General features: G+C 38.1%; 1 protein-coding gene across 1 annotated transcript; it reads left to right on the top strand.

Annotated features, from left to right (window-relative positions):
- Positions 1-49,891: 49,891 nt before the first annotated feature.
- Positions 49,892-282,670, top strand: pcdh15a (protocadherin-related 15a). The gene is made up of 38 exons (XM_053502509.1): positions 49,892-50,077; positions 80,125-80,242; positions 107,547-107,561; positions 108,426-108,491; positions 136,152-136,312; positions 136,615-136,770; positions 149,300-149,419; positions 149,541-149,651; positions 152,999-153,169; positions 158,599-158,707; positions 158,809-158,921; positions 161,761-161,967; positions 164,976-165,110; positions 168,916-169,065; positions 173,577-173,770; positions 173,864-173,996; positions 174,448-174,527; positions 182,273-182,366; positions 190,289-190,417; positions 199,124-199,429; positions 202,002-202,226; positions 211,160-211,276; positions 221,685-221,825; positions 221,959-222,071; positions 248,672-248,781; positions 249,970-250,110; positions 253,295-253,422; positions 257,227-257,442; positions 259,150-259,238; positions 260,148-260,324; positions 262,666-262,884; positions 265,249-265,257; positions 265,656-265,793; positions 273,636-273,654; positions 274,392-274,430; positions 275,862-275,935; positions 278,944-279,061; positions 281,370-282,670. Exons 2-38 carry the CDS (start codon positions 80,149-80,151, stop codon positions 281,952-281,954), a joined length of 5,202 nt encoding a protein of 1,733 aa, XP_053358484.1. The 5' UTR covers positions 49,892-50,077; positions 80,125-80,148; the 3' UTR covers positions 281,955-282,670.
- The last annotated feature ends 5,688 nt before the right edge of the window (positions 282,671-288,358 follow it).

The raw sequence follows: 288,358 nt of genomic DNA, 5'->3' as shown, positions 1-288,358 counted from the left end.
AATATATATATATATATATATATATATATATATATATATATATATATATAAGGAATAAATATTAATAAAAAGAAATAAAATACAAAGGAAAATAAATGTAACTAGTAAAATAAACAAACTGTACAAATAAGGGCATGTAAAAATATCACAAAATATAGAATATAGTAATATGGGGGGGGGATTATATATAAATTTTAAAATGTTTTAAAGTGGCATTAAAATGTTTTAAAGTGTACAAAGTGGCATGTGCAATGGCAGGTAAACATGTATTGTATAAAGTGACTTATGAAAAGTGACATGTGCAATGGCTTCAGATATGTACATATGTATTGCATGAATGTGTCCATGATTGTCCAGTCAGTGTCAATGTTTAAAAGATATTACTTCTGTGTGGTGTGATTGAGAGACCTTATCGCCTGCGGGAAGAAGCTCCTCCTCAGTCTCTCTGTGTTGGCCTTCAGGGAGCGGAATCGCTTCCCAGACTGCAACAGAGGAAACAGTCCATAGTTGGGATGGCTGAGGTCCTTCACAATCTTCCTGGCCTTGGTCCAGCACCGCTTGCTGTAGATCAAGTGCAGGTCAGGGAGCTCGGTGCGGATGATGCGCTCAGCTGATCGCACCACCCTGCAACTATTTTGATAATGAATTTGTTGATAATTAATTATTGTGATAATGAATCATAAATGATAATGTATACTTAACTTATTTGTACATAATCTGTACATAACTATTCCCGCTTTCTACACTACACTGATCTGTATACTGTATAATCTGCTTTTATGGAACTTGCTGCTCTTTGCACTTCTGATTAGATGCAAACCAATTGGATATACCATAGACGTCAGAGTAAAAATACTCAAATTCATAGTAAAAAAAACTTTCCTGCCTAGTCCAGCTGCCAGCGTTCACACACCTTAAAGAGGTCATACAGGCCTACATGCACTTTTTCAAGCTGTTTGGACTGAAATGTTTGTTAGGAGAGTGTGTACACAACCACTCTACAATGATCAAGAGCTGCCCAGTGATTTTCTTTTCATTTATTAAAATAACATGCCCCTTCTGAAATCAGGCCAATCTCAAAGGCCTGTCAATGTGACGCCACACCGCATGAGGCCGCTCCTACTATAGTTGATTGACACCGGTGTTTTAGCAGTGAGAAGAAGCTGTCGGGCATTGTTTTTCGCCGCTGGAGCAAAATGCCGCCTAAGCGAGTGTGGTGTACAGTTGTTGGGTGTAATAGCGAACACAGCAGTCGTCATTCACTACCAACATCTGAGCCGCTGAGGACGCAGTGGCTGAATTTTGTTTTTGAAGCTAACGTCCCCGCCGATCTACCTAAATGCGTTAATGTTTGCACTAATAATTTTTCACTAGACTTTATAAACGCGGGTCAATATAAAGCAGGTTTCGCTAGGAAGCAGCTCCCAAAAAATGGATCTGTACTAACGCTTCGTGTTCCTGCTTCATCTTCACCAGGCTCAGTGAGTGTAACTCATAGAACATGGTTATGGCTTCTTCTCTATATAATTCCTAAACGCCCGTTTATAATAAACAATGGATTAAGGTGATTGACTAGTTGCAAACTGTGTACGTGGTCGGAAAACTATATTATGCTTACCTTTGTAACGTTAGATGGTTTATAACGATGTCTGTCAAAGATTAAGAAGTTATGTAAACACATCGCGTTTGTATCTCTCTCAGTAAGCTTTTCCGCTTTTGTTGTTGTTGCTTGCGGCAGCGTAACAGCCTGTTACTTCATGCCCATGCAGTGATAAGAAAGACAAATCGAGTCGATGCATGTCCATTCTTTTAATTTCTGCGTTGTCAGGCGATATTACAAACTTCCGGGTGGGTTCCGTACTTAAATCAAACCAAAAACTACTTAAGGAAACAGGCACAGGCTCTATATTTCAGCGTTTTCCAGTTTGGACTGCATTACCCACAAAGCATTGCCCGCACTGCGTTGTGGGCAATGCTTTGTGGGCAATGCAGTCCAAAGCATTGCCCGCACTGGACTACACTCCCGTGGCTATACCCCACGTGTGTTGTGAAGACACGCCCCACTGAACTAGGGGGCAGGCTCAGCAGAGATCATAAGCATTTAAAGGAGCATGTACTGAAATAGGTTGCTAAGAACAGAGCTAGTTTTTACCAGGTAAAAGTGGTGTTTTTTTTACACAACCATTGAGAATTTTTAATTAAAGTATATTACAAACTTTTCATTAGGACCCTAAAGAATTATATTAACATTTAATGAAAAATGGGATGTGTGGGACCTTTAACTAAAACCTGCTTTGTGAGGACATTTCATACACACTGTTATTGCTCCTTGTGGGGACCACTTTTGTCCAACTTTACACACACATTTTTTAGTCAGACAAAGACTGAAGGTGCGTTGTGGGGACGTAGAGAGTGAACAAAATACAGGAATACCTCATTTAGCAGGAAGAAAAAACCCAGTGAAGATTAAAATCTACCTCAAATATACCTTGAAGACTACCCTTCTAGATGCATTACATTAAACTGTTTTGCGTACTAATTCACCTAGTCCAGCTGTCTGCGTTTACACACCATGAATAAAACAGGCTTTGCGAGGACATTGTGAGTGTACAGAATACAGTACTTATAAAACAAGAAAAAATCCCAGTTAAGGTTAAAATCTGCCCTAAAAGTACAGAAACATAAAAAGAAAGACTGTATTTTGAAGTGATGAACATGAATGAACATGAATGTACCTGTTGAGGAGAGTTGTTTAGACCAGTAGCGTCATCTATTTGAATCCTTGTGGTAAATGAGGGATTAAATAGCGTCCTCTACATTTATATCATAAGTTGCTTTTTCAGAAACCAGTGAATATATATTTGTCATAAGCAATTACTTCATTAGTTGCAATATGACACACAACCTAGGCTGAGAACATTTCACATTACTATCAGCCATTCTACTGTGAGACATACTTGTGTTCTTCATGGGCAGTCGCTACCTCCATAGTCATATGAAATCTCTTCTCCTTCTTTAATGTCGTTAAGGGCAAACAAACAAAGGTGTGGGTTTTTATTCACGTCAATTTTTTACATCCTACAGTTTGGATGTCTGTGGTCATTATTAACTAGCCGCCCAAATGATCCATCTTCTTTGGAGGCATCAAAGGAGAAATACAAATCATAATGTATCACCACAAAATCAGAGCCTCAATAATTTTAGTAATAATGTAGTATGAGGAGTATAGTTAGGTGCAACTTGAAGTCTTACCAATACATTTTTCCTCTCTACTTGAACGCAAACATAAACGCAGCACATGAAGGGTGGTAAAGTTTCCTTCTGCTCTGGAATTTACCATAATTTATTATGGTCCCTATATTTACCAAACAAAATCGCCTTTGCAAATTGAACCCTTTGCAAATTGAACCCTTTGCAAATACACCACGTCCTATAAAAGACACCAAAAACATTTTATATAAAACGAGAAAACATATCCAATCAACCATTATCAATTAACCTTTGTCTTGTGTTTAGGTCTGGCTGACTCATTGGCTTTCTTCATTTTCTCTGAAGAACCCTTTGAAGAACTCACTTTTAACAAGTGCCCCATATGAAAAAAGAAACTTTGTGTGCATTTGCTCTTAAAACAGCAGGAGAAACTTCTCTTTGATTATTTGTTTCTACTTCCTGTAGCATTGACAAGCCTTTAATGCAGTCCGGGGAAAAAAAAAAAAAAAACGATTTCCCAGAAACAAAAAAAAAGTCCTACATGGGTTTTACCACTTTGAAAAAAAGTGTAATTTAAAGACTTTTGAATTAATTTGAATTACCATTAAGTATATAATGGATAAGGGGGGAAAATCATGACAGGCTAGTTGGCTGCTGACCTTTTACTGTTTAGCATAGGGAAACCATTTAATTAGCCTTTTAACACTTTTATGTGGTTGTGTCAAACCCCTGGTCTGATCATTAAGTTCTTCTTTTTTTTTCTTTTTTTTCTTCTCCCTTCCTCTTCCCCCGTGTTGTTTACATGTCTATTCAAGCACATGGCATTTGTTTTTGATCCTTCGCCATGTGCCCGCGTCTCTGACATCACCACCTTTCCTCCCACTTCCTCTTTATCACTCTATCAAGATGATTGCACTCACCTGTTCCCCTCGTGTTCATTGTAATCATTCGCCCTATTTATTCCCTCTTTTCCGTTGTCCTGTGTCAGACCGTTGTTCTGTGTCGCTAGCCATATCACCTGCCCATTTCATGTCCTGTCTAGTCCCGTCTGTGTAGTTTGTTTTTTCCCTTCATTAGTGTGCGCTGCGCTGCGGTTTCCCGTCCCGAGGCCGGCCTGCTCTCGCAGCCGTGCAGTTCAGCGGGCTTTGGCCCTATCGCCCCCTGCTGGCCACAGATGGATGTCTCCATGTCTCCCGGACAAGGCTTTTTTCCTCTTTGGAGTGTTTTTGGTTTTTCTTTGTTTTCCCTCTTTTGGGATGTCGGCGCTCCGGGGTTTTTTTTTTTACTTAAGAGAAAGAACCGTGCAGCTTGTCACTGTTTTTATTATTTCTATTATCATAATTTTGTTTTGTCTCTCTGCCTGAATCTCTGCAATAAAAAAAATGATAAGGGATTGGAAGAGACCTGCACTTGTGTCCGTTTCGATTCCCTGACAGAACGGTCTGACCAGCATGGACGCAGCAGGTCCAGACCCCATCAGATCAGCAGTGGCTCAACAGGGGGTGCTCCTAGGCCAGCATGAGACCCGGCTGACAAGCACCACGAGAGGGGTCGAGTTCCTCACCAAACAGGTGGCAGACCTCAGGGCACGCATCCAGAAACTCCAGCGGGAAGGCACTCAAGCGGGTACCGTCCACCTCTCCTCACGTCACAATCCTGAACCCCGCTGTAACAACGCACCTCCCTATGACGGGGACCCTAACTCCTGCCGTGCCTTCCTGACACAATGCTCTGTATTGTTCGCACATTCGCGGCAGAGGAGACGAGGGTGGCATTTTTTTGACTCTTTTTACATGCAAAGCTCGGGAATGGGGAACGTCTGTCTGGGAGTCCATAGCCCCGTGTTGTGACTCATTTAATGAGCTTCGACAGGAGATGTTAAGGCTTTTTGACCGGTCCGTCAGAGGACAGGAGGCAGCAGAGAAGCTCGCACGGCTTCGTCAGGCAGGCCGCTCAGTCACAGAGTTTGCCATTCAGTTTAAGACCTTAGCAGCCTCCTGTGACGGCAGTCTGTCGGGCAATGTTCCGGGCAGGACTTGAGGAGAGATCCAAGGACGAACTGTCCACGCATGACCTGCCCCGCGACCTTGAGGACCTCATCGATCTGGCACTCCGCATCGAGGCTCGTCTCTGTCGTCGGCACCAGCGCCGGATGATCCGTCCCTCTAGCAGGGTGGAGGGCCCTCACTCTCCCGTGGCGACCGTTGACCTGCCAGAACCTCCATCTAACACCCCAGGAGAAACAACTGCGCCTGGTCAAAGGTCTGTGCCTCTATTGTGGCAAACCAGGCCACTTTGCCGCCGCCTGCCCAGCAAAAGCCAAGGCTCACCAGTGAAGCGGGGGATCATGGTGAGCGCTATTCCTTTTTCACAATTCCCCTCCTCTCGCACTGTTTTATCTGTCTTAGTTCAGTATGGGGAGACTTCACAGTCGTGCTCGGCCTTGGTCGATTCAGGGGCTGAGGGTAATTTCATGGACAGTTCAATAGCTGCACGTTTGGGTATTCCAGCTATTCCCTTGCCTGAACCTATTCCTGCCCGATCCCTAAATGGAACCTTAATTACTGCTGTCTCTCACCAGACACCCAAGGTTAGCTTAGTGGTCTCAGGTAATCACCGTGAGGAGACCACGTTGTACCGTCTGGACTCTCCTAGTGCTCCTATTGTGCTGGGGCACCCCTGGTTGGTACAACATGGCCCTCACGTTGATTGGCATGGAAAATCTGTCTGGGGTCCCGGCGGAGTACCACGACCTGCGGCTGGTGTTCAGCAAGTCCCGGGTCATGTCCTTGCCTCCTCATCGCCCTTATGACTGTGCCATTGAGCTCCTCCCAGGCACTTCTCCGCCCAAGGGTCATTTATATTCCCTTTCAGGTCCGAAAAAAGAGGCCATGGACACATATATTAACGAGTCCCTCAAAGCCGGCCTCATCCGTCCCTCCTCCTCTCCTGCGGGTGCGGGGTTCTTCTTTGTCAAGAAGAGAGATGGTTCCCTGCGTCCCTGTATTGATTATCGTGGGCTGAATGACATCACTATTAAGAACAGGTACCCCCTCCCTCTTATGTCTTCAACTTTCAAACTTTTGCAGGAAGCCAAGGTCTTCACCAAGCTTGACCTGCGCAACACCTACCACCTTATCCGTATTCGGGAGGGAGATGAGTGGAAGACAGCTTTCAACACACCCACGGGACACTTTGAATACCGGGTCCTTCCGTTTGGTCTGACCAATGCTCCTGCTGTCTTCCAGGCCCTGGTCAATGATGTGCTGAGAGACATGGTAAATCAATTTGTTTTTGTGTACCTAGATGATATCCTGATATTTTCTCCCTCTTTGCAGGTACACACTCGGCACGTCCGCCAGGTGTTGCAATGGCTTTTGAAGAACAAACGATTCGTAAAAGCGGAGCAGTGCGTTTTCCATGCAAGGTCGGTTTCGTTCTTGGGGTTCATAATTTTGGCGGGTGAGATCAGAGCCGACCCTGCTGAGATAAGGGCGGTAGCTGAGTGGCTACCGCAGCGGTTCCTGAGGTTCGCCAACTTTAATCGGCGTTTTATCCAGAACTTCAGTCAGATGGCTGCACCCTTAACAGCGCTAACTTCTCCAAAGGTACTGTTTAAATGGAGTAATGAGGCCCAGTTGGTCTCTGCTCCTGTCTTGTCTACTCCAGATCCTGAGCAACAGTTATTGTTGAGGTGGACGCTTCAGATGTTGGAGTTGGTGCGGTCTAGTCACAACGCTCTTTTCGGGATGAGAAAGTGCATCTGTGCGGCTTCCTCTCCCACCGCCTAAGCCCCACTGAGCGGAATTATGACATAGGTAATCGGGAGTTGTTGGCAGTCAGACTGGCTTTGGGTGAGTGGCGTCACAGGCTAGAGGTCGCATTCCAACCATTCATGGTCTGGACCAACCACAAAAATCTAGAATATATCAGTTCGGCCAGGAGACTAAATTCTAGACAGGCCCGCTGGTCCCTTTTCTTTAGCCATTTTAATTTTACACTCTCCTACAGGCCTGGGTCCAAAAACACATTTACATTTACATTTAGGCATTTGGCAGATGCTCTTATCCAGAGCGACGTACAAAAAGTGCTTTAAAGTTTACATCATTGGATACATACTTACACTGGGTTAACTAGGTTAATAACTAAGTGCCATTAGTCCAACACAACGGGGAAACACAGGACACTGGAAAACAGGAGACACTTTGAATACCGGGTCCTTCCGTTTGGTCTGACCAATGCTCCTGCTGTCTTCCAGGCCCTGGTCAATGATGTGCTGAGAGACAAGGTAAATCAAACCAGGCTGGAGGCTGGAGACCAAACCAGACTCCCTTTCTCGCCTGTTTGAGACCCCTGAGAAGGAGGCCTCCATCGACTGCCCAAGGGTGTGGTGGTGGCCTCACTCTCATGGGATGTCGAGAGGGAGGTGCAGGAGGCCCTGCATAAGTGCCGTGTACCGCGAGGGGTTCCAGTGGGCAAGTTGTATGTCCCTTTGAGACTGCGCCCCAAAGTCATCCAGTGGTGTCACTCATCCAGACTAGTTTGTCACCCAGGAGTTCGGAGATCGCTGGCCTCCATCCGTCAGCGATTTTGGTGGCCCTCCATGACATCCAAGTATGTCAGGCAGTTCGTGGCAGCTTGCTCATTTTGCGCCCAGAACAAGAGTTCACCTTCGCCTCCCGTTGGTCTGCTTCGCCCATTACCCATCCCCGCCCACCTGTGGTCACATCTAGCTCTTGACTTTGTCACTGGCCTCCCCGAGTCAAGGAGCAACACAGTCATTCTCACGGTGGTGGACCGCTTTTCCAAAGCAGCCCACTTCATCCCTCTTCCCAAGCTCCCCTCCGCCAAAAAGACTGCTCAGGTGGTGGTTGACCAAGTATTCCGGATTCATAGTCTTCCGGTAGACGTGGTCTCCGATAGGGGCCCACAGTTTGTCTCTTGGTTTTAGAAGGAGTTTTGCAGACAGATCGGGGCCTCAACGGGTCTGTCATCTGGATTTCATCCCCAGACCAATGGGCAGTCTGAGCGGGCTAACCAGAATTTGGAATGTGCTCTCCGCTGCCTGGCATCCCACAATCCGGCCTCCTGGTGTGAACAGCTGTCCTGAGTAGAGTATGCCCACAATACTCTACCGGTTTCTGCCACAGGTATGTCACCATTTCAGTGTTCTGTTGGCTATCAACCCCCTCTGTTCCCTTCACAGGAACCCGAAGCGGCAGTTCCATCTCCCTTGGCTCTTGTTCAACGTTGCCGGTGCACGTGGAGAAAAGCTAAGGAGTTCTTGGCCCGGGCTAGTAGACGGACCAAAGCCGCGGCCGGACTCCTGCCCCTAACTATGTTTGTGGTCAAAGAGTATGGCTTTCTACCAAGGACTTGCCTCTCAGGGTAGCCTCACGCAAGTTGGCTCCCAAGTTCATCGGTCCGTACCGGATCACAAAGGTCTTGAACCCAGTGGCAATTCAGCTCAAGCTTCTTTCCACGCTTGGTCGGGTACACCCAGTATTTCATGTTTCTAGGGTCAAACCTGTGTATTCCTCACCTTTTGCCCCTTCTGCTCTGACCCCCCGTCTAGTGGATGGCTCCCCAGTATACACTGTTAGGAGGTTGCTGGACGTCCGTCGCAGAGGTCGGGGTTTTCAGTACTTAGTGGACGGGGAGGGTTATGGCCCAGAGGAGAGGAGTTAGATTCCGGCCCGGGATGTTCTGGATCAGGCGCTGGTCGAGGACCTCCGTCGACGATGAGGTGAGCCCCTCCCTGGGGGCGCCTAGTAGTCTGATCATTACGTTTTTTATTTTTTTTTTATTTTATTTCTTCTCCCTTCCTTTTTCCCTGTGTTGTTTACATGTCTATTCAAGCACATGGCGTTTGTTTTTGATCCTTCGCCATGTGCCCGCGTCTCTGACATCACCACCTTCCCTCCCACTTTCTCTTTATCACTCTATCAAGATGATTGCACTCACCTGTTCCCCTCGTGTTCATTGTAATCATTCGCCCTATTTATTCCCTCTTTTCCGTTGTCCTGTATCAGACCATTGTTCCGTGTCGCTAGCCATATCGCCTGCCCATTTCATGTCCTGTCCAGTCCCGTCTGTGTAGTTTGTTTTGGCTCCAAGCCAGTATCATCCGGTACTGTTTTTTTTTTCACTTTTTTTCTCCCCCTCTCTGGGTGTTTTTGTCTTCTTTGCATCCAGGCTGGGTCCTGTTTTTTTTTCCTTCATTAGTGTGCGCTGCGCTGCGGTTTCCTGTCCCGAGGCCGGCCTGCTCTCGCCCTTCTTCGCGGCTGGGCAGATCAGCGGGTTTTGGCCCTATCGCCCTGCTGGCCACCGATGGAACTACAGCCACGTCTCCCGGACAAGGCCTTTTTCCTCTTCGGAGTGGTTTTGGTTTTACTTTGTTTTCCCTCTTTTTTTCGGACAAGGCCTTTTTCCTCTTCGGAGTGGTTTTTGTTTTTCTTTGTTTTCCCTCTTTTTGGGACGTCGGCGCTCCGGGGTTTCTTTTTTACTTAAGAGAAAGAACCGTGCAGCTTTTCACTGTTTTTATTGTTTCTATTATCATAATTTTGTTTTGTCTCTCCGCCTGAATTTCTGCAATAAAAAAAAATAATAAGGGATTGTTAGAGACCTACACTTGTGTCCATTTCGAATTCCTGACAGGTTGTTAATATAGCAGTTACTTTTTGCACACCTACATTTGATGTTTTTCATGAAATCAATTTTTATGTATTTCATGAGTACCTATTTATGAATAAATAAAAAAAAATTTAGCCATATGGTCTTACCTCTTAGTTTAAAGCTATTGCACATGCACAGATTACCTAGAGTCCTTAGTAATAGAATAAATAGGCGCTACCGTAATTTGCATAAATTAGACTTGCAGAGTTTGTGTGGTGGTCGGCCAAGCTTCACCCCTAAAAAGTTCTGGCTCCAGACTAAACGGGGCAGCATGGAAAATCCATGTGTATTACACGACCAGTCCAGCACATCGATTATAGGCCAAAGCTAAAACTTTGTGAGGCACCTATGTACAGCCTCCTCAACATGTTTCAAGGCTTTCCGTTATGGGGACGTGGTTTTTTGTCCCCACAACGTTTTTGGTCACCATAGCGTGACTGTGTCCCCATAATGTGATCAATAACAACGCACACACACACACACACACACACACACACACACACACACAGAGTATAAAATGCTCCTTAATTCCAGATATGCCTAAACATTTTAGTTTAGTATTTTACTTATAGCTAGGCATCTTTTATTTTAACAAGAATTTTTAATTACTTTTATACTACGTTTTATAGACTTAGTGGTTAGAATGGTGTAGAGTAAATGGTAGCATTTTACTCTTTGTTCTGCAGCTAATTAGTATGGAAACATGCATTCAGCTTTGAAGGGCATTTTTAAAAATTAAAGCAATGTTTTTACTTATTTATTTTTTCTAGAGGAAAAAATCTAGAGTGTTTTAGATTCCAGTCTGACCTCTGAAAAGAACATTGCTCACAGCCCCAGATGCTTAAATGGGCATTCAAGAAAAGAAAAAGTTTAATAATATATAATCCTATGCTGTATCCTAGCAATACATACAGTACTGTGGAAAAAAAAGTCTTGAGCCACCCTTCATTACTTTGTATTTAATTAAATTATGTAGATTAAATTAAAACCAATATTTTATTGTGACAGTCTGCAATGTCCCTAAAGATACAACAGCAACTTCATTTTCCCTCTTGTCCATTTCAACCACGCAGTTTATGTACTAATCACCATCCTGACCATCTGTCATCATGTGCACCTGTTCCTCTCTGGTTCATGCCTTATGATAGATGGTTTTTAAATGATTGAATAATTCATGCATCACTTTTTTTCTTAAACAAAAAACATTCCTTTGAAACACACAGGGACAGAGAGTAAAAATGAGGTTGCCAAAAATAAAAACCAGAAAGTCCTTCAGGAAGCCTCAGTAACTATTCCTCAAGACTGCATAATAAATCTAAGAAATTCTGTCTCTTTGAAAGAAAACAAACAAAGAAATGCAGTAAGTGCATAGGACAATATGTATCAGAGTTCACCCTAAGATTTTATTGCATCAAGTCTTGATACATCTTGCAGGTCATGAAACATGAATTAAACCAAACAAGAGAAGCTCCCAATTTGTGTTGGTCCTCCTAAGCCCACCATATGGTACCCGGATTGAGAGGTGTGAGCTAAGTTTAAGATGATGTCTTAACCTAGATTCAGTAAATTTTCAACTGCTTCTGTCATGCTTAAGGCTGCTTAAGGATTCTGATTGAACTAAATTGCATATATGAATTTTACACTGCTTATCACCAGTAAAGTGTTTATAATACACTTAATTAATAAAGATATTTTGCTCAGGAAATATTGCATTGCCATTTTCTTAGTAATGCAATTTAAAAATAATTTTAAAATTAGGATAACAATATGTCCCCTACATACGAACACTCGAGTTACAAATTTTTAAAGTTAAGAACAAGTGTTAGCGCATATTCAATCAGTTAGATTGAATATCACATGTATATCATTTGTCAAGTGTACATTGTTATCTGCCTGCATCCCAGGATGTCCAGAAGCAAGTAAGCAGCGGCGATAAAGCTGGTACTGCTAAGAAGTGCCAAGCAATAACAATGGAGACAAAAGTTAAAATAATTGAGAGAATGGAAAAAGGTGAAAAGATGTTTATCCTGGTATCCTAGTACCCAATCATTTTATCCAATGTTTGCTGGACTTAGGAACAAATTGGCCTTACATATGAGCTTTCGAAACTGAATATGTTTATATGTTGGGGACTTACTGTATAATACTGTATGTAGCTATATTATTCAGATCATCTTACTAAAACAATTAGCTTTGACATGTAAAAGGTAAATGCACAGTAGCTTGAAATGTAAAGTACATATAAATTGAAAATTATTTAAACAGTTGTTTTTTAGGAACACCTGTACACTTGCACATTCATCAGCAAAGCATGTGCCAGCATTACAAATAAAAAACTGTATGTGCAGATGCAAGTCAAGAGACCCCAATATTATTTAAATGTGATCACTATAAATTTAACCGTCACTTGAATGTGGGTACTAGAAGGGCTGTTTTGAATATTTCATAAGTTGTTAATCTCCTAGGAATTTCATGCACACCAGTTGATAAAAAGGTCAGAGAAAAATGGCCTTACTGGTTCAAGCTGTGAGGAAGGATATAGTAACTCAAATAATCACTCTACAAATGTGAGCAGTGATTTCAGCATGCACAAAACATCCAACATTAATGTCACTGAGCTGAAAACCACATTGGGTTCTATTTCTGTCAGTTAAAAACATTTACAGTACTGTACTGTATATTGGGCTATAATTGGCACAGACTCATCCAAAGCAAACAATAAAATATATCTCTTAAGAGGCCACTATATATACATATATATGGCTGATCCTGATCTTGACCTAAATAGTATCTTAAGATTTATAATCCTTCAACAAAAGCATCTGATAGCTTGTCCATGCATACAGTAGCCATTTTGCTCCTTTTCACTGTAATGAGTCATTATATATTACTGTATACAGTACCAGTCAAAAGGCTGGACACACCTGTGAAAAGTTTTCATCAAAACTATGTAAAAAAAAAAGCCCCATAATGAAACTATCTCTCATGAAGACCTTCCCCAAAAAAAAAAGAACAAAACTTACATCTGCTGCAGAGGAGCAGTTCATTTAGAGGTACAGTACCAGCCTCAAAAATTACCAAATAGCAGCACCTTGGATTAGAGCAGTTAAGAAGGCTTTATAGAACATAAGTAGCAGATCTATCTGAATATCTGTTTAAAAACTGTTTAAAGAAAATGATTGCATATTTTGGGTGCCTTCAGCACTATATTACAATGCAGAAAGAAAATCAGAAAAGACCATTGAATTAGAATGTGTGTCCAAATATATTACTGGTAGTGTACGATTTCGTAGTTACTCTTTTTTTCAAATAGATTGTATGAATAAAGCCTATATTTAGGAAACAACGTGTGATTCATTTGTATTCAATTTATCAATTACAAGATAGTGTAACCTAACCTGCAATATTATTCTTTCCTTTTTACTGCAATTTAAAACAGCCATATAAACTTCAGCTTGAAGAAAATAGTTACCATGGTCTGCTACAGTAAAGTTAATTAAATAAAAAAAAAGCTTTTATTGTTTTATTGGGTAGTGACTTGGCTTATATGGCATAATTGACAAATATGTTTTTCACCTATATGCTGCTCTGCGGTGTTAATTCACCTTGCATCACTGTAGTAAGTGGAGGTCTTACATAGGGTACACAGTTATGGAAATAAATACTTCTCATAAGTCCACAAATTGTATGTTTCAGTATGGACATTATTGTGGATAACTGGCATCCATGCAGTAAATAGCTATTTACTATCAAACAACATTTGGTGACTGTTTGTTGGTTTTAGGGTATTAAAATAGTGTGTAGTAATAGTTGTGTTTCTGCTTCCAAAGCAACAGCAAAAGCTGCTTAGACATGTAACTGTGGTTCTACTTTCCTTGTAAGATTGGGAGGACATGCTTCCTTACCCCTTCTAACTTACCACCCATTAAGTGAACTGGTATCAAAAAATAGTATCAATAATGAATTTTCACTCCTTATTTCTCCATACAATTTTGGGGGGTTTTAGTTTACCTCTTATAAGGCTTTGTTTTGGCTAATACTGCTGCTGGTTTAAGTTGCTTGATTTCATTGTCAAGGTTGTGAATATTAGTTCATTGAAGAAATTTATCTGGAGTGCAAATTTATCTTTTAAATGCTTTAAGAGCAGAGATGAGCCAAATTTGAATCATCATCATGTTTTAGAGATTTATTATACATAATAATTATGTTCATCGTTTCTTCATCTTTAATACTGCTTATCCTATACAGGGTCACAAAAAGCTGCAGTCTATCCTAGGAAACTTCAGCACAAGATGGGGTACAGCCTGGACAGTGTGCCAATCCAACACAGGGCACATATCACACCACACACTCATTCACACACTATGGGCAATTTGGGAACACCAATTAGCCTAAGCTGCATGTCTTTGTACTGTGGGAGGAAACTGGAGCACCAGAAAGAATCTCACCAAGCACACGGAGAACACTGACCTGAGGAAGGAATCGACCCCTCAACCCTGGAGGTGCTAACCACTATGCCACCATGCCACAAATTTAGGATTACAAGCAATGTATTTATTATAGGGGTTATGGGAAGCTTATATGAATTGTGTCATAGTTAATAATTCTCTTTTTGAGTACTATAACTTAATAAATAGAGCATTTTTTCCTGGAGACTTTAAATTTTACAAGTTGGTGCACTTGTTTGGAAAATGCCTGACATATTCTAGTCCTGTCATCTTCACAGTTCATGTCCTAATAGTCTCTCTGGAGTATTTGTGCCTCTGGTAGAAAAAGTAATCATCATCTGCAGCAGGCCAAGACATGGCTGCTGGTGAGAGTGTATGTCTGAGATTATCTGTGTGTGTGTGTGTGTGTGCTGGTACTGTATGTGAGTATGCATGTCTACTGATTGGTAGCAGGTGTGTGGCTTTCCTTGGACAGAAAAAAGTAAAAGGTCTGATGGGAGTTGAAAGGTGTGATGAGAGGCTAGAGGATTGGAACTAAGGTCAAGGTTGATTCAGTGTATATTTTATCTCTGTGCAAGGAAGTGTTTTTTTCCAAGTCCACTGATTCCATAGGTCTTGCATGGTTTTACTGATCAGTTTCTCATTAGAGACCAATGCAATGCTGTAATGGCATTAAGATGAAATAGGTACTGTATAAACCTTCTGAGGACCACAAGATATGGTAATGTGACAATTTGATTCATGCTCTCTGTAACAGCATGTATGATAATGAGAAAACATTTTGCTGAAAAACTTGACTTGTGATATATGCAGGAATATCTGTAGGCAAATTCTGCCTACAGTGGCTGATGACATTTTGAAACTTTATGAAACCAAGAATCTATTGTACAAGGTATTTATTTAAATCTTATACGAGAGGTAATATTTTAGGATGTCTGACAGGAATATTATATTTTATTATATATATATATATATATATATATATATATATATATATATATATATATTTTTTTTTTTTTTTTTTTTTTATATATATATATATATATATATATCAACTCACATGCAATATTTATGGTTAGTATTTTATTTTGGTCAGTTCATATCTATGTGCTAAATTTAGATTTACAAATTTAGATTTATTGATCACTTTTGATCCTTTGCTCTTCATCCAAAGCTTTATATGCTACATGCCATGAGAAGCTAAAGTTACTGTATATTGGATTTTCTGCTGCACAGAATCTGTGGAATGGAGAACATCTTCTTTAATCTTTTCTTCTTGGTTCCTAGCAGGTGGTAGTTGATGAAAAGTCAGTGCCCTAAAGAAGGCTGTTTGTCTCTGCATGTTTTGCGCAGAAGCCATGCTGAGAGACACTAGTGTATTCACTGTTTGGAGCTTTATTTTTATCACAAGACCTTTTCAAAATTTGCTAACTACTAATAAAATACTTTTGTCTTCTTATTATTTTTTAAACAAAATATTAATTTACTGTACTGCTTTTATGCATATTCTCTCTGTGTGTGTGTGTGTGTGTGTGTGTGTGTGTGTGTGCGCACGCGCGCGTGCACGCAGGTTTTTCTGGGCTGAGGTTGGGGATGGTTATAGTTGCTGAATCATTGGCTCAGGCTAAATTCAACATCCCATCTTGTTCTCCTTCCATGAGGAAAGTCATTTTCACAGCTCATTTAAGCTGACACCATATACAAACAGACAGTGCACGATTGAATGAAAGTCATTTGTTAAAGAATTACAAAATTTTGGTTAAAATCATCTGCTAAAACAGATTTAGTTAAATTACGTATACAGTAAATGTTTTATCATTTAATAGTATTTAAAAAAAAACAGTCATGATCCTTTTTCTATTAGGTGAATGTGACGAAAATCCCATGTTCTCTGCTATCATATCATGTCAGTGGATAAAGAACTGCAGCACTGTGAGTTTTCTTCCATACCATAAATATTCTTAAAGGATTCCCAGATAGCACAGTTGGCATTAGGTTGGCTCAATGTCATTTTGTCCGTTGACAAATGTTGGCCCATTGGTGAGGCCAAAGATAGTTTGGTTCAGTAGATAATCACATGGATAATGACAAGGTTGGTATAATGTTGGCACAACATTTGTTCAGTAGATAAGGGCAAGGTTGGAAATTAGAAATTAAATTAGACTCCATTTATCATCCCCAATATTTATAAGAAAACACCTTTATATATCCAGAAATGCAATGAATATTTGCAATTGTGATAAAAGGAATACAAACTAAGAAAATATACACACATATTTTTTTTCTCCAGATAAAACAAAGTAATCACAGTAGTGATGGAAGTCTTCTACAGTAAGTCACGTTTAAGACTCGTTGAAAAGGAACAAATAGTTCATGAATGACCCATCACTAAAACACAGCAATTTAAACAGTAAATAACCTAGCAAAATTGCCAAATGATATGTTTCACATGACAACTTCATTAGCACATACTGTACTGTATATTCGATAAGCGCATAAACATACCAAAATGCAGTGCCCTAAAGCAAAACAATATGTACTGTAAGGTAACACTTTAGCGTTTCTGGCATTTACTATCTCATTTGTAGGAATATTGTTCCTGTTAGGAGCAAAGAGGCGCAAAACTTTAGCCTTTATTTAGCTTGGCTGGTGTATTTAATCTACGGCACTGGCTCCCTCCCAGCGATAAGTGCCATCTAGTGACCTGTTTGACAATGTTAAAAATTGGGGTCTTATTTTAACTTTACACTTTATAAACTGTATCACAATGAACTTTATAACTATGTTTTTAGCTGTCTTAAATGCATTTTATTAATTTTATGTACATTAATTTTTAACCTTTTACACATGCATCTGTCATTTATCCATAAATAACAACAGAGAAAACAAAAAATTATTAACAACACATTATCACCATTGTTTAGCTGATATTATAGTGACTCCAGTTAGATATAATTTATGATAATAGGACATATACTTCCAGTAATATTGTTAAAAGTCTTTTGGCAGCATACATATGTGTTTGTGTTCAACACATGCTAGTGTGCATGAGCAATAATAGCCAAGTTGTTGTTTCTCTGTCTTATTCTCTCAATGCATTGCCTTTTCTTACAAATTATTCAGTCACCGTGGATTACTAAATATTTGCAGTTCTTGGGCAATATTTAGGAAACAGAATTATACTCACAAATAGCTAGCAATCCTTAAAAGAAGCAATGTCTGTCCATGCACATGTTTACACCTAAAATGTGGTGATACTTCCTGGCATACGCACACACAATCACAGCATTGGTCAGCCAGTAGAGCAAATGCAGAGAAGTGGCACCTTCTATCAGGGAGTAACACAGGCAACATTGTTGGACCAACTTTGGGCCAACAGCGGTATGCACTGAGTTAGATATATAGTTTTTTTTAATGTTATTTATGTACTAGATTGGCAACAAACCCTTATATGAACTCCTGATGAGAGAGCCTGCACTGGCTAAAGCAATACTGTATAATTTAATTTCAAATTTGCCATTATTTACTGAACCATTGTGCCAATGTTGGTCCGACCTTGTGATTATCTACTGAACCAACATTGTGCCAATGTTGGTCCAACCTTTTGATTATTTACTGAACCAACGTTGGGCCAACCTATGCTTGGCCCCACCAACCCACAATGTTGGCTCAACGTTGGGCATTCTGTCATGGTTTTCCAAAACATGGTTTTCCAAAATTTCCAAAATTCATGACAATACACACTAATCGAATGATATGAACAGTATCTGAATAGATATCAATTTTAAAAATTATAATGTCATGTACAAATGTTATATTTATAGTTTCAATCCTCCAAATTTATAAAACTATCTTTAATATAACTGTTTCAAATGCGTTTTAGCCCCATATACAGCTACCTACCTAATAAGAAGTATTCTGTACTTGCATACTGTAGCCCAACAAAAATCTTTTTTTGTGAAATATAAATGCGATTAAATGTAAATAAAAAACCTTTTAGAAAAATTTAACATACAAATCTTGCCTGAAATGACTCCCCTAGAAAAGTTACCTCAACTGGTCTTATAACTGATCCCTCTTGTACGGGTCATGCACATGTAGTTTTGGGAAGGTCCAACAGGAGGTAATACCACCTGGTGGATCTTCCCATCTATAGCTACTGTAGGTTTTGAAGCAACACAACCAAATAGTTGTCCACTGATATCGGCGAATGTCATACTATTATGTTGTTGTTGTTAGTCTTTCAGCTGTTCCCGTTCGATCCGCAAAACAACCTGGCACAGGTTTTATGCCGAATGCCCTTCCCGACATACACCTGCCGGTTCCCCCCATTTTATCCGGGCTTGGAACTAAAGTGTGGCCAATAAATCTGTCCATCACTAATGAAACGTTGTAGGTGAAATTATAACGCAAATTAACTTAGAAGTCAGAACTAAGAAAGTGGGAAAAACACGAATAGCTCCATGAAATCTATCATGTATATGTTGACTGTAGTGTTACTACCTAGTGTTAAAACTAGGTAACTTGAATTTTAGGCAGTTTATTTACCATACTTATGTTTGGGCAATTGCTGGAGGATCTGGGTTGCTGATGAGAAAGGCAGGAGTGCCAGTGCTTTCAATTTTGCAGTGCTGCTTTTGGACCCTTGGGTAAGGTCCTTAACCCAATGCCCATATCATTGCCAGTGGGTTGCAGCAGGAAAGGCATCCAATGTCAAGTCTGTGCTAATAGCTTGCAGATGAAATGTGGCAACTCTGTGTGGGTAAGGAGGCTTTCCCACCAGTCTGAGTAGGAATTTTTTACTTCCTCAGTTTTTCCCAGTTAGGACATTTTTATGAATTCTTCTTTTTTTTCTTTTTTTTTTTTTTTTTTTTTTCACAAAATGCAGTCAATAAACAAAATTCTGTTACACTGTTTTAACACATTCACATGTGTAGGGAATTATTATACATATTTAAAATATTCCATGGTAGTAAAGAAATAAAACAAATAGTGTTTAAACTGTGCTGCATCATCATGATATTTCCTTGTGGAACATAAGGGAAAAACATAGGATGCTACTGGGTTCTGCACTATATGCTTAATTGTGTGTTTGGGGGTTGGAGGGTGTTTCAGTGTATATGCGTAACTTGAAATTAGTTTCAGCAGAAAAATTGCAGTGTGTTATTGTGCAATTTAGCACTATGGACATTTCCAAAAAGCAACAGTCTTGAAAATAAACCTTTCACACCACTATGTTCTCTGTATGTTGCAGATCCACAGTCTGTGTGTTCTCAATACATGTTGCTCCATACTCATACACTTTAATTAGCACTTGGTGCATGTTGCTTTTCTTATCTAACCTTTACAGGCTTCTCATTAGAGTGGTGGTCTGTGAGAAAGTGGCTGTGTAGCACATGTATCTAGAATATGAGTGTGGATTGCTCTGTGTGCTTGCAGGTGGAGCTCATTAGAGTGCAGAACAGCTCTCAGGACTGAGACTGGTTCCTCGTGCCTGTTTCTCTCTTTCTCTCTCTCTCTATGTGCATATCCAAACCATCCGTAACAGGAAGCCATAAAGCTCCTGGGCAGGGGGGTTCTCCATACAGCTGTGTGCTGTTTGACCCTCTTACAAACCCAGCTAATTAATCCTGACAGCTGTTTACTCAGTGAGTGTGTTAAAGTGAGTGGCAAATAGCACTAATCTAAATCTTGCTGCAATTTACAAAAAAGGCTAGGATGTAAGGCACTGGTGGCCACATGTTTGAATTGTAATAAAGCTGTCTGTTTTTTATTTGAAAAATTAACCAAAAGTATTTTTTTTTATATGCAGTAACAAACCTATTAGGGAAATGTGAAGAAATACTGTAAAGCAATGATACATTTAAAGTAAACAAAAACAAAGAACATTAAACACCCATAGATTAAAGCCAGTTTTTTGTTGTTGTTTTTTTTAACTACAGTACTGTACACCTTATGGCCAAGTGTTTGTGGACCTGATCATAGCATCCACCTATGGTTCTTCCTCAAATCTTGGCCAAAATGTTGAAGCACACACTTTTAGAGATATCTTTGTATGCTGTAGCATTACACTTTTAGTGGAACTAAAATACCCTGATCTATTTCAGTCTAACAATGCCCCCGTGAATAATGTGATGAAAATGAAGACATGGTCTGTTAAGGTTGGAGTGGAAGAATTCAAGTGGCCTGCACAGAGCCCAGACCTCATACCCCCTGAGCACCTTTGGGGTGGAACTGCAATAAGGACTATATCCCAGGTCTTCTCCAACATCAATGACTGTCTTCTCTAAAGTTTTTGTGGCAGATTGGGGTAAATCCCATAGCCAGAATACATTAGTATTGAGCTTTTAGTAATTTATTTTGTCTAGTTTTTCAGGGAAAGTATGATTTTAGAACATACATCTTAAAAAAAAATGCACATGGTTTAATCTATCTAGGGTTTTCCAATATCAACAGAGGATCACAAATATAGATACTTCCACTGATTTCAATGGATTATTAATTCAGTGGTTCTGAAAGTCCTAAAACGTCTTGATTAATATGATTAACTACAGCTGATACAGTAGCTTCTCTGTGGCATCATAAAAATTAATTGTTTGGCAGAACTAACTGGATTGACCAACACACAGTACAATGGGAAAGTTCATGTGAAGACGTGTTGTAAGAAATGTCTAAACAACTGCAGATCTCAACCGAAATTGGCACCCTCAGTTGACAGGAAGTAGTCAAGAACAACCCATGAATCACCATGGCACCATGGAATGAGATTCAGTCCGCGATAATACTACGTCATAAGGTCACGTGACATGGCGAACTTTTGGTTTAAAGGAGAAAATGTCCTTAGAGTGAACGAATTAAATTTAAGTTTAACCAGGAGCTGAAATGTTTGCTTTTAAGCAACGTAAAAATATCAGTTTCGTATAGGAATTTTTTTTTCCCCATCAGATCAATGTAGAAAACTTACTTTGTATCAATGACACAGCAGTTTACTTTTTTCAGTGTATGAGCTAATCAAAGACGTCCTTGATGACACATCAAAGTACGACTTAAAGATCCTGACTGGGAACTTTAATGCGTGAGGATTTGAGTGAGTAATTGGGGTTCATGAATCACCTAAGCGAGACAGCAACAATGGTGAGCAGCCTTTATCTTTTTGCGAGCACAATAGCCTGTGCATTGGGAACAGCCTCTTTTTAACATCGGCGGATCCAGGAAGACATGGCGGTCACCAGATGGATACACCCTTAATGAGATCAACTACATCTGCGTCAGCCCTATGCGATGCACGGGCCTATTGGGTAGCAGTCATGGATGCTGGTCACCATCTAGTCAGGGTAAACCTGAAACAAAAGCTGCTTAACCAAAGGCAGCCTAAACCAAAGAGCCTGTTTGCATTTGAGAAGCTTAAGGCCTTCACCCTGGATCCTTAAAACACCTTTCATCTGCTTGAAGTAATGCAAGATCACTGGACCACCATCAAGGATTCAATTCATGAATGTGGACAAAATGCCATACGAAGATCCAGAGGAACCTGAAAAGAGAGGAAAAAGCAGCTGACAAGAATAATAGTAAGACCCTTTATTGTGTCCTCAAGGAACTGACTGGCACACATAACAACTTCAATATCCCGATCTGGGACAGGAACAGAACACTCATGATCACCCAAGAAGAGTAGAACAAGAATTTGGATTGGCAACTGCAAAACTCCCTCAACCAACAGAGAGGTAGAAGCCAGATTTTGTGTTTATGATCATGCAGCAAACAAATTTTTGATTCTGGAACATCATAGAGCAAGGCATCAAATACTGGCAACCGCTGGCGATAAACTTTATTCATTTCAAAAACGCTTTTAACAGCATTTTTCAAGGGTCACTCTGGTGGATCCCGTGTTCTTACGACTTGTCGACAGCTTTTATTTCAATCTTCAAGAACCCATACCTGTGCTTGAACTGCTGCGTTAAGATGTCAGAGACAGACCACACTGATTTCTTTAAAATCGGCACAGGCTTCCACCAGACATACATCCTCCACTACTTTTCCTAGATGCCCACAGAAAACAATGACGGGCGCAGGAATGGTATCTACTGTAATGATCACAACCGATGACATTGTCTTGATTTAAGAGAATGAAAGGGAACTGCAAGTGGCAACAGCAGACCCCAAATGATAAAATGTCAAATGCAAAGTTGGCCTCCCATTAAGTGCAGAGAAATCAAAGATCATCACACTGGTAATGATGGAACCATAGTCAGGCCACAATGGCTAGATAAGGTAGAGAAATTTACTGTACATACTTTGGCAGTATCCTATGCCAAAATGCAGATGCATTAACATAACGTCAAATTCCCATGACATTTATGTTTATAATGTGTGTATGGAAATATGAAAAGAAAATTCTGTCAACTTTTAATTTATTGGAAAACCATCGCAGGATTTTGGAGGGTTTTATGACAGAAAAAAGGAATATGAGTGTTATGATTAAATTTGGCCATTCATTGTTTGTCATTTGATGTCATGTTTAAATTGAAGGATATCAGGTCAGTACAAGATTTAAAGTAAAGTCCTGGGTTTTGAATATTACCACTCACATCGTGTATTTGTGAACAATTTATATCAGCAAGTATGAATTGTAAGTCGAAATGCTAATAAAATATTTGATCACAGTAGTCTATTAATTAAAAAATAATATTACTTAACCACTTTGTGTGGCTGCTGTTACCCTTTTATTCAGTGCATGTACAGTACAGTTCTGTACTCAAGCATTATTTGTAGACTCTTTGTTTACACAGTGTTCTGTCCCATACACTGATAGTTTTTGCGCCTGTGAAAAATGGGGTCATTTCAGTGCAGGTCTCTTTAGAGCACAGAGCCTGCACTTCAAGAACTACTTATCAATAGCACATGACAATCAATATGGCACATGATAAAGACTTTACTAGGGGCTCAATTAACGGTTGTTTCTTAATGACCCAGCTAATTTAATTTTTGAATTATTTTTTTTTTTGGTTGGGGTTGGCACATAGCGGCAAACCACTTGCCTGTGTTCTCTGATTCCACAGGAAATTATTTTCAGACAGTAATGAGAGGCTTGTTGACAGGAATGGCACATCTGCCTGGCTCTGATGCTCCACAGGGCTTGAAAGAGATGCCTGTCAGCATCATTATTAATGAGACTTTAGGCCCACACAAATGTTTCTTGCATCTAATTGTTAGCACACACTAGGAGCCTTTCTCTCCAGAGCAGATTAAGATGAGTGAGTTTGTGTTTCTAACCTGGAGGAGAAACGTGTTTCCAAACACATTAGTTCTTCTGCACTGACAGCTGAGCGATAGAGCAAAGGTCAAGGGTGGCATGGAAGAAAAGAAATTCTTCAGGTCATTATAAATGTTTGCTGTTTGTAATGACCTGAAATAGTAATAACTTGCTGGACTAAGGAGCTGTCAGTATCTATTGTGCATAATTTACAACAATTGGTCTGCTAACTCAGGATTAGCATTAGTCAAGATACACTCTTAGTTTAGACAATAGTGACTTATTTTATTTCATTAGTGAATAAGCTAGCAAATCACAACATATGCCCAAATATGGATAAGTTTGCAATAACTTTCATAGTAGGGAAATAATATTGATAATTCACATATTGATATCAAGACCTCTTACTGATAGTACATTCACCCAAAATCTCTTAGTGTAATTTACACGAGATCCTTAATTTTTTATCTTTTTTTTTCAAGTCCAGCACCAATGCCACACCTCTACCACGGCCAGTTGTAAATACAGATATACTGTATGATAGTTTCTTGTATCATCCTGCAAAGTCTGGAAAAGTTCCCTTTCAAAGGCTACACTCGATGCTGCGTAAAAACACTATGGGAACATCTTGTCATGTTGCCGGTTGTGAAGCATGTGTGTACCAAACACGCCAAATTTTTGGCTTTTATAACCTCGGTCAGGTGACGTCATCTGATAGGACGCACCTGCAGGTTATACAGATGGAGCCACGCCAAATAGCCGCGGAAGTGTGAATGGCGTACGAATGGCGTACGGCTGCCCTATGCACGCCGTAATCCCCCCTCCTTTTCTTTCGAGAAAGGCGTGTCAAGATTTCACAGTAAACACGCCCATTCAAGCCCTATTTATGCATTTACCTGGTTTCACCACTAGATGGCGCTTCGTTCTCAAGGACACGTTAACACAAGCCAGCAATTTAGCTGCGCTGAGTTGCAATCACGTGATTTTAACAACCCACCCCCACCCCCGCCGAACTGACGCTACCAAACTGCACTAGAGATGAAGATGGCGGCTTAATGGACTATTCGCGGTAAGTGGTGTTTTAATTTATAAAATTTGTTTGGGATTAGTTTACAGTTTATTTCCCAGTTTAGTTTTTTTACCGGCCGTTTTAAAAATCACTGGCAGCACGAGCAGCGTGCGATGTAACTTTAGATACCTTAATGATCTGTTTACCAAGTCTGGAGTTAACATTACAGCTTACTGTCAGTGTCACAAACTCAGAATGTCACTCATCTTTAACTAAAAAAGACACTAAAGCTTCGAAAATACTCTTAATGTCCCTAATACAAAAGCTGCACTACCGGATGAAGAGTGTTTGTGCTTTATAAAAATGCCTTTAGAGTCTGAGGCGTGTTGTCTGGATAAATTCAGCATTTATTTATTCTTAGGGTAAGAGTTAATCTGCCGGATATATCTGTGAATATAATGTGATGCAGTTCATGAAGGACACAAGCTGAGGATAGATGTACAGGAGCTCGCGAGCTAAACACTAATAACCGGGTTTATATTTTTCTCAATTTTGCCGTGACTTTGCGCGGTAGCGCGAGCGCTTAGTTACCGAGATGGATAAAAACTCTGAAGTGTTTATCAGTTAAGGGGGAGGGGGAGGTGTGTGTGTGGGGAGGTGTGGGGTGCTTCAGTACTGGGTAAGTTATAGTTTGGCTTCAGAGATAAACTAATGTATATGAGTGTTATATCGCCTAACTTATTTGTATGAAAAGCGCATTAAGTAAATTCTCGGTTAATTTAATGCAGACGATACTACAGACAGACCGGGGTTAACACTAACAAAGTTCAATGGTTAAAGTTATCCCAGTTTATTTACATTCCAGAATTCCCCAAAACAGTATTTTACACACTCTGTGGTGTAGGTTTACTAATATCTTTTATATTTATTACAACTAGATATTCTGTAAAGTTTATTTATCTTTGTCTTCACTAAATTCTCCTGTTGTCCTTAAGCAGAGCTCCGCCCTGGAGGATTGGGGGGTCAGACGAATGACGGTTGGCCTTTTGGAGCTACTGGAGGAGCCTGAACAAGCTGTTGAGGGAGCTGTAGAAGGGATGACGTCACAGCTTTAGAATGATGTTTGCTCAGGTCTACTGTATATTCTGAACATAGAATTGCAAAACGCTTGATACTTTAGGGGGGAAACAAAGAATTAAACATTTCCATCTTTCATATTTTTTAAAAATGATATTTTAATATAAAAGAACCAGATAGAGACTGATAAGCAGCTGGTGTTATCCAGGTATTTTAATGAGCTTTAAGCAAAAATTAAACATGTTTTCACCTGTTTAATACAAATTATTGTTTTACCTTTTACTAGTTTTGGAAGAATAAATTTTATTTTTAAAGTCATGTGTGCGTGTTTTAATTGTTGGGGGATTGTTTGTGTATTTAAAAATACATTTACTTAAACCAACAACTTCAATGTGCAAAAAATGGGACCCGACATTGTTTTAAATAGTCAAAGAGTTGGGCTAATAATAATAATAATAATAATTATTATTATTATTATATATAATACATAACTTGATCATATGTATCTGTGATAGTTTGTGTTTGTGATTATGTGACCCATAATCATTTTTTCTCAGTATAATTTTTTGGGGGGTTTTAAGAACTCCATCAAAAGAGCAAAGACAAACTTAGAAGGAGTGGAAGGTAAGAAACCTCAGTGGAGAATACTGACTGTGACATGGTGCTAATTGCTCTGTGTGTGTGTGTGTGTGTGTTTTTGGCGGGGGGAGGGGTACTTCAGACTTACTTGTCTCTGCCCAAATGTTTGTGTTAAAGCAACGGAGAAATGCCGGAGCGCGCACACACACACACACACACCTCTCATCCACAAACGCTTTAACTGTTGTCTTGTAAATCGTTGATTAAACCTATGAACACAGCTGTTCAGTATCAGTCCTAAACACAAGCGCAGGGTCTGTTTTTGTCCTTAATTAAAAGACACCAATATGTTAACAATTTACACAATGATAACATGTTTATGTTTAATGTTTATTTTGCGGGAAAAGGTAATAAGCTATATTTAAAATAAAACAAACCAGGAAGAAAGTGTTTCATACATTAAAGTGCTTTGTATAACCAAGTGCCCGAACAGACATAGCAACAGTGTAGAGAGTGTGTGCGCTGTGGGGGATTGGAAGGTGAACGAAGATAATCATTTACAAGACAAAAGACGTTCAGAGGTGTGTAACCCCCCCGCCACGGATTGCCCCCCCATTACGCAATCGCTATCTTAAAAAAAAAAGCCGCCGCCCCTTTTCATTCAAACGTGTTAGCGAGTGTTTTTCTTTCCCTCCGCTTGTGAACACAGTTGCGTTCAGTAACACGATGGAACCAATAACCTAAACAGCAGCAACAACAACCATTATGATCACACTTTGTTGAATTTATATCTTTGCATTGCTACGTGTTTATTTACTTCCTTTTCGCATCGCACGTATAATGCACTCTAAAATCGACACTATCAAACTTGGAAATTATATAATATCCAATCAAACATCACGATATTAAAAGTAACGAATTTGTCACTACTTTTTCTCTTATGCAGCACGGCTAAAAAGATAATAAAAATTACACCAAAGTGCTGCAGGTTTGGTGTCTGTGTGCAGAGTTACACGGGGGGCATTTTGTGGCTGATCCAGTTACACTCTACTTAGATATTACACAGAGGAGAGTTCACTTCTGTTCTCTTCATCCTAGCTTAATTTCATCTCATGAAATAATAGTAAGTTTTGTAAAGTCTGAGTTCATCTCCCCAGCCAGTGTTGTGTATGGGCAGGGTAGCATCATGGCAGGATTGGTGTCATTTTTATTATCTTTTTAGCCGTGCTGCGTAAGAGAAGAGTAGTGACAAATTCATTACTTTCGTTACTGGACATGGTTTATTTTGTCCGCAAGTGAAATACATCAACACGTTAATAATTTACACCACGATAACATTACTGCAGAAGGATCTAGAGACGTGACTTTGAGACGTTCACAGTATATTCGAACCGAAGACAGTGTTTATTTTGCAGAACATTACAAAACAGCCATGTCCAATAAAACAGTGCATCTTTAATAAGCCACATTTCGAGTCAGTAGTAAAATTAACGAAAGACTGAGAAGCCCCGTAAACTTGACCCTGACAATAATAGTCGATTGTTTTTATATTTATGTTTATATATTTATGTTTATATATATATATATATATATATATATATATATATATATATAAACATAAATATAAAAACAATCGACTATTATTGTCTATTATTATATATAAAATATATATAATATAACTATTATTATATATAATATATATATATATATATATATTTTTTTTTTAATGGTCAAATTAACGTTTCAGAGTAGCCTATATAATTTGTCTTGTCATATGTTTACAGCGTTGGCTGATTTTGTGATTGAGACTCATGGGTTACATTGAAATATTTTTATTAGTAGTAGTAAGCCAGGCTTTAGTAACCTTGGATAAATCAATATAAGCCGTCTCTCGCGCACGCGCTCTCTCTCTCTCTCTCTCTCCCTCACACACACACACACACACACACGTACACACACAAACAAATGAAACTATGGCAAAAATATATAAGCAGTAAAAATTACAGTAGTATCCTGTAGGTGATTCCTGTCCTGATAACAGGCGCTGACCCTCTGGAACTGTTTAGTTCTGTTAGTATTGTGTTCAGGTGTGAATGTTTCTGGGGATTTAATCTGTCTCTGCTGCTGCATCTATTCACCGTAGTGATAAGTGATTAATGTCCCATCAGATCTTTAATGGGGAAACGTTATGCTGGTTAAATGACTAAAGACAGACTGATCCGTATAAACAGATATTTGTTCCAGATATTATGCGTTAATTATTAATCGATTTGTTTTGCCAATTTTTGACTATCAGCGAAAAAAAACATCAGCGAAAACATCAAAAATATAACGAAAACAAACTCAAGCAGAAGTAAAATTTTAAGCTTTACTTTGCAGCAAAATATTATCTACCGTTTTCTATTAAACGAAAATAGATAAAATACACTGTAATGTAAAATACTGTACATAGCCCGCACGGTATACCTACGGTATAGATAAATTACAGATGTTACCGTGTCTTTAAGTATTATTAAGGATGTCGTGAAAAATATTGCAATAAGTAGTTTTATTAATTAATTAAATTAATCATTAATTAAAAATAGCATAAGCATCATGGATTGTGTATTGAGTGATTTAAATCTGTTTTATGAATCGTTTTTTATCCCTATTTTTTACCACATCATCTATTTATGAAACTATGTTGATGTAAGTTATGTTATATATATATTAAATATAGTAACCGGCTGCTTGGACACTGCAGTTAACTGAAGCAGTCAATGCTCCATCTGGCGGAATTATACAGCATTGCAACCATCTTTTTAGAAAGCGCATGGGGGCGTTTATGGGGCGGGGCATCGTTAACTACGTCATCGCGGGGGATCACATTCCGTGCACGGATCGATCATGGTCCTGTCACGGTCCTGTCATGGACCTATCATGCTCCAAGCGGCTGTTTGACGTGGCTCCCACTGTAAATAGGAGTGAACCGGAAACATTCCTCAGATTCTTGTCTTTACCTAGTTGTGAGCATGTGTGTCTAACCAGCAAAAATAAGTATTTAACTCACCGATAATGGCAGAGTTTAAACGAGATGTCCCTCCGTGTGTATAATCCATATCGGAGGGCGATCTCTACACTTTACTTCTTCGATTAAGTGCTACGCGCGCGCCTCGCATTCCGAGCCGCCGCGCATTCCTGGGGCTTAAACTCGTGCATCCGGCAGAGCAGTGAGAGGCGGATTTAAAACTCCTTTCTTTCGCGTTCTCATCGGATCGGGAAATCCCTCTGTCCGCTCGCAAGCGCGCGCTGCGCTTCTTGTGAATGGGCAAGGATAAACATCCTCTCTTGCTTCCACGGAGATGGTAATAGCCTCTAAGCACTTAAAAATAATATTAATAATATTTATAAAATAAATAAATAAAAACATAGACGGCAGGTTCTGTCGGTTGGCCGGGGGCGGAGCCTCAACGACGCTCTTTCCCCTTTTCTTAGCAATCTCCATATGAGTTAACCCTTTCATGGAGTAAGCTGTATTCATCCCGTGTTTTCCTGCCATCAACTTATTTATTTATTTAAATATAATTGAGGTAGAAACGTGGAGTTATATGATGACACCCAGATAGAAGAGACGCTTCCAGGCTATCTCTCTTCTGGGACATCATCCTTTCTGAAAAGCTATTATTTCCTTTCAAGCTATGTAGACTTTTTATCTTCCCTGGAGGGAAAAGCTTTTCAAGCAGCAGGTCGGCGGTTTTGCACGCCTACCAGGCTGACCTGCTGAGAGACTTGAGTACTGGCGGGGCTCTTCAAGGTAGGGCATATTGGATTTACGCCGGGCCACAGACTTGTCTCTTCGTGCAACAAAGCAGACGGCTCGTGCTATCGGCCGTTTTATGGCTGCTATGGTCTCCGCGGAGAGGCACTTGTGGTTGAATCTCAGGGGCATTAAGGAGAAGGATCGTGTATTCCTCCTTGAAGCCCCATCTCGCCTCCCGGCCTACTTGTCGATGTCGTTAACTCGGTCGCCACTAGGTTCATGAGGCGAAGTTATATAACAAGCCTTCGGGAAATTCCTTCCCCGCCTTGCTCAAGAGTCGGGACTGTCGGCCACCCAGTCTCGACCGGGTCTGACTGTTGCGAGGCATGAAACACACAAGGAGAGTGTTTTTGAGCTGGGCACCCCCTCGCAAGATTGGGGTGCGTCACGGAATCCGCCTCAAAAGAGGTCAGACTGGCATATTGTCTTCACAAAGAAGCCCTGAGGTTCATGTGCCCAGGACTGTGGGGGGTGGCCCCCCAATGGGGAGAGGCACGCAGAATTTCTTTTAAAGAATGAAGTGTTCTCCCTGGCACCCCCAGGAGGTTGGTGTTCTTGCTCCGCCACCACTGGTGTTTCGGGCAACTCCAGTCTCCAATAAAATGTTAGTTCTTCGGGTTTTTCCTGCCATGTTTCAGGATGCTGAACATCTAACATCCCCCTCGTTTAACCAAGCCGCTGAGCTTTGCCCCTTTCTGAGAAACTGGCAGCGTGGAAGCTACTGCCAAGTATATCGCCTTGGGCACTAAGCACTGTACAGAGAAACTACAGGATTCAGTTCTCACATCACCCTCCGCGTTTTAATGGCGTGGTCTCCACTTCCATGAAACCGGAAAGTGCAAGAGGAACGGGGGGCTGCGTCCAATTTTTTAGATTTAGCGGGCTTTACCGCTATCTAAAAATAAATCAATGGAAATATTGCCACAACACAGGAGGTTCCTGAGGTTCCCTTTCGGGGGCGAAGCTTACCAGTATCGGGGTCTTCCATTTGGTCTAGCTTTTTCACCCGCACATACACAAAATACATGGATGTAGTTCTGGCTCTTACGAGTCCAGAGCATCCGTATTGAATTACATGACTGGCTGGCCCAGTCTCAGTAGCTAGCGCTTCGACATCAGCATGTCGTTCTAGCTAATCTTTGTTTCCTAGGATTGAGATCCAATGCCATGAAAGCATGCTCTTTCCTGTTTAGAGGACAACATTTTTGGGTGTCACATGGAATTTGAGCGTAAGCGGGCACAGCTGTCTCCCGCTCGTGTCGAATCCATTCTCAACACCGTCAAGGAAATCAAGCTAGACCAGAAAGTGACCATCACTTTCAGAGATCTTAGCTCTCATGGCAGCTGTATCCACGGTGACACCTTTGGACCTTCTGCACATGAGAGCATTTCAGTTGTGGCTAAGAACCAGGGGATTTTACTCTAGGGCCAATCCCCAATAAGGGCTACGCGCCAGGTGCTTCGTACCCTTCCTATGTGGTTCAGACCCCGGTTTCTGACTCTGGGTCCCACTCTAAGTTCGTCTTGTCGTCGCAGATGCTAACGACGGACACTTCCCTCATGGGCTGGGGTGCGGTCTTAGATGACCGTCCAGCCCAAGGGAGCTGGAGAGGCCATCTTTTTGCGCGGCACATCAATTGCCTCAAAATCATGGCTCTATTTCAGGCCCTAAAGCACTTCCTCCAGCAGTTGAGACTACCATGTCCTAGTGCGGGTGGACAACACTATGGCAGTCTCATATATTAATCGCCAGGGCGGACTGTGCTCGCGCCGCTAAATAGCTAGCACACCAGATTTCTGTCCCTCAGGGCGATTTACATTCTGGGAAAATTTCATGTAGCGTAGGTGAACCTCTTTGCCTCGCAAGATCAGCAAATGTCCCCTTTACTACTCTCTGACTCTAAGTCAAGCTGGTCTTCCAGCCAACGTAATTAAGACTATTCTAAGTACTAGGACTGCCTCCCCCTCAAATAGAATGTATTTGAAAGTTGGTGCATGACGAAGCAGGTAGACCCAGTCCACTCCCGAATTGTTTCAGTGCTTGAGTTTCTGCAGAAAATATTTGTCCTCTGGCTTGTGCCCCTTGTTGAACCACTAAAGTCAGCGCCCCAGGTTTCTGACCCTTAAGATGGTTTTTCTAAATGGTGTTACCTCTCTAAGAGGACAGCTATTGCCCTGTCCTATAAGGCGCGTGGGCTCACTTCGCCTCTAGAAATCAGGGCTCATTCAACCAGGGGAATCGCCTCATCAATTGCATTAGCAAGAGGTATTCCCTTGCAGCAAGTATGTGACGCGAAGGGTTGGTCCTCTCCGCACACATTTTCCAATATGCATCCTATTGTTTTGAAGCCTTCTGTCCTCCGCCTTTACAGCTTCGGAGCAGGAAAGACTTCACTTACTTTGTCCAGTACGTGCTCTTCAGATTTACGTCCACCGCATCAGCTAGTGGCGTAAGTCAAAGCAGCTTTTACATGGTCTGGGGCCGCAACGGGGGGTGGCCCCCACTACACTGGGCTATTGCCCTCTCCTATGAGGCGCGTGGGCTCACTTCGCCTCTAGGAATCAGGGCTCATTCAACCAGGGGGATCGCCTCATCTATTGCACTAGCAAGAGGTATTTCCCTGCAGCAAGTGTGTGACACGGAGGGTTGTCCTCTCCACACACATTTATTACATTTATAGTTTGAATGTTCATGCTACTCCGGGCTCACGGGTCCTCGAGTCAGCTACCCAGACATAGTTCTGAGACCTTCTCGGCCTTGTGCGCACACGCTACACAACCTTGAAGTCCAGACACTTGCAGTGCGTTGGCACTCTCGTTCCCATAGCGTTTTCATGCAGCATTGAGTGTAGCCTCTGAAAGGGAACCACTCGGGTTACTTTGCTGTAACCCTGTTCCCTGAAAAGGCGGGAACGAGATGCTGCGTCCCAATGCCGCACTGCCTATGTGACCGGACGTCCGTTCAGACAGATCAATCTGAGGAATGTTTCCGGTTCACTCCTATTTATAACCTGCAGGTGCGTCCTATCAGATGACGTCACCTGACCAAGGTTATAAAAGCCAAAAATTTGGCGTGTTTGGTACACACATGCTTCACAACCGGCAACATGACAAGATGTTCCCATAGCGTTTTCACGCAGCATCTCGTTCCCGCCTATCAGGTAATAGGGTTACAGCAAAGTAACTCGAGACGTTTTCCTTTTTTCTTACGGAGGGGTTTGGGGGTGACAGAATATTAATCAGCGACATAACAGTAATCTTGGGGATAATATTTTTATAGATGAAATTATTAAATACACTTATTAAAAAGTAAGGCATAGCTATAGAATATGAAAATATGAGCTTGACAAGTAGATTTTTGAAGGCATGAAACATTTTCATTATAAGAGAAAACAGAATAAGCAAACACTACAGTAGTTATCAAAAGAAAGAAATTAGCAAAAGAAAACCATAAATAATAGATTATAAATATAGTGGTAGTTTTGCTTATTAGTTTTTATTAACATGTTTTACCTTTTATTACACAGACATAAAAAATAGACACCCATAGTTTTTCGACACCCATAACATGTTTTAATTTAAAATGTATGCACCAAAATTTACTGGGATTATTATATACAGTGGAACCTCGGATTACGAGCTTAATTCGTTCCGGAAGCGGGCTCGTATTTCAAACTCGTAAACCAAATTTAATTTACCCATAGGAAATAATGGAAACTTAAATTATTCGTTCAACAGCCCAAAAAAATAAATACATAAATAAAATTAATAAAAAATATAAAGTAAAAATAAAACAAATTAACCTGTATTTTTCCTTAAAATATTTTTTAAAATAAATCCGGACAGATAAGGGTTTTCGTTTGTGCATGCAGGGTGTATGTGTGTAAAATGTGCACGCACACACACACATTGACGGATAGACCGTTTTTAAAACCGTTTAAAAATTAGCAAGGGACATTCCTAGTCACACTCACGTGAGCGCATACTGACAGGATCACTGCTGTAAGTAAAACAACAACAACAAAAATTAAACAGCACCTCACCTTTGAAAACAATCGCGACATAGAGGAGTTTGTGTGTTTATTTGGAAACCTGAGAGGAGGGGGGCTGAATGGGGGCTCGCTCGCGTTTACGGCCCCATTCTCTCAGGTTGCCAAACAAACACACAAACTCTCTGCCTTACACAGACACAAACACACGCGCACTCAAAAAGACTGCAGGCACTAAGACCCAGCAGGGGAGACGATAGGTCTCGGCTTTACAGCTCCCTTTCTCTCAGGTTGCCAAATAAACACACAAACTCTTCTCTGTCGCGACTGTTTTTAAAGGTGAGGAGCTGTTTAATTTGTTTTTTGTTGTTGTTTTACTTACAGCAGTGATCCTGTTCGTATGCGCTCACGTGAGTGTGACTAGGAATGTTCCTTGCTAATTCTTAAACGGTTTTAAAAATGGTTTCTCCGTTAATGTGTGTGCGCGCGCGCACGTACATCACACACACACACACACACACGCTGTGTGTGTGTGTATTCACCCAGCAGGAGAGGCGATTACCTACAATTCTGCTGCAAGAGAGAGAAAAACCGTTGGCTCACTTGTGATGATGTAACGCTCGGTGTTAAAACAAGAAGTGCGTGAAACATGATACTCGGTGCTCGTAAACTAAGACAATGCTCGTTTTTCAAGTAAAAAATGATTAAAAATTGTTGCTCGTCTTGCGAAACACTCGTAAACCGCGTTACTTGTAATCCGAGGTTCCACTGTACTTCTTGCATGTCGGAAAACACTGTCTAGTTTAGGGGTCGGCAACGCGTGGCTCTTTTATACCTTTTGCGGCTCTGTGTGGCTTTGAAAAATAAATAGTGAGTATTTAATTTAAATTTATTGTATTTTTGTTTGTTAGTTTTTAAACGCAATTCAAAATTTGAATATTATGGTGATCTTGTAACATTAAAATAAAAAGTGTCACAATTGCTGATGTGCAACACCCACCGGCATGTGATTTATTGAGCTTTTCAAGCCTTAGTTTTATTCAGGTTGAGAGCTGACAGAACGCTCCAGTACACGTGATTAAAGGATGACGGCACAGGGACACAGATGGCATTTTGGTTTGTACAAAAAGGCCTCAAATAGACATTAAGTATTTTATTTGAAACTAACCTTAAACCCAGCATCTTTTTTTAAAATGAGTTTAAAATGTTTTTGTTGCATGCAGAAACAATATTTGTTTTTCTCTGTAGTAGGTCATTGTTTCCTTTCGAAAGCTACACTTGATGCTGCGTGAAAATGCTATGGGAACATCTTTTTGTGTTGCCGGTTGTGAAGCATGTGTGTATTAAACATGCCAAATTTTGGCTTATATAACCTTGGTCAGGTGATGTCATCCAATGAAGTGCACCTGCAGGTTATAAATAGGAGTGAACTGGAAACATTCCTCAGATCTTTTTGTCCTCAGGACTGCATTGTGTTTGCGTGTGTGTGTGCAAGTGAGTTTAAAAGTGTTAACTCACCGATATGGCGAAGTTTGTTAGGAAATCTGTGCCTCTGGCTGATAGATCTCTTTCGGAGTGCGATCTCTACACTTTTGTTTTGAGTGCTTCGCACGCGGTTAAACTTCCCCCTTTCTCTCGCACTCTCGCCGGATCAGGAAGTTTTTCTGTCGACTTCTTAAGCATGCCTCGGCGCTTCTTGTGAATGGGCAGGAGAAACATACTCTTTCGCTTCCGCCTTAGCGACGCTCTCTCTTTCTCCCTCTTCCTTTTTTAGCAACATTCATGATGAGTTAACTCTTTCATGGAATAAGCCTTATTCATCCAGTGTGCTTTCGTGCCATCAACTTTGATTTGTTCAAATATTCTTGATGCGAAGGCGTTGGGTTACATGATGATGCCCCAGATAGAAGAGACGCTGGCCGGCTATTTTTCTCCTGGGACATCATCCTCCCTAAAAAGGCCGCGTAGACTGTCATCTTACCTGGCGGGGGGAAAAGCTTTCAGGCAGCTGTTCAGGCTGGTGCTTCACTGCACACCATGGTGGTTTTGCAGGCTTACCAGGCTTACCTGCTGAAGGACTTGAGCACTGGCGGGGCTTTTGATGATAGGGCGTTCTTGGAACTACGCCGAGCCACAAACCTGTCTCTTCGTGCAACAAAGCAGACGGCCCGTGCGATTGGTTCTATGGAGAGGCACCTGTGGTTAAATCTCATGGGCATTAAGGATAAGGATCATGCGTTCCACCTTGATGCCCCCATCTCGCCTTCCGGCCTGTTTGGCGACGCCATTAACTCCGTTGCCATTAGGAGGTGAAATTATATGAAACAAGCCTTCGGGAAATTCCTTCCCCGCCGTTCTCAAGAGTTGGGGTCCTCGTAAGACTGGGGTGCGGTTTGCCGTGCCTCAAAGAAGTCGGCCTGCGTACTGTCTTCTTCACTAAGAAAAAGTCCTCATTCGCCCAGGACCGTGGAGGTGCCCGGTCGCATAGAATTCCTACACGTGTTCTCCCTGGTACCCCCAGGAGGTTGGTGTTCTTGCTCTGCCACCACTGGTGTTTCGGGCAACACCGGTCTTCAACTAAATGTTAGTTCTTTAATCATTTCCTGCCATGTTTCAGGATGCTGAACATTTAACACCTCCCCGTCTAACCGAGCTGCCAAAGTTTGTGCCCCTTTCGGAGAAACTGGCAGTGGAAGCTACTGCCAGGTATATCTCTTTGGGTACTAAGCACTGTAGAGAGAGACTTTGCCTCTAGGAATCAGAGGGGGTTTGCCTCATCTATTGCGCTGGCAAGAGGTGTCCCCTTGCAGCAAGTGTGTGATGCGGCAGGTTGGTCTCCTCCGCAAACATTTGTCAGATTCTATAGTTTGGATGTTCACGCTACTCTGGGCTCACAGGTCCTTGAGTGAGCCTCCCAGAGCTAGGTCTAAGACCTCCTTGGCTATTGTGTGCACATGCAACACAACCTTGGGGGTCCAGACATTTGCAGTGCGGCGTCGTTGGTATTCTCGTTCCCATAGCGTTTTCACGCAGCATCGAGTGTAGCTTTTAAAAGGGAACGTCTTGGGTTACTTTGCTTTAACCCTGCTCCCTGAAAAAGCGGGAACGAGATGCTGCGCTCCAATGCTGCACTGTTTGCATGACTGGACGTCCTTTCAGACAAAATTGATCTGAGGAATGTTTCACTCCTATTTATAACCTGCAGGTGCACCTGACCGAGGTTATATAAGCCAAAATTTGGCATGTTTGATACACACATGCTTCACAACCGGCAACACAAAAAGATATTTCCATAGCGTTTTCATGCAGCATCTCGTTCCCGCTTTTTTAGGGAACAGGGTTACAGCAAAGTAACCCGAGACGAGTTCATAAATGCAACACACTATAGTTATTTTACATATAGAATACAGCTAAATAGAATACACCCCCCCCCCCCCCCCCCCCAGGTTCATTTGGTGAAAAAGAAACTGTGGAGACTGATTACAAACCCAGGAAGTGGATTAATAAACTGAGTGCACTGATCAGTTTACCGATGTTATGTAGAAGTTCGTTCTCCCATTTAGATGTCTTTTTCTTATCCCCACCTCCATTGAAACCGCGTATTCAGAGAAAGGCACGGTTTATTAATCCATGCGCACGGTTTAGTATGCAGTGCGCACGTTTTGGTCAGTTTATTATTTTTCTTACCACATGACCCCTGGTGAAGGGAACAAAGGGGTTTTGTGGCTTCCGGTGTTTTCTTTTCTGTGGGAAACGGGTCCAAATGGCTCTTTGTGAGTTTAAGGCTGCTGACCCCTGGTCTAGTTACAATGTTACACTACTGGCCTGCATCATTATTCAAGAGCAGCTGGACACAATGTTTTGATCTGGTGTTGCTTCTCTTGCAGAGGTCTAGGCTTAGCAACATTATGTGGCAATAAAATGAAGTTAGCTGACTACTTGAATTTTGCTTAGATATGTGGCACTTACTACAATTCTTTAAATGGCATTGGCATTACAGATAGTTAAAACATAGATGAATGAAAGAACAGATAAATAAATAAATAAATCCTGTTCCATAGGTTTTGAAATAAGCGTTTTTAGGCAAACGGAAAATAAAGTAGCTCCATGACAATCCATTACAGACACATGTGTTTAACAATACAGTAACAAGAGCATATGTCATAACACAACCGAAGTCTGCATCAAATTCCATTACTTCCCATCCTACAACAATAGCCACTAAGGACCACAATCCCCAATATTGCACTACACAGTCACGTTCTCACTCACATTAGTTTTAGTCATGCACTTGTTTCTATATCAGTCACACACTAAAACAGACTCTGAACTCATGCTCATTGCAAAGTATGAGTCTTATTTTTCTTGTGTACGGATATATTGGATATTTTGACCTGTTCTTTAGATTTTTGGCTTTACCTACAGTATAATACTCTGTTTGGTCATTGACTGACATTTTGCCTGCCCCTGTTTAGGATCCTGTTTTATGTCTTGGATATAAAAGCCTGCGCTGCTTTAAATAAAGAAACCTTAATGTGCATTTGAATCTGTCTAAGATTCTCTCATTTATGACAGAAAACAGTATAAAGTAGCGGTATAGACTTGTTTTATTTAGCACAAATCATGTAGACATGTTCATCTGAACATTTGCAGTGAAGAAAAGTAGTTTATTGTACTGTTAATGAATTAGAAAAAGGCAACATAAGCTTTAGCAGTGTTTAAAGGGTTTCAGTTAATTACATGACATCTATTTTACTGCACCATTTTTATGTACTCAAACTGTAATCAAACTAGTTCCTTCATGGTGCTACTGTAAGTATAATTTTTACTTATCATTTATTTTGAAATTTTGTGTCTGAGCTAAAAATTATTAAACAAATTTGGTTCTTTAGCTCTTTAAATTTTTTTCGACATTGTTGCATTGAGGGAGTGTGCACTCTCTATGATGGTGAGGGATTCACTCATTTTTTCTACACTAAAACAGAGTGCCAATGGCTCATTCTAAAGCGTGTTCATTAGAGATGAACAAATCTGTCCCTTGGCTCTGTTATAGAGCTCACACCAATATTCTACAGCCAACGCTAATTGCTCACATATTGGTTTTAAGAGGGTTTGTATGTACTGTGTCCTCACAGGTAAGACACTTTTCGAGCCTACTGATAGAAGTATTGAGGTATTAAATCTTAATGACTACATAAGACTGCTGACCTTGAAATGATCTCTCTCTCTCTCTCTCTCTCTCTCTCTCTGTCCCTCCTTACCAACACACACATACATCCTGTTTCCATGCTCTTGCTCAGTTCATTTTGCGATTGGCACATGGCTCTCCTGAGGCTTGATGCTAATCTGCTGTGCTAAAATGTGTGGTTGTTTTTTCTGAATCACATATGTCCCCTTTAGCTTTAGAGAAAAATGATTCAGTGCTTTAAGTAATATGACTAAAATCAAATGTGCAACTTTTACACAATAATAACAAAATACACTACCTTAACTTCTGTACAACTGTTTTAACTTTATGTAACTGCCTTAACTTCTGTACAAATTATTTTTTTCATAAATATTGATTCAATATAACATCCAACCAATATTCACTGTTTAAGAAGAATCAAATTATTGGCCTGCATCAAGCAGGGAAAACCTAAAAGGATATTGCAGAACTGTAATTTTGTGTTCGGCAAATGTGTTGGGCAAAAAAATCATGTATGACTGTGTCTGAGGATCACTTCAATGCTTGTTGAAGTTGTATCATTTAAAATCTAATGTAGAAATCAAAGCTATCTTTTATAGTAAAGTAAGAGCAGTCTCAGGCAGTGGTAACTTCCACAGTATAGCTTCCTTATAAACATGTAGTTAAGAGAGACCTGCACTCTGCACGACAGATGTGCATGCCAAAATATTTATACTCCTTGTATGTAGCAGCACCAGTGTGGGTACTCCTGTGAGTTTTAGTCGGTGCTGGTGGTGATGTTTTCTCCTGGACAGCTGTCCAGAGCCTGGGCATGTATTCGTCCCTCTATTATCCTATACCAATGGACAGACGTGAAGGCCCCTGAAGTGGTATTACTGTCAAAAGGCCTAACTGTGCACTTCAAAGCTTCTATGATGGCCCTGGGTGTGGTGGGGGCCTGCATGTCCACAGTTTCCTATATTCTGGGGGTAGGGAGTGCAGGAAACAGTCAAGAGCCATTCTCACTGTCGCTGCTTGGGCTGCAAAAGTGTATCCAGCTGCAATAGTAGAGTAATGTCAGGCTTACCATACCAGTGGTGAAATTGGGTTTCAACATGGCTGCTGGATACACTGCAAAGGGATAGTATTTCAATATCACAAAGTCAAAGTACACTGTCTGGGCTTCACCAATTACCGGAGAAATTAAAACTGTACTCTACTTCCCTGTGAGGCCACACCTTACTCTCTGCCATTTGTCAAAAGGTAGGGTTCAACATCATCAGTAGATGAAAGGATCAGGAGCAAATCCTGGGGCACTGGCGGCTCCTCAGAGCTGTTAAAATTAAAGTTTGTGCTACAGTTACAGGCTTTTCTGTAAAATCAGTCCCCACAGGTTTAGGCGAGCCTTGGGATGTACTAGGATGTACTCATAACCTTTTGCAGATTTAGGCAGTGGTCCGACCAAATTCACGCCAATAAAGAAATACAGAATGTGGAGGGGCTGCAGGGCTGCTCTGGCTTCACCCTCTATTTATACCAACTGCTCCCAGCAGCGTTTGAGTCACGGGTCCTCAAGCTGTAGTTGTGCGAAGCTGCCATCCTTTTTCACCTGCTGAGACAGGAAAACATATGGGTTAGAGGGATAATTAGCCTCACCTTCAGTTTTAGCATCTCTGCAATCAATAGGGAGTTGCACCAACCACGCTGGCTGTGTCGCGGCGGCCTTTCTCAAACTCGAGCATCATATCCTCCATTTGCAGCCCAGATGAGTTCCATTGCCCCGCCTCCTCGTTAGTTGCACTCCGCTGTTGGCGCACCTACACGGTGTGCGCAGTGTGTGTGTGTGAGAAGTGCTTGCAGCCCGCCGTCAGGGTGTCATGTAATCTTATGTGGTAATACTTTCTATAGTCTGTACCCAGACGAATATTAAATTAAATTTATATTGTCAATGGTCATTGTCACAGCTTTAAAAATACACATCCAAACTGCTTGTGTCTGCTGACAAACCATTTTGTTTAACTGGAAAAAGCAAATGCATTTCTTATCATCTGTCTGTCTTTGGGTCTCTCTATGACCAACATGATAATGACTGGTTCTTTTAATGATGGGCATATGTCTGACACAGCAGCGGGCAAATAATATCCTCTCTTTGCTGTATATAAACACAGATATAAGGCCTGGCCAGAATGGCGGACACAACAGGAATAATTCTTCTTTTTACTCATCTTAAAACTTAATTCGACAAGCGGAGAGAAAATACTTGAACCAGATTTCACAAACACAAACAGTCTTTATTAAGCACAATGTTTAGCAGCAAAACTGAATGTCCTTGACTGGTGTTGGCAACTGTTTCTCTGGGGACTTGACAGTTCGATAGTTCAGGACTGGAACTTCTTACAAGTCTACCTGGGTCTTCAATAACTACCTGGACTCCATATTAACATCAATTAACATCAGCTATTATAGCTAAACTGCCTCCCACCCTACACACTGTATAAATGCAGATCATTTACTGCTCTCTGTTTCACCCAAATGAGGATGGGTTCCCTGTTGAGTCTGGTTCCTCTCAAGGTTTCTTCCTATTACCATCTCAGGGAGTTTTTCCTTGCCACTGTCGCCCTCGGCTTGCTCACCAGGGACAAACTGACCATTTTGATTCATACAAATTCACATTTCATACAAACTTAAATAATTCTTTTGACTGTGTAAAGCTGCTTTGCGGCAATGAAAATTGCTAAAAGCGCTATACAAATAAAATTGAATTGAAAAATTTAATTTAATTGAATGTATGCAGTGTTAGGCAAATTACGCTCTGAAGCAGAAGTGAGGTCCATGGGTCATAGCTCAGTGTAGGTAGTGTCCTCTGGGTCACAATGAGGCAAGCTGAGCAGATGGCGCGAGGCAGGCAGAGACACCGTGTTGAAATTTGTGGAGTCTTGAGAGACAGAAACCACGTACGAGTTTAAGCTTAGAGATGATCTACTCACCAGTCGAAAGTGCCGTGGCCTTTTCATAGGCTGCAGGCAACGGGAGAATGGCAAGCAATAATTACATTCCCTCCTAGGTGTATCAGGTGTATCATCCCCCGCCCCCTTCTTACATACTGTACTATACATGGGGGCTGCAGGTAGAGCGGCATATGTGATGTCGTGTGTATAAGTGGTTTGAGCAAGAAGGTTTTACTATGTGTACTAATAGATAAGCATAATTCAGAGGACGTACATTTAGTATATTCGCTCCTACGCTCTGGAATTCTATGCCCAAACACATCCGTGATCTTTCTTTACTCCAGGATTTTACACCCCACCTTAAAACATATCTTTTCTTTTCTGAATGTCTGATTGAAAATTTGCTATGGATTTCATGTTTATCTGTATTCTGTTTTTGTTTTCAGTTGTCTCTTGCTATGCATAAAGATTTTTTTTTGTTATTGTAAAGCGTCCTTGAGTTTCTAAAAAGGCGCTATATGAAATAAACTTATTGTTATTATTATTATTATTAATATGTACGTAGTATGAACTAGGTTTAAGCCCACTGCCACAGTATTCTTAAAAAGGATAAAAGCATCCACAGTAGGGCCTCCATGTGGCGCAGTGTTAAATCGCACATGATAGTCTTTGGCCCTCTCGACTGAGTGGTAGTAGTAGCCTTAATGTGGGAGCCCCCTAGTGACGAGGAGGAATTGGACTCGACATAATTAGGGAGAAAATCTGGGGAAAAAAATAGTAAAAAAAAAAGCATCCACAGTAGATTAGTCACATTTTATTTTAATTACTAAACTAATGCTGTAATTATATATATATATATATATATATATATATATATATATATATATATATATATATAATATGTAAATTTATTCCAGTAAAGCTGAGATGAAATTACCTTAATTACGCATACACTGCTCTGTTTTTATAATTCAATGATGCAAGTAAACCTCTGCCATATAAGCTTTTGATTATATAGGTGTTTTGATTCTTGATACAGTATATGGTTTTATTAATATATTTGTAGAGTAAGCTTTAAATGCTTTCATAGGTGTGAGGTTACAATGATAATTGTGTGTGATTATTGAAGTTCAACCTTCTCCAGTTACGCAGGGCTGTTTAGTTGTTTTGTCAATGATGTCACCAGTCATTAATCGAATTTTATAGGTTCTTTGCTGTCCCAGTACCACATGCTTAATAGTTAATGAGGAGTAATTTAAATTACAATGGACTGTAAATTACTCACTTCTTACAGTACCTGCTGGAATGTCTAAAAGGAAATATATAAGCCTGTAACATTGTATTTGTGAGTGCGTGTGTATATACACTACCGTTCAAAAGTTTGGGGTGCTCTATAAAGACTTCATAACGCCTCTAATCTGAGGTGCTGTTAATTGGTCGTTTTTCAGGCTGATAACTCTAAATGAACTTCTCGTCTGCATCAGAGGTAGGTTTTGGTCTCGCCCTCCTGGGATGTTTTGAAATCTCCAGTATTGTAAAATTTAGAAAATAAATCACTAATCAAAAACAAAGAAATTTGCAACTTTTGAACGGTAGTGTCTATGTTGGGTTCTATGCTAAATTCAGGAAACATTTGGTATCTGAAACCCTTTTTTTTTTAATACATAAGATATCTCTATAAGATAAATTATCTAAGCCAGTGGCTCTCAAACCTAGTCCTCTAGTCTTTGCTGTACCACACACACACACACACACACACACACACACACACACACTTAAATTCAGAAAATGTTGTTAATTAGCTGATTAGCTAAATCAGGCATGCTGAAAGCTGAGAAAACACTAAAATGTGCAGGGCAGAAGGTCCTCTAGAACTAGATTCTTAGATCTAGGACTACATCTAAGAATCTGATCTATGCTAAAGAATACATTTACACATTTTATGTTTTTATTCTGTAGGTGGAAGATATCTTACCTTAACTCAAACATCATATGTTAATTAATTTATACAAAAATACTTTATTACATTATTTAAAAAAAATTAATTAATAATGTAACAAGGCAAACATTGCGTGATTGTATATTTTGTAAATTTATGGCATAGATTTGGAAAAATCCTATTATTCAATTTGTTTGCAGTGACTTACCAGATCAACAATGTAAGGATGTAGGACATTGTGCATATCCTAACTGGATACACTAATTTACTTACAGGTTAATACACATAGTCAAATAAGTCTACAGTTCATTCACAGAAACTCATTAATTCATTTCTCTTTCATTATCCCCCTGGTAGAGGTCACTGTGACAACAGGCAATGAAGGTCAGTCCAGATCTCCCTTTTTAGAGCCACAGATTACAGATACCCCTTGGGAATATCTAAATGCTTCCAAGCCAGCGGTAAGATACAGTTCCACCAATTTACACCATGTAATGAGAGAAAATAAATATTTCTCTCCTGTACTCACAACCTTATTCTGTCATTCCTCAAAAGTTGTAGCCATAGATGAGGATAAGGGAATAACAGTTCCCTGACCGGTAAACAAGGGGTGAACTCCTAAAAAGTGAACTGCTGTGAAACTGCTGCTGTTTGGCCAACATTTTATTGTTATTGCAAATAAGATCCTGAGCTATCCAAACTCCTCCACATAGGAAATGATTTATCTTCTCACCAAGGGAGGGTCATGTCGACCTTTTCTGGGAAAGAATCATGGCTTAATATGTAGCTTACAATGAACAGTAAAATGGATAATTATGTGTTGAAGGTCTGCTTTGGCTATTGCCAAGAATAAGTGACTCAGAAGAACAAGTAGTCTCGGAGAGTAATTGTTCATTTTTTTATTGGGCGCGCATGTGCTAATCATCGCAAAACCCCTGTAGGTTATGTACAGGAAATAGAATTGAGAGATTCTTTCTTAATGACTCTTCTACTCCAAGTCCTTCGTTCTTTTGTCATGTGACCCCCATAGACGCTATGAAGTGCAGTACACAGGAAACAGAATTGAACGGTTCTCAACGAGTTTTCAAGTCCAGAGTTGTGCGTTCTTTTGCCACGTGACTCCCATAGACGCTATGCAGTGCAGTACAAAGGTAACAGAATTGAGCGATTATTTCCCGATGACTCTTCTACTCCGAGTCATTCGTTCTGTTTTCACGTGACTCCCATAGATGCTATGCAGTGCCATCGATTCAAAAGAACGAACGACTCAGACTGAAAGATATAAAAGGTATATTAATTGAGTAATCAGATAAAATGTACTTAATTAAACAGCAATGTAAATATATAAGAAAAACTAAGATCAATTGGTTTTCTTTTTAGAAAAATCTATTTTTTATTTTTTTAATGCATACAGCATTTTATCAAAAATAAACATTGTCATTATTCACAATACAAGGAATAGCTTAATACCTCTATCTCACTTATGCAGTATGATTCGCTCAGACGCGAAAACTAAAAAAAAAAAAACTGTTATTTCAAATGACTTTCAAGTATCAAGTATCTAAGAAAAAATTAAGGCACACATTGAAATAAATAATTATACAAAAACACTAAGGTGTGCAACTAAACTTTTAGAACTAAAAGTTTTAAAATCTACAGCTCAGGCATAACATATAAGCCTTTACTGACAATTTCTGTTGTTTTCTTTTGCTGGTTTCTTCTTCTCTTGGCTTGCTGATAATTTTAACGCTCCCTTCCATTTTGCAGCCTGCACCAGAACGCTCCCTTAAATCAATACACAGCTAACTGTTTGCGTCTCCTTCTGTTTTTTTGGGTAACGTAAGCGTTTTGTTTTGTTGGTATTTACTGGCAGCTTGCATCCGGAAGCACACTTTTTACTCTTATTCATAAGTACTGTAATTCAAGGATACATTGTACGTGCATGGTATTCACAAGTTCTGTCGCGTATCTTCCCTGTTACACATGGTTACTCACGACTCCAGACGTCTGTTGATTTCTTTGTCTCTTGTTTTATTTTCAAGTACAACGGTTGTTACAGGCTCTTGCATAAATCCACTGTAGTCACGACAAGTCGTTTGCTGTGTTCTGTAGCTTACGGTAGATTACGGTCAAAAAGCTTGTGTTCTCAACACGTCCGTATCTTAACAACAACTAACAACTAACATGCATGATAGACATGCAGCTACACAACTGTAAGATGATGTCACAGAACAACTTATGAAATGATGTCACAATACAACTTACAAGTATGATACTAAATGCTTAACTAATAAACTCATAATAAACTTATAAAATAGAATATTAGATTTAACTAATAAAATAGAAATAATAAACACAACAACAAATCACAAGAATGAAATATGGCCCTTACATACATCATAACATTTCATAGCTAATGGACAGCCAATTCATACTGTAGGAGATTACGGCAGGTACCAACTAAGAACTGTGCAACTAGGAACCATAAAGCATTTTCATTTCACTCTGAACTGGTGTGATCCTAAGATTGTACAATACAGCATGTTGCAATGAGATGGATCATGCATATCCAAAATGCCCCTAACGTTTGAAATGTAGATCCAGGCAAAAAAGGAAAAAAAAACTGTAGTAGGTCATAAGGAATCATAATCAAAGGTGGATTGTAACAGTTTATAGGTGGAAAAACCCAATCATATGCACTTAACTACCAGACCTACAGCACAATGTATGGTGATTTTTTTTTTATTATGGAACTGTATTGGACTGTATTGGATTTGTATTTGGGACAAATAGAATAATTCATTTACACTGGCATGGACTTGCATCTCTTGTTTTAAAGTTACAACTTACAAAAATATAAACGCAACACCTTTGTTTCTGCTCCGATTTTTCATGAGATGGACTTAAAGATCTAAAATTTATTCCAGATACACAATATTACCATTTCTCTCAAACATTGTTCACAAATCAGTCTAAATGTATGATAGTAAGCACTTCTGCTTTGCTGAGATAATCCATCCCACCTCACAGGTGTGCCAAATCAAGATGCTGATCTGAAATCATGAGTAGTGCACAGGTGTACCTTATACTGCCCACAATAAAAGGCCACCCTGGAATGTGCAGTTTTGTCTCACAGCAAAATGCCACAGATGCCACAAGCATTGAGGGAGCGTGCAATTGGCATGCTGACAGCAGGAATGTCAACCAGATCTGTTGCTCGTGCATTGAATGTTCATTTCTCCACCATAAGCCGTCTCCAAAGGCGTTTCAGAGAATATGGCAGTACATCCAACCAGCCTCACAACCGCAGACCTTGTGTAACCACACCAGCCCAGGACCTCCACATTCAGCATGTTCACCTTCATGATCGTCTGAGACCAGCCACTCAGACAGCTGCTGAAACAATTGGTTTGCATAACCAAACAATTTCTGCACAAACTGTCAGAAACCGTCTCAGGGAAGTTCAACTGCATGCTCGTCGTCCTCATCGGGGTCTTGACCTGACTCCAGCTCGTCGCCGTAACAGACTTGAGTGGGCAAATGCTCACATTCAATGGCGTCTGGCACGTTGGAGAGGTGTTCTCTTCACTGATGAATCTCGGTTAACATTGTTCAGGGCAGATGGCAGACAGCGTGTGTGGCGTCGTGTGGGTGAGCGCTTTCCTGATGTCAGTGTTCTGGATCGAGTGGCCCATGGTGGTGGTGGGGTTATGTTATGGGCAGGCATCTGTTATGGACGAAGAACACAGGTACATTTTATTGATGGCATTTTGAATGCACAGAGATACCGTGATGAGATCCTGAGGCCCATTGTTGTGCCATACATCCATGAACATCACCTCATGTTTCAGCAAGATAATGCACGGCCCCATGTTGCAAGGATCTGTACACAGTTCTTGGAAGCTGAAAATGTCCCAGTTCTTGCATGGCCAGCATACTCACCGGACATGTCACCCGTTGAGCATGTTTGGAATGTGCTTGATCGGCGTGTACGACAGCGTGTACCAGTTCCCACTAATATCCAACTACTTCCCACAGCCATTAGAGAGGAGGGGACCATCTTTCCACAGGCCACAATTGACAATCTGATAAACTCTATGTGAAGAAGATGTGTTGCACTGCATGAGGCAAATGGTGGTCACACCAGATACTGACCGGTTCTGAGTCCCCAGACCCCCAATAAAGCAAAAAACTGCACATTCCAGGGTGGCCTTTTATTGTGGGCAGTATAAGGTAGACCTGTGCACTACTCATGATGTCAGATCAGCATCTTGATGTGGTACACCTGTGAGGTGGGATGGATTATCTCAGCAAAGCAGAAGTGCTCACTATCACACATTTAAACTGATTTGTGAACAATGTTTGAGAGAAATGGTAATATTGTGTATCTGGAATGAATTTTAGATCTTTAAGTCCATCTCATGACAAATCGGAGCAAAAACAAAGGTGTTGCGTTTATATTTTTGTTGAGTGTAGATTAAAAAAAAAAACACTACAATGTTTATTAATGTTTACTATTACTACTCGGGCTCTACTGTAAATTTACACAACTTGCATTCTCAACGGCATTATCAAAATAATCTAATTGGCCTCACTAATAAGTTGATTTTTTATGGCCACACAGCTTTCTAGTCCTTATTCTGAGTTTTCATTGTGCATGTGGAAATATTCTGACTAATAAACAAAGCTGTAATTTATGCTGTTGATTTTATGATACAACTTCACTAAGCATTTAAGTGATTTTTAATTACTGTCAATTTCTTTTTTTTTATCACAAGTTTAGCACTATCCTTTTAGGTTTACATAATACTTTGGACATTTCCTAACCCAAATCCATTTATTTCAGCATATTAGTTATTTCTTGGCTTAAATACAGTAACAGTCTTTACATGACCATGGCGTGTGCATATGACATTAAGAAATAAGAAGCACTGCATCAGTTATGATTAAAATAATTGTTGTCGGCTGAAACATCTTAATTACTGCAATAGTTATACTATCAAATTCTGTTTAGTATTTATTTATTTATCTACCGATCTATTCATTCATTCATTCATTCATGTTGGGCAAGGGAATGTGTAGTAGCAAAATTGCCAACTGAATGTGGATAGGGAGGTTTAACAAGCACATATGCCTGTGATTAATCAGGTGTTCATGAACATTTGGCAAATATAGTATACCATATGCACTTAATGCTTTTAGCCAATTAGTTAGGCGGTGTCTATAAATGTAAATCCCTACATGTAAGCTGATCCCTTATCACTTTTTGAGGTAAACAGACCTAAAAGTGCTGTACATGTTAAACAGCAGTTCATCAAAACAGAAATATGCGGATCTGTATGATAGGAACTGTGTGCAATATAAAATGCCACTACTATATCTTTATGTAATGTGTGGGTAATTTTAATATATTTTGTTAAACACTTGTAGAAGAACGTATTGGCTATGCATGTAAGGTTTTGTTGCTTGATAGTTGCTATAATAGTTTCCAAGTTCTACAGGGTAACTCCAGGCAAAAACAAAGAAGCAATATCTGAGGCATATATTTTTTTACATTGTTCTCTCTGTTATCAGCGTCATATTAGCGAGGAACCGCCGCACTGATCTTCGCTATTCCGAGACGAAGATGTACAGTCAAGCACCTTTTCTACCACCTTTGCTCTAGAAGCAAATACGATTTCCGCCTGTGCGTCGCCGTTGCATCGTCAGTCAGAGACAGAGAGGGAGAGAGAGAGAGAGAGAGACGCATGGTGGCAGGTGTAATCTTCCACACGGCTCTCACTCTGGATAACTTTCTGAAGCTGGATCTCTGCTCGGTGCTTCCGCTTTGGCTGTATCGCTGTTTTCACGCGTGCCAATGGCGGAGCTGAGGGAAACACATCCATCCGGCACTAAGGCGCGGGACCGTTTGTGGAATGCGTGAATCCTCCAACACTTTTTTTTTTTTTTTTTTTTTGAATCTGCGTGCTTTTCAAGCCAGCATGGTGAGTACACAGTATATTCCCTTTGAGCTCGGGGTATGGGGAATGACCGCCGTTGTGAATGAGCACTGATTTTTTGTTAGATAACTGGACGCGTCAGTCATCCACGCGTGTGGCATGCATAGAGTTGCTTTTATTGAGTTCTTTTATTCGATCTGAAATATTTTAATCACTCGATTAATGAGATTGTTCAATCACGTAAAACACATCGCTTGTCGCGTGACATCTTGAGCGAGTCAAAGTTGGGCTACGAGCGAAAATGCATGCAACTACAGTATATATAGCCTACTAAACAGCATGTCAAATAGGTGAGGTGAGGTAGAATTTTGGCATACTCTTTATGAGGGTAGTGTGATGTTAGTGAAGAGGGCCTTTGGATCGCAGGTTAAATGAGCTGATTAGCAGCTTTTATCCCATCAAGCAGGTCCCCGAGAAACGGCTCCTGTCCGGTCGGTAAACGGAACTCGTTTTCCCTTCACTTTGACTGATCACACCACACATGGCTTTCGGTCATCCGGTAGCACCTCATGCTTCTAATTCCCAGAAGATGCAATCTGAAGCCACTATCTGCCCGACGACCTAATTAACTCTCTCATACCATGACCTCCAGTGACCAAAAGGTCCACCTGGCAAATACAACGTGTATTAGTTTACATCCCCCCTCTCTCTTTCTCTCTCTGCGTGTGTAGGGTACACGGTTATTTCTATCACAGAATAATGTCTGACCTTGTGTGGACAGGGAAAACTTGCAACAAAAAAAAAAAATGAATCTAAAGTTTCCTTTTAATAATTGAGTTTAGCAGTTGAGTTTAGTTATTGGCTCATCAAATAGCTGTTCGTCAATTAAAGGTCCTCACAACATTGATGTGTGTGAGAGAGAGAAAGAGAGAGAATACAGTACTAATGATCCATATGGATAGGAATATGGACAATTCACATATTTAGCTGGTGCTTTTGAGTTAATGAATAAATAAATGCATAAATAAATGCATAAATAAACAAACTTCAGCTTACATTGTATAAACAAAATGAGTCAAGGGCTTGGGTAGTTAAAGGCAATTCAACAGTGTTGAATGGAAACACAGAATGTATGTGTTTGCCACCTGTTTCTTCTTCTTCCTGTTCTACTTCTTGAATAGCTTGTTTTTATGCTATATTTAACAACAGCAGTAACATAGTTTGCTGTGTTGGGTAACTTCTACTGTGCAACGGATATTGTGGTATAAAATAAGTGTAGCAAATGCAATATTTGAATATTTAACAAGCTGTTCCCCTTGCTGACATCTTTGTAGATTTATTTGTGCTAGCCTGAGCAATGTGGTACCATCATGCAGCAGGCATAATGAATAGTGTCTCTGTTCAGCAAGCTGTGGATAGGCTTTGCAGATGCGTGCACACTGAAGGAAAATTAACCCATTTAATCCCACAATGCACAATGATTTGACATTTTGTTTTGGGTTGTAATACTCTAAAAGGGTCAGTGATATAAATGTTACTGAGAAGAACACTAAATAAAATTAAAATGGCATTGGCTTTGCATGAAATTTGTCATGTGAGTGGTATAAATGGTCAGGTGTCACTAACTTATTGCTTTAACTTTATATTATCAGTAGCAGTTTTAGCATGTATGGCGCCCTGGACAAACTCACACCATTCTTTAATGACTTATTCTGACATTTTGAACAGCACAACCAGAAGTGTTTTATAAAGTATATTGGCTGTATACCTGAAAAATAACATAATGTAACACTATCAGTGATGGTTTAACCTTCACAAAGCCAGGATCTCGGCACTGAAGCAATGTGAGATGATCTTGACAGGAAAGGTAACAAAAGCCAGCCAACATTCAAAGAAACTATTCCTGAAGAGTACTTAAAGAAATAAAAATGCTCGCCTTCTTGTTTAGGGGAGTTCAGGGATGTACAAACTCTTTGTGTAGGTATGTTTGCACGTGTAAATCAGTGTACCATTTTTCATTTTCTAATATAAAAAAAGTTCTTAAATGTAAAAAAATAAGGGATTGAAAGAAATCAAGACTTTTGCACTGTACTTATATACTGCGATTGTGTATACATACAGTGCATCTCAAAAAATCTTAATATAGTGAAAAAACTTATTCTCTTGTGAGAAACGTGAGACTTATATATTCTAGATTCATTACATGTAAAGTAAAAAAATCCTTTTATTTTGATAAGTACAGCATGCACCTCATAAAAATCAGAACTTCAATAACTCATACTATTATATCTCCTAAGGTCTAAGGAAATGATTTAAAATATAGATATTCTGAAAAATAGGTTAATTTATGTACTCAGTACTTTGTTAGGGCTCCTTTAGCACAAATTACTTCTTTAATGCGGCAATCCATGGAGATGATCAGCTTGTATCACTGATGAGGCGTTATTGAAGAACAGTAGCTTTGATAGCAGCCTTCAGCTTATCTGTATTGTTGGGTGAGGTGTTTCTCATCTTCTTTTTGACAATACCCACAGATTCCCTATGAGGTTCAGGTCAGATGAGTTGGCTAACTTATCAACAACAGTAATATCTTGGTCAGCAAATCAGTGGTAGTTTTAGCACTGTGGGCAGATGCAAATTTCTGCTGGAAAAGCAAATTGGCATCTCCATAAAGCTTGGGAACAGGCAGAAACATGAAGTACTTATGGACCAACACTAGCAGATGGCATGACCTTTAGACATTGGAACCTTAATTTAAGAAAGAAATGCAAAAATAACAATAGAGTATACTTGGGCAGCTTGGCCAAGTATATTTGCCAGTCACCAAATATATTTGCAGACCCTTTTTAAAAATCCGTCCATCTGCTATTTGCGATCGATTAACTAGTTCTAAGTTTAGTTAAATTAAGACAGTTCTCCCTTACTCTAGCAGAATAAATAGGTACAAAAGCATTAGCGACAGAATGGTGTACTGAGAGGTAGTACATACAGCAGATGCCAGCTGCTGTAAAAATAATAAGAAGGGCATACTGACGGTCACAAATGCTCTACAGTTTTGCACAGTGAATGAGGTCTTTTAAAAAAAAATATATATATATAAAAAATAAAAACACAGGATTGCATCCCTGTGCTTCATGGCCAAACATTTTAGCTCTTGTTTCTGCTTTGTTCCAAATAATATTTCTTCAATAAGTACAATCTTTGTCACCATAGTCTGGGTTTTTATATGGTGGTTTTGGAGGAGTAGCTCCTTCCTTGCTGAGCAACATTTTAGGTTATGTTGAGGCAGAACTTTTGTACCTGTTTCCTCCAGTGTCTTCACAGGTCCTTTGATGTTGTTGTGTGATCGATTTATACTTTTCCTACCAAAATATGTTCATCTCTAGGAAACAAAACACTTCTTCCTGAGTGATATGATGTCTGGATCGTTCGATGGTGCTTAATTTTATGTATTGCATCATGCATAAAGTCCTAACTGACATGCCAAACCTATAGTTTGTTAAGTGGTTAAAATGACTGTCACTGGTGGTTAAAACGTGGTGTAATTTTTAGAAGCGTATGCAATGTCTCAACATTTAATTCCATCCAGACTTGCATTTCCCTCCAATATGTTGTGTTGTTGATTGGAGAGTTGTATCGCTACATAAAGAATTCTCAAGTACATTAAAAAAATTGGACTCTGTAGTGACCGATCCATGGATGAAGATTATGTTCCATTCTCACAAAGCTACTTTTTCACAATTTGAGCCTGATGAAGCCTGGCATTGTCATCTTGGAATATGCCCATGTCATCAGAGAAGAAACAATCGATTGATGGAAAAAAACTGCTCATGCGGTATATTTATGTAGTTTTTGGGCACATAATGTTGCTGAACCTAGACCTGACACTAGGAATAATGAGTGCATTACTTCATCTGCCTGTCTCCTTACTCTCATGCACTGATCACTATGGAACTGGGTAAATCTGAACTCATCAGACCACATGACCTTTTTCCAATGCGCCACAGTTCATTCTTTATGCTCTCTAGCCAAACAAAGCCTGTTTTTTCTTGAGGCTACTTTTACAAAAAAAAAAACATAGGTTATAGCTGCAATTTATACTGCTGTTTTTTCATGCTTTTATTTACTAAGCATTCAAGTGATGCTCATTTAGGATTTTTTTCGATCACAGTTCTTCTATTAAAATGAGGGTTCACCACTATCCTTCCAGTTTTTAATAATGCATTTTTTAGTTTTTATCCCATTGTTAGTAGTTTAAATGATCTCCTAGGGTCAACTTATTGCCAACTAAACCATATATATATAAACCGTATATATATATATATATATATATATATATATATATATATTAAAAAGGTCACACACTTGGACACATTTCTTCAATCACCTTTAGCTTTTATTACAAAGTGGCCAATTTATATGTGAAAATGATTCCTCATGTTCCCAGCACCACTCTTTCAAAATTTGGAACCTAGAAGATCTCTGAGCCAGCAGGAAAGAAAAACTCCAGTGATGTGATAACCTCACCATTTAGTACATTTAGGTTACCAGCTGACTTCATTTTATGCTCCCTAGAAAATTGTAAACTTTTTTCTGATATCCTCATTAACTGGTTTTCTTATGGCCTCATATCTGTCATCACAATAACACATTAAAATGCATATCACAAACCTTTGAGATCACATTATGCATGTATGAAATAGGTCTTATTGTTACTTTTACATATAGCTATGGTTTTTAATGGTATTTTTTTTTTTTTTACTATTACTGTCATTTCTTCAGCACTGTTCTTAACCCAGGTCCAGGAACTTGAGTTGAGTAAAAGTAATATTATGAACGGTCATGTGCTGGATTCAATAATCTACTTTAAACAGGGAGTGTATTTGGCTGACGAGGAAAAAAGTACAACTTACTGTAAAATAAACAAGACAGAGGATACTCAACCTTACAAAATTGTATTTCTTTGTATTAATACGTTAAAAAGAGAATCGGCTGTACAAAAAAAACAGCTAGTCAGGAATAAATTTCCCCAAAACATTTATTGAGCGAAAGCCACTATTTATATTAACAAGTTAAAGATACTGATAATGACCACAAAGTGGCATCACTCTTGAATTATACTTAAATTGTTGCTCAGTAACCTGTGTACCAATCTGTGTAAAACTGTGTAAAAATAGATGTAAAACACAATTTTATTTATTCCTTCAAAAGTAATTTCTCTTTTCTTTTTTTTATATTTATTTTTATTGCTTAGTTGAAACTCGAAAAACTGGCTTGCCACTTTGCAGTGATTCCTGCTTAGGGCCCTTTTCTGAAAAATACCCATAAAATTTGGAGTGTGCATTCTCTTTGGTCTTGTTCAAATTTGAATCGTTCTAACCTAATCTAAAATTTATCTCCTAGTCCTAATTGAAGTGCAGAAAAGGTAAGGGAAAAGTAATTTAAAACCTGATCTCTTTGCTCCTCGTGTGGCGTGCTGCAGGCTTGAGGCAGTATTATATGTTTAAACTGACATACAGCATCTGCTTCTTCATGTCCATAAATTTAAAATGAATTATATCAATTACTCATCTTTTAACAAACACCTAAAAACAAAACGTTTAAATGCACCTAACTGTAATTCAAGTTTTATCTCTGTAAACGATGATCTTGTGATTTTTTTAGTAAGAAAATGCTGTCATCTTGCTATTTTATGTCATTATATATATAATTGTATTTGTCAAGTCACTGATGCTATTTACAACCTCATTATATGCAAAAATTTTACAAATTCAATCATTTATGCTGTTAATTATTGAAGCTGTAATTGAAAATTTAATTGATAGCTCGGCCTTTAATTTTAACCTATGGTGTTTTATTACATACTTTTTCTATTATCAGTATTTGCAATTAGACTTTAGCTTTCTAGGTGAAAACAGGCATGTTTTAATTTGTATATGTCACAATGGACAATCTCTACCAAAATAGTAAAATGCGAATTAATTTTTTTTTTTTTCGAGGTTTATAGTGATAAAATTCTGTTCTGTTAAAAAGATTTTTGAAAGCAGTGAAACACCATTGCATTTATAACTGACAAAGTTGAGGCGAGGAAAGATTCTCTTTGCTAAACACATGAGGAAAACTATTGTTAAGGACTTTTTAAGCTGGTTTAAAATGACATTTCATGACAGATTTCTTCTTGTTTTTGGCTAAAGGGATTATTGACCACCTGTATTCGGGGTGATGTTGATCTTGTTAGTAACTTTTACTTCAGCACCATAGAGAGCATCCTGACGGGAAACATCGCAACCTGGTTCAGGAACAGCACCATGCAGGATAGACGAGCTCTGTGTGATCAGCTGAGTGCATCATCCACACCAAGCTCCCTGACCTGCCACAATTTATAGCAAGCGGTGCTGGACCAAGGCCAGGAAAATTGTGAAGGACTTCAGCCACGCCAGCAATGGATTGTTCTCTCTGTTGCAGTCAGAAAAGTGCTTCTGCTCCCCTAAAGGCCAACACAGAGAGACTGAGGAGAAGCTTCTTCCCTCAGGCTATACAAGCTCTCACCCAGAACTACACATAGGATTCAACTGATTGGACTTGCTACAGTATGTTTCCTTCACACATGTATTGGACCAAAAACCACAATTCTAAGTAAAATTCAAATCAAATTAAAATTTTATTTGTCACATATACAGTCATACACAGTATGATATGCAGTAAAATGCTTATACAACCGCTCATGACCTTAAAACAAGATTATCAATAAGAAATAAATTATGGAATATAATTAAAAAAAAAAAAAAGAAAAACAAGAAGAAAATATAAAATAAAACCACACTAAACATTTGAACATTTAGACTTTTGCACATTGCACAAAACTGCAGTACACAAAACATATAAAGTACATTTCTGGTTCTGTTTACATATAAATGAGGACTGCTATTACACTATTGCACTTTCAAGGTGGACAATACCACTGCTGCTTATCATTGCATTTCACACTCCACCCATACTGCTGCTGTTTCACACTGCAAACATTGCACATGCCATATACTTTATACAGTTTATTTATACAGTTCATACGTTTTACATTTTTGCATATTTATACTTTACACTTTTTTACACTATTTTATTCTAACAAAATTAATATATATTGTAGAGTATGTTTAGATTTTACATTCTTTTCTATTGGCATTTTGGCTCTCTTATTCTCTCTGTGGTTAAGGCATTGGATTACGGTTTGGAAGATCCCAGGTTCAAATCCCCACAACCACCAAGTTGCCACTGTTGGGCCCTTGAGCAATGCCTTTAACCCTTAACTTCTCAGATGTATAATGAGATAAAAATGTAAGTCGCTCTGGATAAAAGCGTCTGCCAAATGCCTAAATGTAAATGTAAACAGTCGTGTAAGCATTTCACTGCATATCATTCTGTGTATGGTTGTGTATGCGACAAATAAAAATTTGAAATTTGCCTATTTGCCAGCTAAGTCCCATACGTGGCCGGCTTTGATGCACTGGGTTGTGTACTGGGTGTTCTGAGGAATCCAATCAGACAGGCTGGCCTTTGATCTCCACAGGGATCCTGTCACCAGTTTAATGGTATATAATTGATAATCAATGTTATATAATTCATCTAACAGTGATGTTATTGTTGTGGCTGATTGGTGTATGTATAACCAATTATAGAAGGGATATACTATAATAAAAGAATTCTCAGACCTTTAACATTTTCTTCTGTCCCAGCAACAGAAAGTATAAGTAGTGTGTTCTACTAGGACTCCAGAAAAACATAAATCTTTGGGATCCTTTGATTTATAAACCCAAAACATTTTGGGGCGAAATACAGATTTTTAGGAGCCAAAAATGTATCCTTTTTTTTAAATTCTGAGTGATTCTGGCTGGGATGGCTGTACCTGGGTATTTTCACTAGTCACTAGTCTCTGAGAATGGTCTACAGTCTCTGTATGGACGACATTTGATGTGGAGGAGAGAGTGTTTTTCATTTAGAGATCAGAGAAGTCAGAGATTTTTCATTGGGTTTCATTTAATTTAATTTGTTATTGTTCCTTGACTAACATTACCTATTTGGCTAGCTAGCCAGCTAAGCTACATCATGAATGTTAGTTAGCAAGGCACTGGGTGAGTTTAAAAAGCTAGAGAAAATAATAAAGAAGAAAAAAATACATTGTTAATGTTATACAAAAATTAACACCTATTGGAAAATACTATCAAATTAGTGATAAATTTAACTCTTCTTTTGTTTTGCAACTCACTTCACCAACTGCTTGTCAGCACATGCATTCAAGTACATTTACTGAGCACAAGAATGTGATAATCAGGGTTTCAATAAGGAGCAAATGTGAACTGTTTGTGAGCGTGTGAAAGTTGAACGGTCTGATGAACTGTCTTATGTTTGTGAGCGCTCTCGTCATTGAACGTAGCCCTGCTGTACTATCATGCATTCATACTCTTATGCTGGCAGACAGACGCAGCAGACGAGAGAGTCTATAACAGGATTAAAAATCGCGGCATTTTTTTCTGCGGGCGGTCACGTCTAGCAACTCTCTGGATAAATCTAGTTGCAAAATAAAAACTCTAGGTACATTGGTGACCATTTTAGTCGCTATTTGGACTCCTGTGTTGATTCTGTTGATATAGTGGTTGAAGGCATAATTTTATTCACAAAAATTAGCTGTTCTATTTGTTTTCTTTATATTATTCATTTTATGGCAGTATGAGATTCAGTAATATAATAAGCTGCAAGTTCTTCAGAACGTTTTGAATATCGGGCTGTGATGTATCTGTGCTAAAATATGTGTGTATTCAAAAGCAGACTGAGGTCTTGAGGAATACATTTCTCCATTTGTTGATAAGAGGTCCGTGTTTAGTGATGCCTGAAATGATTTTCATCCACATGGTGAGCCTAAGAGGGAGACAGTTGGTGTGTGTGTGTGTGTGTGTCTGTGTGTGTGTGTGTGTGAACGAGAAAAAAAACAGACAGAGAGAAAGAGAGAGCAAGTTCGCAAGAAAAGGAAGCCCACTGGGATGCCTAAAGAGGAAAGTGAATGAGAAATGGCAAGAAGTGGCGTAAGGCACACAAAGACACAAAAAGCCAAAATGAAGAAAGTTTAACTGGAGTTGAGCTACAACAGTTTCCCCATCTCCATCTCACAGTCCATATTCATTACGTACAGTAGACTACCTGAAAAACGTCACGCACACTAAGATTTCTTTCAGTCACCTTTAGTTTTAATTACAGCAAACAATGTGGTGGCCAGTTGTGAAAATGTGTGAAAATGAGTCCTCGTGCTACCTCATGCTCTTTCACAATTTGAGTCCTGGAATAGGCCATTAAGTTGACTTTTTTCAATCTTCATGCTTCTGAGTAAATTCAAGCCTTTTTCTGATTAGTTTTACTAACAAGTGGTTTTCTTATGGCCTAACAGCTGTTTAATCCTCATGCCGTGAGTAACATACTGTACTCTAAGTGTGCATATAAAAATGCTCTTACTTTCACATTTGAAATCATAGCTAAGATTTTACTGTTAATTTGTATTTTTTTACCATGCAACTTTACCAAGTGTTTAAGTGATCTTCATTCATGTTAGTTTACAACCACCGTTCTAATACAAACTTGACGGTTCAGCACTATCCTTTCAGTTTTTGATAATTTTTAATGGGTTTTTAACCCAGTTCCAGTAATCTCCTTAGTTCCTTTTTTTGCTGATGCAGCCTAATAATTGGACTCTTGTAAAGTCAGGACATTTTTTGCCAGGCAGTGTATGCCCATTTTTTTTGTTTTCTTTTCATACTACTTTGTGTGGTCCAAGAGATCTTGAGCCACCAATAACTCTCACAGTTGTTTGATTAATCTCTAATCAGTGTGTGCCAGTCTCTCCACCCTGGGTGGAGAGCAGGTCAGGACAGAGAGAGGGAGAGCAAGAGAGAGACAGGCAGACATAGTTTTTAGTGACTCAGGATCTGCCAAGAAGGCTGTAGAGGAGAATGATAATTCTACTTTATATGAATGGAGAGAGGAAATTGGAGGGCCAAAAAGCAAGGGGTTAAGATGAGCAGTTTAGGAAAAGCAATACATCTATAGCTGTTGATTATGATATTGAGACAGAGGCTGCCTTCCTGAATGCTCTTACTGGTAAATTAAACTAATTGAGCATATTAATGTAGTTCTTTTTCTCCTAAAATAGCCTGGACACTACAATAAAGTGTAAATATATATATATATATATATATATATATATATATATATATATATACTCAGCAAAAAAAGAAACATCTTCTGACTTTCAACTGTTTTTACTTCCAGTAAACTTAATGTGTAAATATTTGTATGAACACTAAAAGAGTCAACACCATAAGACATAAATTAAAAATGTTTCACAATGTGTCCCTGAATGAAGGGAGGCTCAAAATCAAAAGTACCAGTCAGTATCTGGTGTGGCCACCAGCTGCTTGAAGTACTGCAGTGCATCTCCTCCTCATGGACTGCCTATTGCGGACATCTGAGCACTGATGGAGGGATTGTGTGTTCCTGGTGTGACTCGGGCAGTTGTTGTGGCCATCCTGTACCTGTCACGCAGGTGTGATATTCAGATGTACTGATCCTGTGCAGGTGTTGTTACACGTGGTCTTCCACTGCGAGGATGATCAGCTGTCCTTCCTGTCTCCCTGTAGCGCTGTCTTAGGCGTTTCACAGTGCGGACATGGCAATTTACCCTGGAACCCTGGTCATCTTTCTTTGGGTGTTTTTTACAGTCGGTAGACAAGTCTCTTTAGTGTCCTGTGTTTTTAGAACTGTGACCTTAAATGCCTACTTTCTGTAAGCTGTCTGTAAGACCATTCCACAGGTGCATGTTAATTAATTGATTATGGATATTTGAACATGCATGGAAAACATTGTTTAAACCCTTTACAATGAAGATCTGTAAAGTTATTTGGATTTTTACAACATTATTGTTGAAATACACAGTCCTGAAAAAGGGACGTTTCTTTTTTTGCTGAGTATATAAACTTCATCATTACAGTATCAAGCCTTTAAGCTCATTCCCACTCTAGTAAAAAAAAGTATGCTAAGTATATTAAATCCTTGCATGCCAAAGCATACTTAAATGTACTTGCAGCCAGACTAATGACTAGGATACTTGAAGTTTGCTATTTTGGAACAACTAATTTTGTACTAAGTTTGTACTAAGCACAAATTTTAAATGTATTAAGTATACTTTTGTGTGCTAAAGTGGAACAACTTTAAGTATACGTAGGACACTTAAAGTATATGGCTGTGTGAGTACTAACATACATACCTGACAGTAATGAATGAAATGTAAGTATATATTTAATGTATTATAAGTACATTGCAGCTATTTTTACTGTATTACAAATACATGATTAATATACTATGGTATGAGCATATTCTTAGTGCATCAGTAGCATGCTGTTATACTTCTGGACAATTACAATTACTATAAAAGTACACCTTGTGGGTAATACAAATATACCTTATTGTATCATACAGTACACACAACCTCCTATACTACAGTATTGCAAATGTATTAGCAGTACACTAAGGGTGTTTAGGATAATTTACAAATGCAAAATGTATTTTCTACCTTATACAGTAACATGTTTTTAAAAAAGCATTACATCAGTAATTATGAGGCAGATTTTATTCATGAGTTTAACAGATTTAATTTGCACAAGGTTACAAAAAAACACTACTATAGTTTATTTGTGTTCAACAAAAGTCAGGTTGTCTTACAAACACATAAACCAAAATATAAACTGTTTTGTGAACACATACAGACATTAGTATTAGAATATACAGGTACAGTATTAGTTTAAACCTGGTGTGTTGATTCTACAGTAGCTGTTACACAAAGACTGAAAACAGGCCGAGGCTAATATATACCAATTTATACCAAAGCAAAGTACATACGATTTAGCAGCAACATATTAGACAACACATTCTATAGCTTTATTAGACAATACATTCTATAACTATATACTTAATTACAAAGAGCTTCAGCGTGCAAAAATGAGTCTAAATGCATCAAAAGCGCACGCACGAGAGAGTAGTCCACTAAATATAAGTACATATGAATAAGTACATTTAAATTTAACTGATAATATACTGAGACTACTTTATATTAAAAAAAAATTATTCTAATGTGTACTTTCTGTACATTTGTACATTTTTGTTATTTTGAGCATATTTTTAAAAAATACCAAAATACATTGAAAAACAAGTTTAAATAAGTAAACTTTGGAAATTAAACAAACCTTTCACTTAAAGTATATTTTCCAATAATATATTTTTGAAAAGTCTACTATAATACAATTATTTTTAAGTATATTTAAAGTATAATTCCAAAATTTGGTAAAAGCATGATGTTAGTATACTTTTTATATATTAACTGATGGTACAATTTTTTGTTAGTATATTTGCAATGTACTATCGAGGATTTCAATATATTTGTAATACACTAAAGTGTATTTTTTTTCACTGGGTATAGCATGCCTTTTTTAGTATATCTTTGCCTTTTTGTTTCACTGTAAAGACGAAATCATTCATTGATTGTTATAATTAATGTGCTTTTTAAATAAATTAATAATAGGGCAGTTATTTTAGGAGTTTAATTATAAAGGTAATATATAATGCTTTTAATCTTACACTTACTTTCATTATTACTGAGAAATATGTGGATCATGACACATCAGAAAAAACACATCACGAATGCACTCCACTATCCAAAAATATCCAACACAACCACAAGACCTAGCAAATGTCTTTTAATACAACTACTGTAGAATAAACTACGAAATGGGCCACACATAATAGAGTAAGCTTAAAGGGGATCAATTATGCAAAATTCACTTTTGGATAGTTTTGGAAAGTAACACAGGTCTTTATTTTGTGGTCACTGCATGCAAAAAAAAAAAAAAAATTAAAAACACATTCCCTTTGTTTTCTTATTTTCTAAATGTCTTCCCAAGTGATATCCCAAATCATACTTACTTGCAGCCAGGTTAATGACTAATATACTTGAAGTTTGCTATTTTGAAACAACTAATTTTACTAAGTGTATATAAGTTTTTAGTTTAATTAACTTGGTACTAGTACACTTAAAGTATATATTGCTGTGTGTGTATTAATGTACATAACTGACAGAGTAGTTAATGAAATTAACGTATATCTTGTATTCAGTTTTATTTTATTAATTTAAGTTATTACATTATTAAGTACATTACAGCAATTTTTGCTGCTTTACCAATACAAAAGTAATATACTATAAATATACAGTATTCTTATTGCAGCAGAAGCATGCTGCTATATTTCTGGAAAATTCCAATTACTAAAAAAGTACACTTTGAGGTTAATAAACCTATACTTTATTATATCATGTAGTATACCCAGTCTTTTATACAACTGTATTTCAAAAGTATTACCAGTCCAAATGGTTTTTAGGACATTTTACATTGCTGAATACATTTTCTACACTATAACATGTTTTTGAAACACATTACATCAGTAATGATAGGGTATATTTCATTTATGAGTTCAACAGATTGAATTTGAAATGAGATTAAAAAAAAACTTTACTATAGTTTTGCACATGAAAGAATAGTGCACTAAAATATAATCATATATTTAAATAAGTATATTCAAATTTAACTGATAATATCCTGAGATCACAAAATATAAAAATTTGTATTCTTATATACTTTATATACTTTTGCTTTATATACATTGTTTCAATTATTATTTCAAGCATATTTTTTAATTTTTATTTAAAATTTGGTAAAGTTCAGAGAAGAGATTGTGAGTATATCGGTAAAAGGATGCTGAGGTTTAAACTGCCAGGCAGGAGGTCTAGAGGAAGACCAAAGAGAAGATTAATGATCCAGTGAGAGAGGACATGAAGTTAGTTGGTGTGAGAGAAGAGGATGCAGAGGATAGGGTTAGATGGAGGCAGATGATTTGCTGTGGTGACCCCTGAAACGGAACAGGAGAAAGACAGAGAAGAAGAAGAATATTTAAAATTTGGTCAAGTGTGCTTAAGTAATTACTCTGAGCTTTCACTTAAAGTATATATTCCTATAAAATATTTCTGAAAAGTATATTATCAAATTTCAATATTTTATTCAGAATAGAATATAGATAACATATCAAATGTTGAAATTGAGACATTTTGAAATGTCATGCCAAATATTGGCTCATTTTGGATTTCTTGAGAGCTTAGTAAAAAAAAAAAAACGTTGGGACAGGTAGCGATAAGAGGCCGGAAAAGTTAAATGTACATTTAAGAATCAGCTGGAAGACCAGTTTGCAACTTATTAGGTCAATTGGCAATGTGATTGGGTATAAAATGAGCCTCTCAGAGTGGCAGTGTCTCTCAGAAGTTACAGTAAGATGGGCAGAGGATCACCAATTCCCCCAATGCTTCGGCAAAAAAAAAATATTGGCGCAATATCAGAAAGGAGTTTCTCAGAGAAAAAAATGCACAGAGTTTAAAGTCATCATCATCTACAGTGCATAATATTATCCAAAGATTCAGAGAATCTGGAATTATCTCTGTGCGTAAGGGTCAGAGTCGAAAGACCATACTGGATTCCCGTGATCTTCGGGCCCCTAGACGGTACTGCATCGGCACTGTAAAGGAAATCACAACATGGGCTCAGGAATACTTCCAGAAAACATTGTCGGTGAACAAAATCCACTGTGCCATTCACCATTGCCGGCTAAAACTCTATACTATTTTATTATTTTGTCTCCAAGTGTAGTAACTGTTCTTTAGTGTATGGTACTGCAACTACAGCCCATGTGTAAAATTTTATTTTTTTAAAAAGCCTGTAGCAGTGCGTGACATCAATCTATTTAACGACAATATAATGTCACATTTCCGTAAAATCGTTAAAAGGAGGTGAAAGCAAGTGTCATTAGACAGGTTTTCTGTTAAAGTCACGCAAAACGAAGAAGCTTTCAGTAACCAGAGACTCTGTCGGAGTAATTCCGTTCGTGTGTGTGTGTGTGTGTGTGTGTGAAAGTCGTCCTACACAGTAGCCCCCTTACTCCTGCTTCTTCTGTCGTCCATTACCAGTCATGATTCTTTTGTTAAGTGCACGTTAATTTGTTTAATTTTAACTATTTTGTATTAATTATTTTTATATGAATATTTTTGGGTTGTGGAACGAATCATCAGGGTTTCCATTATTTCTTATAGGGAAATTTTGATATATGAGTGATTTGATATACAAGCCTTCTTCTTGAATGAATTATGCTCGCAATCCAAGGTTTAACTGTATATTTATGTCTGAAAGTGATTTTAAATAGTAAAAAGTCTTTTTTTCTAATTCTTTTTAACCAAGTTTACTAATACATCTCTAAACTATCACCTTAGTAACAAAGTTAGGTGCCTGTGATGTTTAATAGCAGGTGTAAAGCACATGAAGTATTACATACTTTCCTCAATAATTATTTTTTTAAGATAACTTTGAATATTCTTTCCTGTCATAAGCACTCCATCCCCCCAAATCTCCCAGAAATAATTGCCCCTGGGTTGTAAATGAGTGTGTGAAAGTGCATGTGAGTATGTATGGTGTATGCGGTCAGGCATCCCATCTAGAATGTAAAAGGTTCCATTCACCAGGATGGGCTCATAATCATAATGTTTTGCTTTTTATATTTATTTTAACTAAACCACTACACCTGTCATTTCCAGCATTTACGGACTTTCGGCTTGGGTAAGTAAGGGTGGAAAATAAAAGAACCATGATCATACACAGCTCGTCACTGGTTTAAAATCTTCATCTTCATCTTCTAAAATCTTTATTCATGAATCATACACAACACATCAATTTGTTACATGCAATCTGAGCATATATCAGAAGGATTTGTTGTTGTTAATGTTGGTGCTTGTGTATCTAATTCTAAAACAAAATGTCCTCTAATGTACAGTAAAAAATGTGTTTATATTTGAGCAAAGGAGAATGAGAATGCAGGACATTATTAAAGTCTGAGATAATATGACATAATATGAGGTGGGAAATGCAAGTTTATTGTTGCTGTATATAAATTTTTTCAAACACTCTTTGGAAAAAAGGGCAGTGATTTTTCACCTGACAAATGTTAAGTAAACATTTTTTGTGGCTATGAAGCAATCCACTATAATTAATTTTTTTAATTAAGCAAATTAAAAATTTTGACTCTAAACATAATGTGATACAGTATTGTCCAAAAACATTTGTCTGTTACCATTCATTTGTAGTTAAATGTTAAGTAACACTAACCTATATTTGTAAGACTGGGATGTAGGGATGTTTGGATGTAGTTGCTCCAAGAACTTGGGTGTCAAATCTTCTTTAAAAAGGGCCAGTGTGTGCATGTGCAGGTTTTTAATTCCAACCAAGTAAAAGCCACACCTGATAGTGTATTGAAGGCCAAGTACACGAACAGGTAGAATCAAGTGTGGCATCTGCTTGGTTGGAATTAAAATCTGCACACATACACTGACCCTTTCTGGAGAAGATTTGACATCTGTGAATTAGTGGAGGCCAGGCAGTGCAGAATAGTCCCCTGGTCCTTGTTTCACCTCTCAATCTGGCCATCTAAAAGCAAAGAAGAGACCTTTATCAGCTGTAGAAACACCTTCAGGAACTTTTAGGTAGACTGCTGTCCTTGATCACGCACCAGGGCCTGTGGGAGACCATGGACTCGGAACACATGGATACACAATTTGTTTAGTGGTGCCTTGAGCAAAAAGGGAATTTGCCTAATTGAGATAAGAGAATCTATCAAATACTACTAAAATAACAGAATTACTATAAGAAGCGAGTACTCCTGTTAGACAATCAGGAGTGATATTTAATTCAATTTCTTTAAATTTTATTTGTATAGCGCTTTTAACAGTGGTCATTATAACAATGGTCACACAATCAAAAGAAATTTATGAAAATGTGTATGATATGAGAAAATGTGTATGATTTAAAATGATCAGATTGTTCCTGATGAGCAAGCAGAGGGTGATGGTGGCAAGAAAAAACTTCCTGAGATAACAATAGGAAGAAACTCAGAGAAACAACAGGAAACCCATCCTCATTTAAGTAATAACAAATAGCAGGAATTGTTGTGCAGTCATACTGTGTGTTAGGCGGCTGGAAGTTTAGTAGAACAGTTTTAAAGTCCAGTTTGTTATCAGGTAGATTTTTGGAAATTCCATTCCTGAACTATTGAGCGACTGCAGTCACAAGTCCTCAGAGAACAGTTGTCTGCATCAGCCGAGGCCAGGATCATCTTCATGGTAAAAGGGAACCGTCCCCAGTCACCACACGCATCCCAAGCAGACCACATGGGGCATCCATGTGACAAGATCTTCACCGAGACTTAAACACCGAAACTGTGTCTGATTTATTGATCGGACATTAATTGGAAGTCTATTCCATAACTTTGGGGCTTTGTAAGAAAAAGCCCTGTCCCTGCTGTAGTGATATGTAAGACCATGAATGTTCAGGGATGAGTAAACTGAAATCTTAACCCCTGGTTTGATTCTTGTCCTGCTGGATATATTTAAGACTCTTGTGGTCAACAGTAAATGATAGTTGGACTCCTCTTAGACAAACCTTGATCTCTAGCAGTTCCCTGTTGCCAAAGTTATTCTTTCATTTTCAAGGGGACATGGGTGCAAGGGCTGTGAATGAAGTCACTACTATACAAAGCTGAAACTACAAATGAACTTCCAGTTAAAGTTAGTACAGAAAGTGCTGGATAAATTTTAAAGAAGAGGGCCCAGTCTCTGACTTCTCTAATCTTCCTGGGGTCCATCTGGAGACTACCCTTTGAGACAGTAAACTCCAGGAAGGAGAGCTCTGAAGTTATCTGGCTTTATGTACAATTGATTCAGGATGCATTGCAGGAGTTGCCTGACATGACTTGTGTGTTCACGGAGCAACTTAAAACATATGAAAATGTCATCTAAGTAAAAAGGACAAAATTATGTCACCCAAAAATTCTCCACTGACCTTCCTTGAGAGGACCAGGACACTGCGGAAACCCAGTAAAATGTTTACAGTTGAACTGCAGCTTCTCTTGGTGGTTATTTCCGAGCATGCATACATTAGCTGTGAAGTCTTCTTTCCTACAGTAAAGACACAATTTGTATCACATACCTTTCATCTTGTGGAGTGATATCACTTCCAGCAGCAAGAGTTCTCTTTTGTATTGGACACTTGGATACCATCCCAAGTTGAGAGGCAAGGGTTAAGGTTAGGGTTAGCTACCAGCAAAATTGTCACCTCATTTAAAATCTAAAAAGCCAATGGTTATTCTATCTTTAAATCTTATGGCCAGAATGCCGTAGATTGTGCCAGACATTAGAAGGACAAAGCTTCACATATTATCCCTCTTACAGTCTGTCTTGGATTCCAGCTGCCATGTTATTGATCTGTTACTACTAAGGGTCACTTGCTTTATGCAACCTCTTGATTATCAAGACTATTTATAACCTGTTATATCTATGTTTCCTGTTACCAAAAAAACAAACAAACAAACAAACAAACAAACAAAAAAAGGATTTGGGTCATTGTGTTTCTTTGTTTTTTGTGCTTCTCCCTTATATGGACAGCACATATCTATGTTTCCCATTCATTGGGATGGGAAACATCTGCCACAATCTGTGTCAATCTGCCACAATATCAACACTGACCTCCACATATTTGTTTTCTAATATTTTATTTTTTTGCAATTTACATAATACTATCCTCTTTCATTATATAACTGCACACAGCACATTTATTTACTCAGCCCCTTTCTCTCTCACACAGACTTGTTAGGTACACTGGTAGGCCTTTTGATTATAGCTGAAATAAAATGTGTCCACATGAAGTCACTGACCATGGTGGCTTCAGTGGCTCTGAAATGACCAACTATACACAGCATCCTCTGCTACTGTATGTAATACAACTTGATAATTTCCTGAAATAATGACAAAAATAACTTTTTAGGTGCCCTGATATAGGGAGATAAATTACCGTCCTGACGGCACTCTGTCTAGTTTTTCAGCCTCTTCCGTGTAAGCTGTCTCATCACTGTAAAAGATCAGGCCATCTAAGACAGTGTCGTCAGTTTATTTTATGATGGAATGAGAGCTGTGTCTGGCTCCTTAGTCGTAAGTGAACAAAACAGAGGTAGACTCTGCACACTTTGTTGTGTGCCTGTTTTGAGGATCTGTGTGGAACAAATGTTACTGCCTATGAGCATACATTAAGGTCTGCTCATAAAAAGCCTAAGATCCAGTTGGAAAATATTAGTGCTGACTCCCAGATCCAGCACTTTAAAGATTAGTTTTGCTGAAACAACAATGTTGAAAGCCTGACTGTAATATTTGAGTTGAACAATTTGCCTTGTCTAAATTTAATTTGCTCCTGGCACCTAATTAAAACACTGTCATAACGTAAGAGCTCAAAGTGGCAATGCCAGGGCAAGAAACACACTGTTAATAACTGCCACATAATCCTTAAATATAGGTTTAATGCACATTTACCTAATGTTTTGTACTAGCATCTAAATTTTTTTCATGATGCAAAATTTATGTATACTTTTTGCTCTCAATCAATACTTGAGTACATCAATACTCAATGCATTTTACTATAAGACATTAATCTCAATTACCCAATTTTAAGCTTTTATTCCAAGATCTGATTAATAAACTGTACAACCTTGGACATGTATTGGGTAACGGATACCTCTGATTGTCTGTAGGTCAGGGTGCAGGTAGGAAAGGATTCTAAAGGCATCACAATTGAGACACACAGTGAATTATCTAATAACTATTCTAAACCTAGCTTGTAATGCTTACTACCTTCTGTACTTTCTTCTAAAATTCTAATCACTATGTGTGGTGCACATGATATTGTAACAAACAAGGTAAAAAATTACAATGTATAATCAAAAGATAAAAGGCTGACAATGAGACACAAATCTCAAAGCTAAAATACTGATACTGCTTAGAGAAAACAGGTGAGTGGTTAGTGAGACACATGTATTGGTGATGGGATGTGCTGGGTCTGATGAGTAGTAAAATCCTACATCATACAGGTTTCAACGTGAATTTTTTATTTAAATAAACAAACACATCTCAAGACAGGATAATAGCTGCTGACTGGCTGCTATTTTATCTAATGTAGTTAACATTCATTTGTTTACAATGTATTTTAGATAGTTAGCTTCATTTGGACTTTATTTCATTGATTATCATGGCATTTCAAAATAAACCTGTTTTTCAGCATACATTAACTTGCAAACTCACTATGGTATCTTCGTAAAAGGCAGTCAGAAGACATTTTTTAATATTTTAGTTTCATTCTATTAAATTTTATTCATATAGCGGTTTTAACAATAGACATTGTCTAAAAGTAGCTCCACAAAATTTAAAGAAAAGACTGCCTTTCTGTCAAATTATATTTCACATGCTCATACGACTTGTACAAGTGTAAAGGCTGTAAATTAAAAGGAGTTGAATCACAGGATTAATTGAATAAAATCAGAAATATTTAAGGGCACTTATTAATAAAGCTCATAAAAGCAATTTAAGGGGAAGGCTAATGTCTAAGGAATTGTTCTAACTTCTCCTGTGGTGACAACAATATGGACTAAAGCAGTGGTTTTCAAAATGTCCTGGTAGCCTCAGGGGATTGTGAGGCATAGAAAGAGTGGCTGTAGTCATTTAATTTTGTGATGAAAAATCACATCCCACCATTATAGAATTATTTTATTCATTATTAGGTATTTAATTATTGTTATTAGCATATTTAAACCTTAATAATACCACAGATATGTGTGGGACCATGACTAGTGTCTGTTTATGGTTGTAATGACAATTATAATAAAAATGATTTTTGTAAATGGAAAGCTCAAGCTCACAGTATGCGAGTTGAAGGTCGATGTAATTATACATAATTTATTGACAATATTACAAATGGTAACAAATGCAACTGTGAAACCCAGGATCATTAACACAAATTCTAGATCCAAGGCAAAAACAGACAGACTACAAGCAAAAATGTGGCACACAAAATTACATTACATACAAATAATATAACAAATGCAACAGAAGCTAAACAATGAGACAGGAAAATCATACAAGATGTGTCTTATAAGGGCAGATAATGGTCCTAATTGGAGCATGGAGGCAGAGTGATGTTCTCAAGGAGACAGACCCAAGGGGTAGTTGATAGTTCTGGTTATGTTGGGATGCCGTCCATCATGATGTAATGAGAATGATGGGGATTATAGGTTTGCATCTCAGTGGTACTACCATGACAACTGCATATATTTTTATACACAGGGTGCTCATACAGTAATTCATTTTGTTGGGCAGGAAGAAAAAAAATATTTAAGTTTAGAAAACATAGCTGTAAAGGAAGGGTTAGCTGTATTTAACACATAGCTGTATTTATTTACAATAAAGGAGTCCTTGGTTTAAAAATTTTTGGGAACCTAAAAAAAATTAAGCAAGAATTAAATTATTATATTATATTCACAAGGGTAATTATTTTTTGTTTAAATGTAGTTTTTATTTGGAACCAACCAGCAAGTTTCATGCTAATACCTAAATCTGTAATGCTTTATTTAGTCTAAAAATTGTATGTTTCTTGATCTAAAATTAAAACTGCTCTCAAGGATCAAATATGCAGCTGCTTTGAATTATATTAGATCATGTAAACACATTATCTGAATTAAAAGCAAGTAAAGTGCACTATAATAAGCTAAGAAAAATTAAGATTGACCTAGCACTAAAACCCAAATAAGGAGAATAAATAATGGCCACAATGTCATGGAAAAATGTTAAGTCAAGAAATTCTTATTAGCAAATTAATAATTACGACATGTGGCACAAGCAAATATCAGCAAGGGAAAATTCATGGACTCAGGAGAAATATTATGTATGATGGAGCTTTGGCTTAAATTACAGACCATTTTAACTTTAAAAGACATATGGCCAGAGAAAATTAGAGGGATTGACTTCTGTTATATCAGATTTTTTTATTTACTGCAAACATAGTCAGCAAGTCTGCAGGAACAGATGCCATGTTGTGTAAAACACAAACGATGACTTGACTGCTTGTTTAACACTTAATTTATGAAAAAACTGTGCAAGTACTGTACCAGGTTTACAGGGCCATCAACTTCCTTTGTATCTGATTGTATTCCTTTGTATTACTGTACTTCATTGCCCTGCTGTTTTTCTCACATAAATGCACATACACATACAAATGAAACAGGAAACTGTAAAACATTCTCCAGGGACCATCACGTCAATTATTTATTAATTAATTAATTAATTTATTTATTTTAAGGTATGAGATTACACACAAACCTGGGGTTTCCTGTAAGGATATTCAACTAACAGAAGGAAAAAATGGCAAGTGTACAATAAATGGGAAGGTTTTATTTTCCTAAAGTTGTTACTAATGTAATTCAGGCAAGTGCAATAATGAACCCCAAATAAAACAGTACATCATCATACCATCATTTATCATTAAACACAAGAAAACAATGCAAAACAAATTACCACAACAATTCATGTGTCGTTAACAGTACCGCACAGTTAATAGCATAGAAATCGAAATCACAAAACGACACTATACAACTTTTTATTTGCAAAAACTCAAAAAATTTAGAGTAATTGACTAATATGGAGTTTTGCCTAAAGTATTTTCAACATGACTTATGGACTTAGAGAATAAAATGTCAAAATTGTCTATTCAAAAGTCGCATTCATCTGTCCTACAGAATGTTAGTTTTCAACTAGTGGTGTGTGTGGTTTTTATGACTGGAAAAGGATAATTTAGTGCTTTTCGAATATTAATATAAATAATTAATACGAAGCACTTGCAGGCATCATACAGAATATGGAAATGTCAAGGGGACAAGGAAATCATAGATGCTGTCACATATTACTTAGGTCATGGTGAACATGTTGTGAAAGAGGAATTTCAGAGACTAATAAACATATAATTTGTGTTCAATACTTCTAGTGCCATTGTTTGCTTTTAGTCCATATAAATTTTTTTAAATACTATATAATTATATAATTTATATAAATATAAATTGCAATTGCACTATGTGCTAAAATAATCTCGATGTGAAATTTTTATCAAATCGTGCAGCCCTAGTTATCACAGGACCAAAACTTTTGTTTTAAAACAGATTTTTCACTTATTTTCTTTTGTAGTTAAAAAGGGGTTAGAATATGCTTAGAAGATGGTGTTTAGTTCATCATAGCTAGAAAGCCTAATTAGTAAGTGAGATACCATACCTTGAAATCTTTCTTAATTATAAGGATTAGATATATTATAATTTAGGTCTAGGATAGGTCATGTTGTGGTTCACAACAAAAGAAAAGAAATCTAATGCTGTCTTTATATAGTATGTATGAAACATAAAATGGGCAATGGCCAAATAAATCATGCTTATAACTTCGCCGTGAAGATATGCACGTGTAAATAAATTAATTTTGGTTGTAGGTGCAGGGGAGATTTTGATTACATTTTTTGCTAGCTTGAGGCATATGCATGACCGAAAAGTCTCCCTGCAGTTAGGTAACCATCTTTCCGACACGGTTATTTGCATACGATGTCATGAACAACACTGCAGTCATTTTTCAGGATGATAATGCATCTTGCCACAGAGCAAAGAGTGTTAAAGCTTTTCGTCAACCCAATAACAATAACATTATAAAAATAAATAAATACAATAAATTACAGTGGGTGAAATACTCATTTGATCCCCTGTAGACTTTGTACGTTTGTCCACTTACAAAGAAATGAATGGTATATATTTTTTATCACAGCTTTATTTTAAGGATAGGGACAAAATATCAATCAAAAATTCAGAAAAAAAATATATTAAGGTTATAAATTGAGTTGCATTTCAGTGAGTAAAATGAGTATGTGATTCCCTATCAACCAACATTAATTCAAGTGGTACACAGATTAATTTAAGAAGGTGCTCCAAACAGCCACACCTAAAAGTCACCTGTTTACAGAACCTTTATCTTCAATTCAAACCATACCACTATTAGGAAGACCGAAGAGCTGTCAAATGACAAGAATGCAAACCTGCAAGGCTACAAGATCATCAGCAAGAAGCTTGGTTAGAAGGAGACAACTGCAAACGGAAGAAATACTAAATAACCATCAATCACCCTCGGGCTGGAGCTCCATTCAAGGATGATCATGAGAAAAATGAGGGCTCAACTCAGAACTACACAGGAGGAGCTTGTAAATGATCTCAAGGCAGTTAGGACCACAGTCATCAAACAAACCATTGGTACTGTAACACAATACACCACCATGGATTGAATTGGCTAATGGACGGGGCCATGTTTTATAGAATCTTGGATGAGAACCTCCTGAAAACAGGTCGTGGATGGGTTGTCTGTCATGAAAATGACCCAAAACATATGGCCAAGGCAACAAAGGAGTGGCTCAAGAAGAAGCACATTAAGGTCATGCAGTGGCCTAGCCAGTCTGCCAGTCCCCAGACCTTTCAGAAAATGTAGAGGGAGCTGGAACTCTCTTCTAAAAGATTTTTATGAGTTCCCAAGCAACATTCAAGAAACCTTACAGATGTAAAGAATATCTGTAAGTAATAGTAAAAGAGATTTGAGATTTGTGCAAACCTGGGAACCATCCACGAGAAATGTCTTACCTCCGTACTCCCACCAAGGGTTTCTTCACCAAGTCATGTTTTGCTTGTGGATCAAATACTCAAAATTTTACTCATTGAAATATAAATTAATTTAACCATTGAACCATGTGCTTTTTCTGGATTTTTGGGTGATATTCTGTCTCTATCCTTTACAATAAATAAATGATAAAAATATAGACCCTTCATTTCCTTGTAAGTGGGCAAACTTGCATGGGATCAAATCATTATTTTCCCCATTGTAAATGGTGCCATTCTGCATAGCTAATCTGTTATCTGTTATTTATGAAGGTTGGAACCAACAAGATTGATATAGACCTGTTGTCGAATTATTATAGTTCCACGTCTCAAAGAATGAATCTCTTATAAAAGCCTGAAAGAGAGCAAATAAGGACTAAATGATATTTTGTTGATGATGCTTTCATAATTATTTTCTTAACACTGAGTGAAACAATATATATATATATATATATATTTTTTTTTTTTTCTACTTCATGTGGCCTGAATGCATAGAGTTTGCATGTTCTGCCCGTGCTTGGTGGGTTTCCTCCAGCTACTCTGGTTTCCTCCCACAGTCCAAAGATACGCAGGTTAGGCTAATTGGCATTCCCAAATTGACCATAGTGTGTGCCCTGCAATGGATAGGCACCCTGTCCAGAGTGTACCCTGCCTCGTGCCCTAAGCCTCCTGTGATAGGCTCCGGGTCCCCGCGACCCTGAATAGAGGATAAAGCGGCATAAAAGATAAGTGAGTGAGTGAGTGGCTGAATGTTCCTGAATGTTCAGCTATAAAACAAAATATGTTTGCAGGCTAATTTTTGTAGAAATCCTGGTGTTATGATTTTATAATTTTTTGCCAGGGGTTGAATATATACATGAAGTTACAAAACATATCCTGGATGCTCTGTTGATCTGCTTTGCTGCATATCTGCTGTTACTACTGTACTTGCACTGTAACTTATGTTTTCAACAGGTGTTAAAGATATTACATTATTTTTTACTAATATTTATGATTTTTCGGAGTACATTTATTTTATTACTTTTAATTATTTCTGCAAACACTATTCTTTTGCTGCTGCTACTATAATATGTGAGCCATATGACACTAAGACAGTAACCTGAGGTGAGGCTTGAACAGCAATCCCTGGAGCTAGAGGATGCAATGCTAACAGCAGTGTCACTATGTCACCCTAGATGCTAGCTGTCATTTATAAAATATGAGCAGGAAAAGCATGGTCAGAATTAAATTGTAATCAAACATACCATACAATGTATTCCGCAAAACGTGCAAAATATAAAGGTTAAAGAACACAGACAGTTGTCAAAAACAGAGCTTGTACATGGTTTCAGAAAAACAAAACAAAAATCAGCAAATGAATAATTTAAAAGATACATCTCAGAATATGTCTTCAATAAGTAAAAAAAAAATTTAGGAGATATATATGAGGATGTGGCTACAGATGAAGTGTGTGATCTGTTTGAATGTTGCAAATGATGACAGGAGTGCCGTCTTTAATGTGGCTGATTATGATCAGGCCCGCTGTGGTGGTACAGTCCAGCTCACTGGATTAGTTAATCACTTGAGTTATTAGAGACTCCAGCTCCCCACATTCTCTGATTACATCTCACAGTGGGTAATGAATACAAGTGCTGTCTTTGGCAGTCCTCACTCATATTAGCTTACCTTAGTGTGACCTGCCAGATGGATGATATAGGAATAGAGAGCTTGATGGTGAGAGCACACGGTGTACCATTATGTCTGACTGAATGCTAAACAAGTTTCTGTAAACTGGGTTTTTAATACCTTGTGCTTGTGGATATACGCATGTTATTACATGCCTGTGCAAAATGTCCATGCATACTACCGCAACAGATAATTACTGAATTATTCTTTTCTGATTCATGAACCTGTGGAAGAAAATATAATTATACCTACTGAACAGTAAGTGAAGTATGTGAAGAAACCATAATCTGCCAAATTATATCATCAATCTTTATTTGGTTCATCTCCAAACTCTATTTTTTTCATCTTCAGGAAATGCATTGTGCTTGCGTAATTAAAGCAGTGTTGGCAGGTTGATGATGTAGACAGCAATAATGCCATTGACTTTAGGATTTGTCAGTGCTTTGCTAAAGCAAGTCTTCCTTACTCATATTGAGTGTATTGCATGCAAGATGGCCCTTTTTGTTATCAGGTGAAAAACAATGGCACTCGTGTTAGAATGCAGTGCATAGGGACTAAATGGGTAAAACCTGGAGTGGGCAACTAATTAAAAAAAAGTAACTGAATTTACTGCAGTTGGTCAATGCTAATTAAATACTATGGTGGTTTATGTTTTTGCATTCATACCATAATGTCTGTGGTTGTCGTAATCAATAAGCAATAAATTTATTTTGGCCACATAGAACAAAATATGCTCTAAGATGTGTGTTTTCATTAAAAGATTAAAAGATAAGCAAACCTTTTAAATTCTATTGCACACCAAATTAATAAAAGATTTATAAAAAGTGCATGACTGTACATAGAATGTTAGTGTTTGAAAATCTCAGCAAAAAATGTAATCATTTAGAATTAAGACAAACTTTTGTTCAGTACATCTTGGTTGTTACGGAAGGTCAAACAGCCATGTTTAAATTCATACAGTGAAAATACTGTATTAAATCATGTTCAGCTTAAAAATAAAAGTAATGAATAAAAAAGCATAAATGCAAAAATAAAACCTTGTGAATACATTATCCAAATTTTAACTGTTAACAAGAAAACCATATTGTAAATGAAAACCAGCGTTAAAAACATAAAAAATACACCTTGAAACCAAACAGCTGATCTGTTTTACGCTTCTGATTGCTATTTTAGGTCTACTTTTTTCTTGGTTCAGTGTTTGTGTTTATAAAACATAGCCTGTCTTACATGGTTGTCTCATAATTGCAAACCTAAATTGTAAACACAAACTAAGGGGTGAACAAAATTTAGGATAAGTAAACATAAAATCAGAAATTGAAAGCAACGAAAGTTTGGTTAAAAGTTGTAAGTTTTTTATTTCTAATTAATGAAATTGATTTAATTTACAAAATGGTTTTCATGTTTATGATTTTAGGCTTATAGTTAGATAATGCATTTACAGATTATATTGTTGCATATACTGTTTGATTTTCTTTATGTTTAAGATTAGCTGAACCCAATTTGATGCCATATAAAACATTTAACAAAATGTATTGTAATTGTAATTGTGTATTTTACTTTGGAACATCCATCCATCCAAAATCTTGTATTGATGGTGGGAGAGTGTGTGAAAGCCATCTCCATCAGCACATCCCACATTCTGGAGCTTATCTTTGGACTATGTGGTGGCCAATTGAGATCATGTCTCATGCTCCTGCCAGTCCTGACAATCCACTTGTTCACAATTTGAGCCTGATGAATCCTGGCATTGTCATCTTGGAATATGTGACCCTGTCTATGAAAACCCAGCGAACCCAACTTTTTTCGTTTTTGTGAATCAGTATTGTATGCATAAAATCATTCTGCACACTGTACGATTCACAAAAAAATTACTTGAAAAAACTATCTATATAGATATACAGTACAGGCAGTCAGACATATAGACAGCTAAATAGATTCAAAGTCAATGGATGACAGTGAATCCCGTACTCTTCTCCATGCTCATTTAAAGAGGTTGGTCTCAAGTTTTTGTATAAAGATATCCTGTGATTCAGCTGTTCTGCTAGCCAGGGAAAGTTCATTCCACCACCTGGGTGCAAAGACTCCTTGATGCATGGCTTTCTTGTCCTGAGCGATGGTTGGTCACGTTAAGTTGTGCTAGAGGCTTGCAGGCAGGATAGTCCAGAGCAGGGTGTGATAAGTGCCTTAAGCTGGGGGGCTGGCTATTTATTTGTAAGCAAAATGTATTTTACAGCTGATGCAGGGGTCTACAGTAATCCAGTGTGGAGAACACAGCAATGGTGTGGTATGGGAGAACTTGATGATTACATTGAAACAGGTGACAGTAATTATACAGTAAGTAAAAATACACTGCAGGGTACAGAGGAAACTAGCCATATAAAGAAGCCAGAAAGAAAGATCGGGACAGATAATGAACTGAGAAAGATGGGAGCAGGACAGCTGGACAATTTGTCAGATTTAAAAGACAGATATATTTCCCAATCCCTGCGTGTGTCACTTTGGTGTGCAAACATGATTAAAAGTTAAAAAGCTAGCGAAAGAGACTTTTACCATGTTTTAGCTTTTTCCAACTGATTTAGCTGTCTGTGGAAAATCTAAATTATTTATAGATTAAAGACCAAGAAAAGCAGTGGTGGTGCTGAAGTTGAAGTTGTGCCAATTTGCACAAAAGCTCAAACATATCTAGGTAAGATTTTAAACTACCTTTAGCAGCTTACAGTTGCCTTAAGCACTGTCAGCAGTTTGGGATGTGTGATTGTGAATACAAGTAGCAAATCAAGCTGATTCACTCATGTGAATTTTATTTTCACATCATTTACATTTCGCAGGTTCCATTCACAGAGAGAGCCCAAAAACTCAAGCAGACTGTACAGATCTGAAGAAATGAATGCAATAATCTCATTTGTCACTGTGCACTGCCAGAATATGATATGCCATCATACATCAGATGCTGGGAAATTTAACTTTGGATTTGAAATGACTTCAAGATTTAGACTTTCCCAAAAGGATCCATCTCTGGCTTGCCCCTGAAATCACTTGTAATGTATAAGTGAAACCTATTTGCTATTACTGCTATATTTTACCTGAAAGTTTGTCTCAAGGATGACCCCTTAGTATTCTTATGGTCCTTTTCAAAAGAACATGCCATTTTTGATCCCACCCATTTCTTTCAAGTGATCAAAAATATTGTGACAATTCAGCTATTAACGATTATTAGCATCATAACCGTGTTTTCTCAGAGTACAGACTAACATAAAAACACTGTACAAAAACAATGCATTGAAAATACACTGACAACCCAACAAGGACATTCATAAAAAAAAGTGGTAATATACTGGCCAGGGCAATCACCAGATCCTAACCTAATTAAACAAGTATTTCACCTCCTGAAGAGGAGACATTATGGAAAACCCTAAAAAAAGAAAAACAAAAAGTGAAAGAACAGCATCAAAAAGAAGAATGCAACACTTGCCAGAATCTTTCTGTCTTTCCAACAATAAATATTTAACCAAATATTAAGTGCTTTTTAAAATTATTATCATGTATGTTCAATCTACTTTCTTGTTCTCTGTTCATATACTTTTCTTTAAAAAGTGGGAGGTGTGCCACAACACATGCCATGTTCTAATATGTTTAACACATCCAGTTGTAAAGATCAGGTAATGAAAAGTGAAATTTGACATCTGTCTTTCTATCATTTTCAGATTGACAGTAGACAACTGTGAGTGATGATGAGGAGGGCCTTTTGGCTGGTAAGGTGCTTTGGGATTGGGATTGTCCTCCTTATGCTCCTTACTTACATCAGGGCTCAAGGAACAGAAGGTAAAACAAAGAATGTCTGAGCTTGTCCTAGATCTTGAATCTTAGAGTGTGTAAGGATCCCTACTATGAGGGTGAGTCAAAAATTATGCACACTCTGTCTGTAAAATTTGTTTAAGTTAACTTTAGGAAAAGACAAATTTATCATGTTTCATCTTGGTTTTCAATACACTTTACATCTGTCAACATGCCTTGGCAATTAAAAAAAAAAGTGTTTTAGGCTGGAATGCGAGCCATGAACACAGAGCTGTCTCCACTTTTTCAAGAGAAGTGGATATTCGTCCTTGTAGGGCTACTTTCAGGGGAACCTTCAGGTTACGTTCCGATGTAAAGATGTTTTAACACCACAAAAATAAGTTTTTGCAGAGTGTCGCAAGACATGGAGTGTGGGCGAACATGCATTGTCATGCAAGATCACAATGCCCATGGATAGCAGGTCTAGGAGTTTAATTTGAAGATTAGGCTTCAGCTCTTCAATAAACATCTCACTGTAATGAGCACTGTAACAACCTGTTTCCTAATATTGGTTCAATACAGGCCCTTGAAGATCCCAGAAAACTGTAAGCATTAATTTGATTTGGTGATGGTAGACTTTTAAAATGCTTTTTGGGTGGTTATTGAGGGTGTTTCCATTCCATACTTGTTTAATCTTTGGCTAAAAGTGAAGGATCTATGTCTCATCACAGGTAAAGATTTTCTTAAAGAAACCTTTACCTTCCTTCGGTCCAAATTTAGTTAGTAGATATCCAAATGCTTATGTTTTTGCTCCTGTGATTTTTTTCGGCACCAGATACACTCTCAGCCCACAAAGAAAAACACAAACAAAACAACATTCACTGTATGCTTTCATGCAAATCACAAGTGGGGGATCTGTTTTTACTTCCAATGCAGTTACAAATAAACTGATGTAAAATGTTCACACCTGACTGGGGAAACAGTAGCCTTAAAAGAAAAGCGCTGATAAGCCAAGTGTGGCCAACAGAAGTTTTAATATAACTGGACTGTGGATAATTTTGACTCACCCTTCTATAGATTTGAAAACAATGATGCAGACAGTGTAATTGCCATAATTGCTTATAATGGATTTTTAATGGTATATTGCATAATACATCTCTTTTTCACAGCTTGTGAGATGGCGGAAAGATTTAATTAAGCCTGTCTTATTTCTTGGTGTTTCTATATTATTTCATCTTTTCATTTAAAGACTGATGAAAGCATTTAAAAACTGACCAAGAATAAGTAATTTAGGTTCACCAAAACATCTTGTTAGGTTTCACCCTCTCTTTATTTAGACTAGTGTCACAACTGCTCAGTAGTCTTCACTGTTCTTAGCACAAACCTATTAGAAACTAATGATTTATGAATTGCTGTTCCAGTCTGCCAAGGACAAAAATCACAACTGCAATAAATGTTTAAAAGTGTTTCTGTGCTGATAGGAGTATATGAGCTGTAAATACAGCCAGACAATTCTGGTCGGTGGGTTTGTATATAAGACATACGATTCTATGGCTGACATTTTATCTCAGCTCTCCTTGTTTGTTCATGCAATGATTATTGTTATTGATTTTAGATAATTTGAAACTAGCAGTTATTGTGCAGTCTGTGGGCGAGGGTGATTTGACTTCTGGTGGTTTGACATTTACTTCTCGTGTTTTATTATTGTCAGTAATGCCCACATTTCCTTTGCTCACTTTATACCAGTGAAACTTTCCCAGAGTACCCATTTTGATCAGAGAAATGAATTGTAAAGTACAGCATTCAGTCTTAACGCCCTACCACCATGTTTCTCTGCCTGCTTGCACAATGTACGGGCCAGCCTAATTCACAGAAAATAATTTTATCAAAATTTTAATTAGATTTATTTTTAGTTCATTTGTTTTATGTTTGTAGGGCAGGAAGGAGAACTATTAAAAGGTTTGCATAATAGACTTCTGGTGCCAAAACATTAAAGCTTCCATATTTTATAGGCCTGTGTCCAAGTGTGTCCAAGTGTGTAATGCTTCGGGCGGGAACAAAACTCACATAACATATCACAAAATCCCTCTGTTACACTCTTACCTTAAAACACAGGTTTTAAGGTTTTATGTAAATTAGTTACTGCAGAGCCACACCCCGCTACTGCTGAGCCATGCCCTGTCACACTCCTTCGCCAAAGCGGATTTGATGCCTGTGACCTTTCCCCTGGTGCTGCTGTTTTATCCTGGTAATACAAGAAGGTCTTCACTGAGCACACAAAAAACAAACAAGAGAAGCACTAAAATACCTACATTCACTAGAAAAGCTTGTGCCTCATACTGTACGTTCTTGTCAGACTCAGACCTGGAACATGATGAGAGATTAAAGATTTCCTACAGTAATAGCGACATCAAGCATGGAACATAAATGCAAAACTTACAATAAATAAATTAAGTTGATTTTTCATCACAACAAACATCCAACCTTCTGTATCTTTAAATGAACAGGCCAACTAGAGATTTAGCTCCACATTTGAACAATTATGCCACAAAACATGTTATACTGAAAACAGCCTATCTGTTATCTTATATATGCAAAAGAAGATAGATTTGCTTTTTGAGGTTAGCAGAAATTGCTACTCCTGCGGGAAGCTGAGCCCAAGTCTACTCCTGGATGAAGCAGTTTCCTTTCCAGGAATATTATAAACATCATGAATAACAGGCACATCTAAAGAGTGGACTTCAGAGAAAGTGTATGCACATTTAAAGAAAAAAAGTTAGAGGATCTTAGTCTTTTAAGTACCAAAGTACGTTCATCTCTAGGAGACAGAGCGTGTCCCCTTCCTGATGTCTGTGTGGTCCTGTGGTCCCATTATGTTTATACTTTTTTAGTATTGTTTTTTTATTTTTTATTTTTTTTTAACAAAAAAACGTATTTTCATGCATTTGGCTCTGCATGAACCAGACTTGTTAAAGTCCACATTTTTTTGAGGTCTTGCCTGATTTCCTTAGATTTTTCCATGATGTCAAACAATTAGGCACTAATTGTGAATGCAGGCCTTATAATAAAACCACAGGTACACCTCACACTGACTCAAATTATGTGAGTTACCCAACCAGAAGCTCCTAAAGCTATGACACAGCACAGCCAGATGAGTGTATAGGGGGCCAAGGGTAGCTCAGTGGTTAAGGTATTGGATTACGGTTCGGAAGATCCCAGGTTCAAACCCCACAACCACCAAGTTGCCACTGTTGGGCCCTTGAGCAAGGCCCATAACCCTCAACTGCTCAGATGTGTAATGAGAAAAAATGTAAGTCGCTCTGGATAAGAGCTTCTGCCAAATGCCTAAATGTGTATGTAAACTTTTGACCCACTGGAATGGTGATATAATTAATTATACTGTATATTATATAAATATTATAATAAAAATAAAGCTATAGTTTGCTATCATGAAATCTGTGGAGTGGTTAAAAAAAATCAGTTTAAAGCACTTCAACAGTAATAGGTAAACTTTGACTTCCACTGTACAGTACAGTATATACACCGTGATGAACCCATGTGACTATAGAAAATGATCAGAAAGTGAATTTTACATAATAGGTCTCATGTACAGTAAGTCTTTAACTATAATGTAACCATAATGACATACTGTAACAGCATAATTTAATGTAAACTTGAAAAATAGATTGCATGTCAAACCGTTAACAGCAAGAGTATAAAAATTACATAATCAATTATTTAAGATCTTACTTCCTTTAAGAAAAAAAATGCAATCAGGATAATCTAGACTTATCTACTGCAACAGCAGCAATAATAATAATAATAATAATAATAATAATTGTATAATAAAAATAATTATTATTATGAATCAAATCAAATCAAAGGATTCTAATACACTGCTTTGGATGAATAGATCGATTAAAATGCTGTCGGTGGGAGGTAAAAACGAATATTAAAATGTCACACCATGCCTGGCTTTTGACCATATTAATGCTGATTGATACTAAATATGCAGATGTAATGAAAGCAAATGTGTTTGCCGAACATGCTTACTGAATACAAAGCTCTCAATTAATCATATGTAAACATGATAAATGAGGGAGCTAAAAATAAGAATATGAAAACCTAACAATGCTCACATTTTCCATTCTAATTTTAAAAGTGTCCCCCAAAATGATGTCTCAGTAATTACCTCTGTGTAAAGAAAAAGGTCGGTCAGATCTCATAGATTAAACACACGCTCTAGTGCATCATCCACATTTTCTGCCCCCATGAGCATGCAGACACAAAGGGCAGCTTGACCAACCAATGTCAATGTTTTGTAGCAATAGCATGCTCTGGAGTAAATATGAGAGCATCTTCATTGGAAAAATGAGGAACAAAATTGAAATTGTAGAAACTGTGTTATCAGCCGCAGCAGCCAAAATTCACTTGGAAATGTTGGGAACAGAAAAACAAACAAGAACAAACACAATCCATAATGAATATCTGGACAAAATGCAGTGGCACAAAAATTCACTAATTATGGTGCCTAAAGAGATGTGTCAATGTACACTTCCTTGTCTGCCTTGTTGGAAAATCCATCTTGTATTTAACAGCAGTAGAAAATAGTGCAGACGTTTGTTAGCTTTGCACAGACCAGAGCTCAGTCAATGGAGGAAAGTCAACCAAGGACAGTGACAGTGCAGCAATATTATAGTTCACGTCATGCTTATAAATACAAGAACAGAAGCTCAGTTAGTATTCCTGTTAAGGAGTAAATTCTTTCAACTTTTTTTAAAAAGGAACAGGGTCTTTCAGATCTGAAAAATACTTATACAGTACCTCAGGGGGACAAGTTTGTCAAAAAATGTCAGAAGAGAGGCGATGAAATCACTAGGAATTACTTACTTGGTGATTTCGAATGCCTGGAGTAAGTTCTCACTCGGCCACATTAGATCAGATCAGATGATCCAAAGGCTTTGCATGAATTTGCCTTGTATCACAGAGGATTTTGAATGAACTGGAGTATGCAGAAGAGTGAGAAATGTGAGCTAACATGAAAAGTGTTACCTTCAAACTCTTACAAACACTTCTAAAATAACCCTGGAACCAGTCTTAGTAACATTCAGGATTTAAGATCACATAACGACAAAACCATACCAGAGAATGCAGTTTTCACAGTTTTTAGGTCTCCTCACAATTCAAGAAGCAGTTACACAAGAAGACGATAATTTCTAAGACAGAATGGAATCTGGATGCGTAACAAAAACCAGTCATGTGAACAAAGAGCATAAGGCATCATACCTGCAGTGCATGCAGTAAACCCCATCCCAGAGTTTTACACATCACTGCAAACATCAGAGCGTTCTGTGAGCAGCACACAGATGGTCCTCAATGATGCTGACCATTCTGGGACTAGTAACACTCAATCAATTAAGCCAGTAAAGGCAAAATTTTCTAAGAAAAAGTAAAGCCATAAACATCTAACCTTTATTAATCCAGTTCTGCAACTTTATTTTGACAAGGTTAAAATTGTATGGAATATAACAAAAAAATCTTGCATGGAATCATGAATAGAAAATGAATAGAATAGCTGTCTTTGTGTTACTGTGAATATAACCTCTGTCCTAAAGGTGAAAACCTCTTTGATATAACATAGTGTGCATGCAGAATGAAGAGGAATCAATATTCATGGACATTGTTGTCTAAACTTACCCTTGAAAAGGGATGACCCAATTATGACCAGTGAGAGACAGGTAAAAGAACAATGTAAATGATCTAAATGAACAATTTAGGACTAAATACCTGTTACAAAATTTGAAACAGAAAAATTTAATACTATGCACTATTTCTGTAAATTTATGCAATTCTGTAAATTTTCTGTACATTGAACACTGGACAACAAATTGTAAAACTTTCTTTGCTTCGGAGATATATGGTGCTAATTGTTATGTTATTGTTGAGTATTAATTTTAAATAATTAAAAATAATAGAAGAATTGCATGGATGATGGCGGTCTCTGATGTTTTCTGTAGATTATTAACTGCAAATCTACTGTGGGTATTTCACTGTTGAGCCAAAGGCATTGTGTAACATATTCTAGGGAGAACAGAAAGAGAGGAAGTTGCATGAATATCCATCTAAATTTGCGCTACAGGAAATATTGCCATGTAAGGAATGAAAAGCTCCTAAGGGATGGTGGAGAGAGAGAGAGAGCGAGAAAGAGAGAGAGCAAAATGGGAAATAGTTATTCACTCACTCTTCGTCTATACCACTTTACAGTATCTTATGTACCGGGTTGCGGGGAGCCTAAAGCCTATCCCAGGAGACTTAGAGCACGAGGCAGGGTGCATCCTGGACCGGGTGCCAATCCATCACAGGGCACACACACACACACACACACACACACACACACACACACACACACACACACACACACACACACACACACACACTCATTTACACACTATGGGAGACTGAATTTTCGGCTTTGGTATCCATTTTTTATTAATTAAATTGTTCAGCCTTTTAGTAGTACAAATAGTGAAATTTAATAATAGTGGATGAATAATTCTTGGTGCTCTAAGAGTCAGAAAGCCCTAGAAGTTTTTTTTTTTTTTATTTTGTCCTTGAAATACCTAATCACTGCAATGATTTTTTTTAACATTGATTGAATCAGTTAGGAAAGTCTGCCTGGACCTAGAAGAAAGTTTGCTTCAAAAATATTGTTTTTCATATCAGTCCTTGTGTATTGTAAACATACAGTAAATATAAAAAATATACAGTCGTCGCCAAAAGTTATGAGAATGACACAAATATTAGTTTTCACAAAGTCTGCTGCTAAACTGCTTTTAGATCTTTGTTTCAGTTGTTTCTGTGATGTACTAAAGTATAATTACAAGCACTTCATATGTTTCAAAGGCTTTTATCAACAATTACATGACATTTATGCAAAGAGTCAGTATTTGCAGTGTTGGCCCTTCTATTTCAGGACCTCTGCAATTCGACTGAGCATGCTCTCAATCAACTTCTGGGCCAAATCCTGACTGATAGCAACCCATTCTTTTACAATCACTTCTTGGACTTTGTCAGAATTAGTGGGTTTTTGTTTGTCCACCCGCCTCTTGAGGATTGACCACAAGTTCTCAATGGGATTAAGATCTGGGAAGTTTCCAGGCCATGGACCCAAAATTTCAACGTTTTGGTCCTCAAGCCACTTAGTTATCACTTTGCCTTATGGTACGGTGCTTCATCGTGCTGGAAAATGCATTGTTCTTCACCAGACTGTTGTTGGATTGTTGGAACAAGTTGCTGTTGGAAGGTGTTTTGGTACCATTCTTTATTCATGGCTGTGTTTTTTGGCCGAATTTGTGAGTGATCCCACTCCCTTGGATGAGAAGCAACCCCACACATGAATGGTCTCAGGATGCTTTACTGTTGGCATTACACAGGACTGATGGTAGCGCTCACCTTTTCTTCTCCGGACAAGACTTTTTCCAGATGCCCCAAACAATCGGAAAGAGGCTTCATCGAAGGATATGACTTTGTCCCAGTCCTCAGCAGTCCATTCACCATACTTTCTGCAGAACATCAATCTGTCCCTAATGTTTTTTTTGGAAAGAAGTGGCTTCTTTGCTGCCCTTCTTGACATCAGGCCAGCTTCCAAAAGTCTTCGCCTCACTGTGCGTGCAGATGCGCTCACACCGGCCTGCTGCTATTCCTGAGCAAGGTTTGCACTAGTGGCACTCCGATCCCGCAGCTGAATCCTCTTTAGGAAATGATCCTGGCGCTTCCTGAACTTTCTTGGACGCCCTAAAGCCTTCTTAACATGAATTAAACCTCTTTCCTTGAAGTTCTTGATGATCCGATAAATGATTGATTTAGGTGCAATCTTAGTAGCCACAATATTCTTGCCTGTGAACCCATTTTTATGCAATGCAATGTTGGCTGAACACGTTTCTTTGCAGGTCACCATGATTAACAATGGAAAAACAATGATTTCAAGCATCACCCTCCTTTTAACATGTCAAGTCTGCCATTCTAACCCAATCATCCTGACATAATGATCTCTAGCCTTGTGCTCGTCAACATTTTCACCTGAGTTAACAAGACGATTACTGAAATGATCTCAGCAGGTCTTTTAATGACAGCAATGAAATGCAGTGGAAAGGTTTTTTTTGGGATTAAGTTAATTTTCATGGCAAAGAAGGACTATGCAATTCATCTGATCACTCTTCATAACATTCTTGAGTATATGCGAATTGCTATTATAAAAAAAAAAACTTAAGCAGCACCTTTTTCAAATTCCAATATTTATGTAATTCTCAAAACTTTTGGCCACAACTGTACATACACCTGTTAAAATGACAGTTTTTTGTAATGTAGTAAAATCTAACCTAACCAAGGTCAGAGTGGGGCCTTCATGGGTCATGTTTGTTTGTCCAGATTTGGTGGCATGGGTGCTCAATTGGATTGGGATCTAGGGAATTTGGAGGTCAGGTCAGCAGGCTAGGGCTCTTTGCCTGCTGGGCCTCAAGTGTGGCAGGATATGGCACCTGGGTGTTCTGATGCCTTTCTATCATGTCCAGCAAGGAAAACATCACAACGCATACACTAGCACACATTTACATTTAGGCATTTGGCAGAGGCCCTTATCCAGAGCGATTTACATTTTTATCTCATTAAACATTTGAGCAGTTGAGGGTTAAGGGCCTTGCTCAAGGGCCCAACAGGGCAACTTTGTGGTCGTGGGATTTGAACCTGGGACACTCCGAACCATAGTCTAACACAATACTGGGCTTAATGATTTGCACAAGAAAGACCCCAAAATATGTCAATAGATCAACATATGACTCTGTTGCATTCCTCAATCCCATTAGTTTTCTAGCCAGATAATGTTTTCTACAGTAGTTCTGTAGAAAAAACATAGTTAGAATGAGGAAATAACTTCGGCTACATCTTCCCAAAAAATGTGCAGCTAAACTTGGAAAACTTTAAAGAAAGACCTCAAAGTGTAATGGTGTGTAAAAGCCATCTGAACTGGGAATACCCACACTTGGCACAATTTGAGATTGACATCGCAACTGACAGATTGACATCAGAAGTGACATTTCTACATATGAAACTGACTGCTGTTGTGGTTGCTATTAGAGTTGAAAAAATGTTAAGAAAGGATTTGGAGACAAAGTGTTCAACGTTCTGGTCTGACAGCTATTCTGTACTTTGCAGATGGGCCGAATAGACGTTGCAGTTTTCTGCTCAGCAAAATCACTGTTATAAGAGAAAATACCATCACACTGTTTCATGCTATCATGACATCACGAGGGACTAGTGTTGAGTGCAAATAAAAGTACTGAAATGCAAATAATGTTTCTGTGGAAAGCAGAAAATCAATGGATTCAGGAACCTAATAAATCTCTCTTGCTTTCCTTAGATCTAAGTCACACAATTAACAAAAAATAAAAGGTTTTAACCTCATTCTTAGATATACACAGCACAAATTGCAAAGCTTGAAAAAGCAACTGAAGATCACCACATAGTGTCACACTTGTCTTAAACTATTGAGATCATCAAAAGAACTCTTATATACACAAAGATAACCCAAGTAAATACAAAATAAGGTTCTTAATTGATGATTTTATTTATTACTGGAAAAAACTATCCAAACCTACCTGGTCCTATGTTAAAAATTAATTGCCTTACCAAAATTACTCCAAGAGCACAACAACAATGTACAATATTTCACACTTGCCCAAAAACATCTTGACTATCACTGTGTTCTGTGGACTTATTTTGAAAGGTGTCGTCCCGTTACATCTGGCGTAAAACTAACATTTCATATTATAAAAAAAAAAAAACATGTTTGACTAACGGTCAAACATGTTGGGGGTAGTGTGATTGCCTGGGACTGACTTGCAGCTTCAAGACCTGGACGACTTGCCATAAATGATAGAACCACGAATTCTGCCATCAACAACAAGAATATCCGGCCAACGGTTTATGACGTCAAGTTTAAGCACTCTTGGCTTATGCATCCTTAAACAGGCCTGTCATGCTCAAACCCTCCATTGTGGCTGAATAAAAACAATGGGGGCCAAAGTGGGCCAAAATTCCTCCACAGGAACGTTATAGACTCATTGCCGGTTATCGCAAATGCTTGATTGCAGTTGTTGCTGCCAACTGCTTTCTTAGGTTTCGGGGCCAATAATTTTTTTTACAAATGGCAAAGCAGGTTTAGACAGCTTTTTTCCATTAATAAATTAAATTATCATTTATAAACTGCATTTTGTGTTTACTCAAGTTATCTTAGTGTAATATTAACATTCGTTTGAGCTTCACAATCATTTCAGAGTGACATATACATATACTATCATTATCTAATGAATAAAAAGCTTCAAAAATGTATGTTTCCAAAAATCTCTTTTTCGTTGGGAATAGGCTTATCATACAAAATAAATCAAAACACATCAAAGTTTTATGTAAACTAGTCAGAATAGATTTTCGTATTTTTATTGACTGTATGTGGCTTATACAAGGTTGTTTTCTTGTGATGGATTTCATTGTCTGAGTCTTTTGGTTTTATAAAAACAAAAACTAAAAATGATCTAAAAACTGTTTATATTTTTCTGGCTGTATATGGTGAACAGAGCATATTATACATACATACATCATACATACATACATACATACATATATAAGCTTTCAGTTGCTTTAAAAGCTGAAAATGATGTGGTTATACAGAAAAAATGTGTATTCCCCATATGGAATACAGAAAAAAAGTATGAAAAGGGAGATTTTTTTTTATTACACCGTGATAAAAGAACAAGTTGATAACAGCAGCAGAAACCATGTCCTGTCATCATTCAAGTGAAGGCACCGGTCATAAATGCCAATTCTGTAGCTTGAAAGCTATATCCAAATGTGTGGTCTGTAGACATGTTAGAAGATTGTAAGATTGTGCGATTGGGAACTGGCTTGACAAAGCATGTCATGTAGAGCGGTGCACATCAAGTTCACACACTGGACACTGACTGAGTCACTTTCAGTCTGAAACTATGCTAAGACTGAAAAGGCCACGCTTTAGAAAAGAATTCCACAGGGCTTCAATTCCCCAGCAGCTTCACATCATTGTGTGAAGTGTGGAAAGGCTAAATTCATATGGCAAAACCGTTCCTTTATTTACTTCCACATCAGCAAATTCATCTTGATGAAATTTTTTAAACTGTTCCTTGTTAGGTGGAGGCAATTCTCAATATCCAGGGGCTTTGCACTGTGTCTGTTGACAAGCATGTTCTAGAGGGATTAACTAACCTTCACATGCTTCTTCTGAAATCCCATCATACAGTTTTCATAGTCACATATTTCAATTGTTGCCTCTTCACAATTATTACAGTAATCCGCCATTACACTGTACTGATTTATTTGTATTTTGCTTCCAAAAAGCTAGACTTTTGCATTCTTGCATTTTAATGTAGTCTTGAGGACTAGTCTCCTGAAGGAGTTTTTTTGGCTCTCCTTTTTGGTAAATTCAAGCAGGAAAACACATTCAACTTGAGGTATTAACCAGTCGGAAACAGGTGCAGATGATACAAGATGATCAGGCGAGTGATTAGTGTACTGGTAAAATGCTGAGCAGTTGAAACAGGCGAGAGGGAAAATGAGGTTGCTGCTGAGGTTGTTACATAAACAACCAATTTTTCAAAAGCTCCCTTAGGCACTTTTCAGCCTGCCAAAAAAAAAACCATTTGATTCCATTTCTTTAATGCAATATATATGAATTAATTTAATTAAATATGAAGAAATGAGGGCAACATAGTGGCATGGGGCATTCCTTTTACAAGTGTGTTGTAACATAGCATAGTTTAACATAAAAGAATGTGAACTTGGGGTTGCGTGTGAGCATTGGGGTCTGCAAGTATAACGAAATGTTTTTTTAGCTATAAAACACACATCACTCATTTCAAAGCTTTTCAGGCTTTGAGTCAGGCAACTAGGACAATTTTTATTTAATATTTATTGAGCTTGACTGCATGAATATATTTTAAAACCAGAACAAGAGTCGTGAACCCAGCTGTAAGTGAATTAAACCTACCTTATTCAGAAACCTCACTGCAAGCTTACCAACTATGCCAGATTTCTATACACCTTGCGTGTGTACAAAGTACAGGTACTGTACACCTACAAGTATTTAGCACATATAGAGTAAAATGTGAGCAGCAACCTGAGCCTTGTTCTTAAGTGGTGTTTTCTGTGCTCCTTACTAGATAATACAGTGTTCTTTAAATAAAATGCAAATCTTAGCTAATTACAGTACAGCGCAGTTCCTTAAGTGATTAGAGATGAAAAGTAGCAGAAATTATGTAGCTTTACATTATGCATTTTGCATAATAGCACACCAGAAAGAGCTCTAACGCGCATTAACACAAAAAGTGGTAAACTGGTAAATAGTAGATGTAGATTTTTTTTAAATAAATGCATACTCCATATGAGAAATCTAAACAAATAAAATCATATATTTTTTCCCTAGAAATAACATATAGACAAAAGCTTTTTTTTTTCACAGTGATTGCTGATTAGGTTGTAGAATAGTTATTAAGATTTTACAAGCATTATCATGTAGGCACTTAACAGTATAGTCCAGTTAATAACTCTTATCAAATATCAAGTGGGCAATTAGTTTATACCTAATTAACACCTAATGTCTACCAATCTCAAACAAAATCTCTTCAGCAGAACTCAAAATTTGCCTTAACAAATTTGTGCTTGCAGAATTTGTGTGTGTGTGTGTGTGTGTGTGTGTGTGTGTGTGTGTGTGTGTGTGTGTGTGTGGGCAGGTTGTGTGTAATGTGTTTGTAGGGTGGGTCATTGGTGACCTACAGTGAGAATAGGATGGGCTTTGTCCTCTCTGTCCACTTGTTACCATGGTGATGAGACAGATTAGGCCTGTCTACAATTATTTTTATTCCATATACGTATATCAAGCAGGTCTTTCTCCCTCCCTCTCTTTCACTCATTTAAATCAGTTTAATTCATTGTGTTTTACTGGTGATTAATACAGGTTGTCGTCAAGTGTAGAATTGAGGATAGACATTGTAAAATCCTGTCTAAAGTACACCTTCAGTTTAAGTGTAGCACAGCCTTAATGGTGTTGTTGCTCAGTGTGCACATTCTATGCTTTGTTGGGACCAAGGATATGAAAGACAGAGCAGACATCTAATGAGAGTATACTGTAATTGTAAATGCCAAGGCAAGTTCAATGCATTCATGCTTTATGTATTTTCAATTGGTTCAAACAGGGACAAGTTCACAGGAAGTGCAAATTTTTCAAATTGTTATTATATATATTTTTTCTTTATCAATAACTGATTAAGTACACATAAAGGTTAGTTTAGGCATACGAATCAGTAGACAGAAGGATGCGGTTTGTTGGCAGCAGCGGTAACCCCATCAACACTGTTGACATCTAGTTTTATTAGTTTTATTGAATGATAATTGTAATAACACGTAATTAATTACTCAATATAATCTTTGTTTTAGTATGTTTTATCTAATTACTCACATGCGCACACACACACTTACACACACACTATGAAATTTGATTTAACTCCTCTTAGTATGAGTTTGAAAAACATATATAAAAACATATTTACTATTGAATCCAATGTGGTCATCTGCTACAGCTTGAGCCATTTTGCCCATTTTCTGTCCACAGATTTATAGAAATCTTAAATATACCAAACTCAAAATCAGAGGAGATCTCATTTTTTGCTATTTTGACTGTATATACAGTCATGTATATAAGTGTTTTTGTGTAAAAACAATATAAATCATCTGATCCTAGCAGGTCTTAGTATTAAGCAAATACACCTCTGATGAAAAACATATAACACTTTTTTACTGTGTCATTATTTATTTAACGGAAATGAAGCCGAAAGAAAAACATGTGGGCAATAATAAGTATCCTCAAAATTTAATAGCAGCTCTTCTTCTTCTTCTTTGTCTTTTGGCTGTTCCCTTTCAGGGGTCGCCACAGCGAATCATTTGCCTCCATCTAACCCTATCCTCTGCATCCTCTTCTCTCACACCAACTAACTTCATGTCCTCTCTAAATTTAATAGCAGCAATAACTTAGTAATAGTTTGCTGAATGACTTCACAAAATTGTGGAAAAATTCTGTCCCATTATTCTTTACAACGTTGCTTCAGTTAATTGAGGTTTTTGGGCATTCTCTTAGGCACAGCTCTCTTAAGGTCCCACCACAGCATTCCAGGGGGGTTGAGGTCTGGACTTTGATTAGGCCATATGAAAACTTAGATTCTTTTTCGTTTTAGCCATTCTGATGTATATTTACTGGTGTGCTTCAAATCATTGTCTTGTTGCAAAATGCCCAAAAAACATAACCTCTCCACTGCTGTGTTTGACAGTAGGTATGAGGTGTTTCTGTTGAAATGCTGTTTGGTTTCCCCAAATATGGCATTAAGGCCAAACAAATCCACTTTGGTTTTATCTGTGCATAGGACATTGTTTCATAAGCCTTGTGCTTTGTTCAGTATTGCGAACTTCATATGCTGGGATGTCCACTACTGGGAAGATTAGTAACTGTCTTAAATGCTTTCCATTTGTGAATAATCATTCTCACTGTGGAACATTGAATTCCAAATTGTTTGGAAATGGTTTTATAACCCTTTCCAGATTAATGCGCAGCAATTGCTTATCTAGGACAATTGCTTATGTCTTTCAATATTGGCATTGTGTTAACACACAGCTGAATGCTTCAGACCAGCTAACTGCCAAAACGTCTGCTTTTATAGAGGTCTGCTTACCTGCTGATGATCAATTAATTAATGATTAGCAGGACCAGGCTGCAAATTCCCTTCTTAAAGTGCCACTATTATGCTTTTTTAAATATTTTGTTTCATGCAGTGCGTCATGTAGCTGTATGTGAACATAAACTATCTGCACTATTTGTGAGGCTGACGGTGCACAATAAATGGAGTTTTTGTCTATTAAAAAAAAAAGAATCGGCTCACAGTCGCTCAAACGATTCGTTAGCAAATCTATTTTTACTCTGTTACGGATCCACGTCACTCCGTAACATATTTGCATAATGTCCGCCCACGTTCTACATCGCGAACAACAAGCCCGCCCACGTTCTACGTCACAAACAACTTGCCCGCCATCTTACAATTAACGTTACCACACTATTGTCAATGTGACCAAGCATTCATGCCAGGTTCCCCTTAAAAACGAGAGCACACGAAATCCTTATTTAACTGTTTATTTTCCACCGTTCACCAAGACTGAACTCTAACACTTACCCAGAGGGAAAAAATGCCAAAGAGTAAGGGCACGGAGCATGCACACTTCGCATACACGCGAAGAGTAAGGGAACAGAGCATGCGCACTTCGCAGATCACACATCACACACACACACACACACACACACACAAAATGCATGAGTAGTAATGGTGGACTAGCGCTGGTGTTATTTGTTTGGACGAGAGAAGAAGAGATTGTTGTGGATCATTTTCTTTCGAAGATTTTTTAACCGGATTATCTTTGACTGTACATATTCCCCGTCATCGGCCTCTCAGACTTCATTATCCCTGGTAAGACCGAACTATACTCCTCTAATACACATACAATCAACATGGACTTCGGACATTTTCCACTTACTCGCACACATACACATACCGTTAATTATATATAGTTTGTAAATATTGTTTTGTGCACCTTTTTCACATTTGTGTTTGTCCTTTTTCCTTTTTTTTTTTAGTATGTACACACATACAATAAGCACGGACTTCGGACATTTTTAACTCACTCGCGTTTATGCACACATACAGTTTATTATATATAGTTTGTAAATATTGTTTATATTTTTGTTTGGTTGTTGTGCACCTTTCTCGTTTACTTTATTTAGTATTGTATAATACACGTTTGCTTTATCTACTTGTTTGTGTTTGTCCTTTTTGCTCACCTGCTTTTTAACGCAACACCGACACAAAGATAAAAGACCTCTCGATTTTTGTAGCCACAGTTAATATAAAATTAGCTGGTCGTTACAGGGTAAAACCGACGCCATCTTTTCTATGTATTGACGGGTCTCCAGAGCCGTCGTTCAATTATGGTCATGGGCGTTTTATTTTCTGACACACGCGTAGCGGTAGACCAGTCATAAATCACTGCACCATCTGACCAATCACAGCAGTAAGGGCTCACGGAAAGGAGGGGTTTAGACAGACTGAATCTTCGAACTGCTTCACACGAGTCGTTTACGAATCATTGAGAAATGGGGTAAAATTTAATCTATTTTTGGAGGAAACTAAAGTGTTGTGACCTTGCATAGATGTAAACCTGTTTTAAGAGACTCATTATGCAATATTAGCAACCTTTAAAATGGCATAATTGGGGCACTTTAAATCAGTAAGAAATGCTTAGTAATAACCAGATGATTTTTTATTTTTGTTAAATAAATAATTGCACAGTAAAAAACGTTGTTTATCTGTGTATTATAAGATACTAACAACTACTATACTGTATTTTATGTATTTTATTATGTTTTGATGCAATAAAATGTTTTACTTTAACCTGTAATATTTTCTTTTTTGTAGACAATATGTAATATGTAATATTTGTAGTTTATTGACTATATTTAGGTATTATTGTTTCTTCTTTTTTAATTTTACAGTTGTCTTTTGTTATTTTAACTCCCTGCAAGAATTTTTTGAGTAAAAGAAAAACTGTGACTAAATATGTAGGTAATACATATTATGATAAATATGAAATATGTATTGTAATATAATTGTGCCCATGAGAAATTAGAGAGAATACTTTGAAAGAATATTATTAAAGTATCCCTGTTTGGTGTTGATACCTGTATGTTTATTTTTATAATTCAGTAATTTTCAACCTTATGACATACAGCCCCGCGACCCTGAATACAGGATAAAGCGGTATAAAAGATGAGTTAGTGATTGATGACATACAGCTCAAATGCCCTATAAACTCATGTGGTTCACCAAAAGTTGCTACCGCTAAAAATTATTTCATAGTTGTAACACGGGAATTGATAGTCAGATGAATCACACTGCACAGTTAACAATGCAGCTTCACAGGTCTTGCATTGCTCAGGGAAGGATGTGCAAACACAAGTAGTACAAACAAAATTCTGCAGGCCTCTAAGGGCCAGGAAGTGCCAGATCATACCATCACTCAAACGTTGCCACAACACTACAAATTAAAGGCATAAAATAATTTTAAACGGTGGTCATTAAGAAGCCCGGAAACAATGCTGAAAGTTTCAGCAGGTTACATCAGCTTCTGATGTCTTTAAAATGACGCTTGGTTTACCAAGAGGGTTAAAGCAAGCCTGTTTGATCTGATGCTTTTCTGGATTCTTGGATATGAAATCAGATGTCCCAGAATAATTCTTTATAAAGATGCTGTATATCCGTTGAAAGCCTGTGTTTTACTCATATGGGAGCTCTTTGTTTCTTTTTTGCATTTGTCCTTGCGTCAGATGTTCCCCCTTACATTTTGCACTCAGAGGTCTCCTCTCCTTTGGGTCATTTTTGGAGTTCGTTGACTTTCTGTAAAATTCCACTAATCGCTCTCTTCTAGCTGACCACAGACCATTCTCCACTAGCATGCGCTGCCTTTTTCCCATCGCTGCACCAAAAGAATTGTCTTAAGCTTTAGGGTTAAATTTGGGCCCTCTGTCCCCCTATCCACCCTCATTCTTTAGCTTTTAGCGTTTCAGGATTTGCTCTGGACTTAAAGATAAGTGGCTCAAACCATAAGCAGCTTTGCACTAGGGGTGAGTGTGTGGATATCTGCTGGTATGTGTGTGCAAGCTATGTATGATTTATTTTTATTTTTTTTAGAACTTTGTAACCCGCCTAAATTCAGACATCATGACAACAGTTACACTACTGGCTGACAAATATGTCCCATGCTGTGTGTTTGTGTATATGTGTACATGCCTGGCGTGTTGAAGAAGTCATTGCATCATGTATCATTTTCCCTTTGTTGGGACAGAATCATCTTTCTTGCATCTTATTTATCCATGTCAGAGCTGTGACACTCCGTATGTGTGTGTGTGTAGAAAGAAAAGAAAAAGAGGGAGTATGCCAGTCTTGTGCATCTGCTCATGTACGAAGCTGCTTTTTTGATCCTCAACACCTTTTTAGCTCTGCTTGTGAAAATGTACACGTATGTGAGCAGCTGCTGTATCTGTCTCCTCACAGCTGGAGGTCTGTAATCCATGTACCATTTCCCACTTTTTCTTTGATCCCTCATCTTTCACCGCATCTCCATATGTCACTTATAATTCAGTTATACATCTCGAAATGGCATGCCCAGCTGCAAAGGGTAATTAAGCTAATTTAGATGCACTTGCTTTCTTAACACTACAATAGCAAACATATCTTTTAGATTAGGCATGGTGTTTGATGTGCGTAAAGTATCCTGAAATGGATTTGTCTCTCTTTAAAGCAAGCACAGAGTTGCACTTCTCTCAGCAGATGGAGATGCCTTGTACTAACAGCAGAAATGGGTTTACTCTTGCGGAATGTTTACAGAAGGGCCCTACTTAAGTAAATCTCAAAATAAACCCAGACCGCCCCAAAATTAGTGTAGGTTTAGTCCTTGTTTGATTAGATTATATTGTAAATCCTAAGAAAATAGGACAGGTTTAGCATGTCAATGAGGTGTTATCATTATGCCTTTTACCACAAAAATGTGCAAAGATAATTATAATATTAATTTATAGTGTGTGAAGGGCCCTTTTGTTCTTTTAAGAATTTTGCTTTTTGGAGGTCTTAAGAGGCTCATAAAGTCATGAAAATAAGCATACAGATTGAATCTGCTGCCATTAGGTCGCCTGAGCATGGAACAGGGCCTTCATATGAGATTTTGCTACATAGCTCATACACACTTGCACATACAGTATACATGTGAAACTCGGTAGACATTTACAGTAGATCTCATTAAGGCTAACTGATGCATGTCATTTGCAAGTCAGTTATTTCGGGTTGTTTGCAAAATACACCCAGTGGAATTTGATATACTCCTCCTAGCGGATTTATATAACAAGACATAGAGGATTAGAGGTGAGTTTGAAACCTTATGCCACGTAACCTGTACGTAGTATAACTAAATCAGAGCGCAGATTTTGGTATCTCACTTCAGCAACCGCAGATTTTGGTGTCTCACTTCAGCCACCGCAAATGAAAAATAATTTCCCGACTGATTAAATGCACGTAAACACGAGTCAGAAAGCTCTAATGATACAAATGTTTCTAGTAATTCGTGGGTGCATGTTGTTTTCACATTTTTGACTGAAAATCACATGTCGGGAAAATACACCATCCACATGAATGCAGCGCATGAATGAGTAATTACACTTGCTCTGACAGCAGCAGCTAGCGTTAGCTTGCTAAGCTAAGCCAAGCTTAAAAAAAAATGCCTAAAGCTAAATGTTCTAAAGTGTTGCTGTGTTTCACAATAAAGGATTCCGACACTGTGACATGCAACAATGTCTTATAAAAATTGCATATAAAGTGGGAAACAAGTCCAACCCAATTAAACATTTGGGGATCTAGTTAAAAGCAGAGGGATGCACTGTGTTTAACAGCATGCGGTTATAGGCTGGCAGTGTGGGCGGCCCCAACTTCAGTCAGATCAACCCTAGGAAAGTCAGGAGAGGTGTCGCATTTTACCAGATATGGTACTGAAATTTAAAGCTGGTTTATAGCATTCCAAGAACACTAACTACTTTGCTGTTACTGGTGTTAAATTAAATTCAAATTCAAATTTTATTTGTCACATACACAGTCATACACAGTACGATATGCAGTGAAATGCTTAGACAACTGCTCGTGACCTAAAATAGAAGACTATGAATAGTAATAGAAAATAAATATGAAAATAAAACTAGGAAAGAATAAAAAAAATATATAAAAACTAAAGCTAATAAATAAATAATTGTACAACAAAAATACACAATATATAAGATAGAATAGAAAATAGAAAATATTTGAAGAATGTATAAAGAAATGTATAACAATAAGAGCAGCTGAACGGGTAGGTATATATTTATGTAATTTTTGTGTGGAATGGTGTTAAAATAGATAGTAATAAAAGAATGGTAATGTCCAACGTTTGTGCAATCCACATATTTAAAGTGTCTAGTGCAGTGAAAAATATGCTTAAAAAAAGATTTATTTAAAGTGACTTGTGACAGAATGATATGGTGACCACCAGGTGTAGTTGTGCAGTGACCACTAGTGTAAACGAATGTCCAGAATGTCCAGTGTGTGTGTAAAAACCATATGTGTGGGTCAGTACTGTGTGGTGGTGTGATTGAGAGACCGTATCGCCTGTGGGAAGAAGCTCCTCCTCAGTCTCTCTGTGTTGGCCTTCAGGGAGCGGAATCGCTTTCCTGACCTCAACTGAGAGAACAGTCTATTGTTGGGATGGCTGAGGTCCTTCACAATCTTCCTGGCCTTGGTCCAGCACCGCCTGCTGTAGATTGAGTGCAGGTCAGGGAGCTCGTGCGGATGATGCACTCAGCTGATCGCACCACCTTCTGTAGAGCTTGTCTGTCCTGCATGGTGCTGTTCCCGAACCAGGTTGAGATGTTTCCCGTCAAGATGGTCTTTATGGTGCAGGAGTAAAAGTTCCTGAGCACCTTGGAGGGCAGTCGGAAGTCTCTCAAGGTGGTAGAGACGCTGTCGGGTCTTTTTCATCACGGTGTTGATGTGACAGGACCATGACAGGTCCTGCGTGATGTGAACACCGAGGTATTTGAAGCTGTCCACTCTCTCCACTGGGCTCTCGTTGATGACGGGGGTCTGGTAGTTCCTCTCCTGCTTAGTGCTGAAGTCCACTATCAACTCCTTTGTCTTACTGACGTTTAGAAGGAGGTTGTTCCGTTGGCACCAGTTCTCCAGATTCCTAATCTCCTTCAGGTAGGCCGTCTCGTTGTTATCAGAGATCAGGCCCAGCACGACGGGTGTCGTCAGCAAACTTAATGATGGTGGTGGAGCTGGTAGTGGCCACACAGTCATATCTGTACAAAGAGTACAGCAGGGGGCTCAAAACACACCCCTGGGGGGCTCTAGTGCTGAGAGTGATTGAGGCTGAGACATGTCTGCCCATCCTTACTGCCTGTGGTCTGCCAGTTGGGAAGTCGGAAATCCACTGACACATAGATGAGCCCCAGGTGCTCCAGCTTGGTGGTGAGTGTGGAGGGAATTATGGTATTGAATGCAGAGCTGTAGTCGATGCTGTAGTTCCCCCTTCTAGTGTCCAAGAGAGTAAGTGATGTGTGGAGTAGATGAGAGATGGCATCGTCTGTGTAACGATTTGGACGGTAAGCGAACTGTAGTGGGTCGAGGGTGTCCGGTAGTGAAGAAATGATGAAGTCAATTAAATTCAAATTCAATTCAAATTTTATTTGTCACATACACAAACATACACAGTACGAAATGTAGTGAAATGCATTATACGACTGCCATTGACCCTAGAAGAGAATTAAAGTTTACAAATAAGAAATAAATATGAATAAAAGAAATATGATAGAAATTAAAAAAAAAATTAAATTAAACTAGGAAAAATAGAACTAAAAATAAAAATAGAAATGTGCTAGGAAAAATAGAACTAAAAATAAAAATAGAAATATGTGCAAAAATAGAAATGTACTGTACAAATTGAAATATACTGTGCTGTGTGTGCAAATATGCATAGAACAAAGTGACTTTGTGCAGAGGTTATTAAAGTGTCTTTGTGCACTGGTCCAGGATGTAAACGTAAAACTGTAAAATGTAGTGTAGTTGTGAAGGTAGGTGTGCAAAGTTATTAAAGTGTCTTTGTGCAATGGTCCAGGATGTAAACGTACGACATGTAGTGTATATATGAAGGAAGGTGAGCGTGTAATTGTCCATAGTGTTCATGGATGTAAGAAGATTGATAGATTTGATCAATTATGAAAAAGATGAAAAGATTGTTAGTTCTGCCTAGTGGTGTGGTTGTGGTTGAGAGACCTTATCGCCTGCGGGAAGAAGCTCCTCCTCAGTCTCTCTGTGTTGGCCTTCAAGGAGCGGAATCGCTTCCCAGACCGCAACAGAGTAAACAGTCCGTTATTGGGGTGGCTGAGGTCCTTCACGATCTTGCTGGCCTTGGTCAAGCACTGCTTGCTGTAGATTGAGTGCAGGTCAGGGAGCTCGATGCGGATGATGCGCTTAGCTGATCGCACCACCCTCTGTAGAGCTCGTCTGTCCTGCATGGTGCTGTTCCCGAACCAGGTCGTGATATTTCCCGTCAGGATGCTCTCTATGGTGCAGGAGTAGAAATTCCTGAGCACCTTGGAGGGCAGTCTAAAGTCTCTCAAGCGTCTGAGGTGGTAGAGACGCTGCCAGGCCTTTTTTACCACGGTGTTGATGTGACAGGACCATGCCAGGTCCTGCGTGATGTGAACACCGAGGTATCTGAAGCTGTCCACTCTCTCCACTGGGCTCCTGTTGATGACGGGGGTCTGGTAGTTCCTCACCTGCTTTGTACTAAAGTCCACTATCAGCTCCTTTGTCTTACTGACGTTCAGGAGGAGATTGTTTCTCTGGCACCAGTTCTCCAGATTTCCAACCTCCTCCAGGTAGGCCGTCTCATCGTTGTTCGTGATCAGGCCCACCACAACAGTGTCGTCAGCGAACTTGATGATGGTGGTGGAGCTGGTAGTGGCCACGCAGTCGTGGGTGTACAGAGAGTACAGCAGGGGGCTCAGAACACAACCCTGGGGGGCTCCAGTGCTGAGAGTGAGGGAGGCTGAGACATGTCCGCCCATCGTTACTGCCTGTGGTCTGCCAGTCAGAAAATTGGAGATCCACTGACACATTGATGAGCTGAGTCCCAGGTGCTCCAGCTTGGTGGTAAGTGTGGAGGGAATTATGGTATTGAATGCAGAACTGTAGTCGATGAAGAGCATTTTCACATAATTCCCCCTCCGAGTGTCCAGGTGAGTGAGAGATGTATGGAGGAGATGAGAGATTGCATCGTCCGTGGAACGGTTTGGACGATAAGCGAACTGTAGTGGGTCGAGTGGGTCTGGTAGTGAAGAGATGATGAAGTCTCTGACCAGGCGTTCAAAGCACTTCATCACTACTGAGGTGAGGGCTACAGGGCGATAATCATTGAGGGAAGCAGGATGAGGTTTCTTTGGGACAGGAACAATGATGGACTCTTTGAAGCATGTGGGGATCACCGACTGAGATAAAGAGATGTTGAATATCTCAGTGAACACAGGTGCTAGCTGGTCTGCGCAGGCTCTGAGAATGCGGCCTGAGATGCCGTCTGGTCCTGCTGCTTTCCTGGTGTTCACTCTCTTGAAGGCTCTCCTCACGTCATGCTCTGAGATGATGAACGCGCTTCCGGTGCTGGCAGTGACTTCCTGTCTGCAGCCGTTAGCGCCGCTAGCATTAGCATCGCTAGCGTCTTTAGCTGCAGCCTCGAAGCGAGCACAGAAAGTGTTCAGCTCATCTGCCAGAGACACGTCTGCGTTTATCATACCGGATGTTGGTGCTTTATAATCCGTTATTGTTCTTAATCCCTGCCACAGGCTCCTAGAGTCACTCTGTTGGAGTTGTGACTCTAGTTTCCACCCGTAGCGCTGCTTCGCCTCTTTCACCGCCTTCCGGACGCTGTATGACGCAGCCTTGTACGGTTCCGAGTCCCGTGTTGTAGGCAGCGGTGCGAGATCTCAGAGCGTCGCGGATGGTTTTATCCACCCACGGCTTCTGGTTGGGAAACGTTTTAATAGTCCTTTTTTCTACGGTATCGTCCGCTAGTTTCCCGATGAATCCCACAACCGCTTCCGTAAACACGCTGACGTCACCATCGGAGCTGTTTCTGAACATGTCACAGTCTGCGTCATCGAGTGCGTCCTGTAACGCGGCCACCGATTGGTCCGTCCAGCACGCGACCTCCCTCTGAACCGGAACTTCCTGTTTCAGGCTTCTGTTTGTATTTTGGCATGAGGAAAACGGCGGCGTGATCGGATTTACCAAACGGTGGACAAGATTGTGCCTTGTAGCCGTCCTTGACCGTTGTATAGCAGTGGTCCAGTGTCCTTTCGCCCCTGGTGGGGCAGGTGATGTGCTGATAAAAGTTCGGCGCTGCGCGTTTGAGGTTGGCACTGTTAAAGTCCCCCGCCACAATAAGCGCAGCGTCCCGGTGCTGTGTTTGTTGTTGTGTGAGTGCCTCATGCAGCTCGCATAAGGCAGTGTCCGCTTGTGGTGGAATATAAACGGCGCTGATTATGACCAATGTAAACTCCCGAGGAAGGTAAAAAGGACGACACATGATGGACAGTAGTTCCAGGTTGGGTGTGCAGGAGCGTGTGAGAGGAACAACGCTCGCGCTGTTGCACCAGCTGCTGTTCACCATTAAACACACGCCGCCTCCCCTTGACTTCACCGAGTCCCGCGTCCTGTCCATGCGGTGAACCGAGAAGAACTCGGCCGGCTGGATGGCGTGGTCCGGCACCGCTGGGTTCAGCCATGTCTCGGTGAAGCAGAGGAGATTGCAGTCCCAAATGTCTCTCTGGAACTTTATCCTGGCCCTGAGGTCATCGAGCTTGTTTTCCAGTGACTGGACGTTGGCGAGCAGGATGCTAGGCAGAGGTGTGCGGTGTGCACGGGCTCTCAGCCTGTTCCTGACGCCGGCTCGTTTCCCTCGGGGCCGCCGCTTCGTGTCGCGTCCTTTGTTGTCCCTCAGGATCTCACTCGGCCAGCTCGGATCCGGAGTTAAAAACGTCGAATTGTGAGTACATTGTATACCAATAGAAACAAGAGTGTCTCTATCATAACTAATGTACTCCATGGTGGTAATTTTGCCGGTTTTAAAACGCTGTAGACTAACTTAAAGAACAAAAACAAAGAAAAGGTGGTCGGAGCAGTCGTGACGGCAGCCGACCTCACCGGCGCCATCTTGGAAAACCAATAGAACACCAATAGAAACAAGAGTGTCTCTATCATAACTAATGTACTCCATGTACTCCATGGTGGTAATTTTGCAGATTTAAAAACGCTGAAACCTAACTTAAAAAACAAAAACAAAGAAAAGGTGGTCGGAGCAGTCGTGACGGCAGCCGACCTCACCGGCGCCATCTTTCCCATCTTGGAAATTATTGTAGTTGGGTTAGGTAGTTTGTAAATTCATTGTGTTTTGTATCTACTTTTGAACTTTTCATATATTGTTTATTTAAAACTTTTTTTTCACTAGAAAGCCATTTTTTATTGTTATCCACTATTTTTTGTGGCTTGGTTCAGGCACCGTTTAGGTACTGCTACCATTTTTAAGGTATTGATTTGGCACCAGTATCGTAAAAAACCCAAACAATACCCAACCCTATTGAGGATGCAAAATTGCAAGGAGATTTTTGATATGTTAAACAATTTAACCTTGGCAATACCTTAAGCTAATGTCAAAAAAAGTGGCTAATAACTTCCCGAGTGACATTACATTTCCCAGCATCCTAGGCTTCTTGGAGGTCTTAACATGCTCAAAAAGCACACAGGTTGTACGATGCGCCCAGGTGGAGCAGGTGCATTTAAATATAGCTTTTCAACTATATTTAATTAATGAAATGACACATATTTAATCACTTACTGTCAATTTATTACTCTGTGACAAGTTAGTTTCTGATATCACTTATAAAGAGCTATAAACAGTTGCTTAGCAGATTCTTTTTTCCACTTGAAATGACTGAGAAACCAGAAAGCATAAACTCGACTCTCCTGAAGTCTTCTAATGTGCATGAGAATTTACTGACTCTTACAATTTTATGACACTAGAGCCTGCTTCTGCTGCTTAAACAAATGTCTTATAACCAAAATCTTCACAATATCAATCTCTATATTTTATTTGTTGTTAAATACAACACGCTGAATGTAATTATTTAGCGTTAGCTTATGTAGAGTATCTAAACCCCTGTAAATGAGCTGCTGCTTAGAAATGCTATCGTGTGAGAGAGCACACTGATGTAAACTAAGCGGAAGCTACTGTCAGACCTGCTGTGAATCCACATCTTCAGATTTAAGAATTTAACAGCTCTAGGATAAGGTATTAATGCCTTGTCAGAAAATATGTCATGGAACAAAGGCTGCACAGTTAATTAAATGTCAAAATGAATAGATGTATAATACAAGTGGGTTTTTCAATAGTCTAAGTTTATAGTAACAGGTAACTCGTAGCATTCTTCCGAAAAATATTCATTGTTTTAATAAGCTTTAAATGATGTGTGTTAAGTATACAGGTGATGGAGATACTGGTCAGACTTTCTAAACATAATTTATTCATTTTGTCATTTATAAAATCATCTTCGGTAACATTTATTCACATCAGGGTTGCAGAGGATACTGTAATCATGGGGGTGAATGATGTTTCCAAATATACATTTCTGTGCAGAAGTCTTGAGCCACCCTAACATCACTTCATATTTTTCTCTTAAAGAGTCAGATCTTCTTCTGTTTTTAATGTAGTTTTGAGGAATAATTCTCGAATAATTCTGGGAACTTTTTTGCCATTTTTGGCTTAATTGTGACCTATAAATCATTGAAGCATTAAAAACATCTCACTTAAAACACAATTAAAAGGATCTAACTTAAGGCATGAACCAGTGAGAGACAGGTACAGATGATGAGAGATGATCAGGTCGTGATTAGTACACTGGTGATGCTGATTATTAAGTGGTTAGAACACTTAAAAGGGAAAATAAGGTTGCGTATTTTTAAATTGTATCCTTAGTCACTGTGCAGCCTGTCACAGTAAAACATTTTGTTCCCTTTTTTATCATTTAATCCATAGAATTTAATTTAATTTAATCTAATATGAAGAAATATTGGATGACTCAAGACTTTTGCACAGTACACAAGTGTCTTTGACAAGGTGCCCTTCTGTGTGCTAGGGTGACACAGCTCTGATGATCCATATTTAATGTGAAAATGATCCAGTCCTTCTCACCTGGCAACAGATGTTTTGTTGTGACTCATGCGAACAGGAGAACCTTATCTGTCTGTGTGTGCTTGTGATGTCATGAAGATAAAGTTCCACCTTTGAGTTTGGTTGCCTCACACTCTAAAAAAACACTTAAAAAATCTCAATCTAAAATTTTGAATACTTCTAACCAGCTTCTAAACTGTCTCATGTTTTTTTTCCGCTGTGAAACCAAAACAGATGTTTTTCTTATGGATCTTTGTCTTCCCTATGCCTATGGATCTTTAAAATTTCAGACATCTTTGTAGCAATCTTATCATTCTTGTCTTTTCCTCTTTTTCTCTTCCAATCTGCTGCTGAAACCCTGTCTCTGACATAGACTGGCATTATGATGGTAAGGAGTTACTCATTCTCTTTATCATTTTCTTTTTTTTCTTCTGTTGGCAAATACCCTTTCATGAATCTGTCCCAGTTGGTATTTACGGTCTGTTTGCTCTCTCTGGCATCTCTTCAAAATATGTATATTTAAGCTAAAAATTGCAAAACATAAACCTAAAATGGGAATTCCCCACAGACCTTTCTTTTATCTGACGTGACGAAATGAAGCCTGAGGCTTGCATTCTCTAGCATTCTTTAGCAGATGCTTCTTTGGCAGACACTTCCAATGAATTAAAGCAATGTGATTAAGAAAAAAAAAATCATGTTGCAATTGAATTGCTTAATTGTTTGATTATATTTGTATATGTACGTGTATTATGTGGACACATGACTATCAAAAACATATATATTTTTTTAATTTAATTGCTTTCCTATTTGCTATTATAAAAACCTGGAACACTTGAAGTCTTTCCCCCAGATTTAGCAGTGAGGCTGTAGGGGTTTTTCCTTTTAGCCACAAGACCAAGAGCATTAGAGAGGTGGGGCAGTAATTATGGATAAGGAGCTCCTTGTACACAGTCAGTGTTCATCCCAAAGTCATTCCACCTCGTGAATATACTTGAGTTCTGCTGTGCCGACATTAGCAAACCATGGCTTTATGCACCTCGCTTTGTGCATGCCGCACTCAAAACATGCTGGAACAATTAAGGAGGACCCACAATAGGGTGTGATAGTCATGTGTCCATATAAAAATATTTTTCAAGTTCTACAGTACTTTCATCACCATGTAAAAACACATAACATCCTTATATGATATATGATTAGTAAATGAAAGTTATTTCAATTCTCATTCTGTGTTCATCCTTTCCTTTTTACACAGAGTGTAAGTTGTATCGAGCTGGACCGCCTGCCACCATCGTCACTATTGATGAAGAGAGTCCAAATGGTATGTATTTTCCCCTTTATTTTCGGAATTAATTATATGTATTATGCTTGTTACCGATAAATATGCTAATCTGTAATCAATCAATAAGAAAATACAAACTTTCAGTTATGCACATTAAATTTGGGTGAATGGTGGAGAAATTTCAGCACTGCTTTTTATGTCATACCCAACAGCACTTTTAAAGAAAATTAAAATAATTGGACAATTGGCTTTTTTATTATTTACCCTATTATCAAGCAGATAAAAACATTTGCAGTTCACTTTCAAAGGCTACATTCGATGCTGCGTGAAAACGCTATGAAAAACATATTGTCATGTTGCCGGTTATTTGCACATGCAAAGCATGTGTGTATCAAATACACCAAATTTTTGGCTTATAAAAATGAGAGACTGATTTAAAAACTCCTTTCTTTTGCGTTCTCATGGGATCGGAAAATTCCTTTGTCCGCTCTCAAGCGCGCCCTGGTGGTGAATGGGCAAGGATAAAACATCCTCTCTTGCTTCCGCAAAGATGGTAATAGCCTCTAAGCACTTAAAAAAAAAAAAAGTTCTGTCAGGTGGCCGGGGGGCCGAGCCTCAACGACACTCTCTCCCCTTTTCTTAGCAATCTCCATATGAGTTAACCCTTTCATGGAGTAAGCTGTATTCATCCCATGTTTTCCTGCCATCAACTTATTTATTTATTTAAATATAGTTGAGGTGGAAGCGCGGGGTTATATGATGACACCCAGATAGAAGAGACGCTTCCTGGCTATCTCTCTCCTGGGACATCATCCTTCCTGAAAAGCTATTACTTCCTTTCAAGCTGTGTAGACTTTTATCTTCCCTGAAGGGAAAAGCTTTTCAGGCAGCAGGTCAGGTTGGTGTTCCATTGCACACCATGGTGGTTTTGCACGCCTACCAGGCTGACCTGCTGAGAGACTTGAGTACTGGCGGGGCTCTTCAAGGTAGGGTGTATTGGAATAATGCCGGGCCACAGACTTGTCTCTTCGTGCAACAAAGCAGACGGCTCGTGCTATCGTCCGTTTTATGGCTGCGATGGTTTCCGCGGAGAGGCACTTGTGGTTGAATCTCAGGGGCATCAAAGAGAAGGATCGTGCATTCCTCCTTGATGCCCCCATCTCGCCTTCTGGCGAAGTTATATATGAAGCCTTCAGGAAATTCCTACCCCGCCGTGCTCAAGAGTTGGGACTGTCGGCCACCCAGTCTCGACCGGGTCTGACTCTTGCAAGGCGTAAAACACACAAGGAGAGTGTTTTTGAGCCGGGCAACCCCTCGTAAGATTGGGGTGCGTCGCGGAATCCGCCTCAAAAGAGGTCAGACTGGCATATTGTCTCCTTCACAAAGAAGCCCTGAGGTTCATGTGTCTCACAGCTGTCTCCCGCTTGTGTCGAATCCATTCTAAACACCCTCAAGGAAATCAAACTAGACCAGAAAGTGACCATTTCTTTCAGAGATCTTAGCTCTCATGGCAGCTGTATCCACGGTGACACCTTTGGGCCTTCTGCACATGAGAGCATTTCAGTTATGGCTAAGAACCAGGGGATTTCACTCCAGGGCCAATCCCCAATAAGGGCTACGCGCCAGGTGCTTCGTACCCTTCCTATGTGGTTTAGACCCCGGTTTCTGACTCTGGGTCCCACTCTAAGTTCGTCTTGTCGTCTCAGATGCTAACGACAGACGCTTCCCTCATGGGCTGGGGTGCGGTCTTAGATGACCGTCCAGCACAAGACTGGCATATTGTCTTCTTCACAAAGAAGCCCTGAGGTTCATGTGCCGAGGGCCGTGGGGGATGCCCCCCCAATAGGGAGAGGCACGCAGAATTTCTTTCAAAGATTAAAGTGTCCTCCCTGGCACCCCCAGGAGATCGGTGTTCTTGCTCCGCCACCACTGGTGTTTCGGGCAACATCAGTCTCCAATAAAATGCTAGTTCTTCGGTTTTTCCTGCCATGTTTTAGGATGCCAAACATCTAACATCTCCCCTGTTTAATTAAGCCGCTGAGACTTTGCCCCTTTCTGAGAAACTGGCAGCGTGGAAGCTACTGCCAAGTATATCTCCTTGGGTACTATGCACTGTAGAGAGAAACTACAGGATTCAGTTCTCACATCACCTCTAAGAACCAGGGGATTTTACTCCAGGGCCAATCCCCAATAAGGGCTATGCGCCAGGTGCTTTGTACCCTTCCTATGTGGTTCAGACCCTGGTTTCTGACTCTGGGTTCCACTCTAAGTTCGTCTTGTCGTCGCAGATGCTAACGACATGATGTTTCCCTCATGGGCTGGGGTGCGGTCTTAGATGACCGTCCAGCACAAGGGAGCTGGAGACGCCATCTTACATTTACATTTACATTACATTTAGGCATTTGGCAGACGCTCTTATCCAGAGCGACTTACATTTTTATTTAATTACACATCTGAGCAGTTGAGGGTTAAGGGCCTTGCTCAAGGGCCCAACAGTGGCAACTTGGTGGTTGTGGGATTTGAACCTGGGATCTTCCGAACCATAGTCCAATGGCTTAACCACTGAGCTACCCCTGCCAACATTTAGGCATTTACATTTACATTTAGGCATTTGGCAGACGCTCTTATCCAGAGCGACTTACAAAAAATGCTTTAATGTTTACATCATTGGATACATACTTACACTGGGTTAACTAGGTTAATAACTAAGTGCCATTAGTCCAACAACTGGGAAGAGAGTTTTTTTTTTGGCGGGGGGGCGCGAGTGGGGGGGCACCTCATCTTCTCACGCGACACATCAATTGCCTCGAAATGATGGCTCTATTTCTGGCCCTAAAGCAATTCCTCCAGCAGTTGAGACTACCATGTCCTAGTGCGGGTGGACAACACTATGGCAGTCTCATATATTAATCGCCAGAGCGGACTGTGCTCACGCTGCTAAATAGCTAGCGCACCAGGTTCCTGTCCTTCAGGGCGATTTACATTCTGGGAAAATTTCATGTAGCAGAGGTGGACCTCTTTGCCTCGCAAGATCAGCAAATGTCCCCTTTACCACTCTCTCCTCTTCCAGCCCCTGGGTCTGGATGCCTTGGCAGTCGCTGAACGGGACCAACTAAGTCAAGCTGGTCTTCCAGCCATCGTAATTACGACTATTCTAGGGCTCCCTCTCCTAGAAGAAAAATGCTATGCCCCCAAATGGAATGAAAGTTCCATTTAAGGTTTTGAAATTCGGTGCATGACGAAGCAGGTAGACCCAGTCCAGTGCTGAATTGTTTCAGTGCTGGAGTTTCTGCAAGAAAGTTGTCCTTGGGCTTGTGCCCTCTAGTTGAACCACTAGAGTCAGCGCCTCAGGTTTCTGACCCTCAAGATGGTTTTTCTAAATGGCCATTACCTCTCTAAGAGGATCGGAGATCTGTCAGTCTCCCCATCCTACCTAGACTTTGCCCCTGGCTAGTCAGGGCCATTTTGCATCCTCACTGAACTATCTTCCGAAAGTTCCATTCCCAACATGCACCCTATTGTTTTTGAAGCCTTCTGTCTAGGGCTGCAACTAACGATTATTTTGATAATCGATTAGTTGGGCGATTATGTTTTCGATTAATCGGATAAAACCTAACTGCTTCTTTAATTTGATATTTTGCTTATAACTATAAAAAAAACATAAATCAGGGCAATAGCATCTCTCACGCAGCTTGCGGCCCCAAACATGTAAAACCTGCTCTGACTTACGCCACTCGCTGATGCGGTGGACGTAAATCTGAAGAGCACGTACCCTCTCCTATAAGGCACGTGGGCTTACTTTGCCTCTAGGAATCAGGGCTCATTCTACCAGGGGGATTGCACCAGCAAAAGGTATTCCCCTGCAGCAAGTGTGTGACGCGAAGGGTTGTCCCTTCCGCACACATTTGTTACATTTATAGTCTGGATGTTTATGCTACTCCGGGCTCACGGGTCCTTGAATCAGCTACCCAGACATAGTTCTGAGACCTTCTCGGCCTTGTGCGCACACGCTACACAACCTTGAGGTCCAGAGACTTGCAGAGCGGCGGCGTTGGCACTCTCATTCTCATAGCATTTTCACACAGCATCGAGTGTAGCCTTTAAAAGGGAACGTCTCGGGTTACTTTGCTGTAACCCTGTTCCCTAAAAAGGCGGGAACGAGATGCTGCGTCCCAATGCCGCACTGTCTATGTGACCGGACGTCCGTTCAGACAAATCAATCTGAGGAATGTTTCGGGTTCACTCCTATTTATAACCTGCAGGTGCATCTTATCAGATGACGTCACCCGACCGAGGTTATATAAGCCAAAAATTTGGCGTGTTTGATACACACATGCTTCACAACCGGCAACAGGACAAGATGTTTCCCATAGCGTTTTCATGCAGCCTCTCGTTCCCGGCTTTTCAGGGAACAGGGTTACAGCAAAGTAACCCGAGACGTTCCCTTTTAAAGGCTACACTCGATGCTGTGTGAAAATGCTATGAGAATGAGAGTGCCAACGCCGCACAAAGCAACAAAACAAACCAATCAGAGAGAGACCAAGACAGAGAAAGAGCAAGAGTGCAAAAACACTAGGTTTGGCCAAACCAAATATTTAGTATATACTGTATATAGAATATTGAAGTAAGCAAAAAAGACAGAACTATTGCTGAGCGATTTGGACAAAATAAACAAATTGGTCTATATTGATTGCTTATCCGCTGCATGGTGGCTTAGTGGCCACCGTCCGTCCGGAGTGTAGGTCCTGGGATAGGCTTCAGGCTCCCTCGACCCTGTATACAGGATAAAGTGGTATAGACATTGAGTGAGTGAATAATTATCGATAACTATCATGATTTGGGCAAAAATTTCATAACACAATTGTAGGTTTCCTTCTTTTAAGTATCCTTCTAAATAAGACTAAATATATCGATCAAATGTTTATTACTGATCAAAACACTTACTGTTTTTAGCAGAACATAATTACATAATTACATAATTTTACTGTTTTTAGCAGAACACTTACAAAATTTACACATGTAACATGCAGTATATGCAATATTACATAAATTTACATGGAGGAAATTTTCTTTCTTCAGTGTACTTTGCCCAAAAAATACAGGTTACCGACTGTTAGCTTGTAATATAAGAGGCAGTCCCAGGTTTTAAGTCTTATTCTTTGCTGCTTTAAAAGACTGCTTCTACTTCTCATACTTCGACAGTCTCATGAGTCTGACAGGTGACCTTTTTTTTCCAAGAAACATGCCGCTTCGTCTTTATAACCATGACAACCATAACGCTGACATTCAATCTCAGAGCATGTGCATATCATTTTCTGTTCTATAATAGTGAGTGTGAGCTTCCCCACTATTTATTCTGGACCTTTATTTTCTGTGGAGTTTTACTAGACACTGTGAAGACTTAGTGCTATGACAAATATACGGGATAAATATTTTTTTTTAACATTGCAACCTGTTTTATGAGGATTGAATGGTAGCAGTACCTTTAACTATGGGATAACTGCACATCTGTGACTTAATCAACTGTTGTTTAGGAAAAGCTCCACTGCTTGATGGTTGACTAACAACACTTGAATGCACTTTACAATTCATGTATATTTAACTGAGTGGTATAATTTAAATGGTGAAACAAACTGGTACTGTTTACTGGCTTTGTCTGTACTGGGCTGCAGGGTATTGTATTGTGCATTTTCAGCTAAAGTGGACTTCAGTCTACTTTAGATATCCAAACAGGAAGTGCTGAGTAGCTGGCCTGTCATATTTTACAAAAAGTTCCGTCACCATCTGCATGCCATTTCTGTTGTTTTAATGCTGTGATAAAAATTACTGATTGGATATTTCCATGTCACCCATTACACATGTCATTATCTAGATGTATAATAGGCAGTTAATGAGCAAGGTTTACGAGTTTATGAGGTTATTAGCACTTAATTATTTACTTTCCCATAGATGAGCCAAATCCATTTGCCTAAATCCGGGGAATAGTTGCCAAAGCATTAATGGTAGAGGCCAGAAATGCCCATCTTGCCCATACAACTCTCCCCTGTTCTAACCGGTCTTGGGACCTGTACAGCATGTAGTGTCATGGTTGTATGGAGCATAAGGTTAAAAGTCTTAGCAGTAGCAGGGCTTGAACCCCTGACCCTCTCGTCTCATCCCCTGGGCCACCATTGCCCTGTTGAACCTGCTAAATCAACCTGCATCTACAGTATAATGTCACACTGCTATATTTATAATCACTGTAAAGGGATAATACTCAGAGAGTATAACATGTTGGTGTGTCTTTTATTGTGTCCTTGTGTGATGATTGGCAGTGAGTATGTGAGAGAGGATTGAGTGTGTGTCCTTGCTAAGATTGCAGATGGTGTTTTGTTGTTGTGACAGCACACTGGGGCCCATTAACACATAAAGTGTCTCTGAGTAGGCAATGCTACACTGCATAATACACTCATAATACCTGCCAAGACAGCACCAGAACCCAGTCATGCATTTGACACCACTGACTTTTTTCTGCTGTGTGACAGGTGCTGCCTATAGCATGCAATGCTTCTTGCACTTTTTTTTTCTATTTTTATTTCATTTTCCATTCTTGGAGGTATATTGGTTAGCTCTGGTTAGCAGGATTAAAGCTAAACATCTCTGCTGGCACTTGAAGGCTTCAAAACCAGTAAGCAAATGACTGCTGAGAGATGCATTATTGGGGCAGATGAGTTTAATGAGTTTGATTTGCTCATTCTGGATTGCTCTTTGTTTTTCTGATGAGTTTTGCTGTGAAATTTAAACTAGTTTCGGCACTCTGGGAAATGAGCAATGAAAACGTGATTTTGCACTGCACTGCTTTTGGTATTGTTGCTATTGGGGTGTGCGTGAATATATGTGTCTATGTCTTAATTCCACCTTTAGTCTAAAAAGACAGTACAGTGCTCTCAAGGTAAACACAGCTAAAGACCCAGTAGCTATATTTACATGCACAATATTTCTTTAATCAGACTGAAATAATTTTGATTAGAGATCCCAACGTAATTGTTAACATGGACAACCCTTAAATAGATTTCTGCAAATGGAAGAAGAAATGTCATTAGTTCAAGGTACATCTGTCTTTTTCTGTATTCATTGTCTCTGTCATCTTGGATTTGCTGGCTGTACTTCTTTCTTCTTGGATGAACCACCATCTAGAGAGGCTTATGTTAAAAATCCTCCATCTGTGTCTGTTTACAGCCAGCTCTACTTCGACTGCATGTGCTTTTGGTTTTATTTTGTTTGGTATCCAAGGTAAGGAATTTATCTCGCTGGCTTCCCTGTTGTAGATCTTGACAAAGTGAAGTATCTTGGGAGTTGGTGTCTTTTACCAAAATCTCTGTAAATAAACAAATTTGGGATATGTGATGCCTTAGCAGTGATGAGAATGTCCCACACATGATTACATTTTTAGGTTTTAGATGCCCACTGAATTTGATTAGCATTCTGGGAATGTGGTAAACCGAGAGTACCTCATTTAGCCACCACATTTAACCACAGACATTTCTGCTCTAAATCGTTGATTTCACAGTCATAAACACACAATCATTTAGGCCAGAATGATCATGTGTAGATTCTTGGGAAAAGGTTTTTATTTAGAGAGTATTTTGTCATTGATCATCATGCCAGTGACCTTGGCCCACTTACCTGTTTTCATTATGGTGGCCATGCCTCTGAAACTGTGCCATCCCTTCTCAATTTTTTATATAAAACACACTGTTAATACACTTCTAAAATCAGACTCACACAGTCAGTAGAATGAATTATTTAGCTAATCCTAGCTAAAATATATTAGTAGTCATAATAATAAGCAGCAAATAATGGTTAGCACTGTGGCCTCCCACCCCAAGGCTTGCGGGTTTGAACACCGTCTCAGTCCTGTGTACGTGGAGTTTGCATGTTCTCCATGTCCTTAGTGAGTTTCCTTTAGGTACTTTGGTTTCCTCCCACAGTCCAAAGACGCGCAAGGTAAGCTAGTCTCCGTTCCCAAATTGCGCATAGTGTGTGAGTGCATGTGTGCCCTACAATGGATTGGCATCCTGTCCAGGGTAAATACTATGGAGAAGGAATGAATTAATTAATGAATTATAATAATAATAATAATAATTAAGCAAGATTTTTGATGTTTTGATCTTATGTAAACATACCTAATATGTCTCATGGGGCGACGTGGGGGTGAAATATCCAAATGCAAAGTGAACGCTACTGTGACTCTGAATGGCTCCGTGACAAAAATGCAAAAGTGTGGAGCCAGCGCGTGTGGAGAGAGAGCGAGGTGTTTGCCGGCAAGTTCGTGGTCGAGAGACAATTCCGAAGGTCGGCAACAGTAAATCCGAGAAGGCAGTAAATCCGAGACAAGGTCGGTGAAACGGAGCGTGGTGGAGATCCGGAAGGTCAAAACAGAAGGGACGATTAGAGGTTGAGAGCAGGTGCAAAGTGTCAGCGTGGTATGGAGCAGGAGTGCACGGGTGATCATGGCTTTGCTTGAGACGTGAGCGTGATCTTTCATGCCGTGACAATATGATTTTATTCTGTAACATACTAGTATACCACTTATTATTTAGGCAGACTTATTAAATTTCCCCTTAAATGTGTGTTAACTTGCCACTCACAGCTATCCAATAATTTTCCATGCCATTTATCTTGTGTAGGGTCATGCGGGCCTGGAACCTATCGCAGGAGGCTCATGGCACAAGGGGAAGGGCACACACACGCACACACACGCACACACAATCAGGTGACACAAATCAGTCTACGATTCATGTTTTTATACTGTGTGAAAAAACCAAAGTACCTATATAGAAAACATGAAAACTCCACGCACACAGACCAGAGGCAAGACTTGAACCCCAAAATATGGAGGTTTGAGGTGACGGTGCTAGATGTTTAGGCACTCTGCCCTTTCAACACAACCTTCCTTTAAACACGTAGAATTTATCACACACATTTATATTTTGGTGGATCTATCAATTTAACTACCTTGTACATTTTCTTTAACTTTATTCTTTTTTAAATTAAATAAATTATAAATGGTGAAGCCATTTAGAGATAAACAGTGTGCCTTTAATGCTCTTATGTATCTAATTGTTTTCTAACTGATGGATTAACAAAAATAATGTAGGTGTTATCTCCATTATCTTGATAATAAATGCTGAACTTGCCTGATGGATTTAACATTTGTGGTTTCCCATAGCAAAATTTTGTTACGCAAAATTATGTTTTTTTTTTTTCTCTGAATTGAGACTGAATTGTGCTTTCTCATTACAATCTCAACTTTATATATATATATATATATATATATATATATATATATATATATATATATATATATATATATTTCTCTAAAAGCTGACTGAGGAAAACAAAAAGACACAACAGAGATACAAAGACTTACTTAGGAAACATTTGAGAATTCTGAGACTTATGTGGGAAACAGAACTGCATTCAAAGGAGAAGCAAATGAGATATATACAGTATAACACCATAATGAGATTAAAGCCAGATATAAATGAGAAACATGAAACTAAAATGAGTAACTTTTACATAACAAAAATTCTCCTTGTGATGAGCCACAACTAGCACCACCTGTTACCAGTCAGTGTCCATACTGATGTCTGTCAACCACAACATTAAAACCAGCAGGTTAACTAAAATATTAATATTAAAAATGTTACAGAAAAATTAATATCACTACTTTGTATCCCATGTGTAAAATAAATACATAAATGAAATAAAAATGTGCGAAATACTATATACATTTATGTACACTAAATGATACTAAAGATATTAAGCATCATTCATACAGGAGTGATACAAAGGCCACAGCATTGTTACAATCTTCTAGTGAAAAAAATCAGTCACAAAGGAGATAAAAAATTTTGAAGGGAAAATTAGTTGCTTGCTGTATGCAAGGAGGACAGGAACAGGTCAATGCCTAAAAAGGTTATTTCTCACAGGCTACACCAGTCTTCTCTTGTGGTGGATGTCCAATAAGTTTATCCAAAGACTGCATGGAGTTGCGTAGAATCTAAAGGACCAACAAAAATGTATGAAAAAAATGCCTAAACACCATTCATCTTCTCCATTACCAACTGTCTGAAGGTTGAGAGGTGGGCTTGAGCTTGCTTTTGAGCTGTTGCTTAACTGACTGATGATGTGATGCTGTTGGAGACTCTGGAACCTTCTTCTGCATTTTCTTTGTTCAGATTCTTGTTCTCCTCAAAGGTTTCTGGGATGGCATGCTTCTGAAAAGAAAGCCAGTTAAAGTAAAGTATATATAATTACCAAGATTACTTTCCACAAACAAACATATTGGCCTTTATTTATAGAATAAAGTTAACTTATGTCTCTAAAGTTACATGTTCTGGCAACTACTGTTAAACACTGAACACTCTATAATAAACCTACTGGTTTTTAAAAACTGATCATGCAGTAACATTAACTTACTATTAAAAAAAAGGTAAAAAATAACTTTGTTTTAAACCACATCGATGGTAAACTTAATTAACATGCTTGGTTAACATGCTTAATAATAATACTGTAACCAGGTGACTAATTTTACCATTAAAAAAAAGAAACTTTCAATCCCACTAGTGTTAGTTACCTAGATATGCTAATGCACATGCAAAACCACCCACAGGTAGCATTAAAATTTCTTTTGCAAAAATTTTAAATATGATCACATAGACAAAGAAATAGAACAGAATTAAAAGATCATGTGTGACCATAATAATAATAATAATAAGAAGAAGAAGAAGAAGAAGAATGCATACATTAACTATGCAGTCTAAAATAAAGTGACACATGATGACTCCCTGTCTGTCAGCAAACCTACATTTTTTATCAAGGACATAATATATAATAATAATATGTGCATTTTGTGACTTCTACATTTTTGCATCATCATTCTGGTAGCAGTAAAATGTATGTTTTTTTTTTTTTAATAATGATAAGTTTAATTCTACACAACATATCAGAAAACTCAAATGCACAGTTTAGAAGTACTGTATACTTGTAATGTTTAATGTGGGAAACACTGCTCTGGGGAAATAAAAATATGAGAGTTGCGCAAACACAAGACAAATATGAACTATCTCTGTAATTTAGAGGTAATGAGTGACATTTGAGACATGTCTCAAACGCTTAAAATCATTTCTGTCTAGGAGAAAAAGAAGAGATTAACATGAGATCTCATCTTGGATTTCCCTTTGCTATGGGTTGCCTTTTAGAGCTTTTATATCAAAAGTTGGAATTTAGAGTTGCTATTAATATTGTGGCGTGGGCGGGGCGGCGGCTGACGACCAGCATGCCTTGCAGGGATGTCGGTGTGTTCACCATGATGGGGAAAGGTGTTTGGGTTAGTGACTTCGGCCCTGTTGTGTGTGTGTTGAGGTGTGTAACGTGTGAAATGTGCTCTAGTTCAGGCTGACGCTGAATTAGAGGTAGGCTCCTGAGTGAAGGTGCTGCTCATGCCATACCGGCTGTGTGCTAAATAAAGTACTCCCAGCCATTGCATTGGGTAGCAAATAAGCTCACTCGTCTCTCCAGCATTCTTCTCGGCGTAAAAACGCCACATTGGTGTCAGAAGTGGGATGGAGAGTAACGGGTTCGAGCGCACAACGGAAGACCTGCTGAAAATCCAAGCGGGCCGCCGAGTAGCAGAGCGACTACTCGCGAAGAAGCGCTTTCCCGACGGCGCTAAAGCGAGCACACCACGGCAACCAACGCGGAGCGGCGAGGTGAAAATCCCGGCGCTGGATCTCGGGGCGGAGGCAGGCGCAGCGCAAGCGCCGGAGCAAGAAACAGCTCCGCGCGCCGTTAGCCGGCAAAGCGACCTGCCGCTGCGCGAGGCCGAGCGCGCTGATCCCATATCGGCGGTACGTCACGGCGGAAGAGCCGAGCGACCGCCTGCAGCTCGATGGCGCTCTGTTCGTGAACCTAGCCGGGGACAGGGCTACCCGTCGCGGCTAGGCAACGAGCAGCTCTCCGACGTTTCGCGGCGAGGTGACGGCGCGGGTGATCGTAAGGAGGCGCTGCGCGAGGTCGAGCGCGCTGAGCCCATAATGGCGGCACATTACGGCGAAAGAGCCAAGCGATCGCCCGCAGCTCAGTGGCGCTTGGTAGGTGAACCTAGCCAGGGACAGGGCTACCCGTCGCGGCTAGGCCTCGACATCGCTTCCGAGATTCCGCGACGACGCCAAGGCCACGGACCGCCGGACTACCACTGCAGCGTTCTCAGGCCTGATGGACAGCCGGACTACCGCTTCAACGTTCTCAGGCCTGAGGGCCTACATCGACTGTGTGCTGGATGGCGTCTTACTGCGGGCGCTTGTGGACACCGGCTCCACAGTTTCGCTGCTGCGCTCTGGATTACTGGGGCAAAGCAAGCGTGTTTGCGGACGGCCTGATCCTGCCTTTAGCATCGGCACCGTTGCTGGGGGCTACGTGAAGGTAAGGGCGTGTCGCACAGTGCGAGTCCAGGTGGGTGGACGGACTTATTCCCACGGGTTCGTTGTGGGGAATGTCGAGGAGGACTGCATTCTGGGGTTGGACATTTTGGGTAGATGGGGTGCGGTGCTGAACTTGTCCAGCGGCACTCTTCGTGGTAACTTCGGGGTAGCCAGGTTGCTTGGACCCAAACCACAGCCGGACAGGTTAGCAGCACTCACCCGGGGGGCGGAACTTCCGGTAGCAGACCGAACGGGAAACCCTCGGTGCTGAGAGCGAGTGGAGCGCCGTGACGACGTAGAGCCCTCGTCGCCGAACATTGTCCCCGTGCAGTCCTCCAGGCTCTCCAGTGGTGGGCAGCCGTCCGAGCCAGCAGGCAGCCATGTTCCTGCGTCACCCGCAGTCGCTCCGCCAGTCTCACAGAACTGTGAACCGCTCATCGCCAGGCAGAAGGGCCCCACCCAGCGCTCGCGGGCACCGCTGCAAGACTTTCGGGTGGGGGCACCCATGGAGCGAATGGGCGTGGACACTCACGGCCAGGGGCGAGATTTTGCTTTTGGCGAGCAGGTGTGGGTGTGTTCCTCCGGAAGGAGAAGGAGGGGGCTCTCGACCGGGCGTGTGTCTCACTGGGTGGGCCCCGGCACGGTAATTGCTCGGCTCTCCGATGTCATCTACCGGGTGCGGTTGGCGGGGCGGGTACGAGTTTTGCTCCACCGGGACCGTCTTGCGCCTTACCAGCCGCACGCCGATGAAACATTGAACTCTGTGGAGGCCGGACCGCCTCAGGACTATGTTCACGTTTATCCCTCACCTGCCAAAGGACGCCGGCGTTTCCACCGCCAGCGCCGACCGCCTCCACGCCTTCGAAACCAAGTTCGTCATGGTGACCAGGGACGGTCACAGCTCGGGTGGGGGCAGTGTGGTGTGGGCGGGGCGGCGGCTGACGACCAGCATGCCTTGCAGGGATGTCGGTGTGTTTACCATGATGGGGAAAGGTGTTTGGGTTAGTGACTTCGGCCCTGTTGTGTGTGTGTTGAGGTGTGTAACGTGTGAAATGTGCTCTAGTTCAGGCTGACGCTGAATTAGAGGTAGGCTCCTGAGTGAAGGTGCTGCTCATGCCATACCGGCTGTGTGCTAAATAAAGTACTCCCAGCCATTGCATTGGGTAGCAAATAAGCTTACTCGTCTCTCCAGCATTCTTCTCGGCGTAAAAACGCCACAATATTATTACGTAGACTCCATGGTGATTAATGCATTATTTACCTTTTTTGTTTTGTTGTTGAGGGTACCTGCTACAATCCTGTCGTGTTAGAAGATCACATACCAACTGCCTACCATATAAAAGGATGTGTGTTTTTCATGTTCACTGGTGTTATTACTGCAGGGTTTTGACTATACAATTGCCTGTTGCAAGGACCAACAGTTTGACAATTCTTTAGCATATAAGCAATCACATTTTATAAAGTCATTATACAGTGATAAGATACTAGATAACAATACCAATGAGGTAAGGGTACCCAATCTGCCATTTTATTCATTTTCAATGGCCATGTTTGGCCCTTGAGCATGTTTTTTCAACTACTCAGATACAGTTGGACTTTGAGCTGGCAACCCAACCCAATAAGAAACTGTCAATAAAATTATGGAAACCTTAGGAGAGATAGGGAGTATTTATTGCCCATGACCCTTACTTCTTTAATTTACTACTGCACAGTTATTTGTGTGAATCTTTATCAAAAGTGGCTAGCGAAATTGCTTTTTAATGGCTTAACCATTAATTTTCTATTACCAATTAGAAAAAAGTCCTATAATAAAAGTTTAATCAAATATGAGTTTGACTCTGTTTGCCACGTACCTTTCAAAGATCTACCACTGAGACAAATCACTGCATGAGATGTGACAAGCGTCAGTTTTATACATAAATGTTGGAAATAATTCTTGCAGCACTGAATGACTTAAACATTTATCTTGACACAGAGCTAAAATATCACATGGCAACATGTCACAAGTAAGACTCGTGTGTTGATGTGGTTCTGTGCCTTTATTGTTGTTTTTTTATTGTCTAAAACTGAATCTGAAACAATAAACTGTTGAACAGCGTTCAAGTAATTTACACTGAGAGTGTGTAAATCAAACGCTCATAATCTCCAGGTAGCCACACAGCTCCTCAATGATGGAGCACTTACCTGCAACTATGTTATGCCTGCAACTCTTTTCATTTCTGTTAAATATTACCTGTCAACACCTAATTTGCTACTCAGTTTCGTAGGACTTATATAGTAAAATATATACACATATAAAAAACTACTTAAAAGAACTAATCCCTAGTACATGTATTTCTTACTGATGATGGCACAGGCAGCCGTAGCTCTTCTTGTTGATGAGGAGCTATCAGATAAGCTGATGAGGAGTAGCCACAGACCCATGTTGGAGGGAGGGGTTGCCATGGCAACCATAGCTGATTAAGAGTGCCTTAAGTAAAGGCCAGATCACGTTCCTCCGGCTGGCACAGGAGAAGTTCACGTCCAAATCGTGCACTGGTAAAGAAAATAGAAGTCTGCTTTTGTTGTTTTTTGGCCAGTACTTCAGCAGAAAGTTTTTTATTATTATTTTTGTTTAATGTGAAGATGGAAGAAGAACAGAGAGTTGCAAAGGGATAGGATGCTGAACATCTTTATCACAAAATCCATCTGAAATATCTTTTTTACTAAAAAGTAATAATAAACACATTAATACTGCCGCCTCCCAAATGTGCAAGAAAAATGACATGAGCAAAAAAATGTGCCTTTATCTGATGTAGTATGTGCAAGGATGCACAGTGTGACACCATAAATTCACGTCAGCAGGTACACTCTGACATTAAATCACTGCATACTTTAACTTAATTTTATATGCTCACAGGGCAATGTTTGAAGAACTAAGTTGTCTCCTTACTGAACAGCCACACAGTTAGTTGGGTGAATATAGATGAGGAGCTACAAAATCGCTTCGCACTGGCTCCACATTTCCTGTAAAAAGACAGAGAGCAGTTCTGCTTAGCATTTTACACCTTGCAGCTGTAATTACTGTTTAATCAAACACAAATCTTACCCTTTTTGCTGCTCAATTTAAAAAATAGCAAAATTATGACAATGTTAGCATGTAATATATTGTGTAATTTTTTACAGTACAAAATAAATCTATTTTGCAGGTAGATATGATATGATTATAATATGATATCATTAAATAAATGGGTAAATAAGTTCAACACCAACTGTTATACAGTGGTGTGAAAAACTATTTGCCCCCTTCCTGATTTCTTATTCTTTTGCATGTTTGTCACACAAAATGTTTCTGATCATCAAACACATTTAACTATGAGTCAAAGATAACACAAGTAAACACAAAATGAGGTTTATAAATGATGTTTTTTTATTATTTAGGGAGAAAAAAAATCCAAACCTACATGGCCCTGTGTGAAAAAGTAATTGCCCCCTGAACCTAATAACTGGTTGGGCCACCCTTAGCAGCAATAACTGCAATCAAGCGTTTGCAACGAGTCTTTTACAGCGCTCTGGAGGAATTTTGGCCCCCTCATCTTTGCAGAATTGTTGTAATTCAGCTTTATTTGAGGGTTTTCTAGCATGAACCGCCTTTTTAAGGTCATGCCACAACATCTCAATAGGATTCTGGTCAGGACTTTGACTAGGCCACTCCAAAGTATTCATTTTGTTTTTCTTCAGCTATTCAGAGGTGGATTTGCTGGTGTGTTTTGGTTCATTGTCCTGCTGCAGCACACAAGATCGCTTCAGCTTGAGTTGACAAACAGATGGCCGGACATTTTCCTTCAGAATTTTTTGGTAAACAGTAGAATTCATGGTTCCATCTATCACAGCAAGCCTTCCAGGTCCTGAAGCAGCAAAACAACCCCAGACCATCACACTACCACCACCATATTTTACTGTTGGTATGATGTTCTTTTTCTAAAATGCTGTGTTACTTTTACGCCAGATGTAACGGGACACACACCTTCCAAAAATTTTCCCAAAACTATTTTCCCAAAAGTCTTGGCAATCATTGAGATGTTTTTTAGCAAAATTGAGACGAGCCTTAATGTTCTTTTTGCTTAAAAGGTGTGGCAGTAATCAGGCCTGGGGATGACTACAGAAATTGAACTCAGGTGTAATAAACCACAGTTAAGTTATTTTTTAACAAGGGGGGGGCAATCACTTTTTCACACAGGACCATGTAGATTCGAAGTTTTTTTTTCTCCCTTAATAACGTAAACCTTTATTTAAAAACTGCATTTTGTGTTCAATTATGTTATCTTTGACTAATAGTTAACGGTTTTTGATGAGCAGAAACATTTAAGTGTGACAAACATGCAAAAGAATAAGAAATCAGGAAGGGGGCAAATAGTTTTTCACACCACTGTATATACAATGTTAAATTCTCAGGTACTATACCTTCTTCTGCATTCCATCCATCCATCCATCCACCCATCTAGGAACCTCTGTAATCCAACAAAGGACCGTGAAGGCCAATGGTGACCATTGTATTTATTCCCATTTTTATGCGTGGTACAGTAGATTCTACATCAACATTGACATGCAAATTTAAATACTGCAGTACTGGCAATTTGGGAATGCCAATTAGTCTAATCTGCATGTTTTTTGGACTGTGGAAGAAAACCGGAGAAATTTTTTCCAAAAATTGGATCCGGGATATGAAGGTTTTCCGCACTGGGAAAGCATTGAACATTTTTTATAAATTAAACAATCAACCATTGGTGGTATGTTATTGTGAAAAGATCTCCAGCATAGAGTTGTGCACAGGTCAAAAGATGGATACAAAAAAAATCTAAGTCTTTATTACTGCCAAAAAGCAAAGTAAACTATTATTTAAAAGTATATTTGGTACAACACAGACCTCTCTGAATCATGACGTCACTCCAAACTGGATGAAAGAGCCAAAAGGTCAACTGGTCACGAAGGATACCAAAAGGCCTACAGCAACTCTAAAGCAGAATTTCCCACAAATCTGGCTCATATGGAAGTGTTGTAGAAAAAAAAAATGCCTGAGCGATTGACTTCTGAGGCCACATGCAATGGTCTGATCAGACCATATTATTTCCACAACACCAAACAATATGTCAATGCAATACAGCTCACAAATACAAATAACAGCATTATTACAGTAAAGCATAGCAGGTGGTAATGTCACTGGGGTATTTCTCTGCAGCAGGGACTTAAGCACTTGTCTGGATAAAAGGAAAAAGGATGGATCCTTGCGGAAAATCTGCTGCTCTTTGCAAGTTGTTAATGGGAAGAGGGTTTACCTTCCAACATGACAGTGACCCAAAGCACACAGAAAAACTGACCACACAGTGGTTAAAGGAGAGAAGGTGAATATCCTTGCATGGTCTAGTCAGAGACCAGACTTAAACCCCACTGAAAATCTGTGGAATGACTTAAAGACTGCAGTCCACAAATGGTCACTATAAAATGTAACTCAACTTGAGCAGGTCTGCAAAGAAAATTGGGCAAATATTGTGAAGTCTAGATTGTTGGCATCAGATAGCTGATATGAGTATTTAATAAACTGTTGATACCCTTTTGATTTCACAAACAATAGTCTCTAGAGTTTACACAAAATGGTGAAATCATTGAGTGACAGTTCTGTGGATGGAAAACCTTGTTGTTAAGGTCAAAGGAACACAGCCAGACTGGTTTTAAGCTGCTATGAAAGACACAGTAACTTGTATAATTACAGCCATATTGAACAGACAAGCATCTCAGTATGCAATAAACTTTTAACCTATGATTCTGCTGTTTTTAGCTTATCCACCTCAATGCTTGTTGTATTTCTTGCTTTGCTTTTATGCTCAACTGTACATCTACTGTAGCCACTTACTGATATTTTCAGCTATAACTTGGTCTTTGGGGTTCTTTGGAGACTTTTTAATATTTTGTGTGTTTGTCTGATACAGATTCAATGGTGATAACTGAATGTGTGTCTGTTTGTGCCCTGTGGTGGGTTGGTGTTCCATCCTGGGTGTACCCCACCTTGTGCCCAGGGTTTCCTGGAAAAGGATCCAGACATTTAGGCATTTGGCATTTGGCAGATTTATCCAGACACCCCTGTGACCACAGGAAAAGTGGTATAGCTGGTAGATGGATAAAGTGAGCATATTGCAAAGAATTTCTCATTATGTATGTAACACAATACATTTCTGTTTCATATGAACTTCTGTGGAAACTCAGAATGAGCAGGTGGGCAAAAGTATTTGTCAGATATTTATGCGCTATGCGTATTCCATATTTTCCATATTCATTGTGTGTCAGGTGCTGCTTGAGGCACATTCGGTACCCTTCCTGAACTGTATACGCCTGCCAAACACCAGAGAAAGAACGCTTATCACCAACAGAATTCGAATGAGATGTAATATGACTTTATCTATACTGAACAAGTGTTTAAAATTATTATAAGTCAGAGCATGTCAAAGAGCATGCACTGTAGCATGCCCCAAACCCTTACAATATTTATTAGTGTGAAATCCTTTCATTTTTTTCAACCTCTCCTTCTCTTTCTTTCTACTTAGGCAGGAGGCTCATGGCTATATGTTTGGATTCAGATCTTGTCATGTCTAAGACAGAGTAGTTTTAGTAACCAGCTGGAACTCTAGCTGGGCAGTGAGCCATTTAGTCTTTTATGTTTGTGTTATATGTTTGCTTCAGATGGAAACAGTTAAAAGAAATGCATGGCATAATTATTTTACACACAGTACGAGGTAAGATGCAATTATAAATCACCTTTGGTGTAATTTGTGTGTGTCTGGGTTCAGTAAAACAAAGAAAACAGTTTAGTGCATGCTATGTCCATATCATGCTCTGCTCTCACAGAAAAACACACAGCTCCACAATTCTATTAAACAAAAAGGGGCATGTAAGTGTGTGTGTGTGTGTGTGTGTGTAAGAGAAAGATGTAATTAGAGAATGTGTTGAAAGTAGGATTATTTTCAAGCACCTGCCACTTTTCTGGATTAGACAGAGGCAATTCCAGCCCTTGCCCACTCAGACCACTCTGCAGCTGCTGCTGCCCCATTTCTCAAAGCATGTGTGCATCCTCTGTTCCCTTACATCTGATGGATTAAGACCTGCCTAAAAAAAAAAAAACATCTCCATTGCCTTCATGAGCATTTCTGTTCTTTGCCTCTGTTGATGTTTACCCTTACTATTTATTCATGTCTGCTCTATAAAGTATAATACGCTCTGGACATTACACCATGATGCTTGTTCACGCTAACTTATATTTACATACAGTATATATTTTATTTCTGCCATAATTGTATTTAAAACTAGAGACTTACCCTATATGACTATGGATAAGGGCGGATTTCTGCACCAGATCAGATAATGTTACTGTACTATAGATAATAGTTGGGATATGTTTGTTTATTTATTTATTGGTTTATAAATGTATGTAAGTTTGCTGTAATATTGTTTCGGATAAATAGACTAGTCCTAATTAGATGTAGCTCTTTTCTAAAAAGTGGTTTAATTTAGCCCGCTCTTGGCACGTTTTTTGTTAGATTTAGATGAAATGGATGAGCTGTTAAAAGCTTCACTTCCTTTGTCTGACTCCCTCATCACTCTCTACATCTACCCTCCATTTGAGCTGCTTCTCCAAATTAAAACTGTCTTCCACAACAAATGGCAAAATCTGCCTCACAAACAGCACTAAATCCACAAGACACATTTCCACAGGTCATATTATTAATACATGGACACAATATGTACAGTACAATTTGCACAATTTTTCACACTAGGCATTTGATTAATACACATTTTAAGCATTAATACCCACTTGAAGCTGTTAGGCAGTCTCCATCCATCGTGTTTATTGTACTCGTGACAGAGGCTTTCAAAAGAGAAATTGTTAGCAAGTGCACAGGGATGGTTCAGGCACGGAGTAAATATGCTTTATCACACTGAGTGATTAAAATTGATTTTTGATCCAAGTTGCTTTTGCTTCATCATCGAGAGCTGATTTCATTAATCACTCGTGACAACTGAAACATATCCATTTTTATTGCGGCAGCACGGTGAGGTAATGAAGAGAGAAAAAAAAGTGAAAATTTTATATGAGAATCTTAAACATCTTAAATTCAGTACAAGAATATAACCCATTCTTAAGCAACACACACACAGCTATTATTCAAAGCTTAGCTAAAGGACAGAGTGCCAGCGTTTCACTGTGAAATATAAGCACATAGTCTGCCCAGTGATTCAGAGTGCTGCAGAGTAAATAGCTGGAGGTCGAGCTGTTTGCCTCAACAAAACTGCTAAGCCTTAAAATCTGATTATTTACAGTTATTAAATTTCTAAACACTTAAGCCTACACATCTAGTACAATAAACGGTTCTTTGGTTTGTTTTTCAGAGTTAAACCATTTCTCAGGTGTAGCTTATACTGTGTGGAAGAATGCCAGTGTGTGTTAACGAGAAGGCTTTAGGCATCAAACTGTTGCTGGTTTATCATTTAAAGTTATCATTACTTTTATAACATGTAAGTTTTACCACTACCTCTTAAACTTTCCAAACTATCACAACGAGTACATTATTATTATTTTTATTAGTAGTAGTAGTAGTAGTATTAAAAAAAATTTGGTCATGGAAACAACTGAAAACAACAATAAAAACATGTGATCATGTGTGTCTGTGCTGTTTCTTTGCCAATACATTTTTTGCTCAGTCATGTTTGTATAGTTGGTGATCATGAAATCAACTTTAGCTCATCATGTTGCCTATGTTGTGCTAAAAAACGGACATGTCACTTTATGCTGCACAATCCTGAGCCCTATTATATATTTATTAAAACAAAAAATGGCTAGTTTTAAGGACTATGAGCAAAAATATATTTATGCTATTTTGTGAGTCCACTTATCCCGAGTGAAAATGAAAGGTACATTTTACATTTATGTACTGTAACTTGGCAGTGGAGGGATAAGGGCAGCGTATAAGGGCGCTGCATTGAAAGCGTTGGGATTCACAGCCTTCCAGTCAGTAAGCCAATGCCCTTACCACTAAGCTACAACAGGTTTTTGGGTTGGTTAGTACCTACCAAAAGTGGTCCAAAAAGGATGATATGCTATAATGAAAAGGCATCAAAACATAGGGCATCGCATGTTGTTGTGTATGAGTGCCCATGCTGACACTTACAATAAGGCACACGAATATCGGAACAGGGCCACGCAGCAATGGAAGAAGGTCTGACAAATCATGTTGATTTTTACATCACGTTGGCAGCTCAATGTGTGTGTTACTGTTCCGGGGAAGAGATGGCACAAGGATGCACTATGGGAGGAAGGCAGGCCAGTAGAAGCAATGTGATGCTCTTGGAATCCGTGTGTCCTGATTTCATATCTATGTTTTTATTAATACTATTATTACTTTGATGTGTACTACCTACAGTACCCAAACACTGTTGATGACCAAGTACACACCTATCAATGGTTTTCCATAATTGCAATGACCCTTTATAATGTAACATATAAGGAGTGTCTGTATGCATGTGCTTGTGTGTTTGAGATACTGTATTTGCCAACCTTGAGACCTGGGAAATTCAGAACCAAAGTGGTTAAGCTTCAAAGAAATGCGCCTCATTCTGGAGACTTTATAAGAATAAAACAACAAGATAATTATTAGACTGCAACAGCATTTTAAAATGACATACTTTTAGTTTAACCTTAAATTCTCAGTTAATACAAGATAATTTGCCTTTTTAAGTAAGAACTTAAAGAATGCAAATGCAAAACATAATGGGTCAGGGTAAAATGCTGTCATTCATTACCTTTTACTATTTGTGCTGCTTCTATTTATTTGTTGATTTCATCAGTATAAGGGTTATTATTTTTGGAAACTACAATACATTTGTCTTAGCATATAAGACAACATCAGTTCCTTTCCTCCCTAGCAGACCTACAGTATGTGTCTAATGGCCAGCTGTCACCTTCTTATGTTTGGCAGGATGTATATGGAGGTACTTATCCATCCATTGTTCGTGCTCGATGGAAAAATCCACCTGGGGGATTTTGCAAAAAAACCTTTGCTTTAAAAACTTTGTGAAAAATGGGAACTCGTATTTCCATGACTTCCTAAATTTCAATGAGTATTTCTTCTTCTTTCTGAGTGGGAGGAGGAGGTACAAACCATGCATGTCAATGAGGTGTAGCTGTATTGTGGTCCGGCTGGGTGGAAACAATACTCTTGTGATGCGGTACCAGAAACAGGAAATGTAAAATTTTGTCATAAATCCGAAGAAACGTGGGAGAATTGTAACCGTGGGAGGAAATCGGGGGAGGGTAGTGAAAAACAGTCGTCTAGGAAAATCGGGAGGGTAAGCAAGTATGGTGTGAGACAAGGAAAGGAGGAGTTATGGGGTTGCTTTGTCTTTGAAGAAAACTTCAGCAAGACATAGGGCGAAAGGCCATGATCAGTAACTTAAGTGTATGAGTGTGTTGAGAGCACGTTCACACCTAGTTATTAGTGTGAAAAGGTTTATTTGAAGCCTTGAGTACTGTACATGCTGAAGTGTGTGTGTGTGTGTGTGTGTGTGTGTGTGTGTGTGTGTGTGTGTGTGCGTGTGTGTGTGTGTGTGTGCTTGTGTGTGTGTGTGTGGTGTGTGATCTGGAAAGCTCATCAGGTCCTGTAATGTGTTAATGCACTACAGTGCCAAGTGTAAGGGTGGTTTTACGATTTGATTTCTTTACACATCTCCAGCCACACAGAATTCAGTTCAGAGAGTACAGTCCCTCTTTTGTAGTAGCCTGACTGACTAGCAGTCCCAACCTTGTGTATACTTCTCTCGGAGATCAAACACAATTAAGCTCAATCATCCTGCTGTTCCAGCCTGAGTAGATCTAGACTGGCGTAGGTGTATACTTTGAGGGCTCCACTGTGGCCGCTATTCGTTTGTTCTTCCTCCATCATTCTGAATGCGGTTAATGGTGTGAGTCATGAAAGGCCGCAGCACGCATACCACGACCCTCACTTAGTTGCTCCATGAGAGCATACATCAGTCCCTCTGCGTCAAGCCACATAGCTGCTTTTGTGTTCAACACACACTGTCTATAGCTTTGTTTCAGCCTGCAATGAGGGATTTCAGGCCAGGCATAATTGCGGGGATGAATGCGAATTGGAGCTGGAGGTAGAATATCAAATCCGTCTCTGTGGGAGAAAGATATTCTCTAACATCAATAAGTATAGCTAAAATGTTAGGGAAGAATGAGTTGGTGTGTGTGGGGGGGATGTGGTGGGGTGGGGGGTGGGGAAGGTACACTGACAGAATATTGTTCTGCAGTCAGAGTGCTCCTGTTGATAGTTTTGTACTGTGTGAAAGGAGAGGTGGTGGGAAGTTGAGGGGTGGCCGGGTGTTTATAGCTTATTGTGTAAGGAAGGGTATTGTTGCATGGGCACAGTGAGAACAGTGGGAGAACATTATTTTGCAGTGTAAAGGTTAGAAAAATGATGAAGAATAAGTATCCCAGGAGAGCAATGAAGTGTAGTGATGTGATGTACTGTCTATCTTGCTAACAGTTTTTGACCCATATATTCTCACAAGATGAACGTTACACACTTATAAGTAGATGCTCATTATTGTACTGTAGTACTTTGGATATAATTAAGTTTACCACCTCTCTGTTCTCTCCTTTATTTGCTTGTTTTTTTTGTTTGTTTTTTATAATACAAATATCTTGACTGTTCTAGTAGCAGTATGAAAATGACCTGTCGAAGTTGGGCTCCAAACAATTTTGCACAAAGATGTCAACTGCTTTGAAAATCAGTTTGCAAACCTAAATTTAAGAAAACCCAATAACAAAATCAGCATGAAAATTTGTCAACTGCAGATTTTAAGGGCAAAAACCAGCATTTGTAAAAATGATTTTTTTTTTTAAATCTCCTTGCGAATATTTAAACACAGATAATTTAGATAATTAACATATTTCGTATAAAAAGACACAGATTATCTGAAATAGTATAATAAGCTGCTTGTAACTACATGTATTAGAATTTCATTGTTTTGCACATTCAGCCTTAGCTATTAGACGTGCCCTTAATAATAACACAACCCAAATAGGAGCCCTTCTGGAGAGAATCTCACAAAATGCCACCTTTGACTTTTACCAGTGTCACTGATGAAACTAAAACTAAAAATTAATGTTATAAACAAATTAGATCAATTAAATAAACTTTTTTTTTTTTTTTGCTCACATACACCATCAGCATATTCGGGAGGAAAAAAAATCTGCGTACAGGGGAAAAGCACCTCATTCTCAATTTACGCTACATTGGTCATTATACTGATGATTTGGGGATAACTTTAGAGCTTGGGTTCCAGGGGCTAAAGATTGATGGCATCATAAATTTCACTTATGAATGGCAAGTAGCAGAATATTTAAGTCTTTAACCTGATACCCTCTGAGAGGAGATTAGGATGTACAGTAGATTGAATGTAGATTTTATTTTTTTGGCAGGTTAATGATATCCAAGTAACACATTGCAAGAACACAAAATAAGTGGTTTGAAATAGTCATATCAGTCTCTGGATGAATCTACAACTCTATTGTATAAAGGAGTTTAAATATTCTGCATGGAGGAATTGTCTGAGACTCATCTACAACTTTGAAAAAAAAAAGTTACATCGCATGCAAGAAATACTTTGAAAAAATATATAGTACTGTACAAAAGGCAGGTGCTGTAAGGTAACAATACAGTACTTACAAAAATAATAGTGTTAATAACTTATTTTTTATCATATGATAAAATGAAAAGTAAATGAAATGAAGACAAAAGCATATCAAATCAGTATTTGGCATGACCAATCCTTGCTTGCAAAACCAGAAGTGCCATCAGTTTTTCTAGGTACACTTGTACCTAGTTTTTAAATGAGCCGGACAACTTGTTGTTCCAGACATCTTGGAGAACTAAACAAATCTTCTGTGGATGTAGGCTGCCACAAATCCTTCTGTCTCTTCATGTAATCGCAGGCAGACTTAATGATGAGATCAGGGCTCTGTGGGTGCCAAACCATCATTTCCAGGACTCCTTGCTCTTCTCTACACTAAAGATAGTTCTTAATGACATTGGCTGTATATTTGGGTTCATTGTCCTGTTGAAGAATAAATTTGCAGCCAACCAGACGTCTCTGATGGTTTGCATGACATTGCATGGTGGGTAAGTACCTGCCTGTATTTCTCAGCATTAAGGACACAATTAATTCTGACCCATCTTTAACTACATTTGCAGAAATGCAGCCCCAAACTTGTAAGGTACCTCCACTATGCCTTATTGTTGCTTGCAGAGACTCGTTATGGTACCGCTCTTCAGCCCTTCGGCAAACAACCTGCCTCCTGCTACAGCTATATATTTAATATTTTGACTAATATTTTGGCTGTCAGGTCACTAATATTTTTTGCTGACAGCACTGCTGAACATCTTCCATTGCCAAAGTGAAATAGGCATTATACATGTTTCATCTACTGCATTAAGTTTCCTTAACTGCGAGTATGCTCCTTAACATTACCTGTTTCTCTGAAGTTCTTCAAATTATCTTGAATAGTACATCTTGAAACCCCAGCCTATCTGTATCTCGTTGCTGTGCTCAGTCTTTCCATGGTGTATGACCCGTGATATGAAATTATCTTCCACAGCCTCTCCTTAGTGGGAGAGTTTGGCTGTTCCAAGAGAGTTTGGCACCAGACTCTGATCCTACAAAATCCCTGTAAAAATGTAAGAATTATGCTGTTTTAAACATAAAGGTTCGTAACGAGAAATATTGATTGGATTAAATTTTTCTTGTTTGCTCACTTTTTATTTTGTATATTGATAAAAGTAACCTGTACTGTACATATAATAAAACTGTAAAGTTAGCATGTACATTGGCTGTACAAAAAAAATGTGGAAGATGTAAGATGAGTAAGAGAAAACATCAAGATCAAGTTTGTCTGCTAGTCTGTTTGTTTATGCATTTCTCACTCACTCACTCACTCACTCACTCACTCACTCATTGTCTATACTGCTTTATACTGCGGGGACCTGGAGCCTATCCCAGGAGGCTCAGGGCACGAGGCGGGGTACACCCTGGACAGGGTGTCAATCCATCGCAGTGCATTCTTTATGCATGCATCACATAAAAATTATTGAACGAATTAAATAGGGTTTTCACAGGTGTATTTGTCTGAGCTTGGGGTAACATTTAGGGCTTGCTTCATCACAAGATCCGCTATTTTGTAATTTAAATGGAACACCCTTATAAAAAAAACACCCTTATATCATAAAAATCCCTTGAAAAAAAAAATCCCTTGAAAAAAATCAGTAGTTCTGTTAAAATTCAACAGACGGCGCTGTACATTTTTCAAAATTGTACAAAAGTTACGGGTACATCTAGTATATAATAACATATAGAGAGATACCACTATACCAATCAAGAGATGTACAAGACATAACACATGTATTGTTTTCACAAAGCTGTTGCATTCGCAATGTCCTGTTCTTCAATCAGGATTACTAAACTTTATGGACCGCTCCTGTTTATGTCTTCAGTCGATTGTCTATGACTCACTCCAAAGCACAAGTCAAATCAAAGTTTGCTGTATAGATTATTTGATTAAAATTTAAACTCAGCTAAAATATTATTGATACTAAATTGCATATTTACAAATCACAAACACAGCTGCAGGCTGATTTATCCTTAGTGACAAAACAATGGCAGGTGAAGTTATAGCTTCTTGCAAAATTGTACAAAATAAAAAAATATTATAATTATAGGGACACATTTGAAGTGTCATGCACTTACATGTAAGACACTTGATATGTTAACACAACTTTACATGACTCTGTGTTTGCAAAGAACTTTGCAATCCTGCAGAGGATGTTTTGTAAATAAAGTTACATTGTGCAAATAAGTATTAATTTACCATATGTATGGAGACTTTTGCGACATCCTGCATATTATTAAAATCAGACTTTGTGAATGTGTGGCTGATTAGCAGCACCAGTATTATTATTCATTTTCTAAGCAAGCAATTACCATTGTTTTCCATGTACACCCTTACCATTGTGCAGTTGTGCAACAAAGATGATAATCAACTTTAATGCACTTCAAATGTCAAGGTTAATATATTATAGTGATCACACTGTGAAGGCCATAACAGTTTGCCTCTCTCTTTCTCTCTCTCTCTCTCTCTAATTCTTAGGCACGGTTCTGGTGGAGAACATGCAGATTAACGGTCGAGCACAGGACCCAGGCCGGACAATATCTCTTAATTTACTGGGAAACTATGACTACTGGGTTATACTAGACCCTATCCTCCAGAGGCTTTACCTCAACAGCACAGGAAGAGTACTGGATCGAGATGTAAGTAAACTCTCAAACACTCACTCATCACAAAAATGAGCAAAAAACAAGGTAATGAAGTCTGTTTAGGAAATATACACCAAAAACGACATGTCTTTATGACTACACAAAACTTAACTGAGGTGTCACGCTAAATTCACTTGATTTACATAATTTAAGATATTTTAAAAAGTTTTAAAAGTGGTTTTATATTAAATTCTGTTAGGCTACATGTGCAGTACACAAAGCAGTTTTCCTCATGGGGATGTCATCACAGAGTCAAGACAATCACATATATTCATTTCTGTCTCCCTCTCTTTCAGCCCCCTGGATACATTACCACTATAGTGGTTCAAGTTCAGTGCACTAATCAGCTGGTGGGCACTGTAATCCTGCATGAGGTACGCATCGTGGTGCGCGACAGGAACGACAACATGCCGCAGTTCCAGCAGCCTCGCTATTATGTTGCAGTCAACGAGGTGAAGTTACTGTTTTAAGATCTTTCTTTAATGCAGCCTTTAATGACATATTAGATATATTGTATATGACAGGGCCAAAAGTTTGTAAAGGCTTGATCTTCTTATATGCTTTTTGAACGTCCCATTAGAGGTTTAGACTTCTATTTGGGACTGGATTCTGGAGGGAAGCTGTGGGTATTCACCAATTCAGCCATAAGAGTATTAGTAAGGTCCTGCACTGATATCATTATTTCAGTACATCCCAAAAGTGTTCAATGGGTTTGAGATCAGGTATTTTTAATGCTGCAGCAGAAACACACATCCTATATGACAGTCTGCTTACAACTTTGTGGCAGCATTTTGGGGAGGTTAGATGTACTGTATTAATGTGATGATCAGGTGTCCACAAGCCTTTGCTCATACTGTACTGTATAGTGCAGCATTGGGACTACATGGAAAGCATGGTCTTTAAAATTGCTTTCAACTTACTACTTGTGGTGAAAGTTTATCGAAACGAAAAATATCTCTCACAGCAATATCACACTGTTTATTTTCATTTCAAGTAATACACCCTCTCTTTGGTGGAGAGTACTGCCTGCATAAAAAAAAATCATAGAAGGCAATAGGTAGGTGGCATGGTGGTGTAGTGGTTAGCACTGTCGCCTTGCACCTCCAGGGTCTGGGTTCGATTCTCGGCCAGGTTTGTTTCTCGTCTCAGTGTGCATGGAAAACGCATTTTCTCCCCATGCTTGTGGGGTTTCCTCCCACAGTTCAAAGACTGTAGTGTGCCCTGTGATGGATTGCCACCCCGCCATGTGCTGTAAGTCTCGTGGGATAGGCTCCAGGACCCCCTGCGACCCTGAATACAGGATAAATATAGTATGCGTTCCATAAAGGCATTTATGTGTCAAAACATGGCTTTCTATATATGATAATTCAGAGACTTTATAACTACCTGCCAATCATTTAAATGGTAATGGACTTGATTGACAGGATTTCTTAAACTTTAACATATCGGGACCAGTAAGTCAAACAGACTTGCAGAGTTACAGTACTGGTCCGGCCCTCTAATAAATAACAGTTTTACACAGCTAGTATTGCTTGCCACTTCTTCTTTTTAGATTTAAAATATTGAAAATGATTTGTAAGGATGAAGTTTTGTTGTTATTTGTGTTTATGTAAGAAATGGGTTTGTTAATTTGAATTTCTCGCTAGCTAGTTCTCGCTAACTTTCTCAGCAAAATGTAGCTGATGTCACTGCTGATGATGTCAGCCTGCATTCGGGAAAGTTTTTTGATGCTCTAATGTGCAATAAAAGAGAGCAGGAGGCAGACCCATGCTTGAAACTGATATAATTTGGAGGTCTTGGAACAGTAAAAAGGATTAGATGACTAGTAGTTCCAGTCAGAGTGTATATATTTATCTTGGCTTGGACAGCGGAAGTTAAACATGGCCTCTCCAATCTCCCTGCCCTATCTTTAGTCTCAGTGCATCTAGTCATTTTCTCTGTCCCTTTTTAATTTTATTAAAGCTCACTTTCAATAAGCAGCATGCAATGCAGTATACGATGATTTAATATTAATGTTTAATACCTCTGCATGACTAATGTGGCTGTGCATCAGGCTGTTTCATTTTTAGACGAAGGGTCTTTGTAGACAGGACAAATACAGCTCAGTACCAATGACTGGCTCTGGCAATACTAGAGAAACCTGGCTGCTTATCTTAATTATTGTGATTGATATAATCCTGGTATGCATTGTTAATTGGCGATAGAAGGCGTTTGATAGAGACTGGTATTACAGTAATCCAGTCTACTCACATTTTTCTTTTGTCCATCAGATCTGAAATTGTCTCCATTTTTGGCTCCAAAAATGGATTTAAACAGATGGCTCATGAAATGACTCAGTGTTAGACTGTGATAGACCTGTTTTGCATTTGTTTCCCCTGCTTTAAAATCTCTAATTGACAGGTCACTTAATCAGCTGTTCAACAAGCCTGACTCAATCTTAATATGGTCAACTGGGGCCTTAAAAGGGACCAATTATAAAAAAAAATGTATGATCATCGTTTTTGTACAAGTCAAAACATGTGGAAAAACATCCCCTCCCTTTTGTCTTCTATAAATTTGCATATCTTTTCATTATGACCCAGCTCTTGTCTGTTACTTGTGACGTTTATGATATTCTTGAGGGGACAAAAGGTGGCAAGGATGGCTCCCCTGTCTCCTGAAACAGACACAAAAAGACAGCACAGATATGTGTTTTGAATTAGACCATTGGAAGAGCTACAGCAATCTGTTTTAAACTTTACATTTATGTGGTGTTTTATTAATAACAACTCTATTTTTATAGAGTTTTTAATAATAACTCTATATTTGTGAAGATAAGAGTGATGATATCCTCAATTTGAATGTGTTTAGTGTTAAAAAAATTTAATTAAAAAAATGGAGCTACATCTTCAGTCCATCTGTTACTAAAGATCTACTGTAAAGGTGGGTAGGTTGCCATCTTACTGCCAAAGGCTAACCTAGTCTTTTTTACACATGAAAAAAATAGAATACTTTAATAAATACTACGGTGTTTTTAAACATTACAATAGTTAAAATTACTTCAATACTCTGTACAGTAAATGTAGTATTTTGTCCTTTTTCTACTTGCATGTTGGAAAATCCTCGAAATGGGTAGAAAATACCTTATAAACATGAATAGAATAGGTTAATTTTCCCCAGACCTTTCCAGTATCTGCATTCTGCAAAAGGGTATTTGAGCACACTTTGGAGACCTTAAATACTTATATTACTAAGAAAGTATAATATGGGAGCTAAAATATGCGGAGCCAGTTAGTTGAAAATCGTGTGACCGTGTTAGAAGCCGCACACACGTTAAGAAAAAAAAAGATTGCTATAAGGAACCAGCTGCATTTAGTTAATCACTAAACATTTTTAAAGGTTTAAAATCATAATGAAATCAGGGGGAAATGTAATATCGAATTGGGATATTTATAAAATCGCAGCACTTCAGTATATAGGTGTAAGTTGTGCCTGGAGTGTATTTGTACTTGTAGATGTGCTGTCGTGTTTTGATAATTGCATAAGGCAGTGCACCTCCAACTTTCCTGAATTGCAAGACATTCTCATAATTGAGAGTAGGTGCTGAGCACGAAATTGGTCCATTGCTGCAGCATTTGTGTGACTATGTGTGTGTGTGTGTGTGTGTGTGTGTGTGTGTAAATACATAAGCTTCAATGAAAGAATTAAACACATCTCTGCCTCCTTCCTTATTTTAGAAAGCAGTGGAGTCCAACCAGGAGGGCCTGTAGGACTCAGTATGTGCATAGCTTACAGAGAAGCCAAATTTTTACCACTAACGATTATCAATCTTGTGATTAGTCTGATTATACACACAGAGCCAAGTGGACATGCACTGCACAGACAGTGTGGCAATACCGAACTCTATAATGCAGTCTGCAGAATATTAGATACTAACTGATAGTGATTTTTCAGTCTGCTTTGTCATTTAGTGGTTTAAAATAATTATGCTCTTGATCTTATTCCAAATCTTTGGATGCACTAAAGTAGTTGTAACATAATTTGACCACAACAAGATCTACATACTGTATACTAACTGGCAGCTATGCATTTACACTTTTAAAAAAGGGTGTCTCAAAGGTTCTTTGTTAACTGGAATGGTCAGATATAGAACTGTGATTATTCAAAAAATGTGCTTAAAATGTGCTTAAAACATTCTTTAAAATCCAGAACTACAGTAGTTTGGTAATTCTGCCAATCAAATTAAATGACAGTTATCCCAACAAGGTCAGTTATTTTATTCTCTGTTGTAGCCACACTGTAATAATAAACTAATTATAGGATTTTTTTTCCCATCTATAACAATCCTGGCTAAAGGTGTCACCCAAAAAGATCACTTTGTCACTTAGTCACTAACACTAAGAACATATGGCATTACAAGATGCCTAATTTTATCCTTGAATGATTTTTTTGTATATATTAACCAGTGTTTTCTATTCAAAATAAGAATGCTGTTTAATTGCTCTCAGCAATTTAAAAATAGTTTTAAAGAAGTCAATTTATAATAAATAATTAATATTTTTATATTTTGCCATATTTTTCATATTTATAGTTATACTGCAGTTCCAAAATGCCAACACAAAATGGAAGCAGAAAAAACACAAAGTTAAACAGCATTTACAATACTCATATATCAAGACAAAACAAAACAAAAAATACTGTAGGACACATATAAATATGAACATACACAACATTTCTAGTCCTTTTTCTTTGGGAAGAAAATAATTCTCCTATGGGGTTTAGGAATTGCAAATAAGATAAAAGCAAATCATCCTTAGACATACCTTAGACCACTTTAAGTGAAAAATACAAGTGTTTTGGAGTACAAGTTTTGGAATATACAAAAAGTCCAAGCAGCCTTACTCAGTACTATTGTCCCCTTGCATAAGTGCAAACCATATCTTCTGTTTTTGCTTGAATGTTTACACATATAAGGCACTGTTGAGCCTGGCATGATTTGGCAGCACTCAAGTAAACCGTTTTCATTAATAGATTATGATTTTTTCACATGATCAATTAGCCCTAATCTTACCAGATACAAATACAGTGAGGTCAATAAGTATTTGATCACCCTGTGATTTTGCAAGTTCTCTTATTTAGAAATCATGGAGGGGTCTAAAATTTTTAAAATGTCAGAAATTAGAAATCTGGCTGATAAGCAAGTGATCAAATACTTATTTGACACATTAATTCACAAATAAATTGTTAAAAAAATCATACAATGTGATTTCCGGATTTTTCTTTTTAGATTCTGTCTCTCACAGTGGAAATGCCCCTATGCTGATCAAATACTTATTGACCTCACTGTATTCTTGATGATTTTCCCACTTCTCTACGCCCATCTTTTGCTCGCTCGCTCCTTGTCACTCTAGTGCCCAACCCCCTTTGGATGGGTTTATGATTTGAAACCATCCAAAGATGTCATCCTGTGTACGGTTGGTAATAAAGGTACAAACAAAAAACATCTGGGTAGGTCCAGGTAAAAGAGGGATTAGATGTATATATTCTTTCTATTTGTAGATTTTTCAATATAATATTACTATTGGTGATGTAATCAATTTGTTGTCTAAATTATTTTTGTTATAATCATGTGGATTAACAGTATGCCATATTTTTATATTTTGCCATATTTTCACATTTATCGTTTATACTGCATTTGCAAAATGGCAACACAAAATGAAAGCAAAAAAATAAAACACAAAAGTATTTGTCTTATGTCATTTTTGTTGGGGGTTTATGGTGTGTGAATAAGTAAGCAAATGAGAAAAATAAATGAATTATGTTGTCACTAAATGCATTTTGTGTCAAAGCAATGAAAGAAAATTGCCCACATACAATGCTGTTGTGCTGTTTAAAATGTTTTTAAAAAGTAAACTCAGTATCAAAAATGCTTTTTAGCAAATATAAAAATCTGTAATCATCTTACTTAAAAAAAAAAAAAAAAAGAAGCTTGCAACGCTTACTGAATATGTTTACTTTACCCAGTTACACTAATAGCCTTTGCCTAAAAGCCCAGGTGAGACAGAAACACAAGCAAAACTCCCTGAGTGCTTATGTGCAGTTTTACACTAAAGATGTGCTGTGCTAGAGAGAGGAGGGTCCAATGATGCAATAGAAGTGGAGATGTGTTTTATCACTACATTGTTTCATGAAGGTAAAATCACATTATCTAATCAGTTAGCGGCTTTCTGGTTAACTTTATTGTAATTTTTTAAATCTTGTCTTATTATTAATATTAATATATATTAGTTAAGAAGTTTTTGTCGCTCTTTTATATGTTTTGCTGTAGCTTGCAAATGTGACCTGCTATTATTACTGTTGACTGGTATATATATATATATATACTTTTTTAATATTTATTAATTATATATTGTATACCTAAGCTCGCCTTGATATTATCATAATTGTTTTTGGATTTTATTAGAGATGCATGCATCTATCAGCCTAAGACTGGAATTGACCAGTTTTCAGCCTAATAGGCCAAGACCAGCCTCAGCTGTAACCAATTCTATGCTAACTGGGCATGTGTGATGTAATCAAATTGTCTAAATTACAGCAGAAATGCGTTCACTCTGTCATTCAGTCACACAGTGAGTTTAAATCGTGTTTCTGACATCTGTAACCATAAGCTCTTGGAAGAGGTGCACATGTATGTCAATTGAAGCAGTATTATTATCTGTACATTATTTCCACCCCCAATAGTAAATGCATAGCAGTTTCCTTGTTGAATATTCATTTTTACTTAGATTTGATTTGCACAAAAAGTACTGTCCAGTAAGCTGGAGAAAGTCCTGTAACCTTGTGCAGTTTGGAAGAAAATATTATGCATTGTTATTTAATAGTACATGTTTTTACATACATATTATATAAGAATTTTTTTTATTGAAGTTACAAAACTTTTAGTTTTTAAATTCTTTCAATTATATATTTTTGAAAAAAAGAAAAGTGGAATTGGTTTAAATCAGTATTAGCAGTGCATACTTTACAACCAAAAAGAAATCAGTATTGGCCAAGTAAATTGCAAACGGTGCACCTTTATTTTTTATATTTAGTGGGGGAAGCATGTAATTAAATTGACAATGTGCCTAAACGGAAAGTTAAAACAAAAGAATGGTTATGGAACTTACAAGCCACTGAGATGTTTCTTGGTCTATCTTCTTTTTTTTTGTGTTTCTTCTAATTATATAATTTACAGTTTTGTCATGTGTATTCTTTGTATAAAATGTTAACATAAATGTTAATTTTGTGGTACTGGGTGCATTTCATACGGTATATAGTGTTTTAAGCTTAATTTTGTGTTGTCATAATAAAAGCACACAACAGAATTTTGCCTACTTACTGGCAGTTTTGCGCATCTTCAGAAAATAGTATTTTTTTTTTACTTTAGAGAACGTTGTTAACTACATAGACATTGTGTATTTACATTGTGTCAACAAGGATAAATGAAATTGGAAGATTTCAAGAGATCTTTCTTGAATATTTGATTGACAGCAATATACAATACCGTTCAAAAGTTTTAGAGCTCTTGCAAATGTCTTTGTTTTTGTTTAGTTATACATTTTCTACATTCTACAACAATACTGGGGATTTCAAAACTTTAAAATAACACATATGGGATTAGGTAATTACGTAACAACAAGAAAAAAAACAGTTAGTTGTTATTTAAAGAGACAGAGGTCAGCCTTTCTGTAATAGTTCTTGCAAGAACAGTATTGTCAAGTGCATTTGCAAAATCCGTCAAGCACCATAATGAAACTGGCTCTCATGAAGACCATCCCAGGAGGGTGAGACCAAAACCTACCTCTGCCGTAGACGAGAAGTTCATGTAGAGTTATCAGCCTGAAAAACGACCAATAAACAGCACCTCAGATTAGAGGCATTATGAAGTCTTTACAGAGCATAAGTAGCAGACACATCTCACCATTAACTGTTCAAAGGAGATTAATGCATTTTTTGGACGCCTACAGCATTCCTTCACAATGTAGAAAGAAATAAAAATCAGGAACCATCAAGGAGTTAGAAAGTGTTCTAAAACTTATGTATATTATTTTAAATCTCAATATCAAAATCATTTCTTTGTTTCATGACATCTGCATAAAGAAAACTAGTCATAAATATGAAATCAGATTACAAATGTATTAGGTTTAAAATTAATAATGAATGAACAGCGAGTTTTGTCCACTATACTTCAACAAGCTTGCCAATCTTTTGCAGGTCGGGAGAGAAACAATCACATACTGTACACCCACAATGGAGTGTCATATAGTGAGCCATAACTGTAATAGTCGTAAAAAACATGATTCATTAAAAATTAGACTGGTTATACAGTACATATATGTATATCACTTTTAAGATGCTTATATAAATTCTCTTGTATTTTGCTTTTAAATACTTCAACAGTGTTGAATTACTGAATCTGATCAGTCAGGGGATATGATTTTTTTTCCAATGGCTGTAACATGGTGGCTGCTAGTAGGGTAACGAAGTAAATGTGTTGTTGTTGATGCAGGAGTTTTGTATTAGTAGGAAAAAGGAGGTTTACATTTATTTTCTTGGTAAAATGTCATGATGCAACTTGTCTCACAGACATTTTACAGCATTAAGTGTAACTATAAACTTGTAAACACTGTAATAATTGTTTTTTGCAGTATGAGCCAAACAGCATATTGTAGCGTTTTACCCGCCGGAAAGGATGTTGGAGAGACCAGTGAGCTTTATTTCTGTCCAATGCAATGGCTGGGAGTACTTTATTTTGCACACAGCATGTATAGCATGAGCAGCACATTCACACCAGAACCACATCCAATTTAGCCTTAGCTTAAACCGGCGCACATTCCACAGGTCACACACACCTCCACACACCAACAGGGCCGAACCTACTAATCCAAACACCCTTCCCCAACAGGGTGAACACATAAAGAACCCCCGCAAGGCATGAGGGTCGACAGCCGCTGCCCCGCCTACCTATTTGGACTCAAATTGTGCGACACGCCCGTACAGGGATCAGGCAGTCTGCAAACGCGCTCGCTTTGTCCAAGTAATCCAGAGCGTAGCAGCGAAACAGTGGAGCTGGTGTCCACGAGCGCGCATAGTAAGACCATGGGCCAGGGGTAGCTCAGTGGTTAAGGCATTGGACTATGGTTCGGAAGATCCCAGGTTCAAACCCCACAACCACCCAAGTTGCCACTGATGTACCCTTGAGCAAGGCCCTTAACCCTCAACTGCTCAGATGTGTAATGAAATAAAAATGTAAGTCGCTCTGGATAAGAGCGTCTGCCAAATGCCTAAATGTGAATGTAAGTTGCCGTCCAGCACACAGTTGACGTAAATCCCAGCGCAGCTTTGTAAACGTCCCGACCGGAAGTTAACTCCACTTGTTGGGGAACAAGGACGCTTCCTCTTAGCGCCCCCCGGAGCTCTCAGGCCTGAGAACTTTGCAACGGTAGTCTCGAGGTCCCGTGCCTCGGCATCGCGGCAAAACCCCGGAGACTTGCTCGTTGCCTAGCCGCGACGGGTAACCCTGTCCCTGGCTAGGTTCACCTACCGAGCGCCCCTGAGCTGCGGGCGTTCGCTCGGCTCTTTCACCGTGATGTTCCTCCATTGTGGGTTCAGCGCGCTCGGCCTCGCGCAGCGCCTCAGAAAGGGAAGCTAGTGCTGCTAACCTGATGTGCTTGTGGAGCCGCGGCCCAGCTAGCTCCACTTGGGCGAGGAATGCGTAGGGTTTGGCGGCGCCGTTGTAGGAAGGAAGGCGCAGCTGCAGGTCGCTTCGCCGGCTGACGGCGCACGGAGCTGTAGCTTGCTCCAGCGCTTGTGCAGTGTTGGGCTCCGCCCCAAGATCCAGTGCCGCTCCGCTTTGGTCGCCGTGATGTGCTCGCGCTAGCCCCGTCAGGTAGATGCTCTTTCTCCTTTGTTAACTGCTCCACTACTCTGCGGCCTGCTTGGATCTGTTTTAGATCCTAGATAGTACGCTCCAACTCGTGACTCTCCATCCCACTTCTGACACCAATGTAGCATTTTACCGCCGGAAAGGATGTTGGAGAGACGGGTGAGCTTAATTGCTGCCCAATGCAATGGCTGGGAGTACTTTATTTTACACAGCACTTGTATAGCATGAGCAGCACATTCATACGAGAACCACATCCAATTTAGCCTTAGCATAAACCGGAGCACATTCAACAGGCCACACACACTGCACACACAAACATGGCCGAAGCCCCCAGCCCAACAGGGTGAAAACATAAAGAACCCCCGCAAGGCATGACGGTCGACAGCCGCTGCCCCGCCTACGCCACAATATTTATTTTTTTGTAAACAAAGGTTTTGTCTGTTAATCAAGTGTTTTTGCATTGTAACTGTCATATAATTATTTCAAAATTAATTGGGGTAGGATGAGCGGTAGACATGTTGTATGGTTGGTGTGCAGTGGTGTTTGCACAGGTACAGTAGTTACTGTAGATACCAGGATTACCAGGTTTAATTTAATGTTTTAACATCAAACTCTTTTTGAATCCAGCTTTCATATTTTTAAAACGACTGAATTGTGATTTAGGCGGCTCAGTGGCTTAGTGGTTGACTGTTGACTTGCACCTCCAGGGCCCATGTTCGATTTCTGCCTTAGGTCTGTGTGCATGGAGTTTGCATGTTCTCTTCGTGTTTTATGGGTTTTCTGGGTACTATGGTTTGCTCCCACAGTCCAAAGACATGCTGATTAGGGTAACTAGCGTTCCCAAATTGCCCTTTTAAAAATCCCATTTAAAGCAATGAATCATGCTTTAAATACATTTATTTTAACAGGAAAACTAATGTGTTGCTGAAGAAAATGTAAAAAGCATTTTAAGTTGTGAAATAAGTCCTGTTTTGGATGTATTTGTCAACACTCTGACGTCTAACGGTGTTAACAAAATTAGATGTAGATAACGTCCGAACTGTATGTGTGTGTCAGTTTGTTTTTGCATAATTTGCTACAGTAAATGCATATTTAATGTGCTTAAAATTTTTCTAAAAATTACCCCAAATGTAATATAATGTAGGAAATACAGTACTGTTATGATTGTGACCACAGCAGTATCAATGTCAAATCTTCAAAATATAAAAAATTATCAAACTTACAAGAACCTGAGCAGTTGAACAGGTTATAGAACAAACAGGGAGTAATGAAGGAATTTTGGTTAACCACACGATTGTCTGAGTTGATTTACTTTTTAGAAATGTCTAATTGGTGTTTACTCAAACTCAGGACACAAATTCATCAACAAACTAAAAATTAGTGTTAAAAAATGTAATAAATAATTTTTAATAGCCGCCAATTAATTAACATGAACTTATTTTACTATATTTACTTTTTTTATTTTTTTTATTTTAATCAGTTAATTAGCTATTTGAAAATGTGAACCCCTGTTCTAGACAATGTCAATTTTTCAGGTCTAGTTAAATCAAAATATTAATTATTTCTGAATTTTACAGAAAAACACAATATTGTGTTTTGTCCCAGTTCTCAAGAATGACTGATACACATACACACTAGATATACTGTATGTACTGTATATGCACACTGGGCCTCAGGGAGTCTTGCTGAATTCTGACTTTTCCGCCTACCACCTGCACTCTGCAGATCCTTTTCTGTTTTTTTCTCACTTTTCTCACATTCCGTTGCTCCTGGTATGGTGTACATGTAGCTGGTTTTCTTAAGAGAATTCACATGGCTAATAAACATACACATATGCATGCATGCACACACACACACACACACACACAAATTCACCCCAGTTATTCTATTACCAAAATCATTTTCTAATAATTTTTGAGACCTGAGAAGGTAATTTAGGTTGTGACTGCTGATATTTTACGCAGTGTAAATGTGGTGTGACCTATGAGGTGACACCCAAATGATTCTTACCAGAATGTGTGTTGATTATAATAATTACCACAGCAAGGTTACGTTCCTGAACCAGAAGAGCACAGTGTCATTGCCATTTTTCTATAGCAGAATGGAAAAGGTTTAACGGTTACATAGACGATAGGTTTATATTTATGCCTTTGTTCTGCTACATTATCATTCTTATAACAACTCATACACAGTTATGTATGATAGGTGCTCTATATAATCATACAATAATAAACTGATGAATAAGTATAGTTGTTACTGTATCTACCAAAGAAATGCAGGTAACCTTTAATATATTGAAGCTTTCTTTTAGGAGATTATTTGAAAATTATGAAAAATTGTTATCGCCTTGTAAAAGTAGAACTATATACAGTCATTCTATAACCAACATCTTGTCATGTTACAGAGAGCATGCAAACTTCTCTGTACTGTAGACTTGAGTATCACAATATTCTGTAATGATAAATGTAACTATGATCAATTAAAAAATGAAATTATATTGTTTATTTATTAATAACAAATTGTTATCATTTGGAAATTGCTTAAATATAAAAATAGGCTAAAAATGTTAAAAATGTATGTACTTTGAGTATTATTGTTATTATATGTATTTATATACAGTAGTCACGTTAGCAGTTGCATCAACATTTGCAGTTAAAGAAATACTAAAATCCTAAAAAACAACAAAGGAGAAAGAGCGAGCTCAGCACTTCTATTACTTGAATTCTTAGGCCTAAGAAGCATTTGATAGCCTTTTGTATTTATTCTCAGTTTTCAAATCATTTAAATTTTCAAATCAGTTTACATTGTATTTAGTTGATTCGATGCTTATGGTAAATTGAAACATGAGGTAAAATCTAGAAATAATAACAGGAAAGTGACATATAATATAAATAATATAAAGTAAAATAAGTATTATTAAAAGTTTTTGTTTTTTTCAATTATTGGTGTGGTAAGATTGTTGTAAAATAATTAATTGGGATAGGCATAGCACATATGAAGTACAAAATAAATAACTGAATTAGTCAAATTAATCATCATTATTTTTGATCACATTCTCTGTCTGTCTGCCTTTCCAGCTCACTCCAGTTGGCACCACCATCTTCACCGGTTTCTCTGGAAATAATGGAGCCATTGACATTGATGACGGACCAAATGGCCAAATTGAATACGGCATCCAGTACAACCCCAATGACCCGGTAGAGTGCAGCTCAAATACCAAAAAATATCTATCTATTTTTCTGTCTTATGTGCAACATAGAACACAGTATCTATGCTTCTGTCTCTTTGCCTTCTTTAACTTGTTTTTTTCTCTCTCAGATGTCAAACAGGACTGTCCAGGTGGCTAGCACCCTATCTGGTAACATTGTCCTTGCGGAAAGACTGAACTATGAAGAAAGGACGCGTTACCTGATCATAGTCCAGGCCAATGTAAGAACTTTTGGTTTTGTAACAGTATTCTCAGTACCTTGAATTAATCTTAAGTTATTGGGCTAACAAGTTTTCCATGAATGGCAAAATGTATTTTCATGTTTGTAGTTTTATTTTATTTATGTTTTGACAGTGCTACAGTATATTTTAGATTAAGGCAAGATGTTTTTGAAATTTGGCATGTTATCAAGACTGATTCATTGTTAAACAAAGCAAGGAAAGCCACTGCATTTGTTTTAAGGTTCCTTGTAGGTGTTTACTGGCTGATTTTAGTGTATTCATCAGATTTAGAGTAATCATTAGTGTTGAAATATTCCACACCTACGCAACAGCCTTTATGTTTTCTTATCCGAAAACATGAAGATGGCTTTGTTCTACAACAAAGATTGAACATGCAATGTCGTCTAGAAACTGAATCCTGGCTCCAGGCAGACCCTTAGCGCTGCTAAGCTCCATACTGCTTTTAGTGTGCCCTTAGGCTGACCGTGCTATTCATTTTGATGTTACATCAGAGTAACTGAATAAATGCCCAGGCATGCCTTCATAAAGCCTGGCAACCTGCAAATCTGCCTAATCAGTGTGGCTGCTCCATAAAGTTACTGTCAAATGAGCACACTACAGTGGTTTTAGCAGTGGAAGATGATAATAACCTCACAGTCACAAGGGTATTGTTCATAATTTACAACATTCTACCATTTATTTAAAACACTGACTAAAAGAAGTAGATTTGTCATTTTTTTATGTAATTTCAATCAGGCTCAACCGTTATGAATTGAAATTATGCTGTAATATTCTGAGGACTGTTTGAGTCAAACTAGGCCTTCTTTATTTGTAATAAAATTTTTGTGAATTTAATTAAATTAAAAGTTATTTGTATAGCGCTTTTAACAATTGACATTGTCTCAAAGCAGCTTTACATACTTAAAATAATTATTTAAGTTTGTATGAAATGTGAATGTGTATGAATCAAAATATTCATACACAGACTGTCCCTGATGAGCAAGCCTAGGACGATTGCGACAGTGGCAAGGAAAAACTCCCTGAATGAAGACATACAACCGTTTGACATTTAGACTTTAAGCACAGTATGCTGATGACACTTTTAGCCGCAGTAAAACTTTTAAATGGTCATATGTTTGTGAACATATGATTCAGTGGGTCTAATGGCTAATCCTTGAAAAGCGATGAATAAGGTCTCACCAACTTGCAGAAGACATGCTTAATGGTATTAGTGTACTAGGGGGTTATATAGAGAAATAAAAGTATTTTTTCTCTCATAACTGTGTTCTTTTATTCTACACAATTAAAAGCACTTCTTGTACTTTATGCTATACCTGCTTGAATAATTAATATAAAAAATGTTGTTTGCACTTCTTTCCCAGGAAGGCAAAGCCTACTAATTCTGTTGCCTTTTAATTGGCTCTCCGTCTATAAAAAATAATTCCGCCATTATTATATTCTGTTATTCTGTTATGATTATGATTATATATATTAATATAATTATTACACCAGTCTGTAATCTAGCCAGCTACATTATGACTGAGATGCTCCATCTCAGTAAAAGCAATTAGATGTGTGACCAGCTGCTTAGAATATTTGATTTACTCTAAAACAAATTAAGGTACTATAGACAAATAAATTAATCAGGTCAGCTGATTGATTGATTGATTCGATAGTTCAGGACTGGAATTTCCTACAAGTTTACCTGAGCCTCCAATAACTACCTGGACTCCATATTAACACCAATTAACATCAACTGTTATACTGAACTGCCTGCCACCTAACACACAGTATGAACTCAGATCAATTCCTGCTATCCGTTATCACCCAGATGAGGTACAGTACCTTAGCTAGCCTGCCTCTGAACATCAATTAATTTTGAAGTTTTTTTTTATTTCTTTATTATTATTATTATTATTATTATTATTCTGCAGTTAGCATTTTAATGCAGCATGGTGGACCAGGGGATAACAGAAGAGTATTGAATAAAGACTCTATAAGTGGATCTTTTATAGAGCCACTGAAATTCAAACAAGCTGTGAAAGTTTTAAATCAACACTGGCGATTTAACTTTGAATTTGATCTTGCGCTTTGGTTATAATCTTTGCCCATGTTTGGGCCGGTTTCCTACCAGCTTTCAGTATTATACCAGTATGTGTATTGGTTAGTACCTCAGCTTTTATTCCTGTCAAAATGGACGCTGGACAGCTTCATATACAGTAGGAAGCTTTAAGGGCTCTTTTTTTGCTTCTGTGGATGCCTTACTGTAGAAAACCTGTAGCAAACCCTAAAATCCATTTTGTTGTTTTGTAAGAATTTATTTATATATTTAATCTTTTTTTTTTTTTTTATAAACACTTGCATCTCCATAAGAGCCCCAGTGGTGTACTGTACTGATTGGGGTTCTCCTTCTTTCACCATGATGCCAGACTGCCTGCAGGATCTATGAGTCACAATTTAAAATGCCATGCTTTTTTAGTCTATCTTGTACTTTGGGACAGGAGGGAAAATGTAAAATTCACTCACATTCAAAAACGCTTTTAAACTTGTTCATTGAATCTTTGGGACTCTGTCTCTGGTGGACAAAAGTTTCTAAAAGCTTCATAAGTTTCAGGTAGTGAGAGTGCTTATTAGTGGAATGCTTTAAAGAATGACCATTATTAAAAAGGTGACTAAATAACTTTATTCATTTTTGTATTTTTGTGGCATGCTCTCACAGCATCACTATATGCTTTTACTCTCTCTCTCTCTCTCTCTCATTGTTAATTAAGAAAAAATGAAACTAATTGATTGCACTGAGATTCCTCCACAAATCAACTGAAGGTCTAGTACCTTATTCAGGAGCAAATTTTACAAAGTTTTACAAACCCTGTAGTTTTCCTGTAACTTTGTCATCTTTTTTATCAATTTTATTAATTTTTTGTGGTATTATGGCTAAAATTATCAGTTTAAAACTACAATTCAATGTATTTTCCTGACATGAATATATATGTCTGGCTTAAATCTTCCCATTGTTATACCAAAATATTTAATGAAACTATCTTCAATTACTGTTATATTTTAACCTAATAGGATCATTGAGATCCATTACAAAGTCTTACCTCTTCTCTTAATTGCATACAGCAGTCAAATCATTCACACAGATTCACACTTAACCATGTGAATTATGTGTTGATGTGAATTGTGTTGATAAAGGAAAGATGTGTATGTGGCTTAATTGGGTTGATATTCTGTAGAATCAGAAGATGTGAATGGGGCCTAGAAAACAGTGAATGCAATGCCAAGTATGCCAGCTAATGTTTGTGTTTGTGTGTGTGTGTATGTGTGTTTTTTTGTGCATTTTGTAGGATCGTGCTCCATATCCAGCCAGCAGGCACACTGCTACTACAACGCTGACACTGGATGTATTAGACGGAGATGACCTGGGTCCCATGTTCCTGCCCTGTGTTCTGGTCAATAACACACGAGACTGCAGCCCTGTCACATACCGTGTCTCCATCCCTGAACTCATAGAGCCGGTGAGATCTCAACCCATCCAACAATGCTTTTGCTATGAATTCAGCAGGGACATGTTTTCGCTTTCCATTAGCTGTTTTTTTTTTTCGTTTTTTGTTTTTTTGAAAAGCTACTTTCATGTACCTGGAGAATCAGGGGGTGTGACTGCAAAAAACAAACAAACAAGAAACAGCCTTGAAGACCCTTTTTTACTGAGCAATGCTAAGCTTGCTCTCTCTTACAAAACAACCACAATGCTTGTTTAATGTACAGCTGAAGCCATCTTGTCATTTTTCGTGAAGAGCTGCTATGTCTGGAGTGAACCCGCTTTGGATCTGTTCATGTGAGAATAGAGAAGTTTTGTTAGAGTTCAGCATAAAGCTCAAATATCCTGAGGGAGAGACTGTGAGTTATTACCTTTGAACATTTCCTTTGTAAACAAATACATTAGAATATTATACAAGTTTAATTCATTTACAGAAAAAACAGGAAGATGATATCCTTTGCATTACAATACTTCGACGCAAGAAAATCCACCATAATGTAGTTACAAGTGCTCTCGTCAAATTTTCGTCTCAATTACAAAGTGAACTACATCATCTATTATATATATATATATATATATATATATATATATATATATATATATATATTAGCTGAGGAGATTTATCCATGCTAGTGTAGTCAAGTCAAATAAGTGGGTTTTGATATCATTTTAACCATGTACAACTGGTACAGTATGGAGTGAAAGTGATACAGTGTTTCCTAAGGACCATGGTACTAATGGTACTACATGAAACAATACAGAGCTACAGGAGCCCTAACAGAACCCTAATTATAGTCTGATGGCTTGGAGGAAGAAACAGTTATGCAGTCTGTCTGAGGGCATGAATGTTTCAGTACTTTTTTTCCAGATGGCCAGAGGGTGAAGTGTTTGTGTATGGGGTGTGTGTGGTCATTTACAATGCTGGTGGCTTTGCGGATTTAGCTTCAAGATGCCAATGATCTTCTCAGCTGTTCTCACTATCCGCTGCTTGCAACCAGAGATGGTGCAGTTTCCAAGTGATACAGCCACTCAGGATGCTCTGTATAGTCTCGCTTTTGGTGGATAATTTTGCTGGCAATTTTTCTATCTTTTTGCATCATCTTCTTTTGCAACTTATGACAAAAATGTTGTCATTGGATGTCTTGGGAACTTACCCAGTCCTGGTCCTGAACAGTTCCAGAATTTTTCTCTCTGATCATCCTTCATTTCCCAATCCGGCTAGTAGTTTACTGTAGTTGGTGTAGTTTACAAACTTATTTTTCCATTTTTTGTGAAGTTAATGGTAAATGAATGTATCATTCTGTTGCTGCAGACATTAATTAAGGAGTCTTTTTCTAACATTAATTACCAAATTACCTGTTGATGAAAAGTGTAGCTAATTCAGTGTCCAGCTTCTATCACCTTTGCAGTCAACAGATTTATACTGTATATATATATAAAAAGGAATAATCCTAGGTTTTCATATCTTTTCGTGTCATTATATCTTTGAACACTATTAAAGCAATTATATCTTTGAACACTATTAAAGCAATCCATGCACATCATCATCACAACAGCAGGTGATTGCTGGCTGTTTATACTGAATTCTTAGCTGTAAAGATGAGGGATGTAAACTCAGCTGAGCTTTACCGTATATCGTTTCCCTGATATTTCTGTTATTTTTAGTAATTACCCAGTAATGCATCAAAACCAATTTTGGAATCCATCATCAGTCAAATTCTGTGCTCATTTACTCGGAGTAATAAAAATGCCCTGATACTAACATCCAGTACATGTGACATAAATCTCAGGTACATTGGTGTGCTAACAAACAAACAAATTAAAATTAACAAAAATCTGAACATACACTATATGGCCAAAAGTACATTTACATGTCAACATCACACCCATACAGTATGTGCGAATTACAAAACCATCGGTATCAACAAGGCGTTGATCATGCTCTTTGGTGTTAAAGCTTCTGAAAAGGCTTTTCACTAGATTTTGAAGTGCTCACATACAGTATACAGTAGCTTATGTCCACATAGTTTTGGCCATATAGTCCATTTCACGGTTTAATGATCAAGCCAGAGTAGAGGATTACAATATTATTAACCAGATAAAACATCTTCATGGTGTAAAAAGAGAATGTTTGTTAGAGACCATAAGGAGATTTAGCATAGTCATTCTGTATTCCTGAAAAGGCACCAGTAAAGCCAGCAGAAAAACTGTCACATGTGAGAGATTTTCAAGTCTGCAAGCAATGAGCTCTGAGACACGTTCCTTTGTATCTTTTATTTGCTGATGCTCTATACTAACGATATACACATAGCGGCAACTAAAATAGAAAGACATGAATAAAATTGTTTAATGCTCTTCATCTTTACTCAAGTAGAAGTAAAAAGTAGTCATCCAGGATATTACTCAAGTAAGAGTAAAAAAGTATTTGGTGACTTTTTCACAAATCTACTTAGGTAAAAGTAAAAAGCATGGTGCAGTAGAAATACTCATAGTAGTACATTTTTTTTTAAATGAATAAAATTGTTTAATGCTCTTGATGTTACAATGTGATAAATGCCAACTACATCAATGAGGAATGCTAGAACAAAAAAGGTTAAAAAGCACCATGCAATATAAAAGCATGAAAAGGTAAAACTGAAGAGTATAGATAGTAGGGAAAAAAAAGAATAGAAGTGAAGGACGCTGCAACACTAGCTTTAACATACAGTAAATCACAGAGCTACTCTTGTTTAATTGTGTAATGGACAGAGCCTGGATTTACTGCACTATACAATGAAGAAAAATGGTTTAGTTAAGAGTGTACATGAAGTTCACCTTAAACTCAAGCTTCTAAATTGCATTGTTGTACACATCCACCATTCCAATGTGAGTTTGTGTTTATTAGATAAACAACCGGCCTGGACGAACGCCAAGGCAATAAGGGTGTAATGTTGATGCATTTGCTACTGTTGCTCCTTTCTTTTTTGTGCAAAACGTAGGTAAAACATTTAATAAGAGTATAACATGCTCTGAGCAAAGCAAGCGTCAATCTACACGGAACACACATAAATCCTTCAGTCGTCATAAGAGAGGATTATAGTGGTTCTTTAAGACAGAAGAGGGTTTTGAAGCTGGATGTACTGTATGTAGTATGTGAGTTCCTCCATGCTATTTCTATTGCTTGCTCAGGTGCATCATAATTTTCTGGAACACTGTTTACCACATATATAGAGATTTGATGAAAAGAGCATAATGGCGGCTGTGCTTCACCTTGCTGTTTGTTTTAGCACAGTTACTTCCTAGTAAATTTGGTAGTTAGAGGCTGTAAGGTGGTGTAGTCTGGGGGCTTGGGCAGTGGTTCTCAAACATTTTCTGTCATTCCCCACTTAAGGGGGTGGGTGAGTTTTTAAGCCCCACTTGTCAATAAAATGATAATGAAATCAGCCAAGTGTACTATTTATTGAAATATTAATTTCTAAACCAATAAGATCAAATAACACCAAGTTCAAAACAGATAAAATACACGTGCAATTGTTATAACAGGCTTATTTTGTCACTTATCTAGAGCTTTCTTTCAAAGAAGTCAAGTGGCTTATTAGCGTGACTGGGGTGTGTTGTTTCTGAGTGTCTTCCTACTTTGTTGGGTCTCGTGCTGTCTGCTGCCAGCGGTTTAAGACACAAAACACACACAGGTCTCTCCTCTGCCCCACCACCCCCACCGTGAATCCAAGAACAACATAGGCTTCATCATGTTTTCCTTTCAGCTGGCTTTTTGGTTGATTAGGCTGATAGTGCTGAATCACCTGCTTTTTTGTGGTCCATGTAACAAATGTATCCATTCATGTTATTACGCTCACTACATACAGTACGCTACTGACCCGGTTTGTGACGGCGGTAAAGTTAGTCGAAAGAGAAATCTCAGAATTCAATAGCTGCGTAAATAAACGCGCAAATAAGATACCCACATATACCGTATTTCCTCTTTACATTGGCTTTAAGCTACATATGCCTTAAATTATACATGTTTAAAAGCATAAACACCATTATTCTCTACAGCGCAACGAATGATTTAGGGATCATCGCAAAATGCCGCACACTAACAAAAAGCGTAGAACGATATTGATCTTCCCTTCTGTTCAGCGCCTGAAGGAGCAAAAAGCAACTTTGTTGCCACACTGGAAACTAGAAATGCCAGACTAGTACTGCCTGATAAAATATTAATTTGTAACAAAAATACAGAAACATCAGCGTACACATTGGAATAAATGAAATTGCATACATAATACTAAATGTTTCCTTATATATTGTTCCTCTGCAATTAACACGCCGACGTTAAACCATTATTGTTGGACTATGGTTCCACTTTTTCTCTTATGTTATATTAATTTACTCGTATTAACGATCCATTTCTTTGCGTGTGATTGTTTAGTTTCGAGTGTCCGATCTTTATTGTCAATAAAGAAAAGCATGAATTGGAATAGGTGCTTTCCTCTTATTTTCCACTAATTCCCTACCCACCTGTCATGTCTGTATTTCCCACTAGTGGGGCGCGCCACACACTTTGAGAACCACGGGGGTCGGGGGTCTAAAATTAATAAGATTTTCTGAACCTTTCATTAAGTTTTACGTTTATGGCTATTTTAATTGCTCTGGCTTTATTAAACGTCCTTGTAGTTTGTAGTGCCATCAACTTTCGTGAGAAGCAAACACAGTCAATGTAACCTCCCAGAAGTGTTAGGAAAAGGGGATATTCTACCATTTGTGTTCTTCCTGTTCCTGCTTTTTATTAGTATTTTATGTCCAATTTTTTCTTACTATCTCTATAAATAGCAGTAGTTACAGTACATGTTGTTAATAAAAGCAGAGATACAGACATTACTAGGTACAGTGCGATATAAAGGCCTCTTTGTTCTTCTCCTTATTTCTTATGTAGGCTTGATGGGAGATGTGTGTATTCTTAAATGTCTCAGGTGGAAACAAGTTACTGATAAGCACTCATTTATCATTTTTATGCACTTCCCTGGTTTTTTGATAAGGCGCCTCTTGGCTTTGGATAAAAGCCTGCTACATCGCAAATGTGTCTTATCAGCCATGCACGCCATTTGTTTGTTTGTGTGTGTGAGGGGGTGTTTTTAATACTTTTTTTATATTTATAGCAAATGTCCCCACAAGGATAGGAATATCATAGAGTTCTGACCTTGTGGAGTCATTGGGTTGATCCAAATAAGACGAATTGCAGCTTTTATTAAAAAAAAGATTTAGGTGTAGACACAGCATTTGGTAGCTACAACGTGAATCGAAGGTCCTCAAAAGCACAGTAAAATAAACCTTAATCCAGAAATGAGGCATAATTTAAAATCTCTTAAGTGTTGTATTTTGATTAAACGTATTTTAGCTGCTGGTTTTATCTATATCTATTCTTTTTAGAGCAAACTGAATCCCCTAAACATGTCACCACCCATCCGAGCGGTGGACCAGGACAGGAACATTCAGCCTCCATCAGACAGACCTGGCATTCTCTACTTTATTCTGGTTGGTAGGTATCCAAGGCATCAAAAATGTGTATATTACTTATTTTATTGAGAAAATGCATGATAATTTGTGTCTCTCTCCTGTGTCCTCTCCTGTCACCTTCAGGCCAGCCAGCTGTCTACCCAGAGTTCTTTTCTTTAAACAAGACCACAGCAGAGCTCCGCCTTCTAAAGCCAGTTAGGAGGGATCTGTATCAAAGCTTCAGCCTTGTCATCAAGGTCATACACATGTTTGCTTTATGTATACTCTTGTCATTATTAGTCTTGCCTATTTATAATATCATTAAAAAGATCATAATTGCTTATGCTCTAGATTGCATTTACCTAATCACTCTGAATAGCATATTGTAACTTATAGGTGAATTTTACATTTACATATACAGTAGCAGCATTATAACATATGAACAGTTGTGCACAGCATAATATACATTTGGCCTATTATCAGCTTATGTGGTCCCATAGGGTGATAACAGAGTTCAGAAATTCTGATCAGAGACCTGAGCGTAAAATATATGACCAGAAAAGTAAATGCAATAGCTTTCCACACGCAACACAGATTTCTTTTTTCTCCTGTGTACAAAACGATGGTGCTGTCTAGTGTATTATTGTAGAGCACATACAGTATATAACCTTTAATACATTTCTTGACAGTCACAAACAGCTATTAACACCTCATAATGACTTTACCTTCTTTCATGTAAAAAGTTTAACATATGTAATGGTGTGTTCTCACAATGACATACACCAAAATCACATAACGACCTATTTCACAGACTGTATCATGGACGTATAGTAACTCATGAGTGTACAGTATTTAGAAACTCCATTAGACTCAACAATTCATATTGCCACCAAGCCTTATCTAATTAAATTGTATTATCACTTACGTTTGACTAATCAAACTCAACCCAAGGATAATTATATAAAAGATGAGCATTTCATTATTCAGTGGACTCTTATCAATCATGATTAGGGTAAATTTGATGGAATAAATAAAATATAAATATAAAAAATATAAACATAAAAAACTAAGTAGAAAACAGATTAGGACTGAGAAAAAAAAGACCTTAAGGACTGAGTTAGCAGTAGAAAGCTGAGAAATGTTATAAGTTTTGTTCACGACTTCCCTGCATATGTGAGATCTCAGCCCTCACCTCAGGAATTTTTGATGTATTTAAATAACATCATTCAGAGCACGAAGGTTCATAACAATGTGCAAAAGTATGCGTAGGCTGGTATGTGGGGGCACGTGTGTGGCTGTATTCCCATCGGCTTCAATCAATATTAGCACATTTTATATGATATTCAGCAGAGTTTAAAGTGGTCAAGAGGAAAGAAAGTACTGGCAAAGGAATTAATCAGAACACACAAACGCAAGCTGTTGACTGTGTGTGTGTTCAGTCAAGTCAAAGTGTGTCCTAATTCAGAACGAGTAAGGCTTAACATGTATGAATGTTCAACAAAAGCTAATAAATTATTTAGAAATGTTCAATTAAATTATTATGTTTGCCCTATAAAGTGCTACATCCGTGTTTATCTGGCTACATTATGTATTACAGCTCCAGAAAATTTAAACCAGCATGTCAGATGCATAAAAAAAAAAAGAAAAAAGAAAGTTTTGTAAAAAATCTGCCATATGCTGCTTAGGTAGATATAGTTCCTTGGCCACTATGTTGGAATCCAAGTACGAATATGAAACTCTAAATTATGTTCTATCATTTGAAGCATTTGCATTAAAAGAAATTCGGTAAATATTTGTGTTTTCTTTCACTTTGCTGAATCTGACAGGATTCCTCACATACTGTGCATCCTTAAATATTTATTTAGCAGCTGATAAGCATTAGCTTACAAAGAAGGATTAACTGCTAACATTAGCTACCACAGCCTGTCAGAGTTTTATTACACCTTAATACAGAATATGAAAATTTTGTATAAATATGTTGTATAGAATCCCTCTAAAGGAACGAATCGTACATACACCATAAGCCAGCATAAGACATAACAGAGCAGTTGTTTTTTTTCCTTTAATTTGTCACCCACCTGTAGAAACTACGTTGCCTTTACAGAAGTCATGTGTGGAATCATCAAGGCTACTTTTAATTATGGAGATAACATAAGCTAATTTAACATGTTCGGGGATTATCGGTTAATCTATTCAGAACACCCTTCAACGTAACCAACGAAGACATCACGTCCTCTGTCTGTTAACCTGATAATGTAAGCACCTTAATACGTGTTGCACATACTGCAAAAATTTCTGGAAAAATTTATTATATATTAATCAAAAAGTGATACATTATGAAACCTATATCACTGAAATCTGTATAACTTAACAAATAAAAACTGAATAAATGGGATTTGATCAGTGTACAAGATGAACACAGTCATTCCGAAAGAGATCGATAGTATGCAGATTATGTAAAATACCTAAAAAATATATGTTGATTACTTACAAATTATTATTATTATTATTATTATTATTATTATTATTATTATTTAATATCGTAGGTGCTCCAGTGAGGTAGTGACAGATGGTAAATTTCGCTCGCAGTGAAGTGATAAACCATTCAGTCATTCATTTATTCATTCATTCATTCATTCCCTACACCATCCGCAGTTCCCTTTCAATTGAGCAGTTTTGCTCCCTATGGTTTGGAATCCCACTTAAGATGGCTGAATACGCTGTGCAGTCTGCTTCGCATGGAACTACAAGCTGATCAGAACGCAGCATGCATAGCGGTGTTTGAGAGGCATGTGTGTATAAACTCCATAAATGGACCAAAGGCATCCTCACCTATACAACTCAAAGAGACACGTTCACTGGCATCAATTTAGGATCAAATGAAATGAGTTAACATGCACTGGGTCAGGTTATGTGTTTGCCTTAATCCTCATGCAGCTCTCCATGGTGTTGAATCTCTCTCCTGCTGAGCTGCGAGTAAGCTGCCAGTTTTATACAGAGATGCCCAGATTCCTGGGTATCATCACCACAGCATGTTTACCCCCTGCTGCCTTTGTTTGCTTGTTTGTTTTCCTATGGGTATCTGTTTGTGAGTAGGCGGAGCAGGATAACGGTCACCCACTGCCTGCGTTTGCTGACCTTCGGATAGAGGTGCTGGATGAAAACAACCAGGCACCGTACTTCCAGCAGCCATCATACCAGGGTTTCATCAGTGAGTCGGCCCCTGTGGGTGGCACCGTGTCAGGCAGAGCCAACCTCACAGCACCGCTGGCCATCATTGCCCTTGACAATGACATAGAGGAGGTGAGCACGTTATTCTTCACATTATAACCCCCGGCAGAAGCATGGTTTGTGTTGGTGTTGCCCTATGTTTTTATTACATCTGCTATAGTGGCAGTTAAACAATGTCTTTATGTTCAAATTTGTGTGTTTCAGCTTCAGCCAGGGGCTGTACCAGTAGGTGATTGTATTGTGTGTTGTGTGTTTGTTTCTGTGTTTATTACCTTACTCTTGTAGTACTTTGCTTGGTTTGGGGTGAGACAAATGCCATTAATTAACTCATCTGAAGAGGCAGTGTTCCAGGAAATTACATTTAGTGTCTCTTTTCACACTACTTAAAAGCAATTACATTGATCTTTCCAAATGTCAGGACAGTTTGCTCTGTGAAAAGTCATGCAGAATGTTTTTATTAATAAAAAGGTCCTCAGGCAGCATGGTGGTGTAGCAGGTCGCCCCAAGATACCTGAGCTCAGGTTACTGTCTGTTTGGAGTTAATTTGCATGTTTCCCCATGTCCATGTTGAACATCCTCCAGGTTCTCTGTTTTCTCTTCACACCTCCTAAAGCATGCAGGCAGCTCTGTAATGCTGAATTGCCCTTATTGTAGGTGTGAATAAGTGTGTGAAAGTGTGTGCGCACGGTGCAACTTTCACTATTAAAGAGGCCTTTCATCCAGTGTATAATCCTGCCTTGGCTACACTGTTCCTGGAATAGGAAACAAGGCTTCCTCTGCAATGTTTAAATGTTGGGATGGTGGGATGGTTAGATACAGAAGTCAGAACATCTGTTATGCGAAGATGATCGATCTCTCCCCAACCAAGAGTGCTATGGATTATTCACAAATTGTTACACTCATGGGTGATTACTTTATAATGACATCAAAGCTATTTAAACATTTAAACAACCAACATTTGAGGCTACTTGTATTTATAAGGGCTACTTCTAGAAACTGTACAATACGCTACAGGCTGTCTTTAATGGTCATTCAAAAGTAGACAACAATGCGAGACTATGGACAGAAAAGCAATTACAAATTAGACCCATGTTGTATTGATTGCTCAAAACCAAATTAACTTTAATGAGTTCAACTCACTTACTCAATTGACCCTTATCCGCGAGCTCTCTCTGGTCGTGGTCACCTCTTCCAATTAATTTTAGGTAGATGGGAAAAGGATTCCAAGTCTGTAAGGTTGATGAGGGTCTGCAAGTCTTTGTTGGAAAGCTGATGCACAGCTTAGTCGTGTTCTCATTTCACATGGAGTAAGTGGCATTCTGAATTACACATCAGGAAATGCAGACATTCAATTATGGTTGACGTGATGGGACATATGCTGCTCCAGCAGTGCCAAATTCCTGCATGCCCTGGTTATTCTGTTTCTGCCTAGGACAATTCATTGTCTCTTCTCTTTATTGACACTCTTTTGTCAAACCTCTGCAGTTCTTCTGACACAGCCATAGTATGAAAATAACCAAGCGCCTGAACGCCTACGTACTCTGTCATTTATCACAGTATGAGGCTTGATCTAACATGTTGAATTTAAAAGAAAATGTATGCTAATGCATACATTAGCAGTGTTTGTCGCTTTCTGTGGTCTATATTTATGCATTATGTTTTGGCTTGTCTGTCTGTCTACATGATCGTTTACGATTCTTGTTAGCCTGAGATCTCAAGAACAAGTGTTTCGATGTTTGTAGGATTTAAAGGGAATTATCATTGTTACCAGCCAATAAACTGATTTTATTTTAAGGGTATTGAGGCATGCAAATTAGTACAGTAACAAAAGGGAAAATTGATTTTTTTTTTTGGTGGATGCGTCCCTGTTGACACTGCTAGTGTCGAGTTCTACTTGTTTAAAGTCTTTAAATGCTTTTACTGCTCATTAAGCTGACGTGCTGTTTCAACACAACTTTCATTCGAGACAGCATATGACTGAGCAGAGTTGAGGTTTGAAAGTTTAACGCAAGAAGACAACAATCACAATCAAAATGTCTTAAAGTTTCATCAAAAGTGTGCTTTTATCATTTAAACAATCTGAATTAACATGTTTCCTTTGTGATAAGTACATTTAAACAAAAACATTGGAAATGGCATGTTTAATCACTAATCTAAGAGAGAAGTGTGTTTGATTTTTTTTTCATGGGAGGAGAGCAGTGGCAGCATAATATTCACTTTGACTTTGCTGGCTTAATGTGTTACTGCCAAGCTTCCACTGTTGGGAACTTGAGCAAAGCTCTTTTTCCCTTTCTGCTTCAGGGGTGCTGTATCATGACTGATCCTACACTCTGACCCTAGCTTCCTAACTAGCTGGGATATGACAGGGGGAAAAAAGAAGAAATTTGACTGTGCTGCAATGTAACAAACATTTCCTTCTAGAGACAGGTGTTCACTGTGCTTATTGCCCTGGACAGAGATTGGGAGTATGAAATTCTAATTGTCTAATAGCATCTGTGTGTCCTGGTTGCTATAAAACCAGAATTGTCACAGTAATGGCCCTTTATTGCCTGCAACATTGTTCAGATGTTGAAAGACACTGAGATATGGCCATCTTTCAAAAAGACCCCTCCAGCTTATATGTGCTAAAATTTTTTCCACTCAGTGTGAACGCTGAACCTTTTGAACACTGGCAAACTCACTTTAAACTGTTTCATTTTTCTAAAACACAAAGCATGTTACAACTCAATACTCTATCTAGTTTCGCATTCTTTTTTTTTTCTTTATAATATGTTCTTTTTTATCGCTTCATACTTTCTGTGATTAGTGAGAGTGGTTAAGTCTTCTGAGAGAGATTGATGAGCTTAGCTGGATCAATTTCAATTTACATGCAGACTCATGCAGAAACTAACATACTCCATAATTAAAGCCAAACTATACCACTAAAACGTCTGATATGTTTCTGAGATTTATTTATTTATTTTTTATTTTTTTGTTATTTGATTGTGTGTGCATGAGTATAAGAGATTTTGAAAATGGGTGAAAAAGTTGGCTTACAACATTCTTTACCCCTCAGAGTTTTTTTCCTCTCTCATTTTAAGAGTAAAGACCCACAGGTGAGGATAACTCTGAGCGACTACAACACCGTCTTCTCCATCACGCCGACTGGGATCACACGTTACCTTCTGCTGATCAGACCTGTGGACAGAGAGATACAGACGAATTACACCTTCATGGTATGGACCATCCTGCCTAAATTCACACACACACACGTACGCACAGTCTTACTTAGGATGGAACTCGCATGACTTTCAGTGATATACTGAGCTTAAGTGAAGACAATAACCACAGCTTTTTGCTGTTAGGCTTTGGTTTATTAGGATTTGTTGCAGCTTTGAAAACATCAATATCTCAAGCATTTAAGCCACAAATCAGCATGACATCCCATGGTTGACAGAACTAAATGAACCATTTGAGAATAAATCAAATGGTAAGAATGAATGGTGCTTGTTTTGGTGGCTGGCTGTTTAAGCTGCTTCTCTGCTGATCTTTTATGCTGAGCGGGGCTTTACTTTGAAGCTGCTCCACTCTCCACGGTGTTCTCACTCTCCCAGAAATGATTAATCGGCCTTAAATGTCTAGTTAGATCAGAGGAGGTGCAACAGGGCTTGGATCTTTCTGTTTGATAAAGAGGCGAGTTTCTGTCCTTGTCATTATAGATGGGTTTGTTTGGAATCATGTCCATCGGACACTTTTAATGCCTGATGGTATAGAGGATTGGATCCTAATCAGGCACATTAATGTCTTTGATCTTCTTAATAATAGGCTGCTTATCAACACGGGACAGGATTCCTGTTGGATACAATTTCATTTATAAAAGAAAGATTTGCACTTAAACGAAGCAGCATGAAATTAGCTGATTGTGTTTCTGAGCAAGATAAACAATTATGCTTAATTACGGTTGCTGGAGTTGTTGTGCACATAATCAAACTCTTTTCCATTTTAATGCTTGTGTTAAATCTACTTAATGCTGGTGTTAAATCTATTTTAGGTGAATTTGTTTTTCTCTTTGCTCTTTAGAGTATTCAGCGCCCTTTCTTGTTTGGTGTCTTCATTTTTGCTATTCTTCTTCTCGTTTAGCACAGTCACTTTAATCGAGGACATTATTAAAAAGTCTGTAAAGGAGCAAATGTAAGATTACAATCCCCCCACATAATGAGGATATGACTGTGGGACGTCTAACAATAAATATTCAGGTGTCAAACAATCTCCAGTAGCAGGAATGAAAGAGACTGACAAAGGCTAAGACACTAAAAGAACATGTATCTTTTTCAATACATGAGCTGAGAGGATGTAGAAAAGAATGTCATTTTTTTGTAGAGTCTTGGCCTTTGCCAGTCACTTTCTTCTGCTGCATTTGGACTGAGATCTACAGAGGAGCATTTAAATATGATAGGCCATCCACAGTTTTAAAAGGCAGTCACATCCTCATGCTGTCATTACAGTGCAGTTTTACAGTTTCTTCCTTTCACACTTTTGAATACTGTTCCTGATTGTACTGATTAAATGAGAGTGACTGAAACGTCATGCTCCGAGAAATCTCGTGTTCAAAGCGAAAGTCTAACCTTCAAAACTCCGGAGTAGGCGAACATCTGAAACACACAGCAGCAGTCCATTGTGTCAGAAGGCTGCTCCTTTCCAGCTCCTTTTAACTATGTTAGTTCTTCAGTTCTATAGTTTTGATCTGGATAAATGAATTATGTTGTGGGATGAAACCATGGTCTACAGGCTAAACAAGGAAGACTTGTTATATTTGGTTCTTAAATAATGCACATCATTCACATAGAATCTTTATATATATAATATAATATATAATATATATATATATATATATATATATATATATATATATATATATATATATATTTTACAATACACACTGTCACAAAAAAGATTTATATAATCAGGATGAAGATATATACGGTATATATGGAGATATATATGGTATAGCCATTATCTCATCTTGTTACAATCACTTTTCAGTACAAAGCAGTAGGGGTATGATGGTACATGTAATCATGCAGTACCATACGGCACATGTTTGGTTCAGTGCACATTGGGATCCGAGTGAATAAATTATAGATTTAACCAAAGCTGGTCATTTTCTCCATTAAGTCAATTAATTCATTAATTCAAATACATTTTTAATATAATTTTTAAAATGTTTTAATTGAAATGTAGTGCACGTTCATGAGACCTCTGTGATTAAATTGATTATGCCATTTCCTTCGTTGTCCAATTTTAATTAATAATTTATTAAAACTTTTTTAATTATATAGGTAAACTTACTACTGTTTAGTGGTCTAAAACTGATGAATTCCTTTAAACATAGCACAGCTTTCACACAAAATACAAACTACTGCCATCTTCTGCAAATACTCAAGCCTGGTATTGTTACTTTTTCCGCTTCTTTCATGTTTACAGGCAGTTGGTACGATATGACCACTAGTCAGGAAAAACAATGATTGTATTGCTTTATATGAGACATGACATTTAAATGGTCAACACAGATTACAGTATTTGTGCAACTTCACAGCATGTAACACAGCAACAGAAAGTAAACAACAGTAAACACTTTTTTTTGTAACCTACTGAATCAAATTTCAAATGCCCAAAAATTAGATTGAATGAATTAAATTTGAACAGGCTACTTATGATTCACAGCAAAATTATATTATATATAACAAAGAATCATCTACGTTGATTATTATAAAACTAATACTTGTATAATATACAGTATTACTTATTTAAAAGGAAATTGTACAGTAGTCCAACTGAAATTTGCAAAAAATACCACAAATTGAATTTTTAACAACAAATTGAAATTTAGTTGTGAAAGACAAGACATGCTTCCCATAAAAAAAGGGTTCAATGAGTTTTGCACAAAAAGTAATTGTACAGTCTACAGTCAAAGAAAGTTTTTAAAATTATGATTTAAATATTCATTATTTAAAAGAACCACTGTTTGACTATTTATTATGCATATTGCCGTCCCCCTGCCGATTTTTTTATTTATTTATTTATTTATTTATTTATTTATTTTCAGGAAAGTATGTAAATTCCTTATCTGTTCTTTATATAGGGTCTTATTTTTTTTTATTGAAATTTTAGCCCCAGTTTGCTCCCTAGGCAATGACTAATGGCCAGTTTCTGACTTATAGGTAAATTAATAAGAAATACAATTTCATGGTTTTTTTCCACCTCACTGTGTTAAAAATATACTGAGCTATGATTTAAAAACTACGATACATACTGTACCAAACCATGGCTTTGTCAGAGGCGTAGAATATTAAAGAAAGCAAGAGGAGCAGGACCCAGATTACAGCGCCAAAAGGGGGCGTGGCACGTCGGTTGAGCACTTCCGTGTTTCTGGGGGAATCCCAATGACGTAATACAGGGTTGGAAAAACAGGTCAAAAAGCCAGAAAAATCAGTCCGCGGAGCGTGAATCAAAAGGGAGCGTGGGCGGGGCGTGTGTAAGAGACAGACGGAAGAAAAACATGAGCATGTGAGGGAGAAGACATGACAGCGTGGGAAAAGATGGGAAAAGACGGCGGTTAGTGATGGAAATGTGATGGACTTTTTTTAAGGATAAATTTGTTGGATTAGTTGGATAAAATATTGTCGTCAAATGTAAACTGTCTATGTTGAAAGACATGTAACAGCCAGCATGTGTGTTTCTTTCAGTTATTGTTAATTTTTTATGTCACATTTTGTCCCATACAGTAATATAAGCAGTGAAACATATTGTTTAAAACTAAAATCTGGTAGTCTTTGCAGTAGTTTTACAGTCATACAGTCTACAGTGTTTGATGATAATTACTTAATAATCTAAAAAACATGCTTACATATTATATATTCATATTATAGTGTATACTGTATGTAACATTTGCTAGTACTGAACATGAGTCTTATTCCCCAGGAATTTGTTCACAGCTTGTAAAGTAGTTACCCTATGGAACTTGTCCTGCTGCTCCTACAGATGGTGGCCTCTGATGGCGTACAGCAGAGCATGCCTGTAACGATCAACATCATGGTTATTGATGCTAACGACAACACGCCCACCTTCTCTCAGGTCTCCTACAACATAGAGGTGTTCACTAACATGCAGGCTGGAGAGACAGTAATACAGGTACATGAACAGTGCCTTTAAATACATACCCATAATAAAATGTTTCAATATTGTTTCAATAAATCTCTGCTAAACTATTTGTTCCAACTCTGCAGTAAATATTGTGTATTATGTAGAGCATAAAGCAATGAGTCATCAAATTTCAAAATAAATCTTTTCTAGACTTTGCACATTTTTACCAATCAGAAACTTTATGGGTGGTACATAAATAACTACCTGTCTGATGTTACTGGATGTTTCATCACCCCTATTGTAAATTATTCGGGAGCTGTTCAGCTGAACAAGTGAAGTGCTGTTTCAGCCTCTTCTTTGACACATCAGCTAACTTGCAGCGGGGGATGACTGTAAGCCACATGAGTGAAGCTTCATCAGTTTGATCAAAGACAGCTTCCACACCAGCCTTATTACTTTGTCTTTTGAAGTTTCCCATTTACCAAAGCGTACAGAGTACCCACTGGTTATAGCTAGGCACGATTCATGATGCTTTAATTACAAAAGTGTAAACTGGACACTATTCCATTTGTCACATTTAAAGTGAATACTATTTATACTTAAATAGACATGGTAAAATTTGAGAACACTAAACTTTATATGCTTTATAACTGCACCTGTAATTCATTACACATATAATCTATTATTTTTCCCTGGCTAAAGCCATATGTCTCCTCATGGAGGGCACTTATTTTTACCAGTTTTTCTCAAGAATGATTTTCGCAAATGAGGAGCACGCTCGTAAGTCTGAGTTGTTCCTAGGTCTGACAAAGTAAGTCTTATACGCATTTGACACGAATATACAATATAAAGCATACCAATTTATTTAACTAAATCTGTCCCCTTTTCCGCCATCATGTGGACAAAAACTGCAATAGTGACTATGGAAATTAAGCTCACACAAATGAACCAGTGTTGTCTCCGCGCCTGTAAATCGCTAGGGGAATCCTAGACTCCATTTTGTCTCAGAGCTGTTTTTCACTTTCCTGGACTGGATTATTCACCATCAGGACAGCTTTACAGAACAGCCATTTTCTATCATGGAGCTTCCAGTGAGATCCATTGAAATTAGTGAGGCCAAATTATTTCTCCTGTTCCCCCACACGCACACACATATAATATACTGTACGGGACATTTTATACATTCACTTAAACACTGAAAATGTTGGTATCTGGTGCACTGAAAATCGTAACTTACATGTAGTGTTATAAATTTCTAAGCACAATGTGGGACTTGATACTGTAGGTAATCATCAGAATGCCAATAGGAAATGCTGTTCTTGTATTACTTGTCTTTAATTTATTCTTAACGAATCAGCTTTCAGAAATGCTTACAGCTAATTTAATTTGCCTGTGGAATAAGCACCCTTAGAAATTCCTACCTCAGGTTGTGCTCAAAACTTTAATGATTGTTTTTTAATTTATGTTTGAATTTTATGTGATTAGGATAAAAACATTATAAATTGACAGAAAAATTAGAAACACAGTTTTTAGCAAATTATTTTGCTCTGGCACACAAGGTTGTCTATAACAAAATGTTTAATTTGATAACTGCTACATATCCTTTTATTAGAAGCTTTGAACTTTAATATTCTATGCAAATTACAACATGAGATAATAATGTGTAACATTCTATTTCACTTCCAAATTTATTCTTCTCTTTTTCCCTTTGCTCCTGCTCTTACTTGGTCGGGATTTATAGTATTTGGGAGCCATGATGGACTTACAGCAATATTTTTCGTAAGAAAATTAAGCAGAAAGATAATGTTAAAACACTCAACTCAAGAGATGTGTACAAGAGATGATAGACACACATTGTGTATGTGAAGCTGTTGTATTTGATGTGTCTGGACCTGTTTGCTTTATTTTGTTCTGTATTGGGATTTATAAACTGTATTATAACCTTATGGGACTGCAGATGTTCATTTGGTCGGGTGACAGCTGTTATGTGGCACATACCTATACTATAATAAGGTGCCGTCATCAACTGCTGAAGTGAAATTGAAACTGGTAATGGAGGAGTCTGACGATGCCTGTAAACTAAAATTTATAATGTTTATAATGTTTCTCGTAAATCCTCAATAATGTTAGGTTTTAAGGTTGTGTGCAACCAAACTCAAAACTTTTTTTCTCTTGTTTTTTTATTCTTGTTTGCTACTAGTGACTAGTGACTCACTCACAAAAAACACAATCAGAGCATGAGTTTGCGCAATTTTTTATTAAATCTCAGCCAGTATTGTTTATATTAAATTGCACACTTAAATAACTACAAACACAACTGCGTGCTGATTTATCATTGTGACAAAACTATGGGAGGTGGAGTTACAGTCTGACTCAAACAAAATAAAATATTCTATATTAGATTGCAATACTTCAAAATTATCCCTGCAAAAAAAAAAGTACTGTACTTTTTTCAACCCTTAAAAATATGTGATGATGTTTGTATGATAAACAGTTACATTTAATGTTTTGTTTATTAACTTAAATTTTCTGCATAGATACTTACTTTAAATTTTATCTAAATTTAGATTCATAATTAGATCTTATGAAGACCATACTTGACTAAAGATGCCTTTATGATATTATTATTATTATTATTATTTTTTTTAAGTGAAGTTAAGTTCAGCCTTTATTCATCACACATACATTACTGCACAGTGAAATTCTTTATTCTTCGCATATCCCAGCTTCTTGTAGGCAGAAGTCAGAGTGCAGGGTCAGCTTTTTTTTTTGACGGCGCCCCTGTAGCAGACAGGGTTAAGGGCCCAAGAGCAGCAACCTGGTGGAGCTGGGGCTCGAACCACTAATCTTCCGATTATTAAATCAGAGCCTTAACACACTATGCCACCATTATTATTATAGCTGCTCTAATTTTAAAGCAAAATGTGGTACAGTGGATGTTGACATTTGCAGGCGGATTAGCTAAGCCATGCACAGGAAATGAGTTGCAAGTGTTTACATCCTTGGCCCTTTGCCTGCATTACAGGATAAACATGCCCTGGTTTTAAACAAACCAAAAACAGAGAGCCTCTTCAAATTGATGAAGTGGTGTGTCTAGGGTGTTATTTTTTTCCAATGAAACTTTAGCAGCAGTTTTCTCCCTAGGCAATGACTTAACAGGTATCACTAGCTTTGTAAGTCAACCTTGATTTTGTCACCCTCAAAATACTTACGCTGTAAACAAGCTATAACAACGCTTTCTTTAGATCTACAGACAGCACCCGATTCTTAATCAGTCAGCCATTACTTTAGCACTGCCTTTGCTGTGACACTGCCCTGATTCTCATAGAGCAGAGAAATCCCACAGTGCTTATCAAAAGTGTGAGGAAATCTTAACATTCTGAAATGTTTTTAACTGCTATATGATTTTCCCTGACCTCTGAACACGTCCAAAGCTGTACAAGAAACGTTTAAAGAGGCAGGAGGCAGGTCTGTGTGTAATGTAATGCCCTGCTTTGTCACATAACCTTAACCCTGTCGTGCTGTGAGGATGAGTTAAACTGAAAGTTTGTGTCTGGCTACTTAGCAAACCTCTGGGAAGCTTTACACAAGGTCCTTGTGATGCAGTTCTAACTATGTCGTGCATTTATATGTTTTTTTTTTTCCATTCACCATCTATAGGCATGGGGGGGGGGGGGGTCGGTGGGGATGCGATGGTGGGGGTACCGCTGTAAAAATACAACAGTGGAAAATTGATATACCGTAGGATACCATAGCCAGAGTAATTGCCTCTTTTATCAGGTAAACCTGTTGTAGAAGTGCACTTGAAATAACAGACTATCAAGAGGTGACCTAAACTGTCATACAGTTTATTTCCCCCATAAGTGGAAAGTGATCATCACAGGACCACTGGTAATAATATTCTATTTGGGTGGTGGACTATTCACAGTGTAGCTGAGACATTATCATGGCATCTAGTAGAGCACTGCATTTATGGGATCCAAGCACTTTTAATGACCCCATTATTAAATACATCTCATATGAGTACAGTTAGAGATAAGGGGCTATTCTGTACAATATAGTCAGTCTGTGACTGCAGTTGCCTGGATAGTTGTGTTTGGGGGACTATTCTACACCCTGCAGTGCCACTGGAGCGATATTGACTTTGACAATCCCAGCATCACTGCTGTGATGCCAGATACTGTACACTCATATAAATGAAACACACTTTTCAGTGTCACTTTCTATCGATGGACAGTCGGTGGGGGGTTGACAGATTGATCACCTCTACAATGGAAGTTGTAGCCAATCATTTGGACACAATGTTTTCTTCAGGCAGCATCCACTTCAAACAGCCTTAAATGGCCTTAAAGAAATTTTTAAAGGAAAGAAAAGCAAATAAGTCTGTATTCCTACCCACATGCGGATAAATACTGCTGATTTTCAAGTATTACCATGATGGTCATAAAAAACCTTATGACTCCCAGTACCTTGTCTTATAGAAATAAGCCGTTGATATGCCCATGGAATCAGTCAACATGTCATGTCAGTTAATGGATATTTCTGTCTCATCAAAATAGTTAACTGCCCAGGATGCTGATGAGGGTCTGAACGGTCTGGTGACCTACACCATTTTGGCAGGAGATCAGGGGCACTTCGTCATCAGTAACCGTACAGGTCGAATCACCATTGCTCCAGGAGTGACTCTGAGTGTCGGACGCTCATATGCTTTAACAGTCAGAGCATCTGATAACGCACCTGAGGCTGAAAGGAGGTCAGATGTTCTAGCATTTCTTCATAGTTTGATGTTGTCTATTTGTTATTACCAACAATGCTTTGCCTAACTTTTTTTTTTATCTATTTTTAGGAGTTCCATAACAACAGTATATATCGAGGTTCTGCCTCCTAATAACCAGAGTCCTCCACGCTTTCCACTGACAACCTACAACCTGGAGATCAGTGAGGCCATGAGGATAGGAGCCATCCTTCTTAATCTGCAGGTCAGATCACAAGAGCTACTGTATAACCTCATAGATGTTGATGCTCAAGGCAATATTCCTTTTCAATGCTTACAGTATTAAAAGTTCTTAATATCTTTCTTTATTACTTTTCCTCCTGACTTTTTTTTCCCTCCAGTAATACCACATTTCCAATGTTGTCATTTCATAGTGCTTTCCCTCTTGACCAAGGTGTATAGTATATATGTTTTCACAGATATAGAATGTGTTTTCCTAAATAAATAAAAGCCTTCCCCAACACACACACACACTATATATATATATATATATATATATATATATATATATATATATATATATATATATATGGAAATGTGGACTTTATTAACCTGTGTTGAAAAAGGGCAGAAGGGGGGTTGATTTTAGCTCACTTAATAATAAAATAAAATGGATACCATCCAAGTTTCCTGACTCTATTTCTGCATTTTTGTAGGCGATAGACCGTGAGCTAGATCCAATTACATACCGTATTCTGAGTGGCGATCCACAGCAGATGTTCAACCTTTCTCAAACGTAAGTGTCCAGGTAATACCCTATATATCATTTGAAGCTGCACTGTATTTGCATGATATTCTGTATTTTCCATCCCATTTAAAGGTAATGCTTAAGTTGCCTTGTTGGGAAGATATATTAGTAAATTTAGTTTTACTATCATTTATTGAACTTATATTTATTGAACAAAATATCCGGCAGTATATGTGCTGAACTAAGTACTTGGTATATATTCTGCTTGTTTAAAATTTCAAGTGGGATATACTGTAAAAAAAAATAAAAAATGGCAGAAAATATCGAACCAGTTTTTAGCTGCTTGTCTAATTACAGGTGCTTCCTGTGGCACTGCTTCTATTAAAACTCTCCACATGTCCTCCTTAAGTGCCAATGATTTACATTTTCACACAAAGTCTTGACCTGTTTGGCAATGATTTAACTAACGTGGTACATGTTTTTCTAGGCTGATTTACAAACTATTTTTAGCTGCCTTACTAAGAATGTTCCTTTAAAAACTAAACAGATCTCCCTGGAGATGACACACTAGTGGCTTTAGTGTGTCAGCATGAGAGTTGTGTTGTGTATGTGTAAAGCCTTGTTTTAAAAAGTAACTTGGAGTGTTTAATTGATGTTCTTAGCTATAAATTCCACTTGACGTTTAACAGTTTAAATGTCAAATGAATGTCAAACATTAAAGAGGCAAAATGCGTTATGACCATCCTTATAGCATGGCATAGCAGTAATATGGTCTATAGGGTTGTGTCTATAGGTTATGGTGAAGGGAAGTGCAGCTAGGTGGCGACCAGACTAAAGTAAATTATTAATTTATTAATGACATTTATTAATGAACTGTCTGTACTATGAGCAAAGGTAAAATATGTGAATGAAAAGCAATAAGCTTTGGGTTCTCCTCCTGAAAACAACTCAGAAAATGCAGTGGCCTTCTGAGATCTGAAATGCGAGACCGGCACGAATACACCGCCGTTCGTTTGTCTCTGTCTAACGTCAGCCCGCAGCCCAAATTGTAGTTTGCATGTTAACCTGTAGGGGCAGTGTGTCGGGAACTGGATATGAAAGCCTGCCGCTACCGGGTTCACTCTCTGGCAACGTTTACACTGTCAGGTAAATGTGACCCAATTCTGATTTTTTGCTCATATGTGACACATATCGGATATGTTCTATGTCCATGTAAACAGGAAAAAAATGCATGCATTCCAATATTTCGAGATCGGTTTCAGGCCTCCTTCATAGGTGGAAATAAATCATATATAAATCAGATATGTGCTAATGTGATTGTCGTGTAAACAGACAGATCGGATTTCCTGAGGCATTGCATTCTGTACGTCATTAAAACTGCGACTTCTTCGCGGTTTAATGACGTAATGTTATTCTCCGGTGGAAGTGCGTGTGGAATTATAACATCGCAGGTGACATTTAAAGGGAAGAGCACCCAGCCCCCCGCCCCCCTTTTTTTAATGCTTATTAGGGCTAAAAAAAATTAAGAAATCAGTATTTGGTGAATGAAGCATATGTACAGGCTACAATTATGACGTTTTTTTCTCCTCCGTTTTAAAACCATGGTGACGTTTCACGAACTTTGCATATATCGCAAAGTGTCAAGCATACTTCACCTCCGTCTATCTTGGCTAGTGTGTAGCGCAAGAACCTCCCTCTAAGTATGCGCAATGTTTCAGATGGCATGGCAAGTGTAAACACGTGTATCGGATATGAGTCATAGTTGAAAGAACGTGTAAACAAATCAGAATTGGGCATCGAGACCTGCAATGTAAACGTAGCCTCTGACTGCATAACGTCGGATTAAAGGAAGTTTTTTCGTGGTTTATGAAAAAATGCAACAATTTATTTTATTTTATTTTGCCTTTTTCCGCATTTCCCTATGTATAGCATGTGGGGTCATGGCATATATCCGGTCCTCCGAAGCGTAAAATAATCGTGAAGAAAACGCACTAGACGCTGTTTTCTTGCGTTAGTTGGGTTTTGAACGCTAAGAAAAAGCTGCATGCAACGTTTTTTTGATGCCGTATAAACGCGCAGCCGGACGAACACACGTCACCAAAGCCTGTGTGAACACTCTCATTGACTTCCATGTGTAGAAAACGCTCTGTGCCTGATCCGGGCTCACCGGACGCTACGAAAGCAAGAAAAACGCTCGATTTTAACGCCCATGTGAACAAGGCCTGAAGGTGTGAGATTGTGTTTATTAAGTAACGCATTTTGAGATGAATTAATGATTTTTTCATAGTTAATTAACAAGTATACCAGTGAAAACACCATTAAAATTCATTCAATAGTTTTTACATAATATGTGCACAAACAAAACAAAAATTCAACAACGAAACAAACAGACAAAAATTCCAAAATCAGACAAAAATTCGAAAATATAAAGTTACACTTTATATAAAAGGATCCTTTCGACAACAGAGCAATGAACACAGCCGTCTTTGACACTCTCCATAAGTCCAAAATCTGACGTGTTCTATGACTTATCTTATGTCCGATTATTTTTTTGCAAATTTTTTTTTTGTACAGACACTCCAAATTTACAGTAATTTTATTATGTAGAGATTGTGATATTTTAGGGTATTTCGGATATATTTAGGATATCATTTAATAGGATGTACATACATACATACATGTACATACAATTTACATACATGTAAATTAAAACAAAAATGGTTCTGGCAACTCATCCTAAGTAGGTATTTGATCTTTTTATTATCATACATTTTTTTTTGCAGATGTCAATAATACTGGAGTCGTATTATTATTATTATTATTATTATTATTATACCTGTAAACCCGTAGGCATGTGGGTTGGTCTGACCAGGAACAGAATTGTCTTTAGTAACATGGTATGAATGAGGAATGTTGGACTCCTAAATGCTTTCCTTATTACTTTCCTGTTTCCATGGCTTCCATATGAGCCCAGCTCTGCTCTAACGGTCATGGTGAAGTTATGCATAATGCCCTGCTGATTGTCTCAGCTGCTGCTGAATTCTTCTTCTCGCTAGCTTCACAGCCCTGAGGGAACAATGCTAGAGGGAGAGAAAGTGGTGAATGTGCTCTCACTGGAGCTTTGGAGTAGTGCCAGTAACAGCTGAAAATGAAGGACATGCGAGAATCGCTTTGTAGCCTAGGATGAACTCCGTGTGCAACCTGGGCATGTCAGCTTCACCAGCAGTCTCTGCACCTCTGTCTCATTTCATCTTCAGAGCTGTGCTGATCTCTCAGCACTCCTCGCTCTCCTTTATTCACAGCTCATTGCTGGAGATGTGCAAGTGGGACACTTCAGACAAGCAGCAGGAAGATGAAAAGAAGGAGAAAGTGAGAGAGAGCAAATACAGGATGGTGGAGGAAAAAAAAAAAAAATATATATATATATATATATATATATATATATATATATATATATATAAACCGGATTAAATATTAAAGAAATTCTGTACTGTTTGAGATAAACACAGAAATGTGAGAATGTAGTTAGGTGTAATGGCAGAATGCCCCAGCAAAAACAACTAAACTAAAGTATTTGTCTATTCATTGTGTTCTTCTCTTCTTTCCTGTATCCTTACTGGCCACAAATGGCATTCACATAAGATATATATTATAGACATACAGTAGGTTATATGAGGGAGAGGTATATATTATATATGAACTTGAGAAGTTGAGAAAAGTTGATAGACTACCATAAAAACAAAACATGCTTAAATTTTAAATACATGGGTCTTGGCCACTTTAACAACATTTTAATCACTGTTTTTATTTTATAGTGCGATTTTACAAGTCAGCAAGGACAGCTTTAATCTGTCATATCGAGGTCGTATGAGAAAATCTGGTTCTAGAGGGAATAAACTGATCTAGCTGTGAGTGCCAAGCATACAAAAATGCACACCAACACACACACACACACACACACACACACAGACAGAACACATAAACCACAGAACAGCACACCAGTTATCTCACTATCAGATTTTTCGTTATATATCTGATATCTCTGACAGCAGTGGTAACAAGATCCAGTCTGTCTGTCTTTCCACACAAATTCACCCTCTCTCTCTCTCCCTCCCTCTTCCTCGTTCTCGCTCTCACACACACCCACATTCACAGTTTATAAACCAGCAGAGATCCCACATACTCTTTAATCTGTTATCTCACTGCCCTGTTCCTGTTGGGTTTTTGTGAATGGTGCTGGTGAATGGGTAAAGCAGGTGATAGGATCCTTCCAGGTTACTGTGAGCACATTTGTGCAAGCTGAACACGTTTCGACCAGACAGAGCCTCCCCCATCCCGCTTCTACAGAATGCATAAATTTACATGAAGACATTAGAAAGGCTTATGATACTGCTGTTTTGTATGGAGATAGAGGTGAAGGACTCCAGGGCTCTGGGCTAGCTGTAGCACTCAGGGAGACTCCTGGTTTAACCGCCTAGTTCTGCCATTATTAGGCAGTTAACCAAGGCTGTATATGAGAGCATTGTCCCACAGTGCAGTGCTGATATTGCCTGGTCAGTAAATCATTCTATAAAGTGCTTTTCATGGTCATGCTGGGGGCCACTGACGTGCCCTACTGAGACTTTTATCAATGATGGTGTGTGTGAGTCCCCATTAACTGGCTGCTTTTAATTAGAAACCTAAAGAAGTAATGTTTACTGAGACCATTTAGTGATTCTGTCTGTGTGCAGTCAGCTCCAGAATTAATGGCAAGGATGGGTAAATAAAGATTGTAAAAATTGTCTTTGTATTTAATTAGCTTAACATCAAACTAGAAAAATGAGCGAAATCTAAATATTTACTCTCTCACTGACTGACTTTCCTTACCATTTACCCTGTACAGGGCTATAAGAGGCCTTGAGCCTATTCAGGGGACCTGGGTGGGGTGCCAATCCATTGCAGGGTACAAGCATGCACACACTAAAAAGAAATTTGAAAATGCTAGTTAGCCTAGTCCACATTTCTTTGGACACAGGTCACCAACCCAGCCTCCAAAATCCCCAGATCCAGATCCAATCAAGCACCCATGGGATGCAAAAGAAGCAGTCCAATCCACTGAGGCCCTACTCCGCAAAGCACAGCATTCAAAGGATTTGCTGCCAACATCCTAGTGCCAGGCACCACTGCACACCGGCTGAGGCCTTGTGAAGGTCCTCCCAAAACATCATAGCTGCCCTGTTGAACCCAAAACCTAGGTGGTTTAAATGTTTATGTAACACTTTTTAGAACCTTCTTTTTATATCAGGCCTTAAAACACTGCAGAAGACACAACGTATCAAAGACTCTTCCTCAACTTCAGCTCACCCAGCAAAGTTTACTGTAAGTGTGGCCTAGTTCAGGAGACTGGGGTGGCCGGGCCAAAAGCTTGATTTTATGGTCATTGAACCATGACCCAGTTGTAGCTTCCTGGCAGAGGCAGACAGAATTTTCTTTAATGTCTTCTGGTGCATAGAGTCCAATGATGGGGATTAGGTTCTTTTCTTCATTACCATTTTTTCGGTCCATGCCAAATACATTTTTAGTATTTGTTGCCACAAAGTTATTTTTATCTCTCATCTGACCATAAAAACTGATTACAGTTCTGGTCGTGTCTACTGGTCAGGCTTCCATTTGTGGATGAAAAGGACTTTCTTTGGGCACAGCATCCAAATTGCTTTAGGATGTCAATTTGCTGAATTTGATGTAAGCACACATTTTTTTGTAAAACTCTAACTTTAAACCTGTGAGAAAGCAGGCTCAATTTATCGACATTTAAATAAAATTATTAAAATATTTGTTAATCAAACAAACAAAAACTCCCACCAGATTTACAAACATTTTGGCAAGTCTAATTTTCATTGTGTTTATGTTGGTAAAATCCAAACACAGTAAATTACAGGAACATTCACAGTACAATTGATTTGAATTTAGTGATTAAAACTTCATAAAAGGAAAAGCTCACAGTGAGCTGATAGCATGAAAATTGGACAGCGTTTCTGAGAGGCAGACAGTTATTACATTTATTTTGTCTGCTATCTATGCCAATAAAATAATATTAGGCAGCATAACAGTACCTAAATAGGCTAAAATCTGGTTTGGAGAAAAGGTGTATTACAGTTGGTATGTATGAATTAAAATAAGGTAAAATCAATAGGACTTGATATAAACAGTGTACCCAGGTGATAATAACAATCCTTATGCATGTCACTCAGGGAAACTGCTGACTTTAATTGTTTTTATGTCCAAAGTATTGAAAGTGGAAAACCAGGAGGGAATGTGTTAAAAGGAAATCTGTTGACTTTGCAAAGAATGTTGATGATACTAGAGATTATACAGTTGTATACATTGTAGGTTGGGTCATATTACGCTCTCTAAATATCAGATTAAAGAGCGTAATAAAATCTGTTAAGTCCCTTAACAATCTTGGCAATGCATAAGCAGTTGTCAACTATACAGTACGCACAGATCAGCTGGCTCACCTTATATTAGGTAAAACACTCTTTTGTTCTAACTGATTAATTAGTCAAATTTTTTTAAATTTCTGTATTTATTTATTTTTTGATATTTGTAAATGACTTTAACAGGAAACGACATGGTTTCACCATGTTTTTGTTTACTCACTTTCACTCATCATCTAGGCTTAGGGTACACTCTGGACAGGGTGCCAATCCATCGCAGGGCACACACACATACTCACATGCTTATTCACACACTACGGGCAATTTGTGAACGCCAATTAGCCTAACCTGCATATCTTTGGACTCTGGGAGGAAACCAGACTACCCAGAGGAAACTCACCAAGCACGGGGAAGAACATGCAAACTCCATGCACACAGAGACGGGAATCAAGCCTGGCCGAGATTTGAACCCAGACCCTGGAGGTGCAAGGCGACACTGCTAACCACTTCCCCTTTGTGCCGCCTGTTTTTGTTTAACCTATACAAAAAATTAATTAATTAATATTAGATGGATTTTTCATAAATCATGAATATATTTCTGAATGCGCCTGCAAGATCTTACAAATAAATTTGTTTATGTCCAACTAGATAAATAAGGCAAAATGTTGAGTGAATATGGAGCTGACAGACAAACAATACTTTAAAGAACAGACAAAGCAACATTTTGGCTTGAGAGCAAGTTTTACATTATCCAATGCGGCAGACTGTTTGTAATATTAATGTATACAGTAAATAAATGCAATTTTTGTTCGAAAATACAGCTTGTCTGATTAAGCAGCTGCCAAAAAACTGCTGCTAAAATAGATGGGGAAAAAAAGTTATTTATACAAATTAAACATCATAGACAAGTTGTTCCAAGAAAATAAAACAAGAACAAAGCAATTAGAAAATTTCAAACAAGAAAAATAACAAAGGAAAATAAGACCACCCGTTTGCCCGAGCAGTCTGTGTTTTATCAACTGGTCAAAGCAAAATAAAAATCATTTAAGACAGATATTCTTAACGTTCTGAGGCTTAAATGTGCTCTTGTGAGAACATGCCTCCCCATTGTATTGTCTATATATCCTTGTGCAATGCTTATATTAGACCGTTATAAAGGTGTAATTCCTTTGACAAACTTTTTTTTTCTGTTTGAAGATAATAAAAGAAGTGCTTAAAAGTGTTTTAAGTGCAATACATATAAATGTTTACTAATGTGTGCTTCTTAATTTAAAAGTACACATGCTTCTTGGCACAAATCCTACTGTTCAGGGGATCATGGTGTATACTGTATGACCTGTGGTGAAACTGTGTGTGCGTTTCTGTCTTTCTGTTCAGTATAGGCCTACTGATGTTAGCGAAGGCATTGGACAGAGAGACCACTGATCAGTACTGGCTCATTGTGACGGCCTCTGATGGACAACCAGGAGGGGTAAAACTCCCGCTATGTTATAATTTAATACATTTCTTAGAATGCTATATTATTTTCATCACTTCAGACAAACCTTGTAAGTTTAGTCCTTGTAATCTGACGTTGTGGACATTTACTATTTACAGCATTTTTTATATTTTACTTCCAAAGAGCCAGAATTTCCTGGATATTTAAATGTAGTCTTGGGAACTAATCCTAGTTCTCCAGGCTTTCTGAAGGTGTTTGCCATGGACGAGAGGGGAAATGAGGTTGCTCATTTCCTCCCCATCACTAGGGGGCTCCCACATTAAGGCTACTACCACTTAGTCAGGAGGGCCAAAGACTATCGCGTGTTTCCTCTGAACCACGTGTGGCCGCATATTTTCGAACCGCTGGGGGGGGGCGTAACACACTCTGAGGACAGCGCTATCTGCTCCTTCCACTTCCGTGAGCTCACAGACGCCCCTGATAGAGCCATGATTAATGTGGGAGCACTAAGTACCTCTCATTCCTCCCCTCTGAGAGAGCTCGGCCAATCAGCTTTCTCTAGACCTCCAGCTGCGAGCGGTCACAGCATTCACTCGGAGGCCCGCTGTGACTGATTTTTTAAATATATGTATCTTTGTAGTCTATTACAGTAAAACAGTTGTTTGCATTTCTTTAATCTACGTTATTTAATTAAATTTAGTATAAAGAACTGAGCAGTGGCTCAGGACTTTTCTGCAGTACTGTGTGACACCTTGCTTCAACATACAGTAAAAAGGTTACTTCACTCAAATATACATAACTAAATATTGAATTAAAGACTATTTTGTAGCTAATGGTTATAATCCAATTTTTATAATGTGTCTTATATATATATATATATATATATATATATATATATATATATATCAGATGTAACATGCGGTCGGCATGTATATCCACATTAGGTGTTAGAGCTGCGTGTAAGGCACATTTGCACACATCCACTCTGCACAAATGCATACGAAAAAAAGGTACATTGCTTCATGTGCTTCACTTCTTACTTTAATGCCCCCTTTACTCCGGGATATGGTCAGTCTGAACCCATTAGACCACATGACCTTTTTCCGTTGTTCCAAAGTCTAATCTTTATGCACTCTTTATGCTCTCCCGTAAGTTCCAAATTTTCCTAAATAGCCTTATTAACAAGTGGTTTCCTTATGACTACACAGCTGTTTAGTGGAAATGCTCCTTTCACTGCTGAATTCTTACCATGCAAATTCACCAAGTTTTTAAGTGATTTTCATTTATGATTTTTTTTCTGACCACATTTAATCTGCAAAGTTGATGGTTTAGCACTATCCTTCCAGGATTTGATAATGATAATGATAATATATATATAATTTTTACTTTAACTCTGCTGAAAAGTGTCTACTTACAGCAAATATCTGTAGTTTGACATAAATTAATTTGTTGCATAGAAAAAGTGGTGTAAAGTAATCAAAGCAGGAATTTTTACACCTAATTGTGTGACTTGCCTTTCCTTAGAGGGAGAGAGAGAGAGGTTTTACTATGGAAAAGGCTACTGTGAGCTAATAAAAGCCATGTACTTTTGATACTTAAATGAATTTAAAGGTGAGTACTTTGGTACTTTTGCTCAAGTACACAAGTACGTAAATGCAGAACTTCTACTTTTACTTGCGCAATATTTGCCCTAGGAATCTCTACTTTTACTCAAGTACTGGATTTGTGTACTTTGCTCTCCTTTGCTTATACTGTAGGTTGGCTAGCGGTCACCTATACACTTCATTAAATGTGAACGCGTTTGCTGCCAAGCACTGATAACCAAATAAAAATCTTTTCATTTAATCACTTGACTTAATGGGGCAGTTTCTCAAAGCTGCTTATGCTCCACATTATGCTTTCTCTCTCTCTCTCTCTCTGCCTCTCTTTATGTCTTCTCGCTCCATACCTTGTCCCTCCCTCTCTCTCTCTCTCTCTCTTCCTCTCTCTCTCTTTCTTTGTGCATCTGTTTCATTCTTCTCTATATTACAAACGATTATAGTCAGCTTAATTTGTTTTTTCACATCCATATGATACACACACTCACTCACACACACACATGCACACACACACACACACACACACACACACACACACACACAGTATCCATGAAATCCAAGCCTGGATAATTTTAACACTCTTTTGATTCACTTAGAATTTTCAAAGGTGTCAGCCATCCGTTATATGTCTCTTAAAAAAAGAGAGATTAAATGTAAATCCAGGTGCTTAAATGCACTTAGCTTTAAAAGTGTGCATGCTCAGCTTTTATCTGCTCCATATTTCAAAGAGAAATTCGGTGGGAAAGAGGTGGTATGTGTTTATTCCGAATAAATATCAGCAGCTCATTTATCGAGACTGTTTGTAATGGATGTCGTAGCACACCTGCTGGACTGTAATCAGGCCAATGCTTCAACTATTATCAGCAGCATAATTACCATTGAAAGGGACAAGCGCCAGTCCTGACACAAAATAGGCCACTGACAGAGGTATCAAATTGTGACACGCACACACACCGCAAAAACACACACGTGCATACATAGGCTTTCAATGTGTGTGCTGTACCTGACTATTCTCTGACACAGTGTACTTTTAATCACTATCTACTTTTGGAAATGCATAGACAGAAAAAGAGGGAAAACCTGTTAGAATAGTTAATGGTAGAAAACAAACAAGAATGCTTTTACTTCAGGAACTCAATACTACATCCAAAAGCTAATGGATTTTTCACTCGATTGGAAAAAGCAGCAATACAATGTTAATGGTGCTGATGTCTAAAGGAGAAAAATCAAATAAGAGGCTCTTTTCTCTTTTTGTGAATATTGTGAAGAGCATGGATGCGAACCAAAGATTTTATGGATTAGTGGTCTAATCCTCTCACATATTTTCTATTTACGGTACATATTTTTTTATTACTAACATACTCAATAGTGAAACCCACACAGTCCGCATTACCAAGTTGCATCTGGGTAGTCAACCTCCAAAACTCACTTAGGCTACCAAAACACATCATACATGTCTAAACATAAGTTAGTTTGATTATAACAATGGCAATAATTCTCACTCATGAACCATGTCTCCTGTCACTCATAAAACATTGACCTTAAGAACACTAACAGAAAGGAGCATTACATGATTTATTAGCTAAATCGTTGAACTTTGAGTGGTTTATGATGTAAACCAGATTAAGTAGATTAAGAATGACACTTCTTCTTTCATTGACTGTATGAAGGTATACACAGATCAACCAGAAAATCCAATGTAGTGCAAATCAGGGGAAATCAGTGCTGGTGATGATAGAAAGGCACCAAAAGAGAAACTGCGCCACAGCCCGCCAAGCACGGGACCCAGCAAGCAAAGAACCCAAGGCTGCCGACATTGCATTCAAACTCCCCAGCTCCCAATCCAAACAGGCAACCATGACATACACTGGACAAGCCAATCAGACCCATGGAGGCTCCACCCAGCAACTCACAGCATCCAACGGATCCGCTGGCAACTTTCTTGTACCAGACACCTTAGGATACCCCCAGAGGTCTTGTTGAGTCATTCTCAGAGATGCCCAGGTGGCACATCAGGAACCGACACAATACTGGGCTTAATGTTCTGTTTTGCAGTGTTATGGCCTATCAGTAAATGTTGCTTTTATGTCCTTTATTTTTTGTATGTCTTTGTTTGAAAAAAAGAAATATCCTGAAATTTCAGGGCTGCATTGCAGTAAAATATAATATAATAATCTCTCTCTCTCTCACTGTCTCTCTCGCTCTCTCTCTCTCTCTCTCTCTCTCTCTCTCACACACACACACACACACCTATCAACATTATGTATTGTGCAATCACTACTGTAAACTACTGTAGGAATTATAGGGCTCCCAATTCCCTGCATTAGATCACATTTTGACATCTTAAAATGTATTTTCTAAAATGTCCAACCTTGGCAGCCTTCAGGAGAAGTGTCTCCCCACCCTGCATTCATGTCATCCAGTCAGGACATCTGGACACCATGTGGATGGTGGTCAAAATCATTCCACCTCCATACGGAGAAAAAGTCCTATATGAGTTTTAGCAAAAGGAAAGTGTAGAGGCAGAAACAGACCTATCATCCCGACATATGCTGCATTAGAGTGGTTGAATGTCAAATTATACCAAATAGGAAAGAAGGTAGGGGAATTTGCCCTTTAACCATGAGTATGCAGGTCATCCAGGGAGTCTCTGCATTATAGGGGCATGGTGGGCTGACAATTTAGCTCTGTCATTTCACGCATCGAAGGTGGAAGATTTGAATCTTGCCTCAAGAGTGGGTATGAAACATTTGCATGTTTTCCTCATGCCTGGTGGGTTTCCTCTGATACTCTGGGTGTACAGTACCTCACCTTGCGCCCTAAGTTCTCTGATACAGGCTCCAGGGCTTCCACAACTCTAGACAGTATAAGTGGTATGAATGATGGATGGATGTATTGTAAAAGCCAATAAGTGGGTTATGGACAGTGGTAAACATATTGTGAAGTTAAGCTCCTCTCTAGCCTGGGACTTCAGCAGGTGCTCTGTGTTAAAGCACATTGTTTTCTCTGTTTTGTGGTTTGGCTTCCATTCTCTTTACTCTCTAAAATATAGTACATACAATAAATTAAAAAAATGTAAAAAATTTTAGGTAGTATGATGTAACTTCTTATACTCTTTTATGTAATGTAAAGCACTTTGACCCTAATTTCCTTGAACTTTTATTACATTAGTAACAATGTATGGGAGGCAACCTTTGAATCCTATGTTCAGTTTTAAAAAATGATCAATATATTTCCAAACGGCAGTAAAAATTTAAACATTTTGCATTGTAATATGTATTTCAACCACCATTAAAGATGCATATCCCAGCTGTGGTTTTGCTGGAAAACTCATACTGTTGACGCAGGTAGAGACCGCTGCAGATGTGGTGGCACCCTTACACTGACCTCCCTTACAACATGATCCAAAATTGTGTCCCTTGTCCATTCAGGGACCACTGCTCTTGGTCTTCCTCTCCTTTGTCCTCCACACATTCTTCCTCTCTTGACATTCTTTTTTTCCTAACCAACCAGTTTTTATTGATCCATGTTTCCAAGCAAACTAATTCCGAACCCATCCAATTTTGTAATTTGAATAAAAACAGGGTTAGATGAGTAGGCTTTTACATGACATTCCTCTTAACTGTGTTTTAATAGGAAGACTGCTAAGGAGCGACACAAAATCAAAGGTTTTGGAAAAAGAAAAAATTCTATATATGTGTGTACTTTGAAGAATTTGTGAAAAAATTATTTTGGGGTATGTAAGATGAGTAATAGAACATAGAAGTTTGTCTGTTTGTTTATGCCAGTGGTTCTCAAACATTTTCTGTCATTCCCCACTTAAGGGGGTGGGCGAATTTTCAAGCCCCACTTGTCAACAAAATGATAACGAAAACGGCCAAGTTTACTATTTATTGAAAAATCAATTTCTAAACCAGTAAGATCAAATAACACCAAGTTCAAAACAGATAAAATACACGTGCAATTGTTATAACAGGCTTACTTTGTCACTTACCTAGAGCTTACTTTCAAAGAAGTCGAGTGGCTTATTAACGTGAGTGGGGTATGTTGTCTCTAAGTGTCTTCCTACTTTGTCTCATGCTGTCTGCTGCCAGCGGTTTAAGATACAAAACACACACGGGTCTCTCCTCTGCCCCCACCATCCCCACCGTGAATCCAAGCGCAACATACAGTAGGCTTCATCATGTTTTCCTTTCGGCTGGATTTTTGGTTGATTAGGCTGATAGTGCTGAATCACCTGCTTTTTTGTTGTCCATGTAACAAATGTATCCATTGATGTTTTTATGCTCACTACATACAGTACGCTACTGTGTTATGATCTAAAATGCCCCCCCCCCCCCCCCCCCCCCCCGCAGATTGCCCATCTAAATTCATAGGTTTATGGTTTACAAATTACAAATTATAACAAATGAATTTAATTATAAAGTAAGCAATATAAAAAAAAGGTTGTATAGGGGGGAAATATATAAATTATATATTTCTTTCATATTCAACATGTATATTTTTATATTGCTTATTTTATAATAAAATCATTTCCTGTAATTTTTTTGCAATCCGTGGCAGGGGGGCATTTTAGCTCATAACACGTGTTTGTGTCCGCGGTAAAGTTAGTTTGATATTCGCATCTCCGAATTCAATAGCTGCGTAAATAAACTAATAAGATACCCAGATATATTTCCTCTCTATATCGTCTTTAAGCTACATCCGCCTTAAATTATACATGTTTAAAAGCATAAACACCATTATTCTCTACGGCGCAACGAATGATTTAGGGATCATCGCAAAAAGCCGCACAGCAACAAAAAGCGTAGAACGATATTGATCTTCCCTTCTGTTCAGCGCCTGAAGGATCAAAAAGCTACTTTGTTACCACACTGGAAACTAGAAATGCCAGACTAGTACTGCCTGATAAAATACAGAAACATCAGCATACACATTGGAATAAATGAAATTAAATATATAATACCGAATGTTTCCTTATATATAGTTCCTCTGCAAATAACATGCCGACGTTAAACCGTTATTGTTGGACTATGGTTCCACTTTTTCTCTGATGTTATTTTAATTTACTTGTATTTATGATCCATTTCTTTGTGTGTCATTATTTAGTTTCGAGTGTCCGATAAAGAAAATAAAGATTAAATAAATCAATTAAGAAAAGCATGAATTAGAATAGGTACTTTCCTATTATTTTCCACTAATTTCCTCCCGTTCATTGCGCCCCACCTGTCATGTCTGTATTCCCCACTAGTGGGGCACGCCCCACACTTTGAGAACCACTGGTTTATGCACACGTCATGTAAAAACTACTGAACACATTTTAATGGGGCTTTTACAGGTGGATTTGGATGAGCTTGGAGTAACATAAAGGCTTTATTTAATCAACATCAGCCCACATGAAAAGATATGCTAATTTAACATTTAAATGGAAAATATCCTTATATCATAAAAAATTTACTTTGAAAAAAAAAATAATAATTCTTCTCAATATTCAAGAGATGGCGCTGTACATTAAAAAAAAAAAACACGCTTAATCGTGTAATTAAATTTGTGGGCACATATAATATACTAGCATATGCTGTATTTTTGTTTGGTTACTATAAAAGTGCAATTTTTTTTTTTTTTATTATTATTAGTTTTGAAAACAGTGTCTTGTGTGTTGTTTTGCAGGTGGTGAAATATAAGTGAGAAAGGAGTTCATGAATCTTGGGGGGGAAAATTTCCCTAAATGCATTTCAAGTATAAGCACTGAAAAATGATTCACAGTTTGGTCCACATAGACTTATGTTTCGTTGACTGTGTGAAGAGTTTTGACACTGTGGCTACAGTTTTGAACAGAGCATGTTAGCAATTGGAGAAATTATAGGGGAAAGCGTGACTTGTGTGTAAATTCACACAATGTGTAATGTATAGTAATTTTGATTTGTCACAGATCATTTTTAAAAAAAGTGCTTGTGTGTGAAAATGAAAATATGTACTCTACCTGGCCCAAGAAATGTTGCCATTTCAGAAGAGTCAAATTACTGGGCTGCACCAAACAAACAAACAAACAAACAAAAACTTTCTTGAACTGCGTTAAGAATCCTTCAACACATTATTAAAACCTGGAAGGTTAATGCTGAACCATCAACTTTGGGGAAGAAATGTGGTGAATGGAGATCACTTAAACACTTGTGTATGGTTTTGTATGTGATGAATAAAATTTGAATTAAAATTTGAAGCGATACACCCCTCACACATATTGGCCACTGGGGGTAGTGTTATCTGGGTTTGCTTTTGTTGGTCAGGTAAACCATATCAGTAAACCTTTATAAAGACTCTTCCTGTGTTCCTAACTCATACTCTTTTTACTTGCAGATTTCGACAGCTACTGTCAGTATTGTGGTCACAGACGTCAATGACAATGACCCATCCTTTGACCTCATATTGCCTAGGAACTTAAGCGTCTTGGAGGAGAGGGCCAATTTGTCTGTGGGTCAAGTCCGAGTAAGTAGCCCCAAGGCATCGCACATTCACTACACTCATTGCATGGTTCAGTGTATAGTTTTACATGAATGCACTAGCTTTTTATTCCCCATGCATTTTTATCGGTTTATTTAATTTAAAATTCAGTTTGAGCTTCTTAAATAGTGATGCATTTATTATTTTCCAATTAAGCCTTAGTAAATTAAAATGATTATTCGCCCTAAAGCTTGTCCATAATGACTAGTTCTGTTCCACCCAATCGAGCAGGGAGGACTTTTAAGTACTGCTGTAGATTAATCATGCTATGCTTGGTTAGAGCTATAATCAATAGAAGAAGCATAAAACTATTATTTGTAATGTTGCTTCTTTATTTGTTTTGACAGCAAGAATATATATATATATATATATATATATATATATATATATATATATATATATATATATATTAATATATTTTCTTTTAATTTTAACAGTTACAACAGGGTTATACCAATTTATTTTAAGCAGAATTTTTAAATGATTTCATAGGTAGGGTGTGCATTATTAATTGAGTTATGTATGTGTGTATATCAATGTAGCGTGATCAAAAGGGTTCAATTGATTGGCCATTGCAGAACATTTCACTACTTTGCCATAAAGGTCTTACAGGTATATTTGCACTAGTGGCTCAGTGTAGGTGTTCTGCCTGCCATACAAAAAGCCTCCGAGTGTGTTATGCCGCCCCCAACGGTGCGTGAGCAAGTAGTTCGCAAAAGATGCAGTCGGCTGGCGTCACGTGGTTCGGAGGAAACACGTGATAGTCTTCGGCCTTCCCAACTGAGTGGTCGTAGTAGCCTTAATGTAGGAGCCGCCTAGTGACGGGGAGGAATTGGATACAACTAAATTAGGGAGAAAATGGGGGATTTTTAAAAAAATAATTTTTAAAAAAGTAAACACATGTCTCAGAGCTCCTCCAAAATGTGCATTTGATAATTTGATCTCTGTTTCACTCCTCTTTTGAATGCTTTGTTTCAGTGTCTGTGTAAATGAGCTACTGTAGTGCTAAGCCATGCCCCAGCAGAGAACAGTGGTGCTGAGCAATTCGCTAGGGGAGAGTATCTCCTTATATGCAGTCACATTAGTAGTAAAAACTAATTTTCTTGTATAAGCCCTGGCTAATGAAAAATGAAAACAGGGCATGTTGTCTCATGTTTTTTTTTTTGTACAAAAACACATTGGAGACCCATCTGAATGTCTAAAACAAATGACTGAAATATTACATTTTGCATTATACTGTAGCTCCCAGCAAGACTTGCTGCTTGTAGTATTTTAAAGGATTTTGCTTTTGAAGTATTCTATGGTCATTGTTCATCTGTAGTGTCAGGTGGCATTTAAAGTTGGCTGAATTTGACTAAGGCGGCACGGTGGTGTAGTGGTTAGCACTGTGTACCCTGCCTCATGCCCTAAGCCCCCTGGGATAGCCTCCAGGTCACGTGAACCTGAATACAGCATGAAGAGGTATAGAAGATGAGTGAGTGAGTGAATCTGACTAGACCACATAGCCATATACATCTTAGAATGTTTTTTTTAGCAGTCAGACCATTAATAAATAAAGGGGAACAAGAAACGCTGACATCCATACATGCTTTTTGCTTTCCCTCACCCTGGCACAGTGTGATCTTTAATTCATACTTTCAAAGGATTTTGTTCCAGAACTGCATGAACTTCAAATTCAAATTTTATTTGTCACATACAAAGTACGATATGCAGTGAAATGCTTTAAACAACTGCCCGTGACCTTAAAATAAAAGACTATGAAATAGAAAAATAAATATGAAAAGGAAAACAGAAGGTAAATAGGAAGACAGAATAGGAAAACAGAAGGTAAAACATTCATAAATGCTTGTAGGCAAACTCTAATGTGGTCATCTGCCTGCAAAGCATACTGTAGTCAACACATAGAGATCACTATCTGTTGTCTCTTGTTAGCACTGGCTTTCTTTGTACATTATCATCATCATACTTTGCTTCTTTCTACAACTCCTCCTAAACCATTTATGGAAATTAATGGCCTTTAACCATGCCTTTACAGAACCTTTATTAGGATGCATAGATATGCATTGGCTTTTTCAATTAAAATAAAATCACTTTTCCAGTACAGCCTGAACACAAGACTCAATGGTTTACAAAGTGTGGTACTGCAAACCATCTGTATGTACCATGGTGATGAACTCTCTTGATTGTGTAACACAGATAAGGTTACCCCCTAGGAGGGTGTTCTTGATCTGGCCAACTGTTGTCAAGGGTTTTTTTTCACCAGGGAAAGTAATTCATTCTTGTTTTTTGTCTGTAGCTCACTTCTTGATTTTTTTTCCCTCCTAATGATGGTTTGCTTCTTGGGAAGTAAAAGCTCTTTGAACTTCATATTGAGAGTTAACAGGAACAGATTTCAAATGGCATTTGTAATCAACTGTAGACTTTTTCTTTTATCTACTTCTGTATTCATTCACTCTCACTCACTCACTGTGTGACAATGCTATAAAGCTTGTCCATATTATTCTACTGTACGTTTTACAAGCTTACATCACTCGTCAATGTGTCTGACCAAGAGAGAAAGATAAAATACGATTATTATGTCATCACTGATGCCACTGGACATTTCTAGGTTCACAGCATTATAGCTTTTCTCTCACATATTAATGGCTCTCACACACTCTGCAACAGACATTTACTGAAATATTCATCCCTGTGGGGTATAAACCCAGCTGGGTTGCTCTCTTTTTGTAGCACATTCTATGCATGTCGTCTTTTCCTTCCTGTTAGAGTATATCTGGAATTTAAGAGTAGTACGAATGATTTAAGATTACAAAGCAAAGCTTTTTGTAACATTATAATGAGAGCATAAACACTTGGTGTAAGTTGCTAGAAACAAAAAACAGATTGTTTTTTAAATGAAGTTTAAAGGCTATTTTTATTCAGTAAGGGTGTAAGTGCTGATCTCCAATACCCATTACTCTATATCCTGTATATCCTGTATATTCTATATGGTTTTATTTTAGACACTAACAATGATCGTAATGAAAATTGCATTTAAACAGTTTGATGTTCTCAAGCTTAGTACACAATTGTGACACGCCTGTTTGTTTATCCTTCTCGTCACATATTAATTTACTGAGTTAATTATTGAAGACCACATCTGCTGGGGGAGCCTGCTGTCACCACATGCATTAGCAGGATATTTAAAACCCATTTCCCTTCGACTGTGAAATGCTTTCATTTATCATGGCTTCTGATGTTCTTCTAAATTCAGTTCTTTTTCATTTTGCTTATTGTAATAGCAATCCCTCCCTTTCAGGCTTCTCTTTCTCTTACCATGCTGGATTAGTGTCAGCAATCTGTATTTCACGCTGTCTTTCATAGCGTCTCTGGTTTCTTATGACAAATAAAAGTTGGAGCATGTTTCCACTCTGCTGTATCCATCTATCCATCCATCCATCCATCCATCCATCCATCCATCCATCCATCCATCCGTCCATCCGTCCATCCATCTATTTATGTTTACCTGACTATGATTCTGATGGTATCTTTCTGTATCTCACTAGCTGTTTATACACCCATCTTTCATACTCAGATGCATCACTGCTTTTGCTATGCCCTCATTATAAAAAGATCTCTATTGCATTTTCGCCCCTTCCTCTCACTCACGTGCACACACAGGCATACACACACACACAAACCATCTTTTTTGCTTTCCCACAGTTTTCCACAGTCTCTATTGTTGTAAGGAGGAATTAGCAGCAGCACTGAATCTATTAGAGCGGTTTGCTTACACAAGGTGTACATGCAGATGACTCAATCACATTATACCAATTAGAGTTAATTAAATACATTATATATTATTTGTCCAAACAGATAAAATAGTCCTTTTAAACAGTTTGTTTTTCTTGTCTGTTGTTATACTAAACTGCTGTTCAAGCTCATTTAATGATGGATTTGCCGTAGCCGACAAAGGCTGTGTTCTGCTATATGAAGTTCTGGAAATGGCAGGGTTTTCTGAAGGGTAATATGCTTTTTGTATTTTCTCAATTTCTCAAGCTACAGCATTTTAAAATAGTTTCAAATGGATTTCTTTCCCCAATTTTAAAACTAAATTATTAGTACTTTTCAGTAAAGTCATTATTGGTAATAACATCTTTAAGACATCCACACTAGAGAAAAGAAACACTTAACTTTATGAAGCATTGTGTGTACATTTTGGCCCACTTCTTTTGGTAATTTGTCTTCAATTTACCAAGGTTACAATAGTCTTTATAAAGGACTCAAACTGTCAAACTCCTCCACAAATTATTAATGAAATTTAACTTAAGAGATTGTGTTCATGCAATACTTTTTTCAGTTAGTTTGGCTACATGTTTGGGGTCACTTTTTTTGAGAAAATGATGCCTTGTGCTTTCATCATTAGTCTGAGAGAACATTCTAAAATTTTGCAGGGCATAACTATCAAAAGTATCTGAATACTTGTTATGCCACCGTGCCAGTGACAGGCATTATGTTTTCAGGTTGTCCATCCTTCATATGGACAACCTGTACACAAAGATTACGTGATTAGATTTGGGTGACTGTGACATCAAGAATAAACAGAATACAGTTTGCTGGTCAAGGTTACAGTGACCTCACATTCATTCATCCAATTCTTGTGAAAGAATATATGAGAAATGCCATGAGGCAATTTATTAACAATTGGCACAAATATCCACATGACCAGAGGAACATAACTGGTAACATTTTGGGGATCAGAGGTCAAGGTCACTGTGACCTCGTGCCAAACCAATTCTTGTGAATCTCAGGAACACCTTGAAGCAATTCATTCAAATGTCTGCTTGGTCCTGAAGGATTAACTGCTAAGGTCAAGGTCAATATGACCTTACATCAATATGACCTTACATCATTGTTTTGGCTGCAATATCTTGAGACTCCCTTGATTTATTTTATTTTATTTTTTTTTTTTCAAAATTAGAACAAATGTCTATTTGGACTTAAGGATGAACTTGAACTTTCCTTTTTTAATGGCCAAGTACAGTGTGTCACTTAATGTAAACATCAAAAATCTGAATAAAAAAAGGTGATCCCAGTGACTTTTATCATGGCATAGTTGTTGGTTTAAATATTACAGAAACTTCTGATCTCCTCCTGATCACACACAATAGTCACTAGATCATTCATATAGCATAGAAAAAACTCAAACAAACTAACAAACAAACAAAAAACCTACATTGATTAAGTGACAGTACTGTGCATGGAAATGCCTTGCTGATAAGAGAGGCTAAAGGAAAAAAGGTAAAATTATTTGAAGTTTCCTGGGAGGCTATAGTAGCTTAAAACATTAAATCCTTAGGTGTTTTGGATACAACGGCAGAAGACCACAATGGATTGCATTCCTCTAGTAGCAGGAGATACTACTACCTACTGTATTTACCTCATTTCAGGTCTTTAAGAAAACAATGAAAATGTTCAAGAAAGAAGAAAGCATTTACAATAGGGTTTTGGAATGATTTGTGCATTGACCCCTGAATACAAGCTATAGTTATGTTAACAAGTAATAAAAATCATCTGATCGTAGCTGGTTTCTGTATTAGTTGAAAACAACCTCAGACAAACAACAAAATATAACTTTTTTTCAACATGCCGTAATTTATTTAATAAAAATGAAGCCAAAAAGACCCCCAATGCCTTTAATCATCAGCCTTGGATTAATTGATTATCAGCAGCTGTTTTGGCAGTTTGCTAGTCTGGAGCTTTCAGGTGTGTGTTAACACAGTGCCAGGAAGGAAAGGCATAAGCAATGGTCCCAGAGAAGTAATTGTTGTGCCACATAAATCTGTAAAGGCTTATAAAACAATTTCTGAACAATTTGGACATCTCAGTGTATTCACCCCAAGGTAAGACTGAGCATTGCTCAGAGAAATAAAAAACAAAAAACAAAAAAAAAAAAAAAACAATATCTCAGACCATATAGTCCTCACTGAGCATGGTTAATGTTAAAGTCTGTGTCAACACAATTAGAAAAAGACTGAACAAGTACAGTGTGCTTGGAACGGTTGTCAGGAGAAACCTCTTCTAAAATTTGATGTATGACAGTGTAATGTACATGTAAATGGCACATATTCACCATTTTATATTGTCTTGCGCCACTGGCGTGAAGCGGCCATTTTAGTTTTGAAGGCCTCACCGCTTACGAGCAACAATTCAGGCCTGCAACTAAAACTTTCTTGAAGAGTTTAAGTGAACTGGAGTGCCGGCTTAGTTTAAGCTTAAAAAAGAGCCCATAGTTAGTCTAATAAGTTTGACTGAGGAACTATTGGATGTTTTATTTGCATATTGAATTGAATTGAGTAATATTGAGAAATATGCCAAATTGATATTTTGTTATCTGTGGGGATAACAAATGGGTATGGTTTTATATATACATTTAATTTGTTTTTATTAAATTAATTTATGTTTAATAAGCTTATCTGGCCGATTATATTTTTTATTAATAATACAATTATACAAAAGATCAATACTGAGTGGAACTTTAGTTATGTGTGTGTTTAATATATTTTGAGTATTGCATTTAGGGTTTATTGTACTTGGAGTAGCTAGATAGCTAATAGTTAAGTTACCTAAGAACGCAAATTAAAAACTTCTTACGTTGGAATTTCGTGTAAGAGAACCCAGTACACCTCTTTATAGGGTCTAATACCGGGTCAAGGGGGCGTTACAGAGAGACAAGTTGCAGGTAATTTTTCTAACAGCTAAAGCTAGGACGAGATTGGGTCGTGCAACATAAGAATAGGGGGGTAAATATTTAATAATAAAAAATAATGGACTAAAATTCTTTTAAGAGACTGATAAAATTATACAGGAGATGTTTACTTTAAGTTATTGCTGCTAAAGGTGGACCTACAAGCTGTTTAATGATAAGGGTACGTAGTATTGCTTGCATGTTTTTCTTTTTGTCATTTTTTTTAAATAAATAATGGCATGGTGAAAAAGGTTATACTGTATGTTGTTGTTCATATGGTTGTATATGCCTTATACTGAGACCTGCTATGACAAGATGATTTTATAATGTTTTTACACACACAAATGGAATTAAAAGTGGGAATCCTAATTTTTGAACATGAGTGTAACTGAGTTGTTAGGTTATTGTCAACTCAACAAGGAGTTTGAATGCGTGTCTATACATCAATCTGACCAAGCAAAAGTAGCCAAAAAACATGTGATAACATAATCTTTCATAAGGCAGGTGGCCTTTTATTGGGAAACCAGCAGCCATGACCCATAGACAAGTTAGGCATAAGCCAATTGATCAAATATGTACAAAGCAAAAGACAGAAAATAAAATGAAAAATTATTTTGAGGGAAAAAGCTGTTGGGAACTTTTTCAGAGACCAGGAGACGTTGGGATATCATTCAAGCAGAAGTTAGTCTTTATTGAGAACTCACCAAGCGTCGCTGTAGTCATCCAAGTCTTGACTAAAAACTCAGCTTTAGAAAGTTTATACTTTACAAGAGAGAGGGATACAAAGAGGTGGAGACAATCTAAACAAAACATAGTGTAGTAGAAGAATCAGCCTGGTAACAGAAGTTCCCCAGCCCTGATCTCATCAGCATAACAGTGGCTTTCAAATACATAGGTGCTAATCTAATCAGCCTGACAGTATCACCCAAACCTTTACATTCTCATAGAGACAAAGGCACAGCCTGGCCTTGAGATTAACACTCACATTGACTTTGGGACCCTACCCAGTGGTCAGGAAGTACATAAAGACAAAAGGTTAATGTCTCTGACATCTGGGGTACCAGACTTGATCTTCTTAGAATGTCACCAAGTTTACCTTAAAATGTGAAACCCAATGTACATAACTTGTTCAGTTTATATACTATTACATTGGAAGGTAGATTTTAACATTTTATAAATTTGTAATCCTACAAAGCTCATGCCAAGCAAGGAATCCAAAACAGAGAAAAATAGAGCACAGGGATGCACATGGAAAATCTGACATTATGGTGGCTCCTGTATGAGTCGGGGATTCAAGCTGACTCAGATGTGACACACCCAGAATTATTACCCTGGTACAACTCTATTTGTACCATTAAGCTGGCTAAAACATTAGTTCTGTCCTTGACCACAGAACATACAGTAAGTGGGACTATAAGTGCATATTATTTGTCCTTGTCTTCTTCAAGACCTTTTAAAAAATGTGCTACTTTTTCCTGCTCTTCTTTCTTTTTATGAAACCATTTAACTGTAGTTTTATTTTCAGTAATTATTAGATATTATTTCTTAGTGTGAGTGTTTTACATAAATTAATATTATACCAGATTGCACATTGTTTAATGAATTAATTAGCAACTCTACAGTTGGGGCATCTTACCTTTTTAACTCTGATGTTACAATATGTGTCATCTTAGAAAACAAATTCAAGTAAAAAAAAAAAGAGAGAACCATGAATTAATTAAATGTAATATGCAACGTCTGTTGCTTTTTTTTTTTTGTAAAGTATGCCACAATTATGTCATTAATCAAATTAAATCATTAAATGCGTTCTCATTATCTCCTCTGTAACATTGTCTGTTTATTTATCTTTTCAAGTAATTAGACACCTCAAGGATGTTGCATACAAATATCTTTTTGAGGTGTCTATAAACTCTGCATAAATGTCTTTTTTTCGTTCTCTCTCTCCTTTACTTTACTTTTGTTAGGCCACAGATCCAGATGCTGGACCAAATGGACAGGTGCGCTATCGGCTCCTTACCCATGCATCTCTCTTCAGCATTAACGCTAACGGCAGCATATTCACAGCTGTGCCACTGGACCGGGAAACTCAGAGTCAGTATGATTTGGTGGTCGAGGCTTCGGACGGTGCGGTAGACCCTCGCCGCACAATCCTCACACTGCTGGTGCAAGTGTTAGACATCAACGACAACAGCCCCGTCTTTTCACGGCCAATTTACACTGTCAATGTACCTGAGAACACTCCAGCCGGAACCGTCATCCTACGCCTTAATGTAAGCTCCTAGAGTCTTTCTATATTTAAAAACACAGCGCTTCACTGGTTATATGCGAGATTGGTCTTTGTTCTTTTGTTAGGTTCTGTGTATATATATCCTCTTAAAGGATTACATAAAACCTAGAGTATCCAGCTGCAGTGCTTTGTTCCTGTTGTGACCTTTCTGTACTTAGTGTCTTTCTATACTGTAATATATGTGATATATTTTACATTCTCTTGCTTTATTACATAATCTAGTAAACTTTTAATTATGACATTATGATGAATTCCTTAAAATGCTTTATAAACGTCGCCCCCTCTCAACTTGCAGGAGTTCCATTCTTAAATTCTGTCGCAAGCATCAACGCCCCAGAGAAACTATTCCTGTACTCAACCGTGCCTTCTGGGCTTTTTTAGCACCACTCTCCAAGGAAAAGCTTTCAACGCAATAAACTTCAGAGCTCACTGCTCAAGTGTCTGTATTGAGTCTTAATTCACAAATTGGTCTGGGCATTTTATTTCCATAGGGGATTCATTTTCCATTTAACAAATATTTGTGATACACTTGACAGGCTCAGTAAAGAAAACAGGAGTCTGTCTTGCAGAAAAGGCCTTATGGAATTTGCAAAAAAATATCTCATCATGTCTCCTCTCAAGAGCACTGTGGGATTTTGACAAGCTGAAGTAAAAAAAATAATGATGCAAATACCGATCATATTACTAAGTTGCTAGTTTTTGGTGTTTGAGGATAAAGAGAGATGAAAGTATAGATGGAGTAAAAGAATGAGAGAGAAGTTGAGGAGCAGAACAGATGAGTGACGGAGGGAGATGACGGAGATGGTGACACTTTTTTATCCCGGTTTAGCTGACAGCTCCAAGCCCTTCCTATACAAGCTAGTCAGAACATTCTCAGTGCCAGTGACAGACTCTGATCTAGGCCAAATGAAGAGCTCAGCCCTTTTTGTGCTTCTGCTCAGTGGTGCTTTTGGGGCTTTTATTTATATATTTTAGAAAATCTGAGTGTAGAATGTAATTCCCTGTGCCTCCCACATCAAAGCGAGTATCCTGAAAGGTTCCTATATCCAATGAGAGTCATGTCAGTTGCTGAGCTCCTGCTCTCCTGCCAGATTTCTAATCAGGCATGGGTTTTGAGCCAGAAGCACTTGCTTGCGTGGGTGTATGTGTGTGTATTTGTATGTGTGCCTGACTATAAGTGTGTATGTTCATTCATGACAACTAAAAAACTATTTCAATATTGATTTATTTTTTTCTCCCTAGTAATAACTTTCCATTTGAAAATATTGCACTAAATTATGTAATAATTCTGAATTTTAAACTGTTAAAAAGTGATTCCTTATAAATGGGCGTTAAACATAACTCTTTTTATTGGGCTTTGTCCCTTTAATTTTAGAGGTCACCACATCAAATCATTTTATCCACAAGGTCTCGCACAGGTCTTTTTTTCATGCTGGATCCACTTTTTGTCCCTCAAGGTACACGAATGCAGTGGAGCTGTGCCAGAGCTCAAAACCCACGACCCACAACCCAGAGTCTCAACTGCCTGAGCCACCACCTCTTTAAACATAACCTAAAATAATGTAACACAGCAGCACATAACACTATAGTACAAATTGATAATGTTCATGTTCATATGGCACAATTTTTTGTGTGTTGAGCAGACGCTCTCAGTAAAGCTGAAAAAAAAACACAACGTACAGTATGTATTCTTATCAACTTTCCAAATATCAAAATATAATCTCTAAAATTATTAGTTTTTCTGTTAAAACTTTTTTAAGACTGATCTATTTAATATTCATAGGTGATCTTCATCCTTATACTTTCTTTCTATAATAAACCAACATTAAACACATCCATGCCTAAATAAAGTCTAACAAACACTGATACTTTTATAGCAATTAAATTGAGACATTGCCCGATTACTATGAGAAAAAAGCAACGGATGCCATAAACTAGAAACTGTCTCCTAATATCATACAGTTTTAAAGGCCTGTGCAGGTCATTCCAGTGATACAAGTCGATCTGGTGTTTTATGATTTAAAAAGGGTGTGCCTTTGGCCTTTTTTGGGAAGTGATAGTTTTACTCATGTCACCTTTCCTATCCTGGAATCTATTAAAATTTCTGCCACTCTGGTGTAATTTATCTCCTTTTTATAACACAATAATGAGTCTGACGAGAGGACTTCTCAATAAGCAGCTTAATTCCACTTAGTTCTACAGTACTTCTCCAGACAAAATATTCCCAACTACATCACCCTTAATGCAATTCACCTGAACTTCTACTCTCTGATAGTTTTATGGAACTTATATGCAAAATGCATACTGATTATATAATATTCCCAGAGCTGTCAATCAATAATTAATGTCAGTGGATATCGGGGCAGTGTAATATTTTGAAGGTCCAATAATATTGTCATATCATGATAATACCCATATGTAAGTTTAAGTATGTTTGAAAGGTTTATGAGGGTTTCTTATTGCTTTATGAACTCTATGTTTAACTATCCTTAAATAAAGTAATTGTTTTGGCATTGTCTGTTTCTGTAACCAGATTCTCACTCCCTATCCTCCAGGCTACAGATGCAGACCTGATCTCTAATATAACGTACCGAATAAGGACAGACGCAGCACGGCAGCTCTTTGCAGTGGACAGGATCACCGGAGTTCTCTCAGTGCTGCAGTCTCTGGATTTTGAGGCTCTAGGTCGAGATGGTGCTAACTACACCTTCCAGGTGGAGGCACTGGATTATGAGGGTGTATTGCCTCCTGGAATGGCTACAGTTACAGTGAGGATTACGGTAAGACAGTGCTGTGGCAGTGCTGAATATGGTGCACAAACCAAGCCTTCTTTATTGACTTCTACGACATATATATGAAATAATTTATCACTGGCTGTTTTATTTGTATGGATGAAATATAATGTTGTTGTGTTGCATGTGCTCTCTTATAACCCCTTATTTTTTTACTTTCTAAAGCATACATCAAAAATACAGGCCATCTCCATTCATTCCTAGCTATAAATTCTAATAGTTAATATAAATGCTCATTTTGTTCTTTTGTTTCAGCTTTGGGAACATCACCTGAACATAATTCATGTACCATAAAAAAGTACAGTATGATCTTTAAAAATAACGGAGATTGTATATTATCCTATAAAACTCCAGAAAGGCATTGATTTGTATTATTGGTGGGCTTCCAGCATTTTTATTTTTTGATTCATCTTCAGTTATCACTTTATCCTGGTCAGGACAACAAGTTCCATCAATACCAACAAATTAGTTCTCTGAATTAAATTAACTGAAGTCTGCACACAAGTTATACTGTAGCTATACTGTAGATATAGAAAGTGAAGAGGTACATCACTGTCAGTAAAAGAGATGTTTTACCTTGGATCTTAGCCAGTAAAAATCTGCTTTCTCCTTGGCTGACAGTGATGTGTGTGTGACAGATAAGTCTCTGTGCAAGTTGCAGCAGTGGTGCAGCTATTTCAGTCTTAAACGACTCATTAGCTTTTGGACTGCAATTATCCACATAGTTGCGGAAGTAAAGTGCTTAAGAAGATCAGCTATAGGATCAAAACAGACTGATTAGGCTCTGTGTGTGTGTGTGTGTGTGTGTGTGTGTGTGTGTGTGTGTGTGTGTGTGTGTGTGTGTGTGTGTGATCCCGAGGAAAGTAAGTGACAGGTTGCCTTGTATCATAGACATCTGACACTGATGGATCTTGCTGCTTGAACTAAAACTAGATTTCATCAATATGTGAGATCAGGTGCTTAATTGGACTCATACTCATGCAGTATGCAATATTATATTTTTACTAAAAAGTATTACAAAGTGAAGTCATGAAGGAAAGCAGTAAATATTTCTGCTTTGTCTTGTAAATCTGATACATTATTAAAGCTATAGTTATAAATTAAGTCACAAGAAAACCTTCATACTTTCATGTCCTGGTCTAACCTGCTCAGCTTTTGAGTTCTTTGTATTTGCTTCTCATATGGATTTTAGTTTTGTTGTTCATCCATAAAAACCATGTTGTGATGGATCACATTGGTTGTTTTCTTGCGGCACAGAATTACATTCTGAAAGTTCCCAATGATCCTCTGATTTTTGGTGTGGCAAACAACTAAGAAGCCTTTGTTCTGCTACAAATAAGATATTGAATCCTATGCTATCTGACAGTTTCTTTTAGATCTGACTAGAGTCGCAAGATGTTGGGGAAACGTCTTGTATCAGAATCTGTTATTAAAGGAATCCAATTAAATTCAGCCTTACCAAAGTGTGCCAACTGTTAGATTTACTGCAGGAGAGGTAGGCTAGGAAAAAATGAGATTGAATCCTTAGTTGAAGTGTTTTAGTAATATATGGTGGGACTGCTCTGACTATTTTTTTCTCGAAGGAACTTTATTCCATCATCCCTTTGTAATTTAAAAAGTGAAATTCTTATACATTCTAGAGTCATTAAAATGAAATATTTATATTTTTGTTTTCATTTGGTGATTATGGTTTACAGCTCAAGAAAATACAAGTACATTTCTATTTATACAGTATAAATGCAGTGTATCTCTTGGTTTAGTTTAGTACACGCAACTATAATCATGGGAATGACTGTGTCCAGAAGATGATCATCAACACAAATAGTGTAAGGCACAGAAGGTCATTATTTAAAGAGATTATACTTTGATACAGCACTGTATCAAAGACAATCATTAAAAGGTAACAGAAGATATTAGTAGGTCAAGAAAAAAGAAACGCAGGAAGGACCTCGGTCTTTAAAAAGTCTGTCAAGCAAAGCCGATTTAAGACCTTTAGGTGGAGGTCAGTGCATCAAGATTCATCAGGCACAGGCATCTTCAGAAAATGGGCTACAGCTGTTGCATTCCTAGTATCAAGCCAATTCTGAATCAGAGACAATGTCAGAAGATGAGAAACACTCGACCCAACATACAAAGACATACAAAGAGCTGAAGACTGCTATCAAAGCAATCTGTTTTTCATTAACACCTTACCAGTGCCATGGGCTAATTGCCTCAATGCCATGCTGCATTGATGCAGTAATCTGTGCCTAGTATTGAGTACATAAATGAACATACTTTAAGTTTTTGTATTGTACATTTATTATATATTTTTTATGTATGTGTATATTTTTATTAACCTAAAGAAATTTTCAAATACTTTATCTTTTATCCAATTTTATCCAAATAAAATATAGTGGGTTTTTTTTTTCATAAGCTGCAATATTTCACATTAAATAAAATGACTTTTAATTTTTTTTAACATTTTCAAATATGAGTTTCACTTTAAATAAATTACCAAAAATATTTCATTTTTTTACAATATTTTCATTTTTCAATGCATATACATGCATACTGTATATATAGTTGTATATATTTACTGTGTAAAGTCTCGAACCAACCCTTATTTCTTCTAATTAAATCAAATTACATTACATTAAACTATGTCTTCTTTGTCTTTCGGCTGTTCCCTTTCAGGGGTCGCCACAGCGAATCATTTGCCTCCATCTAACCCTATCCTCTGCATCCTCTTCTCTCACACCAACTTCATGTCCTCTCTCACTGCATTCATAAATCTCCTCTTTGGTCTTCCTATAGACCTCCTGCCTGGCAGTTCCAACCTCAGCACCCTTCTACCGATATATTCACAATCTCTTCTCTGAACATGTCCAAACCACCTCAATCTGGCCTCTCTGACTTTATCTCCAAAACATCTAACGTGGGTTGTCCCTCTGATAAACTCATTCTTGATCCTATCCATCCTTGTCACTCCCAAAGAGAACCTCAACATCTTCAGCTCTGCTACCTCCAACTCTGCCTCCTGTCTTTTCTTCAGCGCCACTGTCTCTAAGCCGTAGAGCATTGCTGGTCTCACCACTGTCCTGTACACCTTTCCTTTACATTTACATTTACATTTAGGCATTTGGCAGACACTCTTATCCAGAGTGACTTACATTTTTATCTCATTACACATCTGAGCAGTTGAGGGTTAAGGGCCTTGCTCAAGGGCCCACCAGTGGCAACTTGGTGGTTGTGGGGTTTGAACCTGTGATCTTCCGAACCGTAGTCCAATGCCTTAACCACTGAGCTATCCCTGGCCCTACCTTTCATTCTCGCTGATACTCTTTTATCGCACAACACACCTGACACTTTTCTCCACCCATTCCAACCTGCCTGTACCTGCCTCTTCACCTCTTTTGAACACTTTGGATCGTTGACCTACTCTTTTATCGCACAACACACCTGACACTTTTCTCCACCCATTCCAACCTGCCTGTACCTGCCTCTTCACCTCTTTTGAACACTCTGGATCGTTGACCCTAAGTACTTAAAATCCTGCACCTTCTTTACCTCTGCTCCCTGCAGCCTCACCGATCCTCTTGGGTCCCTCTCATTTACACACATGTATTCTGTCTTGCTGCGGCTAACCTTCATTCCTCTGCTTTCCAGAGCGTACCTCCACCTCTCCAAATTTTCTTCCACCTGTTCCCTGCTCTCGCTACAAAGCACAATGTCATTTGCAAACATCATAGTCCATGGAGACTCCTGTCTTACCTCATCTGTCATCCTGTCCATCACCAGAGCAAACAAAAAGGGGCTTAGAGCCGATCCTTGATGCAGACCCACCTCCACCTTGAACTCTTCTGTCGCATCTACAGCACATCTTACCACTGTGTTACAGCTCTCATACATGTCCTTCACCACTCTAACATACTTCTCTGCCACTCCAGACCTTCTCATACAATACCACAGCTCCTCTCTTGGCACCCTGTCATACGCTTTCTCTAAATCTAAAAAGACACAATGCAACTCCCTGTTACCTTCTCTGTACTTCTCCGCCAGCATCCTCAAAGCAAATACTGCATCTGATGTACTCTTTCTAGGCATAAAACCATATTGCTGCTCACAAATGCTCACCTCTGCCCTTAACCTAGCTTCCACTACTCTTTCCCACAGCTTTATTGTCTGGCTCATTAGCTTTATACCTCTATAATTGCCACAGCTTTGCACATCTCCCTTGTTTTTAAAAATTGGCACCAATACACTTCTCCTCCATTCCTCTGAAATCCTCTCACTCTTCAAGATCTTGTTAAACAAAATAATCAGAAACTCTACTGCCACCTCTCCTAAGCAATTCCATACCTCCACAGGTATGTCATCAGGACCAACAGCCTTTCCATTCTTTATCCTCTTTAACGCCCTTCTCACCTCACTTCTACTAACATTTGCTACTTCCTGTTCCACAACAGTCACCTCTTCTACTTTTTGTTCTCTTTCATTTTCCTCATTTATCAACTCCTTAAAGTACACCTTGCATCTTTTTATCACCCTCCTGGCATCTGTCAGTACATTTCCATCTCTATCTTTAATCACGCTAACACATCTGCACATCCTTCCCATCTCTATCTCTCTGCCTTGCCAACCTTTACAGATCCACCTCTTCCTCCTTACTGTCTAGCCTAGCATACAAGTCCTCATATGCTCTTTGTTTGGCCTTTGCCACCTCTACCTTCACCTTACTCTGCATCTCCCTGTACTCCTGTCTACTCTCTTCAGTCCTCTTAGTGTCCCACTTCTTCTTAGCTAGCTATTACATTAAACTATGTAGATTACATTAAATAAATGGGAACAAATTCTTTACTACATCTGGCTACAAAATAGTGACTAAGTATACGATTTATCAATTGGTTGTTTATGTAACACACACACAGTTCAGACAATTTACCAAACTGATTAATTAAAATAACTGTTATAAAGCATGATGAAGTGGTTAGCTTTCTATATTTAATGTAACTAGCAAGCAAAGAATGAGATTCTCCTCATTTGTGTGAGACAGTGTCCAACCCATCCTGTAGGCACGAGCAATAGCAAGCATGTAAACACTGAAAAGAAGAACAATTTTAAGTAAGCAAAAAAATATTTTTCCAACAGAAAACAGGCATACTAATAATACTGGAACAACAAACTTAATGTTTGATAAAGTAAATGACTGGTTAGTTAAAGCATGTTATTTTGATATAACTTTTTCTCTCAAAATTAATGTGAAGTAATCTATTTGGGGGGAAAAAATCGTGTCCTTGGACACCACTTGCATAGACGGAGAATGACACATTGAGTAGGTATGGTTTTGCCACAAAACAGTAATGCACTTGCAGACAATATAGGTTCACTTGCTGCCTAAAATATCACACTTCTAGGTGCTATTGTAATTCGAAATTAAAACTGTAGCTACTATGAATATTAGGCAGCTGGTCATAAAGTTATGGTTGATTATTTATTTTAACAAAATGAAGCCAAAAAGAAGATGAAAAAAGAAAAAACATCTGGGCAATGGTAAGCCCCCTCGGGATTCGATAGCGTGAGATAGCATGACGATAGCGTGATAGTGGAGGATTTTTGGGCCATTTATCTGTACAACATTGCTTCACTTCATTGGGGCTTTTGGGGCATTTGCTTATGCACAGCTTTTTTAAGGTCCAGAAACAGCATTCTAGTTGTTTGTAGGTTGTATCTAGGTCATTCCAAAACTTAGATTATTTTATTTTTCAGCCATGATGTAGATTTACTGGTGTGCTTCAGATCATCGTCCTGATGCATGAGGTTTTAGCTTTTGGACAAATGGCCTCACATTTGCCTGTGGAATACTCTGCTATATGAAGGAGTTCTGGTCATTTCAATGACTGAAGGAGCCCAGGTGCCGTGGCAGCAAAATAAGCCCAAAGCATCACCCCTCCACCACTGTGCTTGACAGGGGTTTAAGGTGATTCTGCTGAAATGCTGTGTTTGATTTTTGAGGCTTAGGGCATTAAGGCCAAACTCCACTTTGCTATCATTTGTCCATAGAACATTGCTCCAGAATGTCTTTTTGTTTGTGTGCAGACACAATTTTGTAAACGCTTTTCTGTTTTATTTATTTATTTTATTTTATTTTATTTATTTTTTTTGAGAAAAGAGGCAACCATTCCAAACGAACCTTACTTGTTCAGTCTTCTTCTAATTGTACCATCATGGACATTTAACATGCTCAATGAAGTCTGTGGGGTCTGAGATGTAGTTCTTGTTTTTTTTTTTTTTTTGGTTGTTGTTGTTGTTGTATTTCTCTGCGCATTGCATTGACTTCCCTTAGGTGAATGTGCTGGGTCTTCCACTGCTGGGAAGATTGGCAACAATCTTGAATGCTTTCCATTTGTGAATAATCGTTCTCACTGTAGAACACTAACCTCCAAAGTGTTTGGAAATGGTTTTATATCCCTTTCCAGATTGATGTGCAGCAGGAACAGCTTCTCTGCCTATGTCTTTCCATCTTGACATTATGTTAACTCACACCTGATGCTCTAGACCAGCAAACTGCCAAAAGTCTGCACACCTGCTTATGGTCAATTAATCTGATAATTAGCAGCACCCAGATGCAGCCTACCCTCTTAAATGCTGGGGAGGCAATAAGTGCATACTTACAGTAGTATTGCCAATTATTTTATTTTTTTTTGCCTTTTTGGCTACAGCATTCCAGTCTCTCGGTGTATAGTGTCATTATTCGTAGAGAGATGTCAGTTAATGTACAATACCTTGCTCAGATGTAGGAGAGGTGAAAAAAGCGGTTCTTATATACAGTATGTGTATCACCTGATAAAGGCTATAAAGATTTCCTTAGTAGTAGCTCTCACTGAAATCTAATTTGATGTGGCTGCACAACCATTAAATTTCCACTTAAAAGGCAAATTCTGCTCTCATCAAGAAAGTTTGAAGGCTAAAGGATCAGCAAAATAAAATCACTACCTCTGTTTTCCATTCTTGGGAAGGAATGTGTAATGTGATATTTGGCTGGAATAACTACAAGCAGTTAACTAATTATCATGCGCTTACCAGCTGATTAGTCAAATGTCAGCAGTTTGCAGTTGATGATTTTGTCTTTCTTGCTTACACTTCTCTTGTCTTAATCAGGTGATTTATATAAAATAAGGTAAAATAACATAAGATAAAAGGAAATGAGATGTTTTTAAAAATCAATCCTTCATGGGGACAATGTAGTGTTGTGGTGATTGAAAGTTAGCAACATGATATTTATGTGCACTGAAAATGATGTATAAATGTAGAAAACAAAATTAAAATAATTTAGTCTTTCGAGGATTGTCCAGGTGAGTAAATACACAATTCAATCTCATGGGAAAAGTAAAAGGTTTTATATTAGAGATTAACTTTCTTGCACAGAAATAAGTTGCTAATCAGCATATTAAACTTTTATTCACAATGTTTGTATGCCATTTTTTTACACAATTCGGCAAAATTATCTCACTATCCTATCTGGCTAACAAACACAAGCACACCTGCAAGTCACATTATAATGCACTATAATGATGCATGTATTTTTAAAATGCTAAATTTCCCTGTATTTTTAGTAACTTAAAGAATTTACAGCCTAAGAAAATCTATATAAAAAGACCTGCACTGACATTCAATGTTACAACATGTCTTTTGAGCATGATTGTGTTTAAAGAAATAAGTTTCATAATCCCAGTCTAATCTAATGCGTCTAATCAGATCATACAAGAACAAACGTTTTGCATGAAGAGGGTAATTGCGAAATTAAAAATGCAAAATTACAATTTTTTTTTTTTTAATTATAGAAGAGTGTTTGAAATCAAAATTAATTTGTTGCAATGTAGTACAAGTTTGTGTCAAAATGTTAATGATGCAGGTGCTGTTTATTTATTTATTTTTCTTACTGAGACCAGATTGGAAAAACATGAACATATACTGAGAGATCTTCAGTAGACAATTTTATTTTATCTCTAGTGCTACTACAATGTAAAAAAATGCTTATGTGAACTCTATTGAGAAAATGTAAGAATTATTTGATAGACCCCATTGATCATGACAGTGCATACTGTAGTTCAATCACTTACAATACTTATCGTCTATACTGATTCATCCTGTATAAATGATTATGGGGCGCCTGGAGTCCATACCAGGAGGGCACAAGGCAGGGTACACCTGGACAGGGTGCCAGTTCATTGCAGGGCACACACTCATTTACACACTGCAGGCAATTTGGGGAATGTCAGTTAGCCTAATCTGCATGTCTTTGGACTGTGAGTGGAAACCAGAGTACCTGGAGGAAAACCACCAAGCAACAGAGAACATGCAAACTCCATGTACAAAGAGGCGAGAATCAAACCTGGTCAGGAATCAAACCCAGAGGTGCAGGACGACAGTGCTAAATACTATGCCACTGTGCCCCCTGTACATAGTTAAAAAGTCCAAATGTATTTTTCAAAAAGTATGGTGATTAATTTATTTAATAAAGTTTCTTTTCATGTTAAAAGACCATGCACATAGAAATAGTTGTTTTCCCCCCTATGGCCTGCCTAAGTGAAAAGAATCTGCTTTTTCTTTCTAGCACATTATTGTTCACTGTGGATTATTTCTCTTAGGTTAGGTAAATCTAAGTGTTATTCAGGTGCTTGAAAGAAATATAGCACTGTCCTTCAAGTAATTGCCTTTCTATTTAGCATCATGTCTCACTTGGGATGGATAATACTCATATATATCTTCCTATTATAGATTATTATATTTCTCCATCATTGGTTTTAACAGGAGACTTTGTGTTCTAAGGTGATTGTTTGAACTCTCTCTCTCTCTCTCTCTCTCTCTCTCTCTGTGTGTGTGTGTGTGTGTGTGTGTGTGTGTGTGTGCGTGTGCGTGTGTGTGTGTGTGTCTTTCAGGATGTCAATGACTATACTCCAGTATTCGCTCGGCCCCTTTATAAAGGCATGGTGGCTCCTAATGCTGAGAAGGGAACACTAATCACTACAGTCCTCGCAACTGATCAAGACCCATCTGTAAGTATAGCCACTTGAATCAGTGACAGATGTTTTAGAATTATGCAAAATTGGGCGTGACAGAAAGGCGTCATTCTATCAAACAGAAAACACAGGTTCATATCCCAGCAAAACCTATTTGCAGCCGAGAAGGCCAAGAAAGTACCTAAATATTAATCACAAAGATATTAGCAAATTATGGGCATTTATGAGGCAAAGATGGAAAAATAGATGGGATAGTGTTACAATGATTTGTAATGCAGCACAAGCAGCAGATTGAAAAGTTCTTGATTTAGTGATTGGCTGCTTACATGTGTCTTGGGGTAAGCATGGCTAAAATAAATGCCTACAGTATGCTCACTTACCGTCTATATTGCTTTATCCTGTATTTAGGGTCGCGGGGGGGCCTGGTGCCTATCCCAGGAGACTTGGGGCACAAGGCGGAGTACACCCTGGACAGGGTGCCAATCCATCGCAGGACACACACACACACAGATACAAACTCGCACACATTCACACACTAAGAGCAATTTGGAAATGTCAATTAGTCAAATCTGACTGTGGGAGGAAACCGGAGTACTCGGAGGAAACCCACCAAGCACAGGGAGAACATTCAAACTCCATGCACACAGAGACAGGAATCGAACCCAGACCCTGGAGGTACAAGGCGACAGTCCTTAAATGCATATAGTGGTGTTCTAAATAAATGTTATGTTTTAGACGCTCTTGCATGCCAGAGAATAATAATTTGCCAAAATGAGTAAAAGTCCAAAGGTACATTTCTTGCATTTTGCTGTAAAAATGTTCATGTAATTTTATGGCTTGTGGCCTGCAAAAACATTTTAACATTATCTGTTTCCTAACCCAACGTGGTCATCCAGACAGACACTATGGCAAATAATTAACGAAATTAACCTGTATGTTTTATTGCTAAATTAGTATCATATGAATGATGTAATATTAATCTGTACAATACCCTACATGAAGATAATGTACAATTTATCGGACTAGTGCGGTGTGCTGTGATTCAGTAAAAAAATCTCTTTAACATATAATTATTTAAAGCAAACAGCAAACTTCCAAACCTTAGCTAACATAATGTTCCGCTTCTTGATTCACATTTTTATTCTACAGCTACAGTCTTTCAAAACAATGTTACATCACAACAACAAAGAATGAATGTCAAAAAATTCATATATTGCATTATTCTGCATATTCAGTTTGAGCACAAGATGTTTTTAATGTTGTTTTTATACTAACATACTTTTTCTACTAAATCTTTGATAGTTCAAATCACCTATAACAGTCTGTTTAAAAAACTGTTCTTCCCACGTCAAATATGTTGCTGTTAACATGGCCATCTGTGTTCAGCCCCTGAGGTTTTAAAACTTCTTGTAAGTTAGCAAAAAACAATATTGAACATCCTGTTTTGTTGAAGATTATTTTTGGTGAAAACCTGTTGGAACAGTGCACCTACAAACAGTAGAAAGTTGATGTCAGTAAAATCAGATCAGAGTCAAAATAAAGTCAAAAAACACTTTGTCTTTTACTTTTTCCGTTGCATATCTCAAAGCTACCACATGCATTTTTTAGAATCAAGCTAGCACAAACATCAATTGACTCCTGTTTGCCTAGGCCTCCTTCTCCCTGCTCTGTCACGCTCCCTTCATCTTGCTCAGTGTGAATGTGCACACAAGCTGTAACATTATTCCTCTTTACCTCTGTCTGGAAATTGTGGCAGATAAATGATAAGTGGACCCTGCACCTCCATTGAAAGGTTTTAGGAAGAGTTTTTACATGATCTCATCACAAATACATTTTTTAGTAACACCTTTTTGACATATATACTGTAGGTTCACAAACTTACCCAAAATTAATTATTGCATGCTGTCAAGTGTTTTAGTGTGGCTAGATTATTGTAAGAACTGAAGCACATGGCAAAATAATATTACCACAGCTGTAGCCGGTGCTGAACTGGTCACCATATGAGCCAGAGTCCTATGGGAAATTTACCAAGTTTGCCATGGTAGTGGATATTAAAACAAATTCATCTGGTGGACATTAAAATAATGTTACTCACTGTTCAGAAATTGATTCAGTTCCAATAGTTCCAGCTGCGGCAGGCCAGGTATAGAATGAGATTTGTGCCAAAAAGGATTGAGCAAAAAAAAAAAAAGACCATGAAAACTAAACTTACAATAATACTATAAAAAAGGAATTACAAATAGTTTAAATACTCTTTTATTTTTTTTTCATTGATCAGGTTTTTTTTTTTTTTTTTTAGTTCTGGGCCTAGGTTTTCATTCAGTTTTTTTTTTTTTTTTGTTCACTCAGTTCTTGTAAGGCTTCTTCTGTTTCCTTACTGGCCAGGACTGTATGCTCATTGGCCAGATGTTTAACTCTCGAATGCATTCTAAGCATTATAATACATAAATTAATACAATAAAAAGCAATAGGACATTTATATATTCATCAACCAGTTTTATATTCAAGGTATACACAAGATATCATCTATGTGTAGAATGACACGAAAAATGTATGTGCAACTCCTCAGAATTACTGCTACAGTAGGTGCTTAAAATAAGTATGTACCAAAAAACTAAACGTCTCGGGTAACCCTGTTTCCTGAAAAAGAAGGAACGAGATGCTGCGTGAAAACGCTATGGGAACATCTTTTTGTGTTGCCGGTTGTGAAGCATGTGTCAGGTGACGTAATCTGATGAAGCGCGCCTGCAGGTTATAAATAGGAGTAAACCGGAAACATTCCTCAGATCAATTTTGCCTGAAAGGGCGTCTAGTTACGCAAGCAGTGCGGCATTGGAGTGCAGCATCTCGTTCCCGCTTTTTCAGGGAACAAGGTTACAGCAAAGTAACCCAAGATGTTCCCTTTCAAAAGCTACATTTGATGCTGCGTGAAAACGCTATGGAAACGAGAATACCAACGCCGCCGCCCTGCAAGTGTCTGGACCCCCAAGGTTATGTAGCGTGTGCGCACAAAGGCCAAGGAGTTCTTAGAGCTAGCTCTGGGAGGCTGACTCAAGGATCCGTGAGCCCGGAGTAGCATTAACATCCAGAATATAAAATCTGACAAATGCGTGCGGAGAGGATCAACCTGCCGCATCAGACACTTGCTGCAGGGGAACACCTCTTGCCAGCGCAATAGATGAGGCAGTCCCCCTGGTCGAATGAGCCCTGATTCCTAGAGGCGAAGTGAGACCACGCGCCTCATAAGCTAGGGCAATAGCATCTCTCACGGCAATGTGACAATGTGTGTAGTTTCCTACTCCAGAGCTGTAAAAGGCGGAGGACAGAATGCTTCAAGAACAACTGGGTGCATGGTTGAGAATGGAACTTTCGGAAGAGAGACTGACAAAGCCTGCAGATCTCCAATTCTCTTCAGAGAAGTAACGGCCATGAGAAAAACCGGGTGCTGACTCTAGTGGTTTAAAAGGGGTGTCAATCAGACCTTCGACCACAATAGATAAGTCCCCAGAAGGGACAGTGGCTCTAGTGGGTGGCCTAAACCATTCACCTCCACGAATAAAACGGGCAACTAAAGGGTGCTTTCCCACAGAAACCCAGTCAGTCAGAACATGGCAAGCCGAAATAGCGGCTACGTATGTTCTGAGAGAAGTAGGGCATAAGTCCAAGGACAACTTTTCTTGCAGAAACTCCAGCACTGAAACGATTTGGCAGTGGACTGGGTCTACATGTTTTGCCATGCACCAACTTTCAAATACACCCCATTTGATGGCATAAGTTCTTCTAGAGGAGGGAGCTCTTGCACTTAAAATACAGAAGTTTCAATTACACTGGCTGGGTAAGACCAGTATCTCTTAATTGGCCCCGATCAAGGGCCAGACGTGAAGGTTCCAGAGCTCGGACCAGGGATGAAATATTGTCCTCTGCGCCTGAGTCAGAAGATCCCTCCTCACTGGAATCACCGACGGTGAGACGTCGAGGAGAGATATTAGATCTAAGAACCACACTCTGGTTGGCCGACGGGGCGCTATCAGTAACATTTCCGGAAGAAGAGCTATCAGGAAAAACACATAAAGCCGTAATCTGGGTCACATACGGGCCAAGGCGTCCAGACCCAGGGGAGCTGGAAGGGGCAGAGAGTAGTAAAGGAGACATTTGTGGTTTCTTGCAAGGCAAAGAGGTCCACCTCTGTTACATGAAATCTCTCCCAGATTGACTGACTACTTCGGGGTGGGGTTTCCATTCCCTGTGTGTTAGAGCTTGACATATCTGCTCCCACATTCATCTGCCCTGAAATGTAAATTGCCCTGAGGGACAGGTCCTGTGTCCTGTGCCCAAAGCAGAACCTAGTGCGCTAGCTTATTCAAGCGGCGCGAGCACAGTCCTCCCTGGAGATTAACATATGAGACTACTGTAGTGCCACCCGCACTAGGACATGGTAGCCTCTCAACCACCCCCATGGTCCTGGGCACATGAGCCTCAGGACTTCTTTGTGAAGAAGACAGTATGCCGGTCCAACCTCTTTGAGGCGGATTGCGAAGCGCGGCGCACCGCACAAACGTTACGAGGGGGCGCCAGGCTCAAAAACACTCTCCTTGTGTGTTTTATGCCTCGCAAGAGTCAGACCCGGTCGAGACTGGGTGGCCGACAGTCCCGACTTTTGAACACGTCAGGGAAGGAATTTCCCGAAGGCTTGTTCATATAACCTCGCCTCATGAACCTAGTGGCGACCGATTTAACGACGTTGCCAAAAAGGCTGGAAGGCGAAATGGAGGCATCAAGGAGGAATGCACGATCCTTATCCTTGATGCCAATGAGATTCAGCCACACGTGCCTCTTCGCGGAGACCATCGCAGCCATAAAACAGCCGATAGCACGAGCCGTCTGCTTTTTTGCACGAAGAGACAAGTCTGTGGCCCAGGGAAGATGATGTCCCAGATGAGAGATAGCCTGGAAGCTCTTCCCTCTCGGCATCATCATATAAATTTAGGCATCTACTAGTCTCAAATAGCCTCAAATAATACTAATAAAAATGTCTAGTATGAATAATGTCTCTTGAAATAGTGTTCAAATAATGAAGGAGTCAGAAAGATCTCAAAATTAGAACTACAAAACACCCCCATGTGGGGTATGGCTTAATGCTTATTAATTTGCTTATTAATTCAGTGAAACCTAACAGTTATTTTTGCGCATAGTATTGTGCAAACGCCTTGGGCACATACAAAAATATGGCATAAGCAACAGATGCTTTTAAAAACATTTCTGCATAAAATAAACTTCTATAAAGAGCAATAAAGAGTTATAAAAGAAACAATAAGTCAATATTTCATTAGAAAACAGCTGTTAGGTTTTACTGAGCTTGCTGAAGAATATGAGTTATTCTGGTAACTTTGTCACACTCGCTCATTTCTATTTTTATGCAAATTCGAGGAGCGTACATTAGGTTTTTTTGTGGCGACCCCCTGCTGGGAGCAGCAGAAGGACCAACAACATTATATATATTATATATCCACACACATATGCCCTGTGATAAATTGGCACTAGAGACCTGCACTCCCGCGGGAGTACCCAGCGCACAGAGTGTGGCGCAGGACAAGATTTGATGGGTGAATGCGGGTGCGGGCGGGAGCGGGACGTAAAAATCCGTCCCGCGTAGCTCTCTACTTTGTATTCCGGCTGCCAGTGCAACGTCGGAACGCATTAATCTGAAGCCCTCATCAGTGAATGACATGCTATTCCTGCATGGACACATTAAGTAGGCCTACATTTTTTTTAGTTAATTCAGTTTATTTTTTATTTATTTAGCTAAATATAAAAAATGGCCTATTTTTATTTATTGAGAAATAAAGATAACTTATGTTCAATGTTTGGACATTGCTGAAGACAAAAAGGCCTAACGTTCTGAAGCAGTATTAGCCAATTGCTTTTCTGTTTGACCACTTAAGAAATCAACGTTTATTATTATTTTTCTTTCATTGCAAAAATTATTAGCGTATTTTATCATTTCATTTCAACATTCCATTTAATCAAACTCAAATAAAACGAAACATATTTATTTTCTGTTTCTTTTTTATATATACTCAAAAGGAAAGCAATTGAAACAAATAACATAGTAGCGGGAAGAAGCAGTAAAAATAAAACTACTTATATGTTTACCTGCAGGATTTTACGGGCGAGAGCGGGACAAAACTTGAATACTGCGGGCGGGAGCGGGAGAAAATAATATATATTTTTGCGGGAGCGGGACAGAATCTTGCGGGAGCGGGCAAGAGCGGGATAGAAAAATCCGTCCCGCGCAGGTCTCTAATTGGCACCGTGTCCAAGGTGTACCCCGCCTCATGCCCTTAGCCTCCTGGGATCGGGTCCAGGTCCCCGCGCCCCTGAGTACAGGATAAAGGGGTATAGATGATGAGTGAGAGTGATATACATACCACACGCACAGGACAGTTTTGCAATCTGGATTTATACATAGTTAATTGTGCAGCACTAATCTTAGCAATGGTTTAGTAATTCCCAAATTGATTTTTTTTTCTTAAGCACTAAACATGGTTTAATTGGTGACCAGTTATAAAGAATGTGTCTATATTTACACCAATGATGTATAGTCTTTTTGTGCTGAACTTGAATAAGTGACCTTTGAGGCAGAAGGAGTTGATAAGCTAATTACAGTAGATTGTAGGAGAGCAATATTGAAAGAGGCACTTATAAAAGCTTTGCCCTTTGTGTTGTCTTTGAAACCCATATAATACACTGAGTACAATGGTACTTGTTTGCACTATAAACCAATTATGAATAATTTCTATTATGAAGTAAATTATGAATAGCCCTTTTTTTGTCATGATACTACACAGTAGTGCAACATCCAGTAATAAATCACTCTCTAAGTCCCTGCATACCAGATAAGCCGCAGGCAGAATCTTGGGACTAGAATGTGTTACGTGCCATCTGAATCTTGGCAAAAAGCTCCAGGCAAATTGTTGGAAGTACCAAGTGGAGTGTAATGCATGCGATTATGTAGTGGGACTAGTCTGTCTCCTGCTTTGATTTGGAAAACTTGTTGTATTTAATTTGGTGAAATTGTTGGTCTGTTGATGACCTTGGATTGCTTTCTTTCGTAATAAATGTGCAGCAGAGCCTTGCATGATGTTAAATGTTGTTTGCACTGCCTAAGAACTCAACTCATAATGCGGAAAAGAGACACACTTACCCTCTTCCAAATCCACTTTTTAGTTGACCATTTGTGTGAGTGGGTGTGTGGTTAAAGTCTCCTTAATTACACCCATTATACTGACTGATACTACCTTTCTAACACCGGCTGTTTCCGCAGTAGCAAGTTAGCCACCGCTGATGTGAAAGATCTCATTATCTGCGGTTTCATGACTGCCCCAAACTGTACAGAGGCCAGGGAAGGTTACAGGATTTCACTACCATCTAACAGCCAGTAATGACCAGTCATTTGGACATCCATTACTGTCCCCAAAGGAAGCTGTCAGGGGCACAGCCTTGATCTCATAGTCAAGTGAGGTCAAATATGCCCCTTCCATCTTTGCCAACTATGTGCCCTCTCTTTTTCATGCTGCTGCACTCCAAATGCATATTTAGTTTGGGCTGTCTTTGCCTCTAAGCTCCAGAAACCCTATTATTCATACGATATATATATATATATATATATATATATATATATATATATATATATATATATATTTTTTTTTTTTGTTATGGTAAATGCTGCAGGGAAACCACACAGAGACACAGGCTTGGCATTAAACTGGGGCACCTGATGTTTTTTTCAGCTTCTTCTTTGCCCTTTGAGGCGTGAAGTGCAGTGTTTCTCCCCAGTCCTGCACTCATAATGACTGTTTGTGTTTACCATAACATAACACATGAAACATTTTTGGAGTAGCTGTTAAGCAGTTAGTTCCAGTGCAGAAGTTAGTGAAAGAACAAGCTTTTATTCATGATCAAAAACATGCCCTAGAGCAGATACTGCACTATAAAAAAGAAAAAAAAAAAGAATATCACACAGAATACTGTGAGGTAAAGTTATGGAGCTTTAACCCCAACTAGAGTAAAATCTTTAACTTGGTCTGCAGTACTACAAAGAGTCTTCCAAAACAGTCACAGAAGCACTTTAAGCAAGAAAACACATCTGATAACATTATGTCATCTTAAACAACACTTTGTCTTGTTAGTATTTGCTTTTAAAACATTCCGAATTGCCTCTGAATCGCCTTTATTATTTTTTTTCACAGCTAAAATTTTGTTCAGAAAACGCATTAAACACAAAGCTGAATCCCATTTAGCTCTCTAATAAGGTAAAATTCAAGTAGGCTTTTATTGTCATTTTAACCATATACAGTACACAGTGAAATGAAACAGCATTCCTCCAGGACCAAAGGTGCCACATTCAACATAAATTTACAACATAAATTAACAAAACACAAACAAGCTAACTAAGAAAGCTAATTAGCTGACTAGCTGAGACATGACAGATTGACAAGACAACATAAATTTAACAACATAAAATAAAATAAAAAAAAACTAACTAACTAACTTAGACACCTAATTAGCTGGCTAGCTGAGACAAGATAGATTGACATTTTAAATCAACAGAAAAACTATATGTTTTATACAAAAGAGACAACATAAAATGCATGTGCAAATGTGCCATAGAGCGACAAAGTGACAATGCAACAATTCGAAAATTTCAATACTTTAAAGTAGCACCATTTTGGCTCCGGAGCAGCTGCTGCATGCTACTGCCGTGCTGCCGCCATCTTGGATCTTCTACTTAATGTGTGGAACAAGTACCCTATCTTTCCATTTTACACTATTTAGGTGTTAATTTTGGAAATCCAAGAGTGAAATAAGTGGAAATAACTTGACTGTCCACCATCTTTGTTTTTTTGTTTTATTCTCCTTTTGGCTACATAATACTGTTAAGAATTTAAAACTACTTTCACACTACTTTTATTCACACCAACTTTCGGTTGCTTGTGCCACCAGTCATGGATAGATATGTCTTGGTGGAGCAAAAATACCTGGTTAAATAAACAAGCAAATCAAAATCTGTTGATAATAAATGGTATTTGCAAAACTAATGTGTACTCAAGGTTGAATATCAGCACAGCTAAAATATCTTTAACACTATCCTACATCTGCATCACAGTTGTACTAATATTGGATACGACAGCACTCTCTTTTGTGTGATATCACTTAATTAATTAGACCATTTGCCAACATTAACATTTTTTATGCATTTATTTTACATTTAATTTGAAGGTACTGCCATCATTCACAGTATAACAAGTTTAAAGAGCTGTTTCCTCAAAAGTTTCTTTTTTCCCTCCCTCTTAAAGAGGACAGGACAGTCTTAAAGCTTATTGTGTTGCCATATCTGACATTTACCCATATCTGAAAACTTTACAAAAAACTTTACAGCTTTGCTGATGACTTTAACAAAGTGCTGACCCTGGAGAGATCTTCCAAAAATGTTGAATAAACCTTGGGAGGGATAACATAATCTGTCTCCCCTGTCAATTACAGTGACACTAACCAGTCATGGTTGATGTAAGCTCATAAGTGCAAAAGAGAGCAGTTAGAGTTTTCCTCCAAGTGCTCTGTGAATAATGAGCAATGGTTCAAAAAGATCTGTTGGCTGCCTTCGTATGTCTCGGAGGAAACACGTGCTTGTCCTTACTCTCCTTGGGTTGAGCAGTCGTGTGATAAGGGAGCGCTAGCGAGTAGGAGGAAATTGGCAAAAATACAGAATAAAAGAAATGCTGGAGGGAATTATCAAAACACAGTAAGCTGTACATGTTTGCTTTTCATCTGTAAAAGTGTCCGTTGCACCTGTTCCACTCATTTTCTTTCTGCATGACAATAAAATATCAACATATTTAGTTGTGTATACACAAGGAAATTTGTGCACCTGTTTGTTTTAGTACAGTCGCACAGTTGTAAACTTCTCCAAGGCATGAAAAGATACAATTCTCTAAGGTTAGATTTCATAGCATCTGTTGCAGCTTCATTTATATCCATCAGAAAAAAATCACTTTGTCTCATTAAAATTCTTATGCAGTCTTCTGGAGGTTGGATTGTAATGTTGAAGCTGCAATGTGTTGTTATTGTCTTTGATACCTTAATCACATTCATTCAGAAATCTCCCTTTAAATCATCTCTGCCTATGAGAATATGAATATGCTTTTAAGAACCTTATATTGACAGTTATTAATGCAGATCATTGATTGTGTGACTACATGAAACTGTACCCCAACCTTAAAATCATTTTTAGATTAGTTTATTATAAACTAATTTATTATTATTATGATTATACTATGAACCTTATTTTGTATTTTTTTTTTTTTTTGCTAGAAGATGAAAAAATAATGCATAAACTGTCATTCTGTAAGATGCATATAAATGATAAATGAAACTTTTGTTATAGGGGACACCAGCCAGCACGGTGCGGTACAAAGTGGACCAGGAGCAGTCTCCCTACAGCGGCAGCATCTTTGATGTAGAGGAAACTACAGGCAGAGTTGTAACTAAAGTGAACCTGAATGAGGTGCCAAGCACCACTTTTAGAGTGAGTTTAAAACTAATCACTGACTTGAGTTACAGACATGGAGGAAAATTTGCTTTTATTACAATTTATTTAAGCAGTTGTGTTTATTTATGTTTCGCCATGCCTTCATATCTTCATCGTGCTGTGTGTGTAGCTGATAGTGATCGCTTTTGATGAGGGTGATCCAGTGAAGATGAATACAACTCTAGTGGAGATCACCGTCCTGCAGCCCTCCAGAATACCTATCTTTACAGAGGAGGAGTACTTGTGAGTTTAACTGAATGCAGTTTGCCCTGTAATGCCATAGCTTGGTTGATTATGGTTTTGACTTGGACCACGAGTACATGCATAAACGACTAACCTCGTACATTTGACTTAATTGTTTTTTTCACCATGCCATTATTTATTTTAACAAAAATTAAGACAAAAGGGAAAAAAAGCATCCAAAACTAAATACCCACATGGTTCAATAGCTTGTAGATTCACAATGTACTGTGGATCATTGTTCTGTTGCATGATACAGCAGAATCCAGCTGAAGGTGGTCCTTCTCTGGATGTCTAAAGATCTTTGCAGGGTTGGTCTATGCCTACTGTAGCTGGCACAATCTCGAGTTGCCTTGGGATGGGTAGAGAAAGAAAAAACAAGTGGAAAAGAAAATAATTAGCGTAGATGCTGTTCAGTGGCGGCTGCTAGCTTTTGAAACAGGGGAAGCTCATATTAGGACTTCATCATAAAATTTATTATGTTATTTGTACGTAAATTCTGGCTAGTTTCCCCTTCCAGAAGCTACTTTAATTATATGAATGAACTACCTTTACAATGCTGAAACACTGAGCAAAGTCAAGAAGGCTATAATATGTTTTTTTTTTATTATTTAAAGAATGATTTGTACAAACAAAAATGGTTTATATCACCAGCAAACAATACAGAGTGCAGCAGTTCATCGTAGCACTTCACCTGCAAATCCGCATGGGCAGTGGCGGACTGGCCATCTGGAGTACCGGGAGTTTTCCTGGTTGGCAAATGCGAGATGTAACCTGGGATATAAAGTCTGAGTTTTGTTTTCTTTTTCAGTACTTTTTAGTTGAATTTAAGTGCGGGAGCCACCCGAAAGTTTGTACTATAACCTGACAATGGGACTGAACTTGAATCTCTGTAGCGCTGATGTATACTTAAGACATGCTGTCAATCAAAAAAGGGGTTCCGCCCTTTAAACAGCTCCCCCCATCATCATGCAGAAGCTCGGAGTCCAGGCCAGCCCACTCATCATTTGCTCCTCATTCACCCCCAGAGACGCTGAGCGTCCGTGGGCGGGACATAATCGCAGCGTTTATCCAATGACCGTCTAGTTTCAAGGCACTGAAAAAAAACGTTCAAAGCAGCCACATTGAAGTCAATGGACGCTGGGCTTCAACGGGGAAATGCACTGTGACGCTACGGGAATGTATGAGAAGAAAATCAAGTCAGCCGACCTGCTATATCTTACTGATTCTGATCAAACTCGTCTTTGAGATGAATGTTTTCTAACGCATTTTTAGTCAATAACTGTTAATACAATAGTACATAATTTGATTATTAATTTTGAGACATTATAGGGGAAGCTGAGCTTCCCTTGCAGTCTTAAAGAAATCGCCACTGATGCTGTTCAGTATAACTGATAGACTGTATATTGATCTAGTGACAGCTGCATTTTGGCGGCTGCATTTTAGACCAACTGCAGTTTGTTTATTGCGGATGCAGGACAACCACCTAGTAATGCAATACAGTAGTCAAGTCTTTTCTGCATCAGATATGGATAAAATGATCCTAAGCTTGGCAATATTTCTAAGGTTGAAAAAGGATAAGTTACTGTCTAATATTATGCCCAGGTCTTTTACTGTGGAGCTGGTATTAATAGTAAACCCTTCTAAATGCAGAAAAATAAGCCCAAATCACCACCCCTCCACTGCTGTGTTTGACAGTGGGTTTGAGTTGTTCCTGCTGAAATGCTGTTTGTTTTTCCTCAAACATGGGGTGACCTTGGGGTGAATGTGCTGGGATTCTACTCCCAGGAAGATTGGTAACTGTTTTGAATACTTTCCACTCTTTCTCACTGTAAACCGTTAAACTCCAAATTGTTTGGAAATGGTTTTATAACTTTTTCCAGGTTAATGTGCAGCAACAATTGTTTGCTTTTATTGCTTTTATAGGGGTTTGATGATCAGTTAATTAATGGCTGATGATTAGCAGCACCTGGCTGCAACTTACCCTCTTAAATCTTGTGGAAGCAGTAAGGGGCTACTTTGTGTTGCCCACATTTTTTATTTATTCATAATATATTTTATTAAATTAAATATTTGTTAAATAAATAATGCCATGGTGAAAAAAGGTTATATGCTGTTGCTCTTCTGAAGTATTTGATTAATACTAACGCTATGATCAGATGTTTGTGTTATTATGTTCTTACACAATAACACACAAAATATAAAGATGGGGTACAAAATTTTGTACATGATTGTACATGAAAAAAAAAATGCTTCACTGTGTTACTGATTGTTCTATGTTACTCCTTTATTAGTTTATCTGTCTTCTGTTTAACACAGTGGTTAGCACTATGGTCTTACACCTCCATGGTCAAGGGATTGAGTAAAATTTACATGTCTCCCTGTCCTTAGTGGGTTTTCCACAGGTGGTCCAGTTTTCTCCCACATTCCAAAGACATGCAGATTAGGCTAATTGGCATTAGCCAATTAGGTCAGATTGCCTGTAATGTGTGATTCAGTGCATGTTTGAGCCCTGTGATGGATTAGCACCCAATCCAGGGTCTATCTGTGGGGCCCCTCGGATAGGCTCCAGTGCCTCCCGTGACAAGATAAGCTGTATAGACAATGAATGAGTAAGTAAATTCCACAACTATTCTACCAGAAAAACTGGAAACACTAAGGTATAAATGCCAGCACTGTTGCCCGGTGTATGAATTCTGACTCGCACAGTTCATTAACCTTACATAACTCACATAGATTTTTACCACACTTACAAGGTTATTATTTTTGTTTGTGCTTGTAGTCCATATTTTTTTATTAGTCTAGTTGGTTATTTTTTTTTCAAAGATATATCTCTTATGCAAGTACAGTACTAGACAACCCTTTTATTTTGTCTGTGGGGCTGCTAACCTTTCTGACAAACTTTATAATAATAATAATTATCATCATCATGATTATAATCATTATAATAAGTACAATAATGCACATCTAATTTATACCATATATTCTGCATTTACTGTATATGCATTTAGAACACACTGTTTAATCTGTTTAGTACAATTTATCTAACCATTTCTGGTTACATGCCTAATATGTACCCTGTCTACAGTATATGCTGGATTTTCCCACATAAAACATACACTGCACTTGCATTCTGCCTCAATTACCTGACATACTGTATAACAATGGATTTTAAATTTGAACATGTCCTACTGAAAGATAAAAGCTGCACAGAGATTTGTTGCTAGAAGAGAACAAAATCTATTGAGAATGTTTGAGTGTATAAGACAATAGTTTATTCAATATTTATATACTGTAAATATAAGGAAGGATTTGTTTTTCACATTCGTCAGAACTCGCTCTTTGAATGCTATCTTTACATTTCATACATTGGGGAACCTAAAACCATGTCTGTATGTCTGTTTAGCCGAGTTTGTCACAGCATAATGCAAAAGTTGCTGAACAGTTGCTGAACAGTTGAAGTTTCAGTATTTGCCTAAAGTTAAACCTGTGCCATAAATGAAATCAAAATATTGAGTAGAAGGGAGGTTTTGAGCAGTTTTATGCTCACGGCATCTAGTGCTTTGTTGGACGAGGTGGGCGTGGCTATACTTGTCACTCAGCAGAGCCAATCAACGCAATAAATTATCGTGTATACACACAGTATGCAGAAGACACAGAAATGACAACAATGCACCTACAAGCTGCCGCAATTCTCACCAAACACAAACAAAAGAGAGACAGCATGGCTTTCTCCCCCCCCAAAAAATGGTACATACAGTACACTATTAAAACTGAACCTCGCGCCCATAAATTGCAGTGTATCCGAAAAGTATTTAGAAAATATTTACAACGCTTCACTTTTTCCACATTTTGCTATGTTACAGCCTTCTTTCAAAATGGATTAAATTCATAATTTTTTTAAAAAATTTTTAAAATTGAACCCGATGGTTAGTCTAGAAGAGCATCTCGGGTTACTTTGCTGTAACCCTGTTCCCTGAAAAGACTACACCCGATGCTGCGTGAAAACGCTATGGGAATGAAAATACCAACTCCGCCGCACTGCAAGTGTCTGGACCCCAAGGTTGTGTAGCGTGTGCGCACAAAGGCCGAGGAGGTCTCAGAACTATCTCTGGGAAGCTGACTCAAGGACCTGTGAGCCCCGAGTAGCATGAACATCCAGGCTATAAAATTTAACAAATGTGTGTAGAGAGGACCAACCTGCCGTGTCGCACACTTGCTGCAGGGGTATAACTCTTGCCAGAGCGATAGATAAGGCATTCCCCCTGGTTAAGTGAGCCTTAATTCCTAGAGGCAAAGTGGGAATAGAAGAGGGCAATAGCATCTCTCACCCAGTGTGACAGGGTCTGTGTAGTGGCGGCCGCCCCCCGGTTGCGGCCCCTATAGCATATAAATAGCTGCTCTGACTTACGCCACTGGCCGGTGCGGTGGACGTAAATCTGAAGAACATGTACTGGACACAGTAGGTGAAGTCTTTCCTGCTTCGGAGCTGTACCAGGAGGAGAACGGAAGGCTTCAAGAACAACAGGGTGCATGGTTGAGAATGGATCTTTCGGAAGATAGTTCTGGTGAGGATGCAAAATGGCCCTGACTAGCCCAGGGGCAAAGTCTAGGCAGGATGGGGAGACTGACAAGGCGTGAAAATCTCCAATCCTCTTCAAAGAGGTAATGGCCATCAGAAAAAACATCTTAAGGGTCAGAAACCTGACAGGCGCTGACTCTAGTTGTTCGAAAGGGGTGTCTATTAGACCTTCGAGCACGATAGATAAATCCCATGAAGGGACAGTGGCTCTAGTGGGTGGCCTCTACCGTTTAGCTCCACGAATGAATCGGGCAACTAAAGGGTGCTTTCCCACAGCAACTCCATCTACAGCAACCCCAAATATTGTCCCCTGTGCCTAAGACAGAAGATCCCTCCTCACTTGAATCACCCATGGTGGGCCGTCAAGTAGAGATATTAGGTCCGAGAACCACACTCTGGTCGGCCAACAGGGCGCTATCAATAAGAGGCACAAATGCTGTTGACGGACCCTTGCCAGGACTCCTGGGAGCAGAGCTATCGGAGGAAACGCATAAAGGCATAATATGGGCCAGAGTCAGAGAGTAGTAGAGGGGACATTGTGCTGTCTCTTGAGAGGCAAAGCGGTCCACCTTTGCTGTAAAGAATTTTTCCCAGATCTGACTGACTGCTTCGGGTTGGAGCCTCCATTCCCCTTGTGTCACAGCTTGTCTGGACAATAAGTCTGCTCCCACATTCATTTTCCCTGGAATGTAAATTGCCCTGAGGGACAGGAACTTGTCCTATGCCCAAAGCAGAACCTGGTGCGCTAGCTTGTTCAAGCGGCAGGAGCACAGTCCGCCCTGCCAATTTATGTAGGAGACTACCGATGTGTTGTCCACCCGCACTAGAACATGGTAGCCTCTCAACTGCTGGAGGAAATGCTATAGGACCAAGAATAGAGCCATCATTTCGAGGCAATTGATGTGCCATGCGAGAAGATGGCCTCTCCAGCTCCCTTGGGCTGGCCGGCCATCCAAGACCGCACCCCAGCCGATAAGGGAAGCGTCTGTTGTTAGCATCTTGCGACGACAAGACGGACCTAGAATGGGACCCAAAGTCAGGAACCGGGGTCTAAACCACACAGAAAGGGTACTAATTCCTTTGCGCGTAACCCTTCTTTGCCTTTGGGGATTGCCCCTTGCATGAAATCCACTGGCTCTTGGCCACAACTTAAAAGCTCTTAAAGGGGTCATACAGGCCCACATGCACTTTTTTAAGCTGTTTGGACTGAACTGTGTGTTAGGAGAGTGCGTACACAACCACTCTACGATGATAAAGAGCCGCCCAGTGGTTTTCTTTTCATTTATTACAATAACATGCCCCTTCTGAAATCAGGCCAATCGCAAATGCCTGTCGATGTGACGCCACACCACAAGAGGCCGCTCCTACACTAGTTGATTGACACTGGTGTTTTAGCAAAGACCCGCCCCGAGTGAGAAGAAGCTGTCGGCCATTGTTTTTCGCCGCTGGAGCAAAATGGCGCCTAAGCGAGTGTTGTGTACAGTTGTTGGGTGTAATAGCGAACACAGCAGTCATCATTCACTACCTAGGGTTAGTGACCTAGGGTACCTACCTAGGGTTAGGTATCTGAGCCACTGAGGACGCAGTGGCTGAATTTAGTTTTTGAAGCTAACGTCCCCGCCGATCTACCCAAATGCGTTCATGTTTGCGATAATCATTTTTTACCAGACTGCTTTATAAACGCGGGTCAATATAAAGCAGGTTTTACTAGGAAGCTGCTCCTAAAAATGGATCTGTACAAATGCTTCGTGTTCCTGCTTCATCTTCACCAGGCTCGGTGAGTGTAATTCCTTTTACTATGACTCTTTGCAGATCGCCTTTTCTAATAATCACGATGAATGCGGAGTGTAAGTTAACTTATACTCTCATACAACATGGTTATGGCTTCTTCTCTGTGTACATCCGTCTGTTATAATCCCTAATCGCCCGTTTATAATAAACAATGCATTAAGTTGATTGTCTAGTTGCAAACTGTGTGGGTAGTCGGAAAACTATATTATGCTTACCTTTGTTACGTTAGATGGTTTATAACGATGTTTGTTGAAGATTAAGAAGTCATGTAAACACATCAGTAAACACATCGCGTCCGTATCTCTCTCGGTAAGTTTCTCCGCTTTATGTTGTTGTTGCTCGCGGCAGCGCAACAGCCCGTTAATTTATGCCCATGCAGTGATGAGAAAGACAAATCGAGTCGATGCATGTCCATTCTTTTAATTTCTGCGTTGTCAGGCGATATTAGAAACTTCCGCGTAGGTTCCGTACTTAAATCAAACCAAAAACGACTGAAGAAAACTGGCTCAGGCTCCATATTCCAGCGTTTTCCAGTTTGGACTGCATTACCCACAAAGCACTGCGTTGTGGGCAATGCTTTGTGGGTAATGCAGTCCAAAGCATTGCCCGCACTGGACTACACTTCCGTGGCTATACCCCACGTGTGTTGTGAAGACACGCCCCACAGAACTGGGGGGGGGGCGGGCTCAGCAGAGGTCATGAGCATTTAAATTAGCATGTACTGAAACAAGTTGCTGAGAAAAGAGCTAGTTTTTACCAGGTAAAAGTAGTGGATTTTTTTTACACAATCCTTTAGAATTTTTAATTAACGTATAATACAAACTTTTTATTAGGACCCTAAAGATCATATTAACATTTAATGAAAAATGGGATGTGTAGGACCTTTAAGTGCAGAAGGCCCAAAGATACCACTGTAGATGCAGCTGCCATGAGGCCTAAACATTTTTGAAAGTAATGTACAGTCACTCTCTGGTCTAGCCTGATTTACTTCAGGGCGTTGAGAATGGATTCGATATGAGCAAGGGACAGCTGTGCCCGCATAACGATCAAGTCGCATGTGACCCCCAAGTATGTTGTCCTCTGAGTCATCCCAATGTCAAAGCGCTAGCTCCTGAGACTGGGCCAGGATGAGCCAGTCATCTATGTAATTTAAAATACGGATGCCCTGGAGTCGCAAGGGAGCCAGGACTGCATTCATGCACTTTGTGTATGTGCGAGGTGATGGAGCTAGCCCAAATGGAAGGACCCAATATTGGTAAGCTTTGCCCCCGAAAGCGAACCTCAGGAACTTCCTGTGTTGTGGCAAAAATTCTATGTAAAAATATGCGTCCTTCAGATCTATTGGTTGTCTGTCCAATCGCTTGGTTGGATTTGTAAGACAATGATTTCGACAGTAAACATTTTGAATCTGTACTTTTTGTACTGGCAGTAGCTTCCACGCTGCCAGTTTCTCAGAAAGGGGCACAAGTCTTAGCACTTCGGCTGCACGAGGGGTGTTAGTGGTTTGGCATCCTGGAGTACAGCAGGATATGACCGAAGGACTAATGTACTGTTGGAGGCCGGTGTAGTCCGAAACACCAAAGGCGGCGAAAACTGAACACCGACCCCCTGGGGGTGCCAGGGAGGGCCCCTTCTTATAGGAAAGAATGTTACGCGCCCCTCCCCGGGGGGGTCCACCCCCACGGTCCTGAGCGCATAAGCTTCAGGATAACTTCTTCGAAAAGAAGACTTTGCGGCGATCTGACCTCCTTGAGGTGGCTTATGAAGGGCGGCAAGCCGTACCCCAGTCTTTACGAGGGGGTGCCCAGCTGCTGACGCTTTTTTTCTGCGCCTCCCGTCTGGCGAGAATCAGATCTGATCGAGACTGGGTGGCCGACAGTCTTGACTCTTAAGCATGGCGTGGGAGAAATTACCCAAAAGCCTGTTCGTATAGCCTAGCCTCCTGAAACCTGGTGGCGATGGAATTTACAGCGCCACCGAACAGGCCGGGAGGTGAGACAGGGGCATCAAGGAGGAATGTTTGATCCTTATCCTTGATGCCTGTCAAATTTAACCACAGGTGTCTCTCTGCAGACACCAGGGAAGCCATTGAACGTCCGATAGCATGGGCTGTCTGCTTGGTCGCGCAAAGTAACTAGTCAGTCGCCCAGCGTAATTTTGTGAATGCTATCTCATTCACAGAGCTTGCTCGTGCTCAAATCCCTTAGCGGGTCGGCCTGGTACGCCTGCAAGACCGCCATGGTGTGCAAAGAAGCGCCGGCTTGACCTGCTGCTTGAAACGCCTTTTCTACCAGGGTAGAAGTTGTTCTACATGGCTTGGAGGGAAGTGTTGGCTTCTTTAGTGGGGATGATATCCCATGAGAGAGATAGCTACGAGCTTCTATCTGGGGCATCATCATGTAACCATGTGCTTTTGCATCATCGATATTTGCGTAAAACGTCGTTGGTACAAAAATACGGGATGAATAAGGCTTGCTCCATGAACGAGTTAATTCGTTGTGGAGGTCGTCAAAAAAGGGGAGAGAGCGGCGTTGTGGCTCCATCTCCTGGCCATCCGACAGGAATCTGTTGTCTAATTTTTAATGTTTGCGGAAGGCTTGCTCCTGTGGTCAATCAATGTGCAGCCACTCGACTGCACGCGTTACTTCAAGCAGCTCCTTATACTCTCCATCTTCCCTAGAGGAGCGTTCTGAGGTAGCTACTTAAAGAGGAAATTCTTGCACGGAGGGACACATCTCACTTTAAACTCCGCCATTATATCGGTGAGTTAAACACTTTTCTTTGCTTTTTAATTTGCTTTTGATTTGTTTGCTGACACACACGCACGATGCGATACTGAAGAAAAAAGATCTGAGGAATGTTTCTGGTTTAAGTTCAAGTAGGCTTTATTGTCACTTCAACCATATACAGTTAGTACACAGTGAAACGAAACAACGTTCCTCCAGGACCAAGGTGCTACATGCAACATAAACTTACAACATAAATTAACAGAGAAGCTAAACTAGCTAACTAAGAGGCCTAGTTAGCTGGCTAGCAGAGACAAAACAGATAGTCCTAACATAAAGTACAACATAAATTAACAAAAACTAACTAAAACCAACTAACTAAGGAAGACTATCTACAGGTTTTACAGACAACATAAAATGAAAAAAGAATTGTTTCACTTGGTCTAACAGTCCTTCTGTCCTTTTGGCAAACTTCAGACACCTGTAATGTGCCTTTTACTGAGGAGTGGCGTCCGTCTGGCCCCTCTACAATGCAGGCCTGATTGGTGGAGTGCTGCAGAGATGGTTGTTCTTCAGCAAGGTTCTTTTCTCTCCACAGAGAAACACTGGAGCTCTTTTAAAGTGACTATCAGGTTCTTGGTCACATCCCTGACTAAGGCCCTTCTCCCCCTGTTGCTCACTTTGGCCAGGCACCCTGCTCTAGGAAGAATCCTGGTGGTTTCAAACTTCTTCCATTTATGAATGATGGAGGCCACTGTGTCTACACTATGTACTAGAATACTTGGCTTTAGGTGGTACAAATTATTGGAAATTAAACTCATTTTGGAATTGCATGAATTTTCAAAACTGAAAAAAAAAAAAAATACTATAAACTTAGAATTTATGTAATGTCCGGTCACTACGGAGGCTTTTCTGTTTTTGTTAGGAATAATTCATTGTTTGTTTTCAAAGACATACTCTAAATCCCAGTAAGGTTAATGAGAATTCTGCATGAATATGCAACTAAAAATGCTGAGATCTCGAGAGCAGCTGCTGTTGGGCATGCGGAAGCATTCTAGTGTTTCTAATGCCATCTGAACAGCCAACTCTGCAGCTTCGGAAACATTCTTTTTCCCCTCTTTAGCACGTTTTGATATTTAGCTTGCAGGGACTTGTATGGGCTCAGTGATGGGTCAACATTTTCCAGAATATGAATGGTGAGCTTGCAGTATGGATTGTGTAAAGGTGAACATAGGTCATAGGATATCAGTGATTTTGATTAGCTCAGTGGCCTCTGGTACCTGCCCTGGTAATAGCTCTCATCTGTGATTAATAATAGTGTACTACCATCTTACATCCACTAAGAGTCCTTGACTCACATAATTACCTTCAGGATTTAATGTTATCATAACAAGATTTCCTCCTTAAACACATCTTTTAATTGGTTGACTCAATGCTGTAATGTAGTGGTTTATTTGATATCAGGAAGAAAATCAACATACAGACCAAAAAAGTGCTCTTTATGTTACGTGGTGTGACACGAGATGAAAAACTGAATGTAAGAGCTTTGGTGCAAGGCTTTAGATGGGGTCAGCGAAGTATGGTTGGGCACTAAAAAAACCTTCCTGTTCAAAGATAAACTTTTTGTTTATTAATTGGAAAAAAAAACATGAAAAGATAACTGCGGACAAAAAAAAAAAAAAGGCAAAGCTCCCTGTCTTATTGAGATTGGTGCATTTTCTTGCGGCTCTGCATCTCGCGTGACCTGTGTGGTTTCTGTGGAAAGAAGTGAGAAACATTCAGCTAAAGCATTTCTACCTTTTCAAGAAGAAGTGCTTGATAGAATTAATAGCTATCAATTAGCTGATAATAACTGTAAATTAGTATTGAAAAAATTACATTAAAACATACAGTATATTTGACTGTTGCTGACACTGCCTGATAGCCCAGAATTTTTTTGATGGAAGGGAATTAATTTGAATAAATTGACATAATTGACTTTAATTAATTCAGCTAATTAATAAAATACATTTAAAATATATATCCATCAGTTAATGAAGTCAAGTGTGCTAATGTGCTATTACAGGGTACTTGGCCAATGTAGTATAAAGAAAATAATAGCATACAGTACTTTTACTAAAGTTTACAATAAAAAATGTTTGATTAATCCTGTTTTCCTTATACCTTCTAGATTTAACTATTAATTTTTGATCATATCTTTAGATTAAGGATTTGTAGTATTTTTACTTTTGCTATAGACTATTGTAATCTGTATCTGTTTTGTGTTATGAATATACAGACAAGGCCTAATGTTTTTTTTTTATTTTATTTTATTTATGTATGAACTCTTCAGGTAGAAACCACTGGAGGTAGAAATGTCAGCACTGTTAGCATGGGCTGTGAATTCTGCCTCTTATAGTTCATTAACCTCGCGTCACTCGAGAGATGTGTGATTGGATTTTAATCATCTTTGCAGGATTTTTATTTTTATTTGTACTTGCTTCTATGTTCATCACCCCCTAATGAATGTATAATGTGACTTTTGTGGTTGTTCTTGTTGATGTTGTTGGTGTTGTTTTGTTGTTAATTGGATCTCTAGTCTCAACCAGATACTCTGACAACCTTTCTGGCAAACTCTAATAATAATAACACCAATAGTGCATCCTATTAGTGCATCCTATAATAACACCAATAGTGCATCCTATTGATATCAGGATTTATATACATTTAGAACACAATGTTTAATTGGATCATTTAGTTACATCTTTACTGTGGACCACAACTACAGTTTTTGGACTAAAAACACACATCACGTACAATATAAAGTGTAAACTGAAGTTTCAGACTTTAATATGGACATTTCTTACTGTGGTGCATGCTTTCCTTGCTTCCACCCATTGCTCCTCCATTCAAGATAATAATGTTCTCACATAACCACAGTTTCCATAGTGATAGTGAATTAAAGGGCAAACCTCTCACTAATGCACTGTACAGCATGTTACATATGAATGGTGATGATATCAACACTTTGCTTTTAGGCATGAGTGCACTGGTGAAACTGGAACCCTAAATCAGTCACGTGTATGCAGCACAGGCTGCTGAACATGATGCCATTAGCACAACAAACTAACCAGCACCTAGTCATTTTATGTCAGCAGGCTTGCTCACTGTATTTATCATACATAATGGGATAATTAATCATCCAACAGTGGAGAATAAATGAGCAATTATCTTATAGTACTAGATTGCTTTGTCCTGTGAGCTATGTGAAGAATCATTATAAGGTGCATTAAATAAAGTAAACGAATTAATTACAGCTTTAATACTCTCTTGCTGTTGGCTATGCAGTCTATGGATTTAAAGTAAGGACTATTAATGGTAAATGGCATGTATTGTGGCTTTATGTGCCACATATGTGCCAAAAAGATTCACACTCCTAGAAATATTTTAAATGAATGCAAACAAATATTAAAAATGATTATTATAAAAAAATGCATTTATTCATATTATTCAACAAAATGATGACTTAAACTTAATTAGATTCACATAGAACCTTATAAGTGTCTAGGATAATCTGTGATCTAACTAAATTGGGCAAAACTAACCTGCATCCTGTGCATATAAAGCCTTAGTAAATGAGTAAATCTAGTGTGACGCATCACATCAGATTAGGTATTAAGTCGCCTTTTTGTTGATTTAGGTTTTGAGATTGAATTACATATTTTCAGATTCCTGGTAAGCTCCATTGTGATACCAATGTTTCTTATTTTTTATTGTTTTTTATCAAGGTTGTTTACAAATAGGAAAACTATTGGAAAACAAACCTCGTAAAAATAAGTATGTTAATTTATTCAGTACTTGGTCAGGGATCCTTTAGCACAATTTACTGCATCAATGTGGCATAGCAGCCTTCGGCTCATCTGTTTTGTTGGGTTCAGGTCAGGCAAGTTGTCTGGCCAATCAAGCACATTAATATCATTGTCAGCAAACCAGTTGGTGGTAATTTTGGCACTGTGGGCAGGTGCTAAGTCCTGCTGGAAAAGGAAATTGACATAACTCTGCTATCCCTAAAAACAACCTTGCCAGCAGGGCGGATTTATAGTTAAAAAAAAAAAGGCGTTTTTCTACCAGTCTAGATAGTGTTCTTTAAAGTGCAGTAAAACATTTTTTAGGATTAAAACTTTCTCAAATAGGTTAAAGAATCAGAAGGTAAGGAATTTATCAGCCGATTTTTGCAGAAATAGAAGATAGATATAGATCAATTTGCCCTACTGCACTTCATTAGTCATAGTCAGAATTATTAGTTATTACTTATTTGCTTAGGTATAAACAGGCAGGCTTTTACTTCATTTTTATGCCTTTGCTATGCGCCTGGATAAGTGCTGATGTAGGTGAAATGGTGCAATATTGTGTGATATTTGAAATCTGCCGCAGGGGAATATTCAACCCCATGCTGATTCAATATTGTGGTTACATTAATTCCTCACAAGACTCCCTGTTAGCAGAAAATGAAGGGCAAATTTCTGTCCTGCATCTACAACCGAGTTTATTTACAGTACATACCTATTTATCAGGCTTCAGTATAGAATCAATAAAATGTCAAATGATAACATGTACGACACTTATGCACTTTGTCCTTTTATATAAGTGGAAACCTCTACAAAAAGCTACACATATGCAGTAGAAGTACATATTACTGTTTTAAAAGAAAGAGAGAAGAACCCCTAATTGCTATCATGTGTTAGTTGTATGTGTAATATTCACCATCACATCTCACCTTTTTGGAGCTTCCGTTTATGTGTCTAATTTTTACAGGATCATGTGCACAAACTCTATTAGAAAAAAGAAAAATACCATTCCTATAAAACAAAGCTCATGTAGTAGCAATATTAACGAAGTTTATGCCCTAAAATAAAACCATAATTAAAAGTGAATGTATAACATTTATTATGAGGCTTTACGCTCAGATAGAACTGATAAAAACAAACAAATAAGAAATCAAGATAAGTGTCTAAAAAATTCATTAAAGATGATTAATGACCACGAGAATGTTGTTTTTATTTTTTAAATACAGGAGCATGCCTTTGAGCCTAACTTCCATATATTGTATAACGTGTATGAAATTGAATGTACAGTGCATCTAAAAATTATATTGTGAAAATTATTTTTCTTTTTGCAAAACAGACATGTCCAACTATTGAAAAGAATTTTATTTATGCATCCAATAATTAGTTGTGGCTCCTTAAGCATGAACTACTTCATCAATGCAGCATGGCATGAAGGTGATCAGCCTTTGGCACTGCAAAGGTGTTATTAAAGGCTATGCTGCTTGATAGCAGCCCTTAGCTCATCTGTATTGTTGAAGCGGGTGTTTTTAAACTTCCTCTTTACAGTATCCTATAGGTAATATAATGGTCTGCAAACCAGTTAGTGGTAGTTTTGCCACTGTGGGCACATTTAAATCCTGTTAGAAAAAGGAAATCAGCTTTTCCGTAAAGCAGAGAGATTGGCAAGTGCTCTTAAATCTCCTGGTAGATGGCTGCAATGACTTTGATCTTGATAAAACACAGTGAACCAACAACAGCAGATAACTTTACACTAAACATAAAGCAACTTGGATTCTGTTCTTCTACACTCTTCCTCCAGACGTTGGAACCTTAATTTCTAAAAACACCTGTATATGGTGGCTCTTGATGCACTTAATCCAGCCTCACTCCACTTCATATGAAGTTTGTGCTCTTTTTCCTACCACACTTTTGACTTCAAGTCAACTTTCCTTGAATATGCTTTAATACAGCAGTCTGCAAACAGTCAGCCCTTTCAGCAATGACCTTCTTGGGCTGACTTTCATTGTAGAAAGTGTCAGTGATTATTCCTTGGACAATTGTTAAGTCAGCAGTCTTCCACATAATTGTGCTTATGTGTAGGTAACTAGACCAATAGATGAATGGTGTTCATACTTTTATTTATAGTACTTTACTTAATCGTAAAATAAAAAATTCTAATATTTGAATACTACATGTGTAATGATGACATGGTGGTGTAGTGGTTAGCACTGTCGCCTTGTACCTCTAGGGTCTGGGTTCAATTCCCGGCGGCTCGATTCCTGTCTCTGTGGGCATTGAATTTGCATGTCTTCCCCTTGTTGGTGGGTTTTCTCTGGTTTCCTCCCACAATCCAAAGACCGGCAGATTAAGCTCATTGCCGTTCCCAAATGCTCATAGTGTGAATGAGTGTATGCATTTGTGCCCTGCGATGGATTGGCACACTGTCCAGGGTGCACCCTGCCTTGTGTCCTGGGATAGGCTTCAGACCCCCCATGACCCTACATACAGGAAAAAGCGGTATAGAAGGTGAGTGAGTGTAATAAATCTAGAATATACACGTTTCACTTTTTGTATATATACAGTGGAACCTCAGATTGTGAGTAACCTGGTTTGTGAGGATCAAAGTTTTTTAATAAATTCTGACTTGAAAAAACAAATAAGTTTTGGTTTACTGGTACCAAGTTTTATGTAAGTATGCACTTCTTGTTTTACTGTGTAAGATGAGAAGGGGGAGACGGGAGGGGCTGATTCCTCCTCTCCTTTTACTTTAGATTCACACACTAAACACACACACACACACACACTCATACACACACACAGCGCCTGCATGCATAAACAGAAACACAACCTTTTTTTAAAGGTAAAAATAAATCATGCACTTTGAAGGGCAGGTTAATTTGTCGTTTTTTTTTTACTTTATATTTTGTATTAATTATTTTTATGTATTTATTTTTTTCTCGGCTTGTGAGAGGAGTAAGCATCCGATTGCATCCAAGATTGGTGCTGAATGAAACAGAGAGAAGACTACAGAGGAAAGGCAGCATGAGATGTAAAGGAGTTTCTCAATAGAACTCTTTAACCTGCAGTCTATAATTATGTGCTGTGAGAAAAATAATTTGAGTTTCGAGTATTTCTTCCAGTATTATTATTATTGTTATTATTATACAGGAATCATATCTACAAGAAGTCTTTTAACTTTTGCATAGGACACCCTTGGTGTTATTTGAATACAGTTCTCTAGTCTCAGTTTTCAGTGCATCAGTGGTGCCAGCTGTGTGTGTTTCTGTTTACGCATAACACCTTCTCACCCACTTTTTATCAGCCTTAAGGGTTGGACCTGTCAGAAAGCAGTGCCTGTGCAGTGTGTAGTCCCAGACAACTACCCCCACCAGCCATTTTTTTTTTTAATAGTACTGTTAAGCTTGTGTGTGGTTTTCATTGCAAATAATGAGAAACCAATAAGCCTATAATGTAGAGCATAGTCTGTGGAGCTTTACCCTAATAAAGCCCTTGGGAAAAACCTGAGTACAAGATCTGTAAGGTTACAGATAACTGTGTAGTAAGAGGACAGGAAAGAGTCATCTGACTGATTTTGTGTATGAGCTTGCACTTGCTGACTGTGCTCTGGCAACTGGGAAAATTGCTTGTGTATGTGCGTACTGTTGTTCTGGTTGTCATGACTATGCGCACACCTCGATAAACACACCACTGCCATCCACATGTACCATACTGTGAGACTAAATAAAGTCCAAATCCAAAAGACAGCTCACACTGATACTCTGTGCAGATTTGTTTCTCCTTAAACAGAAGAAATTTACAAAATTTTTTCATAGGAATTTTATTGCCTTTTTTCGGGGGGAATCTGATTAGACTTATCTTTACGGGTGCAAAAGCAAAACTACAAAAGTAATAAAGAGCTATTAGAAGCTATTCTTTTTTCATAGAATTTTTTATTTTTTTGGAAGACATGGAGGAAGTAGTGGTTTAATACAGTATATCCTGGTCAAGCCTGTGTCAAGCCTAGAATCCCAGGTGATATTGGAAGTGATAGAATGAATATGTAGTCATAATATTTTTTGTTGAGTTGAACGCAGTGTATTTTATATAAAGTCTAATGAGTTATTTACACTTTTCTTCTGGGGCTTTAGTGTAGGGAAGGATTTGGGGACTTGGTGTGCAGCCGCAGTAGAGATTATTGTGTTTTGCTCCTGTGTCCTAGGGCTTGGGCATGGATTTAATTCGGATTCAGTATTATCCAGGCTCGTGAGAGGAGTACGCACCAGGAAGATTGGTGCTGAATGAAACAGAGAGAAGACTACAGAGGAAAGGCAGCATGAGATGTAGAGGAGTTTCTTAATAGAACTCTTTAACCTGCAGTCTATAATTATGTGCTTATTTAGATCCAATAACAGCACTTACAGTGAGAAACAGATATGCAAACACATCAACTCTCCTAAGTGTTGCCTGATTGAGCAAAGGTCAAGTTGTTCTCCAGATCTCAATGATATGTTTTCTGCTGTGAATTACAGGCATCCTAAAAACATCTGCATGGATCGTATTCAAAAGCAAACAGACAGACAGACCTTTTCATGCCTGTGCACCACCATTTTAATGTCCCTCTAATCAGCAGCATTTTGTGATCATAGATTTTAAGGTGGCAACAATATAGCCTCGAACTAATTTGTAGTGTATACAGTATATACACCCACCTAAGGGATTATTAGGAACACCTGTTCAGTTTCTCATTAATGCAATTATCTAATCAACCAATCACATGGCAGTTGCTTCAATGCATTTAGGGGTGTGGTCCTGGTCAAGACAATCTCCTGTTCTCCAAACTGAATGTCAGAATGGGAAAGAAATGTGATTTAAGCAATTTTGAGCGTGGCATGGTTGTTGGTGCCAGAAGGGCCAGTCTGAATATTTCACAATCTGCTCAGTTACTGGGATTTTCACGCACAACCATTTCTAGGGTTTACAAAGAATGGTGTGAAACGGGAAAAACATCCAGTATGCGGCAGTCCTGTGGGCGAAAATGCCTTGTTGATGCTAGAGATCAGAGGAGAATGGGCCGACTGATTCAAGCTGATAGAAGAGCAACTTTGACTGAAATAACCACTCGTTACAACTAAGGTATGCAGCAAAGCATTTGTAAAGCCACAACCTTGAGGCGGATGGGCTACAACAGCAGAAGACCCCACCGGGTACCACTCATCTCCACTACAAATAGGAAAAAGAGGCTACAATTTGCACAAGCTCAACAAAATTGGACAGTTGAAGACTGGGAAAATGTTGCCTGGTCTGATGAGTCTCGATTTCTGTTGAGACATTCAAATAGTAGAGTCAGAATTTGGCGTAAACAGAATGAAAACATGGATCCATCATGCCTTGTCACCACTGTGCAGGCTGGTGGTGGTGGTGTAATGGTGTGGGGATGTTTTCTTGGCACACTTTAGGCCCCTTAGTGCCAATTGTTTAAATGCCACGGGCTACCTGAGCATTGTGTCTGACCATGTCCATCCCTTTATGACCACCATGTACCCATCCTCTGATGGCTACTTCCAGCAGGATAATGCACCATGTCACAAAGCTCGAATCATTTCAAATTGGTTTCTTGAACATGACAATGAGTTCACTGTACTAAAATGGCCCCCACAGTCACCAGATCTCAACCCAATAGAGCATCTTTGGAATGTGGTGGAACAGGAGCTTCGTGCCCTGGATGTGCATCCCACAAATCTCCATCAACTGCAAGATGCTATCCTATCAATATGCGCCATCTATTTCTATAGAATGCTTTCAGCACCTTTTTAAATCAATTCCACATAGAATTAAGGCAGTTCTGAAGGCGAAAGGGGGTCAAACACCATATTAGAATGGTGTTCCTAATAATTCTTTAGGTGAGTGTATGTGGCTATTCCACTTAACTAATGCTATAGGCAAATTTCTAGCGATCTTCAGAGTGAAAGTTGAAAACACATATTTTTCTGAGCATTTTTAAACGGATTCTTGTTCAGCTGTTTAATAGAGCACATGTGCTGTATGTCGGCCCACACAAGCTAATTTTTCATTTGTTAATAATAAAGGTTGCCAGGCTTTAACAAAATCTCCTGCCCAACTACATCTCAAAAGCCACACAAAAATCTGAACCAAACATTTAGAACCAATCGTGTACAGATGTGGAGGAAGACTGAGGATTTTCGGCAGAGCTCCTGGCCCATGTTTATTTTCAGCATTATTTTTTGGTGCAATAAAACAAATAACTTACAGAAATGCAATCCAAAAGGGGGCTGTCACTAGCTTGAGCTAGCTCGTAGCTCGCGTTTTTCAAGGTCAAGATCATGCTCTGTGTGTTTGTGTGTGTGTGTGTGTGTGTGTGCGGTTGCACATTTATGTGTGTGTGTGTGTGTGTGTGTGTGTGTGTGTGTGTGTGTGTGTGTGTTTTTGTGCGGTTGCACATTTATGTGTGTGTGTGTTGCAAGCTATTCCACTTTCTCTTGCTCTGCCTCTCTTTGCCTCACAGCAGTCCCTGAAAGCACAAAGAAGCACACATAAGTAGGCTGGTGCTAAAACGACACAGCTCAGAATCATCACGCATTCAACTTCTTCTCAACTATACCCCCGCTGCTGCACAGTGAAAAAAAAAAATGCTACTGGAAAAGATAGACACATTTAAAGACACTACATGCACTTCATCATATACAGTACATTAGATTATGATATATCTGCTTTAAGACAATTTATTAGCAGCTGTAAAGTATGTTTTAAATAGCCCAATCTGACAATGCTATTATTACTCAAAATATATGGACCTTTTAATCATGCTTGATGCTGTTCTTATATTTTTTTAGCACTATTTGCCTTAATTACTCTGGTGGGCCAGTAAGCATGATCCTCCACAATTTCCCACCTACTAAGGAAGTGATTGTTATTAATTTATTCAAAAAAAAAAAACTGATATACTGTATACAGTGTGGGCCTCCACCTTCCTCTACTAGTGATCCATCAGTTCCTGCCTTATTTTGTGTTGGTAAATGAATCTAATGTATTTTTTATCATGTTATTATTGTACAGTATTCTATAGGTAAATAAGTCATCCGTGTCACCCTGGAGAAACTAATTCAGAACAGAACAGCTCTGGCTTGTTTACCCAGCATTTCATGTGGTCACTGGTGTGAATCCCACACACTGTTTAAAGCCCAATTCAGTAGCATCAACATGGATAAGTGCCAGCTGCCAGGACTTAATACTATGGAACATTTAACATGACTTTGATGATTGAAAACCTTACACTCTTAGCATCACATGCAGGGAGAGAAGTGGGAAATACAACTGCAATTTGAAAAGCTGCAGTAGTTAAAGTCTGTTTTATGAGTATTCTTGACAGATCCTGTGAACTGTTTTATTTATGTGTGTATGATTTAAAGGTAAGGGGAAAAACACATCAGTCAATCAACAGACCAAATCTCTAATCAATAAAACCTCTAAGAAGATTGCAGAAATTACTGGAATTAGATTCAGAACTGTCCAGTGCATTATTAAAACCTGGAATGTTATTTGCCAATAAACTGAAGTCAGCTGACTACCTGACTGTATGAAATGATATATGGATATTTTGTCTTCCTGGGGGCTTGGCAATATTCCAGGGTGACATTATCAAGATTAATCAGCCGTAGGTTGGGAAAGAGTAGTTAAGGGAGGCTAAGGGATCATTTTCACACATGAATTGGCTACCACACGGTCCTGACCTTAACCTCCATGAAAGTCTTTGAGATAAGACAATGGTATTGTTTCACTCTTCCGCCATCAATACAATATCTCAGCCAAAAGCGCTATACAAATAAAATTAAAAAAATGTGGACGTTACATAAGGTTGTTGAAACAATTCCATAGTGAATGTGCACCATAACCAAAGCTAAAGGCAATGTGACTTTGCAGATAGTGTATAACTAAAATGAATTAACAACTTTCACACAGCTCACTATATAATTTTATACAGTAACAAATATTTTTGTGCTCAGGCAGAAGCACAAATATATGTACACGCAATTGAATTATGTGTCTTTTCGCTGTAAACATAAAATGAATAAGCATACAGACAAGAGAATTTTTATTTTAGATTACATTCAAGCAGCAGGGATCAGTGAAGATCCACGGTAATTATGGAGCTGGCTTTGTTCCTCTGTAGGACTAGAATGAGGCAGGAGTTTGCTTTGGATGTGTGCTGCTGCATGCATCTTGCGGCTCTCTGTCATTTTGTGTCCTTTTCTTAGAACTAGAGATGTGACAAGTTATGATAAACATACAACCCAATGTTATAGTTTTTAGCACATCGTACAATGTTACGTTTAGAAACACGAAGTATCATCCACACAGCAGCGGTGCATCTGTTAACATTATTAACATTATTTAACAGGGAGAATAAATTGATTTATATGAGCTACTTCACTATGTTAGAGGATCGGTCTTTGGACATTGGTAGTTTCTTAGATCTCTGTGTGCCATCTTAAAAAGGATCTAAATAGAGAAATATTATATTTATTTCATATTAATTTTATATTAAAATAAAGAGGAAGCAGTTAACTAATTAAATTTACATTGGTACAGTACTATTCTGGAACTTCCTACAGTATTTCAATTTACATTATCTATAGGGTGGACTGGTTTTTACTTATAGAATGTGTGTTAATATTCTACATTATTTAAAATAAGAATAACTCAGATTGTCTGCTTCTTCTTTTATGCATGGCCTGTTTCTGTGCAATGTTGGATATAATTATGCATATTTGCACACTACAGGCAAGGCTTTATATTAGTCACTCACTTAGTTATGCATGCGTGCACGCGCGCACACACACACACACACACACACACACACACACACACAAACCCAGTAGTAGGATTTTTCCTGCCAGTTCTTGTGAATTCTTTTCACTTTATATTTGAACCACTCTGTTGTCTTTTGCAGTACCTCTGCAGCTGTTCTCTCGTGTATGATTGTCTATTGTCGTATTTTATCTGTTCTTCTCATTCAGCTCCCAAAATGTTTATTTTTTAATAAAAAACAACAACTTTTTTTTTACTGCACATTAAAGGTAATTGGAATAAGAAGAACAAGAAGAGGAAGAATAAAAAGACGAATCATTGTCATATAAGGAGCTAATCTTGACCTTAGCCATCTAAGCAGTTGTCAAGTGTTTAAAAAAAAAAAGTTTCCAAATTCAAGTAAGAAATTCATAGGTGCAAATATAATTACACTGTTTCTCTTTAGCACCTTTAGCCTTATTATGTTATGTCTTTAATTTAAAAGCTTGCAAGAGCAATTGGTTCAATAAGTGCCTTTCAGTATTCTCTCATAGATTATTCTACCCTGGTATCTTTTTAATTAGCCTCATTTATGAGATGAAAACATTTAGAGCACAGGGGGAAAAAATATTCTGAGCAATGTCTTAATTAAAATTCCCTGCAAGGCAGTACCTCTCCTTTTTCATTTGTAGTGATTAAAATGCTGATACTAATATCTGCACATGAATGTTTAAATGTTTATTATTCCCCCGTAAATGATAATGCAGTCCTAATGGCTTTGGATGAGAAATATGCAAATGTGCTTACGAACATTTGGGCTAATTCCTACATGTTATCTTTAGTCTTCCAAACAAGTGTTTTTAATGATAAATAATTTATCCGTAGTCTTACATACCATGCGCTTTATTGAATTTTAAGGAAGGCGTTTGAGCTTTGTCCCCTTGGATTTAACAAGCTCTTTCAGGTTCGGACAGAACCAAGTAAATAAAAGCACTGACATCGTTAACGTCATCTTTTAACATAAACACAGTGATGAAGATGTTTTTGTGCTGAAGCTTCTCACTACATTTTTCCCCTACTTCTTTCTGTCTCCATTTCTTTGCTGTTTACTGCTAGTGTCAAACTATGAGACACTAAAGAGAAAGTCACTCACTATTTCATTCACTATTTCTTGCCAAGTGTGTCTCAGCTGAAAGGAGCCAGGAAAGCACAGTGTGAAGCAGCTCAGAGCATTCCTACAGCTTCTTCTTTCTCTTTGCCTGCCTCTCTCGCCCCTCCACCAACACATGGCCTATTTATGGCATGGATAATTTCCATGGGAACTGATGGGAGGCTTATCGGCTTTGGGTTGTTAATGGGAAAGCTTTTGAGTTTCTGCTGACAGCGGAAGTGTTGAGCTGCAGCAGCCTCCTATTGTCTAACTGATAATGGAAAGAACACTTCATCAGCCTTCCAGCACAGCAGGTCAGGGCTGAAGTCTGCAGCAGGTTTATCCTGCCCATAATCACGGTGCTGCTTTTCTTTTTTTGTTATTGGAGTGCATGGAAATGCAATGCGGCTGTGGTCCACCCACTCTTCCCTCACTCCTGGATGTGCCTACCTGCATGTTTCCCTCAGTCCTGAAAGTACACAAGCCTGAAAATGTAAAACCTTTAAAATGGGAACAAACATAATGAGAAGCTACAGCATCAAACACATTAGATGTAGCTTTTCATTGTAGTGAAAAATTATTTGATTTGTGATTTTCTTTTTGCATATTAGTAACGTGTACAGTAAATGTTTCAGATCATCAAACAAATTTTAATACACAAAGATAACCTGAGTGAATAGAAAATGGAGTTTTTAAATAATGACTGCATTTACAGTATTAGGGGAAAAAAAGCTGTAACAACAGGACACAGCGGCAACAACTGTAATCTAGCATTTGCAGTAACTGACAATAGATCTTTCTCATCGCTGTGAATGAGTTTTGGCCAGTTCTTCTTTGCATAATTGTTTGAATTCAGCCACATTGGTGGGTTTACCCTGTTTAAGGTCATATTAAAGCATCTCAATTGGATTTAAGTCGAACTTTGACTAGGCCACTCAAAAACCTTATTTTTATTTATTTTATTTTTTTTGAGCCAAGCAGAGGTGGACTTGCTGGTGTGTTTCTGATCATTGTCTTTCTGCATACCCCAAGAGGTCTTAAACTTGAGGTCACAAACTAATGGCCGGATTTTCTCCTTCAGGATTTTCTACTAAAGTGCAGAATTCATGGTTCCATCAATTATGGCAAGTCAGCCAGGACCTGAAGCTGCAAAACAGACCAGATCATCAAACTACCACAATTATGGTTGACTGTTGGTATGATGTTCTTTTTATGAAATGCTGAGTTAGTTTTTCTGCTAGATCTAACAAAGCGCACACCTTCCAAAAAGTTTTACATTTGTCTTATCATTACACAGAATATTTGCCCAAAAATATTGTGGAAAGTTTTTGTTTTTTCATTTTTTTGTGGACATAGGACATACTTTTGTGTTTTTTTTAGTCAGCAGTGGCTTTTGACTTGCACCTCTTCGATGGTTGCTATTTTTCTGCTACTTCATTGTTGTGCTCTTGAAATAATTTTGGTAGGCCGGCCACTCCTGGGAAGGTTCACCACTGTTTCAAGTTTTGTCCATTTGTGGATAACGGCTCTCACCATACTCCATACTCTGGAGTTCGCAAACCTTAGAAATGGCTTTGTAACCCCTTCCAGACTGTTACATGTCCATTGAATTGTATTGATACTTGTATTCATGTATACCAATCAATGATTAAAACTGCCACGGATTGGTCCTTACTATCTAACAATTTTAGGTTAGCAGAACATTTTTAAAACATCATGACTTTTGGCCACTAAATGGCCATTATTTACTTAAAGATGTTGCTTCATATGCATAAATGGTAAAATCTTCAATGCTCATTTTACATTTTCAGAACTATCAGTTAATTTGAGTCCAACTGGACCTATATAAATAGTGTAAAGTGTTAATTTACCACCGGGTGTTACAATTATTCAACACTGGTATTTTTTTTCTGAGTAATTAATCAACATTTTAAGTTCAATATTTAATTGATAGCCAATGTCAATCCATTACTGTCCGTCTTGCATTAACCCAAAGTGTAACTAAACTATGAGAGAGAATAGATCATCCTTGTCTTGGTATAATGAACTACTAGTCTCACACAGTATGTTGCAGATCAATCCCTTCTATCTGTTTCACGCAAATGAGGACGAGTTCCCTGTTGAGTCTGGTTCCTCTCAAGGTGTCTTCCTATTATCATCTCAGGGAGTTTTTACTTGCCACTGTTGTCGTCACCCTTGGCTTGCTCATGAGGGACTTATCATTTTGATTCATACACGATCACATCTCATACAAACTTAAATAATTCTTTTGATTGTGTAAAGCTGCTTTGCGACAATGACAAATGTTAAAAGCGCTATACAAATAAAATTTTATTAAATTGTTTAAAAAAGTGCTATTACACTCATATATTGTTTGGACTGGGCTCCACAAAGGTTGCTGCTGAAACTAGCGAGTTTTATTTCAGACATGAACGCATATGCAAGAGTAAGGTGCTTATCATTTCTGAGCTGAACTTCCTAAACACTGTTACCTGTTTTTCAGTTATAAAACATACTAAATTATGTAATTTACAGTAACCTTACCGGTAACTGAGATTACTGACATTCAAATTGTGAGGACAAAAAATTGTGTGTGTGTGTGTGTGTGTGTGCGTGTGCTTCATTCTCTTACTAAAATTGAAAACATGCTTTAAACCTTGGAGGAGGTAGGGCTTTGGGTAATTTGGCTATAAAGAGTGTTTGAATTTGTCATTAAAAAACAATGTTATCTTTACAATTATCTTATTTATTATATATTACTTTTAAAAGACATACATTTTGTCACAGGAATGTAGTCACAAATTGCCTATATTCCTATTTTTTGGTCATAGAAGCTATTGGAAGTGCTATTATTTGACTATGGTATTTTGCTTATGTGGCCTGTTTTGTTTGTTTGTTTGTTTGTTTGTTTTTAGTTTTTGCTCACTCATGTTCATATGGTTGGTTTAAAGTAAAATAGAATGTATTTATTTATATTGCCTAAAATATACAGGAAAAAAGGATATGACACTTGATCTAAAGTCTATATATCTTTATCATAAGATAGTAACGAAAAATGGCTAAGAATGGTCTGGGTTTTAAGGGTTAATAGTCTACACTGTTCTTAAACCTTCAACTGTATCCTGCATTAAGTCACAAAAAAACATCAGCTATTTCTTTTAGTACTTTACTGTAAATAGTAGTAGTCTTCAGTTGCTCATTACTGTAAATACCGCTTTATAATGAAACCTAACCTAAGAGCAGTAGCAATAGTGCCTTCACAAGAAATTTAATTCAACTAGGGCAGAACTTATAAACTTTCATTTAAGAACTTCTAAGCGCAACAGTTTTTTAAAGGCCGACCTCCCCAGGCTGTTCCCATAAACTCGAAAATGGGATCGCTTTCATCCCCATCTCCTTTTTTATTATCTTGCATTCACCTCAGTGTCACTAAATGGGACTCTGAAAGCACTAATCTGCCCTTTCATCTTCGTTTTGAGGTTCTGTTATTGTGTAGGAGTATAAGAGCTCTCATTGAAGATTAACTGCTCTAAGTGCAATGATCATTACCTGATCCCACATTATATTTCAGTTCGCCAGCTTTGATTTGTACCAGAACTAAAATTTGTCTAAAAACTAAAAAAGAAAAAGAACGTAACATGCTTGTAGTATTTGTGAAACCTAATGGAAAAAGAAAGTTGAGTAAATCAGAGCTTACAGCTGGGCAAGTTATGGATTTTGAATTGTGTGATTTTTGTGTTTAGGTTCAGCCCGGTGAGTGAGAGCGCTGCGATCGGCCAGGCTGTAGGAATGGTTCTTGCAGCTGCTGCAAACACCACCGTGTTCTACTCTATCGTGGGAGGCAATGAGGGAGGTGAGTCACCTGAGAGCAGTACATTCGCATATTTGTTTGCATTTTTTGTTTAATGAGGTGGATAATTAATAATGCTCTTTCAACAAAGACATTTAAAAGAATACAGCAAATGTTTATGGATGAGCAATTTTAGAAGGCATTTAGGTTTTGTTTTTTCTTAGTCAGAGGTCTTTGAAAGTTAAATGAAACCATTAAATTGTAAATTAGAATTTGTGGTTTTCTATTACCAGCAGGCAAGAATACCACAGACACTTAAGAAAAACATGTCGTTCCCGTCTTTGCAGGTTGAAATTAACTACATATTTATTGTTTAATGCCAGTAACTGCATGTAGACAACTTTGCAGAATTTTAAATGTAAATGTCAGGTTGATTGTATACAGGTATTGCACACAGACTCACTATCCTTACCAGTGAATAAAGATCAGGTTGAAAATGCTGCAGTATTTATTTTAACTCCTCTACTTTATTTGGAGACCCCTGCCTCACCCTTTCCTGACACACGCTTTCCTGAGTCATTTTTAAGCTCTGGTTGCCGTAGCTGTGTGCCCTTGCTCATTTCCCTCAGGGAGTGTACACAGCACTGTTTAGCTGACCCATGCTGTAAGTCATATTTTTTTTTCCCTGGCGATGTTCATTTTATCAATAGCTGAATACTTGCTTTGCAAAATATATACTGTAGACTCAAAAACAGCAGACAATATATTTTCACCAATTTGCTTTTTTTTTGGTCACTTTGGCAATTTCCACCTACTAGATTGCTCTCTCCTGACATACAGCATCTATCAATCATGTAGTATGACAAGTAACAAATGTTTCCCCTGTGTCACATGAAACTAAATGTTAATTTTCCCCACCCTATACCTACCCTATACCTACTTCTCCATACTTGGGCTCACAGATGGATAAGATTGCGCATGCCATCCATCCTATCCACAAAACACTCTGGACTCGCAGTACTGTATAATTGTGGCATCTTCAGAAATCAAACTCAGTCTCATTAAAAATAACTGAACACTTTTCTGTTTCACTACTTAAGTACCCAGATATATAATCATGCACTAGCTGTGTGTGCTGGAAGATCACTAAATCAAAAACAGAAATCTAAATCAAATTAATCTCATCTTGTCCCTTCGGCTCATTGTGTCCCTGTAAAATGTCCGCCCATCATTTTGTGCTTGTGTTTGCAGGTGAGTTTAGAGTGGATAACCGCACTGGAATGATTTACACCGCTAAGCTGCTCGACTATGAGACACGCACCAGCTATGAGCTCCGCCTGCAGGCTGACTCCCTGGCCCTCGTCCTGGCCAACCTGCGTGTACCTTCCAAAAGTAAGTGCCATATAAAAGGTCATGACGTCAGACATGATATGAAGCAGCCATGGCAACTTTTTTAGTCAGACATCCATTGGTTGATTCTATTATCGCAGGCTGAGGCCAGCAAAGCAGCATGGCTATCTCCCTTGCTCCACCTGCTCCTCGCTTTAACTGCATTCCTGCTCAAACAAACAGCTTTCTGCCTGCTGAGAGCTTTTTATTAAAACACTATTGATGTGCGTTAAAAGGATCAGAGCGAACTAGGACTAGCATCACATAAGTAAGATTGTCACAGGCCAATTAGTCAGATTCACACACACATAAACACTCATACACATACATACGAACCTCCACACACATTAAAGCACATTTTGCCTCAAATAACAGCATGAAGTTCATAATGCTGTGTTAATGGTTTGAATCAATTTGGGTCTAGTGTTGTTTTTTTTGTTTTGTTTTTTTTTTGCTTCGCACAGAGACTGGCAATGCACTTAAAGCCCACTCAGAAGCACATTGTTTTATAGGGGGCATTTATTCTGTGTCTGTGTGTCAGTATGTATGTGTGTATGTGCTTGGGCTGGTCAGTATATAAACTTTCAAGGTATACTATGATATATTTCGAAACATGATGTATGATAAGACAATACCGTTTGTATCGATATAGTTTAATGTTGCATTACATGACTCATGGTGTATCTCTCCTTTGCCACACTGTCTCATATTCTCCCTCTGCATCTACATGTAAAACTGGTGCCTTCTGCTGCTCTGTTGAGATATGCCATCGGGCTAGAGTGAACACTTAGTTGTATGTTTAAAAGTCAAAATGTCACGATGGAAATACGATATGTAAACGATTCTTCAGCACAGAACAGTAAACTGCAGCACAAAGAGAGAGTTATGTATTGTCTCACAAAGGCTTTATAGCCCCAAAAGGTTTTATGCCCTAAAAGAACGTGCATTAAATATGCCTTCAATATGTATTTATTTCTCTCTATAACTCCTCCAGGGGCTCCACAGTCTACCTCACTTGTAGTAAACTTGACTTTTTCATTGGAGCAAGTAGGCCTACTTTTTAGTTTACATTTTATTATATTTTGACAGTATAGTTATATATTCATTATTGTTGAGAACAACTGATGGAGCATTCTCAGAGATAGGCCTTTTTTTATATTTTACAAACACTATTTTTTTAAATACAGTAAAACCAAAGATTTTTAATAAATTTTGATTTGAAAAGTCTTGGTTTATGAGTACCGAGTATCACGTATCGCGCATATTTCTCTCTCTCTTGCGCTGCGGAATTGTGGGTAATCGTTTCCTCTGCTTGGTCTTAGTGCTTGTCTCTTACTGGTATAAGCAACATCCGTGCACGCGTGTTTACTATAACACTGTGACCACGTGTGTGCGCATAAAACATGTTTTATTTTGTGTTTGTATGCGTATGTGTACAGCACATGTACTGTTTATTATAACACACATGTGTGCGCGCGTGTAAAGCAAAAGCAAGTCTCATTAGAAAGGTTAAAGATCCCTTTTCTCTGTGTGTGTCAGCCTGGGTTTGGGTCTGTGTGCGTGCCATCATTGGACACTGTGCCCCTCCATGCACACACACACACACACACACACGCACACACACACACACACACCCTCTCATCTTTACACACGTATACATACACACACACACATGTTGCTCTACACAGAAACACAGCTCTGTCACGATTCTTTTCAAAAGTTAAGGTTCATTCAATTGTTTTTTTTTTTACTTTACAGCAGTGATTCTGTTAGTATGCGCTCACGCTAGTATTTTCCTATAAAACAGTCTTTCCGTTAATGTGTGTGTGTGTGTGTGTGTGTGTGTGTGTGTGTGTGTGTGAAACTCAAATAAGAGAGGAGAAGGGGTTACAGTGTAAGATGAGAAGAGGGAGGGGGGTCTAATTCATCTTCTCCTTTACCTTTATCTCTTACTTTAGCTTAGCGCATAAACGGAAACACTTATCTGTCTGGATTTTTTAAAAACTTTTTTTAAGGTTTTTTGCAGGTTAATTTGTTTAATTTTTTTTATTTAATTTATTTAAGCTTTTATTATTTCTAATGGGAAATTTCGCTTTGATTTACGAGCTTTAAAATATGAGCCTCCTTCCCGAACAAATTATGCTAATAATCCAAGGTTCCACTGTATAGTTATTGTCCATGTTTCAAACAAGATGTGAACCTTTTCCTTTACATTTTTTTAAAAAAATTCTAATTAAAACTTTATTTGTCACATACACAGTCATGCAAAGTACGCCTGTGACCTTAAAAAAATATTAATCGGAAACATATATGAAATAAAATAAGAAATAAAATATCAAAAATAACTTTAGATCAGGAAAAAAATATATCTATGAAGATAAAACAAAATATATGGAAAATATTAAGAAAAACCTTGCTGTACAATATGGAGAAAAGCATTCTGTACAAATATAGAAAAATACAGAACTTTTGTGTGGAGATGAAGTGGGATTTAAATGGAAATGTTTGATGGGGTGCAAATATGCTTAAATGTGTTTATGTGTAATGAGCAAAAAATGAAATAGTAATATGTGTAAATGTGCATGAATGTGCAGGTGTGCAATGTCCATAAGTGTTCATGAGTGTCCAGAATGAGAGCAAAAAGACAAATGTGATCACAGTCTGTTTTAAGAAATGTGCTCGTAACATCTCACATGTGACTTAAAAAATGACAGTATACGCAATACTATATATCGCATATTAATATTCAGCCTAAAAATTCCAAGATATCATTCCCGGTACATATACTGTAGTTTACCCCACGTGCGTGTACAATACGAGTATTGAATGAACTCTTACAGTGTCAGTGTTAAACTGTAAATTATCCTGCCTAATTATATGATATGATGAATAGCACTTTGTTTGCCACATTCCCCTCAGTAGTCTACAACCACATGATATTCGATTTTTCAACGGTGCACAGAGGTGGAAAAAAAATGCTTTTGACAGTACATAAGGCTCAGCTCTACTCAAGCGTAGAGGTTGAGCCGGCTTTGTGTACATATTTATTCTGTGCACTTCAAACTCTAACCGTGACAAATAGGTTCAGCAGTTTTGCATACTGAGAGCTGTTTTTAACCCAAGCTCACTTACTTCTTTTGTGTATGTGTTTGTGTGTGTGTGTGCATAAATGGAAAATAACACACAGCGAACACAGCCAAGGTGTTTATCAACGTGCAGGATGAGAACGATCATCCTCCAGTGTTCACCGAGTCCCTGTACATCGGTGGAGTAACCGAAGACACTAAGACTTTCACGTCAGTCCTGAAGGTTATTGTGAGTATCCTTATTTGTTATTTTTTGTATCTAAAATGGGTTTGGGGCAATATCTGCAATTGTACATCCCACTTTGTGGTTTTTGCACTTCTGTATGTGCTAGCTGCTGGCTGCATAGTGTATATGATTGTTAGAATAGTAAACTTTTGTCTCCTCAGACAGGTTCGCCTGCCAACACTGCTCCAATGTCACACACACACACACACACACACCTCCACCTCCACTTCCACTTTCTTCCTGTCCAATTTAGACCCTGTCCTCTACTTCTACCCTGAAAATGTCACCCTCTCAAAAGTTTTGCTGCTGTCTTTCTTTCCAACTGTGGCTCCTTCTGACCACCACACTCCAACCCCTTTATATAAAGTACTCTCATGCGATGTGTCACAGGCTGCTTGTTAGCTTTTCTGGCCTAATCGAAAAGTGTCGAACTTCTGGACTGATGAGTACTGATTGAAATCAGTTAAACAATTACCTGGTTTTGTTTCCAATAACATTAAGTCACAAAAAGTCGCTAATGATCGTGAAAGGTCTGAAAGAAGGAGCATATGTTGTGTAAGAGGAAACAGGAGGAGAGGAATGCATGCTCCATTAACACTCAAACACAACACAACCTGCTGATGGAAGAGCAGCCTGAGTGCTAACCAGAGCAACGAGAGTCAAGCTGTGAATGGAGAGTAAAAATAGATTTTCTCATGTTCTATACAGAGTTATGTTTAATAATTATGATAAGTATTATTTATTTGCTTAATTTGGTTTGTTCTTCTCACACACCAGGTAAAAAGAGCTCATTTTATGCTTCTGTTTTCTCAACTCATCATCACTTAATGTTTGACTCTGCTCGCTTTTAAATATTAAAAATATCTATTTTCTGTAACAAAATTTGTGCTTTGCAGGCTTGATTTAGTTTTATATTCATTCAAAATTCTATAAAATATTTGGTTAGACATTAAATAAGGTTGCTGCCTAGGTGGCTTTATGAAACCTACACCTGTAGCCCTTTCATGCCAAATAACATAAATCTAAATAAAGATTTCAAAAAGCTTACAAGTTTATTCCAACAGGTATCAGATGTCATTAAGGTGGCATTCATCAGTATTTTGTTGGGTTGATATAAAACACATACACTGACAGTTTCATTCACTTTGTACTTTGTATGACATTTTGGAAGCTGATTTACATAAAAAGCATCAGGACCTGACTTTATAGCTCTTGTATTTGTGGCATGACAGAGCTGTGCATGGGTGACAGGCTGACATGACAAACTCACTCAAATGTAAAATCAATATGACAAAAAAAGTAAAACCAGACTGACACAGTGGGTTATGTATGCACTGTGTTTCCATAAAAAATTCTGAAATGCTAAAAATATACTTACTACAACCGTTTTACTGCCATGAAATTGTCATAATATGCCGAAATATAGAATGGAGAGTATATTGTGGAATTCATACTAAAATGTACAGAACTGTGCAAAAGTCTTGAATCATCAGTGTTGAGGGACGTTACTTTTTAAAGTAACTAATTACATTACAAAATTACTGTTATTAAGAAGTAATCAGTTACATTACAGCATTACTTTCTGATAAAAGTAACTAGTTAAGAATACCTTTCCATTGCAAAAATGTAAACTCCTTTGTGATTCCTCATGCATGTTGCTTTAGTCAAGGCATTTATAATTATTTTACCATCATCACACAGCGAAGTTTGTTAACATCTGTTAACTACTAATACCCCTATCTTACCTACGCGATTTCGCATGGTGGTTGTAAGTACAGTGTTCACCGCGAGTTTTGGTGCTGTGATTACGTTTCCATTTTTCTGTGCATCAGCCCTCGCAGAAGCTCGGAGACCTTGCAGAACTTCGCGGAACGTTGGGCAGTCACTTGCAGCGGCTCACAGTGCCTAACAACACTTCTTAAAAGGGTGCCAATCCATCGCAGGGCAGGACTTTAAACTAAATTATTTAATTATTTAAATTATTAAATTAATAATTATCACATTATTTATGTGATTTTATAACAGCTTAATGAAGGCCTGTCTTGGCTTTCATATCTGGCATGTTTTTTGCTCTTATTTTCAGCCCAGTTCCTTTACCTGACCTGTTTCAGATGGGTGTTTTTGTTTGTTAAGCCACACGGTGACCTATGAATTATATTCCAGCATAAACAAACTGCTAATTTAAGGCATAAACCACTGTCCTCATAAAAGAACATTTATGTTATGTTTTTATGTTGTATGATTTACTATGAAAAGAAAAATGTTCTTTTTAGCTTTAAGGGGGTTTCACATGTCAAGGGACACACGGCTCTCCACTCTGCCTGACTCTTTCCAATTCCCATGTGAAAGGTCAGGATTCTGCATGCAGCGCTGCTCTTCAAACGACAGACTAGTGATGTGGTAACCATAGAGACAACAACATGGGGCACAGCTAATGATTATCTACAGTGAATTGCTCATATGTTAGAACAATTTTTGCCCTATCTGTGTGGAATGCATTTCTCTATTTGAAACAAGATTATAATGTTACGCATGGCCATGTTTATTTATTTAGCAGCATCAAAATTTTAAAGATACCATGATACAGTAAACTATCCATGCATTTATTTCTAGGTCACAAAATGTTGCATGATATTGAAGAATGTGTGAACATAATGGCTTTATACTTGATGCTGACAGTATAAGGGCTGTTTTAGGATCACACTGTTTTGATTGATTTTTACGTTATTTCTTCTGGTAATGGGTCCCCAATCTAGGCAGTATGGACATGAAGTAGTACTTTGCAGAGCGATTCCTCTGCAGCGTTTATCATTTCATGTTTGGGAAGTGATCCTGAGAGTTTAATATTTGTGCGAATGTAGGGGGAAAAGCTGCATCCCAATGCAGGATTTAGCATCTGCCAGCAAAATATGTTGATATATGAAAACACTATGAAGATTTTCTAAAAAAAAAAAAAAAAAAATCAACAACAGCAAAAAGCACATCATTTACATATTAATATAATTAACTTAATTAATTAATATTATAAAATGTATATAAATCTAATATAATATTAGATTCTGGCCTCATATAGTTTTTACATATTGATATTATGTCTATTTAGCTAAAATAAATTAAGTTTGTAATGTAACTAATTCACTGTAATTAATTTAATCAAGCTAGATCAATTTTACCTTTTTTTTTTACCATTATTTTGCAAGTTTTACTTAAATGGAAATTTTGCCCTTAGTTTAAAAATGTTCATTCATGAATCCATTTCATTCATCCATTTGTGAAAACCCAGCTACAGTCTCAGCTTAATCTTAACATGAAATTATGATAGTTCCTGTCTAAACAGCTGATATCTGTTGGAGACAGACTTTTAAATTATTTATATAACAGTTGTGTAGGTGTAGGCTCTTTGCTTAGCATTTTAGCATCAATTGTTTTCAAATATTTTTATCTTCATTTAAAAAAAATGTAAGCTTTAAATCACACGTACCGTACGCTACATCATGTTTTATATTAATATGTTTTATTCTGAATGACAATTTTACTGTCTCACATGCTTGTAGAGCTGCTGAATGAAAAGCATTAAATGTAAAACATGTGCATTTTAAAAATCCATAAGGAATCTTTTCTCGTTCTTATTGACTCTTCACATCTATCCTTGACCTCTTCTTCTTGCTGGTTTTTTCATGCATTCATAGAAATAAATAATTTCCCTAGATGCTTCAGTTTCGACTCTAATCACTCAATGGTTCTTGTATATATTTGTGTGTGTGTGTGTGTGTGTGTGTGTGTGTGTGTGTGTTACATATGTGGCAGGCTACGGACATAGACACAGGGAACTACAGTAAGATGGCATACAGGCTGATAATCCCCCCCACTCCAGAGGGTCAGGACAGCTTTGTCATTGAGCAATACACCGGCATCATTAAAAGTGCCATCATGTACCGCAACATGCGCCGCTCTTACTTCAAATTCGAGGTCATTGCCACTGATGACTATGGAAAAGGTTTAAGCAGCAGCGCAGAGGTGGTGGTAAGTATGAGAGCATGCTGTATGTGGCAGAATTTGAAATAATTTGCAAAATAAAATATTGATAAGATTTGGTTTTGGTGCAAAATTCTTTAACACCTGTGTGTTTCGCTTTAACCAATCCAATGTTTTTGTTTTCTATAATTGTCAAGATGTTTCATTTATAAAATCATTTAAAACATTAATATAATGTAATATGACTGAATAAATGAGAAAATTACAGTATAGTAGCTATTCACATATAATTGACAATTAGAGGAACAAACTAGTGGCTTTATAATTTTGTGCTAGATATTTTGCTGGTTTGACTCACCACAAATCAATAAAAAGTTAATTTAAACCTTATATATGATAAAACATTTATATAATGATCAGTGTACTCTCTTTTAGAATGGCTTGCCTCCATTCACATGGTATAAGAATTCACAATGTTTCTATGAGTCTGAAAATTGTCACTGTGGTAAAGAGATTGGGGCAGGGATAGTTCAGTGGTTCAAACCCCAGCACCGACATGTTGGCATTGTTGGGGCCTTGGGCATGGCCCTTATTGTTGAACGGCTCAGATGTATAATGAGATAAAAAATCTAAGTCACCCTGGATAAGGGTGTGTGCCGTAAATGTAAGAGATCTCCATTAAGTTAAACTTAAATGGAATAAGACTGTTCTTTTTGCCACCATCATAAAAACAATTAAAAAGAAATAAAAAGAAAATGGTCAATCAGTTCTCAATCAGTTCCTTACAAATCCATATTTATATACAGATCTGGAAAAAATGAAAGACTACTGCAATTTAATTCTGAAAACTCATTAATGTCATCACACTAATACATTAAATTTTCCTGTACGGGAAAAAAAAAACACAAACTGATTATTTTTGCAGTGGTCTGTTACTCCCCCCCCCCCCCATGAGTTGTAGATTATACAGTATGTACATGGTACATTATAGCTGCTTAACACTTTACAGAGTGTCCCACAAGTTCAACATGATAGAGATAATGTAAATATTACATTTTTACAGTCTATGATACTTTTCTAAGGGAAGCAGAATAAATCCTTAAATAATTAATTGTCTATTGAGAAAAATGGTAAGTCCTGTAAGTAAATGCCAGTTTTTTCCCCTCTATAATGCTGAATTTATGATAAATCCTGTATGTTGTTTTGTTTCTTTAATCTCTCACCATGTGATTCTTGATAAGCATTCAGTTTGTACTTGACGTGAATGGTTTTTTGTGAATCCACATTTCTATGAAATGATAAATAAATAAATAAATAAATAAATAAATACAACACTTGTTAGTGAAGCAATAAATGTACATTTGTTTACTGTCAAGTGAATCAGTTTCTGTTCTAATTGCATCGTTCTGGTGCTTACGCAGCCACTGAATCATGCATTATCATAAAAGCAATGGAGCTAATAAGTCACTGATAGAATAAAAGCGGTTCATAGAATTGCTGTGTGTGTGTGCGCGTTTGTATATTAAAAACAGAGCAGTGCCTTAATGTGCAAAAAAGTATTCTTTTCCCCAGAAGATTTTTCAGGTGTATGTACAGTACTCCTTCTGGCTAACAGATTTAAAGGCCATTACAGCCGCATATGGCAGCTTGTCTCAAAGCCCAATTTCAGCTGCAAGATCTCTAAGGAACTGCAAGTATAATATTCAGATATTTAGATTCTCTCTCTCTTTCTGCCTCTCTCCTCCTGTCTCTCAGGTGTCTGTGGTGAATGCTTTGGACATGCAGGTAGTGGTGTCCAATGTGCCGCCGACTGTAGTGGAAGAGAACAAAGAGCAGCTTGTCAGGTGAAGTTTCTATAACTGGACTGGTGCAGAAGAACTGCTCTACCTCAAGATTTATACATTATATAATCCTGCCAAGGCTGTGTTTTTTTAGTTCCGAAAAGCAGACCCAAGATTGTGTAATAACAGAACAAGCATTGGACTTTTATTTAAACTACCAAAAATTATTTTTTTTAAATGAATCGCACCATCACAAGCATGGCCCTGAGCTCAGTGTTTGGTGATACATTTTTGCAGGAATGTGAAGTATTTCATAGTGATTTTTAATCAGTTTGTTCACTGATTCTCTTTATTTAGATTTTCTATGCTATTTGATCTTCTAACTAATTACCTTAATAGATAAATATTATACCAGTTAACACAGAAGCTGTTCAGTCTCTGCTAAAAAAAAAAAAAAGAAAAAAAAAAAAAACGCTCCCCCAAAGCATCATTTATCACTCGGGGAATCGTATGGATATAGAAATGCGGTAATGGTTCTGCAGCAAACATACCATCTGGCATTAAAATAAGGAGCTTCTATATTAGGAGGAGCCATATGATTCATCCCTAATTCTTTCTAAAAGAGTCCACTGTAAGATCTTGTGACTCACTCCTCATTTCATGGCTTGTCAGATTAAAAAATAGATCTGTGGAAAGGTTTGGTTTATATGATGCAACTTTTTCATCTTTGTGCAGACTTGAAATGGGTAATATAACTTTTTTTTTTTTTTTACAATTGCACTTAATGTTATATAGTCTTTGATCACAGATTGAGATCCTCACAGATTGTTTAAGACATGGAACTTGACATATGGCTGTGTTATATTTTGTGTGTATGTTAAATTTTTCCATGTCATATTTTGCCCATAGTTTGAGTAAGCTTTTTTATATATATTATTATTTTTTAATTATTATTGTTTTTTTTAATTACAGAATTCTCGAGCGCTATGTGCAGGACCAAATACCTGGAGCGAAAGTGATAGTGGAATCCATTGGACCGCGCCGGCATGGGGAGGGCTATTCATTAGAGGACTACAGCAAATCAGACCTGCAGGTGTATGCCATCGACCCTCTCACAAACAGGGCCATATCTCGACAAGAGCTTTTTAAGTAAGCAACGCATACATGGTATATGAAGCAAAACAACATTTACACACTTCAGCCTACCTACTTCAACTAAAGAACAGTCTGAGACTCAAGCTTTTCATTTGTGCTCTCTAATGCCCAACATTCCTAGAAAAATTGTCATTTTGCTTTATTTCCAAATTTATTATACTGTACCTTATTACATATAAATTATTTGATGTCATTTTAATGATATTGAGGTGACATGGTGGTGTAGCGGTTAGCACTGTAGCTTCGCATTTCCAGGGTTGAGGGTTTGATTTACTTAGATTAGGTTAATTGGCCTTCCCAAATTGCCCATAGTGTGTGTGTGCAGGCATACGTGCCCAGCGATGAATTGGCACCCTGTCCATGGTGTACCCTGCCTTGTGCCTGAAGTCTCCTGGGATAGGCTCTAGCACTACCCCTTGTACAACCATGTAACAGGACAAGCGGTATAGATGCACCCCCAGTGCCCTGTCTCCCCTGAGATAGGCTTCAGGCCTCTTGTACAGGATATGTGGTATAGAGAATGAGTGATATTTATTATTATTATTATTATTATTATTATTATTATTATTATTCATGCCGTTTGTTTATTATAGCAAAACAATGTAATATTGTGGTTATATTTTTTCCATGCTACTGAAAGTTTATAAGCATATTTTCACTAAGCAGTACATATTTGGTTTTCCTTACAATATATACAATATAATAATTTTCGCAATATTTTAGAAGCACTCGGTTAAATATTTTTCTGTTATGTTTGGAATGATAAACTCTTAACTATAATTGGGGTGACATGAACTTCACTTCATTTAAACTTTTTTTGTCCTTTGAGCTAATTAGACTTTTTAAGTACTGTCTATCAAAGGGTCAGTGTATTACACCATTGAGGTCTGTGTAACTAATTAACCATGAAGAATATGCGGATAATGTCAAATCACATACTTTTATAATATTTAAAATAATCCAGTTAAGATATTTATGAATGCTCAACAGTGGATGCAATGTACAGTACAAAGAGTTTTCATTTTAAATATGAAAATTTTCCAGCTCTTCAGAAATATTCATAACATAGTTCATACTGTATATTCACTGATCTTTGTAAATGACAACACCTGTAGTTATATTGAAAAATGATCAGCTTATATTTTTCAAAATTCTTTATTTATGAGATTCTTCATTTTACTGTGTGAATCTTATATAATATTTACCAGAGATTAGCATAAAAGGCTATTTTTATTTATGATGTGTAGACATCCTGTGTTTAACAAATATTTATTATTTGTTCTTCTCTAATTTAGAAAGTAATCATAAATGTAGGTTACCTGAGATATAATTTTAAAGAAATATGTAAAGTATTTAAGGAAAATCATGTCAGTGAGACTAACAAGTACAAAGTTAGCAATAACATGATGGAGTAGTTTAGCGAACTAATATGTGAAGCATATTGTTATTATTATGTTCCAAGAACAACACATCCAAAATTATTTTATTCTCCTTATACCACAGAAATTTCTGTCATATGTTATGTTTTCATAGTTAAATGTTTATAAATAATTATGGTTAAATTTAAGGATTTAATATTGTGGATATATATTACTAATTAACAAAAAGAAAGGTTAGTAAGGGAATGAATATGTATGTAGGAGACTAAACAAACAGATATAAAGATATATCACTATAAATAATGTTATTATTGTATTGTATATACTCGATTTCTAAAATATTTTTAAATAAATATTTGTATACTTTTTTTATTTCTTACTTTATAGTCCCTTAAGACCCAAATGCCCACATATGAGGACATGACATTTCTTCTAACTACAATATCCTTGTGTGATTTTCTTATAAGGACCATTAAGTATAATTTTTTTGCCAAACTTCTCTTAAAGACATTGATTAAGTTCATAGTTATCCTGGCATTCCTACACAGCAGCCCCCTTCCCCCCTTCCTCATCTCCTCTGTCTAATCTCAATCACTGCAGCTAGGATTCTTTTTGTGGTAAAGAGGGTTTATTGTTCACCTATCCACTAGATAGCAGTAGTGATGGTAGTAGTAAGGATTGGCATGTTCAAAAAGAGTGGAAAACAAGCAGCTAAACGCGGGAAGCAGAGAGCAAGTGTGTCATTAGTTTCTGTTATAACTATTTTATGCCTTTCTGTTGTTGTCTGAGTTTCCATTATTTTTTATGAGGAAAATTTGCTTTGATATACGAGTGTTTTGATATACAAGCACACTTCCGGAATGAATTATGCTTGCAATCTAAGGCTCCACTGGACACATTACTGTTACTGGCAGTAATTTCCGTAGGTTTGTAACTTCTCACATTTTATTTGACAGGTTTCTGGATGGTAAAATTCTAGACATTAATAAAGAGTTCCAGCCATATTTAGGTGAAGGCGGGAGGATTTTGGAAATCCGCTCACCAGACATTGTGGCTGCTGTGAAGAAAGCTGCTCAGGCTGTTGGTTACACTGAGGGGGCGCTACTTGCCCTCGCCATCATCATCCTCCTCTGCTGCATCCCAGCCATCCTCATCATCATGATCACCTACAAACAGTGAGTATTACTTTGAGATCTGGAAAGCAGAGAGCATGATTAACATGATGAGACTGATCAACAAGCCTGCCTACATACTTGTGAATCCACTGCGAGCGGTCAGTTCTTCTAAGAGTCAGAATCTCTAGTAAATTTAAATGCTGACAGATTTGATATCATCAAGAGTGATATATATAGTCTGTGTAACATACTAATGGGAGGGAGACATAACAGTAAATAAGAGACAAATGGACAAGGAGAGGATCAGTGAGAAATTGGTGTGAGGTATGTAGCAATGTGTTTCGAAGTAATTAGCCATAGTAAAAGACAAATCTCTTACTAGCAATATGTATGTGAAAGCAGATTAATAACAGTCATTTGTGACAAATCTGATGCATTCTCTATTCTTGTCACACTGCTTTGTCACACCTCGGCCAACATGGCAACAATGCAACAGCTGTCTGTGCAGCTCTCCTCCATCAATTCCTCACTCCAGGGAGATAAATAAGAGACAGAGAGACAAAAAAAAACATCTACAGTTCGTCCACAGGGCTTCCCGGTCTCACTCACAGATTCAATTAAATGTGGCTCAATTCACTTTTATTTCTATAATACATTTTTCACCACAGACATTTCCACAAAGGGTTTTTTATTTTTCTGGAAATCCCAGCTGTGGATATAGGTGGCAAGATGGTGTAAGGAAGAAACCTAGACTCATAAAAACCCCCATCATCGTCTGTGTACTGGAGATTGTAATCCTAATGTGAAATGTGCAAAACTTTGATTAAATAGAGGCACAATGTGCAAAGATTGATTCTTGGAATAAGCCAGTGATGATTGGTTAAAAAAGCCTGTCAAAGATATGATGGAATAGCAATTATGTGCAGATATTGGATTTAAGCATACGAAACTTGTGTAACATTATGTGTACATTGCAGGTTTAGAAGACAAAGAAGCAGGTTATTAGTTCGTGAGACTAAGTAGAATTTTTGACTGAAGCAAAAGAATGATAAAATGAAAGATTAATGTCGCACCACCATTTCGGTGAATTCAGTTAACAGTTGCCAGATGTTGCCAGACAGTTATCTCTCTCTCTCTCTCTCTCTCTCTCTCTCTCTCTATATATATATATATATATATATATATATATATATATATATACACACAAACATACATTTGCCTTTTGCGATTTAAATTACCTGTCAGATATAGGGCTGGCCATAATACTACCCATACTGTAATTATGCAGGTAATTAAGGACATTTGTTACTGATTTATTTATTTATTTTTACAATATTACAATATCTGCTTAAATCCAGTGCAACTGTCTGAATAATCAATAATTCTGTAGTTGCAGCTGAGGTTGATAACAATGCATGCAACTTCAGTATTTAATCTTGACTGCATAACTTGACTCCATAATAATCCATAGTTATTGCAAAGTAACTTGCCTTGTACTTGTTGGAAATATTCCAGGCCTAAATATTTCAACATTTACTAACGTTTGTACTGTACATTTTGTTCAATTGACATTTTAACAGTTAGTTGCAATATTATTAAAAAAGAGGGCATGAAATATGTTATGGATTAGGCCAACTGTTTTACTATAGTGATGATGTGAAGACATTATCTTTATAAGCTTAGTGTCTAAAGTCTGTATTACTTTTTTCCTGGCATTTTATTTTTTATTTTTTTTTATTTACTTTTAAATCCATACTTTTCCTAGACACTGACCTATGCAAAACCCCTGTATTGGCTTTTGGAACCAGTTTAGTATCTCTATTACTTAGAGATCTCACACTTTGGGCCATTGATCTTTAGTTAAATAAATACTAAAAGAATAAATTGTCTAGATTTTTTTTTTTAAGTAAATGTTAAGCCTGGAGTCCTGACTAGAGAACAGCGTGTACAAGAAACAGAGAGAGAAAGATTGGGTAGAAACAAGGCGAAAGTAGATATTTTAAAATGGAGAAGTGGGAGGTTAAAGGAACAATAATGTAGAAAAGGACTTTGCCAGTGAGCGCTCATTTCTCTCTCAGCGGTGCAGTAGGAAGAGATGTGCGATAAGTTTGGGTTATTCCCCCTCCTGAGCTCTTATCACTATACAGGAGGAAGAAAATAGTGAGGAATAATGTGCATGCCACCACCTACAGCAGTGCATTCATCTAAAGCCACATGAAAGAGCTTCACATTATCTTTAAAACTCTGTGACTTAAGTGGTGTTAAAGAAAGCCAGTGAAGTCAAAACTCTTTATTCATACATAGTCAAGTTTTGATAATGAAAAACTGCTGAACTAATTATCTAACAATACCATGTGTCCATTTTCCTTTTTCCTTTTTCTTTTCTCTCGTCCCGTCGTGGCTGTGTGCGGACCCCTTCGTCAGATTTAAAGAGTAAGTGTTATTCATTAATTTCCGTAATTATGTGCTAAAAAATCCCCTTGAGCGAAGTCATTTATATGTGAATACAAATCAAAGGGTGGTTAGAAGCCATAAATAAAGGATCTTCACATCTTTCTCTCCATTATAACTCGTGCAAAAAAAAAAATAAAAATTAATAAATGAACAAGTTCTAACATTTAATTTCAATCTTGAACAACGAAAAAAATGTGCTTACTTCTTACCTAAGATAATCACAACCTGAAAAATGTTAAACAAGAAATAAGAATCTATGACATTGGTGAATTGAACAGAAATCTCTTTTTTTTTTTTTTTTTTTTTAAAGAAAAATGTGCAAGAACTTCTTAGGTGCTTATGATTAATCTGTTGAATTCCTGAAACTGTATTAACAGGAAACAGGCAGAGTGTGCCAAAACCGCCCGTATCCAGAGGTCGCTTGCTGCTTCAAAATCGTCCGCTGCTCCAGCACCTGTTTCAACTCCAGCTTCAGCTCCGTCCAATCTCTATGAGGAGCTTGGGGACGGCAAAATGTAAGTTAAACCTTAAGAATGTATGTTTTGCGGGACGAAAAAGGTTCCTTTATGTGGTGGCTATTTTTTCGATCTCAAGGCTGGTTATCAATACAATGGAATGCATTTTCAGTAGCAGGGATTTAGCATTGTGCATACCATACTGAATGCTGCCTCAAATGCTATCCTTTCTTTGAATAGTATCTGAATGGCTCTGGTAATTGCCGTCATTGTTTACCGTAGTTGTTGTTCTCAACAAAACCTTTTCTCTAGCTTATCATTCTGATTGTTTAAACTGAAAACAGCTGGCTACAGTAGTTGAGTAATCACAGGCTAAATCCATGCATCAAAGGAAGTGCAATATTACCACAATGTCTTTTAAAAGGATAGCAGTGAGACAAAAAAATATTTATCATCAATAAAATGCATTTAAAGCTCTTTAGGTAGTGTCTAGTAATTGTATAGTGTTTCTTCTCAATCAGATCTGGACTAAATTAGATTTTATTTTGTTCAGATTACGTCCACTGTGCCTACAGTTCTGTAATGGCTGTACACATCTAATCATTAATACAATGAAATTTCTAAAGTCTAAATTATAAATGGAATTTAAAGTGAAAGTAATGTAAATGGTTAAGATTGTAATAGAGACATACTGTACATGTGACAGATTAGATAAACTTGATTTAATGCAATCAGAATAAATGTGAATGCTTTTCTGTAAAGCACAAAGAAAGACCAAGCAATTTCCTATCACTCCGTCTAATCATCAAAACAAAAACCGTGCATGTGTATATGTGTCTATTTATCTGTTGTACCCAAGAATAACCTTTTTTAGATAATGGCTTTCAATTTATGTTAAGTTTATATATTTTTATATTGCAATGCAGTAAGCATTCAGGTGCTTGTTATTTTTATTGGGAATGGTAATTCTACTCTATTAGCAATTATCCACACAACACTACAGTAAATACCGTGTTGTTTGTTGCATAGGATAGCACTCATGCAGTAGGCTCTATGGTAATATGTGTGATATGGCCACATGCAGCAAGCGAACAATAACACCCTTTGATCACATTCTTATTGACATCTTGTCATGCTTTTGGATGGAAAACTCCATCCAACTCTCTCTAAAGTAAGTACAGCTTGTACAGTAGTAATAATGTTTTAGCAGTCAAAAAGGGCTTATAAATAACATTAAAATGTACTGTATAAGTACTGTACCAGTACAATACCTGCTGAAACCTCATGTAATGATGCATGGGATATGTCAGTCTGTCACAATGTCAGTAGTTTAAGAAAAAAAAATGTTTTTGTTTGTTTGAAACTTGTAAATTCACCAGCTTTCAGTGTACAACACACAGAATATCAATCTGCAAGTGAAGGATTCATAGAATGGTATCCATCTTTTTTTTTTGCTGCTCATGAAATGCAAGTCATGCATTTCATTTTCTGTCAAAGTTCATGGGTTTCAGCTCAGATTCACTTGCTCTTTGTATCTCTCTTCCTCTCTCTCTCTCTCTCTCTCTCTCTCTCTCTCGCTCTCTCTACATCTTACATTCTGTCCATTTCATTCCTTTCCATTTGTTCTCTACTCAAGAGTGCAATAAGTCATTTGCATTTTTATTCTTTCTCTCCATTTCTAAGTAGACAAGCCTCTTGTTTCACCTTGGATAATACTGAGATTAACACAATAAATCTACACCGCTTGCACATGTTGCTCCTTCTTACGTTATTTAGAATTTAATGCTGCAGCAAGATATGCTGTTAGTAGGATTATTGTGTTGACAGCAGCTGAAAAAATTCTCACACTGTTAGCATGTGTGTGTTGAAAGTATTACTTCACACGTCCTTCATTTTAAGCCTGACTGATGCCACAGTTCATCTTTATTCACTTGTCAAAATAAATCAAGCCAGTGCTGCTATTAGCTGTGTGTCTGACAAGCACTTCCATTGTATGAATCTCTATTAGACATTCTGTGTATGTAAACTTTCATCCATCCATCCATTCTTATACGGCTAAGTCCAATTCAATGGTTGTGGTAAACCTAGGTAAACATGTGATCCATATCATATATATATATATATATATATATATACTGTATAAATATAATTATTATTATAATTATTAATAGTATTATTAATATTATATATATTTTTTTATAATGCCTGAAATTCCAGTCTGGTTTACAGTTGCCATAACCCATTTAAATTGTTATAAAATTTATGAATTATATAATAATACCCATACTTGACTTTTATTAATAGGAAATGTGCTATAGTGATACTACTAAAAGAGTACAATTACATTAGGATATCTTGTATGTAATAGCTTCTGTTTTGGTAAATGGCGCCATCAAAATAAGTAAAGGATTGAACAGAGCGTCATTTTTTCTCAACAGTACTTTCCTACATTATTCATTATCCTTCTATCATGTATTACATGCATGTAATAGTTTTAGACTCTTACTGCTGTAACTGAATATTGTTGTCTACAGTAGATGGCGGAAGTCAGTTTATAAGCAGGCAGATCCACAGAGGCTCATTAGCACCAGTGCTTTTCGTGCCATTGCTGCCAATGGCACCATGCACAGCAACTAGCCTAAGTTTAAGAGCAGCGACACCTTCTTCTCTGAACTGCACTCACACATTGCCCAGAATCCCTCCCTATCAGGAAAGCATTTCCAATCCAGTCACGAGCACCAAGATTCGCATGCTTGGCAGCTTCTGGGACATCAGCTCTTTATCATCCACAAACCCTGCGAATCAGAAGTTTACTTGGTCCTTGCCTTGTCGTATTCATGAGGGCGAAATTTATGGCACGCAGCAAGAACAAGCCCCTTGGGACCCTGCTGAGTGGGAACAGCATGAACTGAAGGCAGATCTTAAGGGCAAAATAAAAGAGTTTGATGCTGGTATGGGGACCCCGAGTGGCCATACCATGAAGCTGTCAGTTAGGGAGCAGCCAGACAGTTTGAGCAGCAGACACTGACTGATAAGGCTCTCTGGATTTGGACTTTCTTGTTATTTTTGATCCACAGTACATAGTCCAGGGTTTGTTGAAAAAGGATAAACCTCCTTGCATTGTCATCACTGACACCACCCCTCCTCCACTGCTCTACCACTCCATCAATGCTCGGGATGAGCCCACCCCCTTCACCCATGTTTTCTCTATCTCACACAGCCCACTCTTGTTCTCTCTTCCTCCTGATGTCCTTTCATATCCCTTTAGTTTTGGAAGCACCACCCCATTACACTTGTCACAAACTACGCACTTAATACCCAACTACTATCCCATTTTCCCTGAAACCATGCCTCCTCCACTAAATTTCTAACGTCAAGGCCAGAAGAAGAAGCACAAAGGGATGCTGAAGTATAATGACACTAGAAAGGACAAAATGATCCCCTATTGCCACTCTGACTGGAACTACAAAACGGGGAAAATAAAGGCCAAAAGATTAATGAGAACTGAGCCAGAGTCTGAATAAGAAGCCTATGATACAAGCCAAGCCGATTTCCATTCACACTTGGATATAAAATCAAACACTTCTAATACTAGCCTAGATTCAGAGCAGCAGAGGGATTGGCCATAAAAATCAATCACTTTCTGAATGAATGTTCATGACCGCTTTTTTCTTCATATATACAGTACTATAATTTTTGTACTATGTGACATACTGAGGCTATTCAATAATAATAATAATAATAATATGTAGAATTACAACGGAAGTAACAACTATCATGAAAGTCAAATCAGAATAAATATGTCACTTCTTTGCATTATTACAGTTGTATTGAATGAAAGTTCTGTATAAAAGTTTAGCCATAATTCCACTGTCTTCTGCCACGTTTCTTTCTCTCCATATTAAAAATCAAGCTTATGAAGGTTTTTTTTTTTGTCTAGATGCTCTTTAAACACTTTTGAGTGTGTAACAAAGAATGACAAATAGGCCTTCTGCTAGCTGCTGTACAATTATTTCCATGCATATTCATCTTTTTTTTATTTAATCTCTCAGATGGAGTTAATATCTTTTTGCCTTACTCTGAACTAAATGATTACGGTGCTCACTAACCCTTTCTAAAAGCTGTCATGTTATACAGCTTTTTGAGGTCTGCTTCCGTGCAATTTTGAAGATGTTTTTCTCCCTTTGGAAAATCAAAAGAGTCATGAAGTGCAACGGGCTCAGACAATAGAGATAATAGGCAGTGGGCTACGTGACAGGAAAAGTGTGCCCTGCCACCAGCCGCCTGCATTCAGCTCTGGCAAGAGCACAATCAATCTCTCAGGCCACCTCTAGATAAATAGCTCTCTGTGTACATATAAAGGAACCATCTTTTCCAAACTACGCCTACCCTCCCATGAGCCTGATGACATCTATTGATGCCATATCATTAATTCCACTGACTCAATGATTTATTGTCATATCATGTTTACTGAGGTGTTGCCGGGCTTGGACCCAGAAATAATTCATGTGCTGAAAAAATAATTTGTTTTATTTGCTTTATAATTTGTCTAAATTTCCTTTATCTTCATTTATCAATTAATGAAATCTATGAATTTTTAAAAGCATGACATTCACTGTATAAAGAAATCGCACGGTTTTAGACTTGTTTAGGCAGACTGGCAGGCAATACATTTATAATAAAACATATCCCTTCCATATTCATTACATGGTTAGTGTCATGAAAATTAAATGCAGAGCAAAGAACACATTTACATACGAGGAAAGACATCTATATATCATATCAGAATCCTATAACCATTTCTATAGATTGTTCTTACTCTGGTAGAAAACTTTAATGATGCATTTGTGCAGTTGCTAAGACAGCAGGACACTTTCGTAATTACCATAACAGATTGTGTTATAGCACTGCCAGCTACGTTGTTCTTCTCAAGATGTTTGACACTCCTGGATCGAACATATGACCAGATTTTCTGCCACAAATGTTCCAACATTTGGTGTAGGTTTTCCATAGCAGAACAGCTGTTCTAGCGCGACGAGGACCACAGAGAGATGATGTCTGCTTGCTAAAACCGTGAGAAGGGCTGTGTGACACTGTGTGGACATATGTATGTGTATGTATAAGGTCATTCTAAGAAGAACTCCACAAGGACACTGTATCATTTTGTATGCCTGATCAGATCCGCCCAGCAGGGAAAAAGAGCGACTTTGATGTCTACATGCATCAGAGACAGGCCTAATTAGTCAATTGATCCATTTAGCACTACAAAAAACTTCTGCCAGTTTTCATTGCTCTTTCACTTCTTCCATCTCTTGTGCCGCTCCACTTACCATACTGCCCTTTACCTGCTAATCCAATCTCTGCTAATATTTTGCTAACCTATAAATGTGCTACAATTAATTTGAATGTAATACATCGTTATAAAAAATGAAATGTGGGTGTATACGACAAGACAACACTCCAACCAAGAGAAATCAAGAGAAAAATGGTTTGAAAAGAAGTTGTCATGCCCCTTTAGGACTGCGAAACTAGTCTGAAAAAGGGACTGTTTATAACAGATGTATGAGAAAGAATGCCAGGAAGCAAATACATTACAGAGAATTTGGACAAATATAACAGAGGAGAGGATTCAAGAGTTGGGAGATAGTTACAAAGGCAAAAGGGGGGCATCAAAGTTATTCATATTCAGAGAGGAGGATAAAATGGGGTATTTTTTTTTCTCATTCACAGCTTGATCATTTTTATTAAGCCTAACTCAATTATGGAATGATAAAAAAATACTGGTTATGTTGATTATAGAGAACCCTTTGCTCACTTTGCTTTAATGTTAACTAAGATCATTCTTAGTTCTTTAAGCATGTATGGGAAAGAGAAGGTTATTTGCAAAATGAGGCATCAATGCTAAAAATTATTTACAATTCTGGTTTGGATGTTGAAATATTGGTGCATTAAAAACAAATACCATGTGCAGATCAAATTTAGATTAATTGAATGAATCTGTTCACTTCGCTAGAGAGGAATGAAATACCTAGGGACAAACAGGAGACAAAGGACCTAATTTACGCATGCAGGACCTTATGGATTTTGAGTAAGCAGAACAGTGTTTCAAAGAGCATCAGCAGACTTTGTTGTTGGAACATAGAGAATGTCTTAATTTTTACTGCTAGATACACACAGTAACTACTTTACCCCATAAAATAATAATAACAACAATTATCGTGGTGAGGACATACAGTACAGGAACTAAACGTTAACGCATTCTTTAAAGTTGCACCAATTAGGTAATGCTCTTACTTTCCACAAAAGTAGTTGGGTTTAGCTCTCTGAGGTTTTCCATGATGATATTGTGGAGTTCTGTTTGAAACTTGTGCAAAAAAGAGGAGCATTGCCTCCTGCAATGAGACACTGGGACTCCTCTAGCACTGCATTATTTAGTGCCAGTAGTCCTCTATCCACTTCACTCCACCGCCCACTGCATCTTACACATTATTTATCTCACTCTCAAATAGCACAGACCTCCCTATTACTCAAGAAACATTTGTCAGACCCTGTTCTGTGTGCTTTATTGTGTCTGTGATGTCAAAGACCCTATCTACCCCTTGCCTAGCAGAGACCTCCCTATTACTGGAAAGAAAAAAAGTCATAGTTTTGTCAGACCTATTATTTACTCAATTTATGGATGTACATTTTTTCTCAATACATCACAACCCATCACATTTGCTCCTCCATCTCACTTAGTGTGTAAGTGATCATAGGTCAGTAACACTCTAATGTCTTGATTTGTTTCCCTGTGGAAAGTGTATTACTCAGTCAAAGTTCCTTAAGGCTGTACTGCTCAGAGTTCATAGAATTATGACTAGACGTTTATGACTACACTTATAATCTACAATAATCTGGGTGTTAAACCGCTTGTGTCAGCAATCCCAGTCTAAGTACAGTATATTGTCTGTCTGTATTTTCAAACCCTTTGCCCATACTCTGTTTTTGCTTTTTGCTCAGTCACTCAGAGCCTACATACAGTATACATGCATACATACACTTATACATATATGTACACTGTATATAAAATATAATTATAAGGTGTGGTCAAGTCAAATCTGGACTTGTTACCAACTCGCTGAAGAGATGCATCTGTCTGTGGACACGGAACACGAAAACGTTCACAAACACCGTTTGCACATTACAGGAACTTGGCTGGGAGTTATTGCCACATTCTCTGTACAGTTCTAACTTCCCACCAAAAGATTTTCTAATTTCTTTCAAACACCCTTTATTTGTCACCTATACATTTCTGCACAGTGAAATTCCTTCAGAAAACACAATGTGTTAGGAAGCTGGGGTCAGATTGCATGTTCAGCACTGATATGACACCCCAGGAGCAGCCAGGGTTACTAGCCCACTAGTAACAGCTTGGTGGAGTTGGGGCTTGAACCACCAACCTTCTGATTAGTATCCTAGAGCCTTCACATAATGAGTAACCACTGTTTCTGTGGCAATTGCTTTAATGTTTGGGCCATGAAAGGAGTGCCTAGAAGGCCAGTGTTTCAGACATGTAACAGGCATTTCAATTGTGGCTCCAGAATTTTGAGAAATGTTGATGGTATCCAAGTAGTGAAACTAGGGAAACACTGGGATAAATGCATTAGTGTAGGACGGGATTATATAAATAAGTAAAGGTAGTTTTTACTCGTAAATTTGGTTTTCTGGCCAATCTACAGTCCTGGTTTGACTTGAACACCCCTCGTATCTATACTAATAATAATAAATGTAAGTAGGAGATAAAGTTGGACCTTCAAGCTATTTTTTTTTCAACTTTCTTTAAACTTACTTTGAACTTTAAACTCAATAGTTACATATAATCATCTTTCACAAAGTATTTTCTCTTTTCTCATTGTATGCCAGGCGTGGATATGGCAGAGAGGTATGTCCTTCTCTTATCTGTTACTGGTATAAAATACTTTATTTATTTAGGGGCTGGCCATTTTCATTTTATGGCAGGAAAACTTTTTACTCCTCGTCACTCTAATCTGTCAATAGTGCCCGAGACAGAATAAGAGCAGAATCCTAATTAGGTAAAGAAAGAAATATAAAGCCTTCCATTAACTCTTTTTTTTTACACTCTAGATATGAAAATGTTGTTCTTCATTGAAAAGTCTTATCTAATCTCACACAGTTGTGAGCATAATTTTATTTTCCTGAGATACTGTAGGTGGGGAATAGAAATGCACGAGCACTTTGTCTCAGTGCTTAAGTCAGAGTTTTTGTGCTTATATGTGCATAGCCTTTCGAACCTGACATTTTCCTCACCGCTTAACTTTAACATTTGTGTTCATCTAATGTCAGCTTATCACAAGAGTAGATTATCCGCTGCAGTGTGCTGCTACTTAAAGGCCTTTAGGAGCTTTTGCCTGAATTGGCTTTCTCTTTGTCCTTTCTAAACCACAGTAATCTTTAACCTGGTTTTGTTATTACACTCTACTTCAAATTTTTACAGCTTAAATAACACGTCTTGTACAATAATCTCTGTAGACTTTAGTGTTTCCCTTATTTTGTGGCCATCTTATACCCTTTCCTGCAACATCTTACTCTTTTTTATGTTTCTTTCTTTTATACGTCTCTTACTCTTCCTTTCTCTCCCACTGGTTACCTGTCTACTAGCAACAGCAGCTGCTGAGGCCATCTTTGCTCAGGCCGGAGGTATGTTCCTCTGGCTCTGTGTTGCATGGAATCTACTACTGTATCTTTTTCTATAAATGATCTTCATTTTCATTTTTTTAAATTATTTTTAGGTTGAAAGTTACTTAACAAAATGGTCATTAATTTGAATGCAGCTGTCCACAGTGCTTAAACTTTCTTCATTTATTTCACCAGGGACAGATTTAGGATGATGGGGGGCCCCTGAGCACAAACATTCGTTAATGCCCTATACATAAACTATGACATGACATTTATTTTTACATTTACATTTATTTGCACCAGAAAACATAATAATAAACATTCTACATAAATCAATGGAAGCTTTTTGATGAAGAAATTACAGCAGAAAGAAGAACAGAAAGCATGAGTTAAAATTAAGAGATCATACTGAAAAAACTTGGAAAGGTGTCCAAACAAGAAGGTGTAGTAAAATCCGGAGAACATGCATATTATTGCACAGCTTACAGTATTATGGTGCAATATGGTCAACCTCACAGGAGATAATAATAAGATGACATAATAAGAGCATAATAAGATGAAATTAACAGAGCATTTATAAATATGATAGTCATATGTACTATTCCGTCATTCATACATAAATTGTGTTGTGCATCTTTTTCATTTTTAGTTATAAGTATACATTTTTATTGTAATTTCTATTACAATTTATATTAAAAAAATTTAAACATTCATAATTTTTTTTTAAAGGCCCAACTGGTCGATATGGCTAAAAACAAATGTGTGCAGACTTTTAATTAGTATGAGTGACATGCATTTAATATCTCCTCTACAACAAGCCTGTTGGTGATGTAAAACATTTCACACTTTTCCTTTTTTCCTCCATTCATTTATGGGTCAGTTCATTTCATTTTATTTTCAAAGCATAGATATACAGTATGTGTCATTTGTTTAGTATTGACCAGACATGCTTGAATGTCTAAATATGAAATGAATGTTCTAAAGAATCACTATGCCACACAACACATGCAATTATGGAAATAAAAACAATGGTTGTGTTTTTTTCTTTTCTTTTTTTCCCTTCTGCGCTGTCATATTTTCTGTAATCTGGAACTAATATCCAATTATTATTAAAAATCCAATTTAAGATTAATAGCTTAATGTATAAAGTATTGTATGTACTGTATAATATACAAATAAACAAATGAAAGCATATATTTCTTTGAAAATATTCCAGTTAGACTAAAAAAACCTAAATAATTAATCATAGGGTTTGATTAAATTTGGGGCACCCTTTCTCCTTGTGCTCTAGGCTACAGTCAAGGTTAGCCCATGCATAGTCTTGCCCTGGCCACATCCACTGCACATTCAGTGTTATCACATTCCACTTTCGCTATGCCATCAGTGTTGGCTGCCGTATAGGTTTCAGTTGTGTTGCAATATTGAGGCTAAGGCTTGTTTTTGCTAACTTAGGCACTCTCTATGGAATCGGGTATTGACCCCGGGCAAGACTACTATGCACAAGACTATTACAGCTATGACCAAGGGTAAGTTCGGTTTAAGGCATGAATGTTCATCTATGAGGTGTGTAAAGTGTATTAATGTGTGTGTGGGTTTGTTTTATATCTTGATGTGTACGAGTTGACCCCAGAAAGGTTGCAATATATAGCAGTTTTGAAATAATAAGTAGGATTTCTCCAACATCCCCCCCCCCCCACATCCAATCACATTAATTAATCATGAATTAATTTTAATGGAAGGTATTCACAAGCATTACTGTATGTGTGTATGTGTGCATGTATGTATTATACCTAGCACCACATTTTTTATCACCATGTCCTTTTATAGCAATATGCAAGTGAACCAGCTGTATACCCTAAAATATAAAAATGTATGCTCTGTATTTCGTACATATCTGCCCTTTATAACCCTTTCGTGGACTTTTGTGCAGCTGTGGAATCGTCAAGCTAGCCACTAGAGTTCTGAACATATCAAAAGTAATGTAAAATTCCCACCACAATTTAGGCTACATATGGATATTGCAGTACATTATTTCACCAGTGCATTTCCAGAACTAGGCAAGCGTAACCTCCTGAGCATCTCTATCCACACTGCCAGCTGCTGAAGGGCCAGGAGGGAAGAAGCGAGATACAGTAGTGATGATACTGCCAACTAATTACTCATTTCTGCCGCTTCATATGTTTTTTTTTTTAGCTTCGCTCCTGCAGCACGGTTGTATGAAACCATGTTTTGCAATGAATTCAGGACATAGACATAGTGCCTTTTACACGGCTTTACACAAGGATCTACAGAGGATTATAAAGAGTATGCTTATTATACTGTATTTATTATCTTTGGAAACATTTTATTGGTGTCAAAACCACTAAAATTCCTTTGGATTTTTGTTGGGGAAATGTTGTGTGTGTATTTGTTTCTGTCTCTTGTAACTCATAATTGTTGTGTATAAAACTAAATATATATATATATACACACACAACTATATAACTATAAACTTGATGTTTAAATTAATTTTTTAAAAATTAAAGTCTTTAGCAGGTTAAGAATACTGCATTCTACAAAGATGTCTCCTGCTGTCCTTCTGTTTTTGTTTCTCCTATTCCCATGTATTTTCACACCCTCTTCCTTTCCTCCAAAAATTTTCAATTACCCAAGATTGGACTGGGCACCTGAGCCCATGCTGATATTCCACCTTGAGCGTGTGCGTGCGTGTGTGTGTGAGTGTGAGTGTGTGAGAGAGAGAGAGAGAGAGAGAGAAAGAGAGAGAGCAATTTTCCTGGAAATTTAACACACAATAAACAGCATTACTTGATCTGCAAACATTCAATTGAAGGGCGACTGACAGAGAAAGTAAGAAAAAAAGAGGTATTAGCAAATGTTAAACCAGGTGTGGCATCTTATAGCAGTTCATATCATGAGCGGAAATTTTTAGAAAGTGAAGACCAGATGCCAAGCAAATGCTAAGAGCTGATCTGCATGTTTAAGGCTTAGCATCTGCCACTCGGGAGACATGTGGAACAGTTTAAACCGTCATTAGCTTCCCACATCTTTCGTCAATTAGGCCAGGTAGATTAATTAAGACCTGCTCCTCTCTCACTAGGAGCCTTCCAATATTCACCACTTCACCTCATGCTGGCTTGTCCTCTTTATCCTAGCCATAAGAAAGTGCACTCAACTGTATGCAACATTTATGCAAGAAAGTGTCACATATATAATAGTTGCTGCGGTGCTTTGAGACTAAGCACTCAAAGGCAGTGAGGTCAAGAACCCTGCTATCTGCATAATAACAGCTTGGTGATCCACTTCATCAGCTGTGCCAGCAAAAAAAGAGACTGTAGGTAAAAAAGAATTGCTTAGAATACAAGAACCATCTAGACTGAATGCTATTTGTTTCATTATGAGTGTATTGTTTTTTGATGCTGTGTTAAAGTATAACGATGAAATGTCATATACTTCTTTTGATCTACTTCCAATGTATAACACACTACGTGTATTGTCTTTGTACTAATGTACTTATAAACATGAACAAAAACATTAATGCTTCATTGCAAAGCCTACAGCTTTAGTATCTTCACAATAAGAAGTAAATAGCTTTTTGCAGGAGTGTGGTTCAATTTCGTCTATTCCTCCAGACAAATCACTCTCAATTCCTCAAAGATATTAGGTCTCTTTGATGGACTTGCAATTTAAAAATCCTGTATAAATTATTAATGGGATCCAAGTCAGGATATTTTAAGTACTGAAAGACCTTCTTGAGTTATTTTGTCTGCATGGTTAGAGTGGTTGTCTTGTTTATGCATCCATCACGTTCTTGGTCAATAAAATTGAAAAGCTCTTCTAATTTTTTCATGGAAAATTGCTCCATTTATATTTACCTTAATGATGTGTAAAACTATTTGCATGGAAGCAGTGATGCTACCACATCCACACTTTACTTTCCTACATAATAAAATGGATTTTTGCCAACGAGAACAATTATCCTTTGGTGTGAACAGAGTGTAGTGTTCCAAATGCTTTAAATCTCCATGCTTTTTTTAATAGCAAGTGACTTGAGCATGGGGTTTGTGGGGAACAGGGAAGACTGTAGTGCAGTTCGTTGCATATTAGTTCTCAGTGGAACTTCTCTCTTATCTACCATGTTCTTGCACTTTTACATTGTCAAACCAGTAATAGTGACATGGATGTTTAAGGGCTATGCTTATGATGTTTAAAAAAAACTTTTTCATCATCCTCAATATCACAACTTATTGCATTAAACATGTAAACTATTGGTCATGTCTTGACACCAGGTAAAATTTACATGTTTTTTTGCAGGATTCTTTTGTTGTGAAATTTGTTTAACATTTGGGTCAAAGAATGGGGTGGGAACTGTGGAGCATGCCTAGGTTATGAATGCATACAGGAGTGATTTGACTTCTAAAAGTCAGACTAACACAAAACTATATAAACACACTGTTTGTCACCTGTAAATGATGAATGTTTAGATCTTTAAAGCCCATAGAGTTTCTTATTATCTTTTCATGTTATTATGTTAAAGGTATGATCCGTATCCTCCTTATGGCAGCCGCACGCGGTTGATATCTCCCATGTATGATGAGTATGGAGAGGCCATAATGGATGAAGATGCCTACTACTACAGTGCCTATGGCCCAGAGGTAATATTATGCATTTTTGTTACTGGTGGATCACAGGTTAATGGAATTTAAATTTGAATCAAACTGGTGTTGTAATGTTACAGTGTTTTTACAATATCTCATGCTGCATTACAACACTACTTCTCTGTTACTGTCATAGATATATGTAGCATGTCATGTTTATTGTCTGCTTGACCCTGATAAAATAACAATGTGTTTAAGATTATTAAAGGAAATGGTCTCACTACAGGGTCGGGGCAGAGGCAGAGGTGGGCGGGGACGTGGGCGTGGTAGGCAGGTGGAATTCGAGGATATAACTCCGGAAGAGGAGGTTGAATCAGCAGAACCAGAAGCTCCGTCTGAAGTTTCTGAAGAAAAAGTGGAGCCTGAAACAGAGGAGTCCAAGGCTGCAAAGAGACTGAAATCTGTCATTAAACTCAGCAAGCTGCTTGCTGTCGGGAAGAAAGTAGAACCGCCTCGCGTATCACCTTGGAAGAAGGCCAGAATCTTCCCAATGATATTTAGAAAGGGCAAGAAGGACCAAGACTATGCCAAGCTGACATCTGCACGCCGTATTGACAGTCAAGAGAGTATAACAGAAGCACCAGTGTCTATCAGTGTCAGTGAGCCTGAACCAAGTGGCTCAGAAGCATCAGAGAGGGGTAGCATAGTTACTCAAGATAAAGACTACCTAAAAGTAGATCTGGATAGGGAAGATGCCACTGAGAGCACTGTTGACTCAGAGTCCGAGGGAGAGGAACCAGAGGAATCTGAGGAAGAAAGCAAATCAAAGTCAGAAAAGGAAACTGAGAAGGAATCAGGGTCAGAAGAAGAATCAGCTACAGAGAAGGAGGAAGAAGAATCAAGTGCAGAGAAAACCTCTGCAACAGAGAAAGATTCTGAGGAAGAATCTGAGGAGGACGAAGATAAAAGTGTGGCATCAAAAGAGCCTGAATCTGGATCAGAGGTGTCATCATCACACACTCAAGCCAGTAGAGGATCATCAGTAAGATCCAGTTCAGGAAGCGTGCTCAGTGGCTCAGGTTCCCAGGTGTCATCAACTCAATCCTCTGTAAGATCTGGGAGCTCTGCAGGTGGAGGCTCTGAGGACGTGTCTGAGGAAGATGTTAGTGGATCTGCAGCATCAGAAGATGCAGGATCAGATATTGTCTCTCTCAGTGGTAGTGAAAGAAGCTCAACCACCTCTAAATCTGGAGCAGGAAGCCGATCACGCAAATCCACCATCACGCGTACCTCACAGGACACCATTGACGAGGAGAGTGAGGAAGAACTGGAGGGAACAGAGAAGGAGGAGGAGGAGGAGGAGGAGGAAGAAGAGGAGGAGGAGGAAAAAGAAGAGGAGGATGAGGAAGAAGAAGAAGAAGAAGCAGAAGAGGAGGAGGAAGATGAAGAGGGAGAAGAAACTACAGAAGAGAGCAGAAAGTCCTCAGGTGAGATGAGTGATGAAGTAGCATCACAGACATCAGAATCTGAAGGAAGTGTGACCAGGAGCTCAGATGAGGCTTTGGGAGGCCTTTCATCGATCGCTGAGGAGGATGAAGATGCCATAACATTATCAAATGAGGAACATTCTGATGCAGAAAGAGAATCTGGAGGTTCCACTGCCTTCTAAAGATTGAAATAAAGAGCTAATGTCTATGTAAAAGTAAGACTGATTTTAATTTGTTTGAGTTTAGAAGTGCTGTGATTTAAATCTTTTCCCGACAACATTTCAGCTGTTTCTCACACCTTGGTGTGCTCTTGCATATTTCTACAACTGCATGGGTATGAGATCTTATCTTTGTCCACTTGTGTGCGTTCTCCTGAAAGGAATTTCTCCTGACAAACTGGATGAACTATAAATTAAACTGAATATAGTCTCTTACTTTGAGTTTTAGGACCGAAAGTGTCTTTATCTTTATGCTTCATCTTTACAAATATGAAAGGAGCAGTTTGTAATGTTTAGAGGTCTTTGCTAATCTTGATTAATCTTTGCTTTCTTAATACGCATAAAAAAATACAAGCTTGTTGAAGGTACATTTCAGGCTTTAAATACAGTATAAACAGAACCCTGAATTGGAGTAATCAGTGCTGTCTATTGCATGGCATTATTGGCAATCACATTCTATAAAAGTGAGGGTTAATATATATACTAGTTAATTAGTGTTATTATAATACACTTGTATCCTAGCATTATACTTTAAAAGTTGTAAAAACACTTTTAAATTTACAAACTGCGCCACAGTGTAAGCCAAATATTTCTAAATCCATAGTTTAATATGTGTCTGTGGCTGTTCTTATGCATCTGTTTCCACTCTTTGATTCTCAGGCTATCAGAAAGAACCAGATAAAGTTAATTGTGGAGAAAGAGGGAGAGTCAACGACTACAGGAGAGGACAGCGGTCCAGATATCCAGCGTAACCGTCTGCCTAATGTTACCTGTCAAAGCAATGTCAATGGTTCAGTGTACCTGGCACAGAACGGAACAATCATTAGAACCCGACGGCCACCTTATCCTAATAACATAAAACATTTTTCACCTGGGCGACTAGGGAAACATTTTAAGAAACTGGACAAGTTAGAAGTCACACAGGAAGAACATCTACCTTTAAATAGCACAGTGGATAATGGACCTATAGGAACCACTGGCACACTTTCATCTATGACTAACAACAACCTCGACACCAGGCCCTTAACCTGGTCTATAGGGTCTAATATAGGGCCAAAGTCCAACGTTATTAAAGCACATTTGGACCACGAGCAGGGGCACTGTCAGCAGGAACAGGAGTCCAGAGTGGACAATGAGGAGGTCAAAGAGACCTTTGAGTCTCCAAGTGATCACACACTGTCAGATGAGGAGGAGTTGTGGATGGGTCCCTGGAACAACCTACACATACCAATGACAAAACTCTGATGTCTCTGATATTTTATTTATTCTACTTTAGTTGAATTGTAGTTTTGTTTTTATTCCTTTTTTCTCAAACTGTTTTTTCATATGAGCATATCAACAACCAAGATTTATGACTCTACTATTATATTGAATTACATCTGATATGTTAGTTTTAGGCTGATTGTTGGTTGTTTTGGCACAGAGAACAGTTATTCCTAATTCGAATAGTTTGCTTAAAAGCATCCCAAGTGACATAAACAAGAATGATTGGCGAATTATGTTTAATATTCAACAATTATTATAAGGACATGTAGCCAACTAAAGATGTTTTAAGGTGGTGGTATTTTTGTTTATTTTCTTGTTTGTTTATTTATTTGTGTTTTTTATGTGTGGATACAAAATGTGTATGATTTTTCAATTATAGTCAAATAGTTAACTGTTCATTTAAAACTATTTTAAAATTCTTTCTAAAAAAAGGCATAAAGGTGAACAATAACATCCCTCATATGAATGAGTTTCTGTTTTGGATGATTTTAAACACACACTTTCATTTTAGAATATAAATGGATGTGATAGCATTGATATTTTGAGGAAAAGGTAAGCGAGGAGAACATATATAAAATACATGTATTTTCATAACCTAAGTTATGTATATTTTAGAGCATTTGGGTTGTGTATGAAAATTCCTAAAATTAAATGATTTTGGTCTTATATGAATTTATTGTTTTCTTATAAAAAGTATCAAATATTTATAATTGAATTTGTATTTATACATAAGTGGTATTATTATTATTATTATTATTATTATTATTATTATTATTATTTTAATAGTAAGTATGAAATGCATACTTAATTTGTTAATAAATTGGCAATTTGCTTAGTTTGGGCTAAGATTTATAAGTGATTACGTGCATTCTTTGATCCCGCTACATTGCTACGTTCTATTAGGAATGCCACAAATTTCATTTGTTTAAAAAAAGTGGATGATTATTTAAAACTCACTCCCATTTATTGCAGATGACTCATGCACTGAGTGCATACCATTATCTTCCAGCACAATTTTCATCCCTCCATCCAAAGCTGATTGCTCTGTCATGTATGAATGTTTGTGTAGTCAAACTATGGTACCGACTCTAAAAAGGGGGGGGGGGGGAGACAGAGCAACCAATAAAACTGGTTCTGATGAAAACTGGGAGATTTTCCTCTCTCCCAGATTCTCCTCATCACAATTGCTTCTGTCTTGCTCTCTGTGGGACACATTCACCACTGATGGTCTTTCAGATCACACACATTAAGACTGCCAGGACTGAAAGAGTCTCATCCGTGTGTAGAATTTTGTATGGCACCTTCTGACCCCGGGGAAATAAAAGCTGATGGTAAGATACGAAAAAAGCTTTTGTACATGAGCCAAGATGGTTTAAAACACTTTCTGTCTTTTTATTTACAAATGGAGAGATCATCCTTTTCTTTTTATAGATGATTTGCTATCATTTTTTTTTCATTCAGTCACTCATTCATTTATTCATTCATTTTCTCCAACCTCTTTATCTTGGTCAGGGTTGTACTGAATCCAGAGCCTAGCATTAGAACACTGGCTGCTTGTGGGAATACATTTCCCATTCTCACACTTATTTACATGGGTGATTCTGTCACAATCCACCTTCACAATACAGTGCTGTTACATTCTTTACACAATCATATGCATTGCATTAATTGTGCATAATTAATGAATTGCATTAATCTTTGGTTAAGATCTTGCATTGATGAAGGACCAATCTTTACACTCCCTTGTAAACTGAAGCTGTTCTTTTCTAACTTTTTTCCTATGTGTGTTTTCCTACAGCTGTTTAGACTTATTTAGATTTTAATAATCTGTTTACTAATGTGTTAGTTATTTTAATTGAATTCATTTTTTTTATATATATAACACTTTCAACAATGGTCATTGTCTCAAAGCAGCTTCACAAAAAAAAATAATAATAATTTTAGGAGTGTTTGTGTGAGAAAAATGTGTCTAGATAATAATGAGATGAATGAATGAATGAATGATGAATGATATTTCCTATCTCAACTCCATTAATTTCAACAATCTCCTTAGTTGTATTTAATATATAATATATAATTTGAAAAAACCATGTCAGAAGTCAGATCTCATGGAGATACTGTGTTACAGGAGGGTCAAATTATAGGCCTGTATCTAGCAAATAAAACAACTAAGGAGATTGCTGGAAATACTGGAATTCTTAACTTCTGTATTTCAAAATCGAAATACAATACTAGTCTAATTATGATTGTTCAAAACAAACACTAGATGGCACTCTTCTCTTTCACATGCCATACCTTTGAAGCCTGGGTGTTCTGTTGTGACATCACCTGAAGTTTGTTTGGACTGGAATACCTGACATTACATAAACCTTTACAGCTCTACCAATCCTCCCTTTATATATTGAACTGATGCTAACATAACACACATTTCTGGAGGTCCCCAGACACCCCCCCCCCCCCCATTTTATTAATGGAAATTTAATAATGTTAAAGTGCGGTGAAAATTAAAAAGAAAAAAAAAAGAAGAGAATACTGAGAATAGGCAGTTTTTAAAAATAGTCTGTGTCAGTGTAAAAATAGTTGATCATTCGTCAGCAGTTTGATCAGTGGATGCTGTAAGTGCTGAGTCGACTCAATCATGCACTAACGGTAACTCAGTTTGGCTCTGATGCAATATTTTCTGTCGGTCCTTGTTAGCTGAAAATGCATTTGTCAAAAAGCAGGCTGTAAGTACATGTGTATGTGTTTGTGTACTTTGGTGCACCTGGCTCTGTTTTCCAGTGCTCTGTGGTTGTGTTGGACAGTTGCACAATCCTGCTTTAAAGGGCTCAATGGATCCAGCGCTTCTTCCTCTACTGATTGAGTCGGGATAAGCACAAGGCACTAATTGGGAGGTGTGTTCTATACCAACCACTTTTCCTTGACACACATGCAATGTTATGAAAGTTTGTTTGTGAACATGATCATGCTTAATTCGTTTTCAGTCTAGCAGTACGCCCCCTTCCCAGCCATCTGTCAAAGGGGATGTTAATAGGCATTCCAGGAAGCTGCTGGCTTATGCGCTCAGACTGTGTGTGGTTTGCCCGCTGCTGTAATGCGCTCCTGGAGCCCTGGCTTCAGAGCTAAGGCCTTTTGATCAGGCCTAGATGAGCCTTGACTGAGTAGTTTCGAATGCAGACTGCAGCTTAAACAGCAGCTTGCAGAACTACTATTACTGCTGAATGAGATGACTTATTATTATAATTACCCAGAATTATATGATTAGGCTCTAAATGTCAAAGTGGTGAGTAGGAGGACACACTCAGTTGAATTTGTGGATGCGCACATCCGTGCGCGTACCTGTGTATATCTTTTAGTGTTGAACATGGTTGTAGTGTGCGTGTGTGTGCGTGTGTGTGTGTGTGTGTGTTAGTTTGAGTTTAAGTTTGAGTTTTTGCAAATGATGCATGCATGGGTGTTGATGTGCCATCTTGTCTAAATGATATCCTTTCTAAAGCCCATGACAGACAGACATAAATGCAGCTTGTGAGGTGGTGAGGGATAATTGTGTGGTTAAAATGTTGAAAACTAATTTTCTCACTGCAGGATAACCACAGTCAGAGAAGAAAAGACAGTCTTAATTTCACACACACACGCACGCGCGCCTTAGGACAGACAGCGCTGTCAGCTTCTTTCTCTCCATCCTGTTTGTTTTCATGTCATGCCGCCATTCCTCCATCAGTAGTTCTGTTGAGCGATCTGTCTAGTACATATCTGCAGGGGGAAAAAGTGTGGTATTATTGCAAACTGTGCTAATCTACCACAAAACAGCTGACAGCTGCGATGATTTTTACATCAGACATCATAGATGTTATCTGCTGTATGGAGGATCAGACTAAGAAGACAATGAAGAGATATATCAATGCATTCTGTTATTATTCTGATGAAATTAATTTTCATCTTAATTTTGATTTGTAGAAACAGGTGAGAAACAGGTGCAGATGATGACAGATGATCAGGCCAGTTATTAGTATACAGTACTTGTGATGCTGAAAGGTTGATAAAAGAGAGGAAATGAGATTGCTGCTTGGTTGTTACTTTAACAATGCTTTTTTTTTTATTGTTTTTTAAACGCTTTGCAAAAAGATTTGTTCCAATTTAATCTAATATGAAGAAATGACTCTTTTTTGCAAAGTCCTAATAAGTGGGGGAAAATTGTCACTAAACAAGCTCTTGTGAAAAGAGTCTCAAACAAAAAAGTTACAGAAACTTTACACATAAATTGACTTTTTTTCAACTTTATTTAGTATCTAGACAATTAACATTGTAGGTTTCAATCATTTCTTACATATGTTGGAATTTTCATGTGTAATGTACATACACTCACCTAAAGGATTATTAGGAACACCTGTTTAATTTCTCATTAATGCAATTATCTAATCAACCAATCACATGGCAGTTGCTTCAATGCATTTATGGATGTGGTCCTGGTCAAGACAATCTCCTGAACTCTAAACTGGAAAAGAAAGGTGATTTAAGCAATTTTGAGCGATTTAAGCAATCATGGTTGTTGGTGCCAGACGGGCCGGTCTGAGTATTTCACAATCTGCTCAGTTACTGGGATTTTCACGCACAACCATTTCTAGGGTTTACAAAGAATGGTGTGAAAAGGTAAAAAAAAACATCCAGTATGTGGCAGTCCTGTGGGTGAAAATGCCTTGTTAATGCTAGAGGTCAAAGGAGAATGGGCCGACTGATTCAAGCTGATAGAAGATCAACTTTGACTGAAATAACCACTCATTACAACCGAGGTATGCAGCAAAGCATTTGTAAAGCCACAACCTCGAGGCGGATGGGCTACAACAGCAGAAGACCCCACCGGGTACCACTCATCTCCACTACAAATAGAAAAAAGAGGCTACAATTTGCACGAGCTCACCAAAATTGGACAGTTGAAGACTGGAAAAATGTTGCCTGGTCTGAGGAGTCTCGATTTTTGTTGAGACATTCAAATGGTAGAGTCAGAATTTGGAGTAAACAGAATGAGAACATGGATCCATCATGCTTTGTCACCACTGTGCAGGCTGGTGGTGGTGGTGTAATGGTGTGGGGGATGTTTTCTTGGCACACTTTAGGCCCTTAGTGCCAATTGGGCATCGTTTAAATGCCACGGGCTACCTGAGCATTGTTTCTGACCATGTCCATCCCTTTATGACCACCATGTACCCATCCTCTGATGGCTACTTCCAGCAGGATAATGCACCATGTCACAAAGCTCGAATCATTTCAAATTGGTTTCTTGAACATGACAATGAGTTCACTGTACTAAAATGGCCCCCACAGTCACCAGATCTCAACCCAATAGAGCATCTTTGGAATGTGGTGGAAAAGGAACTTTGTGCCCTGGATGTGCATCCCACAAATCTCCATCAACTGCAAGATGCTATCCTATCGATATGGGCCAGTATTTTCAACTTTCAGCACCTGGTTGAATCAATGCTACGTAGAATTAAGGCAGTTCTGAAGGCAAAAGGGGGTCAAACACCGTATAAGTATGGTGTTCCTAATAATCCTTTAGGTGTGTGTATAATACCCCCCCACACACATGATTCTTTTATTTTACAATCAGGGCATGTCATTCTCAGCTGATTTTTTTTTTCATTTGTGTCATCACATATTGTATAATCACATATTATTTAAATGAATGCATTAATTACTTAATTAATTTTGGTGGATTTCACTTTTAGGGTATAATGTTGGAGTACACTTTCATGTTTTTCCTCATTATCACACATTAACCCAGGCACTGAGAAATAATTACATGTAGTTTATACATTTAGCATATATCTACTGCCACCTACTGCGGCTTTTATCATAGTCAACATCCATAATATTGTTATTTAGTAAAGTATTAATATAACCATGATTAAAGTAATCAGCATCTCATTGGGGCAGAGGGTAATGCTGTAGGTGCATTGTTCTGGGATTCCTCATTTAAACCTGAGTTTATGTGGTATCATTTTACACATTCTATTCAATTTCTTTTTTATTTACATAGCATTTTAGCGACAGACATACTGTAAGCAGCTTTGCAGATATGGATTTTGGTTTAGATTTATCCCTGATGAGCAAGCAGAGGTGAAATATTTCCGGAGATGACATTAACAGAAACCCTAATAGACCTAAAAAGGAGCCCCTGCTCTTCTGGAAGACACTTGATTTAGGGATTAAAGAGATATACTATTCTGTATACTTTAAAGTTGAACAATCTTGTATGATTACATAATCTTCATTATGAACATATGGGTCATTTCTTGATTTCTAGCTTTTGGTAGAGATTATTGACTGATATTGGACAAGGATGTTCTTCGTGTATGTCTATTTATGTTTCCCTAGATGTACTT

This window comes from Clarias gariepinus, chromosome 8, assembly GCF_024256425.1.
Source record: "Clarias gariepinus isolate MV-2021 ecotype Netherlands chromosome 8, CGAR_prim_01v2, whole genome shotgun sequence".
In the NCBI taxonomy this organism is placed as follows: Eukaryota; Metazoa; Chordata; class Actinopteri; order Siluriformes; family Clariidae; genus Clarias; species Clarias gariepinus.
This window is presented reverse-complemented; position numbering and strand designations above follow the sequence as displayed.

Excerpts from the sequence above, each read along its gene's own strand:
- pcdh15a (XM_053502509.1), top strand. The coding sequence starts at position 80,149 with ATGATGAGGAGGGCCTTTTGGCTGGTAAGGTGCTTTGGGATTGGGATT. Across the intron at positions 211,277-221,684 it reads CAACTGATCAAGACCCATCT|GGGACACCAGCCAGCACGGT; the intron begins GTAAGTATAGCC and ends CTTTTGTTATAG. Across the intron at positions 257,443-259,149 it reads GCAGCAGCGCAGAGGTGGTG|GTGTCTGTGGTGAATGCTTT; the intron begins GTAAGTATGAGA and ends CCTGTCTCTCAG.